Below are 272193 nucleotides of genomic sequence, written 5' to 3' on the forward strand. Positions count from 1 at the left end.
TTCAGATCTAGGATGTGTTATTTTAGTGTTCCCTTTGTTCCCTTTTTTTTCAGCAATGTATATTTTATATTTGATATTCTTCATGGTTGCCACTCTTTGTCTTGACAGCTTTGCACACGCTAGGAATTCTCTCAACCAGCTTCATGAGAATGTATTTCAATTAACAGATGTGCCTTGTTAAAAGATCATTTGTGGAATTTCTTTCCTTCTTAATGCGTTTGAGCCAATCACTTTTGCTGTGACAAGGTAGGGGTGGTATACAGAATATAGCCCTATTTGGTGAAAGACCAAGTCCATATTATGCCAAGAACAGCTCAAATAAGCAAAGAGAAACAACAGCCCATCATTACTTTAAGACATTAAGCTCAGTCAATGCAAAAAAATGAAGAACTTTGAAAGTTTCTTCAAGTGCTATGATGAAACTGTCTCTCATGAGGACCGCTACGGGAAAGGAAGACCCAGAGTTCATGTGAGTTACCAACCTCAGAAATTGCAGCCAGTAATAAATGCTTCATAGGAGTTAAAGTAACAGACACATTAACAGTTCAGAGGAGACAGTGTATCAGGCCTTCATGGTCGAATTGCTGCAAAGAAATCACTACTAAAGGACACCAATAATAAGAAGAGACTTGCTTGGGCCAAGAAACACAAGCAATGGACATTAGACCAGAGGAAATGAGTCCTTTGGTCAGTTGAGTCCAAATTTGAGATATTTGGTTCCAACTCGCCATGTCTTTGTGAGACGCAGTAGGTGAACGGATGATCTCCGCATCTGTGGTTCCCACCATGAAGCATGGAGGAGTTGGTGTGATGTTGTTTTGACGGTGACACTGGCAGTGATTTATTTAGAATTCAAGGCACACAACCAACATGGCTACCAGAGCATTCTGCAGCGCTACGCCATCCCATCTGGTTTGTGCTTAGTGGGACTATCATTTGTTTTTCAACAACCAAAAACAGGCTGTGTAAGGTCTTTTTGACCAAGGAGAATGGAGTGCTGCATCAGATGACCTGGCCTCCACAATCACCTGAACGCAACCCAATTGAGTTTGACCATAAAGGAAAAGCAGCCAACAAGTGCTCAGCATATTATGTAGGAACTCTTTCAAGACTGTTGGAAAAGCATTCCTAACAAAGCTGGTTGAGAGAATGCCAAGAGTGTGCAAAGCTGTCAAGGCAACGGGTGGCTACTTTGAAGAATCTAAAATATATTTTGATTTGTTTAACACTTTTTGGGGTACTACATGATTCCATATGTGTTATTTCATAGTTTTGATGTCTTCACTGTGATTCTACAATGTAGAAAATAGTAAAAATAAAGAAAAACCCTTGAATGTGTAGATGTATCAAAACTTTTGACTGGTACTGTATTTAAATAAAAAGGGATCTTTCAGGAATTTACTGGTTTTCCAAGTCATTTAAAGGGATCGTTCACTTTGAAGTTTTAGTAACATTGCTAAATTACCAGCTAGCAAACCATAACACCCATTGCACTGTCACTTTCAGCAAGTAAAAAATATAAACATCTTTAACTATCCCTTTAAGAGAAACTCAAGTCAAAAATAAGAGGAAGGAGTAATGCTTGAGTGATTTATTCAACAGAAATCATTTGGTCCCCTCAACATCAATGAAACGGTCATAACAACGTCTTGTATGGTGAGGTGAAGGGGGAACAGGGAGAAGGAACGATAGAAGACTTCAGTGAAACAAATACAGAACAGAAAAGTTATCACAAAGGATAACCTTGATGACGAAAACTGGAGGGGGTGAGTTCCATGGGAGTACAACAGAGAGACTAAGAGAAGTGCAAACAAACATTGACAGACAGGGTAGTATCCAGAATAGCACCCTATTCCCTATATAGTGCACTACTTTCGACCAGAGTTCATATAAAGTAGTGCACTATATAGGGAATATGCTGCCGTTTCAGACGCAGACCATGACATACTCACTTCAAGATCCAATTAAATCGCACTATAGTGGAGTCCGATACAAATGAACCAACGACAAAACAATTATTTTTTTCACCTCCGAAATGAACAAACCCACAAACCTCCTTTTACAAGAAACAAAGCTATGCAAAGGTGCGGAGTACTTTACCAGTACATGCTGCTTTTCACTGATGTAAGCAAACTTATGAAAATTGTACCTCTTATTTTAACTCTGCCTTCTGAGATAGTGGACACTGTAGCACCTGGGAGTTAGTTCTAACGTAAAACGCAGTTGTATCTTTCGAGGCCAAACTAAAGTATAATTTAAGTTTTAGTGCACAATTTTAAGGTAACTTTTGTGCCGATTGTCCCTTTGTTAAAGAGAAATAAGATTCTGCCCATTGTTCAAACGGGGTCTAACACTTTCGGAAAGATTGAGCCTTTAAGCCATTATCCCTCAATATACCGTATCGGAAATCGCTCAAGATCCTGGGAAATCCACCTCCTTGAGTCATGTAATTAGAAACAGGAAGGAAATCTTGGGCGTCAAAACACAAAAGTCTAGTAACTAACGAGGAGAATCAAATTAGATGCCAATTTGAAACACAGTCAACAGGAAAAACACTGACAGGAATCTGACCAGCCATATTGGCTCTTAGCAAGGAGATCACTATCATGGGCTCTGGCCCAATTTCTCTGGTCGTCAACTGAATCTCCAACACATACAGTAACACTGACAGAAGGAGACATTTTGGATCAAAGGAGATGGACATCAGGGGCCCTGGCCCAATTCTCTGGTCTTTTCTGCATCTTCAACACAGTAGCAGCACAAGAGAGAAAACTGCATTTTTCAACATCTGTTCATAGGGATGCTGTTTTTCCCTTTCATCAAATCATGCCTTCTTTCCAAACCATGCTTGTAGGTAGGAACTCTGTCATAACCTGGGGTTGGTTGGTACAATCAGCACTCATCAACACGTAGGATAGGCAACAACAAAAAATACATCTATAGACAATAACAAGTAAAAATGTTATGTAAAGACGATTGAGGTATGCCATGTCTCCAGTCCATTCAGTAGCCATCCCTTACTAAGCGCCATGGCAGATACAAGCCATTGTAAGAGCCAGGCATGTCCAGCGCCGCACGAGAGCCTTTGTCCCTTTGATCCTATCAGGGGCCTCCAGGGGCCCCTCTTGCTGTTTCATGTGTAGCTGGAGCACACAAGTGCCCATCTTTTCTCTCCACTTTGACTAAAAACACCAAGTCTATCTCATTGTTTTAAAAATCAAAAATCCCAGCTCCTCTACTCAACCAGTAGACAACACTGAAAATGTAGACAAAAAGCAACCAGGTTGAACAAAAACAACCTTGGGCGTTTCCACAGTAACCAGGAGTGAGGGGGGAGGGGGTGATGTAAACAGTAACCAGGAGTGGGGGGAAGGGGGGTGATGTAAACAATACCTCTAATATATTGTTTCTGTGGAAACAAGACAACTAATTTCTTTAAAAAATGCAGTTCACCAACAGTCTGATTTCTGACCTAATAGGTTTACACCATGCATAAAATGTTTGTTTTTATGCACAACATGCATATTACACACCACCTATAAGTTATTCAAGTGTAAACCGCACTCAATCTCTAAAAATACAAAAACAGAAATCATTTCTACTTAGCTTCCGGCAGGAAACAGTGTCATTATATCTTTGTTCACCCTGCCTCCAAGCTTTTTAATACTTGGTCCGAGTATTCAGGGTATCGGCTTCTGCCTTGCCTAAATAACGGCCCAAGGCAGACTGGCCCTCATCCTCGCCAAGAGCTCATTCAAAACTCTTCACTGAGAAGTCAAAATTCCTTCTCTTTCACACTGTCGGAGACAGCGCTGATTGCGACACCCCATTGAGAACACACAGATACAAGCTTAGATCGATTTGACTGAGACCAGACTGCCGTCAAAGTTACTTCGAAGTCATTTTGACAGTTTGATCACTCCTGCCATTGACTCGATACTTGAATGAGAAACTGAAAACACCAGCCATATAGGCTACTACTTTATGAAAGCACATAGTCAAGGTGGAACGATGTCTGAGGACTCTAACACTGGACAGTGAACTGAACACAATGCTAAACATCGCCCAAGAGAAAGTTAAAAGAATGAGATGGGCATGGTTACTCAACAACAATAATTGTCAATACTACCTCCAAAGCTGCCTCAATGGCAAAGCTCAAATATTATTTATTTTTTATTTTTTTAAACTTCTAGCTGTATGAAGAAGTGCATTTGTCCGATGACAAAATGCAATGGGGACAACACAGCGGAGAGGGCAGTAGACACTTTACGGCTCCTTTCTTGAAACATAGCAAGGCAGTATCCAAATAATGACGTTTCTCTACATATTTATATAGCTTTCCCTCAGAGCTTCCTTGACACATGATATAAAATCCCTATTAAGTTCCCATTTTTAAACAAGTTACTGTATTAAATCTCTGAGGAGTTTTGAGTTGAGGTAAGGGTATTCAGTGGTAAAATAGGCATCTTTTGTGATTTGCAGTGTAAACTCGTGGCTACAGTGCCAACTACCTCAGTATTTGTTGTTGCTGTATTGTCCCATGTGGGGAAGTTCTCTTTCCACTTTTAGAGAATCATGTTTCCAAACAATTTATCCATAGTATATAATTAATATCTACCACAAAACCTTCCTGGACATGCATTAATCTGACTAAAATTACACGGCTTTGAAAAATGAATGGCTGTTGCAGAAATAACTGCAACAAGAAAACGCATGGCTTTGTGAAGGAACACCTACATCAACACGATGATTGAGTTTGAAAAGATAAGGGGAAAAGGCAAAGAAAGGAAATAACATCAGTTTGTTGCGGGGGGCATGACTAAAAACAAATCATTATTTTTGGGGCTTTTTACAATTTAGCCGATCAACTCTTCATTCTCGAGATGTGTGTGATGAATGTGTGCGCTTGTTCCAGCATGTGATTGTCAGTGAGTTATCTTAGGGGGCGGCTGTAAAAGAGAAGTTAGCTGCCAGCTTCACTTTATTGCGAGGAGTCCTCTTGCTGGGGCTGTTTTCAATGGACGCTATTTTGCAGGTCACATTCTGTGGAGGCTTGGTAGTCGTAGAAACCAAAACAACAACATTCTGGTTGTTGTCAGTTAGTAGTTCTATAGGCTCAGATGTGTCACAGACAGCAGGTGCTGCTACAGCTTCCTCCTCAGGTTTATCAAGCTCTGAAAAACACAATGGCAACACGTATCCACAACAGTCCAAGGGAAGATGTCGGCTGTGTGTATAGCGGAGCACGAGTAAGGTCGAAGCTAATGCCTAGGAGGGCTAACAGTCTCATTGCACACACAAGACCTGGGTTTGAACCGCGGTTGATCACGTGATCAGCTCACCTGCTGGTGATGGCGTCTGCTCGAAGTGGATGAGGTCAGCCTGTTGGAGAACGAGGTCAGGGTGCAGCTGGGGAGAGGGCAGGCAGGAGGGTACTGGGCCACACAGCAGGTCTACTGGAGAAGTCAGACACAGCAGCTCCGTCTCCACCCCACCAACACCTGAGGGAGAAAAAAGAGACTTCATTTCTGCTTCAATGTATAAACAACTATTAAAAAGCCTAAAAACACCTACAAGGCAGAAAGAATAAGATCAAAACATTGCTAATAGTGCCTATGACTCCAGTGGTGTGGTTAGCTACCTGGGCTGTGAGTTCCAGACTCTGTGTTGCTACAGGGGCTGTCTCTCTGGCTGGCCCCGTCCTCAGGCTCCTCTGAGGCTGCAGGGCTGGCTCCAGTGGCTCGAGCTGCTGAGGAGAACCAACCAACCCACAGACCATTATTACACTCTTTCCATTACAGAGAAACATTGTGCCTTTAAGACACTACCATTTCTGTTCGCATCATACAAGCAAAACACCACGACTTCTGTTCCCATTACATGTCATGTTCAACTAGTCTCATGTTGAAGGATCATACAACATGATGCCCATGAGATGAACTGATAACAACCCCTTCCCGTATGTTAATACTAAATGCAGGTAAGGCCAAAGCCATTCGTTTCCACAGTTCCTGCTGCCAGACGGTTGATTTGTCTTTACCTTTCATATCGTTCTTCAAAACGATAATCCTCTTGTGGCCATGCCCTTTGATCCACACTACCTGCACACAGGAAGAAACATCCCATTTAATTACCACAAACCCCATCCGTCCGTCACCACAGAGTCTGCAATGGGGGCTAAAGCCGCACAGTGCAGGGACAGAGAAGGCAACTAACCACATTGACTACATCTGCTGCTTCCACAGTGATATCTCAGTGCAGGTCCATATGCTGAAGAACTCTTTATAGATACAAGCGTTATAAATTCCCATCTTATCATTAACACATCTGTGTATTTAAAACATGTTGTTTAACTAAATGTTTCTTGTCTATCAGCTTTGAATTTGAGAAAAGCACTTAAAAAAAAGAAAGAAGTTGCCTAATTCTGTACCTGTGGTATGGCGTTGAGCAGGTCGTCTACGCTGCCGTAGCCGTAGGAGCGAGGTTGGAGGCCGAGTCCGGTGAACTTGGCGTAGGCCCCGGGGAACTCCGTTAGGAAGATCTGGTGGTAGTGGTAGGTGTGGAGCAGGGCACGCACCCTACGGGCAAACTGGTACAGACGGGTGAGTCTAACTCTCTCCTCGCCACGCTCTCCTTCCTCCTCACCCTCACCGTAGAACAGCTAGGGGGGAGGGGGAGAGAGAGAAGGGAAGTTATGAGAAACACCAGGGGAGGGCAAACTTTGTGGCTCGAGGGCCACATTGGGATTTCAAAATTAAACAAACAGAGGGCCACACATTTTTTGGGGGATGGGCCAAAACGGTCAGTTATTTGAAAATGTATAGGTCCATTGTCATTTCAACATATTTTGTCTAGTTTGAGTTTTTAATTTTTTTTTATTACCCGCGGGTCGTAGTTTGCCCACCTCGGTCTAGACTAGACCTACACACAAAGACCAAATGGTCATTATTCCAAATATTCTAACATAACCACAGTATTTCATTCAAAAGGATTGTGAAATATGTCTCAGACAATTACAAAACCCGACGAACACAATGCTACCCAACTTTAAGACCCTGTGAAAAAGCCCTAAAAAAAATATTTTCACAGGAATCCATGATCCTTCTTATCAGACAAATAGGCAGTAGAGCAAAAAGGTTCCAGTCTATAGAACTAGAATTAAACATTAGTATAGTATGATATCTCTATGGTCCAGTCCACCGACCTCCACCAGGTAAGGCAGGCTCTTCAGCAGCTCGCTGAGCGAGAGGAAGCCGTATTCACAGGGGTTGAGCTGTACCCCATGTACAGAATGATACAGCAGACTCAAGCCCTCCACGCTGACGGAGCCGTCTCCCTCGTGCTGCCCCAGGCCCATCAGCAGGGACAGCAGCTGGCACGTTAACGAGCGCAGAGACTTCCTGTTGATCAGCTGGACCTCACGGCCGTTAGTGCCGTCCACAACCTGAGGAGAAGGTCAAATCAGATTTATAAAAATCCCTTTATACTGCAGCATGTATCAAAGTGCCTTCAGTTGGAGGTGAGAGATGAACCTTGGTATTCAGAAAACATGGCTGAATCTGGAATTGATGGCTCATTTCCAATATAAAGATGACATTTCAACCCACCAATAAGGGGCCTGCATGCTCAAAATTCATCAAAGCCACTTCAGTGACATCAATTCATATCAATAAATACTTGTGACTCATCCTTTGGGGCCAAAATAATGTTTACACGAGGTATAGCTCAGGATGCTCTTGTTCAGTGTTGGGGTTGACAACCATCAAAACATGCAGTATCACAACCATTTAAATCAGTCTAAATCTATTAAATACAACAGCCTACTACAGATGTATTTGACTGAACTGACTAGAAAGTCCCAACCATACCTTGACGACGTGGCAGAGCTTGACGAGAAGGGCGGGTAGGGAGGAGACGTCGTAGTCCTGGAGCCTCAGGCCGTAGCCAAAGGTCTTGCTATACTCAGACAGTAGCTGGGCAGCAGGCAGGCTGGAGTCTCTCTGGGAACGGAGCATCTTGACCAGCTGGGCAGCCAGGGCCTTCACACGCTCTACCTCCGTTAGGGTCAGCACCTTCTCCTCTCCACACTCTAACACCTGGGGAGAGAGAGGGGTTCCATAGCAAAAATGTCCACTCTACTCTAGGAATAACATTATTTGAACTGATAATAAATTACCCATTAGGACAGAAATGAGATGCACACCAATATTTATTACACACAATTTTTGTGGCTGGTGAAAAGAAAAATAGCTGCTGGGTATGACTGTTTTTACTGTCAGACGTTGCGATTAATTTCCAAATCATTCCAAATTAAGGTAGTGCTCTGGATAAATTGAGGATAATCTGAAATGATCAATGGCTTCTCCTGCAGTACTCTGAAGTCTACAAATAGTAAAAAAAAACACATTCCTCCTGGGACAGAGAATGATTCTGGCCTCCACCCACCATGAGTACGTCGGGGATGGCCTCGAAGAGCTCCATGAGCTTGGTGAAGCCGTAGTAGGCGAGTTTGCACTGGCGTCCGAAGTGGTGGTGGTAGGTAGGGATGAACTTGGAGAAGGCCATGCGACAGTGGGGCTGGTGACGCAGTAGGTCCACCACCTCCTTACCAAACTGCTTGGTCCGCTCCATCTCATCTGATGTACGATCTGAGGGGGACGAGACAAAGGAGGGCAAGAGTTAAAAAACCCTGTTTTTTTATATTTTTTATAATATATATTTTTGAAGCCAGTTAGATATGTTCTCTGCTGGATGGCGTCTCCCTGTTGTAATAAACCACGTATTTATACATTTACTTCACCTTCTCTCCTTTTAACTCACCTGGTAATTCCTATTACAGGTCATTTAATTTTTTTTGCCGGTTTTTTTAATTTTCTATTTTTAAAGATTATACAGAAAAACATGTAGATGGAAAAACAACCTGATCCCCAACAATTTCCACTGGGATTCTCTGCCTCTAACCCTGTTACGGGGGCTGAGTCACTGGCTTGCTGGGGCTCTCTCGTGCCGTCCCTGGGGGGGGTGCGTCACCTGGGTGGGTTGATTCACTGTTGTGGTCGGCCTGTCTGGGTTTCCCCCCCCTTGGGTTGTACCGTGTCGGAGATCTTTGTGGGCTATACTCGGCCTTGTCTCAGGATGGTAAGTTGGTGGTTGAAGATTTCCCTCTAGTGGTGTGGGGGCTGTGCTTTGGCAAAGTGGGTGGGGTTATATCCTTCCTGTTTGGCCCTGTCCGGGGGTGTCCTCGGATGGGGCCACAGTGTCTCCTGACCCCTCCTGTCTCAGCCTCCAGTATTTATGCTGCAGTAGTTTATGTGTCGGGGGCTAGGGTCAGTTTGTTTATCTGGAGTACTTCTCCTGTCCTATTCGGTGTCCTGTGTAAATCTAAGTGTGCGTTCTCTAATTCTCTCCTTCTTTCTCTCTCTCGGAGGACCTGAGCCCTAGAACCATGCCCTAGGACTACCTGACATGATGACTCCTTGCTGTCCCCAGTCCACCTGGCCATGCTGCTGCTCCAGTTTCAACTGGCCTGGGCCCTAGGACCATGTCCCAGGACTACCTGACATGAGGACTCCTTGCTGTCCCCAGTCCACCTGGCCATGCTCCTGCTCCAGTTTCAACTGTTCTGCCTTACTATTATTCAACCATGCTGGTCATTTATGAACATTTGAACATCTTGGCCACGTTCTGTTATAATCTCCACCCGGCACAGCCAGAAGAGGACTGGCCACCCCACATATGCTCTCTCTAATTCTCTCTTTCTTTCTCTCTCTCGGAGGACCTGAGCCCTAGGACCGTGCCCCAGGACTACCTGACATGATGGCTCCTTGCTGTCCCCAGTCCACCTGACTGTGCTGCTGCTCCAGTTTCAACTGTTCTGCCTTATTATTATTTGACCATGCTGGTCATTTATGAACATTTGAACATCTTGGTCATTTTCTGTTATAATCTCTACCCGGCACAGCCAGAAGAGGACTGGCCACCCCACATAGCCCGGTTCCTCTCTAGGTTTCTTCCTAGGTTTTGGCCTTTCTAGGGAGTTTTTCCTAGCCACCGTGCTTTTACACCTGCATTGTTTGCTGTTTGGGGTTTTAGGCTGGGTTTCTGTACAGCACTTTGAGATATCAGCTGATGTACGAAGGGCTATATAAATAAATTTGATTTGATTTGAAGTAGAACAGGTATTTTCTGACTCTATTGAACAGAGAGAGGATGGCAGTGTGGAAAGAGGTTGTGTCAAAAGGCAGTAGGCCTGGTTTAAACCTACTGTATGCCGACACCGTAGAAGTGTACCGAAGGCTGTGGCATTACTAGTCAGGAGATAGTCGGGCATGTGCGTGTGTGTGTGTGTGAAATGCATTACTTTATTCCATGCCCTCCAATGGCAAGGATATTCTTACCCATCTCCAAGGGAATTTCTGGGTTGAATATGAGTGGGGAAAAAATAAATTTAAAAAATCAAAACAAAAAAGTGACTAATATTTCACAATTTTCCCCCAGGGATCAAATGCACAACCAGACACAAACAAGACAACAACCCAACCGTCTTGTCCCACGTTCAACATATTTTCTAAACAAACGTTACCAATATTTTACATGTCCTTCCTAAAGCTGGGTATGTTCCCCCAAGTGATCAAATGTACTAGAAAGACCGAACAACCCTCTGGTAGTTTATCCATGACCCTGATATCAGACCCATAAGGGTCGCACAATTCTTGTTACTTTCCCCAAATCCCAGGTGGAAGTACACTGGGAACAATAACCACGAAAAATACAGAATCCTTTTGGGGAAGTTACCGGAATGTTGCATACCCTAAGACCCATACAGAGGGACCTCATCTCACCTCTCTTGGGTACAGAGATGACAGTGTCCAAGTCCTGGTGTGTGATGGTGATGGTGGTGTCAGGGATCTCAGCTAGCAGGTCCATCAGATCACACATCCCATAGTCCAGCACACACCAGTCTCTGGAGAAGCACCTGTAGCAATAGAAACACATTGAATGAACACACACACAGACAGGGAGCCATTTGACAGAAAATACACTTCCAAATGAATTCATATAAAACACCATCACAAGTAAATACACCTCCAAATAAGGCAATAGAAACAGAATCCAAACAAAGTCATAAAACAAATACTTTACTGTTAATTAACAATAGCTGACAGGAATGTGCTTAGCTCTTGGGATAGACAACCTGATTGGCTGAGAGCGTGGGAATGGGCGGTCTTCCTATAGAATTGACCAGTGGTTGGTCTGCATGAATTTTAGACTCTAGACGGTATGATTTGCTGAGAGAGTGGCGGAGTGGGCAGTTCCTGGCGGTAGTACTGACCAATGGTAGGCCTGCATGAAGTCCGTGACAGCCACCTGTTTGCTGGCCTGGAACTTGAGCAGTTTGAGGAGGTCCTGGGTGAATCTCTTCACCTGGGCACGGTGGGTCAGGGTCAGCAGACGCTTGGTCCCCATGCCAAGGATCTGGAGTTGAGAGAGGAAAAACAGATTTTACTTCAGGGTCGCCACCACTGAGAGTGTATGCTAGCACTTCCTGCTGCAATAATCTATTAGATGTTGTACTAAGTGTTTCTGTCAGGGATCTAACCTCAAGGCTGTTGAAGTGTGTAATGAGAAACAAAGTGGGCAAGGCTTTGTCAGGAGGGACAGCAGATGGTCTCCCAGTCTCTTCATTGTGTGTTTGAGCTAGGAAGTCACTAAACTAGCAAGATTAAATGTGATCCATCATGTATCAATTAATTGAGCTTGAGTAACTGCCATCTTTGATTATCTGTGTAATTGAGCGAGTTATTAAACTGTGCGTGTGTATGTATCATACCTGCAGTACGTGAGGCACAGCCTCCAGTAGCTCCAGCAGCTTAGAGTATCCGTAGTCAGAGACCCTACACTGCTTGGCATAGTGGTGGTGGTAGGCAGGTATGAACTTGCTGATGGGCATCAGGTTGCAGGGCTGACCCTTCATCAGGTCAATGAGCTCTCTACTGAACTGGATCAACTGGGGGTTCCCCACCGGGGACTTGCACCGCTGCGTCCACTGGTCTATGACACACACACACACACACACACACACACACACACACACACACACACACACACACACACACACACACACACACACACACACACACACACACAGCAAGAGGTTTTAATTACTTCTATTATGATAGTAGTATGGGTGCAGCTCTGTCTTGGCGTGCTGGTATCTGCGTCAGCGGTACAGTATCCACCTACTAAAAATGTCAGGAAAGTAGTTTTTAGCTCAACATATCGCTGACACAATTCTTATTGCCTCCCGAGTATCTTCAAGTCTTTGAGAATGGCCTTATGCGATAGGGGCCTCCATTGTTAATGAATATAGGGTTTAAATTCTGTAGGTTTGTATTGCTTTTATGAACCCCAGAGGATTCCTCTGCGAGTCTAAATAAAAGGTTTTCAATGTAATTCTCCCTGAGTGATAGGGCTGAGAGTCAGGTCAGTACCTGTGTTGGATGCGGGTGGCTTGTTGTGGATCCACTTGATGACCTTGAAGCCATTCTGAGCAGTGACTATGTTAATGCCTGGTATACAGGTGATAAGGTGCTCCAAGGGGACACTCCCCTCCTCCTCCCCCTCTTCAGACACCACCAGGGGGCCCAACTCTGATGCATAGCACTCTGAGAAACTGAGTCACAGGAAAGCAAAATTAATATGAGTGAAACACAAAATCTAGTAACATTTACAGTGTTATAGGAAATTCCAAATGCCATTGTACTCCATTTGTATGAAATGGGTTCTAGAAATATTGTTTTGCTTAATTAAAAAGTTATTTCCCATAAAAGTTCACTTTTATTTCAAGGCAAATCTCTCCCACTCCATTTATTGAATTAAACTTTATTAAGCATCCACTGTCCATTAATCTATCCAGGCAGAGACAGCGTTGGTTACCTGAGCAGGGGCAGGGTTCCCTCATGGGACTGTAGCAGACAGTGGACCTGGGAGGCCAGGGTCTTCAGAGACACCACCACAAAAGGAATCTTATACGAGTCTGGGTCAAAGTCTGCCTCACTACAGGGGGGGACAGAGAGATCGAGCTCTTATGAAATACTTTTCCAAAAAGAGTCCTGTAAGATGACATAAATGTGAGTGTGTGTGTGTGTGCGCATATGGGTCTTTCAGTCTATCCCTACCTGAAGTTCTGCTGTGTGTAGTGGTAACTGCAGACAGGCTCGTGGTACTCCAACTGTTCAAACACCACAGGACTACCATTAGCCGAGGACCCCTCCTGGGACTGAGACGACCCCAGAGGGCTCTGCCTGGCCTGGCTACTGGGGAGGAGACACACCAGCCTGCCTCCACCCTGCTCCCTCACCGCCACAACCTCTTGTAGTCTGTATAGGTCGCTCACCACCAGCTTACGACCAAATCTGGGGAGAGGTGGAAAGGAATTAATAAAGTACATCGACAGCCTTTATTTAGCCTCCATTTACACAGGCAGCCCAATTCGGATCTCCCCCCCCCCACTGATTGGTCTTTTAACCAATCAAATCTTATTGGTCAAAAGACTAATTAGTGAAAAAAAAAAAAAGAACAGGGCCCGTTTTCCCAAAAGCATCTTAAGAATAAGTTCATTAGAACCATAGGATCCCATAGCTCTGTTGAACTTAGCATTAAGATGCTTTTGGGAAAAAGTGTAAACGCAGCCACAGTACTTAACATTGCATAGGACTAACTCCTACAGAGGTGGAGGGAGGTTGAGTGATGAGGAGGAGAGAAGCAACATGACTCACTTTTTCTCGTAGATTTCAGTGAACTTGAAAAGGGGAAGACAGCTGGCTGGCGCGTCCTGGAGAATCTGGAAGATTTCAGAGCTGTAGAAAGAGGAAACTTTTTCATACCATCCGATTCCATCTCAAACCAGGAACAAATCATGTGTTGGCGACATTTAAAAAAGGATGGTGCCGAGTTCCCCGATCGAAGACATGAAACTGCCAAATGATGTGACAAGTATGGGAGAGAGTACTACCTCAATGTTAACTGTACTGTACATACCGGAGCATGGCTAGAGACTTGTTGCCGGCCCCGGTGATGAGGGACACGTGGATGCGTTTGCTTCCTATCTTGTAGCGGTGCAGGCTGCTCACAGCACTGATGGCCTGCTGTAGGGAGACGAACTGGACGGTGGCCTTCAGCTGGTAGTCTGTGTGGGGACTCAGCTCTACGCCTTTAACCTGGAGAGAGACATGCACGTTAGCTTTTCATGTCGTCTAGTGTCCGCGAATGACGCACAAGCAATTTGACCTCATTGTGACAGTGAAATCCCATCGCCTTCCTCAATGACATTGCAATAGGGCAGGGTTTTCCAAACTTGGTCCTCAGGGCCCCAAGTTTTGGTTTTTGCCCCAACACTACACAGCTGATTCAAATAGTCAACTAATCATCAAGCTTTGATCATTTGAATCAGCTGTGTAGTGTTTGAGCAAGATTCCAAAACATGCACCCCTTGGCGTCCCAAGGGCAGAGTTTGGGAAACGCTGGCATAGAGTGCAGTCTACCATATAAATACTACAGAGCACTTTTGGCACAAGCACACACAGCCGCATCAGAAAATGACAGAATAGGTTGAACCAATGACACTAAACTACTAAATCCTGACCTCGCCATCTTGCTATTTAGCCTCAAATGGGAGACAGATTAAAGCTCCATTCATCTATAATGAATAGCATCAGAATACTGTCTGTACAGGACTCACCCGTCCGTGTCTGGAGAAGGCGTCGTGCAGGCTCTGCTGCAGCTCCTTACGGGACATCCTGTAGTCCAGGTTGGCCACCTGTAAGTCTGCCCCGTCCGAGAAGGGCTCTGAGGCCTGTGGGCACACAGGCAGACAGGGGCTGCTGCTGCCCCGGGGAGGAGGATCTATTAGGGGGGAGGAGCGGCTCGACCTGCAGGGGGATCCACTCCTGGAGCAGAGAGAAAGAGGAGTTGAGTGGGTTGGTTGGCAGCACCATAGGAAGGTATAGATTGAAATGGCCTGACCAAATCATCAAAGTGTCAGATATTTGTGTAGCTCAATGAGGTTACTTTAAGACGATTTGTGCAGGAAATTCTTTAAATAATTTGGGGGATATTCCCTTGTATTTTTTTGGGGGGGATAAAAAAGGCTCAAGTTAAAACCAAGGCATAGACTGACGTCTCTCCTCGCCTAAAGACTGCTGACAGGGTAAAGAAACAAACGGGTAATTCTGTAGTGTCTGATGGTCTCACCGTGAGGACCAGGAGCCTTGGGAGAGGCCCTGTGGCTGGGGGAGGACCGAGGCGCTAAAGGTCTTGTGCAGGGTCAGCTTACTGAAGGCAGAGGGGGTGCTGACCTGGAACTCTCCAGAGCTCCGGTCCACATGACGCTCAGAGTCCGATGCACTGCGGGGGCTGGAGAGGTCTCTCCTGATGGGAGAAGGGACATAAACTCAAAGTTTAAAGATTATGGCATACTCAGCTCTCTGAAAACAACAACTGTATGTGAGAGTTTTAGGCATCACCTCAGCTCCAGTAGTTTGAGCACAAGCCACCTCATTTAGAAACAGCTGCTTATTAATTCCTACATCTGCCTATGTGTTCTACACTTCCTTGGGTCGATGGAGCCCTCTATAACAGGGATACTTTTTGCAGGCCATTTTACAATATTGAAGGTAAATACACATACAAGCCTGTGGGAACCAACTGTGATGGAACCATCTAAAAATTAGTACATTTGTTCTTTCTTCATTTTAGTCTGAAAGGGGCCCTGCTGTCCATAGAGTACCTCCTGCAGCTGAACATAGATTCTCCTATGAGGCCGGCCTTGATGGGGTGTTGCTGGGACGGCCCCTCTCCGTTACTGTGGGGGGAGGAGTTGCGCTGGCCTTTCTCCAGGGGGAAACCCCCAATCTTGGGCTTGGTCTCCAGTCCACCTAGCTCCTGCACCAGGGGGACAACCAAAGTGTAACTAGATATGTAGTGGTGAATGTATTAGAATAGCCATCAGCTTGGCAGAATGGATGTGAAGTGGAAGAGGATAATAGATAAACGATAAGAGCTGAGAGGAAGTGGTCCTTCAGAATGCTGGTGATTTTTTACCAAAGCTATTTATTAAAATCAGAGCTATACGTTTCCCCCACTGTTAGTATTATTCAACCTCTTTTATTGTCATACCTCTGACATTATCATCACCATTCTGCAGTCTTCCCCTCAGCTCTATTGTCGGGTGGAGACAAAGCAACGGAGCAGCAGAATAAAAAGAGCAGAGATCAAAGTAACAGATCAAAAGCGTAGAAGAAAGAGACCATAAAAAACAGACTGTTACGGCCGGCGGGACAGGAAGCGATTACAAACAGAAGCAGGATTCTGACGAGACGAGGCATGGGATAGAGCAAAGATGTGGGAGAGATATGCAATCATTAGATGAAACATTGATCGAGGCATTAATTGATGCGATGAAAAAAAAAAAAGCTCAACCAGACATTATATGAAGCATGGGACAAAGTGTTTGATTAAAACATTACATGAAATGTTGAACGGAGCACAGAAACAGACCAGGCATTAAACTACATGAAGCATGGGATGAAGCATGGCTATAGATTAAAAGCCACAGGATAGCGCAGGCAGAGTGGAGGACATGGACAGGGTTAGGGGAGGACAGGCGGCACGCAGGATGGGGGGACGGCAGGATGCTGCTGACCTGAGGAAGGGTTCTGGTTTGGGGGGGAACAGGGAAAGGTGTCCCCCCGCTCCCCCTCCTGGGGCTGTAGGGCCTCTCAGGCACCGGAACGGAGAGGGGGAGCGAGGATTCCCTCTCTCTCTGACACTCACGCCTCGCACGCCTTTTCCTCCTAGGGGAGCGCAGCTTCTCCAGGGGAAGGAAGGAAAAAGAGGAGGGAAGAGGTTGAACTGGAAGCGGAGGTGGAGTCTCAGATGAGGGTGGTGGTGGGGTCGGGTCGTTCCCCTCAGTGGACGGAGCTGAGAAGGAGAGGGTGATGCGCCGACCGAACACGTCCTCGTTCTCCATGCGTTTGCGGGCGCGCTCCGCCGCTTCCTGCGAGCCGAAGCGGAGGACGGCGGTGCCGGTGGCCATGGAGACGCCAAGCACCTTGCCCCCGCAGTTGTCCGAGAGGCGGCGCAGGCGGTTGCCCACGCTCTTGCAGTCGCAGCCTGGCGGCAGGTTGTACACATAGAGCAGGTTGTAACCGAGCTAGTGGGGGGAGGAGAGGAGGGAAAGAGAGAAGAGGGGACCGCTCTGGGTTTATGTTTTTGAACATTCTTTGGAAATGTGTTTTGAAATGACAAGAGGTTTACATGGTCGGAGTCTTGTAATTCGTAGCATTACACTACTGAAGATCACACTGTAGAACGAGAGGGAAGACACAGGACCCGTGTGGCTCAGTTGGTAGAGCATGGCACTTGCAAGGCCAGGGTTGTGGGTTCTATTCCCACAGAGGGACCAGTATGGCCAAATATGAACATGTAAGTCGCTCTGGATAAGAGCGTCTGCTAAATGACTCAAAAGTCAAATGTAAAAAGGTCTAGAACCATTGGAAGAGTAAAGGGAAGATTTCAGATTGCCCAGAAGTAATGCCTAAAGGGCAGATATCTGATGTCTCTGAGCAACCAGAGTACTGTACATTTATTGAAAAGTGAACTTTTGACATTCTGCAATATGGATTACATATATCTCTGAAGCCTACCTGTGATTTGACAGCCTGTCTGGGCGGCAGGTCGGCTACCATCTCTTCAAAGGCCACGTGGCGGTGGGCGTGCTGCAGCAAGGCGTCCGACGTCTGACCGCTCTTATGGACCAGGTTCACCTGGAAACCATGGCGATGCCGGAGGTCACTCAGCTCGCTGGCAAAGTTCACGTCGGCTGTGAAACGGATTCGGAACCAGGGTTAACTACATAGGTATGGAGTGGACGAACGAAATGAAAGGAAAACAGTATTAACATTAGGTCAAATGAGCACACGCACAGGAGACTAGCACCACAGTAGCAGGGGCAGTGTGTGTTTCTGCAAAGCGCCGCAGGCTCTGACGAAGCTTGTCGTCCGCAGCGTTCTTGGCGGTAGCGTTAATGTGCGCTACCGTCACCTGGGGGACAAAAATTACCAGAAGACTAATCAGACATTGCTCATTTAGGTAGAGTCAGAGACTGAAGAGTGGAACACATTACCAGCTGAGGGAATCAGATCACACACAGGTTACCTGGCAGTTGTTGAGCTCCTGGATGACGGCCTTGTTCTCCTTGCTGATGTCACAGACGCAGATAAACTCTGCCTCTCTGTGGCCCTGGAAGAAGTGGCTGCGGAGGCGCTGGACCACAGCTGCAGCAGAGCGACCGCTGGGAACGCAGCAGTTCTCGATGTCCCAGAAAACACCCACCGGAGGGATGTTCTCAGGACCTTCTGGAGAACCTTGAAGACACCAAACGTGTTCAGAAATTGAGCATAACTGGGAGGTGCTGCATGTCTCTAGTGATAATTGTTTTTGAGAAAAATGTTGGTACAGTGTGCCCTTCTGAACACGACTGGCATCATGACAGTGATACATACCATACTTCGTTGCAGATTTGCCCAGGCTGGAACCCAGCAGTAGCAGGCCATCGGAGGAGGTCCCACAGCCGTTACACACAGGGATGGGCACTGAGGGCGACTGGGCCGGGGGCAGAGGAATGTTAGGCCACAACTTGTCTGCAGGCTGAACACGTCGAAAGAACAAGTTATAATTCTGTAGTCAGACAAAACAACTCATGTCTTCAAATGTTGTAATATTGTAGAGTCAGGGATGGGCAAAGAGTCATATCTAAATGATGGGCGAATGACACAAATTGTAACTTGTATGCATGTAACTGAACAAAGTACTGCCCGTTCTTGTATACAAGTGACACCCAATACAATAGAGTGCCACCACAACAGTGAACAAAGAGAATTCCACCAACCTTCGTCAAACAATCCCGGCAGTAGTGCGCCCCCATGCGACAAACTGTGCGTTCAAGATTGAAGTGCATAGCATTAGAAGAACAGATATGTCCCGAGGTGGGTATGTGGGGGTCACTGTGTGCTGCCAATGATCTCTGGACCCCCAGAGTGGCAGGGTTGTAATCACCACCACAGGGGTAATACCCAGCGGGAGTACCCAGGTTACAAGTCCTATGGTGGGGGGTAGAGAGGGGGGCGGAGGTGGTATTGAATTTAGACTCGTTGTAGGGTAAAGGGATGGAGGGGTAAGAGTGGAGAGGTCTGAGAAGGCCTCCTGTACAGCAGGAGCATGGTAGGTGGGAGTGAGACTGAAAGGGTAGGGGCTGGGACATGGTGTCTACAGAGGGGATGTGGAGCTTGTAGCTCCCAGAGGGGAGTAGCGTGGCTCTGGCATCCCCTCCACCACCACCACCAAGGCAGGGGAAGTGCGGGTGTGAGTTGAGGGTGGTTGGCGTTATTTGACTGGTTCCTAGCCTGCTGAAAGAGGCTTCCTGAGAACTTGGAAGGAGGTAGAGTGGGACACCACTGCTGACACCGACACCACTACTAATACTAGCGCTACCTCCACCACTAACAACCCCATAACCACCACGACCTAATGGGTCTGTGCTGCAGTGCTCACAGTGAGTGCACACGCTTACTTTGGGACTACCCCCCTGTTGTTGTAGTTGTTGGAGGGAGTCTTGCGGAAGAGGAGGCAGACAGGGGGGGGGCAGAGGGAGGGGGGCGAGGGGGAAGGGCTGGGAGGCAGCGGTATGATGCGGAGGAGGAGGCAGATCTTTCAGCTCCAATACTGGCTTTCTGTTGTCCATGTAATCGTTCTGAGAAAAGAAGTTAAAACAAAAAGGTTATTTCTAAACTAAACAAACAAAAAGGTTATTTATAAACAAACAAAAAGGTTATTTCTCAGCATTATCATTTCATGCTTACTACTTATTTTTTTACTTTTTTATTTGGCATTTGATTCCTGATTGATACTGTACTGCATTGTTGAGGAGAGTTAGTAAGCATTTCCCTGAACAGTGCTCACGTGAACAATAAACGTTGATTTGATGGGGCAATGTATTCTAGTTTAACCTGACCCATCTTTGTACAACTTACACCTCAGCTCTACTACACACGTGGCGTTGCTTTGCCTTCAGCGCCGTGTCAATGTGACTTTCTACCTGCTACACAGAACATTGTTTTGAGAGCGGAGATTCTTATTTTCCCCTACTGTACCATATTCATAGATTATGCACAAGTACAATAGCTTTGGTCCAGTTTTTTTGCAGGTACTCATTAAATTATTGCTAGTGGTTGTACCAAACGATCCTCCAATTACACAAGCTGATTTTGTTAGCTAGCTAGTAGCTTCTTGACTTCATAAATCTTAGTACAATAACCAGTGGTGTATAGTCGAGGTCATATGCAACCAAAAATCAACCTTTTTCACTCGAGAATTGAACCTCTGCGATTCTTGAGCTTGGAGACTGCCGTTGGACTGGACGCAAAGGCGAGCGCAAAGCGGCAGTATAGCAGCTTTCATTGATGTCAAAGGAAGCATTTCCTCAATGGCTGATGGCAATGCTGGATGCCCGATGTCTATAGCATAGCAGAGCCGTAAGATGGTAGAGAAAACGAGGTTGATGAAAGTAAGCCAGTTCACTGATAAGAGAAAAGAGATGTGTGCCTAACATGTCAGATAGTGGCCTTGGGAGGATTCATGATATGTAATAAGAGGAACTATCATTCTAGAACAACCAAGTTCAGGAACAAACAGTCTCTGGCTTTTGAAGCCTATCTAAAATGACTGGAGGCAGCAATGTACATAGTTATGACTAAAACGCTACATTTCACTATTGTGTTTGTAACCTTTTTTAATCTTCATTTTAAAAAAGGCAAGTAGTTTAAAGGACAAATGATTATTTACAATGACGGCCTACCCCGGCCAAACCAATCCTCTGACGGCGGTGGGCCAATTGTGCACCACCTTATGGAACTCCCGATCACGGCCGGTTGTGACACAGCCCGGGATCGAACCCGGGTCTCTAATGACGCCTCTAGCACCTTTAGACTGCTGCGCCACTCAGAATCCCTAAATCCTCTTTTATTACACAGACTTCACTCTCCACAATTCACACACTGTTTCCTCTCAAAGCTTCAAATTAATTGGTCCCTCCATGTTGAAATCAGTATCTTCAATGTCTACCCCTAATAATACGATTGATTAGACCTGGGAAGAGAAACCACAAATTGACACCGACCACTTATTGTGGACATTTAGCTGATATTATTCATTACCTGATAGGGACATATATTAAATAAGTTTGCTTATGTGGGCGATTGTTAATGGGATAATTGATAGCTACACCATTTAAAGTAGTAGTAGCTTTAACTTATTTGTGATAGGGGGCGGTATTTTGACGTGCGGATGAAAAGCGTGCCCAAAGTAACCTGCCTGCTACTCAGGCCCAGAAGCTAGGATATGTATATAATTGGTAGATTTGGATAGAAAACACTCTAAAGTTTCTAAAACTGTTAAAATAATGTCTGTGAGTATAACAGAACTGAAATGGCAGGCGAAACCCAGAGGACAAACCATCACCCCCCCACCACTGATTTCAATGGTTGACACTTTTATAATAGGGCGAAATCGTGCCCGATTGCAATTCCTGGGGCTTCCAGTCTTTAGAAAGTGTTTCAGGCTGTTTTTTGGAAAATAAGACAGAATTTTTTTTTTCTAGGTGGCTCCCATTTTGGCTGTAGTGTTTTCAAGCTTGTGAATGAGAGCCCGTTCTTTGGTATTTTTCTCCGGTAAAGACAATAACGATTCTCCGTCTTAAATTCTCCGGATTCATTTTGTATGCATTTTGAAGGCGGGAAACCGAGTGGATTATTGACTGGAGCGCGACAGCTAAACTGAGTTATTATGGATATAAAAAGGACTTTATCGAACAAAAGGACAATTTGTAATGTAACTGGGACCTTTTGGAGTGCCAACAGAAGATCCTCAAAGGTAAGGCATATATTATATCGCTATTTCTGACTTTCGTGTCGCAACTCTCTGGTTGAAAATGATTTATGCATTTGTGTGCTGTCCTCAGATAATCGCATGGTTTGCTTTCACCGTAAAGCCTTTCTGGAATCTGACACAGCAGCTGGATTAACAAGTTAAGCTTTATTTTGTTGTATTGCACTTGTGATTTCATGAAAATTAATATTTATAGTAATTTAATTTGACGCTCTGCAATTTCCCCCGGAAGGTGTCGAAATGGGACGCTAACGTCCCACTAATCCGCAAGCAGTTAAGGCCCTTAAAAAAGAAAATGGTATGCATAAATGTAAAAATCCTACATTCAATGTATCGTTAGTGACAATTCGGTCAATTTATTGACTGATGGGGGTTTTGTATTTCATACCCATCATAGAACGTAAACTATCATCGGTCTCTGGATACAATATGCCAATACTTAATTGAAGCAGAATGTAAATGTTCTCTTGGGCTGAGATGTTACATACTTGTTTGTCTGTGTTGTAACTTGGGGTGTTTAGCTGCTCGGAGGTGGAGAAGCAGTCTGTGAGTTTCCAGAGCCGCGACGAGGCCTCTTTCTTGGGATGACTGAGCCATGGGAAGGGCCTAGAACTGCATATGGATCTCTCCTTTCCCAGTCCTTCCATCATACAACCTAGCAAAGCCTTTCACCATCTCGCTTCCTTCTCATGCTTCCCTAAGATAGAGAAAAGAGGAAGCCCTTTGTTTTAAATGTTTCCAAGTTGGTCTTCATAACTTTCCACTGGCTGCAACAGCTAGCAACCACCACAGAATGTTTAAACCTACCCCCCAAAAAGTTCTACAGAGCTACCATTTCAGGGGCATAAGCTCCTAAATATTTAGTTGCGCTGCCTGGAATTATAACTTGGGAGCACAGTGCCCCTAAAAAACTGAATCCAGGTAATAATTGTTGACATGATTTCTTTGCTGTCCCGCAGTAGTATGCAAACATGTGGTGGCACAGAAAGGAAAAGGTATCTTCTTCAGGAGATGAGCTTCAAAACTAGCTAGGGTTCATGTATTTATTATTTTAGTCATTTAGCAGACACTTATCTAGAGCAGCTTATAGGAGCAATTAGCATTAAGTGCTCATATTTTTCACCAAGTCGGCTCGGGGATTCGAACCAGCAACCTTTCGGTTACTGTCCCAACACTCTTAACCACTAGGCTACCTGCCACCTTTATATATGCCTACTGTAGGCTCTTAAAAATCCTCTAGGTTTATTCAATTACAATAAACCCTGTATTTTTGCTGGCAAGTCTTATCAATGAAAGGGCAATCTGCAATTACTACAAAATTTTGCGACATAAATAAATAATAAACCCATCGATTCCTGAAGAGTATAACTTAAACTGCCCCATGAGCTTAGTTTAACTGTCATAACCCATCAGAATCCAAAATAGGTTTGCCCCATGTTTGTAAACAAAGTAAATGTGAACAAAACACTATAGCCTCAAACATGGTTAAAACTGTACTTTTATATTATGATGGTCGGCCTGTGAATTTAAGTGTGGTTACATTTCCCACAGCCCAATCCCTCAACCTTTTACCGAAACAGTAGCGGGAAACCTGCTTAGTTATTGTTTGAACTGTGGATTGCCGCTTGAATACCTCATGTTTATTTGTGTGCTTGGGAGCACGTGTGGAAAATGTCAGCATAGAGCACCAAGCAAATTGTTAACTGCAGAGTTTAGCCGATTAAAACTCAACGTTTTAAATCGTTGAGTTGCCTATGCAGTTGTGACATGCTAGTGTGGATTTACTGTTTAGCTATACACGTGCCATTAAACTAAATGCGTGTTCCCGTTTGCTATGTTCATGACCAACTGCCCTCATATAATTCACTGGTTCATTTTAGTGGTGAAACGAGGCGTGTACCTAGCTAACAGGACTGCTTGCGTAAACCAATCTCAGTGTTTGGTTAGCAGCTAACCATAGTGAGTTAGCTAACGTTACATGTATTCGCTTGAAAGTAGTTACAAAAACTAAACAATTTTGCGGCACAACCCAAACGACATAGCTTCCTCTCTAAATACCATTCTGGCAATTCCTCATAAAATTATCTTGACAAATGACAGGAATTCTCTCCCATAAGAGTACCGTTAAAGTTAGCTAGCCTAGGTTGGTTAGGTAGCCAGCTAATGCTAACTGACGATTGTTTGTTGAGACAGCACCTGCTACATACTGCTTAGTACCAGATACATGGGTAACATCATGCTATATCAACTAACAGTCAACGTATTTGAATGGGGTATTTATCTAGATAACTGGTTATTTCTTACCGGACTGGCGAGCTAGCTAGCTACTTTACTTCTTTTCTTCTCATATCCCTCCGCGTTATCCGTCTACCTAGCAACCAAACGTTTTTTTTAACATACATTTGCCATAAACGATTCCACCACTGTCGCAATTGCACACAAAGCACCCAACTGGTTTCAAGTGTCCTTGCCACTGAGCCTATCGTTATATCCCTGCTAGATGGTTATCAAATTCCTCAAAACGAAACTTACCATAATTACAACAGTATGCTGATCGAATTTGTGGCCATTTTAATGTAAAATAACTACTAAATAAACTGTAATGGAATACATAATTTGCTAACGAAGGCAATGCACACGTTCTCTCTATTCTGGAACGTCCGTCAATTTCAAATCGTGTAATGTTCCCACTTTTCTAGTGGGAAGTTGGTTTAGCAAATCGAAACATTTGTTTGTGTACACACGGTTTATTTATTACACTACTCGTTAAAATTTCTTAGAACTTGTAACCGTGCACCGAATGACTAATAAAGTGAACCCCGTTGTCTACGCTCACAGTCTTCCAGGAAATATAACTTGATTGGTTGAAATGCCTATGTTTGCGTCATCCTCTCAATCCACCAATGGTGTGCTGTAAACGCGGGGATGTAATTGTTTGGATTTGGGTAGAAGGGCAGTTTATTTCCTGATAGTGTTTTGCTATCTATGTTATTGATCTACTGTTTGCTAGGTAGGTAATATTACATTTCCTTAGCTATCAGCGTCCAGGTAAGCATTCTGCCGTATATTTTACTCTCTGAAAGTCGGAAATCTTCACTATCGTGTATCGCACAACAGTTTATATGTTATTCACGTAACGGTTGTGATGTCGCTAAACTAGCTAGTTAACTAGCCAACATGTTAATGTATTTATTGAATAGGCTAGCTAAAGTAACTGCATAGTTATCTGATCAAACTGGATATTCCAATGGGCTGTAACAAAAAAAATAGCTATCAAGTGTCTAACGTTACCAAGCTAACCCTACTGGGCTAACTGTTGTGTCAACATGCATGCATGCAAGCATCATGCATTCCATTGTATGGTTAATTTGTCTCCAGCTAGCTAGCTAGCTAGCTAGACAAACAAGAGCCTGCCTCAACATGACCAGTGCCATGTTCCTTCTTTACTTTAGATGTTTTACTAGGTTTTGTGAAACCATAGAGTCCGCTGTAACGTTAGACATGGGGGAGCCCAAGACGCCCAAATTTGGGTCCATAGAAGAAGAGCTGAGTTTCTGGAAGGAGCAGTCAGACAAACACCAGCAAAGGTAAGGAATTCTACCAATGGTTGGTAGCTCGCAGCCGAACTGGTTGGCCTAGATGTGTGGATAATGGATAGAAGTGAAATAATCTGAATCTATATCTCTGAAGTTGTCCGTAAGTGTATATCTAGGAAGTTTATCATATATATTGATAAACGGTCATGGCTAGAAGGTGTCCAGCTTAACGTCAAAAGTGTATTTTTTTGTGTGTGCGTTTAGCTAACTCTAAACCTTTTCCTAACTTTAAGCAATTTCTCCTAACTTGCTGTGTAAGTTCTCCTAACCTGCTACGAAAAGTCAAATCTGATGTTAATTTGACAAAAACTGGATCCCTTCTAGCCATGACCATCCTAACTTCACCCTGTAACAGAGGAAAAATGGAATCTAATCCTAGATCAGAATTCAGTGGCGATTTCCTTCTACATAGTTTAGCTATGAAGGTTAGACGTGTTTGTGTCCAGGGCTGAGGAGGCACAGGAGGAGTTGCAGGAGTTCCAGCAAATGAGTAGGGACTATGAGGCGGAGCTGGAGACTGAGTTGAAGCAGTGTGAAGCACGGAACCGAGAACTACTGTCCAACAACAACCGGTTACGCATGGAACTGGAGAACATCCAGGTTAGAACATTTACATTTAAGTCATTTAGCAGACGCTCTTATCCAGAGCGACTTACAAATTGGTGCATTCACCTTATGACATCCAGTGGAACAGTCACTTTACAATAGTGCATCTAAATCTTAAAGGGGGGGGTGAGAGGGATTACTTATCCTATCCTAGGTATTCCTTAAAGAGGTGGGGTTTCAGGTGTCTCCGGAAGGTGGTGATTGACTGCGCTGTCCTGGCGTCGTGAGGGAGTTTGTTCCACCATTGGGGGGCCAGAGCAGCGAACAGTTTTGACTGGGCTGAGCGGGAGCTGTACTGCCTCAGTGGTAGGGAGGCGAGCAGGCCAGAGGTGGATGAACGCAGTGCCCTTGTTTGGGTGTAGGGCCTGATCAGAGCCTGGAGGTACTGAGGTGCCGTTCCCCTCACAGCTCCGTAGGCAAGCACCATGGTCTTGTAGCGGATGCGAGCTTCAACTGGAAGCCAGTGGAGAGAACGGAGGAGCGGGGTGACGTGAGAGAACTTGGGAAGGTTGAACACCAGACAGGCTGCAGCGTTCTGGATGAGTTGAAGGGGTTTAATGGCACAGGCAGGGAGCTCAGCCAACAGCGAGTTGCAGTAATCCAGACGGGAGATGACAAGTGCCCGGATTAGGACCTGCGCCGCTTCCTGTGTGAGGCAGGGTCGTACTCTGCGGATGTTGTAGAGCATGAACCTACATGAACGGGCCACCGCCTTGATGTTGGTTGAGAACGACAGGGTGTTGTCTAGGATCACGCCAAGGTTCTTAGCGCTCTGGGAGGAGGACACAATGGAGTTGTCAACCGTGATGGCGAGATCATGGAACGGGCAGTCCTTCCCCGGGAGGAAGAGCAGCTCTGTCTTGCCGAGGTTCAGCTTGAGGTGGTGATCCGTCATCCACACTGATATGTCTGCCAGACATGCAGAGATGCGATTCGCCACCTGGTCATCAGAAGGGGGAAAGGAGAAGATTAATTGTGTGTCGTCTGCATAGCAATGATAGGAGAGACCATGTGAGGTTATGACAGAGCCAAGTGACTTGGTGTATAGCGAGAATAGGAGAGGGCCTAGAACAGAGCCCTGGGGGACACCAGTGGTGAGAGCGCGTGGTGAGGAGACAGATTCTCGCCACGCCACCTGGTAGGAGCGACCTGTCAGGTAGGACGCAATCCAAGCGTGGGCCGCGCCGGAGATGCCCAACTCGGAGAGGGTGGAGAGGAGGATCTGATGGTTCACAGTATCGAAGGCAGTCGATAGATCTAGAAGGATGAGAGCAGAGGAGAGAGAGTTAGCTTTAGCAGTGTGGAGCGCCTCCGTGATACAGAGGAGAGCAGTCTCAGTTGAATGACTAGTCTTGAAACCTGACTGATTTGGATCAAGAAGGTCATTCAGAGAGAGATAGCGGGAGAGCTGGCCAAGGACGGCACTTTCAAGAGTTTTGGAGAGAAAAGAAAGAAGGGATACTGGTCTGTAATTGTTGACATCGGAGGGATCGAGTGTAGGTTTTTTCAGAAGGGGTGCAACTCTCGCTCTCTTGAAGACGGAAGAGACGTAGCCAGCGGTCAGGGATGAGGTGAGGTAAGGGAGAAGGTCTCCGGAAATGGTCTGGAGAGGAGGGGATAGGGTCAAGCGGGCAGGTTGTTGGGCGGCCGGCCGTCACAAGACGCGAGATTTCATCTGGAGAAAGAGGGGAGAAAGAGGTCAGAGCACAGGGTAGGGCAGTGTGAGCAGAACCAGCGGTGTCGTTTGACTTAGCAAACGAGGATCGGATGTCGTCGACCTTCTTTTCAAAATGGTTGACGAAGTCATCTGCAGAGAGGGAGGAGGGGGGGAGGAGGATTCAGGAGGGAGGAGAAGGTGGCAAAGAGCTTCCTAGGGTTAGAGGCTTGGAATTTAGCGTGGTAGAAAGTGGCTTTAGCAGCAGAGACAGAGGAGGAAAATGTAGAGAGGAGGGAGTGAAAGGATGCCAGGTCCGCAGGGAGGCGAGTTTTCCTCCATTTCCGCTCGGCTGCCCGGAGCCCTGTTCTGTGAGCTCGCAATGAGTCATCGAGCCACGGAGCGGGAGGGAGGGAGGACCGAGCCGGCCTGGAGGATAGGGGACATAGAGAGTCAAAGGATGCAGAGAGGGGAGGAGAGGAGGGTTGAGGAGGCAGAATCAGGAGATAGGTTGGAGAAGGTTTGAGCAGAGGGAAGAGATGATAGGATGGAGAGTTCATCAATAAGCTTGATGCCTTTAAGCCCTTTCTGAGAGGAGAGCAGTAGCTGGGAGAGAGAGCGAAGGTTGGGACGGCGCGATACCATCCGAGTAGGGGCAGTGTGGGAGGTGTTGGATGAGAGCGAGAGGGAAAAGGATACAAGGTAGTGGTCTGGAGACTTGGAGGGGAGTTGCAATGAGGTTAGTGGAAGAACAGCATCTAGTAAAGATGAGGTCGAGCGTATTGCCTGCCTTGTGAGTAGCGGAGTCAATCACCACCTTCCGGGGGAAAAGTAATCCTTCTCCATCCCCCCCCCCTTAAAATATTTAGGGAAGGTCTCCAGGTTCTGAGACTGCTCTTCTCTGTATCCACGAGAGGGTGAGGTCAAAAGAGCTATCTCTCTCAGAATGAGAGTAAATGAGTGGAAAGAAGGAGGCAGAGAGGAATGAGTCAAAGGTAGACGTGGGGAGGTTAAAGTCGCCCAGAACTGTGAGAGGTGAGCCGTCCTCAGGAAAGGAGCTTATCAAGGCATCAAGCTCATTGATGAACTCTCAGAGGGAACCTGGACTTCGGGGCGATAAATGATAAGGATGTTAAGCTTGAAAGGGCTGGTAACTGTGACAGCATGGAATTCAAAGGAGGCGATAGACAGATGGGTAAGGGGAGAAAGAGAGAATGACCACTTGGGAGAGATGAGGATCCCGGTGCCACCACCCCGCTGACCAGAAGCTCTCGGGGTGTGCGAGAACACGTGGGTGGATGAAGAGAGAGCAGTAGGAGTAGCAGTGTTGTCTGTGGTGATCCATGTTTCCGTCAGTGCCAAGAAGTCGAGGGACTGGAGGGGGGCATAGGCTGAGATGAACTCTGCCTTGTTGACCGCAGATCGGCAGTTCCAGAGGCTACCGGAGACCTGGAACTCCACGTGGGTCGTGCGCGCTGGGACCACCAGATTAGGGTGGCCGCGGCCACACGGTGTGGAGCGTTTGTATGGTCTGTGCAGAGAGGAGAGAACAGGGATAGACAGACACATAGTTGACAGGCTACAGAAGAGGCTACGCTAATGCAAAGGAGATTGGAATGACAAGTGGACTACACGTCTCGAAAGTTCAGAAAGTTAAGCTTACGTAGCAAGAATCTTATTGACTAAAATGATTAAAATGATACAGTACCTAGAACACCTGTATTGTCAAGGCCAACACTACTTATATTCTGTAGTCTTGCATCACCACGTCATATTATCTCGTATACTCTGCATCCCATCACGTAAAGTTTGGGCTCCATATTCTGTATGTTTTAGTAGACTTCAAAGCACCTTCTGTGTCTTGAGTGGTCTAGTAGTACACACACGGTCACTCTAGATCATAGCCACCATCACCAGAGGCACTGTGTGTTCATTACCACGGAGCAGCTGACTTCTGAGCAACTATTTATACTGCTGAGTCCAGGGGGAAGGTTAAAGTCATTGAATACTTGATTGTGCTAAAAGCCTTAATTTCTGGGGACTGGGGGACAGTCAAGGACAAGCCTGTGAAGGGAGAACATCATCTAAGACCAGAAATGAGCAGCAGACATGCATCAAAAAGAAGTGCTCTGTGTTTTTGCAGGAGAAGTACGAGGCGCAGCACTCTGAAGCGTTTAGGCAGATCTCATTGTTGGAGGGAGACCTGGAAGAGACCACAGCGGTCAAGGACCAACTCCAGAAGTACATCAGAGAGCTGGAGCAGTCCAACGACGACCTGGAGAGGGCCAAGAGGTCAGTCTGGACACTTTGACCTCGACTTGGTTGTTATTATTGTGACGTAATGACACTGACTTATGTTGATGAGGGACTTTCAATAACTATGTAAAAAAGCCTGTCTCTGCTGGGTTGTCATTGTATTGTAACTCATGTGTCTGTCTGACACTTCTTTATCCAATCACCCTAATGAGATTGGTGTGTGTCTTGCCAATGTGTCCAGCCAATGTGTACCCATTTTGTCAAACTTCATAGGCCTACATACAGATTCAACCATGTCTGTCCTTCCACTCACCCTGGAGGATAGGATGTAACTTAAGACGTAACCATAGTAACTGACTGACCAATGTCCTGTCTCGCAGGGCGACCATCATGTCCCTGGAGGACTTTGAGCAGAGGATGAACCACGTGATCGAGAGGAACGCCTTCCTGGAGAGTGAGCTGGATGAAAAGGAAAACCTTCTGGAGTCTGTCCAGAGACTAAAGGATGAGGCCAGAGGTCTGTGTGTGTGTAGGGGAGGGGGGGTACGGAGGTCAGTGTGTTTCTCTGTGTGTGAGAGAGAGAAGCGAGGTGAGTCAGTGGAACAAGAAACTCAAAAAGGTTTTCATTTCATGTTCTAATCAAGAACTGCCGATTTTGCCAGATTTAGTTACCAGTTTCAAAAATATGTGCAATTTGATAGTTGACTGACATTGTAATATCAGGATGATCCAGCCTTGCCCATTGTATTCCTCAAAAAGTAAGCAGAGCAAATGTGAGATTGAGTTTGGCATTATGTATAGAATTTACAGCTATAAAAGTCCTGGCTCAAGTCCCGTACTGTTTTTTTAATGGTCTTCAAGCTTATATATCATCATATTCATGATGGGGGTCATCTTAAGATATATAATGTATTTGAATTAATTTACCTTTACTGTTTATGAAGGTTTTTGATTACGGGAGAAAAACTCAATAAAAAACCTTAATGAAAGGCATCAGTTAAAAGTAAATTCATCCACAAATACGAATATTATTTACATGTACAGTATCTTCAATTATCACGTTTTCATGAATTTGATATATAAGCTTGATGCCCATTCAAAAACATGATCCAGGAAGTAGGTGGGACTTCCATTGCGTATTGGTGATTACTTGTATTGACTTTTTCTATATTTGTACTGTAGTATCAATGTCACACATGTCCTCAGTATTGAGATCTGATCGGTTGTCTCTTCTCTCTGTGTTGGGCAGATTTACGACAGGAGCTAGCTGTACAGCAGGTCCAGGAGCGACGCCCCCCCAGTAGCCTCTCTAAAGAGAAAGACAGGACCGAATCATCGTCACGCTCCACCATACTGACAACCCCCTCCAAACCACTTGGTACATTCCCAGCAACCCCAGCCTCAAGCATTCGTCGAGGTGGGTGAGACCAATGGTAGCTGTGTTGTGGGTTAAACTGTAATAATGACTTTTTCCTAATTTAAAAATATAATTTAATGTGGTGGAATGCTAGTTAATCCCTTAGTCAAAGACAGTACAGTATGAAGATATAGGCAAAAAAATGCTTTTCTAATAGAAATCCCCAATCACACTTGTAGGCGATGCCATGGCGATATTGGCTAGCTAAGCCCGTGCGTAGAAACACGTCATCGGGTTTAACGGCGCGTGAGCAGGCCGTCAAATCAATGGCAATCCTTCGATATAAAGTTATTTTTGACAAATGAAAACAATACATTTTCACCAGGTTGGAATAATAACATGTTCAACTACTTAAGATACTGGCTCGAATCATGGTTGTGCATTTAGATTCAGAAAATGTACAACTAACGAAGAATTTGCCACCAAACCCTGGCCTGGTTTGTTTTGCCCTCTGGATTTAAAAACTCTGTGCCTTAGTAGCTGTAGTTTGATGTTGTGATTTGTGCTAAATGTAATGTGTTTGTGTTTAGGGGATAACCTAACAGGAACTCCTCTGAGTACGTCAGCTCGCATATCTGCACTCAACATCGTCGGGGAGCTCCTAAGAAAAGTTGGGGTAAGAAACAGTGTAGGACCTATGCATTTAATACCACCCTCATATCACCAGGAACCTTCAATTATGTATAGAATAAAATAACTAATTTAATGACTTAAAGAAACTCCATACAAATATTGTTTGGAATTTTCATTTTTAATGCATCTCCATTCCTGTGTCTATGATGATCTCAGACTGTAATACAACTTATTTCCCCTCTTGGATGCTCTAGAACCTGGAGTCCAAGTTGGCGTCTTGTCGAGACTTCGTATACGAAACGCCGCCGAAAAGACCGGCTCTTCCGTCGTGTCCCGGTACCCCCTCTGCTATAGAGGGAGGCACAGAGATCCAGGTCTGCAGCATGAGCCCTCCACACTACGACAGGTAAATGGGTCACAATGAGAAAATCATATATTTCTGAAAATCATATACAGTGGGGCAAAAAAGTATTTAGTCAGCCACCAATTGGGCAAGTTCTCCCACTTAAGATGAGGCCTGTCATTTTCATCATAGGTACACTTCAACTGTGACAGACAAAATTAGAAGAAAAATACAGAAAAATCACATTGTAGGATTTAATGAATTTATTTGCAAATTATGGTGGAAAATAAGTATTTGGTCACCTACAAACAAGCACGATTTCTGGCTCTCACATACCTGTAACTTCTTGAAGAGGCTCCTCTGTCCTCCACTCGTTACCTGTATTAATGGCACCTGTTTGAACTTGTTATCAGTATAAAAGACACCTGTCCACAACCTCAAACAGTCACACTCCAAACTCCACTATGGCCAAGACCAAAGAGCTGTCAAAGGACACCAGAAACAAAATTGTAGACCTGCACCAGGCTGGGAAGACTGAATCTGCAATAGGTAAGCAGCTTGGTTTGAAGAAATCAACTGTGGGAGCAAATCTTAGGAAATGGAAGACATACAAGACCACTGATAATCTCCCTCGATCTGGGGCTCCACGCAAGATCTCACCCCGTGGGGTCAAAATGATTACAAGAACGGTGAGCAAAAATCCCAGAACCACACGGGGGACCTAGTGAATGACCTGCAGAGAGCTGGGACCAAAGTAACAAAGCCTACCATCAGTAACACACGACACCGCCAGGGACTCAAATCTTGCAGTGCCAGACGTGTCACTCTGCTTTTGGATGATCCATAAGAAGATTGGGAGAATGTCACATGGTCAGATGAAACCAAAATATACATTTTTGTTAAACTCAGCTCGTCGTGTTTGGAGGACAAAGAATGCTGAGTTGCATCCAAAGAGCACCATACCTACTGTGAAGCATGGGGGTGGAAACATCATGCTTTGGGGCTGTTTTTCTGCAAAGGGACCAGGAGACTATTCTGTGTAAAGGAAAGAATGAATGGGGCCATGTATCGTGAGATTTTGAGTGAAAACCTCCATCAGCAAGGGCATTGAAGACTAAACGTGGCTGGGTCTTTCAGCATAACAATGATCCCAAACACACCGCCCGGGCAACGAAGGAGTGAGAAGCATTAAGGTCCTGGAGTGGCCTAGCCAGTCTCCAGATCTCAACCCCATAGAAAATCTTTGGAGGGAGTTGAAAGTCCGTGTTGCCCAGCAACAGTCCCAAAACATCACTGCTCTAGAGGAGATCTGCATGGAGGAATGGGCCAAAATACCAGCAAGTGTGTGAAAACCTTGTGAAGACTTACAGAAAACATTTGACCTCGGTCATTGCCAACAAAGGGTATATAAAAGTATTGAGAAACTTGTTGACCAAATACTTATTTTCCACCATAATTTGCAAATAAATCCATTAAAAATCCTACAATGTGATTTTCTGGATTGTTTTTCTCATTTTGTCTGTCATAGTTGAAGTGTACCTATGATGAAAATTACAGGCCTCTCTCATCTTTAAGTGGGAGAACTTGCACAATTGGTGGCTGACTAAATACTTTTTTGCCCCACTGTATGTATGCATGTATGTATGTGTATATATATTTGTCTCGTTGTGTGTATCTAGATTCAGCTTACTTAGTTGTATTTATTAGGATTCCCAATTAGCTGCTGCCGAGGCAGTGGACACTTCCCGGGGTCCAAACAGAAATCAAAACAAATTAAATGCATAATATACACAGAGTATACCAAACATTAGGAACACCTGCACCCCACGCCCTCAGAACAGCCTCAATTTGTTGGGGCATGGGACACATACACAATCCATGTCTCAAAGTTTTTTTTTTAAAGCCATCTCCCCCCCTTCATCTACACTGATTGAAGTGGATTTAGCAAGTGACATCAAAATGGTTCATAGTTTTCACCTGGTCAATCTGTCATGGAAAGAGCAGGTGTTCATGTTTTGTACACAGTGTACATGGCACAACATTTAGCAGATGCTCCCATCCAGGGTGAGCCCCAGCAAGTGCATTCAACTCAAGAAAGCCAGACATCTTAACTAAAAAGTACTTTACTCTCCATTTAGACTTATACTGGTCTGAGAAATCAACTAAGAGGGGGGAGGATGTTCAGCTGGTAGTGTAGTGACAACTAATGAACATGAACTGGGTGGGATCTGTTGTTCTGGTTCCTGTTGCTCATAATTCTGTCTGATGTTCTACATTAAAATTAACTTGTTGATTTACGTGTTACTCATCATGGTAGACGTTGTCTTTCAGTTTGGTGAAGCGGTTAGAGTTTGGACCTGCGCCTCCTCGGGGGATCTCCCACGGCTCCCACTCACCATCAGGGGGAGTCAAGATCCTGCTTTGAAACGAGGGCCTCCCCTGTCCCCCTCCCCACACTGTACTACCCATCAGTAGGGCTTTAAAAATTGTCCCCCTCACTACACTACCAGCTGAACATCCTCCCCCCTCAGTCAGACTATGAACCAGGAAGCCGCTCCCTCGATCAACTTATTTGCTGCATGGACTCTGAGAAGAACTGCTACGCTAGTTTTATTTTATTAATAAGTGAGGATTACTTGACCCCGCTGCATGTCCTCCTGCTGATCCCTTGACCCCTGAACCCAAGTCCTGCAATAACCCCAACCCTGCTACTACCACCCCTTATCCTTCTTGTACCCACGTTCTCTGATTGGATTCCATCTTGAAGTGCCAACTGTAGCAGAAGAGTGAAGTTGGTCAATAGTTGGTGCTGTTAGCCTTTAGCATTGCTGCCTTTTATCAATCTACCACCACCACATGTAAGTTTTACCTAGTCATGATTCCTTTCTGTATGTCTAACTATGTCCGTGCGTAGCTAAGCCACATGTGCTTATAGGGCTATACGTGTAAAGTGTCGGAGATGGTAAGTTAGGCTAGCTTTACCTTTTGGAGAATGTGTATTATTCCTTTCTTTGTGCTGGGTTGTCCTCGTCTGTAAAAGCTAAGGATGGTCTGAAGTTTATGGGTACTACTACTTTACAGGTCAATGTGAGTTAAAAGCAATGGTTTAATGTACGAAGATAATTTATTTTAAAGGTCTTCTACCTGGTAACTTGAAAATGTATTATGTGAGAAATGCACAGACTAGCTAGCCTATACCCTGTCATGCATTTGCAGAATGTTTTATAAGGTAGGCAAGATATAGAAACGGAGAAAATACATTGAGTTAACTTCTGAAAATCTCAAATGTAGTCTAGGTCTTTGGCAAAAACTTGCCATTTCTTCAGTGTTTAAGTTTGAGATCTCTCAATTTTTTATATTTAGAGTTAGGGGGTACCACTGCACTGCATAGAATCTATATTAGATCTTTCCAATAGGAAGTGGCCTAAAGACAGCTTTGGTTCAGTTTGAGCAGGTCAGTTGACCCAGAATTCCTGTCAAAATACTAATCTTATCTCAGATCAGGGAGCTATCAAAGATGACAATAGATTTGACAGACTAGAATTCGATTTTACAGAATAGGGTTTTGAGAAAGCACAGTTCATACTATATTTCCAAAACCATTATGGATGATGCCTTGGTTACACTGTTAATGCTGGACATGTGAATTCTTTACGCACTGTTTAAAAGAATGTTTTAGCCTTATGTCTTTCCAATGAGGAGCAATAGTCCAATATCAAGGACATATGACACTAGGGCATGTTACTACTCAATGACGTTTGTACTTACTAACAATGTGTATATATCGGTTCCATCCATGTGCTTTATCCAATTCCCCTGTCATGTTCGTGATAAAGGAGTTGGTTAGAACACACAGATTTGAGACCAGGATAATATGTCAACAAAACTGTTACAGCAGCTGTTCTTATGAAAGTACTCTGCTGTTGTGTATGAACTAAGGACCAGGAAGTACCGTTTGTGGAGCTTCTTTTACAACTGTACATGCAACCGTTTGTGGGTGTTACTAACTTCTGTCTGGATTTACATTGAAATGTATGCACCTGAGGTGCTCGACCTTTTGACCTGTTGGTTTGCAATCCTTTTTCTATCAAAATGAACACATAAAATTAACATTCTAAACATGCTTTTGGCAATATCATTCAGGATGTGGAGACAGACATAGTAGATGAATACGGTTACTTTCACTTATTTATTGTGCAGGTGGTTCCACATTTTATAGATTTGAAGAAGTGGCATGTAAACGTCAATTGAGTAAAAACAAGACAGAACATTGTTGTAAAGGTGACCAGTGGCTGGAAAAACTCATATTTTTGTTGAATATGCATCTGGACACACACACAATGGCCTTGATGGTATGACACTATTCCTGCTGATGATATTCTACTTGGCAAGGTACACAACTGAAAAAGTACCTGTCTTGTTGATACTATGTGTATTAGACTTTAGGAACAAGAAAAGCCTGATAGGAATATGTAGGTGAAAGGGGTGACTGGTTTTGGTTTCTAAAAGTAGGAAGGTGTTCTGCTACCCATACTTGACAGTCAGAAAAATATTCAAAGTATGAAATATATATGGTCGAGTCACTGTCCTTACCATAGACAACAGAACAGTTGCTATGGTTGCAACCATGCGCCAATATTGGGGCAGCTATTCTGAATACAAACAAAATACATTTGGACTACATCAGTTATTTTTTTAGCTGGGTGGGTATACCATTTGTCATAGTATACATTGACCTTTATAACGATCTTAAAAGTTAACAGCAGTGTAGAAGACGGGACAAGTCATAATGCAGTCAGAAATCGATTTACATGACCGCTAGATGTATAAATCTAGAAATACAATGTGATGCCTATAATTAATTAGGATTTAAAGTGACAAATAGTAACACCTGGATTTATCCTTCCAGATGAAAGGAGAATAAGGAACAACATGTAACCTACGTACCTTCGAGGGGTACAACATTATGCTAAGGAAGTATCGTAGGGACAAGTAATTCAGTGCAGTACAAAACAGTGTAGCAAAAGAACAAATCACACCATCCCAGGCACTAAACTTAAACCAAATGAATTATTACGCCTTTGTCTCTTATGCCTCCATTTTGTCTGTTTTGACTTGTGAAAAGCCTTATGTTCTCTGAATGAGAAGGCAGTCGATATGTGACTGATATAGAGAATCATATTTGGAAGTGATATGAAAGAAAAAGGTTGAAGTCACTTGTGTGTTCTTTGGTAAAGCGGGTCTGTCTGGCACCAGTAATACTGAGTCTGATTGGTTGGATGCTTGTAATACTGAATTTATTTGGATGGTTTTGGGCTCTTCTACTCAACAGACTTTGTTCCGTTGTAGTCCCCCTGTGAGTCCCCGTCTTCTTCTGACGCGTCATCGATGACTCCTCTCCGGGCACTGCCCCCGACACGGCGCGGTGCGCTGCTGAAAGAGGGCTCTGTCCCGCGCCTGAAACGCAGACCGACAGACAGCACCGATGCAAGACACAGACACAGGACACACAGATGAGACGAGCTATGGGCAAGACCACTCTGTTGTCCTGAGGTTACCAGGAAATGTTGACTTTTTGCTCCTATGGTCTGCGTCTGTATATCACTCTGCCTTTATCCACCTTTTTGTTTTAACAAGGTAAAATGGATGTCTAACAATACCTACCAGACAGGTTGTGATAGTCACTGTTAATAAAGTATTGACATCCTATTACAATTAATAGTCCCACTTTAAACAATGCACAACTTAAAGGCTTTATATAGCCTACATAAATACTTCAAATAATCTGTGAGCATATGTCATAATATAAATGGTGCATAAACATTTGGCAATTCACCCTACTCTAGTAGTCACACCACCCTTTATAGAGTATGACATGCTTATATATGATTTATGAAGCCTTTGTGTAGTTATGATGAGGCCTTTGCATGTTATATATAAAGCCTTTATAAGTTGTGCGTCATTCAAAGTGGAACCACAATGGTCTATTAAGTTCAAACTGCATCCTTTCATGAAACTTGTCTATTATGTTTTGTTAGGCTTGAGTAAAAAAACAAAACTTGTGTTGAACACGAGGAAGATGAAATGGCATCGCTGAAATGCAGAATGAGTGAGATGTTATAGTAACAGTAGGCACGCTGCACACCGGCCGGTTATATCTTTAACTCATTTGACTCCTGTCTAGACGAACACTAGTCTGGTCCCAAAACAGTTTGTGCTGTATTGTCAACTCCGATGGTCACTGGAGACCATAGGATTTGGCAAGACAGCACAAACAGATCTGGAACCAGGCTAGACAGACACAGAGAAATGAGTTTGGTTTAGGGCAACTAAACCAAGCATGGAGAAAAATATGGTCACCAGTAGTAGAAAGACCACAACGGAAGTGCAATACACTTTTCTTGCACTGTTTCAGACTATGAGCTCGATCAGAGGAGCTCCATTGAAGATATTGACCGATAAACCATATTTCACTCTTTCAGGCGGAGAAATTGCACAGTCAGTTGGACAAGAGTGCATGGGGGTAAGTTATGGAAAGTTCAAATGAAAATGGTAATAAACTTTGAGCGCAGAGGTACCTGCTACGTTACTCCTTGGGTTCTGGGATTGGGTTGCCTCTGCAATAAAGATTCAAGAAAGGCTTTGATTTCCAGAGCACTCACCATGGTGTTAGAAACAGATTTACTGTAGTACAGTGTTCAACTTGTTATCTGCAAGCCCCAAAAGAGTACTTTATGATCATTTGCCCATTGGGAGATGATTTAATTGTGGTTGGTGAATGGTTGATTGTGTGAAATGTCAGTGTGGTTGCTGTAAATCTACTCAGTTATATATTGGACCTGCCTTGATTTGGGGTGGTTATCCTTTTTCTAGCGAGTGATTTGAGCACAGTGAAACTACAGTACACAGGAGCAGTCAGGAGCAGGGACTCTTGCCAAAGACACCGCCCTGACTCTGGGGTCATGGGTCACACTGTACCTGAGTTTGCTCTTGAGGGAGTTGACCTCGCGGCTCATGGCATCGTTAGCCTCGGTGGACTCATCCAACTCCCTCTGCAGCTTCCTGCGGGCAGCCGTGATGCGCTGAGACTCCTCCTCCGACTCCTCCAGCTGGCGCTTCAGCTGCTTCATCCGCGTGTTGCCCTTTTCTGCCTGGGGAGGAGAGGGGGAAAGGAGAGGAGTAAGGTGGGAGGGGTAAAGGAGAGGAGTAAGGTGGGGGGGGGGGGGGGTTCATAAGAGTCATAACACTGCCATGAGCAGATATGAACACCCTCTTCTTCCTAAGACTGGTGTCAGCATGACACAACAGCATACCTGTTCCTTGTACTGTTCGGCCTGTTTCCTCTCGTCCTCCACCTGGATCATCAGATCTTTCAGCTTTTTGTCCTTCTGGCGCAGGCCCTTGGCTACGGCCTGCTTGTCTCTGCTCTCCTGCTCCACCTGCTCCTCCAACTGAGCCACCTTGGCCTCCAGGGCAGTGATGGATGACTTGAACTTGGACTTGACCTGTTCAGAGATGATAGAAATCGATACCCCACAATAACGGTACACTACACACCCACTAAGCTGGACCGGAAAGTAGGGACACTTAATATTTTCTCAATGGGGAGCAACCCTAGTAAATCTACTATCTCTGACCTGGTTCTCCATCTCCTGCAGCTTGGCCTTTAGGTCCTTGTTCTGCCTCTCCATCTGCTGCCGGGCGCTCTCGTTCTTCTGGGAGGTGGTGCGCTCGGTCTGCAGCTCATTGTTTAGCTGGTCCACCTGAGTGTGAAGAGTGGTCAAGATGTGGTCACCGATGCTGTGAGTTCAAAACTTGGTCACTGAGGGTTAAAGGTATGGTCAATATACATCCAAGAGTTGGTCAATGTGTGTCTAAGAGGTGGTCAATGAGGGTTGAAATTGTAGTCAATGAGGGTTCAAAGCATGGTTGATAAAAGGTCAAGTTGTGGTTCAAGTGCAGGGCTGCCCAACCCTCTTCCTGGAGATTTCCTTTTTTTTTTTTTTTTCCTTTATTTAACCAGGTAGGCCAGTTGAGAACAAGATCTCATTTACAACTGCAACCTGGCCAAGATAAAGCAGTGTGACACAAACAACAGAGTTCAATATGGAATAAACAAATGTACAGTCAATAACACAATAGAAAAAAAGTCTTTATACAGTGTCTGCAAATGGCGTTGAGGTGGTAAAGGCAATAAATCGGCCATAGTAGCGAAGTAATTACAATTTAGCAAATGAACACGAGTGATAAATGTGCAGATGATGTGCAAGTAGAAATACTGGTGTGTAAAATATCAAAAAAATTAAATACAAAGAATATGGGGATGAGGTAGGTAGATTTGATGGGCAATTTACAGCGATCGGTAAGCTGCTCAAGATAACTGATGTTTAAAGTTAATGAGGGAGATAAAGTCTCCAACTTCAGCGATTTATTCAAATCGTTCCAGTCATTGGCAGCAAAGAACTGGAAGGAAAGATCTACTGTCCTGTAGAGTCAGTCCAACCCTAATTTAGCATATCTGATTCAGCAATTGAAGGTCTTGTTGAGCAGCTAATTAGTTGAATCAGGTGTGTTATACTAGGGTTGGACTGAACCTACAGGACAGTAGATCTCCAGGAAGGAGGGTTGGACAGCCCTGTTCTAGTGTGTTTAAGGTGTGGTCACAGTGTGTTTCAGGTATTTAGGAAGAGGGGTCCTGCCAGTCTAACCTGTTGAGTGCTCTTCCTCAATCTGTCGTTGAGGATCTCCATGTTACTGCTCTCTTCCTCCAGCTCCTCCTCCAGCTGGGAGATCTTAGCCTCCAGACGACGCTTTTCATCAGACAGGGCTGACCTGGAAACAGCAGACAGGAAACAGTCAGTCACACAATGAATGCTTCCCTACATTACCACACAATGTTTCAGTTGCACAATGCTCCACTACACCACCTAATGCTGCGTTCAATTCAGTTTCCAATTCATTCCACTTATTTGACTGTGGAAAATTGTGAAATACAAGAGGCATTATAATGCTGTTAACATCACATTCATTTAGTAAAGGTTCTACTTACTTTCCAGAGGTGTTGCTGGCTAGTTCGTCAGACAGCTCGTCCCGCTCAGCCTCTGCTTGTTTCCGTGCCCTCTCAGCAGCAGCCAGCTCCTACACACACACACACACAATAGCACTCTGGTCAAAAGTAGTGCACTATATGGGAAATAGAGTGTTCTCACACTTTGCCATGCTATCTACAGTGAGCCAGGCTACATTACCTCCTGAATCTGCATGAGCTCAGCCTCCAGACTCTTGGCCTTCCTCTCGCTCTCCTTAGCCGTACCCAGCACCTCTTCTCTGGCTGCACGGGCATCTTCCAGTTCCCTCTGGAAGTCCTTCATCTGGGCCTGGAGATGGAATGACATAGTTACATTATGAGGCATCAACAGGCTTTCATAATGCTTTATAAGGTGTGATGGGTTCTGACTTCTAAACTCGAAATATGAAAAATACTTGTTCATGGTACTGAGGGAGAGAGGGGAATGTAGAACAGTTACATTCTGTCAGAACATGTTATTGATAGACATCAGGTATCCTATGGAAAGGAGAAGGGCTACAGTCTGGTACAGGTCAAGGACAGCCGTGAGTTGGGGAGGAGTGAGGAATTTGGGCCGAGGTCAGGTCAGATGAAGTGAGAAAGAACATGCGTCACTAAAGTCCCGTCTAGCAACAGAGATGTATTGGCTGTCCAGATGTGTAAGGAGGGGACTCCGCATAGGAGGAAGGCTTAAATACCAGTGCTTGTGTAAATAAGTCTTTGTCCTTTCAGCTGTCTAACCAATTGGGTGAATAAACTTGGTCGGAGCGTTTCATAGTTTTCCATTAGTTTTACTCTGTTTATTTAGAACCTAACAGGTTTTATGTCAAAGCCATAGCCAACCCTCACTAGCTGGATTCATTTTACACCATGAATGTCAGTTACATAAGGCTACATAAGACATGCTACATATGACTAAATAAGGAATAGGCTGTCATACTGCTCCATAAACACAACAGTATCACTGTAAGGTAATGTGTTACAGTATCGTCGTTCGCTCCAACTCACCTGGATCTTGCGCAGCTGTTTGATGGCCTCATCGCGTCCCTTGTTGGACATCTCAATCTGTCCCTCCAGGTCCTTCATATCTCCCTCCAGCTTCTTCTTGGCTGCTGCCGCCGTGGCTCTCTGCTTCCTCTCGTCCTCTAGCTCCGTCTCCAACTCACGCACCTGGGGAGCACACATACAGAAAGCAATGGTTGAGCACAAGCTCAATTCAGCAACATGTGTTACTGTGAATGTGTGTCAGTATTGTGTAGCTCAAGGGTGGCTTGAACACCCTGGAGAGTTAATCCCATGAACCTACTACTCTACTATGTAACAAAATGGTGGCTTTTGCTCTTTACAGCTTTTCCTTCTTTCCCTACCTGCTTTATGAGCTGTCTCTTCTTCTCCTCTCCCATCTCATCACGTCCCACCAGGTCCCTGTCGAACTGGGCCTTCAGGGCCTGCATGTTGACCTCCAGACGCAGCTTGGCGTCCTCTGCAGCCTGCAGCTCGTCCTCCAGCTCCTCCAGCTGGGTCTTCATCTCCTCCACCTGGGCCTCCAGCCCACGCTTCCCCTTCTCCAACTCATGGACCTACGGATGGGATGGAGGGGTGGGTGGGTGAGAAAAGGTTGTGAACATGCCTGCCACCTATTGGTAGTTTAAGAATATTGCCATAAAAAAAGAAAAAAAGGTGATTAAACCTAGTCCTGGATTCAAAATCAGGCTCAATCTCCATGGAAAGAGGCTCCATTGAAAGATCCTTTTAGTCCAGGACTAGGCTTGATCGGTATCTGGGAAACTGGCCCATAGATTCCAGAGAAGTTTATTGTCCACACTCACACTCTTGCCCACGTCATCCTTAGAGCTGACCAGGTCTTCCATCTCAGTCCTCAGGGACTTGTTGGCTCTCTCCAGCTCCTCCCTGCTCTCCTGAGCCTCCTCCAGAGCACGGGCCAGAGACAGGGCCTTGGTCTCCTTCTCCCTGGCCTCTGCCTCAGCACGGTCCCTCTCATCAGCGTACTTACTGGAGATGGTCTTCTCCTCGGCCAACATCTGGAAGAAAGAGTGACGTGGAGAAGGTCAGTTCAGTTGACTTTCAAGTCCAAATAAATTTGATTTCACTTACACGGCAGAGAAAGTAGTTAAAGAGAAGTCTTTTGTTGTTGCATGATTTAAGTAACTATTTTATCCTTATTTACATTCTCCTACACCCTGTTTATCTTTAACAGAACATGCATCACAATTGCCCTTTGATTAGTGTCAGCGTTTTGATATGTCTGTTGTACCAGCAGGCAAAACTGGTTGGTATTGTGTCATTTCCATCCCTATAATGTAATGTCGACCAGTTTTGTAGTTGGTTGGTTGACTGACCTGGTCAAACTTCTTCTGCTTCTTCTCCAGGTTGGAGACGATGGTCCTCTGGTTGTCCAGGTCCATGAGGATGTCCTCTAGCTCCTGCTGCAGACGGTTCTTGGTCTTCTCCAGCTTGTCGTAGGCAGAGGCCTTCTCCTCGAACTGGGTGTTGGACGCTTCCAGGTCTCTCTGAAGACGCTTCTTGCTCTCCTCCAGGAGCTCATTGTTGCCGGCCATTTCTTCTAGCTTCTTCTTAGAGTCTGACAGCTGGTGATACAAGGAAAATAGTGTAAACAAGTGTATAAATTTACTTTCTTCATGTTTTCATTATTTGTTCATTTAACTGTTATTTTACCAGGTTAGTTGACTGAGAACACCTTCTCATTTCCAGCTAGTCTTCATTTTAAGTGGATGCTGTATTTGACTGTTCCAATACGCTAACTCAGAATTACCACTACAATCTCTTGTTTTGGGAACATAACGCACAGGAAATGTCCACTTGAAATGGTAACAAGATTAATCTCTTCACATGCAGCATCCATCTCAATGAGGTTTTACCATTTGACTCCGGTCTCTGACCCGGTGTGTGAACTCTGACCTGTATGTTGAGGGTGGACACATGTCTCTCCACGTTCCTCTTGGCCTCCACCTCCTCCTCCAGCTGTTCCTGCAGACTGTTGCGGTCGTCCTCCATCTGACGCAGCTTGGTGGAGAACTGCAGCTTCTGACGAGTCTCCTCAGCCAGCAGCTCCTGAGGAGGGCAGAGACAAGGTCAAAGTTCAGTATCAAACGCCAAACAATGAGCAATAAGTGCTACATACAGGATATCATAAACCAGTATTGAACCACACAGAGCAGTTACGGAGAGTCATTTTGGTAATTTCTCACTTAAAATATACTTACAATGAAATGTTAGCTTGCATGAATATGCAGTACAGAATAAACAGGATGTATTGTGTGTGTACTTGTGTGTCTTGGACTTGGGCACTGAGGGTGGAGACATCTTTGCTCAGCTTGATGTTCTTCCCCTCGGCTTCATTCAGGAGGTTGGTGACACTCTCTAGTTCAATCTGTGTAGGGAAAGAATGGGATATTAGTCAGTATCTCATCTAGCTAGTGAATCTTGTCTTCTATTTCTAATGGACTATTTAATCCAGTCATCTATTGCATTGTGTGTCATTCTACATAACAAATATCATTCTACAAAGAATAGGGTCCCTGTGTGGGTCTATGGGTGTTCCAGCAGGTCCACATTTTTATGAATTATGGCCATATGGGCTCTGTGTGGTGACGTCATCATTGTGCGACCCCTCATCGTCGTCACTCACAGTGATCTTGGAGCAGCGCTCTCCCAGCTCGCCCTTCTGCTTCTCGCTGTCGGTGAAGCGCGCCTGCAGCTCGTTCAGCTGACCTTCGACCTTCCTCTTCTTGTTCTCCACATCCTGTTTGGCCGTGGTCAGGGAGCGCACCTCCACCGTCAGCTCCGACGTCTCCTTCTCCAGGGCCTGCTTGGCCTTGTCCAGGTTCGACTTCACCTGGGGGACACAGAGAGGAAGGGGATTCAACCAGTCAATGGAAATACTGTATAATGTAGGTAGGCCCACACAGCATCTAATACATATGGATTTCTCTGTATCCTGAAACCCGAGTGCTTATACATAGAGCTTCCATAATAGAAACGTAAAATGTATCCTGTTCTGTGGAAGATGGATTCATGCACACATGAAGTTTTCATATGCTTCAGAATGTAGTCAGTCACGTCAAATCTGGCCAGTGAGATGATGCTATACAAGCAGATACAGAACTTTGGGCACTTGTAGTGTAGCTACATTTCCTTACCCGTTTGGACTGCTCCAGCTGCTCTGTGAGCTCCTCTACAGCCTGGGTGTGTTTCTGTCTCATCTCCTGCACCTGGGCCTCATGGGTCCGACCCTCGTCATCAATGGCCTTCTTCAACAGGTTCACCTCCTGTTCTCTCTTCGCCCTGCAGAGATGAGAGGATGGATGTTGGTGAAAGAATGTATGGATGGATAGATGATGAATTGCATGAGTGATTGAATAGACCAAGTATTACCCTAAACTGTATGAATATACAGACAAATTACCAAAATGGCTATTTTCCAATGTCCATACTAGCATTCAGTAAGAATATATTGCTTCATACGTGGTATGCCAGTGTGGATATTGGAACAGAGCCACTGCCTAGTATTTGTACTCACCGAAGCTCCTGCTGGGTAGCGGTGCTGTCAAGTGTATCCTCCAGCTCAGACTTGAGGGCCTCCAGCTCCTCTCCCAGGTCCCTCCGGGCCTTCTCAGTCTTGTTCCTGGCCTGGCGCTCTGAGTCCAGGTCCTCCTGAAGGTCTGAGATGTGGCCCTCCAGCTCCCGGATCTTCTTTAGGGCATTGTTCTTCTGGGCCATCTCATCCTCTAGCCTAGAGGAAAAAGGTGACCATTGTTTATACGTTGTTTGTGGATGATTAAGATGAAACATATCACTAATAAAAGGCATATTCTGAGCAGATGCTAATACCAATAGATGGCACTGTTACATTTGGTGCTGTATTTTAGAGGTCATATACAAGTGTAATGTGGACTTTATCATAGTATCATGTGAGGATCTATAAAACAACTGAAGGGGGCTCAAAAGGAAAGAATAATGAAGTGAAAAAATTACTAAAAATAAATATCAAAATCCAGTGTTGGTTGCCCACCTGGCCAGAGCAGCCTGTAGCTCCTCCTCCTTCTTAGCCAGCTGGGCTTTGAGCTCAGCGATCTGGGCCAGCAGGTCGGCTATCTGCTCCTGAAGGTCGTTAGACTCCGCCTCCAGCTTACGCTTTGCTTTGTCAAGCTCCTGCCGACCCTTCTCCTCCTTCTTCAGACGGACTAGAGGACAAAAGATAAATATATGGAAGGTTACTCTATGTAGTGGCAGAATAGCTTCAATATGTTCTTCAGACAAACTTAAGGCCAACACAGATTGGTTACGATATAGGATGCTACTGTATGGATATGGCTAGTTTTTCCTGGTCAGGTCACATGGTCAGGAAAACCCCCAAAGCCACTATTTGTAAGGACAAAGATGTGCATTGTTGTTTGATAACTGAATAGGTGTGGTATCCATTGAGTGGTTTATCTGATGTCTGGATGGGGTAAAAGATTGATACGAACCCTCAAGTTCAGAGATCATCGACTCGTGTTTGTTCTTGAGCTTGGTCAGGTTTTTGGACTTCTCTTCCTCCTCTGCCAGGTTGGAGCTGAAATCTGCTAGTCTCTCCTCCATTAGTTTCCTCTCCTAAAACAGGGTAAACATGGCAAACAGGTAAACACAGTAAATCCTAAACGTCATACCCCTGCTTTCATCAAATGTCGATTGAGTGGACAAATAAAAAACAGGATCAACTGTCATTATCAAATCTTCATTGGACTCATGGGCCTAGAGACTGCTTATTTTATGATGCTTGAGACATATGGTAATTGACACACTAGTCTCTCTTGATAGACAAACACTCAAATGTTCCTTTAATGGCCCATAGCCTTGACAATATGTCTCATATGACGCCTGAGACATGGTACTATAACTGACCTTTAACAGTTTGGTGTTGTGGTCCTCCATCACTAAGACATCGTCCTCTAACTTCTTGATCTTGCCTTCACATGCTACCTTCTCCAGCTGCAGCTTCTGACGGGCATCTTCCTCCTCCTCCAGATGCTCCTCCAGGTCCTAAACACAAACAAAGAAGAACTTTACTGCCAGACTTAGGATTCAAACCAGCAACCCTCTAACCTACCGCCATGACTTAACATGACTGGCACAAGCCTAAGCAACACACACCCGAACTCCAAAATACAAAGTCAAGTTGAAAGACAAGGAAAAAAAAGGTCAAACAAACCTGCATCTGTTGCTGCATCTTTTTCTTGTCCACCTGCAGGGCCTGAGCACGGTCTTCCTCCTCTTCCAACCTGGCCTCCATTTCATGGAGGATCTCCTCAAGCTCCTGCTTTTTAGCGGCCAGACGCACCCTCATCTCCTCCGCCTCTGCATACAGCTCGGTCTCAGCCTGCAGCTGCTCCTGCAGTGCATTCCTCTCCTCCATAATCTGGATAGAAGAGGAGCCAGAGAAAAAGCAAAGCGAGCTTAACCTCTTGAAGCAATGGGGGCGCTATTTCATTATTGGATAAAAACGTGCCCGTTTTAAGCGCAATATTTTGTCACAAAAAGATGCTCGACTATGCATATAATTGACAGCTTTGGAAAGAAAACACTGATGTTTCCAAAACTGCAAAGATATTATCTGTGAGTGCCACAGAACTGATGCTACAGGCGAAACCAAGATGAAACTTCAAACAGGAAATGAGCAGAATTTTTGAGGCTCTGTTTTCCATTGTCTCCTTATATTGCTGTGAATGTGCCCTGAACGAACCTACGCTTTCTGCAGTTTGCCCAAGGTGTCTGCAGCATTGTGACGTATTTGTAGGCATATCATTGGAAGATTGGCCATAAGAGACTACATTTACCAGGTGTCCGCTCGGTGTCGAAATTGCTGCGTAATCTCCAAGCAGCACGCATTCATCCATGTGATTCAGGGGAGAGAGGAGACTGCCACGAACGATATATCATCGAAGAGATGTGAAAAACACCCCGAGGATTGATTCTAAACAACATTTACCATGTTTCAGTCGATATTATGGAGTTAATTTGGAAAACAGTTCGGCGTTTTGATGACTGAATTTGTTTTTTTTGGTAGCCAAACGTGACGCACAAAGCGGAGCGATTTCTCCTAAACAAGTAATCCTTCAGGAAAAACTGAACATTTGCTATCTAACAGAGTCTCCTCATTGAAAACATCTGAAGTTCTTCAAAGGTAAATTATTTTATTTGAATGCTTCTTGTTTTTGTGAAAATGTTGCCTGCTGAATGCCAACGCTAAATGCCACGCTAGCTATCAATACTGTTACACAAATGCTTGTTTTGCTATGGTTGAGAAGCATATTTTGAAAATCTGAGATGACAGTGTTGTTAACAAAAGGCTAAGCTTGAGAGCTAGCACATTTATTTAATTTCATTTGCGATTTTCATGAATAGTTAACGTTGTGTTTTTCATAACAAATAAATGCCAATAGTTTTTTTTTTAGGCAATGAAAGTAGTGAAAAGGGTTACAATAATAATTTTAATTCAAACGAATATCTGAAAGGCTACATAATCCCTACAAAGATTGTGGAAAGCACATAGTGTGTTCCTGGTGAATGAACCCTATACATACTGTTGTGTGTTTCAGGGTGATCTCCTTCAGCTCTGATTCGTACTTCACTGCAGACTCCTTGGCCTTCTGCAGCTCATCGTCCTTCAGGCCCATCTCCTCCTCCTGGCGGGTCACTTGCAACAGAGGCTTGACCTGCAGGTCAGAACAACGTGACTTGGTCAACACTGCATCCGCCACCAAAGTCTAAATCTGATGTCCTTGGTAAATAGGACGGACATCAAATGAATGGAGTGAGTTGAGTAGTTCATGTTGTTGAAACTCTACCTTGGTGAAGAGTCTCCACCACTGCCAGTTCCTGAGTTTGAGGTAGGCAGCACAGTTCCTTTGAATCACCTTCATGGCCATCAGTTGCTGCTGTCTCTTAGCAAAGGCCCTGTTAGAACACAGGAGCGGAACCAACATTTACCACTGTAATGTAGCATTTATTGGCTCATAAAAGCCGTTTTCATGGGTTCAGTTTCAATTGTGGACTTTGTTAATAACAGCCTACATAGTGGCACTTTCGGAACCAGAAAAAGTCTGTCCTGGAAACGTTACATTGAGACATCCCCTGAACTTTCTCTAACATTTAGGGGACGTTCCCAGGACAAAATGTTAGCTGGGTAGAATTGATATATAGATGGAGGGCTTCATTGTATTAAAGCAGTGTCAACACTGAGGCCATTGCTCACTTTCTGGCCAGGAAACCTCTAGCCTGGGACTGGAAGGCGATAATGACCACCGTAATCTTCAGATCCCTCTCCTCCTCGAGTTGAGCCAACACGCCGGTACGGAAGAAGATCTTACTCTGACCAATCCGGTACAAGTTGGGGTCCAGATCCAGGTGCTTAATCTACAGAACCAGGAAATGGGACAGAAAAGGAATGTGAGAAAAGGGGAATTAAGCTTGGCATGTGGCAGAGTTGGTACCAGTTGGTTTCTATCTTGGTACTTGGTGTCTTGGTAGAATATGTCCGGCTATTTTTGTAGACTTGATATGATACATTTCCTGATGCTAGGGTTTGGAAATGGCTCCACTTTCTTACCATGAGACCACACGCCTGTTTGCCATCCATGAATCCCTTGGGGATAGCACTAGCCGCCAGGATCTCGTAACTGTAGAGTGAAAATATTGAGACAGAGAAAGTCTGATTGAAGAGAAATGTTTACCACAGGCTGTGTTTGATACATGCCAATGTTGAATGAACTGGATAGTAGGCATTAGTATAGCCTGGTTAAACCAGACTGAACGGTGAAACCATGGTGAGCAACAGTGTCCAGGCTGGTTTAACCAGGCTAAGGCAACAGATTCTTCCGTTCAAGTCTACTCACCGCTGACGGAACTCCTGGAAGAGGATTCGGTTGGGGAACCCTTGCCGGCAGATACGGATGCCCTCCAACACACCGTTGCACTTCAGCTGATCCAAGACCAGATGGGCGTCCAGTTTCCCCGCCTGAGGACAATGGGTCAGGATATAGGATCAATGAATATGATTACATTTGCTTTACATATTGTATACAAAACATCAATGTTACAAATACCCAAGCATAGCAAACACTAAAGGGCGAGATTATTTACAGCTCCTTAGGAATAGAAATAAGCACATAATTATTCTTTAGAGTTCTAAAAAGTTTAAAGGTTGAAAATGGAAAAAGTAGAAAAAGCAGTTGGAGAGGAAAATACTTAACACTCCTTCGTAACTGGGGGGGAAACACTTAATTCTATTCAAATGTCCTAAATTTCCTTTACCAGACAAAAAGGGCATCTTGCAGCTAATCTAATATGGTATTTTTTCATTTTATAGAGGGAGTTGCTTGCACCTCTCCTCTGCATCAACAACAACTACAGTTCAAAAGGAATGGCCCTACAAGGGGAACAATAGTGGTCAACTGAGGTAGGCTTGAATTGAATCAAATAGAATTCAAATTGAATCAAATGGATTCACTCCACTTAGACACTGGCAACAGGGTGAAGGGAACCACACTCTAATTGCAGCCTAATAGACCTTTGTTCACAGCTGAACGTTCTATTGAATGGCCACATTGTGAGTGATGTCTATGCCTAGTGCCTACCCTCTTCTCGTGGTTAGGGATGATACATCTGACGAAGTTGGGCTGGGTGTTGTGCAGAGTGGTCATGAGCTTGGCCAGGGACTCCTTGTAGAGCTGACCCACGGTCCGGAACATGCCCTTCTTGGTCTTTGAGCCGCTGGGCATGGAGCTGTCGGACATCTTGGCCATGGTCTCCAGGCCCACCACGCGGTCCGCTGAGTCACATTCATGACAGAGAGGGGGTTTGTTTTAGGATTTGGGTTAGGTTAGGACACTGGCAGCCTGTATGCCAAACATGACACCAGTTGGCTAATAGTTCTGGTTACCACGCTTAGGAGGCAATATTTTCAATCAGAGCTATTCACACAAAATGAAAGGGTATATGTATCCGTCTTGAGACTCCATCTTGATGCTAAAAAGGCAACTGGTAACTGGAGTCCAGGGGAACTTACCATCTTTCCAGAGCTCCTGGATAAACGTGTTGGACGAGCCGTTAAGCAGTGCTATGACGTTGTCGTTGAGCGGGTCCATGTTCTTTGTCAACCAATTATCAGCATTGTAGTCCACCTACAGGAAAAGCACCACACATTTCTTGTATTTGTATGTGATCCCTGTGAGGATTGAACCCACAACCTTGTCCCTCTTACCCGCTTACTGAGCTGCACAGCACCACAAAGATGATAGATACCTTTCCAGCGTAGTGATGCACAGAGAACACTGTCTTGCTCTTCAGCTGTTTGGGTTTGCTGAACTTGATGTGGCTGGCCTGGGTGTTCATGAGTTTCTCCACGAAGGAGACATCTGTGGCTTTGGGGAACCAGCACTCCTCATCCAGCAGTGCCAGAATACCAGGAGGATTGTTCTGTGGAGAAACATAATTCAAATAAATATTTTCCTGGTTTCTTAATATATCTAGGTAAGGTTTTCAGGACATATATTAAGCCTAGCACTGAACTAAAAAGCTCTTTCAATGTAGAATCTACCCCGAGAATGATATTTAGTCTTGGACTAGGCTTAATCTGTATCTATTTAATGTCTTGAATGCATACATTTTACACCTAAAGAGTGTTTTTCACAGTCTTCCCACTCACCGGCCTCTCAATGAGCTCAATGCAGGGCTGCAGGTCCAGGCCGAAGTCGATGAAGCTCCACTCGATGCCCTCCCTCTGGTACTCCTCCTGCTCCAGGACGAACATGGTGTGGTTGAACAGCTGCTGCAGCTTCTCGTTTGTGTAGTTGATGCACAGCTGCTCAAAGGAGTTATCCTGCAAGAGAAGGGAGAGAAGAATTGGAGTTTTCACCAAAGACAGTTTGGTGTGCCGCAGGGTTGTGTGCTAGGCCCCCCAAGTCTTTTCCTTCATATTAATAGCTCAACTTTGACGTATAGCGTCAAGTCTTATCCAAGATATCGTACATACAACCCTATGAATCCTTCCATGCAATCATATGAATCCCCTCACTCACCTCAAAGATCTCAAAGCCAGCGATGTCGAGGATTCCCAAGAAGGATGCTCCCTGGCGTTTGGTCTTGTCCAGAGCCTTGTTGACCCTAGCTAGCAGCCAGCGGAACAGACGCTCGTACATAGCCTTGGCCAAGGCCTCGATGGCAAAGTCAGCCTGGAGGAAACCGGATAAAATATAGATAGTTTAAAACAGTCTCAAATACAGCAAAGCGGTATGGCCTATTCCTGGACCAAAAAGCACTTTTATCGGAGATTCTCATTTGAATATGTTTTTTAGTCCAGGAGATAAAATCTGAGTCTGGGAAACAGTCGAGCAGGACTGTCTGAATTTCAGCCTGCCAAAGCAACATGTACCTGCTCTTTGGTCTGTGCTTTCTGTACCACCTCTCTGCCCACTTTGATGCGAGGTGTGAGGATGGCTCTGGTGAAGTCTACCACGTTGATGCCCTGGAGATGGCACACCTTCTGAGCCGCTGGAGAGGTATGAAACAAAGACCCAGAAAGAAAGTAGATGCGATATTGTCCTACACATTAATAACATAAGGCATGTACTACATTTAATATAAGTGGCATAATTACATACCATATTCATAGCACAACATAACATGTACTATAACATACAATGTCAAATAACATATACACATAACTTGTGCACTATCTGCTAGCTCATGTCCTCATCTAACCTGTGTTGTCAGGCATGGTGGCCTGCTCCTGGTTCCTCTCCTTCTTGAACTCTATGTTTCCCAACTGCAGCACCGTGGAGCACACCTTCAGGATACCTAGAGGACACAGACAGCAGAGAGTACAGGTCAATTACAGGTCAGCCTAGCTAGTCAGTCACCATTAGCCATCTAAGATCTGTACACCTAGTTTACTTTATCTAATGCATTTGACATGCTGATGTAGGGCCACCGGGTTATCCTGACCATGTGATCTTGAAGAAAACACCCTAAACCCAAGTAATAGCCTGGTTATTCCTGAAAGTTATATCATATAACATTATAGTGGAATTGCCCTAGTAATAGAGTTTGTTGTGTTTGAATAGAATGGCCCTGTGCTGTAGCCTACCTATCCCCTCATCCTCAGTGAGGCCCATGCTATGCATGGTCTCGTGCAGGACTTGTTAAGGTGATTGAATAATTGATTTATGTACCAATTAATTTTTTTGTTGATTCAATTAATTAACTACTTATCCTCTTGTTCTCTGTGAGGCCCATGATATTCATGAACATACGCAGGACTTTGTGGTGATTTGTTGGTTTGATAAATGGTAATAATTTATCAAACCAACAAACCGATAATTGATAATTTATTGATTGATACAGTACCTGTCCTCTCTTCCTCAGTGATGCCCATGATGTTCATGGCCTCCATGGTCTCCTCGTACATCTCGTCGTCCTGCTGCCCCGAGATTGAGACATGGCCCGCAATCAGGAAACGGTAGGCGCTGAAGTTCTCCAGCAGAAGCTCCTCTGGAATGACAATGATTCAGTGTGTTCAATTTTGACAGTTCTAGAAATTCTAGCTCTAAGTTCAATCATGTACAGGAGCACATCTGGAAGAACGGTTGAGGGTTTTCATTGATGAAGTGGAGAGTTCTAGAAATTCGAGCTCTGTAGTATCAAGAAATAATCATATTTGATTGTGTACAGAATGATTCTGCTACTGGTTGTCTGGGGTCAATGGGATGAAAAGTAGGACTTCCACAACTGCCCGTCCTGCACTACAAATTAAATCTCCTACTCTCCTCCACCATGACAATCAGGTTGATCAGGAACCCTGATCTAAATCCAAAATGGCACCCTATTCCCTACAGAGTGAACTACTTTTGACCAGAGCCCTATGGACCCTGGCCAAATGTAATGCACTACCTAGGGAATAGGGAACACCACCCAGATCTTACCGCGTAGCTTGTCCTTGACCCCAGCCACCATGTAGTAGAAGATGTGGAAGGCTCTCTCAGTCTTGGCCTGTCTGATACAACGAGACTTCTCCAGCAGGTCTGAGAACAGCCGTTAAGGATATACATTCTAATGCTCTGGATGGAGTTTCAAGTTTATGCTTGAGAGGAAAACAGTCCAAAGAAACGTATTTACAAACAAGCTTGTCTACTTTGTCATCTTACAGTGAACATACACGGTGAACGATACACAGAATACACATTATATGACACTGGAGCTTCATTATCTCAATTTCTGACACGTTCTTGGCAACCTGTATGTGATAACATGGACGGTTTAGCAACCTGTACCTACAGTATGTATGAACCTTTACAAACAGGGCTCTGCGCCAAAACATCTTTAAACAACATGACCCAAATACATCATTCCAACCTAAACATTTCTCATTCCATGGAAACTTAAGTTATTGGAGTGACAGCACTTTTTAGACTGTCAGTGTGCAGATGCCAACGACCTCCCCCAGTGTTTACCGTCGGTCACAGGAGAACCCATGACACTTCTAACAGGAATGTGTCAACAGTCCAATACCGCAGGTTTGGGTCTGGGTTCATGTTTACTGTTCAAACACAGGAGTCCCAGGAGCTTTTGTAGCCGTTTTCCCAGGGTAGTGAACACAAAGAACAGCTTTTCTGAACCTGGATCCCCCCCCCGTTTAGAGTTAGTGTGTAACAGCGTGTCAGGATACAGGTTTCAATGTTGGCTCCGACGATGTAGCCAGTCACATCAAAGTTGATGCGGATGAATTTACCCTAAAGGGAACAGGCACACCAGGATTACAGTAGGTTATATGCTACACAATGAGGTACCGTATACATCTGATGACTGTTAAATAAAACAAAAAGATATGGGTCATTATGCAAATCAAGAGCTTGAATTAATGAATTGATGAATGTAAAAGTGGACACTACTCGGTGACCCGCCTCAAACTCCAGGCCTACGCGTCTGCGAAAGGTGAACTCACAAATCGTGAAGAGTTGTCATTTTTGATGGTCTTGGCGTTCCCGAAGGCCTCCAGGATGGGGTTAGCCTGCAGAAGCTGCTTTTCCAGCTCCCCCTGGACAAAACAACATAACGACAAACATTAAACTAAATCTGTGACATTCATTTGTAAATAGAATAGTCAAATAAAAGGCTGGGACAGCGCAGCACAAGCCCTATGAAAGTCAATTGAAAAAATAACATTTTCTAAAGATATATATTTCTTTGTTCTTTCTAAAACAACAAACCCAGTTGTTTTCAACAGTTTGGACTCCTATATCATCATCTCTACACTGTGTATATCTACACCGTGACTGGGCCTAATAGCATTATAACTGAGCGGACATCACCTACAACTCCAGAACATCTAATCCCCTATTAGTCTATGCACTGAGGACACGTGTCCCACCAACATGACTTATTTCACTACCAATCTGCCTCAAACTGAGACAACCAGGGCCAGATAGTTCAAATGAGGCCCAGTTCAAATGAGGCCCAGTAGAGTGTTTGCTGGCTGGGCCAGGGGAAGGATGTGAAGAGGGAGTGGCTGGAGGTGATAGATTCAGAGTGTTGCCGGTTTGGAGAAGGGCCAGAGCAGAGGGTGGCGATGGGAGTGTGTGCTAGTAGGTAGGCAATGGGTCTGTTCCAGGTCCGCAGAGATTACAGGTTTGTTATTTCTATAGAAAATGTGCTTCCTAGAAATCAAATATTTTGCATTTCTCTAGGCTTTGTACAGATCTGATAATATGCAGTTTAATCAAAGGGCCTGCGTTAGCTTACTGGCTGGGTCAGAGGCAGGCATACCTCTGTCAAACACACAGAAATGTGCACAAACACACACATACTTAACAATGCTCCTCTGGCTTAGGTGGGAGCAGTGGATGGTTTAACCTCTCCAGTCTTGACTAGCCGAGAATGATAGCTTGTGGTCCTTACACCTGTTTTTTTAATGGGTGTTTTTAGACTGGAGAGTTGAAACCAGGACACTGTTGTGCAAAACCACAGGGCAAATGAATGTAAATTAGGTAAATTATTTAACTGGAGTTCAGAGGTGTCTGTCACATGCCTTTCAGATCTAGGAGAAAACTATTTGATGATAACACAGCCAAATTTCTTATTGACAAATTCCTAGTAAGATAAAATCTCACCCAAGTTAATAGATTAAAACAGAACGAGTTACTGCTACTGGAGTGAAATACTTATTTTCCACCATAATTTGCAAATAAATTCATAAAAAAATCCTACAATGTGATTTTCTGGAGAAAAAAAAATCTCATTTTGTCTGTCATAGTTGAAGTGTACATATGATGAAAATGACAGGCCTCTATCTTTTTAAGTGGGAGAACTTGCACAATTGGTGGCTGACTAAATACTTTTTTGCCCCACTGTACTTTACATTCCAGCAGGGAAAAGGCAGTGCTCGCTTCAGACAGCCACAGAGAAAGAGAAAAACAAAGAGAAAGAAACAGCGAGGGGGAAATGACAGGAAGGATCAGTCATTAATAGGCTGTTGAAATGGAGAGATGGCGAGGAGGAAGAAGAGAGCGACACATCCTAGTTCTAAAGCAGACATATTAAGTCCACTGCTGGTGATAGGCTTCTAAAAAAATGAATTACATTCTAATCTCCACACCAGCATACTACTTAGAATGCATGGCCAATACATTGCTTCATACTAAGTACCCACTGGGCACAGACGTCAATTCAATGTCTATTCCACATTGGTTCAATGTAATTTCATTGAAATGACGTTGATTCAACCAGTGTGTGCCCAGTAGGTAGTAGAGAAGGCTGGACAATGAAATTATGATTGGGCTTCACTGCATCTCCTGAAGGTCTTGAGGGGTAATGGCAAAGAAAAACACATCTTTTGACCCTTGACCTGGAAGTTAATCCCTTCATTGCTATACAATGATGACTATTACACACCCCCCAACTATTTGAATCTCACTCAGGCATGATTCTGACAGGAGAGAGCTGCCCGAAAATGCACGTTTAAAAAAAAAAAAAAAAAGGGGCAAAGAGAGAGACTGGCTGTTGTGATGAAAAGGTCAAAGGTCAGAAATCACAAGGTCACGTGTAGGTCACATGGTGTCTGAAACTCCACACTGGTGCAAATCATCAAAAGTGGTAGAACAACTACTGTGTAACGCTACGGAGGAGCAAGACGCCGCCACAACGCCCACAGGACAAAATGGCGGGTGGTGTATGTTAGCATTAGGGAATGAGGTAGGGGGGTTCGGTGACAGGATATGTCATTTGATAGACAGGAAAAGGTAGATGGACATGCTCACACTGTGCTCTGTTGATCTGTGGTGGTGGTTAACCGTTTCAATGCCGGGCTTCAACTCCAGGCAGTGAAAGTGTTTTTGGAAAACCATGGATGACAATAACAATAACAACCAATCTCAGGGGGAATATAAAGTAAATCTGACATATTATCTACCATTTTGTATTTGGATGAGAGGGCTGCATGTTAATAAATAAATAAATCACTATCATGCAGTTTTTAGTTGTGAGGTCCATAACTGGTAATATCAGGAAGTTATGAGCACACTGTTCTACAATGGGGATATGGGATGATATTGCTCATGCTATAGTACATTTTAAATGTATTATTTTGAGCTCAACAAAAAGAGTTGGGGAACTTGATAGGAGGGGGAACTTGTCAGAAATATATTTTGTTACTACAAAAAAAAAAACTGTCAGTGAGCCACTCTCGCATGCAATCCACCACACAAAACACACTTGGGTCATTCCCTTTTTTACTCACGTGGACAAATGCTCCTGGCTGTGTCTATTTGGAGGAAATTGCAGTACAGAATTATCATTCAACGGGGCAGTTTCCTCACACATTGGCCAAGTCTCCCTTAGAGCATGGAAACCGGCTTGGGGAGGTCCCCACTTTTGATTCACAATAGCCACTTGTCATAGACGGCACAAATGGCAAAAACGATACAAAAAAACATTGTTTGCAGTATACTTACAGCACTGGTGTCCTTCTTGCCTTTGTGAGAAGAGGCCACTAGAGCCAGATACTGAATGACCTTCTTGGTGTTCTCAGTCTTACCTGCACCAGACTCCCCACTGGAGAGCAGGAGAGATGGGTTAGAGAGAAAGAGAGAAACAGAGAGAGGGTGGGGGGGAAGGGGGCAGAGGGAGAGAGTGAAAGAAAGAGTTTGAGATAGAAAAACAGAGGGTGAGCGAGAGAGAGGGAAAACAGAACTAACAGGTTGTTCACAGTTGAAGAACTCACTTTAATTAAACCGTGAACCACGTGAGTGACTGAGTGAAATAACATCAACTCCCCAAGCACAATGTTATTGCCATTGTCCAGAGTAACGCAATGCCATCCAACCTCTTCCTGTGTGCCTCTAACAAACAATTAGCCATACCCTACTGCTTTATACCATGATGAAAGGAAACTAAAGGGTCAGACTGACCCACTACCAGACTATCCCTAATCCAGTGTATTTGAGGCTTAAGGAAGACAAAGGCAGGGTACAAATGTATGACATATCCTACAGCTCTAAACCAGAAGGCCAAGGGTGGGTATCGGACATATTTTAACAGAGGTCGGAAACTACAGAAGGACGAGGGAGAGTAGTTTATTGGCCTTTGATCTCTAGATGCTGGAAATGCCAACCACAATGCTGCTGTCTGAATGATCCCAGCCTAGCGTCCAGCTGGCTCCAACAACTCCATAAAAGGAGAGATGTTTGTAAGACCCACCAGAGGCTGTCTGTCATGGGTCCGACTGGGCCGACAGGAATCTATCCAGTATCCACCATAAAGATGTAAGCTCTTAATTTGACTATTTTGCTATGACAATATACGTCATTTTAACATTTAGTCCATAATGTTGCTTGATCAGTGGTTAGGCTATTAGCTGACCAAAAGTAGACTACATGAAGTGCAATACTGTTAATATAACCGTGTGTAAGTGCAGGTTTTCAGTGAATTTATGTAATTCACAAAGCTCATCTGCCTTTCCTAAGGTGCAGGAAAATACTAAACAATAAAAGTGTGATCAAATTAAAATCCTACATCTGTACCTCATCCACAGGACCTCATCTCAACCTATACAAGGTCGTAACCTCATACTACAGCATATACTGTACATCAGGTCTGATTTACACTACACTCCTACAACAGACCTACATTCGTGATGAATGTTATCATAAATTTCCATCATAACATTCATACCTCACCGAAATACAACAGACCAAAACTCACATCAGGCCCAACATTAACTGTCATACAAAAACCTAAAATCACACTACACTAACTCGACACTGCATCAATACACAGACCTCAACTCACACACACGACAGAGTCACTCCTTACACCAGGTCTAGAACACTACCCAGGCCTCAACACATTGTAAAAACACAGAACTCCATAATCCTTGAAAATATCCTCCGAGACCTATAAGCCCTGAGACAGAGACCTCACATTCTGTATATTGAAGTGAGGGGATTCCTCTTCTAACAGTTTACGGCTTAAACCATCCCAGGGTGAGGGTGGCCACCGTGGATCACTGGTCTGGATGGCTGGTCAGCATCCTGGGCTTTAGCCCTTTTCATTCCAGACCTGGGTTCAAATGCTATTCAAAATCATTTAAAAAGACTTTTTCTGTGCTTGATTGAGCTTGCCTGGCTTATTGGACATAATCGAATAATTCCAAAACAGTAAACCCCCACCCATCTGGCACTCCAGGCAGGCTAGAGCAACCGCTCAAAGTATTTGAATAGCATTTGAACCCAGGTCTGGTTCACTTTTGGAAATGATGCTAGGTCTCTTACCACACTAAGTCTTGTAAAGAGAAAGAGATGACCCCAAATAAATGAGATGTCAAGACCCCAGCAAGGATTTGGTGAGCTATATGGCTACTTCATATGCATTATTATTTTGGTTGTAACTAAGGATTGTGAGGAGAAATTCAGCAATGGAATGGGAAACTGCAGCGTGTGTCTGTGTATAACATGTTATTGTCAACATACCACACCCTGACAGCAGTCCATTAGCTCATGTTTTGTCTATGTTCACTTATGTGAAATACATCTTACAAAACTAACCATTTATAAGAGGAGTCTGTCACAAAGCCTACACAATACTGTTATAAACAGCGCCCTCAAATGCCATTACATTGTCATAGCAAATGCAATTAAAATCTCTAGACTTCAAAAGATGATGGTACATTACATTGTTTGCGGCCATACAGATGTAGGATCTTAATTTGAGCCAGTTTGCTACAGCAGGAAAACATTTTTTTTTTAAATACTCCAGCAGCAACAGGAAATGTGAATTATGTAGAATATAATTCATGGACATTTTTGTAGACGTTGATACAATTTCGTATGGGGAAAATCAAGTTTGAAATGTCAAAGTGTAAATTACAAACTTGAGAACTCTTTTTTAAACCTGAAACACACTACAACCTTTACATTTCCTGCATTGTGATCCTGCACCAGGGTGATCAAATTAAGATCCAACAGCTGTATGTTGACTATGTATGCCATGACGTGCGCCATGTCATGTTTATCAATATACAAAGTAATGCCATCGTCACCAGGTCAAACCCCTGTTTGCTATGGCGACAACAGTCGGTCCCTGGTTCATATGTTTTTACAATACATCAGTGTCATTTCATACACACTCAGGGAGCATGTCATACATGGCATTCCCCGTAGCGTATGTTTCGCCTTTATATGGATAGAGAGCATGCTTATACCTAGCTGACCCAACTAGAAGTGATTTTTTTCCCCCCCAAAAGCTCCCGGGTTTTTCTGAAATCCCTGTTGGAGGATGTCCGCTCTGATTTTTCCCTACTGATTCCAGGAATCTTTCAACAGGGATTTTGAAAAAACATGGGGGAAACATTAGGAACACTTCTGGAATTTTGAAACCCTATAGCTCCAAACCTCCCTGCTTCCATCCACAACCCTACTGCATACCGACCTCCCATTCCCCGACTACAACAAACAAACAGGAAAATTAAACCCCAGTTCTCCAAATAAGCCTCCTCTGGTAAATTGTTCAGGCAAAACCTCAGGAAGTGAGTTGATTTGATCAGAGAATGCTGCATCCTGGCATCAATCGGTTTAGAATAGAAGGAGCCCGGAGCTCCAGGGCAGTCTACTTTAGACAGGGACCCTCCCATTTCCTCTACTGGGCACACTGGAGGCTTGACAGGAAAGGTGCTCTGACTTACTGTAGAGTAGGGCTTACTGTAACTAGGCACGAGGTCAAACATGCCAAGAGGTGCTGAAGTGTATTGGGTTTCGTTTTGTGTAGTAGACACGACTAGCTAAAACCCCTAGAACAAGGGCCCAAAAATGTTCCTGAATGTGTGGCCTGACAACTCCGAGCCTATATAGTAACTAGAATGAGACAAGCAATTCCATTTCTCTCCCAGAGTCCCAGAGATATTCTCAATAATTGCTCTACAATGAGTAAACAAACAAAATGGAGCCCAAACAAAAACTAAATCTGTCTTTATAATCAGGACAGGGCACACTTCCTGTCTCTGAGAGGACAGAGGGGAGGAGAGGATAGTAGAAAGGAGAGAAGAAAAGAGAAGTGTTCTAACCCCACAACTCCCTGGATAATGGTTCCCACAACATACAGATGTAGGATCTTAATTTGATCACCATTTTGTTGCTTAGCATTGTCGTGCACAGCAGGAAATTCTAACTTGTAGTGAATTTGAGTTTTCAAACAGCTTCTAAAGTTTGTAATTTACACTTAGAAATGTCAGACTTTATTTGCCAAAACAAAAAAAATGTATCAATCCCTACAAAAATGTTTATTATAAGCCACAATTCTTGATGCTGCAGGATTATTCTCCAGCTGTAGAAAACTGTCTCAAATTAAAATCCTACATATGACATGAGCATTTCAGCTAAGATTCACCAAAATACCCACAGAACTTCCTGTCATCCTTATTGTCAAACCAATCAGACATGTCACCATAGTTGTCCCCCAAAGTGTTCATTCCCACCAGACAGACCACAGTGTGTTAGGGTAGTGTAGTAGCAGGCTGGAAAAAGGTAATATTGATGTTAGAGGTATCTCATTTGTTTAACTGTGGCTGAAATGGCTCCCTATTCCCTTATGTAGTGCACTACTTTTGACCAGGGCACATAGGGCCCATAGGGAATAGGATGCCATTTCCGACACAGTGTGTGTTTATGTAACCCATGGGTTACATAACTGTTACTGTTCCATCTTCAACATCCCCCCCTTCCCCCATCCAACCATGTGACGTCTAGGAAAAATGTGGGGAGAAAAAAACAACAAGGTGTATTTTAGGATCAAACCTACTGTATAGTGTGAAGTGTAGTGGATAGTGTAAAGTGTCAAATGTTTATTTTTTTACTCACGTGCAAAGAATGGACTGGTCCTCACGATCTGCAGAAAAAAGAAAAATCCTGATGTCAGGATAGAGTTGCTCATACATGCACTTATGCAGTATGAAGACCGGCATCTGACATCAGTACACCATATAGTAAGACAATTGGATTGGTTAATCAAGACAACGTGTTTTTCTGGTCCTGGTAAGAGCATGGCACGGGCAACGCCAAGGTTGTGGGTTCAAATTCCCACTAGAGCCACAAATTCAAAAACACTCACTGTACTTTAAGTTGCTTTAGCATGATATCTATTAATCATTTCTAAACGTGCATAAATCATATACAGTATGGGTATGTTTATCTGCTACCTGTTCATTTGGACAGTATTTCATTTTTATAACGCTTCCTGTATTTCGTTAGTGGTGCTCCTGAGTAATAACTGAGCGATGATGACGTTCTGTTTGTCTCGATGTACAGTGCAGATCCTCAGATCACACACAGCCGGTCGTATGAAACATACACTTTATGACTCCAGAGAAATCAACCAAGCATTCACATCTTTGTATAGCCATATGCATTGAACCTTTGCACAAACAGGGCTCAAGTGAGAAATTGGTCGGGCTTTCCAAAGCCTAAAACATGAAAAGACAACAAATTTTAAAAAATGCTTTGATTTTGAAAAATAAATATGTCCACCTGATGTGTTAAGCAATACGATGACTATCAATTCCTGATATGTGATCCCCCCCAAAAAATTGACTACGTCACAAATCCTAGGAAAATACTAAAGGTCCATGTAGGGATATAACGAAACAGTATCCCCCTTTAAAACGCTAGACAGGGTGTGTATGTGCTTGTGTGTGTCTGGAGTCTGGGGAATGCTGTTAAGGAGAGAGACCATTTGGATATTATTAGTTCAATTATCAAGTTAAAGTATTTGGAGCCCAGTGCAATCTAAACATGACCTATGTGAAACAGCTGGAGGGGGGGCTGGAGAGAGAGAAAGCAGAAGGAGAGCGAAAGAAAGAAAGAGCAGCAGAGAGGGTTAGTTAATCCCCCTGTGCATTATCCTTATCTGCTAATAGAAAGCCCATGGATCGTATGTTGTGTCATTTAGCGTAACTCCTCAAAGATTGAAATCTCTCCGTACTGGCCATCATTCCCATCCCTGGTCCTACCTTGCATGTGCTACGCTAGGCTACACTAGCCTGTGTGGCTTTGCTCAGGTTGGAAGAACTGAGCGCTAGGATGCTGTTCCTCATTTTGGACGTGACTTGGCAGTGGGTTAGGTTCCATTCCACACACAGCAAAATGTTGTCTGTTCCCCTTTCTTCCTAATTAAGGCACAGAGGGGAGAGGGGCATCCAGGGCTGTGCAGCATTTCCAAACAGATTCAAACACAAGACACCAAATGTAGCTCTGAGCCAGGGAGAAGAACCTCAAGGGGGAACGGGAGGCATTGGGAGAGGGGGAAACGCCAAACAGTAGGGGCCAATCTGAAATGGCACCCTATTTCCTACTGCAAAGCGAGATAAAATACAGACAGAGACAGAGAGAGCGAGACAAAAAATCTCCCAAATTACAATTGGTTTAAAGGGAAAATTCCAAGGTCACTCTAGTCTCATCCCAATCACGAGTTCACCAGAGAGATAAAGCCAAAACCTGTCATCAAATCACCATCAAACAGAACATTTCATATGAAATGTATATAAATTCCCGTTATGACAATGGCATTGGAGAAAAAATATATATATCTTTTTTTAAACCAACATTTCAATCATCCTCACTAGCTGAAACTTTACACAAAACCCAATCGCATGAGAACTTCCCATCTCTATTCCCTTCAAACTTCAAAGAGCAGGCAGGGCAAATGTTCTAAGCCTTTGTGAAGGAATGTAAGTCTTCCCAGGAGGGATGAGAGCCAAGATTTCACAGAATTGTCAGAGACTGATTGTAGATAACCCTGTTAAGACACTTAAGTGTAGACTCTAAGACTATTATCTAAGACTTTTATCTGTTGTTATGTAGCAGACAGGCAAGGCTGTGGCTGGTCAAAAGTACTGCACTACATACAGTGCATTCGGAATGGATTAAATAGTTCCCCCCCATCACACAATACCCCATAATGACAAAGCAAAAACTGCTTTGTATGCGTTTTTGCAGACTCTTTACTCAGTATCTTGTTGAAGCACCTTTGGCAGTGATTACAGCCTCGAGTCTTATTGAGTATGATGCTTCAAGCTTAGCACACCTGTATTTGGGGAGTCTCTCCCATTCCTATGCAGATCCTCTCAAGCTCTGTCAGGTTGGATGGGGAGCGTCGCTGCACAGCTATTTTCAAGTCTCTCCAGAGATGTTTGATCGGGTTCAAGTCCGGGCTCTGGATGGGCCACTCAAGGACATTCAGAGACTTGTCCCAGTCACTCTTGCATTGTCCTGGCTGTGTACTTAAGGTCGTTGTCCTGTTGGAAGGTGAACCGTCACCCTAGTCTGAGGTCCTGAGCAGGTTTTCATCAAGGATCTCTGTACTTTGGTTCATTCATCTTTCCCTTGATCCTGATTAGTCTCCCTGCCGCTTGGCATTCAGGCCAAAAAGTTCAATCTTGGTAGAATCTTGTTTCTCATGGTCCGAGAGTTCTTTAGGTGCCTTTTGGCAAACTCCAAGTGGGCTGTCATGTGCCTTTTACTAAGGAGTGGCTTCCAACTGGACAATCTACCATAAAGGCCAGATTGGTGAAGTGCTGCAGAGATGGTTGTCCTTCTGGAAGGTTCTCCGATCTCCACAGAGAAACTCTGGAGCTCTGTCAGAGTGACCGTCGGGTTCTTGGTCACCGCCCTGACAAAGGCCCTTCTCCCCCATAGCTCAGTTTGGCCAGGCGGCCAGCTCTAGGAAGAGTCTTGGTGGTTCCAAACTTCTTCCATTTAAGAATGATGGAGGCCACTTTGTTTTTGAGGACCTTCAATGCTGCAGAAATGTTTTGGTACCCTTCTCCAGAGCTGTGCCTCAAAACAATCCTAACTCTGAGCTCTATAGACAATTCCTACAAACTCATGGCTTTTTTTTGCTCTGACACCCACTGTCAACTGTGGGACTTTATATAGAGAGATGTGTGCCTTTCCAAATCATGTCCAATTAATATAATTTACCACCGGTGGAGTCCAATCAAGTTGTAGAAACAGCTCAAGGATGATCAATGGAAACAGGATACACCTGAGCTCAATAACGAGTCTCATAGCAAAGGGTCTGAATACTTATGTAAATAAGGTATTTCTGTATTTAAATGTTACATACATTTGCAAAAAAATCTAAACCTGTTTTTGCTTTGTCAGTATGGGGTATTGTGTGTAGATAGCTGAGGATTTGTTATTTATTTAATCCATTTTAGAATAAGCCTGTAATGTAACAAAATTTGTAAAAAGTCAAGGGGTCTGAAAACTTTCCGAATGCACTGTAGAAAATAGGGTGCCATATCAGACACTGCCAGGGTTGTTGATAGTCTTGCTCCTCTTAAATGTACATGTAGACCCATGGAGAGATTGCCACGGCGACAGGGCGACACCCCCCTAAAGGGTTTGTTTGGACCGTACCATTAGTCATTTAGTCATCTCCTCTATTCTGTCGTGGGAAATCCTATCAGTCTGTTAACAATAAAAACTCCCAACACTCCAATCTAAACATAGCGACAGAGTAGACAGCGAGCAATTGACCGTCCATCGTCATAATGTTTACTCACGACCCTGGATACACACACCATAGATGTACACACTGACATTTCCTGTGTACATGCAATTAAGTTGGTAGATTCCTACACAAACAACATCAACAGAAAGTATGAGTCACACACTACACTTGAGATGGGCAGCTTTTGTTGGCCCGCTGATAAAAATACAAAATAATCTACTATTAACCACCTTACTGTTGGGAGTTAGAATAGTAGAACACACAAGGTGCAATTTAGAAATGTTGTGCATCTGCATTTTTTTTCTTGTTATGTCAGTCACTGACAGTCAGCCCATGTCAGCAACATTTTTGGGGGTGTTATCTAAACTTGTAGTTATCATGGTAGAATTACCGACTGGAGGGCCCCTATTGATTTTGTTAGTCACGCAGTCAGGTATCATATTAAAAAAACATCTCTCCACGCCATGACAAATAGAGTAGAATTGCAGGAAATTTGCAACATTTTGCTTAGGGCCCCCTCAAATATTATAGTTCTCAGATTTTTATTCATCAATTTTAGGTGTGTATTAAAATGTTTGTTTTTTTGAAAATGCTATACACCGAGTGTATATACACTGAACAGCTGCTCTTTCCATGACAGACTGATCGGTGGAATCCAAGGTGTTCCTAATATTTGGTAAACTCAGTGTATTTTCATTGTCTAGCTGGAATGGCATGTGCATTTCCTGTATATTTGACTGTGATGTGGTCACCCAAGATGAATGAACTAAGTTGTTCTGGATAAGAGCATCTGCTAAATGACGACTAAATGTTTTACATACATACTTACTGTATTGAGTCATTTTTAGATATTGATGTCACAAAATGTATAATTTGTACAGTTTAAAATTTTAAAAAGTAGTTGTTACGTTTGTCTGTGTAAAACCTAGCAGTACTACTTATTTATCTGAGACTGAGGCAGATATATAGTTTTGCAAAAAACATGATTGTCTCTCCGAAATGAAACCATCAAGTGATAGATTTCAAACAAATACATGTCTGTCATTGAACAAGCCCATGCCATGATTAGACAGTGAAAAATAACTATTTCGTAAGTTCTTTAAACAATAAAAGCTCATTTTCCAACATTTCTGAAAATTGTTAGTGTTTTGGAAAGAAACTTCATATAAGCACGCCTACACAGCTAGCAGCTTAAAATATCTTTACAGCTAGACACATTCTAAAATGCTGTTTAAATTACTCCACATTTCTCAAAACAGATCAAATCGAGTAACAATCATAGACCAACTTAGATCAAACTTAGTAAAGAAATAAAAAAATTGCAGGTAAAAACATTGATTAACTATTTGTTATTCTGCTCCAAAGTAGGTATAAAGTGTCAGTGGCACAATTCATAAATGTATCCAATGAGGGCTTAACATTCTTGTTGTGGTTTTGTTTAACCTCAACCTGCCTTGTTTCCTGTTCACCTCACAGATCCCCCTAGGAGCTGCGTACACACACACACAAACTAGTGTGTTAATTCTGACTAAGCTGGAATGTCATATGCTATCTGACAAGAACCCACAGAACTGCAGGCAGCTTCTAGGGGGATCTGTTTGTGTGTGTGTGTGTGTGTGTGTGTGTGTGTGTGTGTGTGTGTGTGTGTGTGTGTGTAAATTCAAAGATAATGCACACACACAAGCACAGTATCCTGCACGCACACACAGGCTTAACCCGTGACTTACGAGTGTAAGAAAGTCCATCTAAGATCTAAATCCAAATGATATGAACATAGAGTTAAGTTTATAAGTTGGGGTGACTGATAAAAAGAGGATAATCAAGTCAGTGTGTTTGCTCTCCTCTTTGTGATGTACGACTAGAAATGTATCCAGTACTTAAACCGGGTACTACATAAAAGGGAACTTGAGCTCGAGTAGGAGTGAGGTCATTGTGTTTCTGCTTGGCCAGCATCACAGGGCTTATTCTAACTTCTCTCATCATGCTGCAGCACTTTGAACAATGGAGAGGGTTGGTTCTTACATCATTTACAATGTGCTTCCAAGGTCATGTTCTGGGAGGACCCCATTGGTCAGAAAATGGTCAAAATGAAGTCTAAAGGAGAGATGGTGTTTTTTCCCCAAAGAGGTGACTATCTGCTGTTTGACTGCAATGTTAGGTTCACTAATAACCTGAACCATACTGTGCTGACTCAGATACATTTGTGTCACATTCTTTTCACAACTACCGTAGATGAGTAAGCAGGCCAGTGCGATACGTTTGCCTCAGCTTGGCTCAGTGGTGTAAAACTGGTGAAGAGTAACCATGCTGAAGTAGTGACTTGGTAAGGAACGTGGTATGCCAACAAACTTAGCAGAAGAACAGCCTCTTTGTGTGGTTATGGATTTGTTTGAGTGAGTCAGATCTAAGTTTTGTTGATGCATGGTAAGCAACACAGTGACTGGCTGTAAAAACAAAAGTCATAGAAGTGTGATATAACCACAAAGCCCTTGTGAGAACATGTTGTATAGTGTCATTTATCTTCGCATAATTGACATGTACTGTCACAAAAGTGAGGATCATTTAAATAAACTGTTAACAATTACTTACAGCTAAAATGTCAATTGTAGAATTTAAAACATAAAAGAACAGTCCGATATCTACAATCTGATTAGAATTTGCAATAAATTATACATGTGCTTGAATCAAGGGGGTAAATACAGAAATGTTTGTCTCTGGGAACTTTTGCTTTTGGGCCAAAATGAGTCATTTAAATGGACAGAAATATTGTCAGAAGTTAGCAACTTAAACTATGGAAGTTTATCTTTAATCCTAATGCAACAGACAGAAAAGGCTAAATGGAGAGCATATTTTATTGGAGATTCCAACAGGAAGGGTCTTCCGACTTCCCGTCCTCCATCCCTCTAAAGCCAGATGTAAGCTCCTCTGAAAATCCCCCAGAATTCTTATAAAATCCTTGGGGTCAACTAGGTCCCGCATGACCCCTGACATCACATAACAAAGCCTTGTGGAAAATGCAGAGTTGTCCACATCACGATATTAGCCTCTTGTCCTCTCTCAGTCTTAACACTGTATGGGCTAGCCAAGAGCCCTTCACTGGCATTAACTGTAAGCAGAGTTAGCCCATCATCACCTCGTGTCCAGATTTCTCTTTGAATGAGCTACTAAAAGGCTTTTTCTGCTTCTGTTCATTAACTTTCATTGAAGTAAGCTATTTTCACATTGTTTTTAATGCAGTTTCACAGCCCACATACTTCAGGAAGAGAGGTTTTTGACCATTGAGGGCATTGATAGAGCATGTAAGGCTATAGTATATTTAAGCAATAAGGCACCTCGGGTGTTTGTGGTATATGGCCCATGTGCATTATAAACTGGTTGGGTCGACCCTGAATGCTGATTGGCTCACAGCCGTATATCAAAACATGTATTTTAAGTGCTCTAATTATGTTGGTAACCAGTTTTTAATAGTAATAAGGCACCTCAGGTTTTGTGATATTGGCCATTTAACACCCCTCCTCGGGCCTTATTGCTTAATTATATCTCTGCAGTATTCTGCACTGCAGTTTGGCTGCTGCTGAGTCGATAAAATATTGTACCTTTTGAAGAGTATTGAAGCTATCGTTGAGTTATTGAAAATGTTTTGTTCATTTGTTGACCTAAAGACAGCTGACACAAGACTGTTGCAATCACTGTTTTGTAGCAGCTGATATTATACAAACCACTTTTAATTATCCCAAGATAGTAGCTAGCTAGATAGGAAGATTAGCTGTGGTGAGATACCATGGCCCTCAAGCAGGGTTGGGATCAAATGTCATTCATTTCAATTCAGCAGGTAAACTGACATTCCAAACATTTAATTTCAGTCAATTGATGGACTGAATTAAAGCGACGCCAACCCTGCCTTCCCAGACAAAGAAGCTACAGTAACAGGAAGAGGTAACTATGAACGATGAACCTACCTTGCATCATGTTTCTGTAGGCATTGTCAGTGATTGAGTAGATGTGAGGGGGAACTTCGTGGCGTTTTTTCCCTTTGTACATCTCAATGATTTTCTCAGAGTAGATGGGCAGCATCTTGTATGGGTTCACCACTACACAGAACAGGCCAGAGTATGTCTGCAGAGAGAAAACAAGGATGAGCAGAGTTATTAAAAGCAATAAGGCACCTCTGGGGTTTGTGGTATATGGTCAATATACCACAGCTGTCAGCCAATCAGCATTCAGGGCTCAAACCACCCTGTTGATTATTTATAATAAGCCAACATGGTTTTTCTACACTTAAATTGCTGTGTTTGAAATGACCCTTGACTGTCATGTGTATCAGTCTTTCTGGCTGGTAGCAAGGACCTCTTTCTCAGATTGTGAAGACTATTATTGTGAGTATTTATGGGTCTGTGTGCTTCTACGACCATATATTCTCATGTAGATGGGCCTATCCCACTGGCCACACACACTGCTTGAATCAACGTTGTCTCCACGTCATTTCAAGGAAATTAAGTTTGAACCAAAGCGGAATGGACGTTGAATTGAAGTCTGTCCCAGTGGGACAGAATTAATTTACCTCAGGTTGTGTAGACTGTGTACTGTACAAGTGTGTATCTGTGTGAAAGTAGAGAGTCCAACTCACATAGATGAGCCCGGAGAAGTACCTCTCCCGGATGTTGTGCAGCACCGACGCCTCGTTCAGGCAGGTGAGCTCGGCCATGTCCTCCACCTTACTGAACTTGGGAGGATTCATCTTCTGGATATCATCCTTATTCACCGTCACCTTCTTCCCGTTGTCGGCCAGCTCTACCAGACACTCATCCCCGTGCTCCTCCTTGACGCTCGCCGCCTCGAAGCCATTCTTCTCTGAGGGGATCCACACCAGCTTCTTGGCTGACCAGTCGGCCTGGGCCATGGGACTGTTGATGAAGTCCTTGTCCAGGAAGAGGAACTTCTCGTCCTCAGTCATCGGTTTTTTATTAGCCATCTTGGTGGTCGGTGGAGGATCTTGGATCTTCTAAGACCTTCAGTCTTTTTTGGGGGGGGGGGGGACAGCTGGATATGGGGATAGAGATGGGGGGGGCTGGTGGGAGAAAGAGAGAAGAAATATTCAAATGTTAAAAGACTGGATTGGATTGGTTTGGTTTGTGCGTTTATGGTTTGGCTAGTCATCAACTCTGAGAGAAGGGGGTTATGGGTCGTGCACAGCAACCACAAGTTCAGGGGTCAGTGGTATAGCTCCATAAATTGCATGATTCTTTCTGTAAATACATTCTCACACAGAAAACTCTGTTTTCAGTCCAGCACTTCCAAAACAAACTCAAGGGGTTATTAACTAAATGGTGTACGAGTCAGACACTACATATACACTCTCCTACCACTGCCAGCCAAATGTCCACAAAAGGCATGGACACTCAAAGGGTTAAAATTTCTTCATCCATCCAGAAACTCCCAGAATACAGTAATTCTCACAGACCCCCCCCCTCTTCGGGCTAAGCCTCCTACACGCTCAAACACGAGCCACAAGGGAGACTACAACCATTACAGTGCCTAGTTTAGGCATGAAGATAGAACTCGTTTCCCAGAGTCTAAGTAACTGTATCATATGCGATAAGGACTTACATCGATCTTCTCATCTCGTGTACTGTAAGTGCTATACACTTTTACAAGTGAGGGGTTTACCCATACCCTAATCAGAATAAAAATGCTCCAACAACAATGTCAATTTTTCTTCATTCCCTCTCTGTCCTGTGCAGCACCGTCCGCTACATTGCAGTCCCGTGCTGTGATGCCCATATATGGCCTGCTTCTCTGGAGCAGGTCTTTCGATGGACCTAAACAGCCAGGCAAGTTCAACTCCCAAACAAAGCCCTTATAGGGAAGAGTATGTCTACAGCTGGTCCACACAATTTGGAGTTTACGCCAAAATGATAACAGACAGAGAGGGAGAGCTTGTTTGTGGGGGGGGGGGGGGGGGGTCATGGTTCATGCTTCACATGGTCCCGCTGCTGTGCTGTTCTCCTCTGTGGCTGTATAGTGTAGTGGAATGAGGGATGCTAGCTAGCTAGCTAGCTGCTGGGCCCGGAGTCATACCTGTAGGAAGTGGAGCCACAGCACGTGCACAGTTCTATGGCAAACTCAGTGCTAGTATTTTATCATTCAGTGCTGTTATGAATGCATTACTGGAATCTTGGTAACAACTTGCTGTGATTAACACCCTAATAGAAACACCAACGGGTCAGTGGAGGCTGCTGAGGGGAGGACGGCTCATAATAATAACTGGAATGAAATCAATGAAATGGTATCAAACATGTGATTTCCATGTGGTTGATACTATCGCATGGACTCCATTCCGGGCATTACTATGAGCCGTCCTCCCCCTCAGCAGCCTCCACTGTAATGGATCCAGTTCAATAGTACTACAGTGTCTAAAGGATTCTGACACACCATCTTTTAAATTGCAATCAGACTATGCAGACATAGGACATAACAAATGATAAATGTTGACCTTTGTACTGGTAAATCAATCTACACTTGTTTGATAAGATTCGGACTATAATAAATTGCACTACATCATGGAGTCCCTGCACCCATCATTCCTATCCAGTCACAGTTACAGACTGGCATGTTCTTTCTAGGACTAGAAATGGGAACTATGCGAACAAGTCACAAGTCCTCCTGGGAAAGATTGTCACTGCATCCCCTGGGACCAGCCAGAGCCAAACTACCCACAAAAGCATAAATATCCACTTAGCCAGAGTGAAACACTATTTTTTTTAGGAAAAAGGACATTGTCCTCTACCCTATTCCTTATTTGCAATGGTTGCAGAGCACAGCACAGAATAAACTGGGGCCATACTAGTACACAATCCCATGCAGCTCTAACACAGTAGTCCGAGGTTGTGTATGAAGGGGAGACATTACAGCTGATCCAGTATGAACTACTTCCTTTACTGACTGAGGATAATTGGACTTTTCCTGACACTCCCCTCCAGTACTGTCACTGTAGATGCAGCAAGACAAGTTTGTTCACTCCCTTGAACTTTTCTGCACCTCTCAAACAATTTAGACCTCTCTCTACTATTTTTATATCATTCTCTCTTATCCCTAAAATCCTTAACATTTCAGCACTTTCCTTCCCTTCTTGTCGTGTCAACGCATGGTCAGTGGTTCCTCACCCCTTTCTCCCCCCCGTCTCGCTCTTCATCTTGTTGTGTCAACGCGTGTTCACCTTTGTTCTCAGCCAGCATACACTGACGACAGCTGTCTGAGTAGGGGGCTGACAGGGTGCAGTCCAGCCTGGGTAGAGACTAAGACCGTACTTGAAGAGCATGATAGGGAGGGAAAATGAGGGAGGATGAGGTGGAGGAGGAGAGGAGTCTCAGAGGATTCTGTTTGTCAATACTGTCAGGCGAATGAGGGGCAGGGGAAAACAGGGGAGAGAAGAGAGGAGCGGGGGGAGAGGAGAAAAGGAGAGGGTACAGTAAAATTATGGTGAAATTCTCAGTAGCAAAGTTTGTCTTTCCAGGAAGCAAAGCCAGAAGATAAGGAATCACTTCATGTATCATCAGATAAGACCTCATTGATTGTCGTATCTAATCCTGGTATCTGGTACGAGGCAAATGTCCAACTCATCACAGAATAGTATAGAGAGTGGGTAGGAACCATTTGAATTAAATAGTGGAACCTCCTGTGGTCTTGCACGTACATCCACTGACCCGCTAAGTTCCAAATAAACCACTGTTTAAATTATTTGTGTATGAATGGACTGGTTGCCCAGGAGACTACTTGACCTTTCTATTTGTATGGGCTGAATGGTGACCCCTGGGCCTGTGAAAGGCTTTTATCCTCTCCCTCATCATTCCATCCCTTCCCTGATTCCTGGCTTCATTGCAAAAACGAATTTCCTAATAGTTACTGTACTGTTACTAAGCACTATCATCAAGCCTTGACGACTCAAATGGATTGCACTCAGCTATGCCAGGATACGAGTTAGGCCTAATAAAAGGTAATTCTCCCAAACTATCACATTCACTACTTTGGTATATCGGCTGGTATTCTGTGTCAAACTAACACTAAGGCCCTGATTTTCCTCGCCTGATGACTCAAACTCTGCTCTACGTTCACTACATACTTCAGTCTGAGACTGCCATCATTGAAGTTGTTTGTGGTGATGTCAAAGTGAGGCGTGTTGGACACAACAAAGTCATCAGCAATAAGATCATTTCTAACCAATCAGAGTATCAAAGTCATTTTTTTTAAAGTCTAAAAGCAGTCAGGTTTCTGAGACCAATCAGAACAGTTAGAACGTGTTTGCGTTCTAGAAATTGTCAGGGAAGTACTCAGATCCAGACTCATTGTGGAGAGGAATCGTAGGGTTTGGCCGGAGCAAGGAGTTTGGGTAGCCAGGCAGCTGATTTGTTGCGCTCTGAGTCCTGATGAACTGCAATAGGCCCACATGTAAATACAGACACAGTTATCCTAGTGAGCGAAAACCAGGTGTAATGATACCGGATTCAAATAGATTTGCATGCTGAGGTATGTGATGAATAAACACTCCAATCCAGTACATCCAAATAAAAACATAAAATCCAGGTCCTGTAACATTGTAGAAGAATGAAGCCTATGAACTCAGTTGAGTTAGGTCATTGAAACACAATTAAGGTTAATGTTGGAACTACCTGCCCAGAGATAGTCAGAGTACCATGCATTTCAGTCTTGGGTTCTACCGCTATTGTGTCTCACGTGTTGCTTACTCCAAACACCTCTTCTTATTAGGCAGTTTGGCCGTTCTCCACCTCTGAAAGCATCTGCCTTTATTTTCTCCTGATAGACCTTCTGACCATGTTGTTCACTTGTGCCTTAGAGCAGTGCTCTATTTCACCAAGACTTGGCTGAAAGTTGGTTGAAAATATCATTTCGATGATGCTGCAGGCTCTCTGTGGTGGATCGACAAAGGCCGTCAAAATGAATCTCCAAAGTCAGAGACAAGATAGCTGAGAGGTAACAAAGTCCTCAGACTGAGATAGAAAACCACATGCTTGCTTTACTCAAACTCCCATGCAGCATAATCATATGATAGCCACTTCTGTCAGCAAACTATGAGGTTGTGTTTCAACATCAGGTCAACCTCAGTTACTATGATGACGACCCCAATGACTTTCTGCTCAGTCAGACATTTTGGAGAAGATATGACTCTCACAAGTGACAAGTCTACCCTGAGCCACCACACCGCAAAGTTCGGCATTAAGACAGACAGCTTTAAACTACCATATTAGGAGAACAGGAAACACCTTGGTTAGCGTTCAGCCCGTTTCTTCTTTCAGATATACAGTCAACTTCCCCTTACTTCCTATAGCATGGCACTACTGGTGTAAATAATTCAGTCAAGCTGTTACAGTATAAATAACATGACTGCTGGTTAGTGTATAGAAAACATGATAAAGAAAGGCATTGTTAGGCAATGTTGTGCAATACTGATAAAGGGAAGAATTCGCTGATAAAGATGGCCAACATAAAAAGGTCACAGACTCTTTAACCACATCATATGACTGCATCAGACAGATGTCAGCACAGCAGTTACATTGTATCGGCTACCACGGATAGTCATTTCTTCTGGGGTGATTTGGCTTGTTCTGCATTTACATTAGAGTCAAGCGAAAACAGCTGTCAAATGCATGCAATTGTAACAGGATTATCAGTGATAATTGATATCCCGTATCTATTTTCTGGTCATTTAGCTCTGCGATAAATGCTGTGTGTGAAACCTAAACACATGAAGGAATTACAATATAGGGTACATGTGATAAACAAAAATGTCAGTTTCAAGAGCCACAATCCATGTCGCTAAGCGTGCATAATAAAGGTGCGCGCAAAACAACAAGTGCACTCTCATTCTCTCCAACTTGTATCAAAGTAAAACAATGGCCTTGCAAAAAAAATAAATGACTTACAAATTTGATGAATTCGAATCAGCAGGGGGGATTTGGAAAGTTGTGGTTTGGAGCGTCCTGCGGTTGACAGGGTAGCCTACTCCAAAGACGAACAGTCCAAATTACCCTGATAATTACCTCTCTTTACCATTTAAACCCGGAGGGTGGAGTCGCACGCGCAGACCCTCCCCTCTCTGATTTGACGGCAGAAAATCATCCAATTCTACCGCAGAGCGCGAAAGTACTGTCCAAGACGGTACTTGTTTGAAGACTCGGTGGTACTGTTATGTTCACAACGTGCTTGACGCTGAAAAGCACAACGAATTACAATTTGGCTGCGCGTATTTTAATTTGACGCGGACACACTTTATAGTTATCTGGTATGCATAGTACACTTTAGGGTCTCTTCATATTCATTTTCTTTCAGTGAGCATAATGGCAAACGTTATGGGGTATGTGTACAGTATATATGTATACCCCACTTGTAAGTGCAATTAAATTAATGGTAATTATTTAATATTATACCTTCATAGAAACTGTTGAATATGCGTGTGATGAGTCATCCAAGGACTATATGACCTTCCTATGGACCTACTGTGGGAATATTGCCTGAGGAGCTCAACAACATCTATAGTAAACAGTGGTTATCAGTGTCATTTGTCTGTTTTTAAGGATGATGTTTAGAATTGACACTGTCACTGTCTCTTTCCAAATGGCACACTTCCATCAACACCAAGAGCCCTCGGCACACATCATATCACGCAGAACTTTGGAAATTACATCAATTTAACTCAAACTTGGCTCCCCTTTTCACTATTTTGAACTCTAAATCATGGGAATCTCAGTATATCCCATGCATACATATACAGTCTGTGTCTCTACAGTCTGTCTGTTCACTTGATGGTACTTAGGCCTGTCAAAATAAATAATATGGGCAATTCATCTCCATTGGCAATTCATCTCCATGACTCTTCTGATGATGTTTAATGGCACTTCGTCCCAGAGGTTTTGTGGTCCAGGCCCATTGACATACAGTACTATTGTATATACAAAGGTCCCATCCCACTCCCATCAAGGCAGCCCAGCTGTTACCAGAGGAGAAAATCCGTCTTGATGGACTTTAGAGGGGGGGAAAAGAGAGAGATTCCCCTTGATATACACTACTGGAGGACGAGGGGGGAAGGTGGAGGATGGGGGAGGAAGGGGATTCGTCCCATGTGTTTTTGTGTCCCCATATTGTTACACACATCACATTCCCCTATTCTCCCTCTTTCCTGCTCCTCTATCTCTAGTCCAATGGAAAACCTATATAAGGACACCTGATTGGCTCAATAAATCACCTTGCTTTGTGATGCCATGACTGGGCCTCTCTCCGGTGCCAAACAGCACATCACCATTGGTATGTGTGCAAAACGACGATGACAGTTCAAGGGACCAAGATGGAGGGTGATGACAAGGGGTTGGAAACCTGCTGGCTCGGTCTCTGGTCAACATCAAGATCAGGGGGGGCTGGTGTGTAGTAAGGAAGGAGAAAGGAGAGAGAGAAAGAGAGAGAAATTCAGAGACGCAACGCACTGTGCCATATAAGGACTGTGGGGTCTGGATGGAATCTGGGCAGCTTAAAAGTCTAGTGCAGGTGGCCTGGGCCCCAGTGACTAAATATGGTCCAGCAGCAATGGTATTGTTCAAACAAGTAGGGGTGTTTCTATGGGGATAACTCTGCACTATTTACTTGTAGCATCTCCCTCTGATGACATCTGTGTTTTTTATCATAACATAAATCATTAGATAAGATATCAGTCTTTGTTATGAGAGTTTTGGTGATCAGTATTGGTCATTATCAATATACATTCATATGATGTTAATGACATCACCTCGACAGATTAGCATTCAATTTGTGTGTTTAAAGGGATCGTTCACTTTTGTGAAATGTCATCTTATTCCTAGGGTGTTGATTCCGTGAAGTTATATTTCATTATGTACTCACGCTGACTATTTTCAAAGCGCCAGTTCTCCAGCACACACCACAGTTAGGAGTTATTTAGTCTGTATAGACTTTCCGCTCCCTGAGCCCTGCTCATCCCTCCACCTCTCCTCTCACTGCGCTTTGTTTGTTTCTCCGTTTATTCATTGCCCTTTAATGACAGTGTAACAGACTGCATCACAGGCAGTAGACATTATGTATGACCCAAGAAAAGTGGGAGGTGCGGGGGGGAGAGATGAAGGACGGACGAGTTGGAAAACCCTGGCGGGGTAAGTGCAGAAGTCAGGACGAGGCAGCAATCCAGGCACGGCCTGTAGCCGAGAAAGAAGCCCTTCTGATAGGTCCGAGCCAAGACATACTCCCCTCCTCTGGTTCTCCAAGATGCCTGTCTCATTCAGCCTCAACTCATCTCTGACAGAAATTGTCTGACTGGGGTTATGTGGAGGAGGTGGTGATGAGGGTGGGTGTCCACATTTCTGACTGGGAGAAGGGTACTTACAGTAGAAGAGGAAATGGACACCATTCCAGACAAGGGTATTGTTGTTGTTGATGATCACGCTGTTGATTACAAGGATGTAGAAAGAGATGAAGGGTTTTGCCATGCACAAGTACAGTACTTGGTGATTACATGGGCATGAACCATAAGTGTATATCAATCTCGCCGGCTTTGTCCCTCACCTCCAAAAAGGCATAAAAAGGTCATGATTTATTGACATGAGTATTAGTTCATAACCAAATTCTCCTTATACAGGGCAATCTATATGGGAGCTGAAAACTATCCAAGACAAATACATATTTTCGGAGTTCTTTAAATCATTTACCATACATACACTTTATGTCCCCCGAGGCCCCCCTGACTACCATTTGTAGCCATAGATGGACAAACAGTTGACAGAGCCATATGTTTGTAGATACATTTGTCCCCATAGAAATGTAATTGCGTTCTAATTTAAGCTCAGAACAAACAACGCTGCTCTCTGGTGCAGTGAAGCAGCACTGTACTCAATCGTATTTATACAGATGTTGCACACACTTCCAATGTACAATATAAATGGTGGAACAATGCTACCTATTTTCAGGCAATCGGCCCAGTGAATAACAACAGTCATAGTTCTATTTCCTCTGCATATATAGCTATGTAACTGTCTGAGAAAATACTTGGACTGCCTGAGCAGAGGTGCAACCTAGGCAGGGCTAGGGAGATCCGCAGATAGAGCTGTTGTTCTAAGAATTAGCTAAAGAGTTCTAGGCATAGTGCATGGCATCACTCTTAGGGATGCCAAAAGCAGGTTGCTTCTGTAAAGCATCTTTGCTGTCACCATTGATACTGTGTCTACAGGAGCAGCAAAAATAACATCTCCATGAATTAACACTCAGTAAACAAACAGGTACAGGAACACCTGTTCATCTCATAGAATTTGGTTAGCCATCATATTCATAACTAGTTTCTCTTTAGATGACTTGCCGATGCAATGGCAGGCTATTCAAGTCATGTCTTTGTTGCAGTACAGTTCAATACAACAACCTGTAACACTACAGTACAAGATATCGGACTGGGGAAACAGGAGGCAAGGTAAAGAAAGATGTTGGACTCTGGGTATAGACTTGAGTTTCCAGAGCTCAGAGCGATGTCATTCTCAGAGTGAGATAAGAATGTTGTGTTCCCTTTTATGGCGAAAGAGGAAATGAGGATGGGGAGACGGGTGAGAGAGGGAAGAGAGAGGCCTGGCCCACGGCAGCAGCAGGCAGATGTTTGTGTGACCTGCGCTGAGTCTAGGCAACACAGGGACGTCACTAGGGCTCTCCAGCTACAGTTCTGAGCTGCCCCACGGAACACAAGGAAGGAGGGAGGGATGAGAGGAGAGTGGAGGGGGGTGAGATAGAGAACAAGGAGAGAGAAAAATAGAGGGAGCAGGGACCGGGGAGAGGGAAGGAGGAGGACGTTTCTCACTTCATAATCAGTTTAGGTCAGGGATCATCAACTAGATTCAGCTGCTGGCCGATTTTGTCTTGATCGGATGGTCAGGGGGCCGGAACATAATTATACATAATAGACTGCAAATTGACCACAAGGCGCCCAAACATATATAATATTTGACTAAAACATAACCATTTCAAACATTAGTTACATTTGTACACGATCACATATACTGAGTATAAAAAACATTAGGAACACCTGCTCTTTCCGTGACACAGACTGACCAGGTGAATCCAGGTGAAAGCTATGATCCCTTATTGATGTCACTTAATAAATCCACTTTAAGCAGTGTAGATGAAGGGGAGGAGACCGATTAAAGAAGGATTTTTAAGCCTGGAGACAATTGAGACATAGATTGTGAATGGACAAGACAAAATATTTATGTGCCTTTGAACGGGGTATGGTAGTCGGTGCCAGGCGCACTGGTTTGTGTCAAGAACTGCAACACTGCTGTGTTTTTCACGCTCAACAGTTTCCGTGTTTTTGAAGAATGGTCCACCACCCAAAGGACATCCAGCCAACTTAACATAACTGTGGGAAGCATTGGAGTCAACATGGGCTAGCATCCCTGTGGAATGCTTTCGACACCTTGTAGAGTCCATACCCCGATGAATTGAGAATGTTCTGAGGGCAAAAGGGGGCCTGCATTTCAATATTAGGAATGTGTTCTTAATGTTTGGTATACTCAGTGTATCTCTCTATTATGGGTGGGAATACTTTGGAACAGTTTTCCAAAATGAAAGTCACTTGGAGCTGATTTGCTGGTGTTTTTACAGTCTTGGGTGGCCAAATAGATTCACTGCCAGTTGAGGAATCCTGGTTTAGGTAAATATAGGGATTAGTAGAAATATTGTTTTTCATTCAACTGATATGGATAGGTCTCAGAAATAATTTAGTTGAGAGGGAGAAGTGGATGTTTCCCATTTTATAAACGGAAAGATTAGTGAGTATTTCATAAAGTGATATGAAGGAGATGGTAATTTGGGTTGAAAAAAAGTTCATCTCTGTGGTAATTCTATTAATAGACCTTCTGCTTGTGGAAATGTGAAAGCAGATAGGAGATGCATAGTAAAGGGCTATGTCTCCTTGGCTTGTCAACAATATATCGATTTCAAGAGATTTAATACTAAAAGGGTGAATCCATGCTGATTCTGGGCTAAAGTGTCTCTGAATCTGCATCCACTACACTGTTATCAGTTGTTTGAAATCTCCATCATAACTTTCCTAACATCAGAGAGGTAGACTATGTAGATAAATCAACAGAAGTCCACATGGGACATTGTTCCAAGACAACTTCAGCCTTTTAGATTTTGGCAGCACTGGGAGAGCATTGCTCAAATCTTTCCTTATACAGCAACAGTACGGTGCTCTGACTGTAAACGTGGAAAAAAAAGGGTTCCAAGAGGGTTCTTCTGCTGTTCCCATAGGAGAACCCTTTTTGGTTCCAGGTATAAACGTTTTAGGTTCAAGAGAGCACTTTTTTTTGGTCATCTGTATGGTCATCTGGCCTTAGAATTTATAGCAGCCATGTATCAAGTGAGAGAAATCAGCTCTAGACTAGTTAGATTACATAAGAGACGTGATAGCAGGCAGGCCTATGGGCTATGTCCCAAACGGAACCCTATTCCCTATAATAGTGATAAAGAATCCCTATAGGCCCTGGTCAAAAGTAGTGCACTATAAAGGGAATAGGGTGCCATTTGGGACATGCAGGGTAGATGTGATAGCAGGCAGGCAGGCCTAAGTCTTTCTTTACATGTGAGCTACAGCATATTATGCTCTACAGTACAATGCCTATATGCTAGACCATGAGATAACACTTATATAAACATTCTATACTGACTTCATAAATGTTGGCTTTGTTTGTCGTGACCACAATAGACATTCGAGACAGTTTATTGCCTCTGTGCACTTCCTCAGTGGAAGGTGTTTATCAGGAGTTTTATGAGAATGTGGGAGTGAAGATACACTGCAAAAATGCCTGAAAAAATGCCTGAATACTCCAAGCAAAATTATTTTGTGCTACTACAGCCACTGTGTGATGAAACATAAAACATTTATAAAGTGATAAACCCATTAACTACAAACAATAGACCTAATGCCAAAATATAAATGATTACCTATAGATCCACATCAACAAAATCAACATGTGTAGCCTATACCTAAAATCGAATAATTACAAATATGCTAAAAATGCTTTATTAAAATAAAAATGTATTAAAACAAATATTTATTTGAGATACATCTTCATGAGCAATTGGCACATAAAATGCTTACTACAGTATGTACAGCTATGCAGACATAGCAGTAGTGAAGAACTTACTACATTTACAGACTCTCAGGGAACAAACAATTGGCCAGATGAAATCAAATGCAGACCTGTTGATTTTAATCTGTTTTGGCAACATTAACACACACTACTAAGGCTTTCTTGACATCAACTGCAAAAAAAGTAAAAATAAAATAAAAGTCGCTCAACACCCCCCAGTCCCAGTGAAATCTGGAGTGACAGACAGGACACACCTGTGTTAAGACTCAGGACCAGGGAGTGTGTTAGGGTCTCTGGTCATATTAGCAGGTGCTGAGCCCCTGAGAAAAAGCTTCCCTCCACTGTCTCCACTGCTGCTTAGGAAGTGGGATAGCAAGCCGTACAGTAGAGGCCTGAAAACACACAATATGTACGTCTTTACTAGGCCTAATAGTAATATTTACAGTTTTCAATCAGTATAGGATAAGTATTTCAGGTCTGGAATCAGTTTCCTGTGACCTTTTATGAATAATTTCTAGATAAACTTACACAGATCTGGAACTGGGGTCCTCCACCACTTTCAGCTCATTCGCCATGAACTGTCTGTCAAGTGGTACCTCAGGTTGACCTGATTCTGAAAAACATTGATTTGATAAGGTCATAAGATCCAACTTGTAATTGAATAACGGTGAACCTACCAATGGCACCTATATTCAGTTCTGAAATGGATTGTCATATGGTTGAATTGAATGCATACTATTCACCTGCTGTCAACACAGACGCTGTGTATCGATACTTGTTGAATTCCAGGTACTCGCGGATGAGCTCGTTGATTAGAAGGTTGTCGTGCGACAGCACAGGACGCGGCTCGCTCTGATCGTCGAGCGCATTGAACACCTCAGCTCTGATCCGAGCCTTCAGCTGACCCAACACACCTCGAGACTCCAGGCTCTCTCTCAGAGCTGGGAGAGAAGATAAGCTGTTGAAAATGGTATCTTAAAAACCTCTGCAACTTGTGGGGACATATTAATAACGTACAATTTAAGGTGTGTTGCTCTGTACGATAGCCAGGCAAACTTTGATAGCTAGCGCTACCTACTGTCCTCTTCTTACACCGTGCGTTGCACGAACTATGAAATAGTTGCACAGTTGCAATTCGCTTCCGTTTAATAAATGTAATATATACTTTAAAGTGAAAGAAAGGACAATGCTTACCGCAGTTCAGTTCCGTTATGGTCGCCATTGCAACAGGTATAAACAAATGCCCTTCGTGTCCCTCACCGAGTTCAGAGGGTAAACTGTTAGCTTCACAAGTTATCTTTTGCTCCCACCTAGTGATCTAAATTGGTTACTTGCCTGGGCATGACCAAATCGTTTCCCACTAGTACCCACAGCGACAAAGTCAAAGTGGTCTATGTCGTAAACATTTATGAAAACAAAAATGAGCTTTTTGTTTTTAATGTAAGGTCAGGTATAGGCATAATGTTAGCAGTGTTATTAAGGTTAGGTTTAAAATCACATTTTGAGTAGAGTTTATGACTTTGGCTGTGGTGACTAGTGCCTTTACTGTAAGCAAATTATGCCTAATGTCTGCATCGCAGGAGGTTGGTGGCAACTTAATTGGGGAGGACGGGATCGTGGTAAAGGCTGGAGTGGAGTTGGAATGATATCAAACACATTCCATTTGCTCTGTTCTGGCCATTGTTATAAGCTGTCCTCCCCTCAGCAGCCTCCTGTGGTCTTCACACCCTGTCAATGACAGGCTTTGGAAAATGTGATCCCATTTATATTACAGTCATTACATTACCCAACTGCCTGCAGTCATGCTTGACTCATACTTATATAAGGAATAGAGGCATAAAGGTTTCACAGACAAGACTCACAAAAACATTATTTTCAAAACAGTTTTATTATTTCCAGCATGAATTATTGCACAGTAAAATGTTCAATCAAAAAAAATAACAGATTGAATACAAAACGTATAAATATAATACAATCTCTTAGAATTTGAAGGCAACTTCCATGTTCATTATTTCACAAATAGTGTATAGTTTCTTCTTAGCATATTGTCTAAACCAGTAAGACAAAAATATTAAGATCCTTTGACTTCTTTTGGAAAGTCCATGTTATAGATATAAACAGGAAGGAATGTCTATTTACAGCCAGTCATAACTGGAACCAAAGGAATAACAACAATAACACTGACTTTGAATGGTATGTGATGAGAGTCTGTTACCTCAATATGTCACCCATAGCTTTGAGAATTAGGTGGTCTGTGCATGCGTGCACATGTGTGTCGCACCCATAGCTGTGAGAATTAGGGTGTGTGTGTAGGTGGGAATGACTGACAGATGTAAAGTGGAGAGAAACTTTTTGCCTCCTTTTTAAAAAAAAAACACTTTTTGTCCATTGTTTTGAAAAGGCATTCTCTTCATTCATGTTGGGTTTCCCATCACCACCTTAACAGTTGAATCTTCAGGTATTTTAGTCCTACATACCCGACCATACAGATTCTATTGACCGTTTTATGTGTTTACTTAGACTGAAATAATCAAATACCGCAGAATAGTTGGACGCTAGGCTAGCTAAGCACCTTGGCTCGCTGCAGTGTTTTCTTCTTTGACCAGACTCATAAAACACTGAAATGGCTGGGTAGGAATCAGACTGATGAGTGTGTTTGTGCGTCTGAAATGGCACACTATTCCCTATATAGTACAAAGCCTAAAAAAGTGCACTATATTCTGTGGAATAGGGTTCCATTTCAGATTGATGACTGTGAAAAGCTTTGTGTTTTCTGGGTTTTACAGGGTCAGCCCTTTAAGGCTAGTGTTCAGTCAGAGAATATTGCTCCACTTTCTCTAGACTTACCCTGTGGTTGGATAGTATGAGAATAGATCTGAATGTATGATAAACTTTTTTTTCTGTCTGATGAGGTGATAACACAGGGGTCCTGTTGGAGGAAGACCCAAATGTCAGTTACCATCATTGATATGAACAAAATAGTCGGATTTGGTTGCCTGAGATTTCAACTCAACATCAAATGTACCCAAGTGTTCTTCAAAAAGATGCTTCATTAAATGTAGCAGGTCTACAAAAATAATTTGGTTCACATTCAGAGACGGAACCAAAGTCCTTTGGATTTTGCACTCAATCTGACTTTCATCTCCATAACTTTCATTGCCACAGCCTATATAAAATATTTAAAATGTTTGCCTAGCAACAACCCATCTGCGTCCAATAATAGCTTCATAAATTACAGTCTTTGAGATCGGGGCTTGATGTCGCTTTCCCCTTCCGAGCACCAGTTTAAGTGTGCGTAGGTTACATGTCTTTATTGTGACCAGAGAGCACATACTGTTCACTAAATCGTCATCAGCTTCGCTTCTGAGTCATCTTTGGTTTACACCAACTTCAGTTCCTGGTCGTTATAAAAGCATTGCTCTCAGGAAGAGTTTGAACTGCCTGGATCGTGGAGCTTGGAATGGCCGATTCTACATGTGTTAGTTTGGAAGAGCCAGGTCCATCAGAATTTTCCCCTGGTCAGAGCCACCTCAGAGCTGGGTAGCTTTTAGACTAGCCCAGCCTCTCGGCACATACGGTAGAACTGTCCTCTGTTTGAGATGAGGTTGGTTGGGGAGTCCATCTCCGAGATGTGGCCTTTGTCCATCACTATCACTCTGTGGAAGGAAGAGAGAGAAGAAGTGTCAATTTCTGTGACAGAACCATTGATTATGAGATGTTGCGACATCATTTGACTGGGGCGTAGCAGCTACTAGGTGTAGGAGAGGAATTGATATGCACATCCCAAACTTGAGACACCTGGCGTTGGGCAAAAAGTATAGCAGAGAGCCTTACCTGGTATAGTCCATGATGGTGTTGAGGCGGTGGGCGATGGTGAGCACGGTGCAGTCCTCAAACTGTTGTCTGATGGTGGACTGGATCAGGGTGTCTGTCTCCAGGTCCACAGCGGCTGTGGCCTCATCCAGAACCAGGATCTTGGTTTTACGGAGGAGAGCGCGGGCCAGGCAGACCAGCTGGCGCTGACCCAGACTAGAGAAGGAGTGAAGGTTTATTAGCTGACGGATATTAAACGGAACAGGAACAGTGCCTGGACAGGAACACATAACACAATGCGGACACAGGGAAAACAACCAAGAAACAGACATATACAGGGGGTAATCAACAAAGTGATTACCTTGAGCACCAGGTTGGGAAGAGCGGGAGCAGGTGTGACAGATATGCATGGCTAAAGTGTAGGCACGCATGACTAAGTTGCTTTGGATAAAAGCGTCTGCTAAATGGTATATATTTATATATACTATTATGTTATTTGGTCAAATATATCAATTGTCTGTACCTGAGGTTCTCTCCTCCTTCCGAGCACTCATAATTCAGTTTGTCAGGCAGGTTGGACACAAAGTTCTTGAGGTGAGCAAGCTCTAGCGAACTCCATATTTCCTCGTCAGTATACGTGTCGAAGGGGTCAAGGTTCATACGCAGAGAGCCGGAGAACAATACAGGGTCCTGTTGGAGGAAGAAGCAAAAGTCAGTTACCATCACTGTAGTAAGACATTTTGGGGGATTATCAAATCAAATCCATCAATCAATAACTGTAGTACCTGTGGGATGATGGTAATGCGGGATCTGAGGTCGTGGAGTCCGATCTCTGCGATGTTGACTCCATCGATGTAGATCGCTCCCTTGGCTGCCTCTAGGATTCTGAAGATCCCCAGGGCAAGGGAAGACTTTCCAGCTCCGGTTCTGCCCACAATGCCAACCTAAGAATGACAAATGAGACCCTTCGTTAGATAGGATCAAATAGTTTTTACTGGTCAGGTAACATGGCCGGGAAAATGCCCCTGGTCCTAAGTATGATAAAACTGTAAAAGGAGTATGTTGCCTCAGACAAAACTGAATATCATAAACAAAGCATTATGGGTACTGTAGAAGGCTACCTCATTCTAGATTGTACTGACCTTTTCTCTCTCCTGGATTTTCAGGGTGATGCCTTTCAGTGCCCAGTCCAGGCCCTTGCGGTACTGCAGTCCATAGTCTTGGAACTCTATAGTGCCAGTCTGAGGCCAGGCCAGAGGCAGGGAACTGCCCTCCACGGTCCACACAGCCTGGTGAGTATAGAGAACAGTTAAGATTAAATGGATCTGTGTCTCTATATCTATGTTCTTTGTCCCTCTATGTCTATAGATCTAAACAGGTTAGTTGCACAACACTTCAGTTACTGTAAACCATTATCTAGCAAGGTTAGTTAGGCAAGACTTCAGATACTGTAAACCTGGCTAAACAATGGTTAGTTTGGCAACACTTCAGTTACTGCAGACCTGGCTAGAAAATGTTTAGTTTGGCAACACTTCAGTTACTGTAAACCTAAAAAAGAGAATGAATAACATTCATGAAACAGTAACTGCCGACATAACTTACAATGTTAATGTCATGACTCCTGTCATGCATATTACTTGTATAACAGCTCATTTCATTGGGGGGTATTAGCTAACAGAGAATGTATGCAAATGCTTACCTCTTTTGCAGTGTCAGCATACTCCTTCACCCTCTCAACAGACACAATGTTGTTCTCTACGTCTGTCCATGATCTCACAATCCAGCTCAGAATGCCAGTCACCTGCACAACACAAATGCGAGGTTCAAATTAAAGCAGAGCTCTCTCATTTGAGGTAATATGCAGTTAGGATTGTGCAGCACGTAGGTAGGCTATTCTTCTGCTTTTTTTCAGTTTGGTAAACCACACACTTTCTGATGCAATAAAAGGGATTGCCTGTAATGGGGTTTGTGTGATTGTAGCCGGATACAAAATATTAAAAGGACTATTCTGTGTTGCAAAATAAGTTGTCTACCTATAATGACTGGTATAGGGTGTAATATCTTACCTGAAGGGAGTGTGACACAGCCAAACCAACAATGCCAGGGCTCAGGGTGTCTTTCCCCATCACTGAGAGAATAGCTGCGGCTAAGACCACACCGTTACCGACAAACTCAAGATTAACTGCCAACCACCTGCGGATATCAGGAGAAGAAAGCCCGATTAGTTGTGGAGACAGTTTTGGCCTCCATCATTCATCATGGAGGAGTTTTGATTGTGTCAAATCGCCAGTTGGCAACCCATCCCTTACGGGATTAATTGACACATAAACAAACATTACAATGATTCACAGTGATAATTCCCAGTGATAATTCTTCTGGTGTTGTACACACCGCATAAAGAATGAAAAATAAATCAATACATAATAGAGATAAGGTTATCCAAGCAATAATAATAACCCTAGAGAGATATAGGCCTACAACACAATCAATATGCATGCATACGTGCACTTTGCTATAGGTCTATGTCTGGAGCTAAATATTTGTATGATTTAACTATATGTCACCCTTTTTCTTTTATTCCAGGCTTTATTTTTTTTAAATCTGAAAACGGAACAATGTACACCTGTCACCACATCAACTGGATATATTATTTTCCCAGAACATGTACTGCAAGGTGAATTTGTTGTTTCTATCAAACCTAACCTGGTGGCCACAAAGCGGGGGAAGTAGGAGGTCTGGTTGAAGTCGACCCTCTTGTTAGCCTGCACAATGAAGCGGTGCTGTTCTCCGAAGGCCCGTATGACACTGGCTCCCTGCACCGTCTCGTTGAAGTGGGTGTAGATGGGCGAGCGGCTCACCGACTCCAGCCTCCGCAGCTGGCAGGATGTGGCCACGTAGAAACTCTGTAATGCACAACAGAAAAATAAAACATTACGTTTTAATGAACCGAAAGTACCAAGAGGTGGTGTATGTGTGTGGAAGTGGGTTTTCCACTCCAGCATTTCTAGTAGATTTACAGTATGTAGCCTGCCATTACTTAGCACTACTATGTTAGCAGGTGGAATACATCACCACGCAAAACCAACAACTTGCAAAATCTGCTATTTTGGCTTTCAAGAGTCTAAAACTATTATTCTCCCACAAAACGGTGTCTCAGTTGGTTAGAAACATACCTGAACGAAGGCATAGAGAATGGCGAGGGGCAGGATGACGACCGCCGCAAAAGGTGTAGCCAGCATGACGATGATACAGACTTCCATCAGCTTGAAGAGGTAGCCCAGCATCATCTTGAGGCCGTCGGGGATCATGCAGTCGATAGCGTCGATCTCCTTGGCAAAACGGTTTAGGAGGTTCCCACTGGGGGTGGTCTCAAAGAAAGACATGGGGGAGTGGAGAACGTTCTTCAGGAGGTCCATGTGGAGGTGCCGGGACGCGATGATACCTCCGACCGAAATGGCCACTGTGGTGCCGAAAATAGCGATTCCTGAAATATAAAATAAACTGTTGTTAGGATCCCTGCTGTTTGGCAACTGTGGTTTATATCAGATACTGAAACTCTCAAATCTCTCAGAAGGACTCTTGGAGTACGAGTACAATGGAGGGTTATAACAGATCCAAATAAACATTAGTGGGATTAAAGATGGAATCCACATTAGGGGAAAAGCACCACTGTCCTCCCCAGCACCTTTGTTGTTATTGTTTGTGTTTTGTGAGCGAAACGGAGTTGAGGTGTGTCAAGCAGCATGGTAAAACAAAATGCAATATATATTCTGCTGTTCAGTCGTGCATGCAATAATAAAACAGTGTTCATTCTTTGGAGTAACTAATTTGTTGTACCTGGCTGTTTCACCATTAAGGATTCTAGCTAAACCAGTCTATTCTGTTTCTGTTCATCCAAGTCCAAAGGACCTACTTTTATCTTCGCTCTGGATAAGAGCGTCTGCTAAATGACTTAAATGTAAATGTAAATGTGTCTTTTCTCAGTAAAATGCATTCACCACTGACCTTGTGCGAAGCCCAGAGCCCCGTAGACGGCCAGCTTCATGTCCGTGTCGACCTGGGTGCCGTTGACGATGGGTTCGTCGGCCCACAGGCTCAGCCAGTAGTTGTAGGCCAGCGAGGCCCCCTGTTGGAAGGCGTACAGGAAGACGATGGGGATGATGAAGGCCATGCCGATGGTCTTGAAGTACTCCATGTACATCTCCAGCCTCACCTGTGGTAAAAAAGACAGGCAATCAGTTGCTAGAAATTGACAAACACCTGTTAATATGTGAAAGGTGAGAAAGAAGCTCCGTTTATTTTAAAGAAACAATGAAGTGGAGCGCTCAAATGGGTACAACCTATATGGCTATGGAGACTTTATAATTTAGTTTGAACCACTTTTAACCATAACAGGTGCAGTCAAAAATCTGCTCTTCTTCTAGACTCACCCTCCCAGTGCGTGCCTTGTCAACCTCCATCAGCTTTCCCAGGTCCTCAGGAACCTGCTCCTCGTCTATCTCAGACATGGGCTCCATACCCTGCAGGTTAGTACTGTTGGTGTCTCCCCTAGAGAACATAGAGGGGTTTCAGTTAGGTTTTTATTTTTAAAATGCTTGGCATGCTCAATGTGACTTTCTCCAATAGATGTTTATTATACCACTGAATCAATTAGAACCGTGATGTTATCAGGAAAAAATGATGTAATGTGCTCTGGAAATTCACTTACCCAATGAGCTGCTCTTGGGATAGATCTCTTGAGAATGGCATGAAGTCTGTAACACTCAGCCGTGAGCTGGCCCTCCTGGCACCTGCATCAATGGTACAATTTTTTTATTTACATGGTGAATAGCTTGTTGGTGAGAACCAAATGTTTGTTCATCAATGGCGATAATGACTTCCCCCAAATTTCATTACAATGAGGTCCTACCTCTCTGTGCGGCAGTCTCTGTGACACTCTCTTTACGTTCGTTGCTGGCGAAGGTATGGATGAAGTCTGCAAAGGCCCCATGGCGGCTCAGCAACTCCTGGTAGGAGCCACTCTCTGTTATCTCCCCGTCCACCAGCACCAGGATGAGGTCCGCCTGGGGCAGGAAGCTCATCCCATGGGTTACTAGGACACGGGTCTGGTAGCACAAACCACAGAAGCAGGATTAATCAAAACAGACAATCAATGGAACTAGCCTAATACAAATGGTGGATTTGATTTGAAGAATCTGCAAAATCATGCTTTTCCATCTCAAAACCACACAAGGAACAGTCGATTACGTGTAAGCTTCTAATATTGACTTCTACAAGTGTCACTCTGACTGTTAATAGAGATCATATTTTGGTCGTAGTTTTACCTTATTTCTTAGCACTCCCTTGGGTCCGATGACTTTGTCGAAGATGTGTTGCCCCACATGAGCATCCACAGCAGACAGGGGGTCATCCAGCAGATAGACGTCAGCCTTCCTGTACACAGCCCTTGCCAGGCTCACCCTCTGCTTCTGACCACCCGAGAGGTTCAGACCCTGTCAGGGAGAAGAATCAAGAAGAAGACATGACTCAAGATTCCAGAACATTCTAGAAGACCATTTGATTGACCATCTAGTGAAAGGAGGTGGAATTCTATAATATTATTTTCACACCTTCTCCCCAATCTCTGTGGAGTCTCCAGCAGGCAGGATCTCCAGGTCAGGCAGCAGAGCACAGGCATCCAACACCCGCTGGTACCAGGTCTTCTGCTTCTCACGACCAAACGTAACATTGTCCTGGACCGTGGCATTCTGGATCCAGGCCTGCTGAGGTACATAGGCCACTGAGCCCTGTGGAACATTAAATAGAGGAACATTCGCATTGAAGAAGAAGAACATTGAGTGTAAACCAGACCCTCATAGACAGATTGTAACACTGAAACTGAAAACCTTAGATTCAATATATTCAACTTCTGTTGCTTCCTATTTTAAGAGAACTTGTTTACCTTAATTGAGACACTGCCGCTCCTCTTCTCTGTCTCTCCAAGCATGGCAGACAGCAGGGAGGACTTCCCGCTACCCACATGGCCCACCACCGCCACCAGTGAACCCTGGGGTACACGTACATTAATCCTGTAAACAGAGGAGTGGAGTTGAGTCTCTTAACTTAAACTTCAGGACGTGTGAAAATGGGAATACTGTTATGATTTACCTTTTAAGGCATGGAGGACCTTCTTTAGTCCAACTGAACGTTCCGTTGTCTATCAACACACCTTCCCCATCTGAGAAGAAAATAGAAAGAGAGGAGAGAGGAACCATTGAAAAAATACACTAATATTTCCTCTCTGCATACAGGCATAACAGTTTATGCACCCGTTTGTTTATGCACCCAACAACTACCCAAATTTAAAAATATAATGTCCTTTTAAGTGACATGTCAAATTGCAGAGTCTGCATAATTACAAGAGATCTAAAATTACAGTGTGTTCTTTTTACGAGCTGTCTTAAGGAAGTGTTGACGGATTACAGGCGAAGAAAACTGCTTTTATTTATTCGGAATCATACGTCTGACTGTCTAGAAGTAATTTACGTTCAACCACTGGATGGCAACATCCTATCATTACTCAGTCTCCCCAGTCGACCTCGATCACAGGAAGTGACAACATAACATTACCATTGTGGGTTCTGGAGAGAATGCCATGGATGTGAACAACAAATCTTCAGAGGCTTGTTTTTATTGGTTACGACAGGCACAGGGAGACCACAGTTCCCACTGGGTAAGAGTTGCTATGAGTGTTTTTGTTGATTAATTGCTATAGGCTGATACAAAGCCCTTTGCTCCACTTGGAGCTAAAGTTATAGGTCAAGTATGTCAACATACATGGCACCAGTAGGTGTTCTTACCGGTACTCAAAGGGGCCTTGGCTACATTGTCGTCTTTCAGCTCCTCAGAACACAGGTATTTCCCTAAGCGCTTCAGCGAGACAATGGCCTAAAATTCAAAGAGCATGTTTTTTTTTAAACAGCAGCACAACACATTATACATTGGTTTGGTCTGTTGAATACTGGACATTGTATTTCACCTGCATGGTAGTGCTCATGGCAAAGGGTAGCTGGCTCAGTGGGGTCTTCAGAATGTTGATGAGAGCCATGGAGACAAAGACCTTCTGGGCATCTAGGACGTTCTTGTCATCAATCAGCACATAGACACCAAACATGGCAAAGGCAATCTGGGGGAAAAAACGAATTAGCATGATTGGGACATGGTGACCTGAAGCTGTAACTGTAACCATCACACACAGAATTCAGTGATGATACATTTCTACTGTGAGGCTTGAAGCTATGGATAGAAAAGAGTAGACCTGTATAGCCGAGCGAACACTGCAGCACGGGTATTATTTACCATGCATTTTACAGACAATTGTATGTGTTCTGGCTTGTTAGGATGTTCAACAGAGTGTTACATTTATACAAATGTTGAATTTAACTTTTTTCCCTTCTATTTACTTATTTAATTAAATGTTTTGAGAGTTGTGTGTGTATACATATTTATATATATTTATATATGTATGTTTTAAGACATCCCAAGTGGATGGGGTTGAGGGGGGGGGGGGCGACATAAACCTATACTTCCTTTTTTATATATTGTTTTACTATCCTTAAAATATGCATTTTGCTAAAGATACCTTAGATAACTTTGGTGGTTCCCTCCAGAATCCCTTCCCTAGTTGTAACTTTATTATGTTGGCCCAGGATAGAGCTCTACTGAGGTTCATTTGAACATGGTAGCATTTTGTTCTGGTCTAGGAGAGGTAGATGCAGCCTTCCAACAGGAGGAAGGGCAGCATAGGGGGAAGGACAGCATAGGGGTCCAAGGTTGTCTTCTGGGTATTTTGTTGTTTTAGCTGTTTTTTTCTTTTCTTTATATTTTATTACTCTGACCTTTCAGCACACTGGCCATGTGGGGCGGCAGGGTAGCCTAGTGGTTAGAGCGTTGGACTAGTAACCGGAAGGTTGCAAGTTCAAATCCCCGAGCTGACAAGGTACAAATCTGTCGTTCTGCCCCTGACTGTTCCTAGACTGTCATTGAAAATAAGAATTTGTTCTTAACTGACTTGCCTAGTTAAATAAAGGTAAAATAAAAAATTAAAATAAAACACTGGCCATGTGATTGTACTAACATTCATTACTATGCCTGATTAACAAACTCTGGACTCCACATGCTTTATCAGCTGGGACGTGAAAGGAATTAACCAGGTGGTGAAGCGTAGCCGAGTTCATCTTAAGTCTGGACGTTGTTTTTCTCCAAGAGACCCATCTCCGGTCCAGCGACCATGATGAACTAAAGAGAGGATAAGTAGACCAAATATTTCACTCCAACTTTGGTGCTATGGCCAGAGGGGAAGCCATCCTTATCAGAAAAGGCACCCCCGTTTGTCACCTCCAAAGTAATTTCGGATACTAATGGAAGATATATTATAGTAATGCGGATATGGTTTAGCACACAGGTTATTCTGGCTAAACCTCTATTGTCCTAATTGGGATGACGCAACATTTTCCTCTGACCTCATCGCAACACTTCCTGACCATAACACTCATCATTTGATATTGGGCGGAGATTTCAATTGTGTAATGCATCCAAGTCTAGACAAATCCAGACCGAAGCCCAACAATGTAATTTCAAAATCAGGCGCAGTAATCAACTCATAGATGTGGACAACAGATATGCCTCTTATTGGAGCTATCTCAACTCATTCTAGATGTAGACAACAGATATGCCTCTTATTGGAGCTATCTCAACTCATTCTAGATGTGGACAACAGATATGCCTCTTATTGGAGCTATCTCAACTCATTCTAGATGTGGACAACAGATATGCCTCTTATTGGAGCTATCTCAACTCATTCTAGATGTGGACAACAGATATGCCTCTTATTGGAGCTATCTCAACTCATTCTAGATGTGGACAACAGATATGCCTCTTCTCCGACTCCTGAACTCTACAAAGAGAGACTGCTACACCAATCAAAAATTTGACAATATTTCCGCCAAACAAATCACTTTAGTAGCCTTAAGCCATGAATCAACCTAGATGGCAGTGATCCCAACCCAGTCCCTGACATTTTTGGGTTACTTCCCCTAGACCAGAATGCTACCATGCATCAGGCTCGCCACCTTGTCCTCTTTCACTGGAAGTCTGCAAAGCCGCCCTCCTTTATGCAGTGGGTTAAGGAGGTGGTGTCATCTCTGCCTCTGGAGAAGGTTGGGTACACTGTGCTTGGGTCCCAACAAAGTTTGACTTAACCTGGTCTCCTATAATACAATACCTGGAGAGCCTGTCTTTTACTTAGTGTAACTTGCATAGTTTGGTAAGCAGCCATGTCTGTTCTAGTGGCCATTTGTGCTGATAATTTTTTTTATTGAACTTTTTTTCCCATTGGTTTTGTTTCTATTACTGTTTGTTTCTTTCCTATTGAACTTACTTTTATAGATGCCTTGGTGGGTGGGTGTTGTGGAGGGTGGTAGGGAGGGAGGGAGGGAGGGGATGGATGGGAGAATGAGGGGTTGGGGTTGAACGGTTTTTGTTGTCTATAAAGTTTTTGTTTTAAATAAAAAAGTAAAGAGTAGACACTGCTATACTCCGAAAGACCAAATAACTATTACTGCTAGTTATTTTGTATTGCACATACCAGGAAAGTGGATGAGTTGAAGGAGGCGATGGAGATGGAGTAGAGGATCTGGGACTTCTTCAGGGCCTTCAGTTCTTTCTCCCTGTATCCCAGGACCTGCTCCAGAAAGGCCTTCTCCCATGCATAGAACTTCAGGATCTTGATCCCGTTCAGGATCTCGTTCATCAGCTTGATTCGCCCATCCATAAACTTCATCTGTACCTCCTAGGGAGAAGCATTCAAAGACATGGTTAAATAGATAGTCGAGGGAAGAGGACAGCAACACCACAAGAGAACAGTACAATAGAAGACCTATAGAAATGTTGTTGCACCAGCATCACTGTATCTATTACTCATCTCAGGATGGTGCGCTGCAGTGGATAGTAGCTGTCTTACGGGCTCCTGACCAATTCTGCTATTTTGTGTGTTTTTTTGTTTGACGAAGCCATTGACAAATAAAATGTGATTTAATGTGATTTTATAAACATTAAGTTGTCAGTTACAGCTGCAAATACTTGTCAAGTAACAGCTAATGTTGAGCACTCTACAGAAGTATGTACTTGTTTAATTTAAGTAGAATCGTACTCTGTTACAGTATTGAACACAGTTCTTAACACTTAGCAGTTTTACGACGAGGAAACAACAAAGCGGCCAGGAAAGCGGTCAGTGACATTCTACGACTGTAAATTAGATTAAAACAGGCATTATTGCCAAAACTGTCTGTTGTTTTTCCAAAAAACAAATGAAAAATATAGCCTTTTATAGTTCCTTTTTTTCTGTGGTTGTTTTTCATAAGCATAACATGGTGGAGACATCCATCCAACCCGCACTCCCACACAGCTCTGTTTCGGCTATGTAAACCAGCTGTGGCATCCCTGACCAAACATGCAAAATCACATTCTGATTTGGCTACTGCCTGGGGTCAAAGTAGCCTGGAAAGACTGTCTGGTCCCAGATCATTTTGCACTGAGGTCAAAGTGCATATGAATCTCCTCTTAGGACATGTCCGTACCTGCAGTTTGCTCCTTTTCTTGGCGATGAATCCATTGAGTGGGAAGATGAGGATGACGGTGGCAATTCCGGCTAGCGCAGATGGGCCTAGGTGCTGTAAAATGGCATCGTTTTACACAAGTCATCAAAAGCAATGTTTTTTATAAATGAGTACCAAAGAAAACAAATGTCCATCATCAATGAGTACCAACAAAAAACAGAAGTGACCGTGCCATCCATACCTGCCAGAGGAAGAAGAGGCAGAGGGCAATCTCGATAGGAGCCAGCCACACTGCGTTGAAGTAAACCACAAAGTCCATGAGCTTCTGAGTGTCAGCTGATACCAGGTTGACGATCTCCCCCACTGTGCACGTCCTCCTGGATGCGCTGTTGATCACCAAAGACTAGAGGAAAAACAGAACAACCTCAAGTTAAACCTCCAGTAAATGAGTATTATGTAACACTTGGTTTCAAGGTTTCTTAACATCCAGAACCTCTTTTTCCAACTTAAATAAACCTAAACTTGACAATTAACATATTTATTTTTCAATGTTTTTTTCTTGGTCCTTTGAAAAATAATATGTTAATTGTCGAGGTATAGTTTATTTACATTGGAATTTCAAGCCTGCCATTAAGAGGCAATGTTTACAACGTAACGCCCAGTCACCCACTGTCTACTGGTTGGCATGACGACGTACCTTTCTGTAGACCAGTCCCATCACGGCTGTCTTCACTCTCATGCCCACGGTGAAACAGGTGTACATGTACTGGTGGTTGAACAGGGACTGGAGACAGGACAGCAGGAACATCAGGGTAGCGTAGAAGTAGCCCTTCCACAGGGGGGCGTCTTCTTCGTTCATGAAGCCCAGAAGAAGACTGTTGGAGAGGGGATAAGGGTGAAAGAGAGAACATGGTAATATCATACAGTGCTTCCTGTGGATACGTTCTGCTTCATGTTTCTGGAGACTTTCAGCATACTCAACTCAACAGAGTCTTATTCATACTATAAAACATAAGCCTATACACTGAACATGGACACTGTGCCAATGCAGTGCATTTAATGGAGTCATAAGCACAGACAAGTTACTGTTCTCTGTCAGCTTTATGTACCCCTGTCATGTTCCTTCACTATCACTGCTTTGCCATGCAGCCCTGTGTGGACTATGATCATTAGTGTGGCCGCAGGGCCTGCTGGTCGACACAAAGCCGTTTCTAGTTGCACAACAGTGCTCCTCTTGTGGCTGGGCTGGCCTCAACACTTGGCTAGTGGCTCTCTTATTGTGGTCCACCAGATCAACCTCAGCCTTTCTGCTGTTTAGAGCCTTCTCTTCACTCTCTCTTTCCTTCCTTTCTTTATTTTCTTCCCTTCCCTCCCTTAAGCTAAGCTAATGTCCTTGACACTCCATGTTGGGGCAGCAAGCTGTGGTCTCTGGCTCCTTTCTCTTGACCGTAATTAACACTTCCACCAAGCCATGGCTGTACAACAACAACAAGGTTCCTGTCTAGACTGGCATTGGGTGCCAGAGATGGGGTCAAGCATGGCGGGTCCAGTTTTAAGGTTGCCAAATTGACATTTTAGTATGTATATCAATGTAAAGGGCATTGGAAATAGACGTGGAATCTGTCTGACTTGCAAGAGATTATTGTGTCGTGCTGCCCAGTTTATGATGGCTTTGTTTATGATGTGATGCCATGGATTTTTGGAAGCTTAGTCTCCTGTGTAGAATTAACGTCAAACCCTTAGCAATTTTTACCTGAGCACCTGAGGGATGGCAAACATAAAGAAGTCGTGGAAGATGATGCACATCGTCCCAGTAAGGAAGTAAGGTCCCAAGTTCCTGGCCAGTGTCCTCAGCAGACAGAAGCTGGAGCTCTGCTCCTTCTGCAGCTTCCTAAGTATCTGGGCCTGGTCAGGCAGTCTGGTGCCCAGCGCCACGCCTGCCGCCATGGTCTTCTCCTGCCTGGAAAAACAAACAGACAGAGACGACATCTGAGTTTGATGGCCCTACATGTTGCCTGTTTTTAAAAATATGAAACAAAGGGATGAAAAAAATTCAACAACAGTCATTGTTGTTCATTTGACACATCTCCGATGCAAAAATGTGAAGAGAAGACTTTTCAGCAGCCATAAAAGGCATTATCCTGCTCACACATGAGTTGATGAGCGCTGAACGCAAGTTTTTGGAATTTAACAATGGGGTCTTCAAAGCTAGTGTCTCAACATTACAGTAAGAAGGTGACTTCTTTTGACCTATTTGAAGGGGACTTCTTTTGACCTATTTTCGGACTTAAGTGTCCCTTAGCGAGACAGCTTGTTTTTCCGATTACAACTACACAAGCTCTACAAGGGACCTCGATCATCTAGAGTTCTAGGCAGACACTATTCTGAAGTTTAACCACAATGTCATTGTCATAAAATTATGTTCATTGATTCCTGAGTCTCTGAAGCTACTGAATTAGTTTGGCGAGAGTACGCATATTGTAATTGGTTCTTACTGTTGCAGTTTGGCACATTCTGTGGTCCACTCCTCCTCCAGATCAGAGATGATCTTGTCCGATGTGTCCTCTTCCCTCAGGTTCCACAGGTCTCCAGCTTCCAGAGGGGTACGATAACCTTTAACCACCAGCCTGAGGGGAACAGCGATGATATACTGAGTATGCAAATTAAGAACACCTTTATTGACTTGCACCTGGTCAGTCTATGTCATGGAAAGAGCAGGTGTTCTTCAGGTTTTGTACACTCAGTGTATAAGTTATACACAAACACCCACGTACATTATAAGATTTACAGTATAAAAGATTTTTCAAACAAGTCAACATGTTGTTTGAGAGTTTCATTAAACCATCTTACCCAGTAAACCACCAGAAGAGCATCTTCGACAGGAAAGAGGCATCCTTGACTGGACATGGGTTCTGAAACAGATTAGAGGGTGAATGTCACTGACTTTGACCACCATGTAAATCTCTCAATGTTTAAAGGCTTTGGTAAAACATAGGACTCCTCTGTGGCTGACTTTAATGGTTCTATGATGTACTTGTGGAGTCTATTTACTGGATGCTAATGAGTTTAAACAGCATGATGCAGTAAGGTGGTCCTCAGTGGAAACTGCATGTGTAAATAGCTGGAGACTGTGGACAGGAGTAAAGCGCGTAAAGAGTTAGAGTTTGTGTCGGAGCTAGGGTTGGGAGGAGAATTTGAGGTCCATGCTGTGTGGTAACGTGTTGTCACTGTGGCACCATGCTGAACACACACCTACACACTAGCAATTTGTGCTCATGCTCCATCTTTGGCAACCTCTCTTCCCTCTACCGCCCCCTCACCGGAGGTCTTACTCTGTCTCTCTCCATCTCTCTTGCTCTTCCTCTCCATCCCTTGCTTTCTCTGTTGTTGTCTGACTATGAGAATCTCTGACCAAGATGTGGGGGAGCAGAGAACACACTAGGGTGTGGCTCTTACACCAGGCTGTGGCTTCCAGTCCTCTGAACCTCACTACCGCTGGCCGACCAGGATAGATGCTGAGAGACATTTAGTTTTTTGGGACAGTTTGTTTTCTTGTTTTTTGGGACAGTTTGTTTTCTTTGTTTTTCTCTCAAGATACAGTATCATGTAATGTCATGGACTATATAGGCTTCACTGTAGCCACCACTGCCAAAGTCAGGTTGTTTGGTTGGGACATGATTCATCAGTCTTTTTTGATTGGACCGACCGTGAGAGAGTATGATTCCATAAAGCGCATAAATACAGAACTGCGTTGGTGTCGTAGTGGTGTAACGGTCGTAGCATGGTTCATGTGGTGTGTGAGTCGTGTGTATGGAATGGACAGAGTAGACAACACATTCATTCATTAATTCACAGTGTCCTCGTAAGAAAGTGGGCAGAGAGAGGAAGTGAATCACTTGAGCTTCCATCAAAAGGGAAACTCAGTGAGTGTGTTGACAACGAAGGTCGAAAACCACAAGATGGCTTCTATTCTCAATCCCAGTCTCTGCCCAAGCATTCTCTCATGTTTTGGAAGGAGAGAGCATTTTGACGGAAGTGAAATATAGCCCACGTTCTGATCTAATGCCTACTTTGACGAGGACGGTTTTTCCCTCTGGAGGCTGGTCAGCGAAACAACACAGGAAGAGCTGGGCCAGTTGGAGTGAGAAGTAGGAGAAAAATGCTGTGTATCTCACAATATCGGTGGTGATACCCTGTTAAAAAAAGAAAAGTGAATATTACATGATTTGCCGAAGTAAATAAAGGTTAAATAAGTACAATTGCCAACGTTATTGTTGTCATTGCATTTCTCATGCAACATATAGTTGTGTAACCATTTGTGGGTTACTGAGACATGCATCTTTTGAGTTTTAAGACATAGGGAAATGGGTTGGTTACACACAATATTGGAACTGTGGCATCAATGAAATCATGTTTAAATTTAAATGCTCTGTCACAACTAGTAAACAATGTATCATTAATTGCGATACTTTTTATTTCATCAGTGTGGGTTTGCATGAGTTTGTCAAAATGCAAGATTTTCTTCCCAGATAAAGATTTCAAGATTTCCCATGCTTGAACTCAACATAAGGAACACTATATAGGACAGGATATGGTTATATGCCACGATCACGAGAGAGACTCAATAAAGCTTATTTTGAACTGTAAAGCCAAATCATAGTGAAAAACCAAAGTCTTTAATATAAATGAAGCAATAGTAAAAAGCTCCCTGCAGTCACGCTACGATATCTGTAAATAGAGAGATTGTGGGTGAAGCAGACACAAACCAACAAACCTCCCTCCCTCTTTCTCAATGGAAGACAGCCAAAACAGTGATATTAACCACGTATTATGTGAAATGTGGTTTTCACATGTTATTCTTAACTTATAAGAGACCAGCAGGCCTGTTTTTGATGGCCCATATGTCAACCTAATGTTTACCCGTTTCCCTTTGTGTGAAAGTCAGAGCCATAGTAAACGGCAGTTGGAGTGATTTTGTCACTTTAGTCATTTAGCATTTTAGACACTCTTATCCAGCCCTTACAGGAGCAGTTGGGGTTAAGTGCCTTGCTCAAGGGCAAAGGATTTTTCATCTAGTTGGCTCAGGGATTTGAACCAGAGACCTTTCGGTTACTGGCACAACACTCTTAACCGCTAGGCTGTCTGCCACACAGGTACGAATTGCAATCTGACAATTGTAATTGTCAGATGCTTCATAAACAACAGGTGTAGATTTACAGTCAAAGGCTTATGAGCAATGATAGCTTGGCTATGTACAGAGGGTACCAGTACCTAGTCGATGTGCAGGGGTACAAGGAAATTGAGGTAGATATGTACATAAAGGTAGGGGTAAAGTGACTAGGCAACAGGATAGATACACTGCTGCTATTGTCTATTACTGTATGTGATGAGTGTGTGTGTGGCAAATGTCTGCGTGTATGTGTTGGAGTGTCAGTGTAAGTATGTGTGAGTGTGTGGGTAGAGTCCAGTGTGTGTGCATAGAGTCAGAAATAGTGCAAAAAGGGTCAATGGAGATATTCCGGTTAGCTATTTAGCACACTTATGACTTGGGGGTTGAAGCGGTACAGGAAGCTTTTGGTCCCAGACTTAGCACACCTGTACCATTTGCCATGCGGTAGCAGAGAGAACAGTCTATTTTTATTACCTTTATTTAACTAGGTCAGTTAAGAACAAATTAATATTTTCAATGACAGCCTAGGAACAGTGGGTTAACTGCCTGTTCAGGGGCAGAACGACAGATTTGTACGTTGTCAGCTCCGGTTACTAGTCCAACACTCTAACCACTAGGCTACCCTGCTGCCCCGTCTATGACTTGGTTGGCTGGAGTTTTTGACAATTTTTTGGCCCTTCCTCTGACACCACCTGGTATATAGGTCCTGGATGGCAGGGAGTTCAATCCCGTACGCATTACCCTCTGTAGTATCTTGCGGTCAGATGCCGAGCAGTTGCCACACCAAGTGGGGATGCAACCATGCTCTCAGTGGTGCAGCTGTTGAACGTTTTAATCATCTGACGGCCCATGCCAAATCTTTTTAGCCTCCTGACGGGGAAGAGGCATTGTCGTGCCTTCTTCACGACTGTCTTATTGTGTTTGGACCATGATAGGTCCTTAGTGATGTGGACACTGAGGAACTTGGAAGCTCTCGACCCGCTCCACTACAGCCCATGTGAATGGGGGAATATTCAGCCCTCTGTTTCCTGTAGTTGTTGATGACAACCTCACACTATGTTGCGCCCAGAGTGCAGATGGGGAGAACAAACTAGATCCAGCCGCATAGTGAAAACAGGGTCAGGATGGTATGGGGCTAGGAGTGGGTGGTAATATATGCCTGTAAACATAGGTCAGTTGGTCTGACCAACGAGCCGGGGGAATTGGGTCTGTAAAACCAAACCAAACATGAACTCCGTACACTCAGAGCTTTTACCATTGCAGTGAAATGTCTCATGTTGAGATACAGGAACTCTCTTCTAATGTTGTTGCTAGTCTACCAGAAGAGCTGTCTCAAAGTTCTTCTCTGAGTTTGTCCATATGATCAGTGCTGGTGGTGGACACGTGTGTGCACGTTTGAAAATGTGTCCGTCTATACACTAGTGTACAAAACATGCTCTTTCCGTGACAGACTAACCAGGTGAAAAGCTATGATCACTTATTGATGTCACCTGTTAAAACCAATCAGGGTTTTTCACACTCAACAGTTTCTATTCTATATCAAGAATGGTCCACCACCCAAAGGACATCCAGCCAACTTGACACAATTGTGAGAAGCATTGGAGTCAACATGGGCCAGCATCCCTGTGGAACGCTTTCAACACCTTGTGCCGATGTATTGAGGCTGTTCTGAGGGAACAAGGGGGTGCAACACAATATTAGGAAGGTGTTCTTAATGTTTTGTTCTCCCGGAGTATGTGACTGTGTTGAGTGGATAATACAAATACTGTATTTCCCAGTAGGTCGGTCCCCGTAGGTGTTTGCTGGCTGTTCCTGCCTATAAAAGTGGTGTTGACGTGCCTCTGGTCTGACCCTAGGCTGCCATGATGGGTTGTCTCACCATCACTATCGGTTTTACCTCAGAGCTGTCATTACCGCTGGCCTAAACACTACATGTGGTAATGTCATACTGGAGGCGATAAGGATGTGATATGGATGTGTGTGTTTCTAAAAACGTGAATGCTGTTACCGCTTTGACAAATACGAGGACAATGATTGCAGTGTCTGTAAGGAAGAGACACCGTATGAGAGGAGGGGAGTCTAGAAATCTACAGAGGCTTTAGGGAGACAAGGGAGACGAGAGTTGGCAGTGTCTGTCATCCGCCCTACCAACACTACAGGGTTTCCTCTGTCGACTTTGGGTGGCAATGCATTTATACCCAAGTTATGCTAAGTCTAGACTAGAAAACCCTTGGTTAATTTTGTGGAGTTACGAATAAAGCATAGCAGGTACAACAGCATCTCTATATCAAGCAATGCGCTCTCTAGTCTCTAAGTCTAGACTATGGGTAGACAACCCTAGACCCTAGACAACGCTTCAGACAAACTGGTTCTGCGGGGTCACTGAGTGCAAACCTAAGCAGACATAACAGTCAGGATGTAGGCGTAGCATATTCATCCAAGTAAATTGTTTCCTACGATACAAAATTACTGTGTGTCATGACTGTTTTGACAGGAACCTCTATTAACCTACATTCACATAGCGTGTGAGAATAATCTTGACTACTTGTAACATCAGTCATGCAGACACTGAGTAGGTTAGTGCCTGTGTCATCACACCTGCTACTTCTCCCATAGACCATGGAGAATAGAGTCATGTTCTACTACCACCGTACCTCGTACATAACCAGCTGGATCTTTGCCCGTAGGGGCACCAGGGAACACACCACCGCCAGGACCCAGAACAGGAAGAGGAAGACGGAGGAACGACAGCCTCGTATCCTCTCCAACTGGATGATGCATATGGCCAGGACCTGCGGAGAGAGTGGGAGAGTGAGTGAGAGACTGGGAGAGAGAGTGCGACAGTGAGTGAGAGTGAGATTAGTATGACTTGCATTACAACGGATTGTGAAAGTCAAGCGAGTGTTTTGAAAGGAGCGACCCCTGACTGAGAACTGGCAAGCGAGTCTACTTTGAAACTCAACAACTATTACTTTGAAGATGAAAATTAATCACTCAATACATCCTTTGTATCAGCATTCACTGTCATTCCCAGTAGTCTCTCTGATAGAAAATAGAAAATATTTGTAAGGATTGGATTTGGCTTTTGTTGGTTTTGGAGAAAGAGGTTAGATTGGGATTTCCCTGATCACAGACGCAGCTGTTATCCTGCTGACTTCCTTCAATAAAACAACAGATGTATAGTACTATGCCCTCCACCCCTCCTTCCTTCCATCCCTCCATCCATGCATTGCCTTTTGCCTTAATTGCACTATATTTGTTCGAATACAGGCTGTCATTGTAAATAAAAATAACATTCTTAACTGACTTGCCTGGTTAAATAAATGTTTAGTAAAATAAGTAGATAAAACAGGACTGATTCCATGTTTTGGGGCATCACTCTCTATCCGAAAAATGCCTCGTCTATCCACGGGCTGTGTTTTGGCTGTAATTATCTCTGACTGTCGGTAGTTTGGTCAAGTTGAGAAGTCATCTAGCCTCGCCAGCTCATCACTAAAAGGAGAGTTGTGGTTATAGAGTTGCATAATAGATACCATACTGGTTCCATCAGTTCTTAAAAACTGTCCTGTTTTTAAGCAACCAGCCATGATTATTTAACGTTTGATAGATCAACAACACCATAGAAATACTTTTTGTATGCTATAGAGTAGAGATAAATATGGTGATTGTTGGGTTAATTTCAGTTTCTAAGCCTATTGTCTGACTAGCCACATTGCAGGCAAGGAAACTGCTTCCAGCCTCATAATTAACTTGACAACTCCGAAAGGTTGTAGTGTGGCAAGACAGCACAAACTTATCTGGGACCAGGCTAGGTAGAAACACTGTATAGAAACATATCTATGCTGTGTGGTTGGATGTCAGGTTCATTACCCAGTTTCTATGCTGCTTGGCCTGTTGCCTAACTAACCACATTTGCAAGCAAGAAATTGTCATTCCCTTCTGAGAGGAACCCATTTCCTTAAATGGAAGTCAGTGGGTAGAACTAAGTCCATTACTAAAACCTAACTCAATTCCCTACCTAGTAATTATACTGGAAGTCTGGGGAATTGGGGTGGAAAAATAACTCTGCGTCATGGTGTTGCTGATTACAGCAGATGGCGTGCCTTGCAAGCAGCTCTCATGGTAGGAAGGGAGAGTAACCATGACCACGAACCGGGGTGAGTCTGGTGAAAAAAATTACATTCCCATACATTGACTGTATATGGGTCGGTGGGGACGAGAAACAAGCAAAATAACGTTGTTTCTTTTGGACACAGTGTTCCTTAGCTTTACGTATGGGAAACCAGAGGGTGGTGGCTGCCATTATGGTTCTATGTCCAGAAAATGATTGGCCTTGGCTTTTTATTTACATAGCAACCAACCAATCAACTGTAAATATCATGGCTGGTTAACTGTAGCAATGTCTTGGATTTCAAATCCGGGTCCCTAATGTGATAAAAAAGTGACCTTTTTCAAAAATGGATGCCTTGTGTACCTGGTACAAGAGATGCATTCAGTATTTCTTCACCCAAACAGTTGCTGATATTGACCTAAGAGTCTGAGGAGACCACAGGTGGGCCAGGCTGTCTGATTTGGAGGGAATGAGTCTGTGCAGCACTTGTGTTCGGCCTCTGAGGGAGAGGGGAGTTATGGGTAGGGGGGTCATGGCTCTGTGAGTCAGCTACAGGAGGCACACTGCCCCACATCCGGCCTCCTCCGCTCCTCCCTCTATTCCAACCCCTTGCACCTCTGCCTTTGTCTTAAATCTGACGTTATACCCCCTCACACAGTAGTAAACAGGACTTTATTCTATCTAGCTGGACCTCCCATAGTGCACTGCACTGCTCTCCACCAACGTTCTTCTCAGCCTGATCCCAGTACTGTAAATCAGTGGGGAGGATGATTTGAGAGTAGAGTGCAGTATGTCTTTGTAATCATTGTAAAAATTGTCACAGTGTTTATTGACAGAGGTCATGGAGTGCTTTACTTAGCCCCTGCCCTCTCGAAGAGTAAATCAGGAGTAAAGGACTCAAACTGCTGCTATACGCATGCACCCCCAGGATCTGCTGTCAGGGAAGCCTCTTTGTTCACGATTGCTCTCTCCATCTACTATGTCTCAGTATCACCTCTTGACTTCTCTTCCTTGACAGCAGATCCCGGCGGTGCATTAAAAATATATATCACGTTTGTCACCTGCTTAAATAAAGGTAGGGGGGAAAAGCAACCCCCAGGATCTACTGTCAGGGAAGAGAAGTCAACAGCAGATACTGAGACATAAACAGTAGATAGAGAGAGAGAGAGCAATCGTGAAGAAAGAAGCTGAGACAAAGACATTGGCTGATGGTTACAGTACTTACCACAGTCAAGCTGCGTATGATGGGACTGAGGAGGAAGACCATGTGGTTTTGGATCTCATGACTCCTCTCCAGAAGAATGTAGAAGAACTCCACGAAGCCAAATGAGGCCAGGAGGAACCCCAGCACCTGGAGGATGGACAGACACAGGGAGGGAAGCAGAGTGAGGTCTACAGTACTGTCATTGTGATTGATTCAAACGTTTTGGTTACTGGGGAAACCAGAAACATGCATCTTTAGCACCTAAATGACAATCTGGACTCTAAAGAGACTGGAACTGTCAATCCATATTGTCAAGTTGCATGTCTCCATATTGTAAGTATTTTATATACTTTATACAGACTGAAGTACAACCACATGGAACATAACATTGGAAAGTGAGAAGGGACCAATACATTTAAATGTACATGTAACCCTCTTGGAGTGCCATGTAAGCCATCCTATAAACTCTTACGTTTGTCCTGTAAACTCTTACGTTCGTCCTATAAACTCTTACGTTTGTCCTGTAAACTCTCCATGCTTTCTTGAGTACTCTCTAAACCTTCAAGGCTTTTCCCCACTGATATCCCCTCCTCTTGCTCGCTAAGGCATGAAATTGTCCCCGGCCGGCCCTATTTAAACACTAACCATTTGGTGCTTGGTTTTCACAGTACTTCACACTCATATTATTTTATGGCAGATATGGTTGGTGCACTCGAACACTCGCCTGGTCTTGTATAATGTTAATGGCCATGCCATGTCTACTCTTGCGGTTTGGTTTAAGGCTGGTCTTAAGGCTCAGGACTGGTTGGTGCAGGCTGGTTGTACTTTCGGGTTGAAACGTTGCACTGAATAACACTACAGGCGCATCCAGCAGTGTGTGGGTACTGGGTATCTATTTTTCTTTCATGACTTTACTTTTTGTACCCTGCATCTGCAAGTCACTGGATGTGCTTATAAACTCAGGCTGGTTTGGCTCATAGAGATAGAATGACTAGAATGGACAAGTCAAGTCACTGTTCTGTGATCGTTGGACCGACCGCTGACCATATTGGGATTCTATGGGTTGGCTCACCGTCTTGGCAGTGCAGAGAGTGGAGATTCGGATGCATCCACAGTCATGGCAGTAGAGTTTGAGGGCGTAGAAGGGCGCCAACAGCCAGAGGTAGACGCACGGGAACCAGACCAGCACCGTGTTCTGGAAGCACTCGGTCAGGTCCGGTTCGTCCGTGTACCACGTTCGATTCCAGTCCTGGAAAAGACAAAGATAGACTAGTTAATATGCAGTGTAAAATTAGGATGGTAGAGAGCGGAGGAGTAGGTTTCTGCACCATTCTCTGCACTGAGTAGAAGTAATTTCTTTCTTGACTCAATACAGATTTACATTTATGAAATGGAGTATTGTTCATTGTTCCGATAAGTTCATTTTAGGTACAGAATTTCTCATTCAGTCTCTGAATTGGCTGTGTTCAAATAAATACAACTCAACCAATTTTCCTCCAAGCTTCGCCTACTGTGCTGTCAACTTGTGGAACGTCAACTTGATATATCAGTCTAACAGTTTACTTCTGTCAGGGTATTAGCCTAGTGACAGATTATTGAGGGCAAGGATTGTTAAATGAACTGCTTGAAGCAGGGCTGAGGGCCAGTCCAGAGAAACTGGATGCTGGTTACAGTATAATGTCCCGGTCTGTGTATCTAGGCAATGGAGAGTGAAACCACAGCAAGTCAACATAATCTGTGCGCGTTGGTTGGATGGTTGGAGCTTGGGAGTTTTTCGTCTTTTTTTTCTACAGAGCTGAGTCAGTCCTGGAATATTTTAACCCACGGCTCCACCACGTTTAAAAACTTTCCCCTTTGGAAGGGCGAAGTCAGTCAAAATATTACAGTACATGATGACGATACAAACCCACTTAGACGACAGTGGGATGTATTCTGTTTGTGCCGACCGAAGTGTGTACTGTTGGCTGAAGTTGCCAAATCCACATTTCCAGATTGCATCATGCAAGCCTGCAGCCCCCGGCGACGGTGGGCTGAAAAGGAAGGAAGTCTGACTGTAAAAAGCACCAAAATACTCTTAGCCTCTAAGTGCTCTGTTGTACTCTCACCTCTCCCTGTTTATCACCTCTAAGCCCTCTAACGAGGGGCTGGGTGTCTGGCTGCAGTTTGGAGGAGCTAGAGGTGCCTGCAGAGTCGCGAGAGGAAGTGGGTTTAACTACTACGGTCGGCTGGACTTGTTGAGCTGCGGCAATGCAACATTGTGAATCATACACACACACACAGCAGCTTGTAGCAGCTGGGCAAGGCAGACTCCAAAGGGCATAAGGGAGAGGGACCACAATTCATAACAGCTGCATGTTGGTTCATTACGCAACAGCAACACCAAATGTGTTACTATACTAACAAATGTGTTATTAATTTCAGTTAAGTTTATCCAGATCATGTGTGAGGAAATTCATCCACCTACTGAATATTTTGTCAGTGTAACAGGTATTCTTCTGAAGATGGCTATTGACTCAATGAGTGGGAGCCTTTTTCACTGTCTCTCCTTGGCTCCAATTTAGGCCTGCGAACAAACACTTTTATATGAGAATCGTAAGTTGTCAAACAAACTAAATAGCTTTTTCTTGGTCACCTTGCTCAGCGTTTTCTGAATTGGCTAAAGAAGCTTCTTCCAGACCTTTGGTTTGGATGGAAACGGAAGGTCTATTTTTACCTATCAAACGTAGTGATGTGAACTGAGGAGAGAGAGCCTGCATGGACTGTGTTGTGCACCTTTCAGTTATCTGAGAGAAATGATACATTCTGATTCCTTTTTGATATCATTCAATTCTTCACTGTAATACTTTACGTCACTGCAAGCATAAATGTGTCCAAAGATCTCAACCATTTGGCATACTAGTTATTTAGTTAGTTGGATCTGTTCATTGTCATTTAGAGAGTGTTGTAATTGTCTCGACAGGACTGTTCATCACTGCCTTTGTCACGTCTCCCAAATTGCAGAGTAGTTTTGATTTAAAATCATGTTTTCAAAACATGTTGAATTGCAGGGTTTCAATACAATCCCTCCAGTTTGCAGAGTAGGTGTCTGAACAACATCTCTCTTGCTGAATGCAGGATTCTCTACGTCAAATTGTCTTTATCCACAATGCAAGATAATAACCTTTGATTGATAGGGGATGAAACAATTATCTTTTCACCTTTCAGCTCTTTGACCAGAACTGTTACCAAAGTAAGATTATGTTGTTGATGTAGCCGCACTACTCTGAAGGGCCCCGGGCCCCGGGCCCCGGGACATACGTTGCCATAGAATTACTACATATCCGTTATCTATTCTGTTTCACCTTCTGTAAAATGTTTCAGTTGTATGTTCCAGAGTTCTCCTATTCACAACATTCTGTTTTATGTCTTGTCCCACGTTGGGAACTTTGTTAAAGAGGCTGCTGGCACAAGATTAGGTCAGCCACCTTTGTATATAGTTAGATTGGTGAGCTCTGAAGGTACATCGACTGATAATGGCCATGTTTTTTCTGGCTTTGTTGGCAATATAACGGTTATGGCATGTTACTTGGTAGCAGATTGTTCTAGAAGTAGCAGACTGTTCTATGGATGAAATCTCAATTAGTGTTTGCATGTCTATTCCTGAATAAGACTGATATGTGAATATCAGGTGTGTGAAAGAGAAAAAGAGAGGGGGAATAGAGAGAATGACACAGGGAGAGAGCGAGAGAGGTACAGAGACAGAGAGCGAGTGATGACAGGCGATTGACCGATACCTCTCTTCCTGGATCAATTCCATTCTCCAATTTTCAAATAAAAGTACGCTTACATCAACGATAGTGTGTATCTGAATTTGTCTGGCATGTGAATTGCAGGTCTGAGTGATAGAGAAAGAGGGGAGGGGGGGTAGAGAGAGAGAGAGGACAGGGGGATTGACTAAATGCTTTCTAGCTGGATCAGGGCCATTCTCACATTTTTTGAATCAAGATACAGAATGTGGAGCTTTGCTCCTATGCGTACTATTAGGGATTACCGGCAGCTGTCCACATACTGATTGGTTCACATGCTTGGCTGTACCTGATATTCCCAGATATCCTTACATTACCTACGGTAGCATCACATAGGATGCTTACGCTCTTTGAGACTCCAATTCTCGTGCTTAGCGTGGTGTCACTATCCATGCTATCATTCTACTTAGATTAGAATGCATGTCCAATACATTGATTTCTTCATTAAGTGGTATGCTAGTGTGGATATTGGAACCTCGTAGCCTAAGGGCTTTCTTGGCAAGGATTATTCCTGTCTGCCTATGTGCCCTATGTGCACTTACATAGGTGCCTATGGCTCTAATGTAATTTGAGAAAGGTCAATGCATACTGTGCAACTGTACCTTCCTTGTACCACAGAAAAGTCTACCTGGAAACTTTGAAAGTGAACTTTCGGAAATGTATGCCTGAACTCTGAACTTACTCTACGCCCTGTAGGTTTAAATGTGTCAATGTGTGCATGCTGGGACAGTTTGAACTGCACTCTTTCAGGACAATAAAGTCAACCACCAATGAGCACCTTATAGATAATTGGCAGAATGTTAGTAAAAAAGACAATCCTACACAGTACACATTACTCTGCCAAGATGCATTTATCCCTGCAAAACAATACATAGTCCTGCCACAATAATTGCATGATACACTATATGTACAAAAGTATGTGTACATCGCTTCAAATGAGTGGATTTGGCTATTTCAGCCACACCCGTTGCTGACAGGTGTATAAAATAAAGCACACAGCCATGCAATCTCCGTAGACAAACATTGACAGTAGAATGGCCTTAATGAAGAGCTCAGTGACTGTCCCATTTATTTTATTTATTTTATTTCACCTTTATTTAACCAGGTAGGCTAGTTGAGAACAAGTTCTCATTTGCAACTGCGACCAGAGTTAAACATGGAGTAAACAATTAACAAGTCAATAACACAGTAGAAAAAGGGGGAGTCTATATACAATGTGTGCAAAAGGCATGAGGAGGTAGGCGAATAATTACAATATTGCAGATTAACACTGGAGTGATAAATGATCAGATGATCATGTACAGGTAGAGATATTGGTGTGCAAAAGAGCAGAAAAGTAAATAAATAAAAACTGTGGGGATGAGGTAGGTGAAAATGGGTGGGCTATTTACCAATAGACTATGTACAGCTGCAGCGATCGGTTAGCTGCTCAGATAGCTGATGTTTGAATTTGGTGAGGGAGACAAAAGTCTCCAACTTCAGCGATTTTTGCAAATCGTTCCAGTCACAGGCAGCAGAGTACTGGAACGAAAGGCGGCCGAATGAGGTGTTGGCTTTAGGGATGATCAGTGAGATACACATGCTGGAGCGCGTGCTACGGATGGGTGTTGCCATCGTGACCAGTGAACTGAGATAAGGCGGAGCTTTACCTAGCATGGCCTTGTAGATGACCTGGAGCCAGTGGGTCTGGCGACGAATATGTAGCGAGGGCCAGCCGACTAGAGCATACAAGTCGCAGTGGTGGGTAGTATAAGGTGCTTTAGTGACAAAACGGATGGCACTGTGATAAACTGCATCCAGTTTGCTGAGTAGAGTGTTGGAAGCAATTTTGTAGATGACATCGCCGAAGTCGAGGATCGGTAGGATAGTCAGTTTTACTAGGGTAAGCTTGGCAGCGTGAGTGAAGGAGGCTTTGTTGCGGAATAGAAAGCCGACTCTTGATTTGATTTTCGATTGGAGATGTTTGATATGAGTCTGGAAGGAGAGTTTGCAGTCTAGCCAGACACCTAGGTACTTATAGGTGTCCACATATTCAAGGTCGGAACCATCCAGGGTGGTGATGCTAGTCGGGCATGCGGGTGCAGGCAGCGATCGGTTGAAAAGCATGCATTTATGTTTTTACTAGCATTTAAGAGCAGTTGGAGGCCACGGAAGGAGTGTTGTATGGCATTGAAGCTCGTTTGGAGGTTAGATAGCACAGTGTCCAATGACGGGCCGAAAGTATATAGAATGGTGTCGTCTGCGTAGAGGTGGATCAGGGAATCGCCCGCAGCAAGAGCAACATCATTGATAAATACAGAGAAAAGAGTCGGCCCGAGAATTGAACCCTGTGGCACCCCCATAGAGACTGCCAGAGGACCGGACAGCATGCCCTCCGATTTGACACACTGAACTCTGTCTGCAAAGTAATTGGTGAACCAGGCAAGGCAGTCATCCAAAAAACCGAGGCTACTGAGTCTGCCGATAAGAATATGGTGATTGACAAAGTCGAAAGCCTTGGCAAGGTCGATGAAGATGGCTGCACAGTACTGTCTTTTATCGATGGCGGTTATGATATCATTTAGTACCTTGAGTGTGGCTGAGGTGCACCCGTGACCGGCTCGGAAACCAGATTGCGTAGCGGAGAAGGTACGGTGGGATTCGAGATGGTCAGTGACCTGTTTGTTGACTTGGCTTTCGAAGACCTTAGATAGGCAGGGCAGAATGGATATAGGTCTGTAACAGTTTGGGTCCAGGGTGTCTCCCCCTTTGAAGAGGGGGATGACTGCGGCAGCTTTCCAATCCTTGGGGATCTCAGACGATATGAAAGAGAGGTTGAATAGGCTGGTAATAGGGGTTGCGACAATGGCGGCGGATAGTTTCAGAAATAGAGGGTCCAGATTGTCAAGCCCAGCTGATTTATACGGGTCCAGGTTTTGCAGCTCTTTCAGAACATCGTCTATCTGGATTTGGGTAAAGGAGGACCTGGAGAGGCTTGGGCGAGGAGCTGCGGGGGGGGGGGGAGCTGTTGGCCGAGGTAGGAGTAGCCAGGCGGAAGGCATGGCCAGCCGTTGAGAAATGCTTGTTGAAGTTTTCGATAATCATGGATTTATCGGTGGTGACCGTGTTACCTAGCCTCAGTGCAGTGGGCAGCTGGGAGGAGGTGCTCTTGTTCTCCATGGAATTCACAGTGTCCCCAAACTTTTTAGAGTTGGAGCTACAGGATGCAAACTTCTGCCTGAAGAAGCTGGCCTTAGCTTTCCTGACTGACTGCGTGTATTGGTTCCTGACTTCCCTGAACAATTGCATATCGCGGGGACTATTCGATGCTATTGCAGTCCGCCACAGGATGTTTTTGAGCTGGTCGAGGGCAGTCAGGTCTGGAGTGAACCAAGGGCTGTATCTGTTCTTAGTTCTGCATTTTTTGAATGGAGCATGCTTATCTAAAATGGTGAGTAAGTTACTCTTAAAGAATGACCATGCATCCTCAACTGACGGGATGAGGTCAATGTCCTTCCAGGATACCCGGGCCAGGTCGATTAGAAAGGCCTGCTCACAGAAGTGTTTTTGGGAGCGTTTGACAGTGATGAGGGGTGGTCGTTTGACTGCGGCACCGTAGCGGATACAGGCAATAAGGCAGTGATCGCTGAGATCCTGGTTGAAGACAGCGGAGGTGTATTTGGAGGGCCAATTGGTCAGGATGACGTCTATGAGGGTGCCCTTGCTTACAGAGTTAGGGTTGTACCTGGTGGGTTCCTTTATGATTTGTGTGAGATTGAGGGCATCTAGCTTTTGCACCGTCCAACAAGTCAGTCAACTGAAAGTGCTGTTATTGTGAAGTGGAAACATCTAGGAGCAACAACGGCTCATCAGCCGTGAAGTGGTAGGCCACACAAGCTCCCAGAACTGGACCGCTGTGTGCTGCAGAATGTAGCGCATAAAAATGGTCTGTCCTCAGTTACAACACTCACTACTACCGATTTCCAAACTGCCTCTGGAAGCAACGTCGACTGTTCGTCGGGAGCTTCATGAAATGGGTTTCCATGGCCGAGCAGCGGCACACGACCCTAAGATCACCATGCGCAATGCCAAGCGTCGGCTGGAGTGGTGTAAAGTAAGCCAACATTGGACTCTGGAGCAGTGGAACCACGTTCTCTTGAGTGATGAATCACGCTTCACCATCTGGCAGTGCAACGGACGAATCTGGGTTTGGCAGATGCCAGGAGAACGCTACCTGCCCCAATGTATATTGGCCAACTGTAAATTTTGGTGGAAGAGGAATAATGGTCTGGGGCTGATTTTTATGGTTCTGGCTAGGCCCCTTATTTCCAGTGAAAGGAAATCTTAACGCTACGGCATACAATGATATTCTATACATTCATTACTCTTCTGGGAAGGCTTTCCACTAGATGTTGGAACATTGCTGCAGTGACTTGTTTCCATTCAACCACAAGAGCATTAGTGAGGTCAGCACTGATGTTGGGCGATTATGCCTGGCTCACAGTCGGCGTTCTAATTCATCCCAAAGGTGTTGGATGGTGTTGAAATGCTTATGTTTCTAGCTCCAACAGTACAGTAATACCTAACAGCACAAAACAATAAACACAAATCTCAAAAATATGAGAACGAGCAATGTCAGAGTCAGAAATGGTGTGTATAGACCGTATGGACAGTATATGAACAGAAAAGGTGTGTACAGCAGTAGTTATATAGGATTCAATGACTATATACATATGGCAGCACTATGTACATAGAGCAACTGTCTATAAGGTGCAAAGTAGAGTACTGGGTGGGAGCCGGCTAGTTGTGACTATTTAACAGTCTGATGGCCTGGAGATAGAAGCTGTTTTTCAGTCTCTTGGTCCCAGCTTTAATGCACCTGTACTGACCTCGCCTTCTAGATGGTAGCGGGGTGAACAGGCCGTGGCTCGGATGACTGAGGTCCTAGATGATCTTCTTGGCCTTCTAATAATACTTCTTGTGACACCGAGGGCTGTAGATGTCCTGGAGGGCAGGCAGTGTGCCCCGGTGATACGTTGGGCCGACCACACCACCCTCTGGAGAGCCATACAGTTGCGGACGGAGCAATTGCCGTACCATGAGGTGATGAGGTGACAGGAGGCTCTCAATGGTACATCTGTAGAATTTCTTCAGCCTCCTGAGGTTGTTGCGCTTTTTTCACCACTTTCTTCACCACTCTGTGTGTATGGACCATTTCAGGTTGTCAGTGATGTGCACGCCAAGGAACTTGAAGCTTTAGATCATACCCCAAAGACAAAGATCATACTCCCAAGACATCCTATCCACCTGTATCCGAATACCTGAGACACGACCGGGTCCGGATCCAGAATTCTAAATTATGTCACGGGTCTGGTTCGGCTCTGATATGATTGTCACGGGTTTCGGGTAGGTGGATGAGAGCGAGAGAGAGAGGAGCGTGTAGCTTGTTGTTGTTGGCCAATCATAAGTCAGCAAAGCGGCAATAGGCTACAGTCATAGAGCCTCTGTGTGTGGCAAAAGTTAGGAGATATCTAATCAATGGAAGATGGAATTAAAATGATGGAATTTTAAAGTTAAAGGAGAAGGACATGCTACAACGACCAAGAACCAACATGTAGACTTCTGCTTAGTATTCTGAAAGGAGTTGTTGTTATTTGTAACTGTAGGATGAGAAAGCGTGTGCACTGCAGCCTTAATTAGCCTAGCTAGCTAAAGTTAGTTTGCTTTAATAGCCTCTCCTGGTTTGATGCAGTCAAGACATGTACTACATCATCATGTTGGATGATAAATAACCTAGCTATGGCAGCTATTAGTCTACTATAGTAGTGAGTCGGCTTGTTGGTTGCCGTCTCTCTCGTCTCTCACTCCCTGCTCCCTGTGTCACTCGCTCACAGTAAGGCCCCTCCCCTGCCTAGTAGAGCGGCACCTCTCTCTCCCTCCTCTCGCACTTTATCAGCTCTGGTTAATAAATTAGCTTAACAAAGGACTTTTCTGCTGCTCCCATCACTTGGACCGGAGCTGTTCAGGATTATACCAGGTCTATACGGAAAGGGTTTAGTTTTCCTCGGGTCACTTTGGAATGGATCTGTATTTATGCATATCGGATATGGTGGGAAATCCCCAGGTCCATTTTGGAATGAGTCGTTTTGGACCCATGAAGACCTCTATTGCTAACCTCTCACCATTACCAATAATAGGGAAGGTTAGCATTTTTTGGGGGGGTATGATATGTATGCCTCTGTAACTTTCTCACTCATCATTATTCATGAATGATTCAGGATTATCCGTAATCATGGTAGCATGTTATGTTATGAGTATGCTTGTCATCGTCAAGGACCAGGGAGTTTTGTTAGGATAAAAATAAATGGAATAAAGCTAAGCACAGGAAACATCCTAGAAGAAAACCTGGTTCAGTCTGCTTTCCAACAGACACTGGGAGACAAATGCACCTTTCAACAGGACAATAACCGAAAACACAAGGCCAAATCTACACTGGAGTTGCTTACCAAGATGACATTGAATGTTCCTGAGTGGCCTAGTTACCATTTTGACTTAAATCGGATTGAAAATCTATGGTAAGACTTGAAAATGGCTTTTTAGCAATGATCAACAACCAACTTGACAGAGCTTGAAGACTTACGCAAAAAGACTCACTGCCAAAGGTTTTATTTGTCATACATTTTTAATCAATATTAGAATTTTTCTTCCACTTCCACATTACATAGTATTTTGTGTAGATCGTTAACAAATAATGACAATTAAATCCATTTACGTCAAGGGGTGTGAACACTTTCTGCAGGCACTGTATTCTAAATGGATTTCAAACAGTTGACTACAGGTACTTGCTCAAACAAGTGAACTTTTGAACATGAGGTCCATCATGCACTCACCCATAGAGGATCCAGGCCACTGAGTTCACAAAAGGCATCCATCCACTCCCCTTCACCTTCCTCCTCACTTCTCTCTGGGGTTCAATATCCCTTCTCAGGATGGGCACAGGTACTGTATGAGTGAGAGAGAGTGTCTGTGTGTAAGACTCCTTTTTCGGAAGTAAAATATCTCTGCTCTCAGGTGTAGGCTAGTCACTTAGTGTGTGTCAGTGTGAGACTTCTCCTCAATGAAGGCACATTGTGTGTGTCTCTATGTTAAGGTACACTGTGTGTGTCTCTGTGTTAAGGTACACTGTGTGTGTCTCTGTGTTAAGGTACACTGTGTGTGTCTGTGTTAGCCACTCAAGTGTTCTAGTGTTCAAGTCAAGTGTTCCTCTCTCTCTCTGACACCTTGTGCTCTCTCTGTGCTCCTCCAGCAGTTCTGAGTCCCTCTCTGTGTCTCCGCTGTTTATGAGTGTGTCTCCCTGTTAGGTGGGTGGAAGTATTTCTCTCTCTCTGTCGCTCTCTCTCTCTCTCCCCTCTTTTTCTCCAACGTCTGCTGGATCTTGATCAAAACACCACAACTTGCTACTCCCCCTTGATAGGATGGCAGTCTGTTCCACACCCAGAAACACTCCTCTCCCCCCTCTCTCCCTTCCTCCCCTCGACACCCGTCCTCTCCCTGTAGTAAAGTAGCAGCTTTATCTCCCTCGGTGACCACGAGGAGTTTTGTTTTTGCACTGACACAGTTAAGTAGGTGCGATTTTCAGAGTTCAAAGTTCATTCCTGGCCCCTTGCTTGTCCTAATAACCTAGATATGTATGTGCAGCTGTTTGACATCTATGTAAACAAAGGACCATGGGAATGCCAGGAATTTCCTACCAGCATTTAGGTGAGAAACACTGAGCAAGAGCAGAACAAACACACACACACATATATCTATATATATGTATACACACACACACTCACAGTGATGATTTATTTGAGTGTAGTTCATAGCCGTGCCATGCCACTCTTGCTATCCACACACACACAGGCAACAGTAGTCTATCAGTGCCCCAGCCAGCACCATGGAGTTGACACAGAGAGAGAGGGTGTCATTTCTGAGATATATAGCCATCCATGATGTTGTGTGGAATGCAGCAACTTACTGATTAGTTTTTTTGGGAGTGGATTCTGAGAGGCGATTATGGAGAGTGTGTGTGTGTGTGAGGAGTTGGAGGGTGAGTATGAGGAACTTTTGTCAGTGTATATGCGTGTGTGCTTGTTCATGCATGCGTGTGTGTGTGTGTGTGTGTGTGTGTGTGTGTGTGTGTGTGTGTGTGTGTGTGTGTGTGTGTGTGTGTGTGTGTGTGTGTGTGTGTGTGTGTGTGTGTGTGTGTGTGTGTGTGTGTGTGTGTGTGTGTGTGTATCTGTGTGTATGTACTGTACGTGTGTGCTTGCTCATGCATGCTTCTGTGTGTGTGTGCGTGCACGTTGTTGTGTGTGTGTGTGTGTGTGTGTGTGTGTGTGTGTGTGTGTGTGTGTGTGTGTGTGTGTGTGTGTGTGTGTGTGTGTGTGTGTGTGTGTGTGTGTGTGTGTGTGTGTGTGTGTGTGTGTGTGTGTGTGTGTGTGTGTGTGTGTGTGTGTGGGCAGTGTGTGGGGCAATGATTGTGTGAGGAGAGTGCCAGATGTGAGGATGAGTAACCCTGCAGCACTTCACTTTCCTCCAAACCTCAGCCAAACCTTCAAAAAAACTCACCACAAACTCTGACCCCAACAGACATCCATCCCCATCTGAACCTCATGGAATATTTTTGCCGAAACCCAATAAAAACAGTGTCTGTGTCTCTCGCTCTTTCAGGGTCTTTGTAGTCTGCTTCTAGGTACGGTAGTCTAACATCAGACACACTGACTGATGACCATCACCCTGGTGAAGGCCCAAGGGAAAGTTCAGATGGTGCACGGGGAAAGTATGACAGCGTCTGGTAATACCAACACCACAGTAGAGAAACATGGAAACAAGGGAGGGCTGGAGGGAGGGATGGCATGGTAGAAGCAACCCACCATGCCCTCTGCTGTGTCTAGCCACGTCCAAAGAGCGTGAAAGAAAATATTACTCTATTTTACTCCAACGTGAATCATCGCCATAAACATATCAGTTCTTCTCTAGGTCACTTGTCTGTCCATGGTGGGAAACCTGGGGGGGTAACACAACCCAGTAGTCTCTCCCTTGGAGTCTGTGTAGAATCAAATTAAATATCCAATTCAATATTCAGTTCGATATATTCTATTAAATGCAACTTTAGGTGTTAAGATGTTAAGATGTGTTCTGGCCTATAGAATAAAAAATATATACCCGTATACTAAATGTATTGAGTGATACTGACATAATGCTCATATTCTTCATTGGCCCCCTTTTTCAGTGTCTTCCTTAACAAAGGTCAAAGATGTGTCATAGTCGTTGTGCTTGATATCCCTCCTCTCCTCCTCGTTCCACTCTGGGTTGCTCTGTAACATCGCTGATAAGGAAACAGGGTGATCGTGACAGGGGGGAGGGGTTTAGAGGAGAGCGATATCTCCCTGACCACCAGCACCACTGCGGTAAATGTGAGTTTTGGCTTTTATCACGAAAGGCCATCTTCCTAATTACTGGGTCATCCATGTTTTGGTGTGTGTGGGTAACGTATTACATTTACATTTAAGTCATTTAGCAGACGCTCTTATCCAGAGCGACTTACAAATTGGTGCATTCACCTTATGACATCCAGTGGAACAGTCACTTTACAATAGTGCATCTAAATCTTAAAGGGGGGGGGTGAGAGGGAATACTTATCCTATCCTAGGTATTCCTTAAAGAGGTGGGGTTTCAGGTGTCTCCGGAAGGTGGTGATTGACTCCGCTGTCCTGGCGTCGTGAGGGAGTTTGTTCCACCATTGGGGGGCCAGAGCAGCGAACAGTTTTGACTGGGCTGAGCGGGAGCTGTACTTCCTCAGTGGTAGGGAGGCGAGCAGGCCAGAGGTGGATGAACGCAGTGCCCTTGTTTGGGTGTAGGGCCTGATCAGAGCCTGGAGGTACTGAGGTGCCGTTCCCCTCACAGCTCCGTAGGCAAGCACCATGGTCTTGTAGCGGATGCGAGCTTCAACTGGAAGCCAGTGGAGAGAACGGAGGAGCGGGGTGACGTGAGAGAACTTGGGAAGGTTGAACACCAGACGGGCTGCGGCGTTCTGGATGAGTTGAAGGGGTTTAATGGCACAGGCAGGGAGCCCAGCCAACAGCGAGTTGCAGTAATCCAGACGGGAGATGACAAGTGCCTGGATTAGGACCTGCGCCGCTTCCTGTGTGAGGCAGGGTCGTACTCTGCGGATGTTGTAGAGCATGAACCTACAGGAACGGGCCACCGCCTTGATGTTGGTTGAGAACGACAGGGTGTTGTCCAGGATCACACCAAGGTTCTTAGCGCTCTGGGAGGAGGACACAATGGAGTTGTCAACCGTGATGGCGAGATCATGGAACGGGCAGTCCTTCCCCGGGAGGAAGAGCAGCTCTGTCTTGCCGAGGTTCAGCTTGAGGTGGTGATCCATCATCCACACTGATATGTCTGCCAGACATGCAGAGATGCGATTCGTCACCTGGTCATCAGAAGGGGGAAAGGAGAAGATTAGTTGTGTGTCGTCTGCATAGCAATGATAGGAGAGACCATGTGAGGTTAAGTGACTTGGTGTATAGCCAGAATAGGAGAGGGCCTAGAACAGAGCCCTGGGGGACACCAGTGGTGAGAGCGCGTGGTGAGGAGACAGATTCTCGCCACGCCACCTGGTAGGAGCGACCTGTCAGGTAGGACGCAATCCAAGTGTTGGCCGCGCCGGAGATGCCCAACTCGGAGAGGGTGGAGAGGAGGATCTGATGGTTCACAGTATCGAAGGCAGCCGATAGATCTAGAAGGATGAGAGCAGAGGAGAGAGAGTTAGCTTTAGCAGTGCGGAGCGCCTCCGTCATACAGAGGAGAGCAGTCTCAGTTGAATGACTAGTCTTGAAACCTGACTGATTTGGATCAAGAAGGTCATTCAGAGAGAGATAGCGGGAGAGCTGGCCAAGGACGGCACGTTCAAGAGTTTTGGAGAGAAAAGAAAGAAGGGATACTGGTCTGTAATTGTTGACATCGGAGGGATCGAGTGTAGGTTTTTTCAGAAGGGGTGCAACTCTCGCTCTCTTGAAGACGGAAGGGGCGTAGCCAGCGGTCAGGGATGAGTTGATGAGCGAGGTGAGGTAAGGGAGAAGGTCTCCGGAAATGGTCTGGAGAGGAGGGGATAGGGTCAAGCGGGCAGGTTGTTGGGCGGCCGGCCGTCACAAGACGCGAGATTTCATCTGGAGAGAGAGGGGAGAAAGAGGTCAGAGCACAGGGTAGGGCAGTGTGAGCAGAACCAGCGGTGTCGTTTGACTTAGCAAACGAGGATCGGATGTCGTCGACCTTCTTTTCAAAATGGTTGACGAAGTATGGTCAGAGATGCTATATGCTGTCTGTTGTCCCATACAGGTGAAGTAATAGGATGTAGCACTGCAATTCTCTAAAACATGACAAAGTAGTTAGATGCATCCAAATGACTCTATGGATGTTGTATATACTGTATAGGCAGTATGTCTATGTGTTGCGCTATATATATATATGTGTGTGTATATATATATATAGTACCAGTCAAAAGTTTTGGTCACACACTTAAACAAATCAAAATATATTTTATATTTGAGATTCTTCAAAGTAGCCACCCTTTGCCTTGATGACAGCTTAAACATGATTCCACTTATTTATTTTATTTAATCTTTATTTGACTGGGAAAGTCAATTTCATAGTTTTGATGTATTCACTATTATTCTACAATGTAGAAAATAGTAAAAATATAGAAAAACCCCTTGAATGAGTAAGTGTGTCCAAACATATGACTGGTACTGTACCTGGTAAAATAATGATTAATAAACAACTCTATGGGGGGCCCTATGAAATATTTGACATTTGAATGGTACTGTGTGTGTATATAAACTCAGCAAAAAAAAGAAATGTCCTCTCACTGTCAACTGGGTTTATTTTCAGCAAACTTGTGTAAATATTTGTAAGAATATAAAAAGATTCAACAACTGAGACATAAGCTGAACAATGAATAACAGAAATGGAATAATGTGTCCCTGAACAAAGGGGGAGTCCAAATCAAATGTAGCAGTCAGTATCTGGTGTGGCCACCAGCTGCATTAAGTACTGCAGTGCATCTCCTCCCCATGGACTGCACCAGATGTGCTAGTTCTTGCTGTGAGATGTTACCCCACTCTTCCACCAAGGTACCTGCCAGTTCCCGGACATTTCTCGGGGAATTACCCTAGTCCTCACCCTCCCATCCAACAGGTCCCAGACGTGCTCAATGGGATTGAGATCTGGGCTCTTCGCCTGCCATGACAGAACACTGACATTCCTGTCTTGCAGGAAATCACGCACAGAACGAGCAGTATGACTGGTGGCATTGTTATGCTGGAGGGTTATGTCAGGATGAGCCTGCAGGAAGGGTACCACATGAGGGAGGAGGATGTCTTCCCTGTAACGCACAGCGTTGTGATTAACCTGCAATGATAAGCTCAGTCCGATGATGCTGTGACACACCGCCCCAGACCATGACGGACCCTCCACCTCCAAATAGATCCCGCTCCAGAGTACAGGCCTCGGTGTAACGCTCATTCCTTTTACGATAAAGGCGAATCCGACCATCATCCCTGATGAGACAAAACCGCGACTTGTCAGTGAAGAGCACTTTTTGTCAGTCATGTCTGGTCCAGCAATGGTGGGTTTGTGCCCATAGGCGACGTTGTTGCCGGTGATGTCTGGTGAGGACCTGCCTTACAACAGGCCTACAAGCCCTCAGTCCAGCCTCTCTCAGGCTATTGTGGACAGTTTGAGCACTGACGGAGGGATTGTGTGTTCCTGGTGCAACTCAGGCAGTTGTTGCCATCCTGTACCTGTCCCACTGGTGTAATGTTTGGATGTACCGATCCTGTGCAGGTGTTGTTACACGTGGTCTGCCACTACGAGGACGATCAGCTGTCCGTCCTGTCTCCCTGTAGCGCTGTCTTAGGCGTCTGACAGTACGGACAGTGCAATTTAATGCCCTGGCCACATCTGCAGTCTGCATGCCTAAGGCACGTTCACGCAGATGAGCAGGGACCGTGGACATCTTTCTTTTGGTGTTTTTCAGAGTCAGTAGAAAGGCCTCTTTTGTGTCCTAAGTTTTCATAACTGTGACCTTAATTGCCTACTGTCTGTAAACTGTTAGTGTCTTAACGACCGTTCCACAGGTGCATGTTCATTAATTGTTTATGGTTCATTGAACAAGCATGGGAAACAGTTTCTAAACCCTTTACAATGAAGATCTGTGAAGTTATTTGGATTTTTACGAATTATCTTTCAAAGACAGGGTTCTGAAAAAGGGCCATTTCATATATATATATATATATGTGTGTGTATATGAACTCAGCCAAAATGTCATGGTGTTCATAATAAGAAGGATTGGACCAAGGTGCAGCGTGGTAAGCGTACATCTTTTTTTATTTGATGAACACAAATTTTATAGAATTAAACGAACGTAACGTTTTGTGCCGCTAACACAGCAACTATACAAAAACAAGATCCCACAAACTAAAGGTGGAAAAAAGGCTGCCTAAGTATGATCCCCAATCAGAGACAACGATAGACAGCTGCCTCTGATTGGGAACCATACCCAGCCAACAAAGAAATAGAAAAACTATAATGCCCACCCAAATCACACCCCGACCTAACCAAATAGAGAAATAAAAAGGCTCTCTAAGGTCAGTACGTGACACACAAAAGAAACGTCCCTTTTTCAGGACCCTGTCTTTCAAAGATCATTCGTAAAAATCCAAATAACTTCACAGATTCCCATGCTTGTTTTTTTGCTGAGTTTATATATATATATATACAGTTGAAGTCAGAAGTTTACATACACTTAGGTTGGAGTCATTAAATCTTGTTTTTCAACCACTCCACACATTTCTTGTTAACAAACTATAGTTTTTGCAAGTCGGTTAGGACATCTACTTCGTGCATAACACGTAATTTTTCCAACTATTGTTTACAGACAGATTATTTCACTTATAATTCACTGTATCACAATTCCAGTGGGTCAGAAGTTTACATACACTAAGTTGACTGTGACTTTAAACAGCTTGGAAAATTCCAGAAAATGATGTCATGGCTTAGAAGCTTCTGATAGGCTCATTGACATAATTTTTCATCATCAATTTGTCATCATCAATTGACATCAGTCCATGGGAGGTGTACCTGTGAATGTATTTTAAGGCTTACCTTCAAACTCAGTGCCTCTTTGCTTGACATAATGGGAAAATCAAAAGAAATAAGCCAAGACCTTAGAACAAAAATTGTAGACCTCCACAAATCTGGTTCATCCTTGGGAGCAATTTCCAAACACCTGAAGGTACCACGTTCATCTGTACAAACAATAGTACGCAAGTATAAACACCATGGGACCACGCAGCCGTCATACCACTCAGGAAGGAGATGCGTTCTGTCGCCTAGAGATGAACGTACTTTGATGTGAAACGTGCAAATCAATCCCAGAACAACAGCAAAGGACCTTGTGAAGATGCTGGAGGAAACAGGTACAAAATGATCTATATCCACACTAAAATGAGTCCTATATCAACATAACCTGAAAGGCTGCTCAGCAAGGAAGAGGCCACTGCTCAAGAACCGCCATTAAAAAAATACAGATTCCAGTTTGCAACTGCACATTGGGACAAAGATCGTACTTTTTGGAGAAATGTCCTCTGGTCTGATGAAACAAAAATAGAACTGTTTGGTCATAATGACCATCGTTATGTTTGGAGGGAAAAGGGGGACGCTTGCAAGCCGAAGAACACCATCCCAACCGTGAAGCACGGGGGTGGCAGCATCATGTTGTGGGGGTGCTTTGCTGCAAGAGGGACTGGTACACTTCACAAAATAGATGGCATCATAAGGATGGAAAATTATGTGGATATATTGAAGCAAGCTTGGTCGCAAATGGATCTTCCAAATGGACAATGACCCCAAGCATACTTCTAAAGTTGTGGCAAAATGTCTTAAGGACAACAAAGTCAAGGTATTGGAGTGGCCATCACAAATCCCTGACCTCAATCCTGTAGAAAATTTGTGGGCAGAACTGAAAGAGCGTGTGTGAGCAAGGAGGCGTACAAACCCGACTCAGTTACACCAGCTCTGTCAGCAGGAATGGGACAAAATTCACCCAACTTATTGTGGGAAGCTTGTGGAAGGCTACCTGAAACTTTTGACCCAAGTTAAACAATTTAAAGGCAACTCTGCCAAATACTAATTGAGTGTATGTAAACTTCTGACCCAATGGGAATGTGATGAAAGAAATAAAAGCTGAATTAAATAAGTCTCTACTATTATTCTGACATTTCACATTCTTAAAATAAAGTAGTGATCCTAACTGACCTAAGACAATGGATTTTTACTAGGATTAAATGTCAGGAATTGTGAAAACTGAGTTTAAATGTATTTGGCTAAGGTGTATGTAAACTTCCGACTTCAACTGTATATATATACACACACTGTGTTTCTGGGAACGTTTATTTGTAGATTGCAGTGAGGTTCTGAGAACCTTTTACTCTGGTTCCTTGAAAATCGTATGAACACTGAGAATGGAAATGATTGGTTATTTGGAGGCCTTTTAATAACTTCCTTACAACTTTTAAAAACAATGCTATTTATGTATTTATTTTTTAACTGCAAGCACAGATAGGACACATGGCAATTCAATTCCTGAGGCATCAATCATGCAAAGACATTTTGTTTTTATTGTGACACGGCAGCAATGAGATTTGAACCTATGATCTTCTGGTTTCTATCCATGGAATTTGTCCACTGTTCCATTCGAAGGGAGCAGGCATGCCATGTTTTTTTTAGACATACAAAGCTGTTCATTTTAGTCTGTTGCAACGGATCCCATTTCAAAGGAAACAAGTTATCATTAAGATCAGGTGTGGCCGATTAGTGGGCACGGCCAACACATCTGAACACACTTAACAGAGGATAGAGAGAGTTTTGTTGATGCTGAGAACGGAATGTATATGTGTTTTTTTTTAAACATTCTCGGAACGTTCTTACGTTTCCTTGTGTTTTTTTATGGAAAGATTGATTAACGTTCTCTGAACAATTTGAGGATATAATCAGGAAATAACCATAGGTCAACCACGCTCTCACCACGCTCTCACCACGCTCTAAGACACATATGGCTGTCTGAAGGTTTTAGGTGCTATCTGGGTAGGGTGTAGTTTAATCAGTATGACTAGGGCCAACATACCATTATCTCTGACAGGACCATCAAGCAAAGAGAGACAAATACATGCTCAACCCTAAAGGTCAACCCTAAACCCTACCAGCCGTTTCACCCACCAGACAGACCAGTTCCAAACAAGAACTAAAAATGACCTGTCTCAGTTATGTCTCAGAGTTCCAGAGCTCTGAGCTCTGAGTGGAGTGTTTTTACTGGGAAGGACATGGTCCGAGTCAACCAATGGCAATAACAAGGCACACACCACCACAACTAGGGGGGCCTCGAGAGAGACCATAACACCGTCTGTCTGATGTTTATTTCACTATACTCCACTCTGGTAATTGCTCAGAAGTGATACTTATGGAGAAGTTAGGCCTCAACCTGTGTTTGGCCCCGTCTGTGATTGAAAACACACTCATCCAGGGGAATAAAACGTTTTTAAAAAGAATTGCGGCTAAGCTTGTTAGTCTTTACTAATCAACTCCAGACCAGACAAAGGAGTATGTTCTGGTAATTGAACGGTAGCAAAACAACGTCTGGTGCGTTGGACAAATCGGGGAATCTATTTTCGGGGGGATTTGTGCAACATTAAGGAGCTCAATGTGTACCTGACTGCCACTTCACTTTACAAGTTCACATATACCGTTTGTGTCTCACAGGCAGGCAATGTGAAATTGGTCTGTTGTCTGTCTGTAACTGCCCTCTATAAAAGCCCATTGGTCAACGTTAACAACGTTAGCTCTCACCTCGGCCAATCATAGGTGCATATTGGAGTCCAGAGGAATGCTTAATGTTACAGTTGTGTCCAGAATAAACTCTATGGTCTGTAGACTTGGCCTTATAGCAAGACGTTTCAGCTGGAGAGAGACAGGAAAGTGGAGGAGGTCAGGATTTGGAAGTGTTGCAATCCTGTGAAGGGTGCACATTGCACACACACACACACATTTACACAATCTTCATGATATATGCCAGACTGTGTAAACCAACCACTGAGCCCCACTGAGCCCCAAGGTGTATGACTGTAAACGATATGAACACAACACCACACAGAAAACAGCACTAACCAGTTGTTTACATCAATGGGGAGAGACTGAAGGTCGGGACGTGCCAATGTGAGGCTGTCACTGGACTGGGGCCGCTTGCAGTTACGGAGTATAGTAGCTGTGATGGTCTAGCAGTCGGAGGCAGAGGCCAAGCGAGAGATGAGGAGGGAGGTGGCGGAGGAGAGGGTGTCGGTACCAACTGTGCCCATGCCAGCCCTGCCAGTGGTGGTTAACCGATCCAGGTCACCTACACTTCCTCTGGCCTCTCCTCCGCCTCTCCTCTCTGCTCCTCCTCCTCTTCCTCTCCTTCAGAGGGAAAACAGTCTAGTCTAAATAATGGTGTAATTTTGGGCTCTTAAGTTGGGGCTGAAGTGCTAGGCTAGGGGATAAATATAGCATCCGACCAGCAGCATCAACCAGGGGAGGGTTGGCTTTCGGCTGCTGAAACCGATTAAGAAACATAGCGAACAAAAATGTTGTTTTTTGTGTTTTTTTTTCATAAACGGTGTTAAGATGTGTGGTTTGACTCCAGCTGCAGGCTGTAAAATAAATTCAGATGTGTCGGCCTACGCAAGCTATTATAACTGGGTTCTGTCTTCCGCTGCTTGCTCGCCCTCCATCTCTCCCTCCCTTCCTCGCCTCACTCCTTCCCCCTTTCCACCCCGCTGCCACTCTCTGCATCCCTCTTTCATTGAGTTTGGACTCCTGCCCTCCCTTTCCCTCTCTCTGCGTGCAGTCGGCTGGTCCATGAAGATGAGACAGGGGGGAGTGTGTGTGTGTGTGTGTGTGTGTGTGTGTGTGTGTGTGTGTGTGTGTGTGTGTGTGTGTGTGTGTGTGTGTGTGTGTGTGTGTGTGTTGCCTCTGTCTGTCTCAGACTCCAGACCTGTCTCACATGCCACTGTGAGTGTCATGCTCCAAAAGTATTTACCACCCTGCTGTTCTGGCACCTGCAATAGAGCTTTGCCTATTCAAAGAGACTGGATTTACCTGTGTGTGTGTGTGTGTGTGTGTGTGTGTGTGTGTGTGTGTGTGTGTGTGTGTGTGTGTGTGTGTGTGTGTGTGTGTGTGTGTGTGTGTGTGTGTGTGTGTGTGTGTGTGTGTGTGTGTGTGTGTGTGTGTGTGATACTATATAACCACAGGAGGTTGGTGGCATCTTAATTGGGGAGGACAGGCTCGTGGTAATGGCTGAAGCGGAATAGGTGGAATGGTATCAGATGCATCAACCACATGGTTAATGCCATTCCATTTGCTCTGTTCCAACCATTATTATGAGCCGTCCTTCCCTCAGCAGCCTTCCAATGTATATAACCATATATACTGAACAAAAATATAAACGCATCAATTTCAAAGATTTTACTGAATTACAATTCATATAAGGAAATCAGTCAATAGAAATGAATTAATTAGGCCCTAATCTATGGATTTCACATGACTGAGAATACAGATATGCAGATACTGTGGATCAGAAAATCAGTCAGTATCTGGTGGGACCACAATTTGCCTCCTGCAGCGTGGCACATCTCCTTCACATATATTTGATCAGGCTGTTGATTGTGGCCTGTGGAATTTGGGGCGGCAGGTAGCATGGTGGTTAGAGACTTGGGCCAGTAACTGAAAGGTTGCTTGATTGAATTCCTGAGCTGACAAGGTAAACATCTGCCGTTCTGCCCCTGAACAAGGCAGTTAACCCACTGTTCCTAGGCTGTCATTGTAAATGAGAATTTGTTCTTGACTGGTTAAATAAAAAACGTTTTTTTTTCTTCAATGGCTATGCTAAGTTTCTGGATATTAGCAGGAACTGGAACATACTGCGTACATGTCAATCCAGAGCATCCCAAACATGCTCAATGGGTGACATGTCTGATAAGTATGCAGGCAATGGAAGAACTGGGACATTTTCAGCTTCCAGGAATTGTGTTCAGATCCTTGTGACATGGGACCATACATTATCATGCTGAAACATGAGGTGATGGCGGCGGATGAATGGCACAGCAATTGGCCTCAGGATCTCGTCATGACATCTCTGTGCATTCAAACTGCCATCGATAAAAAAATGCAATTGTGTTTGTTGTCCATAGTATATGCCTGCCCATACCACAATGTTTGCATTAGCAAACCGCTCATCCACACGATGCCATACAAGTGGTCTGCGGTTGTGAGGCTGATTGGACGTACTGCCAAATACTCTAAAATTATGGAGGTGGCTTATGGTAGAGAAATTAACATTCAATTCCCTGACAACAGCTCTGGTGGACATTCCTCCAATCAGCATGCCAATTGCACGCTCCATCAAAACAGTGGCATTATGTTTTGTGACAAAACTGCACATTTCAGAGTTATTGTCCCGGCACAAGGTTCACCTGTGTAATTATTATGCTGTTTAATCAGCTTCTTGATATGCCACACCTATCAAGTGGATGGATTATCTTGGTAAAGGAGAAATGCTCACTAAACATGTTGTTTTTACATTATTTTTGAGGGAAATAAGATTTGTGTGTATGACTAACTAGGACCATAACCTATACACTTCACGTAGAATGGGTCTCCAAATTATAGCCTCAACTAGGGGAAAGGGGTATTATGCAACCAGTATAAAATGTATAGTTTTTCTCTCAGAAAAATATCCCAGTATTCTTTACAGAGTAGTCACACTAATAAATGTCACCGCATTCTTGCCTCCCCCTCAGTTTTCAGCGACTCTATTCTTAGGGTGCCATTCATTGAATAAAACCAACAGGTCGTCTGTGTCAACAGTGTCTCACCGCCACACCACTGTGTCGTGACTCGTTGTGACGTTGTGGAGCCTGCCTACGTCAGGGAAGCCCGGTTGAGTGGGTGGAGGGGCTCCAGCCCGCAATTAGGACGAGTGGAGCAGTCTCCAAAGTTATTGGGCATTATGACGGGGTGACCATCCCCATCCTGACGATTTCCATACTGATGCTATTTTAGGTTGGACCTGGGTCTGTTTTGAGTTCTCCCCAAAGCCACAACATTGTTAACGGAATTGAGCAATGTTTACTGAAAGACTTGCCTGCCTCAGTCGAGGCAGTAGGGCGAAGAGACTGATAGTAGGAATGTGACATATGGAAAACATTTCTTGAAGTTTAAACTGCAATTTTTGGGGGGGTTTTCCATTCAAATGTATACAATTCCACATGAATTAACAATGCAGCTGCGCTGCTGCCAGCAACCGTTTGGGTCTCACGGTACAACCCTGGTGAAGCAGCTGTACTACCATTACTGTACCTCAATTACACCTCGCAAAGTTTGCATTTGCTTGTCATTTAACTTGTCAAAGTATTGCAATACAGAACTTTGCTGTGGTCGCTTTCCTTTCTTTGTCATTTTCCCAACTGTTAACGACGATGATGTAGTGGTGGAGAGTCGACTCCAAAATAATTGATTCCTCGACTCCTTGCTTGTCGACTCCGGGTGTAAACTCCCATTTCTGAGTGTCGACTCCTAAGATTCAGTGTTTTTGTAACTGAAGAGACTGATTAGTTGCGGTACTTCCGAGAACACAAACATTCACATGTTTCATAGCGAGCTAGCGAGGGATTGAGAGAGAGGGGAGGGGCACAGTATAGGCAGGTCGGCCACCAGGCAGACAGTCAGAACCGTGCACTAGGCCTATCTATTGGCAATCAAACCCACTGGGGGCACACTGGTTGAATCAATGTTATTTCCACTTAATTTCAATGAAATTACATTGAACCAATGTGGAATAGTTGTTGAATTGATGTCTGTGCCCAGTGGGAAAGCTGTATCTCGCAATTTCTTGGCTTGTAATGTCTCGCAACTTCAGTAAAGTAGGGTCAATGAATCAATGAGTAGGTTAGGATATTTTGAATCAAATAACATTTTATTTGTCACGTTTCATAAAACAACAGGTGTAGACTAACAGTGAAATGCTTACTTATGGAACCTTCCCAACAATACAGAGAGAATATTAACACCACCGCCAATGAGTAGCGTTAACTATGTGCAGGGGTACGAGGAGAGGAAGATACTGTATGTACATTTATTTAACTAGGCCAGTCAGTTAAGAACTAATTCTTATTTTCAATGATGGCCTAGGAACAGTGGGTTAACTGGCTTGTTCAGGGGCCGAACGACAGATTTTTTTACCTTGTCAGCTCAGGAATTCGATTTTGCAACCTTTCGGTTACTAGTCCAATGCTCTAACCACTAGGCTACCTGCCGCCCCAGGTATGGGTAGGTGTCAAAGTGTGATGTTGTGGGTAGGTGTTAAGGTTTTCTATCGAAAGAGAGGAGGACCAAAATGCAGCGTGGTTATCTCGATACATCTTTAATAAAGATGAAATGAACAATACAAAAACAATAAACGTAACGTGAAAAACCAAACCAGCCCTATCTTTTTTAAATTTTTATAAAAAATAATTTATTATCTTCAATACCATTCATTCTTTACAACTCATAATTCACATACATACATACTCAAATAATGATATTTTAATTAAACTAATTAAACTAAACATAAACCCCAAACAAAACCTCAGGGGAGCATCTTCCCTCCCAGTCACCCTACAAAATACCTTTCCCTATCTCCCCGTCCCTAATCTATCCTCTTACAAATCTAAATGACACCCAACCCTAAACCCCCCTTCCACCTCTCCCGAGCAGCATGCTGCCCCCACTTCCTCTCCTCCCTCTTCATCCTCCCCTCAAATCTCCTTCCACCCTCCTCACTATCCCTTCCACCCCCCAATCTCTCCCTGTCTTCACCATGTTCTGCCTTGCTTCCCACAGCCCCCGTTTAAAGAGACTCATGAGAAGCCAGAGCAGAAACCTGTCCCTATCCATCCCTCTCGCTCTCCCTACACCCCTCTCTAACCTGGCCCACGTCAATACAAAATCCCCCTTTACCAAACCTAACAACACCCGTGCCCTAGCCCATACTACTCCGGCAAAGGCACAGTCCCAAAAGACATGGCGCACAGTCTCCTCCCTGCCACAAGAGGATCTTGGACAGGTGGGGGATTGCACCAAACTATACCGGTACAAGATGGAACGTACCGGCAAACACTTATGAAGGCTCAACCAATTCAGGTCCTTGAGCCTGTTGTCCAGACCCCGCGCCTGCACTCCCTCCCAGACCACTTCCGAGATGCCCACTACAGGCGCCGGACTCCCTGCCTTTCTGACCTCCTCGTACAGGTGCCTGTAATCTAAACCTACTCTGGCAACTTCAACCTCAGGATGCGCACGCAGCCACTTGGCCGCATGACCAAAGTGCCACGGCAGTTGTTCCGCCCGAGGACCCGTGTTAGACCACACCATTATGCTTCTCGCCTGATACGAGAAAAACACCCGCAGGAGGTAACCGGACGGGTGTATCACTGGCTGAGCAAGCTCCGTTAACAAGAAAGAAACAAAAATTGTGTCCAGCTTGAGGGGGAAATGTGGTACCCCCCTACCTCCCTCCCCGATGGGACAGATCATGCGTGCCCTGGCGACCCACTCGCACCTGCCACTCCACATAAACTGAAACACAAGCCTCACTAGAGGCCTCCTCAGACAAGCCGGCAATGGGTAGATGTATGCCAAATACAAAAGAGACGGCAACACATCCACCTTTAGGACCAGGACTTTGCCCATAAAAGATAAATACCTAGCTTTCCACATTGCTAGCTTCCTCTGTACCACTGCGATACGCATGTTCCAGTTTAGCGTCGCTGAGCCGGAGGTCTCAAAATGGACCCCGAGAATCCTCAGGGCCCCCTCACAGAGAGATAACCCCCCAGGCACATCCGTTCTACCGCGCCATCTTCCGAAAAACTTGACGGAAGACTTTGCATGATTCAGAACTGCTCCCGACGCTCGGGTGAAATCCCCAAAGATGGCAAGGAACCTTGTCAGGCACGAGTCCTTGCACAACAGCAAGGAAGTGTTATCAGCGTACTGCGTCATCTTAACACGCAGCCCACCACTTCCAGGGATCAGCAAACCTTCCACCCCTGTGTCTGCCCTAATGGCAGCCCCCAGAGGCTCCATGTACAGAACGAAGAGGAGAGCCGAGAGTGGGCACCCCTGCCTGACCCCAGATGAGAGGTCAAAAACGTCACCCAAGTGACTATTTACACTAACTCGGCACCCCGCTCCGACATATAATGTACGAATCCATCCTATAAACTTCTCCCCAAATCCTAATCGACCTAACACTCTGAATAAAAAGGATCTATTCACGCGATCGAAGGCTTTTGCCTGATCTAGCGCTGCTACCATTAAAGGCAGTCCTCTATCTTCAACCCAAGCGATGGAGTCCCTGATTAACTGTAGATTCCATCTAATAGAGCGGCCCTCTACCCCGCACGTCTGATCCTCATGAACGACGTAGGGAAGGGCTGTGTGCAACCGGTCTGCTAAAACCTTTGCAAGTAGCTTGTAATCTACACACAGCATGGTCAATGGCCGCCAGTTGCAAAGGTCTGTTACTTCCCCCTTCTTATATAAAAGTGACAGCACACCAACAGCCATTGATCCCCCCGGGACCCCCGTCTCAAGGATGGCCTTCAAGACTTCGAGGACCACTGGTCCAAGTATACCCCAAAACTTGAGATAAAACTCAGCCGGCAGCCCATCCATCCCAGGCACCTTCCCTTTTCCCATCCTCCTAAGAGCGCTCTCAACCTCTTCTAGTGAGATCTGAGCCTCCATCACTTCTCTAATGTCCTCCGGCAACCGCCTGGACAAGTGTTCTAAAAACACATTTCCCTGCTCTACATCTATTTCCCTTTCCTTAAATAAACCTTGGAAATGATCAGTTGTCACCCTGACCATATCCTCTGGTTCTCTAACTATACTACCATTTTCTTCCCTAACACCATGCATTACCTTCCTACTCTGTCTGGCCCTAACCAACTTAAAGAACATAGCAGAACAAGTATCATTATGTTCTAGAAAGCCACTATGCGCACGCTCCAGGAAAGCTCGAGCCTTCCGCTCCTGCAACTCCCTGAGCTGCGTCTTTAGGGTTGCGGATCTCTCCAAGTCAAACGACCCGCCGAGGATGCCTCCCTCGTATTCGAGTTCAATTAACCTTTGGATACGATCCACCTCCCTCCTCTCCTCCCTTTTTTTCCTCTTGCAATACCCTATTATAAAAGCCCTAATCCTCACCGTAACTAATTCCCACCACTCTAACATCCCCTCGCACATGGACCGGAGGCCCTCAAGCCTCCAAAAGAAACCATAAAACCCGTCAACAAAAGCCTGCTCCTCCAGCACATCCCGATCTAGCTTCCAGTACCCCCTACCAAAGAGGCAGACTGGCGACCCCACCTGCAGGAGCACCCCGTCGTGATCCGAAAAGAAAACAGGCAACAGCCGCCCAGACAACTTACCCAAAGACCTGGGTACAAAAATATAGTCGAGCCTCCGCTCAACCCCCCTGGAGTTGCGCCATGTAGGACCGTCCATTTTCGGAGTAGTGTGCAGACCACCATCTACCAGACCATGGCAAGCCATTAGCCAGGCTTGTTATATCGTAGTGGCACATCGGCCTCTCACCTCCCACTGCTCTTGCCCTTCTCAGGATATCATCGTGTTTTTCTTCTGTATATAGTGCCACGTCGTATGCTCCCTCCAACGAGTTGCCTTGGAAACAAAACACGTCCTTCACCGTCAGCTTTAGAATCCCCATCAATATTATCCTTCCAAAAGATTCCCGTCCTAAAGGCTCCAACTCCTTTTCCTTCCAAGCAAAATGAATCGTGTTGGCCAGCCCAATCCCAGGGACCGACCGTGTTGATGTATTTAGCACCATCTCCGCAAGGAGAATGGCGCTCGTTCTCTTCTCTTCCAAAACAAGTAAAAAGAAAAACCAAAGTGACCGAGCCTATCTGGTGAAACTACACAGAGACAGGAGCAATCACCCATGAAACACTCAAAGAATATGGCTGCCTAAATATGGTTCCCAATCAGAGACAACGATAAACACCTGCCTCTGATTGAGAACCACTCCAGGCAACCATAGACTTTTCTAGACAACCCCACTAACCACAATCCCATGACCTACAAAAAACCCTTAGACAAAACACACCACATAAATAACCCATGTCACACCCTGGCCTGACCAAAATAATAAAGAAAACACAAAATACTAAGACCAGGGCATGACAGTAGGTTCAAGTGTGATGTTGTGGGTAGGGTTAAAGTGTGATCTTGTGGGTAGGGGTAAAGTGTAATGTTGTGGGTAGGGTTAAAGTGTGATGTTGTGGGTAGGGTTAATGTGTGATGTTGTGGGTAGGGTTAAAGTGTGATGTTGTGGGTAGGGATAAAGTGTGATGTTGTGGGTAGGGTTAAAGTGTGATGTTGTGGGTAGGGATAAAGTGTGATGTTGTGGGTAGGGTTAAAGTGTGATGTTGTGGGTATGGTTAAAGTGTGATGTTGTGGGTAGGGTTAAAGTGTGATGTTGTGGGTAGGGTTAAAGTGTGATGTTGTGGGTAGGGATAAAGTGTGATGTTGTGGGTAGGGTTAAAGTGTGATGTTGTGGGTAGGGATAAAGTGTGATGTTGTGGGTAGGGGTAAAGTGACTAGGCAACATGATAGATAATAAGCAGTAGCAGCAGCGTATGTGATGAGTCAAAACAGTTAGTGCAAAGGAGTGTCCACGCAGATAGTCAAGGTAGCTATTGGGTTCATTATTTCAAGACTAGTCATTCAACTGAGACTGCTCTTCTCTGTATCACGGAGGCGCTCCGCACCGCTAAAGCTAACTCTCTCTCCTCTGCTCTCATCCTTCTAGACCTATCGGCTGCCTTCGATACTGTGAACCATCAGATCCTCCTCTCCACCCTCTCCGAGTTGGGCATCTCCGGCGCGGCCCACGCTTGATTGCGTCCTACCTGACAGGTCGCTCCTACCAGGTGGCGTGAGAATCTGTCTCCTCACCACGCGCTCTCACCACTGGTGTCCCCCAGGGCTCTGTTCTAGGCCCTCTCCTATTCTCGCTATACACCAAGTCACTTGGCTCTGTCATAACCTCACATGGTCTCTCCTATCATTGCTATGCAGACGACACACAATTAATCTTCTCCTTTCCCCCTTCTGATGACCAGGTGGCGAATCGCATCTCTGCATGTCTGGCAGACATATCAGTGTGGATGACGGATCACCACCTCAAGCTGTCGGCAAGACGGAGCTGCTCTTCCTCCCGGGGAAGGACTGCCCGTTCCATGATCTCGCCATCACGGTTGACAACTCCATTGTGTCCTCCTCCCAGAGCGCTAAGAACCTTGGCGTGATCCTGGACAACACCCTGTCGTTCTCAACTAACATCAAGGCGGTGGCCCGTTCCTGTAGGTTCATGCTCTACAACATCCGCAGAGTACGACCCTGCCTCACACAGGAAGCGGCGCAGGTCCTAATCCAGGCACTTGTCATCTCCCGTCTGGATTACTGCACTCGCTGTTGGCTGGGCTCCCTGCCTGTGCCATTAAACCCCTACAACTCATCCAGAACGCCGCAGCCCGTCTAGTGTTCAACCTTCCCAAGTTCTCTCACGTCACCCCGCTCCTCCGCTCTCTCCACTGGCTTCCAGTTCATCCGCTACAAGACCATGGTGCTTGCCTACGGAGCTGTGAGGGGAACGGCACCTCAGTACCTCCAGGCTCTGATCAGGCCCTACACCCAAATAAGGGCACTGCGTTCATCCACCTCTGGCCTGCTCGCCTCCCTACCACTGAGGAAGTACAGTTCCCGCTCAGCTCAGTCAAAACTGTTCGCTGCTCTGGCTCCCCAATGGTGGAACAAACTCCCTCACGACGCCAGGACAGCGGAGTCAATCACCACCTTCCGGAGACACCTGAAACCCCACCTCTTTAAGGAATACCTAGGATAGGATAAAGTAATCCTTCTCACCCCCTCCCCCTTAAAATATTTAGATGCACTATTGTAAAGTGGTTGTTCCACTGGATGTCATAAGGTGAATGCACCAATTTGTAAGTCGCTCTGGATAAGAGCGTCTGCTAAATGACTTAAATGTAAATGTAAAAAATTATTTAGCAGTCTTATGGCTTGGGGGTAGAAGCTGTTCAGGTTCCTGTTGGTTCCAGACGTGGTGCATCGGTACCGCTTGCCATGCGGTAGCAGAGAGAAGAGTCTATGACTTGAACGGCTGGAGTCTTTGATTATTTTTAGGGCCTTCCTCTGACAGGAATGTCCTGGGTGGCAGGGTGCTCGGCACACTGGCTGCACTACCCTCTATAGCCCCTTGCGCTCACTACCCTCTATAGCCCCTTGCGCTCACTACCCTCTATAGCCCCTTGCGCTCACTACCTTCTATAGCCCCTTGCGCTCACTACCCTCTATAGCCCCTTGCGCTCACTACCCTCTATAGCCCCTTGCGCTCACTACCCTCTATAGCCCCTTGCGCTCACTACCCTCTATAGCCCCTTGCGCTCACTACCCTCTATAGCCCCTTGCGCTCACTACCCTCTATAGGCCCTTGCGCTCACTACCTTCTATAGCCCCTTGCGCTCACTACCCTCTATAGCCCCTTGCGCTCACTACCCTCTATAGCCCCTTGCGCTCACTACCCTCTATAGCCCCTTGCGCTCACTACCCTCTATAGCCCCTTGCGCTCACTACCCTCTATAGCCCCTTGCGCTCACTACCCTCTATAGCCCCTTGCGCTCACTACCCTCTATAGCCCCTTGCGCTCACTACCCTCTATAGCCCCTTGCGCTCACTACCCTCTATAGCCCCTTGCGCTCACTACCCTCTATAGCCCCTTGCGCTCACTACCCTCTATAGCCCCTTGCGCACACTACCCTCTAGCCCCTTGCGCTCACTACCCTCTATAGCCCCTTGCGCTCACTACCCTCTATAGCCCCTTGCGCTCACTACCCTCTATAGCCCTTTGCGCTCACTACCCTCTATAGCCCCTTGCGCTCACTACCCTCTATAGCCCCTTGCGCTCACTACCCTCTATAGCCCCTTGCGCTCACTACCCTCTATAGCCCCTTGCGCTCACTACCCTCTATAGGCCCTTGCGCTCACTACCCTCTATAGCCCCTTGCGCTCACTACCCTCTATAGCCCCTTGCGCTCACTACCCTCTATAGCCCCTTGCGCTCACTACCCTCTATAGCCCCTTGCGCTCACTACCCTCTATAGCCCCTTGCGCTCACTACCCTCTATAGCCCCTTGCGCTCACTACCCTCTATAGCCCCTTGCGCTCACTACCCTCTATAGGCCCTTGCGCTCACTACCCTCTATAGCCCCTTGCGCTCACTACCCTCTATAGCCCCTTGCGCTCACTACCCTCTATAGCCCCTTGCGCTCACTACCCTCTATAGGCCCTTGCGCTCACTACCCTCTATAGCCCCTTGCGCTCACTACCCTCTATAGCCCCTTGCGCTCACTACCCTCTATAGCCCCTTGCGCTCACTACCCTCTATAGCCCCTTGCGCACACTACCCTCTATAGCCCCTTGCGCTCACTACCCTCTATAGCCCCTTGCGCACACTACCCTCTATAGCCCCTTGCGCTCACTACCTTCTATAGCCCCTTGCGCTCACTACCCTCTATAGCCCCTTGCGCTCACTACCCTCTATAGCCCCTTGCGCACACTACCCTCTATAGCCCCTTGCGCTCACTACCCTCTATAGCCCTTTGCGCTCACTACCCTCTATAGCCCCTTGCGCTCACTACCCTCTATAGCCCCTTGCGCTCACTACCCTCTATAGCCCCTTGCGCTCACTACCCTCTATAGCCCCTTGCGCTCACTACCCTCTATAGCCCCTTGCGCTCAGATACCAAGCAGTTGCAATACCAAGCGGTAATGCAGCCAGTCAAGATGCTTTCAATGGTGCAGCTGTAGACCTTTTTGAGGATTTGAGAGCCCATGACAAATCTGTTCAGCCTGCTGACGGGGAAGAGGCATTGTTGTGCCCTCTTCACAACTGTATTGGTGTGTGGACCATGTTAATTCCTTAGAGATGTAGACTCTCGACCTGTTCCACTACAACCCTGTCGATGTGGATAATTTTTCGCTTTGTGATGTTTCTTAACGTCAAGGATCCGAATTTCATTCACACACCTAGCGGATAGCGACAGTAGAAGGGATAGAGAATATACATGTAAACACTGTGTGGCTTAAGGTGGCAAGCTAAAAGCAACAACAGATAGCCATGATGTCACTAATGTACTTATGAAATATGACACAAAGGAATATGCATTCTGACAAGCTTTAAGAGGAGGAAGAGTTTACCACACACTGTGTGACTCGGTACTTACACTGTAGTGTGAGGATTTAGAAATGTGAAGAAATTTTAAAAAGCGTCCGTTAATTACTGTATCAAAGCTTTAATGAACACAGCTTCCGCTTGTCAGATACTTTTTAAGAGCCTTTAGTAGGCTAAAAAATAGACAACCATTTTTTGATGAGTCTTCACCACCTCCATTCTACTGGCTGCCGTACCTCCGCAAGACTGTGGTTTTCTTCAATGGTGTAATCACAACAGCATTCCTCATCGTCATCACTTCCTGTCTATAGAGGGAGGTGAGACTAGAGAACCCTATCTGTCTGGACTCTGTCTGGGAAACAAACCAAAAAGTGGGTTCAGCTTTACTTAGCCAGCTTTGCTATATATGGGGGTTCAAGATATGGGTTATGATATATTATGTGATTGTGGGGTTGTGACTAGAGAAACCGGATTTGTCTGGAGTCTGTCTGGGAAAACGAACATAAAAGTGGGTTAAACTTGACCTACTGTAGGCTATCTGGGTGTAAGATATGTTCAGTTGTTCAGTTGAAATGTCCCACTCTATGCTTAAGGTAATATCTTAATGTCAATCTTAATGTTAATACTGTAATTCGTTATCTGGGATCTTCCTTTTCTAAGAAGGTACATTTTTAAGTAAAGAATGTAGTTGAAAGTTAATGCTTTGAATTGCGTCAAGCTGATTTGATTCTGTCTGCCTGAAGAAGAGAATCATTTATCTGGTCTGTCGAACTTCCTGGTCCACTCCTGTTGGTTCCTTCTCTCCTCTCTCAGTCTGCAGCTGTTTCCCATATGTGCCTCTGCAACCGCCCGTTGCACAAGAACAGCAGCGAAGCGACATGTAAACACAGCAATTACCCTCGATTAAAGTGGAAAAATAACGCCAGAGCCATTTTCTTAAATGTTTTTAACCAATATCTCTTCATATAGAACCAACCCAGGATAGCCCAGTCGACCTCTCGTATAGTCATTATCCTAAACAAACAAAAAGAAGGCGCCCTATCTGCTCCACCCCAGAACAGACCAGCCCACTCACTGGCCTATTGTAAAGGGGGAACAAACCAGCCCACTCACTGGCCTATTGTAAAGGGGGAACAAACCAGCCCACTCACTGGCCTATTGTAAAGGGGGAACAAACCAGCCCACTCACTGGCCTATTGTAAAGGGGGAACAAACCAGCCCACTCACTGGCCTATTGTAAAGGGGGAACAAACCAGCCCACTCACTGGCCTATTGTAAAGGGGGAACAAACCAGCCCACTCACTGGCCTATTGTAAAGGGGGTCGTCGGAAGGATGAGACCAAAGCGCAGCGTTCTTTGAGTTCCACATAATTAACTAACGAAGTGAAACTTGTGACATATATACAGTATGTGCACCCTACGGCCTATTGGGGCATTCATGGGCTTTTATTTATTCACTGAACCTTCATTTACCAGGTCAGTTGATTGAGAGTATGTTGTCTTTTATAGCAATGACCTGGGGAAGAGCAGGGATGACTGAGCCAAGCTGGAGACGATTAGGTGGCCATGATGGTATGAGGGCCAGATTGGGAATTTAGCCAGGACACCTACTCTTACGATAACTGCCATGGGATCTTTAGTGACCACAGAGAGTCTAGACACCCGTTTTAACGTCCCATCTGAAAGATGGCACACTTTGCAGAGCAATGTCCCCTTCACTGCCCTGGGATCTCTTTAGACCAGAGAGAAGAGAGCCAATTCTTCAACCAATAAGGTTTTAGCTAGCTTGATAAGCTAGCTAACGTTGCTAATAATAAAGTTGGCTAGCTTGCTTAAATTGAAAATATTGTCAAACTAGCTGGCAGTGGCGGGTTTAGGTATAGGTGACATGGGCAGATGCCCAGGGCGGCACGGGGCGCCCGCACCAAACAATTTGGAATGGTGACATTTGCACAATCGGTTTACTATCGCTCATTTGCACATCATGTCAATGATATCATGTCACCGTGTGGGACCGTGGGTCAGTTAACCTTGTCGGAGTTGGCGCCCTGATTCTAGTTTGTGAGCTAGGCAGGCTACTGCATTGGAAGATCTCCCACTCAGAAGTACGAGTTGGGGAGGGGGGCGGGGGTAGGTTGACCTCAGGTCTCCCCACTCGAAGCCCAAGGTAAGGTAGGGGGAGTGGGGGAATCGATCAAATATTTTGGAGCACCCTCTGGCACAGGCCAGGATGAGGAGCCATCCACCTCCTCAGCCACACAGGTGTCTTCACAAATGTTGTCTAAGCCTGAAGATGAGGATGAAGACCCATTTGCTTCCACATCTTCCCAGCAGGATTCTTTAGGTGTGTTTGTACGCATGCGTGTGGGTACACGCACATGTGTTTGTGTGCATCCCTGCATAACATAAACTAAATGAATAATTTCCCTTTTGTAAAGCTTTATACTTCCATATTGTAGGTAACAATGATGATTTTATTATTACTGGGTATGTATGTGGGATGTTCCACCACTATAAAACTATAAATGCTGTGAATAAGGTGTGTAAACTAATGCCCATGTGCTCTCCATTAGAATCCCCACCAAATCCTGCTTTCTTTTGTGGTGGTGGGGCTGAAGTGGGGGTTTGCCCAGGGAACCATACAAGCTAGAACCACCACTGCTAGCTGGGCTTCATTATGTGCATTGATACGTTTGTAATTGTCAAAAACTGATATGTTCTCATCTTTTGGTTGAAAAGGTGAAAGGTCGTGGTGAAATGTCACAACTCGGCAACACGGGTAACAACATTTTCGCAGAGTTTCCCACTTGCAATTAAGACTTGGAGAGTCGTTCAAGTGAAACTTCCTAGTCAGAACTTCCAATAACTCCGACAGCATGTGAACGCCCCATATGTGCTTTCGAATAATGTCTTAAAAAATAACCAACATTATACGTAAAAATGTGAACTTGTTTTGACACTCGAACCCTTAATTTACTTCCTATAGGAAAACGATTTGTTTTGTGTACTTTTTTCCTCGTTAGTGTGCACTTCCTTGGAACCCCAGTTATCTCTCTATTAACCCAAGGATGAGGAGAGCTTAGGAGAGTTTAGAATTACATATAGAATCATAGGATCTCTATGGAAGAGACTTCCTGAAACTGTCGTTGTCAGTTACAGAACTCTAGGGATAATTCCCATAATTCCACAGACATCCAGTGGTGTAATGTACTTAAGTAAAAATACTTTAAGTAGTTTTTTGGGGTATCTGTAGTTAAATATTTATATTTTTGACAATTTTTACTTTACTACAGTCCTAAAGGAAATAATGTACTTTTTACTCCATACATTTATCCTGACACCCAAGAGTACATTTTGAATGCTTAGCAGGACAGAAAAATGGTCCAATTCATGCACTTATCAAGAGAACATCCCTGGTCATCCCTACTGCCTCAGATCTGGTGGACTCACTAAACACAAATGCTTCGTTTGTAAAATGTACAATGATGTCTGAGAGTTGGAGTGTGCTTCTGGCTATCCGTAAATAAAAAACAAACAAGACAATTGTGCCATTTTGTTTGCATAATATAATTACATTTGAAATGATTTATACTTTTACTTTTGATACTTAAGTATATTTTTGCAATTACATTTACTTTCGATACTTAAGTATACTTAAAACGATATACTTTTAGACAAGTTGTTTTTTACCAGGTGGCTTTCACTTTTAATTGAGTCATTTTCTATTAAGGTATCTTTACTTTTACTCAAGTATGGAAATTGGGTACCTTTTCCACCATGGCAGACATCCGCATGATGACCACATCCTGTGACTAACAGGAACAGGTAATGCTAGCTAAATTCTAGGTTTTATGATAAATTGGTCTGGCTTGCCATCACAACCCTTTAACCCTGGCCCTGCCCTGAGCTTACAGTGTTCTCTGTTTCAGCACTTAGTTAGTGTAATATTGGCTGGCACTGATGATCTTTACAAATATGAAAGAAAAATGTGGCTTATTTTTGGGCTCGACTCAATGTTATGTATGCTGATGTTGAACATTACTAGACTGCAAAAGCAAAACCACTGCATTAAGTAATGGATCAATCGTTATTTTTTCTTGAAAAAACTGTCTTCAAAACAAAAAAAAGAATACCTCATGGTTGTTGATACAGGTCTTTTAATGTGTGTTCCATTGACAATTCATACTATATCAGCTTGAGGTCTATCAACCCTCAAGAGCATTGAATGTGGTTGTTGTTTTCATGAAGAACTTTAGTTTCTCCTGTAAAACCATTGACATGTTCCCGCTTGCCTCTATCTGCAACTTACTCTGACTATCTCTCTCTTCCACTTGTGTAAACCCTAGAGTTGGAGATCTGTTTAGGAGTGCCATAGAAACCAAACAAAAACAAATCAAGTAATTGTTTTTTAGCCCAACGATTTCCTCTGTAATACTAGTTATTATAAGGGTGGTTTCATTGAGACATCCAATGTCCTACCTGGGTGAGATATGTCCTGACATGAAAAATCATTAACTTCTTCATCTACAGGTGCAGCTCACACACCTTACCTCTACGGAGGGATAAGGCCTTGAGCCTGCATTTCTCCTGAGAAAATTACAACTTGAGTGACACTTTCAGACAGGCATTGGCTTATTTACCCAACCAAATCAAATCAAACCCGAGACATAGCTACATTAAAACACACTGGATCGCCAATGTTCATGAAAACAGTCTGTTTACAGTGCTTTAACAAGGTCTGAGTGCCGAGGAACGCAAATATAAACGATTTCTTGAGTGTCAGCACTTCAATAATGCCAGAAACATCACTCTCCACCAGTTCTTATTCTTATAAAGGCCTCTATAAAAAGGGTTGGGTGGCTTCTGGGAGACAGAAATGTAAATCTGAAAATGAATTGTTAAGCTTTTTACGAGACAACTTACTCTTCTCCAGAGGGATACCGCTACAGCAATAAAAACGGGTGACTTTTGGATATGAGGCCGATGTTGCGTAACCCTTGATTTTTCTGTTTGTCGACCTAGTTTTCCTTACCAGGTTTGGGGGAGGGTAATGGAGGAGGATTTGAGGCAAATTAAAGTACCCATTCGTTCTATACCAGGACCCGGTTTCCCAAAAGCATCTGAAGGCTAAATTCATCGTTAGAACCATCAAAATCGATGAAATTAGACTTAAGATACTTTAGAGAAACCGGCTCCAGCCCTCTTTGTATAATGAAAGACATGTTTCCTGAATAGGTGACTTAGTCCACTTGTCATGTGAATAACATTGACAGACTTTTGTCTTTTAACAAAGGCTTCATGGCAGAACACCTGAGAGCCTACGGTTATGCAAGATGACACCATGCGTGCATGTATGTATGCAAGAAGACACAATCACATGTACAGTGTGCACAGTTTGCAGTTCCTTTGGATATTGATTTCAAGAGGCCAACACCTTGAAAAAACAAAGACTCAAATCCACAGCGGAACATATACAGTATGTAGACCACATGCCACTTTCAAACAAAATAGGTACAACCCCATAGCATAGAAACAAACATTGTGGGCAATTGTGGTGTTTCTATGCATTGAGCAATGGCGGTAACCTCCTGACTTTGGGACAATATTAGCATCCAACAATGTCCAGCACAGGAGGCTGCTGAGGGAAGAATGGAGCATAATAATGGTCAGAACAGAGCGAATGGAATGTCATCAAACACCTGGAAACCGTGTGTTTGATATATTTGTTACCATTCCACTTATTCAGCTCGAGTCATTACCACGATCCCATTCTCCCCAATTAAGGTGACACCAATATAAAATCTCTACATGTCGACATCTTAACCCAAGCTAGGGAGAAGCTGACTAACAAGCTGTTGAATTGACGAAACTTGTTTGTTGTTTACTTGGGGTTGACTTGGGGTTTTGAAATCTATGCCCTCCAACTTGGACACATAAACACAGGACATACTGTTTTTTTGGGTGTCCTGACAGGACTGGGAGGACCAAGATCAGGCACGACATGTCATGTCGCAGCCAGGCAACGACCCACAACTTGGATACATAAATACCTACACAGTCTCAGGGGGGGTGCTTCCCAAATACACCCTATTCCCAAAAATAGAGCACTTCTTTTCACCAAAAGTAGTGCACTATATAGAAAATAGGATGCCATTTAGGAAACAAACTGGGTGTCTGTCGTACCAGGACCAGACAAGACATGTCATGCTCTTCAGCCAGGCAGTGCTGCCTTCCAGGCCCCCCTCTGTGTACAGACGTGTTCACTCACTCTAGCCTAAGGGTCCTTAGCCTGAGCCCCACCACAGCTATGCACTGTCTGACCAGAACCCTGGAGCAAGGGTGTACACATACGAACATACACAAACAGAGAGACACAGGCGCATAGTACACAGGCCTACACACACACACATGCACCTGCACACAGCCCTGATCCACTCACCAGTTGCAGACAACAAGGGGAAAACAACTGCTCTCTCTCTTTCACCACTTTCTCTCAGTACGGGAACTGCGAAGGTACCTGACTGCAAGGCGCTCCAGAGGGTGGTGAGTATGGTCCGGTACAGAGTTGAGGTCAGAACTCTGACTGGGCCACTCCAGAAGGCGTATTTTCTTCTGTTGAAGCCATTCTGTTGTCGATTTACTTCTGTGTTTTGGGTCGTTGTCCTGTTGCGTCGTCCAACTTCTGTTGAGCTTCAATTGGCGTACAGACAGCCTAACATTCCAAATGTCTTGATAAACTTGGCAATTCATTTTTCCGTCGATGATAGCAAGCTGTCCAGGCCCTGAGGCAGCAAAGCAGCCCCAAACCATGATGTTCCCTCCACAATTCTTTACAGCTGGGATGAGGTGTTGATGTTGGTGTGCTGTGCTGTGCTGTGCCCTTTCTTCTCCACACACAGTGTTGTGTGTTCCTTCCAAACAACTCAACTTTAGTTTAATCTATCCACAGAATATTTAGCCAGAAGCGCTGTGTAACATCCAGGAGCTTTTTTTTGCGAATTTCAGACAATGTTTATTTTGGACACGCGGTGGCTTCTTCCCTGGTGTCCTCCCATGAACACCATTCAAGTTTAGTGTTTTATGTATCGTAGACTTGTCAGAGATGTTAGCATGTTCCAGAGATTTCTTTAAGTCTTTAGCTGACACTCTAGGATTCTTCTTAACCTCTTTGAGCATTCTGCTCTGTGCTCTTGTAGTCATCTTTGTAGGATGGACACTCCTAGGGAGAGTAGCAACAGTGCAGAACTTTCTCCATTTATAGACAATTTGTCCTACCGTGGACTGATGAACATCAAGGCTTTTAGAGATAATTTTGTAACCCTTTCCAGCTTTATGCAAGTCAACAATTCTTAATCATAGGTCTTCTGAGATCTATTTTGTTTAAGGCATGGTTCACATCAGGCAATGCTTCTTGTGAATAGCAAACTCAAATTTTGCGAGTGTTTTTTATAGGGAAAGGCAGCTCTAACCAACATCTCTAATCTCGTCTCATTGAATGGACTCCAGGTTAGCTGACTCCTGACTCCAATTATCTTTTGGAAAAGTCATTAGCCTATGGGGTTCACATACTTTTTCCAACCTACACTGTGAAAGTTTAAATTATGTACAGTGCCTTGTGAAAGTATTCGGCCCCCTTGAACTTTGCGACCTTTTGCCACATTTCAGGCTTCAAACATAAGGATATAAAACTGTATTTTTTTGTGAAGAATCAACAACAAGTTGGACACAATCATGAAGTGGAACGACATTTATTGGATATTTCAAACTTTTTTAACAAATCAAAAACGGAAAAATTGGCCGTGCAAAATTATTCAGCCCCCTTAAGTTAATACTTTGTAGCGCCACCTTTTGCTGCGATTACAGCTGTAAATCGCTTGGGGTATGTCTCTATCAGTTTTGCACATCGAGAGACTGAATTTTTTCCCATTCCTCCTTGCAAAACAGCTCGAGCTCAGTGAGGTTGGATGGAGAGCATTTGTGAACAGCAGTTTTCAGTTCTTTCCACAGATTCTCGATTGGATTCAGGTCTGGACTTTGACTTGGCCATTCTAACACCTGGATCTGTTTGTTTATTTTTGAACCATTCCATTTTAGATTTTGCTTTATGTTTTGGATTGTCTTGTTGGAAGACAAATCTCTGTCCCAGTCTCAGGTCTTTTGCAGACTCCATCAGGTTTTCTTCCAGAATGGTCCTGTATTTGGCTCCATCCATCTTCCCATCAATTTTAACCATCTTCCCTGTCCCTGCTGAAAATAAATGAAAAAAAGAAAGCAGGCACAAACCATGATGCTGCCACCACCATGTTTGACAGTGGGGATCGGTGTTCAGGGTGATGAGCTGTGTTGCTTTTACGCCAAACATAACGTTTTGCATTGTTGCCAAAAAGTTCAATTTTGGTTTCATCTGACCAGAGCACCTTCTTCCACATGTTTGGTGTGTCTCCCAGGTGGCTTGTGGCAAACTTTAAACGACACTTTTTATGGATATCTTTAAGAAATGGCTTTCTTCTTGCCACTCTTCCATAAAGGCCAGATTTGTGCAATATACGACTGATTGTTGTCCTATGGACAGAGTCTCCCACCTCAGCTGTAGATCTCTGCAGTTCATCCAGAGTGATCATGGGCCTCTTGGCTGCATCTCTGATCAGTCTTCTCCTTGTATGAGCTGAAAGTTTAGAGGGACGGCCAGGTCTTGGTAGATTTGCAGTGGTCTCCTTCCATTTCAATATTATCGCTTGCACAGTGCTTCTTGGGATGTTTAAAGTTTGGGAAATCTTTTTGTATCCAAATCCGGCTTTAAACTTCTTCACATCAGTATCTCGGACCTGCCTGGTGTGTTCCTTGTTCTTCATGATGATCTCTGCGCTTTTAATGGACCTCTGAGACTATCACAGTGCAGGTGCATTTATACGGAGACTTGATTACACACAGGTGGATTGTATTTATCATCATTAGTCATTTAGGTCAACATTGGATCATTCAGAGATCCTCACTGAACTTCTGGAGAGAGTTTGCTGCACTGAAAGTAAAGGGGCTGAATAATTTTGCACGCCCAATTTTTCAGTTTTTGATTTGTTAAAAAAGTTTGAAATATCCAATAAATGTCGTTCCACTTCATGATTGTGTCCCACTTGTTGTTGATTCTTCACAAAAAAATACAGTTTTATATCTTTATGTTTGAAGCCTGAAATGTGGCAAAAGGTCGCAAAAGGTCACAAAGTTCAAGGGGGCCGAATACTTTCGCAAGGCACTGTATTCAATATAGACAAGAAAAATACAATAATTTGGGTGTTGTTAGTTTTAGCACACTGTGTTTGTTCATTGTTGTGACTAAGATGAAGATCAGGTCAAATTGTATGACTAATTTATGCAGAAATCCAGGTAATTCCAAAGGGTTCACATATTGTTTCTTGCCACTGTATGTGGATCTAGCCAGGACAATGAACATTGGTCCTCCAGCACTAGACTGATGCTCCATGCCCCACCACTACCAGCCAGGCAGCCTGACAGCAGGAACAGAGCTGTCTTCCTTCACTCCAAACCAAGTGCCTGCTACCTCTTACACCTCCCACCACCACAACCTACCCCCTGCAGCTCCAGCCCGCTGTTCCTGCCCCATCTGTTTTCCTCAGCCCCACATCCCTCACCTCAGCCCTGCCTTCCCTAGCCCCATGCTCCAGCCCCATCTCCACACCCACGTCCCTAGCCCAAACCCCTCAGTCCAAGTCTGCCCCACATCCATTGTCAGCCCCACACACAACCACGCTGCCTTCCCCATTTCCAGTCTGCCTCACAGCCAGCCTCAGCTCTAACTGCCTCAATCTCAGTCTGCCTCACAGCCAGCCTCAGCTATTCCATTAAATGCACCAGTCTCATCCCTGGTTACCCTGGGGCATCGCAGTCAGCTTCACCATTCCTCAGATGTCTCTGCTGACTGCTGCATGCTGGTCTACGTGTAAATCATAAAAGGCCCGATTCATGAAGTTGCATATGTGTGAGGTGCTGTTGGTTGGTGGGGTTCTCTATAAAATATCAATGCAATTTATTGGATGTTTGTATATGATGATCATTCACTGTGGCAAAACTTTGAATTGTTGATCCACACCAAATAAAGGTTATTGGATATTTCTAGCCTTCTGAAGTTGTCCGGCTTAATATGTTTGTATAAGACTGCCATCTATGGGTCACATAGGGAAATACTGATTATTATTTCATAACTGAAACAATAACAGCATACATCAGGGGAGGCTGCTGAGGGGAGGATGGTTTATAATAGTGGATGGAATGGAGTCAGTGGAATGGTGTCAACCTCATGGAAGCCATGTGTTTGATACCATTCCATTGACGTCATTCCAGCCATTATTATTGCAAGGATCGACGCCAGAAATGAGAAGCAGGTACTGGGAGTTGAACATTTAATGAGAACCAGACAGGTAACAGGACAGAACCAGCGTCAGCACACGGGTAAACAAGGACATTTGACAATCAATGCCGAAGCAGGGAACAGAGCAGTGAACCAGACTGATATAGGGAAGGTAATGACAGAGGTGATTGAGTCCAGGTGCGTCCAATAATCACTGACGCGTGTTTCGGGGGAAGGCAGGTATGCATGATGATGGCAGGAGTGCGCAATGCTGGGAAGCCTGGTGCCTTCAAGCGCCAGGGTGGAAGAGTGGGAGCAGGCGTGACAATTATGAGTCGTCCTCCCCTTGGCAGCCGCCACTGACATACAGGTAGTTTAAGTTATATTTCCAATGCATTTTTGGTGAATTATTGCATTGTTGAATGAGATTACATGTGTATTCACAAAAGAAAAATGTATTAATGGAAGAAGATCATGTTTTTTTATGTAAATATTTTTTTCTTTGTTATTTGACTGCCAAAAATGATTTGATTGGGCTATTTTTGGAGGGTAATAAATGTGCGTTGCCAACGTGATGTAATGTTATTACCTGATGAGGTCACACATGTTCACCTGGAATTATTTAATAAGATTTAGAGTGAGGGGGTTATACTTTCTGGATGGAAACATGTAGTAATATTACCTTTTGTAAAGCCTGGTAAGGATCCTTCATGTGCTGATAGTTACAGACCAGTAGCACTGACCTCTAACTTGTGGAAACTGATGGAAAAGATGACAGTCAACAGACTGTCCTATTTCCTGGAACATAGAGGTTTATTGAGTCAATATCAACGTAGATTCCATAAAGGTAGATTTACCTTGGATGCATTAGTAAAGGTGAGCAATTAAGTTGAAAAAACTTTGGTCATGAAAGAAGTAGCCTAATGGCTACTGTCTTTTTTTTTTACATTGAAAAGGCCTACGACACAATGTGGAGAGACGGGCTATTGGTGGGAGGTTATATAACTAGGGTTTGGCCTTCATATTTAATCTCTGTTTTCGAGTTAAAATAGGATCCATTTTGTGCAATGCCTATGGAGTTGACAATGGTATTCCTCAAGGCAGTGCTATCAGTCCTATTCAATATTATGAATAACAATGTGTTTACGAATGAGGGTAGGGGCATTGGGGCTTCCCGATATGCTGACTTAGAGCTATTTGGAAGTGGGGAAGGAATGTCTCTCATGTGACAAAATCTATTCAACATCTATAGTGGCTGTTGAAAGATGGTCGATTGACTGTGGTTTTAAATTGTCAGTGGCTAAGTCTTGCTGCATGTTCTTCTCGAAGAAGAAAGTTGCTGATTAATATACAGTTGTTTCTGAATGGACAGCCTATTGGTAGGCTTTCTACCTTCAAATATTTAGGTATATGGTTCAATGAGAGATATACATGGAAAGATCATGTCATAATTGTTGAAACAAAGTGTAAGCAGGTGGTGAATCTTATGTGCTCGGACTCTGGTTATATGAATGGGGTGCTGACATAAACGCTGATGGATATTTATAGAGCTCTGATGAGGATGACAATTGATTAGGGTTGCATAGTTTATGGAGCATCATTGAAGACTTGGCTTCAGAGGCTGGACAGAATCCAGTATATCGCTTTAAGGATATGTGTTGGTGCATTTAAATCAACATCTGTAAGTGCCTTACTAGTGGAAGCAGGAGAGATGCCTTTGGACATACGCAGTAAAAAAAAATCTTTATCTTATTGTATTATGACTACAGACCCGTAGTACTTACGTCCGTAGCCATGAAGTGCTTTGAAAGGCTGGTAAAGGCTCACATCAACACAATTATCCCAGAAACCCTAGACCCACTCCAATTTGCATACCGATCCACAATTTGCAAACAGATCCACAGATGATGCAATCTCTATTGCACTCCACACTTCCCTTTCCCACCTGGACAAAAGGAACACCTATGTGAGAATTCTGTTCATTGACTACAGCTCAGCGTTCAACACCATAGTACCCTCAAAGCTCATCACCAAGCAAAGGATCCTGGGACTAAACACCTCCTTCTGCAACTGGATCCTGGACTTTCTGACAGGCCGCCCCCAGGTGGTGAGGGTAGGTAGCAACACATCTGCTACGCTGATCCTCAACACTGGAGCTCCCCAGGGGTGCGTGCTCAGTCCCCTCCGGTACTCCCTGTTCACCCACGACTGCAACACCATCTATTAAGTTTGCTGACGACACAACAGTGGTAGGCCTGAACCGACAACGTCAGAGACCTGGCCGGGTGGTGCCAGAATAACAACCCATCACTCAAGGTAACCAAGACTAAGAAGATGATTGTGGACTACAGGAAAAGGAGCACCGAGCACGTCCCCATTCTCATCGACGGGGCTGTAGTGGAGCAGGTTGAGAGCTTCAAATTCCTTGGTGTCCACATCAACAACAAACTAGATTGGTCCAAACACACCAAGACAGTCGTGAAAAGGGCACGACAAAGCCTATTCCCCCTCAGGAAACTAAAAAAGATTTGGCATGGGTCCTGAGATCCTCAAAAGGTTCTACAGCTGCAACGTTGAGAGCATCCTGACCGGTTGCATCACTGCCACCCCAGTCATAGACTGTTCTCTCTACTTCCACATGGCAAGCGGTACCGGAGTGCCAAGTCTAGGACAAAAAGGCTTCTCAACAGTTTTTTACCCCCAAGCCATAAGACTCCTGAACATCTAACCAAATGGTTACCCGGATTATTTGCATTGTGTACCCCACCCCCAACCCCTCTTTTACGCTTCTACTACTCTCTGTTTATCTTATATGCACAGTCACTTTAACTATACATTCATGTGCCTAAATGGCCCGACCAACCAGTGCTCCCGCACATTGGCTAACCTGGCTATCTGCGTTGTGTCTCACCACCCGCCAATCCCTCTTTTTACGCTTCTGCTACTCTCTGTTCATCATATATGCATAGTCACTTTAATGATACCTACATGTACATACCATCTCAATAAGTCTGGCTAACAGGTGTCTGTATATAGCCTTGCTACTCTTTTTTCAAATGTCTTTTTACTGTTGTTTTATTTCTTTTAATTACCTACACACACATACCTTTTTTTCGCACCATTGGTTAGAGCCTGTAAGTAAGCATTTCACTGTAAGGTCTACCACGCCTGTTTATTCGGCGCACGTGAAAAATAAACTTTAATTTGATTTGATTAGACTGAAAGGTTGTGAGGTGGATCAGCCCACTGTTATTGTTCTAGATGAATGTTGGGAAAATACTAGTAGACAAGGCAGTGGCTTTGGATGAACAGTTGGAAAGCTTGCTGAGGAGAGTGGTCTGAGGGAGTTGGAGTTTGGCCCTTCTGTGGTGATGGTGGATGTTCCTCAGTGGTTACTTCTGGCTCTTATTGTTGATCTAACCTTGGATTAGATCAACATTGGCCCGATGTCAGTGATATAGGGAAACTGGTTTACAATTACATTGGTAGACACTTTTATGCATTTTTACCCCATTTCACAGATGGCTCCAAGGACCCAGATAGTGGTCATACAGGAGGAGGTGTTTACTTTCATGAATTTGATGTGCAGATACAGTATGTAGAAGACAAACAGATGAACTGTCTGTATACTCTGTTGGAATGTTGGCGATAGTGGCGATGTTCAACCTGTCAGAATTGTGCTCATATTTTACAACTGTGACCTGGCCAAGATAAAGCATAGCAGTGCGACAAAAACAACAACACAAAGTTACACATAAACAAACGCACAGTCAATAACACAAAAGAAAAGAAAAATAGAAAGATCTATGTACAGTGTGTGCAAATGTAGAAGAGTAGGGAGGTAGGCAATAAATAGGACCTAGAGGCAAAAATAATTACAATTTAGCATTAATACTGGAGTGATATATGTGCAGATGATGATGTGCAAGTAGAGATACTGGGGGAGCAAAAGAGCAAGAGGGTAAGTAATAATATGGGGATGAGGTAGTTGGGGGTGCTATTTACAGATTGGCTGTGTACAGGTACAGTGATCAGTGAGCTGCTCTGACAGCTGATGCTTAAAGTTAGCGAGGGAGATATAAGACTGCAGCTTCAGAGATTTTTGCAATTCGTTCTAGTCATTGGCAGCAGAGAACTGGAAGGAAAGGCAGCCAAAGGAAGTGTTGGCTTTGGGGATGACCAGTGCAATATACCTGCTGGAGCTCGTGCTACGGGTGGGTGTTGCTATGGTGACCAGTGAGCTGAGATAAGGCAGGGCTTTACCTAGCAAAGACTTATAGATGACCTGGAGCCAGTGGGTTTGGCGATGGATATGTAGTGAGGGCCAGCCAACGAGAGCATAGAGGTCACAGTGGTGGGTAGTATATGGGGTTTTGGTGACAAAATAGATGGCACTGTGATAGACTACATCCACTTTGCTGAGTAGAGTGTTGGGGGCTATTTTATAAATGACATCGCCAAAGTCAAGGATCGGTAGGATAGTCAGTTTTACGAGGGAATGTTTGGCGCCATGAGGGAAAGAGGCTTTGTTGCGAAATAGTAGCCGATTCTAGATTTAATTTTGGATTGGAGATGCTTAACGTGAGTGTGGAAGGAGAGTTTACAGTCTAACCAGACACCTAGGTATTTGTAGTTGTCCGCATATTCTAGGTCGGAACCATCCAGAGTACTGATGCTAGTCGGGTGGGAGGGTGGGGGCAGCGATCGGTTGAAGTGCATGCACTTAGTTTTACTGGCATTTAAAAGCAGTTGGAGGCCATGGAAGGAGTGTTGTATGGTGTTGAAGCTCGTTTGGAGGTTTGTTAGCACAGTGTAGATACTGTATGTATTTACTCATTTATCTTCTGGCAAATCTAATAGGAGGGATCTACTAAGTAGTTCTTGATACAGTTTTTTAAAAACTTTTGCAAATGTATTAAAAATCAAAAATGTAAATATTCAATTTGCATAAGTATTCAGACACGTCGCTGCACAGCTATTTTCAGATGTTCGATCGGGTTCAAGTCCGGGCTCTGGTTGGGCCACACAAGGACATTCCGAGACTTATCCAAAAGCCACTTGTCTTGGCTGTGTTCTTAGGGCACTCTGAAGCAGGTTACTCTCTGTACTTTGCTCCGTTAATCTTTCCTTCGATCCTGACTAGTAACCCAGTCCCTGCCACTGAAAAACATCCCCACAGCATGATGCTGCCACCACCGTGCTTCACCATAGGGATGGTGCCAGGTTTCCTCCAGACATGACGCTTGGCATTCAGGCCAAAGAATTTAACCTTGGTTTCATCAGACCAGAGAATCTTTAGGTCTTTAGGAAAACTCCAAGTGGGCTGTCATGGGCCTTTTACTGTTTAGTGGCCACAGTCTGGCCACTCTACCATAAAGGCCTGATTGGTGGAGCGCTGCAGAGATGGTTGTCCTTCTGGAAGGTTCTCCCATTTCCACAGGAACTCTGGAGCTCTGTCAGAGTGACCATCGGGTTCTTGGTCACCTCCCTGACCAAGGCCCTTCTCCCCTGATTGTTTGGCCGGACGGCCAGCTCTAGGAAGAGACTTGGTGGTTCCAAACTTCTTCCATTGAAGAATGATGGAGGCCAATGTGTTATTAGGGACATTCAATGCTGCAGAAATGTTTTGGTACTGTTCCTCAGATCTATGCCTCGACACAATCCTGTCTCGGAGCTCTACGGACAATCCCTTTGACCTCATGGCTTGGTTTTTGCCTTGACATGCACTGTCAACTGTGGGACCTTATAAAGACAGGTGTGTGCCTTTCCAAATCATGTCCAATCAATTGCATTTTCCAAAGGTGGACTCCAATCAAGCTATAGAAACATCTGTAGGATGATCAATGGAAACAGGATGCACCTGAGCTCAATTTTGAGTCTCATTGCAAAGGATCTGAATACTTATGTAAATAAGATATTTATCTATTTTTTATAAATTTGCAAACATTTCTAAAAACCTGTTTTTACTTTGTCATTATGGTGTATTGTGTGTAGATTGATGAGGACAAACATGTATTTAATCCAGTTTAGAATAAGGCTGTAACGTAACAAAATGAAGAACAAGTCAAGTGGTCTGAATACTTTTCGAATGCACTGTATATAACAATGTAGAGTTAATGTAAATCGTGATTGACCACACATTCCAGGACAGTAGGTGGCGGCATGCACCTTAAACATTTATTTGCGGGCTGCTATTAAACCATGGAAGAAGTGACGTCATTTGTCCGCGCCATCTCCACAAGCAGGCACATTTCAATGACAACCTGCATATGTAACAAATATTAATTACAGAATAATAGAGCCACATAACAATGCAACGAGCCGTTTTTGCACACATTGCATTGCATGACTGGACGCATGTTTTCAGTCCTTTGAGGATAGGACAATGTTGTTTGAAGCACAGAGGTAGGCACTCAATGCTGTTTAGCTAGCTACAATGCTAAAACTAAGTCTGCTCAGTGTTCATACATGAATGCTGACCTACGAATGGCTTAGCTAGTCATATACAATTTGTCAGTGGTCAGTTTCTGTCTTGCTTGCATTCTCATAGCAACTCAAGTGAGCTTTGCAGCTAGAGCTAGTTATTAGCTAACGTAAACGTTAACTAACTTAGCTGGCAATTTCACCTTTTGTTTACATGGTGCTTTTGTAAGGGGTGAGAAACTTCAGTCGTTATAGCTAACAGTTATGTTGTTCTGCAGAAGAAGAAAAAAACTGTAATGCAGGTGACACGTTCGACTGCAAAGTAAAATGGCTACATGTTTTAATACACCATTTCGATCTGTTTGAAGCACTACCGGTACAGCTCAGTTCTCGGGCATACAGTGTGATACCGCCCCCGCGCGACGAAGCAGAGAAGGCTCTGTTGCACAGTATGTTGCGGGTGGACCACGCAGGGGAATACGGTGCCAACCGCATCTACGCCGGCCAGATGGCAGTGTTGGGAAGGTCACAGACAGGACCGCTTATTCAGGTATAGGTATTCTGCATTACACGTGCACAGATGTAGCTACTTTTCTTACATTCTTGCAGAAGACAATAGCCTAACTACTTGTTTTGGTTTTTAGATGAGTCACTATTGGCTACCATTCCAGTATCCCCAAAGTTAACTTTATGACAACAATTAAAGTGAATGGATGTAATCATGTTGTCAGTGCTTGGTGACCCACAAAAACAAAATGTTGACATTCCAGCATCCTCAATTATATATTCATTTTCACTATGCTTCAAGGAAATGTGGGATCAAGAGAAGAAGCATCTTGCCAAATTCAATGAGATCCTTGCAGAGAACAGAGTTCGCCCAACGTTGCTGTTGCCCCTCTGGAACGTTGCAGGTTTTTTACTTGGTAAGGAACAAGGCTTCACTCCATACAACAGTTGTCACATATGCCTGACAAATAAACAAAGGGAATGGATGTATTTTTTACATTCTAAAATAAGTAGCCTTGATTTAATGACTTACAATGGGTCTGTAGGTAAGCACTTAACACATGCCATTGTAATGTACACTTACACTGTGTCTGTGAGTTCTGTTGCAATGAGACAATAATCCAATACAACAGTATGATACATATGGTACTCGGGTGATAGACCATATTCTGTTGTGTGTCCCCGCAGGAGCGGGCACCGCTCTACTGGGTAAAGAAGGGGCCATGGCCTGTACTGTGGCTGTGGAGGAGAGCATCTCAGAGCACTACAACAGCCAGATCAGAGCCCTCATGGAGGAGGACCCAGACAGATACGTAGAGCTGTTAAAAGTAAGAACCATCCCTCGTACCATGGGCCCTGGAGTTTTTCCTGACCAGGGCTGGGCTCTATCAAGAAAAACTCTGTGCCCCAGCTAGGGCTCTTACTTGTAGCTTTCTTTAGCCACAAAGTCAGTTTCCACAGCCACAAAGTCAGGTCCCACAGCCAAAAAGTCCAAATGTAGGCTTTTTGGTCTTTCATTTAAGGTTAGGCATAAGGTTAGCAGTGTGGTTAAGGTTAGGGTAAGTTTTAAAATCAGTTTTTAAGAAGATAAATTGTAGAAATTGGTGGTATTTATGACTTTGTGGCTATAGTAGCTAGTGAGGACCCTTATACTTTCCTGGTCAGGTAAAACCCTGCCCCTATAATTTACTAATGCATACTGTACTTTGTCTTGAGTGTTTGTTGTCTTGATTTCTGAGAAGTGAATGTGGCCATTTATTTTCCATACAGTTAATAAAGGAATTCCGAGATGATGAGATGGAACATCATGATACAGGACTGGAGCACGATGCTGAATCTGTAAGCCCTCTTTCCCACTTTGATCTTTAGGTTTTACTTTATTTTAATCCTTTGGTTAAGCTTCTGTTGTTATGCTGTTATTGACAACAGCTATGGCTGGTGGACTGAATCTTAATCAAGTTCAGTTCTAATAATAATCAAGCAAGCAATATATCATGACCGGTCAATATTGATGTTATTGTGGTATGTTGTTGTTGTTGTTGTTGCATAGTGATGTCTCAGTGTTTCCCAGTCTTTTTATGTTGTGGTTTATTGTCCCTGGATCATTATGGATTTTCCTTTAAATTTATTCCATGAAAACAAGGAAGGGATTCCGTCTCATTATCTCCCACTCAAATGCTTTGATTCCTCCAAAACTGGGTCATGGTGGGAAAGATTGCATGTGGCTTGGGAGCACTGTGGTGTTACATTCCTTCACTGCTTACTGTCAAACATCATATGCTTTGAACTCTTCTGATAAAGGTTTTCTTGTGTTTTCTTTCTTTTTTTTCAGCTACCCGGATACAATCTATTGAAGAGTGCAATACAACTTGGCTGCACAGCCGCAATATTTGTGTCTCAGCGCCTATAAAGTAATAATTCATTCAGTTTCTCAAAGATGGTTTTCTAAAAAATATAATGATTTAAGTGATGTAAATTGTATTAGTAAAGTGAACCTGGCTACTTTCTACAATGTAATAGTCAGTGCACTTTTCCAAAAAAGGACTCTAATCAAAAATATGTTTTTTGTCCAATTGTAACCAAGATGTTGTCATTTACTTCAACGCTAGCACTAGCAGCCAAACCATATACGTACCAGCTCAATGCTGAAACCTCTCTGAGTTGGCATCCTAGAATAAGCAAGTTGTCAAAGAGATGTTGGTGTAATTCTACCCTATGTCTGGTCTAGGTGATGGGGATAGTGTGTTATCCTGCTATGCTAATGTATTGTGGTCATCACTGACAGAGCTGGAACCTACCTTCCTTATCAAGTTTATTTTGTAACATCATTGATACTAAGTAATGTACTACATACTGTAATTACCTATCTGTTAGGTTTAATTGTTTGAATGACTAATCACCTTTCCACTGCAACCCCCCCCCCCATGCCTTTGTTATTCCCCGAAAGATAAATATCTAACATATCTCTACAGAGGACATATCGATAATGGCATTGTCACGCCATCACCATACCTTTCAACAAACTATCCTCTTTCACACATTGTGTCATAAATCACAATGAACAATGGCTTGTCAGTCCAGATGAATGGTTAAGCCTCTTACACAGCTGTTCCAGTACATTAGATCAGAGTGAAAGAAAGATTGACAACTGACGGGTGCTGGCAGGGGGGTCTAGCTAATCTATGCCGTTCAGCGCTGCAGAGTTCAGTTTACTCCCCAGAGACCCCTGTATTGACTATAGGGATTGAAGTGTCCTTATAGTATGTTCTGTACTGACCTAGTGCCTGAGATCTGCCCTAGCCACTTCAGATGCCGTGTATAGTACACATCAGTTAGCACAGAGAGACGTATTGACCTCCATTCCACGTGCAATGTCTACGACAGAATGTAAAGTAGCAAAGAGAGAATACAAGGTAGCTGCGTTGTTGTTGGTGTAACAAAGAGGGTTTAAAGGAACAGTGTGAGATCATGTTTTTGACGTATATTATTCTTCGACAGTACCGATCCTGCTCTGTATGCGAGGGTGCCTCTGGCATCCAAGCCACAGCCCACTTATGTGCTTTCGGCCGGCTGAACTGTTTCCGCTCCTGCCGCCCCAGCCAAGGCCCATGAACAGCCCACTGAACTGTTTCCGCTCCTGCCGCCCCAGCCAAGGCCCATGAACAGCCCACTGAACTGTTTCCGCTCCTGCCGCCCCAGCCAAGGCCCATGAACAGCCCACTGAACTGTTTCCGCTCCTGCCGCCCCAGCCAAGGCCCATGAACAGCCCACTGAACTGTTTCCGCTCCTGCCGCCCCAGCCAAGGCCCATGAACAGCCCACTGAACTGTTTCCGCTCCTGTCGCCCCAGCCAAGGCCCATGAACAGCCCACTGAACTGTTTTCTGCCCCAATGTCGGGGATGTGCTTTTGTCTTGACATGAGACTACTGTAGCTGTCTGAAAAAATCGGACAAACTTTAATTTGGAAGTGTAATGACCCTTTAAACTTCACTAGGCATTGTGTGTATGTGTGTTTCGTCACCTGTACCCCAGCTGTTTTCGGCTTCTACCGGCCCAGGAACGGCCCACTGAGGAGTAATTTCTCACTGGGGCCAGGCCGCTGGTTCTCGGGCAGGGAGTTATTTTCCCCAGCATGAGTTCAGCTGAGTTTTTTTTAGATGGGGTGGGTTTACGTATCAGACCTGACCCTAAAGGTTAACATGCTGTAACTCTGCTCTTTTTGTGCCCTCTGCCTTAAAAATAGCCCCTCCTCCCCTCATGTTATGCACCGAGCGGGCCTGCTGGCACACACCCCAAGATGGACAAAACTACTCAAACGTATTACGAGTCCTATACCGGGAACACTTTGTTTAAACCTTACCCATCCACCCAGCGTACTATTAGCAGTCCGCGATGACTTATGACGACACAAACAGAAACGCACATGTATGTACAGTTGAAGTTGGAAGTTTACATACACCTTAGCCAAAAACATTGAAACTCAGTTTTTCACAATTCCTGACATTTAATCCTAGTAAAAAATCCCTGTCTTTGGTCAGTTAGGATCAGCACTTTATTTTAAGAATGTTAAATGTCAGAATAATAGTAGAGAGAATTATTTAATTCAGCTTTTATTTATTTCATCACATTCCCAGTGGGTCAGAAGTTTACATACACTCAATTAGTATTTGGTTTGAATTGTTTAACTTGGATCAAACGTTTCAGGTTGCCTTCCACAAGCTTCCCACAATAAGTTGGGTGAATTTTGTCCCATTCCTCCTGACAGAGCTGGTGTAACTGAGTCAGGTTTGTAGGCCTCCTTGCTCGCACACGTTTCTTTCAGTTCTGCCCTCAAATGTTCTATAGAATTGAGTTCAGGGCTTTGTGATGGCCACTCCAATACCTTGATTTTGTTGTCCTTAAGCTATTTTGCCACAACGTTGGAAGTATGCTTTGGGTCATTGTCCATTTGGAAGACCCATTTGCGACCAAGCTTCAACTTCCTGACTGATGTCTTGAGATGTTGCTTCAATATATCCACATAATTTTCTATCCTCATGATCTATTTTGTGAAGTGTACCAGTCCCTACTGCAGCAAAGCACCCCCACAACATGATGCTACCACACCCGTGCTTGATGGTTGGGATGGGTTCTTCGGCTTGCAAGCCTCCCCCTTTTTCCTCCAAACATAACGATGGTTGGTCATTATGTCCAACAGTTCTATTTTTGTTTCATCAGACCAGAGGACATTTCTCCAAAAAGTACAATCTTTGTCCCCATGTGCAGTTGCAAACCGTCGTCAGTTTTTATTATTGCGGTTTTGGAGTAGTGGCTTCTTCATTGCTGAGCGGCTTTCCAAGTTATGTCGATATAGGATTAGTTTTACTGTGGATATAGATAGCATCTACACAAGGTCCTTTGCTGTTGTTCTGGGATTGATTTGCACTTTTTGCACTAAAGTACTTTCACCTCTAAGACACAGAACGCGTCTCCTTCCTGAGAGGTATGAGGGCTGCGTGGTCCCATGGTGTTTATACTTGCGTACTATTGTTTGTACAGATGAACGGTGTACCTTCGGGTGTTTGGAAATTGCTCCCAAGGATGAACCAGACTTGTAGAGGTCTATATTTTCTCTTCTGAGGTCTTGGCTGACTTATTTTTATTTTCCCATGATGTCAAGCAAAGAGGCACTGAGTTTGAAGGTAGGCCTTAAAATACATCCACAGGTACACCTCCAACTGACTCAAATTATGTCAATTAGCCTATCAGAAGCTTCTATAGCCATGACATCATTTTCTGGAATTTTCCAAGCTGTTTAAAGGCACAGTCAACTTAGTGTATGTAAACTTCTGACCCACTGGAATTGTGATACAGTGATTTATACGTGAAGTAATCTGTAACAATTGTTGGAAAAATGACTTGTGTTATGCACAAAGTAGATGTCCTAACCGACTTGCCAAAACTATAGTTTGTTAACAAGAAATTTGTGGAGTGGTTGAATAACGAGTTTTAATGACTCCAACCTAAGTGTATGTAAACTTCAACTGTATGTATGTAGGTGAAGTCTTTTTTTGGCATGATGGGATACACAGACTGACATGGATTGGTTTGCTCTGTGACCTAGTCCCATACCCGCTCCCTTCTTCCTTGGTACTATGTTCTCACATACCTTTTAATACCATGATATCACAGCATAAAGATACAAGTGTACCTATCTGAACAGCCAATGAGTCTCTTTCAGTATTAATAAACGCTGGGCTACCCAGCGTTTATTATTACTGAAATACCCAAATAGGCTACCCATCATCAATCATAAAGTTCCTGCTTTAGGTCTTGATGCAAAACAGTCTAAATCTGAGGGTTGCACAAACAAAGCGTCTCTGCAAGCCGTGCATTTGGCAAACGCTGCTAATAGGCTTACGGATATCTGGCAAGAGAATTGCTAATTAGCTACTAATATACACCAATCAAAAATACACTATAAACGCAACTTCTTCACCTGCGGGATCGTCTGCGACCAGCCACCTGAACAGCTAATGAAACTGGGTTTGCACAACCAAAGAATTTCTGCCCAAACTGTCAGAAACCGTCTCAGGGAAGCTCATCTGCGTGCTCGTCGTCCTCACCAGGGTCTTGACCTGACTGCAGTTCAGTGTCGTAACTGACTTCAGTGGGCAAATGCTCACCTTGATGGTCACTGGCACACTGGAGAAGTGTGCTCTTCATGGATGAATCCCGAATTTCAACTGTACCAGGCAGATGGCAGACACTGTGTATGGCGTTGTGTGGGGGCGAGCAGCTTGCTGATGTCAGCGTTATCATGGCCCGTGGTGGTTGAGTCATGGTGTATGGCGTTGTGTGGGGGCGAGCAGCTTGCTGATGTCAGTGTTATCAGTGCCCCGTGGTGGTAGAGTCATGGTGTATGGCGTTGTGCGGGGGCGAGCAGCTTGCTGATGTCAGTGTTATCAGTGCCCCGTGGTGGTTGAGTCATGGTGTATGGCGTTGTGTGGGGGCGAGCAGCTTGCTGATGTCAGCGTTATCAGTGCCCCGTGGTGGTAGAGTCATGGTGTATGGCGTTGTGTGGGGGCGAGCAGCTTGCTGATGTCAGCGTTATCATGGCCCGTGGTGGTAGAGTCATGGTATGGGCAGGCGTAAGCTACAGACAGCAAACACAATGACATTTTATTGATGTTAATTTGAATGAACAGAGATAACGTGACGAGATCCTGAGGCCCATTGTCGTGCCATTCTTCCGCCGCCATCACCTCATGTTTCAGCATGATAACACACGGCCCCATATCGCAGGGATCAGAACACAATTCCTGGAAGCTGAAAATGTTCTTCAATTGCCTGCATACTCACCAGACATGTCACCCATTGAGCATGTTTGGGATACTCTGGATCGACATGTACACAGCATGTTCCAGTTCCGGCTAATATCCAGGAACTTAGCACAGCCATTGAAGAGTGGGACAACATTCCACAGGCCACAATCATCAGCATGATCGACTCTATGCGAAGGAGATGTGCCGCGCTATATGAGGCAAATGGTGGTCACATTAGGTACTTTTAAGGTATCTGTGACCAGCAGATGCATATCTGTATTCCCAGTCATGTAAAATCCATAGATTACGGCCTAATGTATTTATTTCAATTGATTGACTTCCTTTATATGAACTGTAACTCAGTAAACTCTTTGAAATTGTTGCCTGTCGCGGTTTATATTTTCGTTCAGTGTATGTGTTTATGGCTTTGCACATGGTTTCATGTTTTTGTGCAACAATTAGGAGTTGAATATCATTGGAATAGTGATAATAAACTCGTCAAAAAAAGAAATGTCCTCTCACTGTCAACTGCGTTTTTCAGCAAACTTAACGTGTAAATATTTGTATGAACATAAGATTCAACAACTGAGACATAAACTGATCATGTGACTAACAGAAAGGGAATAATGTGCCCCTGAACAAAGGGGGTTCAAAATCAAACGTAACAGTCAGTATCTGGTGTGGCCACCAGCTGCATTAAGTACTGCAGTGCATCTCCTTCACATGGCCTGCACCAGATGTGCTAGTTCTTGCTGGGAGATGTTACCCCACACTTCCACCAAGGCACCTGCAAGTTCCCGGACATTTGTGGGGGGAATGGCCCTAGCCCTCACCCTCCGATCCAACAGGTCCCATACGTGCTCAATGGGATTGAGATCCGGTCTCCTCACTGGCCATGGCAGAACACTGACATTCCTGTCTTGCAGTAAATCACGCACAGAACGAGCAGTATGGCTGGTGGCATTGTCATGCTGGAGGGTCATGTCAGGATGAGCCTGCAGAAAGGGTACCACATGAGGGAGGAGGATGTCTTCCCCGTAACGCACAGCGTTGAGTTTGCCTGCAATGACAACAAGCACAGTCCGATGATGTTGTGACACAATGCCCAAGACCATGACGGACCCTCCGCCTCGGTGTAACACTCATTCCTTCGACGATAAACGCGAATCCGACCATCACCCCTGGTGAGACAAAACCGCGACTTGTCAGTGAAGAGCAATTTTTGCCAGTCCTGTCTGGTCCAGCGACGGTGGGTTTGTACCTATAGGCGACGTTATTGCCTGTGATGTCTGGTGAGGACCTGCCTTACTACAACAGGCCTACAAGCCCTCAGTCCAGCCTTTCTCAGCCTATTGCAGACAGTCTGAGCACTGATGGATTGTGCGTTCCTGGTTTAACTCGGGCAGTTGTTGTTGCCATCCTGTACCTGTCCCGCAGGTGTGATGTTTGGATGTACAGATCCTGTGCAGGTGTTGTTACACGGTCTGCCACTGCGAGGATGATCAGCTGTCCGTCCTGTCACCCTGTAGCGCTGTCTTATGTGTTTCACAGTACGGACATTGCAATTTATTGCCCTGGCCACATCTGCAGTCCTCATGTCTCCTTGCAGCATGCCTATGGCACGTTCACTCAGATGAGCAGGGACCCTGGGCATCTTTCTTTTGGTGTTTTTCAGAGTCAGTAGAAAGGCCTCTTTAGTGTCCTAAGTTTTCATAACTGTGACCTTAATTGCCTACTGTCTGTAAACTGTTAGTATCTTAACAACCTTTCTACTGGAGCAATTGTTTATGCTTCATTGAACAAGCATGGGAAACGGTGTTTAAACCCTTTACAACAAAGATCTGTGAAGTTATTTGGATTTTTACGATTTATCTTTGAAAGACAGGGTCCTGAAAAAGGAATGTTTCTTTTTTTGCTGAGTTTAGTATATTTAGCAGGCTTACGCTACCTGATGTTGTGGAATGAAATCATTCCAATAAGTCCTATAGAGAATGAATCCTGCTATTGTGGTTCCTAACTCTTCACATGTCTACGTACTGTACATTCTTGCCAGGCTTACTAGCTTCAAAATTAAATAATATATTTAGGTTTTTTATAGACATTACATTTTCCCTTTGTCACAGCGAGAAATAAAAAAGTATGTTGCATACTATTTACTGAAACAGGACGTTACCACCTATAGATAAGCTGCATGAGACAGGTGGGGGGGGGGACTTTTTGTGACTAAAGTTTGATCGTCACATATTATTTCTGTTCCAGATTAATAGTGTTGACAGCTTTATAGCCAAGATGCAAGTCTTTTAAAAAAGCAACAAGTGCACAACTGCATTTTTGGCACAGCTTTGGGTGACAAACTTGCTGCTACATAAAAACATGAGTGACGACTCAGTCATGATGCAGGTGTTAATAACAGTTAACCATAAAACCCAACGTCTAAATTAGCACCTGTTTTCTAAATGAGCAACGATACTCGATAAGCAGTAGGATTTCGTTACGAGTCTACGACTTAAGCAGAAATGAATCTTTTTTTATGACGCAGCGTAACGTTCTTCATTGACATTCATTTGACATAATATTATGAAGCTATATTTAGCATCCAAACATGGTCATCAGGAGAACTGTGGTTGAATTGTTTGGCTTCTTCCCCCTAGATTCACCTCAGAAGGAATCTGCTGATATATCGACCGAGAAATCAGCAACAAGAATTTGAAAATAGCAATAAAACTCCCGAATGGGACCGTGAATAATCAAGGCTGTAAATTTTGTGCATGTGGACAATATAAATTCATATAAGTCATAAAATCTTTCGGATGCAGAGCATATTGTTTCTTGACCTAGATCTACAGGGTTGTCCATCACCTGCCTTGGGATAAAATCTGACTGACATTTATCATACGGTGCCATTCTCTCAGCAGGATCACAATAGAGCTCAGTTCTGAAACACACACTATCATACTAAGAAAGAATGTGTGGATATTGGAACATAACCGGAGTCTCTTAATATGAAGAAGTCACTCGTTAGGTTAAGACACCGTTAATTTATTTGTGTATTCAAGAGGCTTCCCAATGGACCGTCTTAAGCTCCTAAAATGTTGAAGTTTTGAGGCGATTGGTATTTTCCAGACTGATATCTACCTGGTATTTACCTTAATAATTTATACACATTTTGTTTCTTTACAACTCTGTATCAAAATAACATATTCAACTTTCCCATAATGCTGTATGCTGATACTTTTTGGATATTGACTTTTATGCCGAACAAAACCTATGCTTCTGATGTTAAATAGAAAGTAGCACCTCCTATCTGTCTTTGTGTACATTTTTCTGGTTAATTTCCGCATTCTTCATGAAGTTATTGGGTTTTATCTGTTTTAAACATTGCAAAACCGGGTGCGAGTGCTTGGTACTGTAATGGGGGTTTTACTGACCTAAAAAAATCATTCACGATTATTTTCAAAAGACTGATTTAACTTTGAAATTATACATATATTTAACATATCTTGTAACAGTTGCATTGATAGATTAAGGCTATAACAAGGGCAACTAGCCAATCATATTTAGTTTTGTTTGTATAACATCAGTCAGCCCAGTGGCAGAGTCCCTCATTTATTGTCAGAGCGTACTAGCGCAGATGCTAGCTGTCACGTTTCCATAAATTCAAGCAGAATTCCTACGCAGTGTTTGTATGTTCGAATTCTGTTCTTGTTTGTCACAGCATTCATGCATTTAACCTTTATAAGAGCTTCTGAGAAGTGAGAGGCCATTAGCTTGATCTGATCCATGGCAGCACTGAACACAATGGTGTTGGAATTGTTAGTTAGATTACTTGTTGGTTATCACTGCATTGTCAGAACTAGAAGCACAAGCATTTCGCTACACTCGCATTAACATCTGCTAACCATGTGTATGTGACAAATAAAATTTGATTTGATTTGATTTGGTCAGTGGCCAATTCTGTACACAAATTTGGTTGTCAAAGATTTTTTTTAAACAACATTTATCTATACTGCCTGTTGTAGCTGGACCTGGGAGTGAAAGATGACAAGCGAGGCTCACATGTTTTTTGAAACATACCGTACATTCATACATAAACTGACTTCTCTTTCCAGTAAATGGTCAGACTGGTGGGTCCCCTCCCTCCCCCTGTGAAAACGCTCTAGAAACGCTGTGCCCACGTGTCCACACAGTGGGGAGCCACAACACATGATGTAAAGGACTGACATCACCTCAGCAGGAATCCCTGATTTACGGCCGCCCCGACATGAGCAAGACCGCCACCTACCAGCTCCAGAGAAATCCAGCCAAGGTCATGTTCTGTATCTGGGTTATACTGTATGTTGCCTATGAAGCGTTTAGCAGGGTCACATAGTCATAATGGATGACTATGTGAATATTAGGTTTAATATTAACATGAATCTACTTTTACAGATTCAGGACATTAACATTAACTCCCAAGACTCTGATAGCTCTCTTATTCATTGGTGGTAGCAATCATTACGTGTGCTTGTCCTCAGCAGCCAGGCCTGGGTAGCTGTGTTGGCAGTTGACACCCTGCGTTGTGGATCAGCTGGGGAGAGGCTTATGTGAGGGCCAAGGCCCTGCTGCCTGCTTCCCTCTGAGTGTAGCGTGACCCTGCGGGCACATACATCAGCACAGTGACAGGCTGGGTGCTCGGCCGCTCAAGCATGACTCCCAGGCCACGTTGCTGCTCCTCCGTGTCATGATTCCCATCGACTCTTCAAGCTATTCACTGAAGCATGTCCCCAGGCCCCCCTGGGACCCTGGCAAGAGGACAATGACCTGGGCAACAGGAGACCGTTCATGGACTCGGCAATACTCTGCTAGTAAGTTTGCAAGTACAATTTCTCTGATTAATGTGGTGCTTTTGGTACTAGGTGTGCTACAGGGCTCGGTTCTTTACCCGATTAATAAATAAAGAATATTCCTTGACAGTGGTGTTTGCTTTCAAAGTTTTGTTTGTTTTGACAGTTTTAGGGTCCAGTGTATGTTGCGTCAGACAACATTGGTATTTTGTGTTTTCACTGAGTTTTTGAAACTTTTTTTTTTTACAATGGTATTTGCTTTTAAAATGTCATTTGTTTTCACACATTTAGGTTCCAGTGTATGTTGCATGAGACCAAAGATGCCTGACCTTCTGAAGTTGTGGAGTTATAGTTATACCCCCTCTCTCTGTCTTGCCTTGCTCTTTACTCGCACGACAGTTGCTAGCTGGAGGATAGGGGCTGTGCAGTTCATCTACTGATGAAATCTGTTCTGGCAAAGATGCGCCAGGCACGCCGACGATGGGCTGAGAGGTGGGAGCATTAGATGCACCCCTCTGTGGCCTCTCGCGGACCCACCATACCTATGGGCCTACAGTATGTCATGCCACCGTGTCTATGGCCGTTACCTTACCCTGCTCCTGAAGCCGATCCCGTTCTCACTGCTATCAGTCCCCTCCATCCATCACGCTGACTGGTTGACAGTTAGCAGAAGGTTGCCACGCATGGCCTCTAAACACCTGGCTCTAGTCGAGGGCGTTGCCCACCCCACCTGTTAGTCCTCTTTAGTGACCATTTCACACTTTGCACCAATCCAGGTCAAGTCCCTTCTGTCGACTGGGCTGATTGAAAGGTGTGTCCTGGCAATGCTGTTTCTCACTGGGCTCCATTGCTCTCCGCTGAGCCCGGCTTTCATGCAGCTCGTAAACATGCCACTCTCCTGGCTCATCAGTCACGGGCCTTCTTCCCTCACCAATGCCCTACAACGCTGGTGACAACCCTGATATCAGGGTGATGTGGTAGCAGATTGCCAATTTAAGCTCCTGTGTGGTTTATATGTCACTGCGGCCAGTATTCACACCCACAGAGCTTCTGTATTCTGTCCTCTTACAAGTTGACTTCAAGCTGCTATGAAAACTGTTCACCGTTGGACACGCATGTGGCCAGCATATGGTGGTCATTTAATGCCCGTGTGCTTCATTTTGAAGTTGTTACCAGAGGGTCATAACCTTTTCTGTGTTGTGGTGTGTCCCCATAAAATGTGGTGTATGTCAATTCTTTGATGCTCTCTGCCGACAGATATTCTAGCTCGCCATCAGCTCACTGACACTGGTGATGACACACATGCTCAGCAGACAAAGTGCCCTGGACCACCCAAGCTTTAGGTGTCTATAGCCTGACCTTGAAGATGCGTAGGGTACGTGAGAAAAAAACAACACAGGGAGAAAGTATGCCTCTTATGTGCTCAGGGGTCAAGCTTCTAACCCTGCTAGTGTTAATTTCAGCAAGGACTTTACGGCCTCGGCACATTCTGTGTGAGGTTATGCTAAATGTTTTTCTTTACAAGTAAAGTGCAGTAGGTAGTGGACCACAGAGATGTGTGTGTGTCCTCACTGTGGTTTGGAGAGGCTTGGCCCCTGACCTCTAGCTGGTTCAGAGAGTTGAAACCAACATGGGGAGCCGAGAACATCGAATGTGCTTTCGCTATTGATCTGAAGCCCGTCGGTGCGTAAAGAAATGATAATCTGTCGAATCCCATATCAAAGAAAACAAAACGGCAGCAATGCCATCTCGAGCGCTCTGCTCAAGGCGTTCTAGCGAAAAGGTGATAGATTTACAACGAGTTTTTTCTTTTGTTTCTCAGCTATTTGAGGTATCTGTTAAACAGATTGTTGCATTGATTTCTGGGAAGACGGATGGTTGTGTGCATGCTTTCAAGACGACCGAAGGAATGAAGAAATTGTTCAGCTCAGTAGATCAAGTTCAGAATAGCAGTGTCATTAGATTTCATTTTATTGTTTCGACACATACGTTCTCGCAGACATATTTTCACGTATGTTCCTTCTGGCATAACTTGAAAGTTTAAAAAAATGCTTTAGAAGAAGCTTTCTATTGAGAAGTGAGAATGTGAATAAGAATGAGATTTTTTTTTAAAACCTTTCTAGAACATGCCAAAGCAATAACACTAACTATAAATGTCTGATTTTATACATAACATTTAGTTACGAGACTAAACACACCAACATTTCTGGATATAATCGATGTCATTTCTGGATATAATTGATGTCCTTGACGAATAATGTCCTGTACTGTGTATTATGTCATGTTTATGTGGACCCCAGGAAGAGTATAGTTTGGTGTATAGTGTCCAAACATTGCACAACCCGTAGCCATTTAGATGAAGGTACCCGACGCTCAGTTAAAGGAATAGTGAGAGTGTTTTGTAGGTGGTCGAAATGCTAATGGTCTAGGCTGCCTAGTGCTGCAATCAATGCTTTTGTGTCAAGTATCGTATGTAACTATCCCATGCCTCCCTCCAAGTCCCCAGTCCCAAAATCCCCAGCCCCTATCCCAGTCCCTTAAACCCAGCCTCTCTGCTGTCTCTCCCAGTCCCTGGGCCTCATTAAGGGACTTGATTGACACGTCAGGATGGTGTGCATTTCATTGATGAGAATTTTAGAGGCCGGGCTCGTGAACTTCTTCTGTACTGATCAGTACGTCACCCCACAGCTATCCCAGGGGGGACGTGAGATCGGTTTCAAATACCCTGCCTCTTCCCTCAGTGGCAAACCTTCTGTCCTGTCCAGGAGCCCCCAGCCCAACCTGGCCCCCGCAGGAGCACAGCGAAAGGTAAAGCAGCTCGTAGCCGGTCGACTACCGCCACATCGTGTAGAACTTGGATTTACTTCTGTACTGTGCGTATGCTGAGATCTGTAATATATGACTTGAGAATATATTGCATAGGGTGTAAAGGGGATTTGGGGATTTTACTGGTAATACTTTATTTTTTCAACAAATATTTGCCTGGAAATTATATACTAAGATATTGCGGTCACAGTGGGTATTTATTTGGTGCTTCTGTAAACCGATTTGGTAACTACCAAATTATACCTTTTCTTGCTTTAAGGAATCCCAAAGAAACAAATTATTTTTGTTATTAAATTAACAATAATGTTATAATTTTACCTTATGTTATCTATATGTAAATACAGAGCCCGATAAAATATGGACTGTAAAATAATCCACAACCCTCAATTGTTTTATCTCTCAATTTCCTGATGATTATCCGTATATTTGTTGTAATATAGGTTATTGGGGGGGTCTTTATCATTCGTATGAGTCATTTCCTAACGGTTTTAACTGTCACTTGTCCTATTCAAGTCTCACACAATATAGGCTACCCCAGCAGGTGCAGTAATAACAGCAGCAATGATTTATACTCTAGACAGTTATATTTCAAGCATTTAGAGTGTTTCAAGCCAGACAATGTTTGAAGATGAACAACCCTTCACGATTAGAAAAGGATTTGATGGCGGTGTTTTGCACGCAATGCTTTTTGGATGGCTTTAGCTCGAGGCTTTGCATTTTAATTCTCGGTCATAAAATGACGATGGATTTGACTAAAAGTCAAATATATACATAGCAAATTCAATTGCACATATTGTAAACTTTTAATCAATATATTTCTAATAATTTTATATATTAACACTAATAGCCTTCATTCAACACGTCATTTTCTTATTGTTATGTCTAAACGTTTTACTGTAATGCATTGATTTTGCAGTTTTAAACACATTTACTTAGCGACAGTCCACTTCACATAACTGTTATTGAGGTCATTTGTTTACCGACACATTTCCTTCAGTTGGCAAATTGAACATTTGCGGCACAAGGGGTAAAGTTCAGCTTGATAAACATTCATTTAAGAGCTTCTATCTGATATCGTGAAGCTGGAACCCCATCGCTCAACAAGACAGCCACCACGTGCGTTTTCCACCCAAAGTATCAACCCCTCTGTACTTCTGTGTGTGTCCTCTGGATCTTTCACCGTGAGGTCAACATACAGGGGCAGTCTCATGGAGTGTGTCTGAGCTTTGTGCTCCACTGACCTCCGGGGTACACGGCACACGGATGGATTATGCTGCAGATATGCCAGACATGTAGGTGTTTAAATCAAAGCCCAGGCGAACAGAGGGGAGAGGAGGGGATGAGGGAGGTATAGCTTTTTCTTGTTGTGGGACTGGGTCAGGTGGGTGGATGTGTGGGTGTGAGTCGGGAGTGGGTGGGGGCGCTTGAAATATGTTCAGCAGAGCGTGTGTTATCTTTTCTCCTCGCCACTAACCATCCAACACCCTTAGCGTGTCGTCACATCGCACAGTCAGAACCTGGCGGCAGCTCAAAGGGAATGCTGGGAAATAGGATCCATATGGTGGCACTATAAAGTGCACCGCCAACCCCAAGCCTTCACCAAAAAACTGGCCAAGCCGTCCTCAACGCCAGCATCCATTCACCTACAGCCTCTCCTCACCTGTCTCCTCAGTAGCATCGCTGCTCTGTTTTACCCAAGATCCTTCCTCACACGTGACTTTCTTCAGGACTGGATACTGAAAGGGGTATGTTGATTTTCTGTGGAATTTAATGGATCCTGATTGTTATTGCTCATTTCTTTAATCTATTTTAACTTTTGAGAAGGATGTTTGGTATGTTAAGTCAATTTGCCTAACATATCATTAACCTTCATTCGTTTTGCAATGCTGGTGCCCAATTACTCTAAACCAAACTGCGTCTCTCGCCTATACCATTGAGTAAGGATGGTGTGTTTCAGTGTCTATAAGTTGAGTGTTTCATGTAGCATGTTTTGTGCTAAACTCTTAGGCTGGATTGACTATGAAGATCCTGGGCCATGTGGTTTTCCTGCTGCTGATAGGAGGGATTTGTTGCCAGAACAACCGCAATGCCAAACCTAGTGGCAAGTCATCTAAGAAGAACCAGGGGAACCAGAACCAAGGGGTTGAGGCAGCCCAGTCGGCACCAGAAGATGAGTCCCATTCTGGGCCAGTGGAGTCGGGCAGGGAGGGTAACTCTGGAGGTCGGGCGGCAGCCCAGCAGTCAGCTTCACAGAACAACAAGGCTTCAGATGATATGAAGCTGCATGTCCTCAAGAATACTCAGGTCACATGCAACGATGGAACAGCAGCAGGGTAAGATGCTCTGGAAAACTATTTATGGAGGCAAATGATGGCTGTTTAGATAATAAAAAAGCTCTAGAGATTTTGTCTTATGTCCTGAGTACAATCAATCTATCAATTTCAGCAAAAATGGATGTGATTAGGAATCATATAGTGCCGTGAAAACACTGAAATAACGAACCAGTTGTTCATGTATTTTTTATTTTACCTTTATTTAACTAGGCAAGATCAGTTAAGAACAAATTCTTATTTTCAATGACAGCCTAGGAACAGTGGATTAACTGCCTGTTCAAGGGCAGAACGACAGATTTGTACCTTGTCAGCTCGGGGGTTTGAACTTGCAACCTTCCGGTTACTAGTCCAACGCTCTAACCACTATGCTACCCTGCCGCCCCAGTGCTTTGTCAGTGCTATTACAGCTGTAATTAAACTGTAATGTGTTTTGATTTAGATAAAGTGGTAATCTAGTCCTCAGCTATCTAAGTTGGTGACGGCAAGGGGTAGATGGTTTTAATTACTGTCAAAGGACTTTGAATTAGAGTTTGTGGTTGAACTTTGAAGGAATTAAAGAATTCAGGAATTGTCACGTACTTTATGGTACTTAGCATCATTGTGTTGATAAGGAGTTACAATGATGAGTGATTATGGTTGGAAGATCGGCCAACACATGACACTATACAGCAGTGTTCTCTAGGTTTCACCATTCACAGCCCTTCATCCATGTTTATTTGTGGTCCACAGGTTTTACCTAAAGGAGTTCAAAGGGAGTAAGAGATGGCTGATATTTCTGGAAGGTGTGTATTTTAAACTCATCTGGTTAATTTGATCTTGAGAGGTCAGCGCGTGGCATGTTTGCGCGACGCCCTCATCGGCATCTGGACCGGTGGTAGTCTCCTTTCCCTTTTTCGTCTTTTTCGGCGACTGTCTGTCACTCCGATTGGACGCCTCCTCTGGCATTCGCCCCTCCGTCGCTATGGGATATTTATGAGGATTGCGTTGTGACATCACACGTGTATTCTGAGACCTAGAACCGGATGTGTCACATCCTCTAAGAACAAACATTTCAGCAGGTTGAAATATCACAACGTACATATCCTACATCAGAGGTACTTTACTGTTGGATACAGGTCAACAAGTACCAAGATATCCACTCTTTTATACGGCAAGGATCTGATTAGGTCACAAATGCCACAGTTTGTTCATTTGTTTATTTTCTCAGCAGGTGGTACGGCTCCAAAAGACTTGACTTACATTTGATTTACATGTTAAATATGCATATAAGCATAAGTATGGTTCAGATTATAACTCAACCTTTAATGGACCCCAGGTGGGATTTTAGGAAGCAGTCACATAATAGCCACCAATTTATATCCCTGCCGTTTCTATTCAACAGTCCATTGCCATACATGTGCATCAGACCCCACAGACACTCCCTCAGTTCGGGAGCCTGGCCAGAGGCTAGCAGATGGAGCTGCAGGTGGATGCCTCAGTTACCCTCCCTCTCCCATTCCTCCCAACCCCCATTCCTCTCGGGCCTCTGAAATGGGCTAACAAGGGGGTCTCCCTTTCTGAGCTTCTGAAACCGGATGTGAGAAGCTAATATTAGTGTCTTATTTTTAGGCGGTTGGTGCTGCTACAACAAAGACTCCTGCGATACCAGATATAAAAATATCCCACGACTCATGACCTCATCCGACTGGCCCCAAATGCGCAAAGGTAGGTACTGTTTTAGAATGCGTCCTCGTCATTCATCATACATGTTTTACATGGGCGTCCATGTTTGGCCCCATTCCCAATATACATTGTGTCATGGGTTGTTGATTGTCACATGACATCAGAGTTGTGTCCTACTGTATGTCCAATGAGAGGTCACCACTGTCTCTGCTTGACTTTCTATTGGTTGCTTTACAGGAAGTGGAATATTGTCAGCCCAGGCGGAAGAAAACCCTCATTGGTATAACAGTAATATTGTGTAAGTATGCTTGTTAACACGCTGGTTGTTGTATGTTACCGGTACATGTTGTCCTACATACTGTACTGCTCATACTGTACTGCTAACTAAAGTTCTCAGGATCTGTGTGATTGAAGAAGCCAACTGCAGGCTGAGATGATGAATATCAAACATGACAGGTTGCTTCACAATGAGGGATGGACCTCTCATGTAGGTCCCATGAATACCATTACATATGTACATGAATACGTGTGAGAGAGTGTGTGTGAGTGCGTGTGTGCGTGCGTGTGTGTGTGTGTGTGTGTGTGTGTGTGTGTGTGTGTGTGTGTGTGTGTGTGTGTGTGTGTGTGTGTGTGTGTGTGTGTGTGTGTGTGTGTGTGTGTGTGTGTGTGTGTGTGTGTGTGTGTGTGTGTGTGTGTGTGTGAGTGGCTCTGACCCAGCTGTGTATCTCCTCTTCTGCAGATTCATCCCGTACTGCTCCAGCGACGTGTGGAGTGGCACAGGGCCCACAGCCACCAAGGAGAAGAGAGGCCCGGGAAAAGAGAAGGAGAAAGATGCCAGTAGGTCCTCTCACCACCAGCAGATCCTCATTATTTTCCTCAACACCAAAGCCATTTCAATACGGTGGTTTGTTCTATTGATTGCATATCTATGTTTCCCTACAGTTGACTATACCTTCATGGGTTCCCTGATCATCCGTGAGGTCATCAAAGACCTAGTCCCTAAAGGCATCAAACAGGCCAAGGTTGTCATGCTGGCTGGCACAAGGTGAGTTCCTCTCCTCTGCTTTGGGTCTGTTCCCAATCTAGCCCCATTGTCTGGCACCGTCTGTCTCCGCTACCCAGCTCCACACACTCACACACATTGACAGAGTGAGTCTATTTTAGGACGTCCTGTTACTGTTGTCTACCATAAAGATGTTTATGAGCCCTGCTGTCCTGTATTGGCCGTAGAGTGTGGGCCAATGACATCATGTCTATTAGGGGCCTCTTCCATAAAGGAGGACACAGTTCTGGAGATTCTTCCCAGGTTAGCAACATGTTTGGTGAGACACCCTGAGGACTAAAACAAGAACACACAGTTAAGTCTGACTGTGACAGCATAGCATTATTGTGGCTAGCTGTTGGCCATTTTGGCTCCAATTGGCAGTGTGCCAATTTTTACCCAGTTTCTTTGCTCCCCTGCAGTGCTGGAGGGACGGGAGTGCTACTGAACATTGAGAGAGTGTCCAGTCAGCTGGAGCAGCTGGGGGCAGAGGCCCAGGTTCGAGGCCTGGTGGATTCGGGCTGGTTTCTGGAGAGTAAACAGCAGAGGGTTCCTGACTGCCCAGACAGTGTCTCCTGCTCACCTGTAGACGCCATCAAGAGAGGACTCAAGTAAAGCACATCTGTCTCTCTCCCTTCAGCTTATCCATGTCTCTATGACCTTATAATGACAGATGCCCTGAACAAAGCATTGTATCTCATCACACGTGTAGCTTTATTTCCATTGGCTTGAAGTTCACCAATAATTTTAGCATATAACAGTTGCCCTGTCTATGTTCAATGCGCACTGGAAGCCATTTTTCTCCAATGGCCATTTTCTTAGGCTGTGGAACGGGGTGGTCCCAGACAAGTGTCGGCAGCAGTACAAGAAAGGAGAGGAGTGGCAGTGCTTCTTCAGCCACAAACTCTACTCCTCCCTGACCTGTGAGTGTCTTTACTACCTACCATCATCTTGTAAGAATGTATCTTTCATCTATGAAAGCTGAAGGGTCATGAATCAGAATGCTGGTAAACTTTATGTCCATCGTGTTACCCATCAAGATACCAATAAATGTTATGACCCTCATGTAACCCAATAAAACACTTATAGGTATAAGCAACACCCCAACTCTGTTCTCATACTGTGTGTGTGTGTGTGTGTGTGTGTGTGTGTGTGTGTGTGTGTGTGTGTGTGTGTGTGTGTGTGTGTGTGTGTGTGTGTGTGTGTGTGTGTGTGTGTGTGTGTGTGTGTGTGTGTGTGTGTGTGTGTGTGTGTGTGTGTGTGTGTGTGTGTGTGTGTGTGTGTCACAGCCCCTCTGTTTGTGGTGCAGTGGCTGTTTGACGAGGAGCAGTTGAGAGTGGAGAACATCTACCTGGGGGGTCAGACCCTGTCAGAACAGCAGTGGACCTACATGCAGAACCTGGGAAAGGATATCAAGAACTCACTCAAAGATGTCACGTAAGTGTGCAGCTGCAGCGACAGATGTGACTGTGGAATGTGGTAGACAGCTGAACTTGGGATTGATCCATGGCATATAGGCCAAGAATTCACAAAACCTAAGTTTCGTGACCAAAACAAGTAAGAGCACCTCCCTAATATTGAGTTATACCCATCACCTCTTGCCCTCAGAACAGCCTCAATTCGTCAGGGCATGAACTCTTCAAGGTGTCGAAAGTGTTCCACAGGGATGCTGGCCCTTGTTGAGTCCAATGCTTCCCACAGTTCTGTCTAGCTGGCTGGATGTCCATTGGGTGGTGGACCATTCTTGATACACGCAAACCCAGCAGTGTTGCAGTTCTTGACATACTCAAACCGGTGTGTTTTTGTCACCTTCTACCATACCCTGTTCAAAGTCACTTAAATGTTTTGTCTTGCCCATTCACCCTCAATGGCACACTTACACAAACCATGTTTACATTTTCTCAAGGCTTAAAAAAAGTAATTAACCTGTCTCCTTCCCTTCATCTACACTGACTAAAGTGGATTTAACAAGTGACATCAATATGGGATCATAGCTTTCACCTGGATTCACCTGGTCAGTCTGTCATGGAAAGACCAGGTGTTCTTAATGTTTTGTACTGTCAGTGTATACTATTGATCAGCTGAAATGGAAAATTAGCAAAAATGAATCAACAGCAATATTCTCCACATGTTCCCAACACTATCAAATATGTCACGCTGCTCAGTGCTGACGTTATGCTGTGGTGTGTGTTGCAGGGCTGTGTTCGCACCCTCCTGCCTGTCCCACACATTGATCACTAAAAGGTAGGACATCTGACTCCCTGGGGGCCCTGAAAAGCACATCCACTGTCCCATTTATCCTTCACCCCTACCCTGACCCATCTCTACCCAGTAAGCTCATGCTACTCTTTTTGTGTAGCTCGTTCATCAAACCACATTCTGTGTGTCACTGAATGACATTTCACACTTTCACTAACCCTCCAGCACGCTTTACACACACACACACGCACCCACACACCCACACCCACAACCGCACGGACGCGCACACACACACACACATGCACCCACCCACCCACCTACATACACACAAACGTGCACAAACAAACTCAGCCTTTTAAGCAAGCAAACACATACACACTTAGAAGGGAACACACACACACTCACAAAATCACGCACACTTAACACACACACACACCTCTCCAGCTGGACATAGGGTCAGTGACAGGGCAGAAGGTGGAACCTATGTTACGGTAAAGGGCAGGGTTGGAGATGGGAGGAGTGACTAGGTCAGGGTTGTAGGGAAGGAACTGGTTGCCTAATCTTACTAGTGTGAGGTTTTACACCTGCATTGTTTGCTGTTTGGGGTTTTAGGCTGGGTTTCTGTACAGCACTTTGAGATATCAGCTGATGTACGAAGGGCTATATAAATACAATTTGATTTGAGGTAGGTGGATCATATTTTCACAGTTTTGTAATCTAATGCAGGGCTATGTTGATGGTAGTTATGGTGGTGGTGTTGGAGGCTGGACACAAGGAGGGCACAGCTGGGGAACCAATTGAGATGCAGCCTGCCAAGGCATACTGCTTGTGAGAAGATACAGGGCTCAAGTGGCCCAACACGCTCTCTCTCTTTTCACTGCTACCTACTTCAATCATCTCCCCGTTCTCTGGCACCCATTCACTCCCTCTCCTCTCTCTCTCTCTCTCTCTCTTTCTCTCTCTCCTGTCCTCTTGCTATCTCCCTCCCCTTCTCTCCCCCCCTCGTTCTTTACATTAGTAACTGGATGACGTTTCAAGTCAAAGGCACCTCCCTGCCCCGGGCTCTGCAGTGCTGGGATAAAAGTTTCCAAGAAGCCAACCGTAACAGCAAGACCCCCCTGAAGGGCTGTCCCTTCCACCTGATCGACACCTGCCACTGGCCCCAGTGCAACCCTACCTGCCCAGCCTTGGTGGACCAGGCCACCCAGCAGGAGCTCACCCTGCTCCAGATGTTAGTGGGCATGGGCCTGGACCTCCAGAAACTAGGCCTGGACCTCAGGAGGGACAGTAGCTCTATAACTAGCATGGTCAGTAACGGTGGCTAAGACAAGGAGTATAGAAGCCCACTCTCTGGCTTAGTGAAGGGACATTTTTTTATGAGTTATGACGTAACCATGAAAGGTACAGAATCTGGTTACTTCTGTTGTGCCACTCAGCCATTCCGTTGTGCTCCACTGTTACCATGCCGTCTTGACCGGTGGGTATGTCACTGGGCTTACACTATGTCTGTCTGTAACGTTACAGTTTGCCTCCAGGATCCCTCTCCTGGACAGTTTAAAGAGAGGAGGGGAGTGATTCCAGTTTACCCCTGGGTTGTGTCTCACATTTGATTCAAGGGAGAACGAGGAGTGCCAGGTACCTGTAGCTAACCAGTCAGACACCAAACCTGCAACACACTTTCACCCAACTACATGTACTATACAGAACTTCAACCACATTTTGTGAAGTGAAACGTACTGCTTTTGAGGATTTTTGAATAAGCTATTGGCACTTTTTATCATCTTGCCATCATAGGACTGGTACAGTATTCAGAGGAAATGTACATTTGAATGTAGATGGTTGACTGGAAGGATATATTATATGAGTCTGCTGTTTTAGATCCATGTCCAAGCTCAAACACTGCCATAGAATGAAGGACTGTCTTGCAAGGATACTTGCAGTGCCGAGACCATTCTCTAACTTTTATTGAATGTGTTCTACGCGTGTGCGCGCACACACACACACACACACACACACACACACACACACACACACACACACACACACACACACACACACACACACACACACACACACACACACACACACACACACACACACACACACACACACACACACACACACACACACACACACAGCCTACAGTTTATATTTCCCACATTTCTACTGCTGCTGCAATTATGATGTTGACTTTTTAGATATATATAAATATATATTTGATATGCATGTGAAGTAAGGGATGTTTGATCTTGCAAAAGTGGCCCAAATGAAAAGTAATTGTCATACTTTATAATATTTTATATTATCAAGAGAAGGTCGTGACCATCTCTTCTTTCTTTGAGTTTACCGTGAAGTGTGTTTGAACCTAATGTATCTTCCCATGGACCCTTTTAAGTGATGTTTCCTCTTCAAAAACACTGTAGTCGATACTACTCAGCTAGTGTGTCATGTACTGTAATATCTACATAATTGACATCATTAAAGATTAATTTAATGTGATTATATCTAATCTATTGTATGGTAATTATAATCAGAATTGTTTGATTTGCTACTGTTTTAAATTGTATGTAATGAACCCTATTTTGCTTGAAATATTTACCTTGTAAACAGAACTATAACTTGACAGGCATTATATAGTGGATGTATGTTGAATTGAATACAGAACAATAAATAAAAGGTTGGATTATCCTTGAAAACCTGTTCAGAGTGAACTTTGTTACTTTTTCTTTGATTGAACCTCCTGTTATTAAATCATTATTATTTCAAATTCATCCTCAAATTCACAAGCTCTGAGATTTAAAGAAAAATCTCCCATCAGGTTTCAATAAAGCATAATCTACTCGGTAAACCTACTGGTAAAACATCATACTGTATTTATTTCCCACACTCCAACCACTAGATGGCGATCTTTTAGATTTAAACCAAAGCCCCACAAGATACTATAGTTTGAAAAGGGATTACAGACTTCCCAACTACTACTGTAAATATGAAAAGAGAGACATCAGAGATGTTTCAGAAAGACTGTAATATGTTTTGGACGTTTACATTTGCTTACCGACACATTCAAAATATCTTGGTAGATTTGTCTTTAATTTAGAAATCTCTATTTGTTTCACAAATATAATCAGCAATATGAATTGAATGCTTCTGTTTTATCAACTTGGAAGTTTGTTTGCATTTAGACTAAAGGGTAAATAAGGTAATGAGACTGTAAAATAAGGATGCATTTGCATCTAATTCACTATCTGAATAAATATAATATATATATTTAATTATCAACCTTATTTCGTATCAAGTTTTCAATAACCCAGTGGTTTTCAGCTGGTGATTGCGTGAACTCGTCGTAAAAAAATCTTAGTTTTTGCCCATAATGCATCGCTAGGTCTTCCTACTTCCTCTTTCCGCCATATTGCAGAACCGGTAAGGGCCCCCTCTAAAATCTCATTGTCAATCTTTCCCAAATCTAATCCATCCAGCCGTCTAAAACACAATTTATGAAATTATATAAACGTTTAATAATGTATTTATGTCATGAAATGGTTATTGTGTCGATATGTTGTGAGATGTTGGTGTTTTGCCTTGTGATTCGTAAAGTCCCCATCACCGTCCGTTTTACTGATGTGTTGTATCGGTAGCTAGAGCATATGAATAAAACCCGACAATTAATACTGCTAATTACGTTGTGTTTTTAAATAATCGACAAATTTGCTTTATTGTCAAGATATGGTATAAATATTGAATAGTACAGTTTGGTTGGCCAACCAACTCTTCTAGCTAGTTTGGCCCGTACTCGTTGTCCTTCCATGCGTGGTAGACAGTCGATGGTGGTTGTTAAACGTGTCTGTATGGTCGTGCAAACCTCTTCTAATTTCTTATCTAAGGACCTAAGGTTTGTCCCAGTTTTGAAATAGTTGGTGTTGGCGCTAGCCATTCGAATGTTATGTCTTGACCAGTGAAATGTAGACGGTTCGCTCTAACCGGGTAATTTGGATAGCTAGCATAATGTCTGTCGAGGTTGCTACCTTAGTATGTAGCCTTCTGTTTTCTTCACCAAAGTAACCACGTAACGTTAGCTAACCAGCTAAGTGGACAATACTTTGTTAGTCAATATCTTCGCTAACGTTAGGTAAGCCTATACTCAAATTGTCATTGCATACTCCATCTACCTACATTTGAGCTAAACTAGTCAAGTTTGTTGGCTGACTTATTTGTCGGCAAGTCAATAGCTAGCTAGACAGCTAACGTTAGCTTGCCAGTTTCACAGCATGTTATGAGGAGAACAAACTACTATTAGACTGTTCACTATTAACTAGTTGGCTGTCTTTAAACTCCTAAACTAATTTAACTTTTTATGTATCTCTGATCGACAGGCATCATGGTGCGCATGAACGTTCTTGCGGATGCGCTCAAAAGCATCAACAATGCTGAGAAACGTGGGAAACGCCAGGTTCTGATCCGGCCGTGTTCGAAGGTCATTGTACGTTTCCTGACCGTCATGATGAAGCACGGTGAGTTACTGAAATGTATCATTTGATTTGTAAGTGGTATGGGTCCAGTCAAGATGTGCAGGTGTCCGTTACAGGTAGGACCATGAGCATGCATAACCCGCTTCCCTCCGGCAGAGGAATTGCTTACCCCTGGTTGAGGGATCTGAGTTTGAGCCCTGTAACGTCCTATCGACAATGCTGTGTGTTTGTACTTGGTTTTGATTTCCTGCCTCCCTTGTTATCCCAGGTTACATTGGTGAGTTTGAGATCATCGACGACCACAGAGCTGGGAAAATAGTCGTCAATCTCACTGGCAGGCTGAACAAGGTATAAAATAAAAAAAGTTAAATATACTGCATCACAAGGACTACCATCAGACCTTTTGAGTGCCATTCTACTTCATTTTACTTATCTTTTTTATTGGGGTAGATTGATAGACTATCTGACCCCTCTGTTTTGCTCATCTTCTCTGACATGTTTTTTCCCCCTGCTCATATTCTGCATTGTGGCATTATCAGCCTACCTGCGTAATTGTATATTTGCACCTGGCACTTCTAATCCTTCTTCTGCTCATTTCAGTGTGGTGTGATCAGCCCTCGTTTTGACCTCCAGTTGAAGGATCTGGAGAAATGGCAGAACAACCTCCTGCCCTCAAGACAGTTCGGGTGAGAATCAGTCAGCAGCACCCTAATGGTGGCATGAATGTCGGAGTGGCCGTATCACGGTTGTGCAGTGGAACTTTGTGAACAGGGAGGTATTGATCAGTGGCGACTTTGTTTGCTACGGTGTTTCACGTATGAATGCATCTCTTGATGTCGTGTTAATGTGCACCTTTGGGGTGTATAAAATTGTGCCCCGGGTTTCACAGACTTTAAATCTCTGAACGTTTATTTGGATGTCAAAGCAACTAATCTAATCACCTTTTATTTCCGTGCCTGAATGTTCAGCTTCCGATAACATTAAGAGCAAGCAAATGCAGCATTAGTCTAGTATTTATAGATGCTGGCTGGGTTGGAGATTGGAACCGTCCTTGAAATGCACTTTGAAAAGATGAGGGCAGCCTGGGCAACGGGAACTAAAACCTTTATCATAAGTCGGGGATGGGCAACTTGGGTCCCTGGGACTGAGTGTACTCTGTGTGCTCCCACTTTCTATTGAATGTATCCATGGAAATATGATTGCTGCAGCCTCTTGAACAGGATTTGACCTGCAAAAAGGGGTGAATATGATTGAATGTTCTGACAGTATCACTATGTGCATGAAATTGCTCTCAGCTTTACTTAAGTCCAATGGTGGATGTGGTGAGGCACGGTCACAGATTTATTCATCTGTGTGATGTCGATTGATGAATCCAATGACTCGTCCGCAACTAGGGGGAAAAACCGACGGGACTGGCTTAGGTAGTTGATATGTGGACTGTATTTCGTCTCCAATGTTTATTGAAAACCCAAATTTGCACAATAAGCACTTGTCTCTCAAATACATTGTTACAGTGGTTGGCTAGCTAGCTAGTGATCTTTAGCCATTAGCAATTATGTGAAATCAGTCAAAACAAGACATGGCATCAAGAATGAGATGAACTAGCTGAAACAGGTCACGATTCCCCACAGGGCAGTTGTCATTCTTGCTAGATTTCTGGCCATCCACAACTATGCTTGGACTTCTGCCCCATTTAAAGCATGTGCATCGTTTTCTTGTCGTTATCAGCTAACCCATCTATAGTCGGCATATTTTGGCGTTCCATCTGTGGCGTTTACCTGTGTCAGTCTGACATAGAAAACCTTTGAAGGCTACAGACGGGAAAGTCGTGCTATTTGTATTTGAGCGATATAATTGGCAGTTCATTTAACTTCAACTCGCAACTTCTTGAACTACAACCGTACTTGAGGCGTTCACATGGCACACAAACTGTCAAGAGTAAAAATAAGCATTTATCAAGTTACTTACTGCACTTATTGGTTTTAGGGTAAGCGATTTACAAAAGTAAACCTTCAAATGCTGCAAAAATTGCTATAGGTTGGCTACTGTCGACTATTGAGTGCAGAAAGAAAGCTGCAAAAAGACACATTCGTCTTGGCTGGCCTGCTGTAGCCATGTCTCTCTTTTGAAAGTCCTCGTCCTAAAGAGGCAACGTCCTATTTCTTAAATTGATGTACTTTAGAAACAACATTTTATATAATTAATGCAATTCTAAAGAATAGAATGTCTTGCATTGCTACATTGTTACACCGCTTTTTATTATATGCCATCATAACCAAATGGAGCCTATTACTAGCTAAATGGAGCCAGAGCATGTCAATCTAAGTCCTACATTTATAAACTACCCCATATCCATGCCAGTGAGGGGGAAAAGGTTTCTGTCGGACCCTGGTTGATGCTCATTTGATGTGACTTAGCGCACTTATATGGTTTGCACTATTGAAGATGGGACTGAATTTTGATGACATGATCAGCGATCGTATGGTCATGAAAATCCTGGGACAGTCATGGAATTTTAAAATGGTGTTTTCCAAGATCCCAAAAGTTTAGAGCAAGTTTGAGTTTTATTTCTGGTAATGTAATTTGTTTAGGAATGGTGTAAATATTTTATCAATTCACAAAAAATCTACATCAGACAGGATCAGAATTACACTTAAGCATGTTTGCGAGCATCGCCTGCATGTGCGAGAAGTGTGGCCTGTTGCTCAAGGAGAGAGACAGTCGGACATTGCTGAAGCAGGTAGGCCTAGTCTATAAAATATGATCGAGAATAGACTAGGTAGCAAATTCCGAACTTCTCGTACCCTGTAACGGTTTAGCAAAGGATAACGTGTATTAATGTTTTTACCATGTTCAAAAATATCCCCTGACACTTGCGAATAAGGCCATGCAAAGTTGATTCACTTAACAATTTGTTTCATTTAAATTATTTTTGCAGAAACAAATGATTCACTTTGCTATTGTATTAGTTGGGATTCGAATCAAGATTATTTGTGAATCCTTAACATTAATTTTAGGAACTTGTTTTGTATATACTTGCAGTTGATTTGGGCATCCAATGTATGGGACATTGAATCTCAATAGATACAGCCTGCAAAGTAAACACTTCTTAGATAAATATGACAACTCGAAAAGCTACATTTCCTGAAGAAATTTTGTGGGGTTGATTCAGATTAATAAAACGATTAGTAGCCTACATAGCCATTTGATGTGTTGAATGGGCAAATTATTTCAAAGGGCACAAGACGTATTTGGTTGCAATGTTTTTCATAAAGGGTGGTCAACCATCCTCCAGGAGAGCTAATGGGTTTACAGGCTTTTATTCCAGTCCCCCTGTATGACTTCATAACATTTGTTGCATCTAGCTTTTTCTAAGAGAATGACTCTTAAAGTGAAGATTGAATGTGATTTGGATAGTCACTATCAGGAATAGTTTTACAGCCGCGATGCATTTCTTGTTATGATAGGCTTCACTGTACATCCACATGCATTGCTAACATTGCTTGATTGGAAAAGCATTGAATGTTTAGGAGCATAAATGGAGGACTAAACTCAACTAATGTTGCCAAAATTCAGTCCATCTTCAATAGTGCAAACCATATAAGTGAGCTAAGTCACATCAAATGAGCACCAACCAGCGTCCAACACAAACCTTTTCCCCCTCACTGGCCTGGATATGGGGTAGTTTATAAATGCATTAGACTCATGCAGGACCTAGGTTGACATGCTTTGGCTCTATTTAGCTTGACTGTGGAAAAGTGGTTCGGGAGTGGAGACCAAAACACTACCTTAAGTTGTCTTGATGCGGTAATGATTGTCTGCAATTGGTTTATAGCAGGTTTTTGAAGGATGAGGTTAGAAAATGCTTTCTTAAGTGTTGTATGGCATCAATGGAAGCGACTGATGTTGCTTTACAAGGGGTTCAACTGGATTTGTCTCAGCTGTTCCTGGTGTTTCATGGTCTTAGTCTATTAATGTTAAATGTACTTTTGTAATAGAATTTCCCTACTGCTTGCCATAAATGAATTTAAGCCTGCCTGTTGTGAGTATTTATAAACTCATGTCTTACACACCATGTCTGTTTCTTCAGATACATCGTGCTGACCACCTCCGCTGGCATCATGGACCATGAAGAAGCCAGACGAAAACACACAGGAGGGAAAATTCTTGGATTCTTTTTCTAAAATGTAAAGAACTGCAAAATAAAACACCAAATCCAGTGGACTGGACTTTGTATTTTGTCTTAGATTGCTACAGTCAAAATGTTATGTATTGGTACAATGAGAATGATTCATATTTTATACTGAACAAAAATATAAATGTGGCTATTTCAAAGGTTTTACTGAGTTAGTTCGTATAAGGACATCAGTGAATTGAAATAAATTAATGTGGCCCTAATCTATGGATTTCACAAAGATGGATCTGTTGGTCAAAACCTTTATACATTTCTTTTTTTTAAAGTAGGGTTGTGGTTCCGAACCAGTCAGTATCTTTTGTGACTACCATTTTCCGCATGGAGCGTGACACAGCTCCTTCGCATGGAGTTGATCAGGTTGATTGTGGAATGGTGTCCCACTCGATGACTGCGCAGTTGCTGGATATTGCCGGGAACTGGAACACGCTGTCATACACGTTGATCTAGAGCATACCAAACATGTTCAATGGGTGACATACCTGGTGACTGCATGCCATGGAAGAACTGGGACATTTTCATCTTTCAGGAATTGTGTACAGATCCTTGCGTCATAGGGGCTGTGCATTATTATGCTGAAACGTGTTCCAGTGGGGCGGCAGGGTAGCCTAGTGGTTAGAGCATTGGACTAGTAACCGAAAGGTTCAAACCCCCGAGCTGACACTGTACAAATCTGTCGTTCTGCACCTGAACAACCCACTGTTCCTAGGCTGTCATTGAAAATAAGAATTTGTTATTAATTAACTGACTTGTCTAGTAAAATAAAGGTAAAATAAAAAATGCTGAAACGTGAGGTGATTGCGACAGATTTTTTTACGTTTTTTTATTTCACCTTTATTTAACCAGGTAGGCAAGTTGAGAACAAGTTCTCATTTACAATTGCGACCTGGCCAAGATAAAGCAAAGCAGTTCGATAGATACGACACAGAGTTACACATGGAGTAAAACAAACATACAGTCAATAATACAGTATAAACAAGTCTATATACAATGTGAGCAAATGAGGTGAGAAGGGAGGTAAAGGAAAAAAAAGGCCATGGTGGCAAAGTAAATAAAATATAGCAAGTAAAACACTGGAATGGTAGTTTTGCAATGGAAGAATGCAAAGTAGAAATAAAAATAATTGGGTGCAAAGGAGCAAAATAAATAAATTAAATACAGTTGGGAAAGAGGTAGTTGTTTGGGCTAAATTATAGGTGGGCTATGTACAGGTGCGGTAGTCTGTGAGCTGCTCTGACAGTTGGTGCTTAAAGCTAGTGAGGGAGATAAGTGTTTCCAGTTTCAGAGATTTTTGTAGTTCCAGTCATTGGCAGCAGAGAACTGGAAGGAGAGGCGGCCAAAGAAATAATTGGTTTAGGGGGTGACTAGAGAGATATACCTGCTGGAGCGTGTGCTACAGGTGGGAGATGCTATGGTGACCAGCGAGCTGAGATAAGGGGGGACTTTACCTAGCAGGGTCTTGTAGATGACATGGAGCCAGTGGGTTTGGTGACGAGTATGAAGCGAGGGCCAGCCAACGAGAGCGTACAGGTCGCAATGGTGGGTAGTGTATGGGGCTTTGGTGACAAAACGGATTGCACTGTGATAGACTGCATCCAATTTGTTGAGAAGGGTATTGGAGGCTATTTTGTAAATGACATCGCCAAAGTCGAGGATTGGTAGGATGGTCAGTTTTACAAGGGTATGTTTGGCAGCATGAGTGAAGGATGCTTTGTTGCGAAATAGGAAGCCCCCTCACTCCACTTTGTTTGGGAGAAGGCATTTGGTCATATATTTGTCATGATACCAAGACAAATTAATAGCAATCCTATTTTTAAAAGCATGTGAGTCTCTCTTCTAAAGCATTTTAAGCTACAGTTTCAAGAAACAGGCCTATTTTGTACTGCAAAGTAGACTTTCAGTCCAGCGTTTGTTCACTAGCATCAAGTGAGGCTGAATCAGTTGTATATGGGTCCTTGGTTATATACGCTGTATCTCAGCGGAGGATTTCCTGGTCTGGTCATGTCAAGGAAATAAAATTGCCCGATTGCCCATGTAGGCAGGAAGACTTGGAGGGAAATGGGAAGCAACTGGCGGAATGTGTCAATCATGGCAGGTCTTTTACAGTCAGCTCCAACGGAAGTCCCTCATGCCCGCTGCAGATGGTGTGTTTCCCCATGATGCTGCCATTCCATGAAATATTGAGTGCTCCTATTCATGGATGGTTTGGAAGGGTGTGCCCCAGTGGGAATGGATGATGTTTCTGTACTGTAATGAGTTTGCTGTAACTTGTGTTGGATTCATTGAAAGTGGAGCACAACAAAAAGCCCTAGATCCAGTCTCCTGCAAAGGCACCCATAAAATTAGTTCCTTGTTTTCTTAACGGACAAGTCTTTGACATTTGTCCGCATCGTCTGGTGGCTTGGTCCTTGGTGACTAACTAAAAGCAGCACTTTCCCACTACACGATGTGGGATATCTGTCGCTGTCTACTGTACCTCATCGATGGGACACAGACATCCCAACCTCTCCTACCCCAGAGGCCGCTTGTTGTGAACCTAGCAGCCTACGCCAGACTTGGTGTAGAAGGGTACGGCTAATGCATCTGCGCCAAAGTGCTGGGTAGCAGCACACAGTGCATGATGACAATGTTATATGGGCTAAGTGCACAGAGACTGTCTTGCTCCCTCATGGGTTCACAGCACTATGCGCTGGTCCCCGTAAAGAGGACAACCAAAGTCTTTGTTGCTGTTTTGCTTTGAAGCCCAGGGAGGGCTGGGACACGGGTGTCCAAGCTCAGAGAGAGAGATGAGGTGTTTTACACCTCTTAGCAAGGGGGTGCATGTCCATGACAAGGGCACGATGAGAAGATCAGGATCCGTTCTCCTATTGCTCACAGTAAATATTAACCAACTGAAGAGTCATTATCTTCCTGGCTTTATCAAAGTATCGAGTGTATTATTATAATTATTTGCCCGTAATGAACTCTTCCTTCTCTCTTGACCTGGAAGCTAAACTCCACAACGTTTTGTCAGGACCAATAGAAACCATGAAATCAGGAATGATGAAACCCCCAGCTGCTGGTGTGTTCTGTGATCCAAGGTGGCACCGTTTGAGCACAATAGCAACCAACCACACAGGCACGTGTACTAGTCACTTAGCAATTTGATGAAGTTAGCTTTAGCTAGCCCAGATAGGTTATCAACCTCATGACTAGCTACCAAGAAGCCATATCAGGCTATCAATCAAGTTAGTGTAGCTTGTCTAACTATCTTAGCTGGCAAGCCTGCTGGTAAGGTTGGTAGACTTTAGAAATGCAAGCAATAACTAAATGTACTGAATAATACTGCTTTCACATAGGATTTTCTGTATTTTGGCTGTAACGTGTGGAATCGCTGTCATATAAATGCTCTTTTGAAACGGAGTCCAAGCCTATGCTTTTTTGATCCGCGTTTCATCTTTTTCCTCCCCTCACTCCACTTTGTTTGGGAGAAGGCATTTGGTCATATATTTGTCATGATACCAAGACAAATTAATAGCAATCCTATTTTTAAAAGCATGTGAGTCTCTTGTTCATATTTCACAACCTCTGCAGGCTTTGGAGTTGCCTGTCGAGCAAAATAATAGGCTTAGGCCTACTCTTGATTTAGCCTGCATTATTGCCACTGGCAATTTTAGCATGTAAATCTTGGTGGGGTAAGACAAAGCCACTACACAACACTAAACAACATTAATTGCACTATAACAGTGACAAACGGTGCCCACAAACTGTTAGGGCCTACATAAAACTGTCTCAAAAGCAGTCCCAACACCTTACCACTGCTACACTTGGCTATCAGTGGAGCCTTGTCTGGCAGTGAAACAGTTAATTCAGCCTCATTTACTTAGAAAAAAACCAGCTGATATGGCTGATTTGCTTAAACAAATGTGTTTTCTACTGACAACTGAGATGTACAAACTATGGCATAAGGGGACAAAGAGTGGATAAGAGGCAGTCCGTGATTTCGATTAAGACATTAATGAGCGTGGGCAAATTTGGTCATCAAAGTCTGGCATTCTCTGGATTTATGGTGCTTTCAAGACAACTGGGAAATCGAAGAAAATAATAGTTGAGTTTACAATTCAGAGTGGGGATGAAAGTTCAAAACTCATTTTCCCAGTCGTAGCTAGTTTTTCCAGAGTTCCCAGTTGTCTTGAACTCACTAAAGTAAGATTTTGCAGTTCCGAGTTAACCGTTGTTTTGTGCGAGGCACAAATCATTCTTCATTGACGGACATGGCCAATGTTGAATGTTTATCATTTTAAACTAGGAAAAGAGACACCTAATCTTAGATTTGCGAACAGACAGCCACTCCACTGAATAGCAGGCTAATGATTGCTTTGCAGTGCTTGCAGTTAGCAAAAGAGTCCTTCCAAACCACTCATTGTTGAATTTTCGGTTTCCAAGTTGTTGTGCAATGTTTATGTCCAATGGCCGATAAGCACCGATATGAATAATGTATAATTTCTCTACATTATTTATCTTCATATGACAAGGATTAAAAAGGATTTGCAAGTAGATTGTCAACATGATTCATGATGATGACTGCTAGCTAAGATTTTGAAAGTATGATATTGACATGACCAGTACGAATCAAAGCTACTGTAGATATAATATGATTTGATGTCATTTTAGCTGTGGCCAATGACCTTAAGCATTCTTGGATGGGCACATATAATGTAACTCTATGGCAGCACCCAAGGGGATAGAATTTCCGAGGTCTAACCTTAGACTTGGCGATGACGTAGTGTCCCCATGTAGTTCTTGACCAGGTTTGCACACACTGCAGCAGGGATTTTGGCCCACTCCTCCATACAGACCTTCTCCAGATCCTTCAGGTTTCTGGGCTGTCGCTGGGCAATACAGACTTTCAGCTCCAAAGATTTTCTATTGGGTTCAGGTCTGGAGACTGGCTAGGCCACTCCAGGACCTTGAGATGCTTCTTACGGAGCCACTCCTTAGTTGTCCTGGCTGTGTGTTTCGGGTCGTTGTCAGGCTGGAAGACCCAGCCACGACCCATCTTCAATGTTCTTACTGAGGGAAGGATGTTGTTGGCCAAGATCTCACGATACATGGCCCCATCCATCCTCCCCTCAATACGGTGCAGTCGTCCTGTCGCCTTTGCAGAAAAGAATCCCCAAAGAATGATGTTTCCACCTCCTTGCTTCACGGTTGGGATGGTGTTCTTGGGGTTGTACTCATCCTTCTTCTTGCTCCAAACACAGCGAGTGGAGTTTAGACCAAAAAGCTCTATTTTTGTCTCATCAGACCACATGACCTTCTCCCATTCCTCCGCTGGATCATCCAGATGGTCATTGGCAAACTTCAGGCAGGCCTGGACATGCACTGGCTTGAGCAGGGGGACCTTGCGTGCGCTGCAGGAGTTTAATCCATGATGGCATAGTGTGTTACTAATGGTTTTCTTTGAGACTGTGGTCCCAGCTCTCTTCAGGTCATTGACCAGGTCCTGCCGTGTAGTTCTGGGCTGATCCCTCACCTTCCTCATGATCATTGATGCCCCACGAGATGAGATCTTGCATGGAGCCCCAGACCGAGGGTGATTGACCGTCATCTTGAACTTCTTCCATTTTATAATAATTGCGCCAACAGTTGTTGCCTTCTCACCAAGCTGCTTGCCTATTGTCCTGTAGCCCATCCCAGCCTTGTGCAGGTCTACAATTTTATCCCTGATGTCCTTACACAGCTCTCTGGTCTTGGCCATTGTGGAGAGGTTGGAGTCTGTTTGATTGAGTGTGTGGACAGGTGTCTTTTATACAGGTCTGTGAGAGCCGGAATTCTTACTGGTTGGTAGGTGATCAAATACTTATGTCATGCAATAAAATGCAAATGAATTACTTAAAAATCATACAATGAGATTTTCTGGATTTTTGTTTTAGATTCCGTCTCTCACAGTTGAAGTGTACCTATGATAAAAAATGACAGACCTCTACATGCTTTGTAAGTAGGAAAACCTGCAAAATCGGTAGTGTATCAAATACTTGTTCTCCCCACTGTGTATTTTCTGAAATTATTTTTTCCCTCATTTTGTCTGTCATAGTTGAAGTGTACCTATGATGAAAATTAGGGGCCTCTCTCATCTTTTTTAAGTGGGAGAACTTGCACAATTGGTGGATGACTAAATACTTTTTTGCCCCACTGTATATACACTGCTCAAAAAAAGGGAACACGTAAACAACACAATGTAACTCCAAGTCAATCACACTTCTGTGAAATCAAACTGTCCACTTAGGAAGCAACACTGATTGACAATACATTTCACATGCTGTTGTGCAAATGGAATAGACAACAGGTGGAAATTATAGGCAATTAGCAAGACACCCCCAATAAAGGAGTGGTTCTGCAGGTGGTGACTACAGACCACTTCTCAGATCCTATGCTTCCTGGCTGATGTTTTGGTCACTTTTGAATGCTGGCAGTGCTTTCACTCTAGTGGTAGCATGAGACGGAGTCTACAACGCACACAAGTGGCTCAGGGATTACAGCTCATAGTTTCGCCTTCAGTTCTTTGGGCCCTTTGGGCCCTTTAGATCCAGTTGAAACAGTGCATGCTTAGTGGTGGGCCCTTTATGGATCCATCAAGTTGAGGTGAAGGAAACAGTGCATGCTTAGTGGTGGGCCCTTTATGGATCCATCAAGTTGAGGTGAAGGAAACAGTGCATGCTTAGTGGTGGGCCCTTTATGGATCCATCAAGTTGAGGTGAAGGAAACAGTGCTTAGTGGTGGGCTATGTGAATAGATGGGCGAAGTGACATGCTTTGCAAAGTTTAGAACTGCCAGGAGGATGGTAAAACTGCCTAGCAACCATCAGGAGTTTAAGAGGGTAGCCACTTTTTGCCACTTTTCAACATTACCGAAATGATTGCTAGCTTGTTTGGTGGAAATAAAAGTTTTGTCTTTGATACCGGCAATACTTTTCAGGGATATACAGTGCATTCAAAAAGTATTCAGACCCATTCACCTTTTCCACATTTTGTTATGTTACAGCCTTATTCTAGGATGAATTAAATACATTTCCCTAATCAATGTACACTCAATATCCCATAATGACAAAGCGAAAACAGGTTTTTAGGAATGTTAGCATATTTATGAAAGATAAAAAACAGAAATACCTTATTTACATAAGTATTCAGACCTTTTGCTATGAGACTGTAAATTGAGCTCATGTGCATCCTGTTTCCATTAATCATCCTTGAGATGTTTCTACAACTTGATTGGAGTCCACCTGTGGTAAATTCAATTGATTGAACATTATTTGGAAACGCATATACCTGTCTATATAAGATCCCACAGTTGACAGTGCATATCAGAGCAAAAACCAAGCCATGAGGTTGAAGGAATTGTCCGTAGAGCTCCTAGACAGGATTATGTCGAGGCACAGATCTTGGGAAGCGTACCAAAACATTTCTGCAGCATTGAAGGTCCCCAAGAACACAGCGATCTCCATTATTATTAAATAGAAGAAGTTTGGAACAACCAAGACTCTTCCAAGGTCTGGCCGCCCAGTCAAACTGCGTATTCGGGTGAGTTTGCTAAAAAGCACCTAAAGGACTCTCAGGTCATGAGAAACCAGATTCTTAGGTCTGATGAAACCAACATTGAACTCTTTGGCCTGAATGCCAAAGAGTGTGTCACGTCTGGAGGAAACCAGGCACCGCTCACTACCTGGCCAATACCATCCCTACGGTGAAGCGTGGTGGTGGCAGCATCATGCTGTGGGAATGTTTTTCAGCGGAAGGGACTGGGAGACTAGTCAGGATCGAGGGAAAGTTGAACAGAGCAAAGTATGGAGAGATCCTTGATGAAAACCTGCTCCAGAGCACTCAGAACCTCAGACTGGGGTGAAGGTTCACATTCCAACAGGACAACGACCCTAAGCACAGAGCCAAGACAACTCAGGAGTGGCTTCGGGACAAGTCTCTGAATGTCCTTGAGTGGCCCAACCAGATCCCGGACTTCAACCCGATCGAATATCTCTGGATAGACCTGAAAATAGCTGTACAGCAACACTCCTCATCCAACCTGACAGAGCTTGAGGGAATCTGCAGAGAAGAATAGGAGAAACTCCCCAAATGAAATTCCTTTCAATCTTTTACTCAGACTTTAGCAGAGATGCACATTTAGTTTCTTTAAAAAATAAACATAGACCGCTCAAGAGGAATGCTTCGATATGCAGAAAAATATGCATTTTCTTTTTAAACGTAGAATTAAGCATAATGATTATGGCTCTAGATGGCAGGAAAAAGCTGTATCAGGTGTTTGAAAAAAATACAAAATTCACCAATTTATGGACGGGGGCCACAGCTTTGTGACCCTTCAGATATTTGGTGTCCATGACGCGCCCCTGCAACCACATGCTGAGTTTGGGTGCCAGAGGTCGGAAACCCCTGATGGCAGACACACACAGCACCATATGTCGTGGGGAGCAGCACCCATAAGAATGCCAGTAGAGGGATTTGCATTCATACGAGCAACAAATGGAATACATTAATACTGAAACAAATAGGTCTGCTATCTTGGCCTCCTTTATCTAGGTATAAAAGAGTCTCAGCACTGAGATGTTTCCGTGCCTTGGGTTTGTGATGTCTCTTCTGTACGAATATGAATATGGATCTGAACGTTTGAGAGTTCAGGAAAGTATTTTGGGAGTTCTCTATGGTATTCTCTATGGTATTATTTACTGAAGGAAGTTAATCGGAAATGACAGGAAGCTACTTCCACGTTCTGAACAAACACGGTTCTCCTAAAACAGTTCATCATAGTAGCGTCAAAGCATTTTCTATGGACATTTGTCTCCTGCACCACCACGCCTTAATTCTTATTCCTCTGACAATATACCAAAGTACCTGTACATGTCATCATCGCAGCGCGGCCATGGGGACTGAAACGTACTTGTGCGCCGTGATACAATGGTGGGAATGGCACATTATGGCCGGCGGTATTAAATCCTGCACATTTATTTCATCCTGGAGGCATTAGCGAGAAAAACATTCAATTGAACACATATAAATGAAGTGAGGGGAGCTTTTGTAAACCTCCCTACCGTTTGGCCTGTCCGTCATCTTGTATTACCGCGGCAACGTTAATCTGGGTCAAAGTCAGTTGTGTTTGTGTACAGGTTGAGGAAGAGTTATGAAGGTTATTCACATTTTTAATGTATTCAAATATTCTACATATAGAAATTCATGGTAATATATTCATATACAATATCTAGTTTGCTGTTGCATTCAGAGGGTAGGAAATTGGCATTCATGCTGTCTCCAGTCCAACTCTATCTCATGATTATGGAAAGTAGAGTGTGGTCTTATCATATGATAAATGGGTAGTGAATCAGTCTCTTCTATTGATGCTCCTCTTCTACCGTTTATACTTGTCCATTTCCCATTTGCTGCAATACACACAGTGGCCACTGGGGGGCGATCGTGAGACAGCCGATTGTCCTTGTCTCGTTTTCACTAAACACCAGACTGGACCTTTCTTTCAGTATATTCTATGAGCCAGCTGCCAGACGCATATTGCAAAGACTAATTAAGATGGATTTCAGAGATAACATAATTAATATTGAAATGGTGGAATAGGTTGAAATGACGTAAAATTCGGTGGAAATGAAATACATTTTACTTTATTCAAACCGTCTGCAATTGTCTTTTGTCCATAAATTAATTTGCAGCCAGAGAGAGAGAGAGAGAGGGGGAGAGGAAGGAACAAGAGATCAAGGGAGAAAAAAAGAGACATAAAATTTATGCAATGAAATCATCATATGTATCTCAACCTGCACCTTGATGACAAACCTGTGTTTTGTACCTTGTCCTGTTAGTGTCTTTACGTTCCCTCTCCAGGTGTTGTTTTAGATTTCATCCCAAATGGCACCCTATCCCCTACATAGTGCACGTCTTTTAACCAGGGCCTATAAGGTTCTGGTCAAAAGTAGTGCACTATTTAGGAAATACGATGGCATTTGGGATGAAGACATAATGTAGTCTGCATTGCCTTTGGACTCTCCGGTAATCCTCAGACACACAGAAAGTGAATTATTTGACCATCCAATATGGCACCGTTTGCTTCTCTAGCCTATCTCTCTAAATACCTGAATAAATTCAAACATATGGGGACTAGAGAACCCGTTAGGAGAATTGTGGAGATATGCTGCAGCTTCACAAATGGTTACCTATTCTCTATATTGTGCACTTCTTTTGACCAGAGCCCATGGGGAATAGGATGCCATCTGGGATGCGGACATAAAATGTATCCATCTATTGTAGAGACAATATTGTTCCCTCAGCCAAGCGATTCAGGCATTCCAAGGTGAAATGCGAGGTCTCGCGTCATCATACGGTCATACACTGTCCCCAATATCTCTCTCTCTCTGCCTGTTGCATTTGCTAGGTAGCAAACCTGGGGGGGGGGGTGTATGACTCTCTGCCGAGAGTGTGTGGCGTATGATGAATGAGATAGTTAGAAAAGCTGTGAATTTATGGATGTGAATGCAGGCCATCCATTTGTCCTGTCCTCAAGGGCATCATCTTTCCGGGGCCTGATGATCTGGAAGGGGGCTTATGGGGATCGGATCCCACCTCTGCCACCAAGTGGACATCCAGACCACGCATCACAAATGTCATGCTATTCCCTATATAGTGCACTACCTTTGACCTGAGACCTGTAGGACATAGTGTACCACTTGGGACACATGCAGGGTCTCTGCCCCGTAAAAAGCCACAGTGGCCAGCCTGCAGCGTGTTAAGCAACAATTAATTAACAGGGTGTTTATAAAGTCTGTTAATGCCCATGTATTAATGGGGAGGCCAAGAGGTGGAGGGAAACGATTCCGTTCATAAATTAATACTGTGTCACTACATAATATACCACCTTGCATTAGAGTAGCTGTTTATAATGCTACTTACTTGAGATGAGAGGTTCTGTACTGTGCCGCAGAAAACGAATGACTTAATACAGTGTTAAAACATTAAGAAACACATAATCAAAACATGTCACACAAGTCACATATTTTACAATTGGCGTTAAAATCACTCCATTGCCACTTGATTAAATGACTTAAATCTGAGTACCTGTTACATGCTGCTCAACAGTGGCACTGTGGCGGGGTGTCCATCAAGACAAGCTCGTCATAACAACCCATTGTCCTACCTTTAGGGTTTTAGGGCCTCTGTCACCTTAGGCTTTCTGTTTGAGAAGTGGTTCAGCCCTGGGCCTATTTTCACAGTTGAAGGGGGAAATATGAAACATTGATGATGCTTAACTCACCAAGGTGAATCGGAAGGAGTTAGATTATAATATTGAAACTCTCAATAGAGATGTACAGTATCTTTAAACATTCATATCACCTTAGTCTGCTGTTTGCATGCAGATCTGGAAGGAAAGGAAGTTATTGATGGAATTAGTGAGTTGTTAGTAGGGAACTGGGAGTGTGTTGATGATGAGAAGTTAGTGAGTTGTTAGTAGGGAACTGGGAGTGTGTTGATGATGATGATGAGTTAGTGAGTTGTTAATAGGGAACTGGGAGTGTGTTGATGATGATGATGATGAGGAGGAGTTAGTGAGTTGTTAATAGGGAACTGGGAGTGTGTTGATGATGATGATGAGTTAGTGAGTTGTTAGTAGGGAACTGGGAGTGTGTTGATGATGATGATGATGATGATGAGGAGTTAGTGAGTTGTTAATAGGGAACTGGGAGTGTGTTGATGATGATGATGAGGAGTTAGTGAGTTGTTAATAGGGAACTGGGAGTGTGATGATGATGATGATGAGGAGTTAGTGAGTTGTTAATAGGGAACTGGGAGTGTGATGATGATGATGATGAGGAGTTAGTGAGTTGTTAATAGGGAACTGGGAGTGTGTTGATGATGATGATGAGTTAGTGAGTTGTTAGTAGGGAACTGGGAGTGTGTTGATGATGATGATGAGTTAGTGAGTTGTTAGTAGGGAACTGGGAGTGTGTTGATGATGATGATGAGGAGTTAGTGAGTTGTTAATAGGGAACTGGGAGTGTTTTGATGATGATGATGATGATGATGATGATGAGGAGTTAGTGAGTTGTTAATAGGGAACTGGGAGTGTGTTGATGATGATGATGAGTTAGTGAGTTGTTAGTAGGGAACTGGGAGTGTGTTGATGATGATGATGATGATGATGAGGAGTTAGTGAGTTGTTAATAGGGAACTGGGAGTGTGTTGATGATGATGAGTTAGTGAGTTGTTAATAGGGAACTGGGAGTGTGTTGATGATGATGAGTTAGTGAGTTGTTAATAGGGAACTGGGAGTGTGTTGATGATGATGAGTTAGTGAGTTGTTAATAGGGAACTGGGAGTGTGTTGATGATGATGAGTTAGTGAGTTGTTAGTAGGGAACTGGGAGTGTGTTGATGATGATGATGAGGAGTTAGTGAGTTGTTAGTAGGGAACTGGGAGTGTGTGATGATGATGATGAGGAGTTAGTGAGTTGTTAGTAGGGAACTGGGAGTGTGTTGATGATGGAGTTAGTGAGTTGTTAGTAGGGAACTGGGAGTGTGTTGATGATGAGAAGTTAGTGAGTTGTTAGTAGGGAACTGGGAGTGTGTTGATGATGAGTTAGTGAGTTGTTAGTAGGGAACTGGGAGTGTGTTGATGATGATGAGTTAGTGAGTTGTTAGTAGGGAACTGGGAGTGTGTTGATGATGATGATGAGTTAGTGAGTTGTTAGTAGGGAACTGGGAGTGTGTTGATGATGATGATGATGATGAGGAGTTAGTGAGTTGTTAGTAGGGAACTGGGAGTGTGTTGATGATGAGGAGTTAGTGAGTTGTTAGTAGGGAACTGGGAGTGTGTTGATGATGATGATGATGATGAGGAGTTAGTGAGTTGTTAGTAGGGAACTGGGAGTGTGTTGATGATGAGGAGTTAGTGAGTTGTTAGTAGGGAACTGGGAGTGTGTTGATGATGATGATGAGTTAGTGAGTTGTTAATAGGGAACTGGGAGTGTGTTGATGATGATGATGATGAGGAGGAGTTAGTGAGTTGTTAATAGGGAACTGGGAGTGTGTTGATGATGATGATGAGTTAGTGAGTTGTTAGTAGGGAACTGGGAGTGTGTTGATGATGATGATGATGATGAGGAGTTAGTGAGTTGTTAATAGGGAACTGGGAGTGTGATGATGATGATGATGAGGAGTTAGTGAGTTGTTAATAGGGAACTGGGAGTGTGATGATGATGATGATGAGGAGTTAGTGAGTTGTTAGTAGGGAACTGGGAGTGTGTTGATGATGATGATGAGTTAGTGAGTTGTTAGTAGGGAACTGGGAGTGTGTTGATGATGATGATGATGAGGAGTTAGTGAGTTGTTAATAGGGAACTGGGAGTGTGTTGATGATGATGATGAGTTAGTGAGTTGTTAGTAGGGAACTGGGAGTGTGTTGATGATGATGATGAGTTAGTGAGTTGTTAATAGGGAACTGGGAGTGTGTTGATGATGATGATGAGTTAGTGAGTTGTTAATAGGGAACTGGGAGTGTGTTGATGATGATGATGAGTTAGTGAGTTGTTAATAGGGAACTGGGAGTGTGTTGATGATGAGGAGTTAGTGAGTTGTTAGTAGGGAACTGGGAGTGTGTTGATGATGAGAAGTTAGTGAGTTGTTAGTAGGGAACTGGGAGTGTGTTGATGATGAGTTAGTGAGTTGTTAGTAGGGAACTGGGAGTGTGTTGATGATGATGATGAGTTAGTGAGTTGTTAGTAGGGAACTGGGAGTGTGTTGATGATGATGAGTTAGTGAGTTGTTAGTAGGGAACTGGGAGTGTGTTGATGATGATGATGAGTTAGTGAGTTGTTAGTAGGGAACTGGGAGTGTGTTGATGATGATGATGATGATGAGGAGTTAGTGAGTTGTTAGTAGGGAACTGGGAGTGTGTTGATGATGAGGAGTTAGTGAGTTGTTAGTAGGGAACTGGGAGTGTGTTGATGATGATGATGATGATGATGAGGAGTTAGTGAGTTGTTAGTAGGGAACTGGGAGTGTGTTGATGATGAGGAGTTAGTGAGTTGTTAGTAGGGAACTGGGAGTGTGATGATGATGAGGAGTTAGTGAGTTGTTAGTAGGGAACTGGGAGTGTGTTGATGATGATGAGTTAGTGAGTTGTTAGTAGGGAACTGGGAGTGTGTTGATGATGATGAGTTAGTGAGTTGTTAGTAGGGAACTGGGAGTGTGTTGATGATGATGAGTTAGTGAGTTGTTAATAGGGAACTGGGAGTGTGTTGATGATGATGATGAGTTAGTGAGTTGTTAGTAGGGAACTGGGAGTGTGTTGATGATGATGATGATGATGAGGAGTTAGTGAGTTGTTAGTAGGGAACTGGGAGTGTGTTGATGATGATGATGAGTTAGTGAGTTGTTAGTAGGGAACTGGGAGTGTGATGATGATGAGGAGTTAGTGAGTTGTTAGTAGGGAACTGGGAGTGTGTTGATGATGATGAGTTAGTGAGTTGTTAGTAGGGAACTGGGAGTGTGTTGATGATGATGAGTTAGTGAGTTGTTAGTAGGGAACTGGGAGTGTGTTGATGATGATGAGTTAGTGAGTTGTTAGTAGGGAACTGGGAGTGTGTTGATGATGATGATGAGTTAGTGAGTTGTTAATAGGGAACTGGGAGTGTGTTGATGATGATGAGTTAGTGAGTTGTTAGTAGGGAACTGGGAGTGTGTTGATGATGATGAGTTAGTGAGTTGTTAGTAGGGAACTGGGAGTGTGTTGATGATGATGAGTTAGTGAGTTGTTAGTAGGGAACTGGGAGTGTGTTGATGATGATGAGGAGTTAGTGAGTTGTTAGTAGGGAACTGGGAGTGTGTTGATGATGATGAGGAGTTAGTGAGTTGTTAGTAGGGAACTGGGAGTGTGTTGATGATGAGAAGTTAGTGAGTTGTTAGTAGGGAACTGGGAGTGTGTTGATGATGAGTTAGTGAGTTGTTAGTAGGGAACTGGGAGTGTGTTGATGATGATGAGGAGTTAGTGAGTTGTTAGTAGGGAACTGGGAGTGTGTTGATGATGATGATGAGTTAGTGAGTTGTTAATAGGGAACTGGGAGTGTGTTGATGATGATGATGATGAGTTAGTGAGTTGTTAATAGGGAACTGGGAGTGTGTTGATGATGATGATGATGAGTTAGTGAGTTGTTAGTAGGGAACTGGGAGTGTGTTGATGATGATGATGAGTTAGTGAGTTGTTAATAGGGAACTGGGAGTGTGTTGATGATGATGAGTTAGTGAGTTGTTAATAGGGAACTGGGAGTGTGTTGATGATGATGAGTTAGTGAGTTGTTAGTAGGGAACTGGGAGTGTGTTGATGATGATGATGAGTTAGTGAGTTGTTAATAGGGAACTGGGAGTGTGTTGATGATGATGATGATGAGGAGGAGTTAGTGATTTGTTAATAGGGAACTGGGAGTGTGTTGATGATGATGATGAGTTAGTGAGTTGTTAGTAGGGAACTGGGAGTGTGTTGATGATGATGATGATGATGAGGAGTTAGTGAGTTGTTAATAGGGAACTGGGAGTGTGTTGATGATGATGATGAGGAGTTAGTGAGTTGTTAATAGGGAACTGGGAGTGTGATGATGATGAGGAGTTAGTGAGTTGTTAATAGGGAACTGGGAGTGTGTTGATGATGATGATGAGTTAGTGAGTTGTTAGTAGGGAACTGGGAGTGTGTTGATGATGATGATGATGATGAGGAGTTAGTGAGTTGTTAATAGGGAACTGGGAGTGTGTTGATGATGATGATGAGTTAGTGAGTTGTTAGTAGGGAACTGGGAGTGTGTTGATGAGGAGTTAGTGAGTTGTTAATAGGGAACTGGGAGTGTTTTGATGATGATGATGATGAGGAGGAGTTAGTGAGTTGTTAATAGGGAACTGGGAGTGTGTTGATGATGAGTTAGTGAGTTGTTAGTAGGGAACTGGGAGTGTGTTGATGATGATGATGATGAGGAGTTAGTGAGTTGTTAATAGGGAACTGGGAGTGTGTTGATGATGATGATGATGATGATGATGATGAGGAGTTAGTGAGTTGTTAATAGGGAACTGGGAGTGTGTTGATGATGATGATGAGTTAGTGAGTTGTTAATAGGGAACTGGGAGTGTGTTGATGATGATGAGTTAGTGAGTTGTTAATAGGGAACTGGGAGTGTGTTGATGATGATGAGTTAGTGAGTTGTTAGTAGGGAACTGGGAGTGTGTTGATGATGATGAGTTAGTGAGTTGTTAGTAGGGAACTGGGAGTGTGTTGATGATGAGTTAGTGAGTTGTTAATAGGGAACTGGGAGTGTGTTGATGATGATGAGTTAGTGAGTTGTTAGTAGGGAACTGGGAGTGTGTTGATGATGATGATGAGTTAGTGAGTTGTTAATAGGGAACTGGGAGTGTGTTGATGATGATGATGATGAGGAGGAGTTAGTGAGTTGTTAATAGGGAACTGGGAGTGTGTTGATGATGATGATGAGTTAGTGAGTTGTTAGTAGGGAACTGGGAGTGTGTTGATGATGATGATGATGATGAGGAGTTAGTGAGTTGTTAATAGGGAACTGGGAGTGTGTTGATGATGATGATGATGAGGAGTTAGTGAGTTGTTAATAGGGAACTGGGAGTGTGATGATGATGATGATGAGGAGTTAGTGAGTTGTTAATAGGGAACTGGGAGTGTGATGATGATGATGATGAGGAGTTAGTGAGTTGTTAATAGGGAACTGGGAGTGTGTTGATGATGATGATGAGTTAGTGAGTTGTTAGTAGGGAACTGGGAGTGTGTTGATGATGATGATGATGATGAGGAGTTAGTGAGTTGTTAATAGGGAACTGGGAGTGTGTTGATGATGATGATGAGTTAGTGAGTTGTTAGTAGGGAACTGGGAGTGTGTTGATGATGATGATGAGGAGTTAGTGAGTTGTTAATAGGGAACTGGGAGTGTTTTGATGATGATGATGATGATGATGATGAGGAGTTAGTGAGTTGTTAATAGGGAACTGGGAGTGTGTTGATGATGATGATGATGATGAGTTAGTGAGTTGTTAGTAGGGAACTGGGAGTGTGTTGATGATGATGATGATGATGATGAGGAGTTAGTGAGTTGTTAATAGGGAACTGGGAGTGTGTTGATGATGATGAGTTAGTGAGTTGTTAATAGGGAACTGGGAGTGTGTTGATGATGATGAGTTAGTGAGTTGTTAATAGGGAACTGGGAGTGTGTTGATGATGATGAGTTAGTGAGTTGTTAGTAGGGAACTGGGAGTGTGTTGATGATGATGAGTTAGTGAGTTGTTAGTAGGGAACTGGGAGTGTGTTGATGATGATGATGAGTTAGTGAGTTGTTAATAGGGAACTGGGAGTGTGTTGATGATGATGATGATGAGGAGGAGTTAGTGAGTTGTTAATAGGGAACTGGGAGTGTGTTGATGATGATGATGAGTTAGTGAGTTGTTAGTAGGGAACTGGGAGTGTGTTGATGATGATGATGATGATGATGAGGAGTTAGTGAGTTGTTAATAGGGAACTGGGAGTGTGTTGATGATGATGATGAGGAGTTAGTGAGTTGTTAATAGGGAACTGGGAGTGTGATGATGATGATGATGAGGAGTTAGTGAGTTGTTAATAGGGAACTGGGAGTGTGATGATGATGATGATGAGGAGTTAGTGAGTTGTTAATAGGGAACTGGGAGTGTGTTGATGATGATGATGAGTTAGTGAGTTGTTAGTAGGGAACTGGGAGTGTGTTCATGATGATGATGAGTTAGTGAGTTGTTAGTAGGGAACTGGGAGTGTGTTGATGATGATGATGAGGAGTTAGTGAGTTGTTAATAGGGAACTGGGAGTGTTTTGATGATGATGATGATGATGATGATGAGGAGTTAGTGAGTTGTTAATAGGGAACTGGGAGTGTGTTGATGATGATGATGAGTTAGTGAGTTGTTAGTAGGGAACTGGGAGTGTGTTGATGATGATGATGATGATGATGAGGAGTTAGTGAGTTGTTAATAGGGAACTGGGAGTGTGTTGATGATGATGAGTTAGTGAGTTGTTAATAGGGAACTGGGAGTGTGTTGATGATGATGAGTTAGTGAGTTGTTAATAGGGAACTGGGAGTGTGTTGATGATGATGAGTTAGTGAGTTGTTAGTAGGGAACTGGGAGTGTGTTGATGATGAGGAGTTAGTGAGTTGTTAGTAGGGAACTGGGAGTGTGTTGATGATGATGATGAGGAGTTAGTGAGTTGTTAATAGGGAACTGGGAGTGTGTTGATGAGGAGTTAGTGAGTTGTTAATAGGGAACTGGGAGTGTGTTGATGATGATAAGTTAGTGAGTTGTTAGTAGGGAACTGGGAGTGTGTTGATGATGATGAGTTAGTGAGTTGTTAATAGGGAACTGGGAGTGTGTTGATGATGATGAGTTAGTGAGTTGTTAGTAGGGAACTGGGAGTGTGTTGATGATGATGATGATGAGGAGTTAGTGAGTTGTTAATAGGGAACTGGGAGTGTGTTGATGATGATGATGAGTTAGTGAGTTGTTAATAGGGAACTGGGAGTGTGTTGATGATGATGAGTTAGTGAGTTGTTAATAGGGAACTGGGAGTGTGTTGATGATGATGAGTTAGTGAGTTGTTAGTAGGGAACTGGGAGTGTGTTGATGATGATGATGATGATGAGGAGTTAGTGAGTTGTTAATAGGGAACTGGGAGTGTGTTGATGATGATGATGATGATGAGGAGTTAGTGAGTTGTTAATAGGGAACTGGGAGTGTGTTGATGAGGAGTTAGTGAGTTGTTAGTAGGGAACTGGGAGTGTGTTGATGATGATGATGAGTTAGTGAGTTGTTAGTAGGGAACTGGGAGTGTGTTGATGATGATGATGATGAGGAGTTAGTGAGTTGTTAATAGGGAACTGGGAGTGTGTTGATGATGATGATGATGATGATGATGAGGAGTTAGTGAGTTGTTAATAGGGAACTGGGAGTGTGTTGATGATGATGATGAGTTAGTGAGTTGTTAATAGGGAACTGGGAGTGTGTTGATGATGATGAGTTAGTGAGTTGTTAATAGGGAACTGGGAGTGTGTTGATGATGATGAGTTAGTGAGTTGTTAGTAGGGAACTGGGAGTGTGTTGATGATGATGAGTTAGTGAGTTGTTAGTAGGGAACTGGGAGTGTGTTGATGATGAGTTAGTGAGTTGTTAATAGGGAACTGGGAGTGTGTTGATGATGATGAGTTAGTGAGTTGTTAGTAGGGAACTGGGAGTGTGTTGATGATGATGATGAGTTAGTGAGTTGTTAATAGGGAACTGGGAGTGTGTTGATGATGATGATGATGAGGAGGAGTTAGTGAGTTGTTAATAGGGAACTGGGAGTGTGTTGATGATGATGATGAGTTAGTGAGTTGTTAGTAGGGAACTGGGAGTGTGTTGATGATGATGATGATGATGAGGAGTTAGTGAGTTGTTAATAGGGAACTGGGAGTGTGTTGATGATGATGATGAGGAGTTAGTGAGTTGTTAATAGGGAACTGGGAGTGTGATGATGATGATGATGAGGAGTTAGTGAGTTGTTAATAGGGAACTGGGAGTGTGATGATGATGATGATGAGGAGTTAGTGAGTTGTTAATAGGGAACTGGGAGTGTGTTGATGATGATGATGAGTTAGTGAGTTGTTAGTAGGGAACTGGGAGTGTGTTGATGATGATGATGATGATGAGGAGTTAGTGAGTTGTTAATAGGGAACTGGGAGTGTGTTGATGATGATGATGAGTTAGTGAGTTGTTAGTAGGGAACTGGGAGTGTGTTGATGATGATGATGAGGAGTTAGTGAGTTGTTAATAGGGAACTGGGAGTGTTTTGATGATGATGATGATGATGATGATGAGGAGTTAGTGAGTTGTTAATAGGGAACTGGGAGTGTGTTGATGATGATGATGATGATGATGAGGAGTTAGTGAGTTGTTAATAGGGAACTGGGAGTGTGTTGATGATGATGAGTTAGTGAGTTGTTAATAGGGAACTGGGAGTGTGTTGATGATGATGAGTTAGTGAGTTGTTAATAGGGAACTGGGAGTGTGTTGATGATGATGAGTTAGTGAGTTGTTAGTAGGGAACTGGGAGTGTGTTGATGATGATGAGTTAGTGAGTTGTTAGTAGGGAACTGGGAGTGTGTTGATGATGATGATGAGTTAGTGAGTTGTTAATAGGGAACTGGGAGTGTGTTGATGATGATGATGATGAGGAGGAGTTAGTGAGTTGTTAATAGGGAACTGGGAGTGTGTTGATGATGATGATGAGTTAGTGAGTTGTTAGTAGGGAACTGGGAGTGTGTTGATGATGATGATGATGATGATGAGGAGTTAGTGAGTTGTTAATAGGGAACTGGGAGTGTGTTGATGATGATGATGAGGAGTTAGTGAGTTGTTAATAGGGAACTGGGAGTGTGATGATGATGATGATGAGGAGTTAGTGAGTTGTTAATAGGAACTGGGAGTGTGATGATGATGATGATGAGGAGTTAGTGAGTTGTTAATAGGGAACTGGGAGTGTGTTGATGATGATGATGAGTTAGTGAGTTGTTAGTAGGGAACTGGGAGTGTGTTCATGATGATGATGAGTTAGTGAGTTGTTAGTAGGGAACTGGGAGTGTGTTGATGATGATGATGAGGAGTTAGTGAGTTGTTAATAGGGAACTGGGAGTGTTTTGATGATGATGATGATGATGATGATGAGGAGTTAGTGAGTTGTTAATAGGGAACTGGGAGTGTGTTGATGATGATGATGAGTTAGTGAGTTGTTAGTAGGGAACTGGGAGTGTGTTGATGATGATGATGATGATGATGAGGAGTTAGTGAGTTGTTAATAGGGAACTGGGAGTGTGTTGATGATGATGAGTTAGTGAGTTGTTAATAGGGAACTGGGAGTGTGTTGATGATGATGAGTTAGTGAGTTGTTAATAGGGAACTGGGAGTGTGTTGATGATGATGAGTTAGTGAGTTGTTAGTAGGGAACTGGGAGTGTGTTGATGATGAGGAGTTAGTGAGTTGTTAGTAGGGAACTGGGAGTGTGTTGATGATGATGATGAGGAGTTAGTGAGTTGTTAATAGGGAACTGGGAGTGTGTTGATGAGGAGTTAGTGAGTTGTTAATAGGGAACTGGGAGTGTGTTGATGATGATAAGTTAGTGAGTTGTTAGTAGGGAACTGGGAGTGTGTTGATGATGATGAGTTAGTGAGTTGTTAATAGGGAACTGGGAGTGTGTTGATGATGATGAGTTAGTGAGTTGTTAGTAGGGAACTGGGAGTGTGTTGATGATGATGATGATGAGGAGTTAGTGAGTTGTTAATAGGGAACTGGGAGTGTGTTGATGATGATGATGAGTTAGTGAGTTGTTAATAGGGAACTGGGAGTGTGTTGATGATGATGAGTTAGTGAGTTGTTAATAGGGAACTGGGAGTGTGTTGATGATGATGAGTTAGTGAGTTGTTAGTAGGGAACTGGGAGTGTGTTGATGATGATGATGATGATGAGGAGTTAGTGAGTTGTTAATAGGGAACTGGGAGTGTGTTGATGATGATGATGATGATGAGGAGTTAGTGAGTTGTTAATAGGGAACTGGGAGTGTGTTGATGAGGAGTTAGTGAGTTGTTAGTAGGGAACTGGGAGTGTGTTGATGATGATGATGATGATGAGGAGTTAGTGAGTTGTTAATAGGGAACTGGGAGTGTGTTGATGAGGAGTTAGTGAGTTGTTAGTAGGGAACTGGGAGTGTGTTGATGATGATGAGGAGTTAGTGAGTTGTTAGTAGGGAACTGGGAGTGTGTTGATGATGATGATGATGATGAGGAGTTAGTGAGTTGTTAATAGGGAACTGGGAGTGTGTTGATGATGATGATGATGATGAGGAGTTAGTGAGTTGTTAATAGGGAACTGGGAGTGTGTTGATGAGGAGTTAGTGAGTTGTTAGTAGGGAACTGGGAGTGTGTTGATGATGATGAGGAGTTAGTGAGTTGTTAATAGGGAACTGGGAGTGTGTTGATGATGATGAGTTAGTGAGTTGTTAATAGGGAACTGGGAGTGTGTTGATGATGATGAGTTAGTGAGTTGTTAGTAGGGAACTGGGAGTGTGTTGATGATGATGATGATGATGATGATGAGGAGTTAGTGAGTTGTTAATAGGGAACTGGGAGTGTGTTGATGATGATGATGATGATGAGGAGTTAGTGAGTTGTTAATAGTTGGAACTGGGAGTTAGTGAGTTGTTGAACTGATGATGATGATGATGAGGAGTTAGTGAGTTGTTAATAGGGAACTGGGAGTGTGTTGATGATGATGAGTTAGTGAGTTGTTAGTAGGGAACTGGGAGTGTGTTGATGATGAGTTAGTGAGTTGTTAGTAGGGAACTGGGAGTGTGTTGATGATGATGATGAGTTGGTGAGTTGTTAGTAGGGAACTGGGAGTGTGTTGATGATGAGGAGTTAGTGAGTGAGTTGTTAGTAGGGAACTGGGAGTGTGTTGATGATGATGAGTTAGTGAGTTGTTAGTAGGGAACTGGGAGTGTGTTGATGATGATGAGTTAGTGAGTTGTTAGTAGGGAACTGGGAGTGTGTTGATGATGAGTTAGTGAGTTGTTAGTAGGGAACTGGGAGTGTGTTGATGATGAGGAGGAGTTAGTGAGTTGTTAGTAGGGAACTGGGAGTGTGTTGATGATGATGAGGAGTTAGTGAGTTGTTAGTAGGGAACTGGGAGTGTGTTGATGATGAGAAGTTAGTGAGTTGTTAGTAGGGAACTGGGAGTGTGTTGATGATGAGTTAGTGAGTTGTTAGTAGGGAACTGGGAGTGTGTTGATGATGATGAGGAGTTAGTGAGTTGTTAGTAGGGAACTGGGAGTGTGTTGATGATGATGATGAGTTAGTGAGTTGTTAATAGGAACTGGGAGTGTGTTGATGATGATGATGATGAGTTAGTGAGTTGTTAATAGGGAACTGGGAGTGTGTTGATGATGATGATGATGAGTTAGTGAGTTGTTAGTAGGGAACTGGGAGTGTGTTGATGATGATGATGAGTTAGTGAGTTGTTAATAGGGAACTGGGAGTGTGTTGATGATGATGAGTTAGTGAGTTGTTAATAGGGAACTGGGAGTGTGTTGATGATGATGAGTTAGTGAGTTGTTAGTAGGGAACTGGGAGTGTGTTGATGATGATGATGAGTTAGTGAGTTGTTAATAGGGAACTGGGAGTGTGTTGATGATGATGATGATGAGGAGGAGTTAGTGAGTTGTTAATAGGGAACTGGGAGTGTGTTGATGATGATGATGAGTTAGTGAGTTGTTAGTAGGGAACTGGGAGTGTGTTGTTGATGATGATGATGATGAGGAGTTAGTGAGTTGTTAATAGGGAACTGGGAGTGTGTTGATGATGATGATGAGGAGTTAGTGAGTTGTTAATAGGGAACTGGGAGTGTGATGATGATGATGATGAGGAGTTAGTGAGTTGTTAATAGGGAACTGGGAGTGTGATGATGATGATGATGAGGAGTTAGTGAGTTGTTAATAGGGAACTGGGAGTGTGTTGATGATGATGATGAGTTAGTGAGTTGTTAGTAGGGAACTGGGAGTGTGTTGATGATGATGATGATGATGAGGAGTTAGTGAGTTGTTAATAGGGAACTGGGAGTGTGTTGATGATGATGATGAGTTAGTGAGTTGTTAGTAGGGAACTGGGAGTGTGTTGATGATGATGATGAGGAGTTAGTGAGTTGTTAATAGGGAACTGGGAGTGTTTTGATGATGATGATGATGAGGAGGAGTTAGTGAGTTGTTAATAGGGAACTGGGAGTGTGTTGATGATGATGATGAGTTAGTGAGTTGTTAGTAGGGAACTGGGAGTGTGTTGATGATGATGATGATGATGATGATGAGGAGTTAGTGAGTTGTTAATAGGGAACTGGGAGTGTGTTGATGATGATGATGATGATGAGGAGGAGTTAGTGAGTTGTTAATAGGGAACTGGGAGTGTGTTGATGATGATGATGAGTTAGTGAGTTGTTAATAGGGAACTGGGAGTGTGTTGATGATGATGAGTTAGTGAGTTGTTAATAGGGAACTGGGAGTGTGTTGATGATGATGAGTTAGTGAGTTGTTAGTAGGGAACTGGGAGTGTGTTGATGATGATGAGTTAGTGAGTTGTTAGTAGGGAACTGGGAGTGTGTTGATGATGAGTTAGTGAGTTGTTAATAGGGAACTGGGAGTGTGTTGATGATGATGAGTTAGTGAGTTGTTAGTAGGGAACTGGGAGTGTGTTGATGATGATGATGATGATGATGAGGAGTTAGTGAGTTGTTAATAGGGAACTGGGAGTGTGTTGATGATGATGAGTTAGTGAGTTGTTAATAGGGAACTGGGAGTGTGTTGATGATGATGAGTTAGTGAGTTGTTAATAGGGAACTGGGAGTGTGTTGATGATGATGAGTTAGTGAGTTGTTAGTAGGGAACTGGGAGTGTGTTGATGATGATGAGTTAGTGAGTTGTTAGTAGGGAACTGGGAGTGTGTTGATGATGATGATGAGTTAGTGAGTTGTTAATAGGGAACTGGGAGTGTGTTGATGATGATGATGATGAGGAGGAGTTAGTGAGTTGTTAATAGGGAACTGGGAGTGTGTTGATGATGATGATGAGTTAGTGAGTTGTTAGTAGGGAACTGGGAGTGTGTGATGATGATGATGATGATGATGAGGAGTTAGTGAGTTGTTAATAGGGAACTGGGAGTGTGTTGATGATGATGATGAGGAGTTAGTGAGTTGTTAATAGGGAACTGGGAGTGTGATGATGATGATGATGAGGAGTTAGTGAGTTGTTAATAGGGAACTGGGAGTGTGATGATGATGATGATGAGTTAGTGAGTTGTTAATAGGGAACTGGGAGTGTGTTGATGATGATGATGAGTTAGTGAGTTGTTAGTAGGGAACTGGGAGTGTGTTGATGATGATGATGAGTTAGTGAGTTGTTAGTAGGGAACTGGGAGTGTGTTGATGATGATGATGAGGAGTTAGTGAGTTGTTAATAGGAACTGGGAGTGTGTTGATGATGATGATGATGATGAGGAGTTAGTGAGTTGTTAATAGGGAACTGGGAGTGTGTTGATGATGATGATGAGTTAGTGAGTTGTTAGTAGGGAACTGGGAGTGTTGATGATGATGATGATGATGATGAGGAGTTAGTGAGTTGTTAATAGGGAACTGGGAGTGTGTTGATGATGATGAGTTAGTGAGTTGTTAATAGGGAACTGGGAGTGTGATGATGATGAGTTAGTGAGTTGTTAATAGGAACTGGGAGTTGTGATGATGATGAGTTAGTGAGTTGTTAGTAGGGAACTGGGAGTGTGTTGATGATGATGAGTTAGTGAGTTGTTAGTAGGGAACTGGGAGTGTGTTGATGATGATGATGAGGAGTTAGTGAGTTGTTAATAGGAACTGGGAGTGTGTTGATGATGAGGAGTTAGTGAGTTGATAGGGAATGGGAGTGTGTTGATGATGATAAGTTAGTGAGTTGTTAATAGGGAACTGGGAGTGTTTTGAGATGATGATGATGATGATGAGTTAGTGAGTTGTTAATAGGAACTGGGAGTGTGTTGATGATGATGAGTTAGTGAGTTGTTAATAGGGAACTGGGAGTGTGTTGATGATGATGATGAGTTAGTGAGTTGTTAATAGGAACTGGGAGTGTGTTGGATGATGATGAGTTAGTGAGTTGTTAATAGGGAACTGGGAGTGTGTTGATGATGATGAGTTAGTGAGTTGTTAATAGGGAACTGGGAGTGTGTTGATGATGATGAGTTAGTGAGTTGTTAGTAGGGAACTGGGAGTGTTGTTGATGATGATGATGAGGAGTTAGTGAGTTGTTAATAGGGAACTGGGAGTGTTGATGATGATGATGATGATGAGGAGTTAGTGAGTTGTTAATAGGGAACTGGGAGTGTGTTGATGATGATGAGTTAGTGAGTTGTTAGTAGGGAACTGGGAGTGTGTTGATGATGATGAGTTAGTGAGTTGTTAATAGGAACTGGGAGTGTTGATGATGATGAGTTAGTGAGTTGTTAGTAGGGAACTGGGAGTGTGTTGATGATGATGAGGAGTTAGTGAGTTGTTAGTAGGGAACTGGGAGTGTGTTGATGATGATGATGATGATGAGGAGTTAGTGAGTTGTTAATAGGGAACTGGGAGTGTGTTGATGATGATGATGATGATGAGGAGTTAGTGAGTTGTTAATAGGGAACTGGGAGTGTGTTGATGAGGAGTTAGTGAGTTGTTAGTAGGGAACTGGGAGTGTGTTGATGATGATGAGGAGTTAGTGAGTTGTTAATAGGGAACTGGGAGATGATGATGATGATGATGAGTTAGTGAGTTGTTAATAGGGAACTGGGAGTGTGTTGATGATGATGAGGAGTTAGTGAGTTGTTAGTAGGGAACTGGGAGTGTGTTGATGATGATGATGATGATGATGATGAGGAGTTAGTGAGTTGTTAATAGGGAACTGGGTGTGTGTTGATGATGATGATGATGATGAGGAGTTAGTGAGTTGTTAATAGGGAACTGGGAGTGTGTGATGATGATGAGGAGTTAGTGAGTTGTTAGTAGGGAACTGGGAGTGTGTTGATGATGATGAGTTAGTGAGTTGATGATGATGATGAGTTAGTGAGTTGTTAGTAGGGAACTGGGAGTGTGTTGATGATGATGATGAGTTAGTGAGTTGTTAGTAGGGAACTGGGGAACTGGGAGTGTGTTGATGATGAGGAGTTAGTGAGTGAGTTGTTAGTAGGGAACTGGGAGTGTGTTGATGATGATGAGTTAGTGAGTTGTTAGTAGGGAACTGGGAGTGTGTTGATGATGATGAGTTAGTGAGTTGTTAGTAGGGAACTGGGAGTGTGTTGATGATGATGAGTTAGTGAGTTGTTAGTAGGGAACTGGGAGTGTGTTGATGATGAGGAGTTAGTGAGTTGTTAGTAGGGAACTGGGAGTGTGTTGATGATGATGATGAGTTAGTGAGTTGTTAGTTAGGGAATGATGAGAAGTAGTGAGTGTGTTGATGATGGGATGATGAGTTAGTGAGTTGTTAGTAGGGAACTGGGAGTGTGTTGATGATGATGAGGAGTTAGTGAGTTGTTAGTAGGGAACTGGGAGTGTGTTGATGATGATGATGAGTTAGTGAGTTGTTAATAGGGAACTGGGAGTGTGTTGATGATGATGATGATGAGTTAGTGAGTTGTTAATAGGGAACTGGGAGTGTGTTGATGATGATGAGTTAGTGAGTTGTTAGTAGGGAACTGGGAGTGTGTTGATGATGATGATGAGTTAGTGAGTTGTTAATAGGGAACTGGGAGTGTGTTGATGATGATGAGTTAGTGAGTTGTTAATAGGGAACTGGGAGTGTGTTGATGATGATGAGTTAGTGAGTTGTTAGTAGGGAACTGGGAGTGTGTTGATGATGATGATGAGTTAGTGAGTTGTTAATAGGGAACTGGGAGTGTGTTGATGATGATGATGATGAGGAGGAGTTAGTGAGTTGTTAATAGGGAACTGGGAGTGTGTTGATGATGATGATGAGTTAGTGAGTTGTTAGTAGGGAACTGGGAGTGTGTTGATGATGATGATGATGAGGAGTTAGTGAGTTGTTAATAGGGAACTGGGAGTGTGTTGATGATGATGATGAGGAGTTAGTGAGTTGTTAATAGGGAACTGGGAGTGTGATGATGATGATGATGATGAGGAGTTAGTGAGTTGTTAATAGGGAACTGGGAGTGTGATGATGATGATGATGAGGAGTTAGTGAGTTGTTAATAGGGAACTGGGAGTGTGTTGATGATGATGATGAGTTAGTGAGTTGTTAGTAGGGAACTGGGAGTGTGTTGATGATGATGATGATGATGAGGAGTTAGTGAGTTGTTAATAGGGAACTGGGAGTGTGTTGATGATGATGATGAGTTAGTGAGTTGTTAGTAGGGAACTGGGAGTGTGTTGATGATGATGATGAGGAGTTAGTGAGTTGTTAATAGGGAACTGGGAGTGTTTTGATGATGATGATGAGGAGGAGTTAGTGAGTTGTTAATAGGGAACTGGGAGTGTGTTGATGATGATGATGAGTTAGTGAGTTGTTAGTAGGGAACTGGGAGTGTGTGATGATGATGATGATGATGATGATGAGGAGTTAGTGAGTTGTTAATAGGGAACTGGGAGTGTGTTGATGATGATGATGATGATGATGAGGAGGAGTTAGTGAGTTGTTAATAGGGAACTGGGAGTGTGTTGATGATGATGATGAGTTAGTGAGTTGTTAATAGGGAACTGGGAGTGTGTTGATGATGATGAGTTAGTGAGTTGTTAATAGGGAACTGGGAGTGTGTTGATGATGATGAGTTAGTGAGTTGTTAGTAGGGAACTGGGAGTGTGTTGATGATGATGAGTTAGTGAGTTGTTAGTAGGGAACTGGGAGTGTGTTGATGATGAGTTAGTGAGTTGTTAATAGGGAACTGGGAGTGTGTTGATGATGATGAGTTAGTGAGTTGTTAGTAGGGAACTGGGAGTGTGTTGATGATGAGTTAGTGAGTTGTTAATAGGGAACTGGGAGTGTGTTGATGATGATGAGTTAGTGAGTTGTTAATAGGGAACTGGGAGTGTGTTGATGATGATGATGATGATGAGGAGTTAGTGAGTTGTTAATAGGGAACTGGGAGTGTGTTGATGATGATGATGAGTTAGTGAGTTGTTAGTAGGGAACTGGGAGTGTGTTGATGATGATGATGATGAGGAGTTAGTGAGTTGTTAATAGGGAACTGGGAGTGTGTTGATGATGATGATGAGGAGTTAGTGAGTTGTTAATAGGGAACTGGGAGTGTGATGATGATGATGATGAGGAGTTAGTGAGTTGTTAATAGGGAACTGGGAGTGTGATGATGATGATGATGATGAGGAGTTAGTGAGTTGTTAATAGGGAACTGGGAGTGTGTTGATGATGATGATGAGTTAGTGAGTTGTTAGTAGGGAACTGGGAGTGTGTTGATGATGATGATGATGATGAGATGAGGAGTTAGTGAGTTGTTAATAGGGAACTGGGAGTGTGTGATGATGATGATGAGTTAGTGAGTTGTTAGTAGGGAACTGGGAGTGTGTTGATGATGATGAGGAGTTAGTGAGTTGTTAATAGGGAACTGGGAGTGTGTTGATGATGATGAGTTAGTGAGTTGAGTAGGGAACTGGGAGTGTGTTGATGATGAGGAGTTAGTGAGTTGTTAGTAGGAACTGGGAGTGTTGATGATGATGATGAGTTAGTGAGTTGATAGGGAACTGGGAGTGTTGATGATGATGATGATGAGTTAGTGAGTTGTTAGTAGGGAACTGGGAGTGTGTTGATGATGATGATGAGGAGTTAGTGAGTTGTTAATAGGGAACTGGGAGTGTTTTGATGATGATGATGATGATGAGGAGTTAGTGAGTTGTTAATAGGGAACTGGGAGTGTGTTGATGATGATGATGAGTTAGTGAGTTGTTAGTAGGGAACTGGGAGTGTGTTGATGATGATGATGATGATGAGGAGGAGTTAGTGAGTTGTTAATAGGGAACTGGGAGTGTGTTGATGATGATGAGTTAGTGAGTTGTTAATAGGGAACTGGGAGTGTGTTGATGATGATGAGTTAGTGAGTTGTTAATAGGGAACTGGGAGTGTGTTGATGATGATGAGTTAGTGAGTTGTTAGTAGGGAACTGGGAGTGTGTTGATGATGAGGAGTTAGTGAGTTGTTAGTAGGGAACTGGGAGTTGTGATGATGATGATGATGAGGAGTTAGTGAGTTGTTAATAGGGAACTGGGAGTGTGTTGATGATGATGATGAGGAGTTAGTGAGTTGATGATGATGATGAGGAGTTAGTGAGTTGTTAATAGGGAACTGGGAGTGTGTTGATGATGATGATGAGTTAGTGAGTTGTTAGTAGGGAACTGGGAGTGTGTGATGATGATGATGAGTTAGTGAGTTGTTAATAGGAACTGGGAGTGTGTTGATGATGATGAGTTAGTGAGTTGTTAGTAGGGAACTGGGAGTGTGTTGATGATGATGATGAGGAGTTAGTGAGTTGTTAATAGGAACTGGGAGTGTGTGATGATGATGATGATGAGTTAGTGAGTTGTTAATAGGGAACTGGGAGTGTGTTGATGATGATGAGTTAGTGAGTTGTTTAGGAACTGGGAGTGTGTTGATGATGATGAGTTAGTGAGTTGTTAGTAGGGAACTGGGAGTGTGTTGATGATGATGATGAGTTAGTGAGTTGTTAGTAGGGAACTGGGAGTGTGTTGATGATGATGATGAGTTAGTGAGTTGTTAGTAGGGAACTGGGAGTGTGTTGATGATGATGATGAGGAGTTAGTGAGTTGTTAATAGGAACTGGGAGTGTTTGATGATGATGATGATGATGATGATGAGGAGTTAGTGAGTTGTTAATAGGGAACTGGGAGTGTGTTGATGATGATGATGAGTTAGTGAGTTGTTAGTAGGGAACTGGGAGTGTGTTGATGATGATGATGATGATGATGAGGAGTTAGTGAGTTGTTAATAGGGAACTGGGAGTGTGTTGATGATGATGAGTTAGTGAGTTGTTAATAGGGAACTGGGAGTGTGTTGATGATGATGAGTTAGTGAGTTGTTAATAGGGAACTGGGAGTGTGTTGATGATGATGAGTTAGTGAGTTGTTAGTAGGGAACTGGGAGTGTGTTGATGATGAGGAGTTAGTGAGTTGTTAGTAGGGAACTGGGAGTGTGTTGATGATGATGATGATGATGATGAGGATTTAGTGAGTTGTTAATAGGGAACTGGGAGTGTGTTGATGATGATGATGAGGAGTTAGTGAGTTGTTAATAGGGAACTGGGAGTGTGTTGATGAGGAGTTAGTGAGTTGTTAATAGGGAACTGGGAGTGTGTTGATGATGATAAGTTAGTGAGTTGTTAGTAGGGAACTGGGAGTGTGTTGATGATGATGAGTTAGTGAGTTGTTAATAGGGAACTGGGAGTGTGTTGATGATGATGAGTTAGTGAGTTGTTAGTAGGGAACTGGGAGTGTGTTGATGATGATGATGAGGAGTTAGTGAGTTGTTAATAGGGAACTGGGAGTGTGTTGATGATGATGATGAGTTAGTGAGTTGTTAATAGGGAACTGGGAGTGTGTTGATGATGATGAGTTAGTGAGTTGATGAATGGGAGTGTGTTGATGATGATGAGTTAGTGAGTTGTTAGTAGGGAACTGGGAGTGTGTTGATGATGAGGAGTTAGTGAGTTGTTAATAGGGAACTGGGAGTGTGTTGATGATGATGAGTTAGTGAGTTGTTAGTAGGGAACTGGGAGTGTGTTGATGATGATGATGATGATGAGGAGTTAGTGAGTTGTTAATAGGGAACTGGGAGTGTGTTGATGATGATGATGATGATGAGGAGTTAGTGAGTTGTTAATAGGGAACTGGGAGTGTGTTGATGAGGAGTTAGTGAGTTGTTAGTAGGGAACTGGGAGTGTGTTGATGATGATGAGGAGTTAGTGAGTTGTTAATAGGGAACTGGGAGTGTGTTGATGATGATGAGTTAGTGAGTTGTTAATAGGGAACTGGGAGTGTGTTGATGATGATGAGTTAGTGAGTTGTTAGTAGGGAACTGGGAGTGTGTTGATGATGATGATGATGATGATGAGGAGTTAGTGAGTTGTTAATAGGGAACTGGGAGTGTGTTGATGATGATGATGATGATGAGGAGTTAGTGAGTTGTTAATAGGGAACTGGGTGTGTGTTGATGATGATGATGATGATGAGGAGTTAGTGAGTTGTTAATAGGGAACTGGGAGTGTGTTGATGATGATGAGGAGTTAGTGAGTTGTTAGTAGGGAACTGGGAGTGTGTTGATGATGATGAGTTAGTGAGTTGTTAGTAGGGAACTGGGAGTGTGTTGATGATGAGTTAGTGAGTTGTTAGTAGGGAACTGGGAGTGTGTTGATGATGATGATGAGTTGGTGAGTTGTTAGTAGGGAACTGGGAGTGTGTTGATGATGATGAGTGAGTGAGTTGTTAGTAGGGAACTGGGAGTGTGTTGATGATGATGAGTTAGTGAGTTGTTAGTAGGGAACTGGGAGTGTGTTGATGAGTTAGTGAGTTGTTAGTAGGGAACTGGGAGTGTGTTGATGATGAGTTAGTGAGTTGTTAGTAGGGAACTGGGAGTGTGTTGATGATGAGGAGGAGTTAGTGAGTTGTTAGTAGGGAACTGGGAGTGTGTTGATGATGATGAGGAGTTAGTGAGTTGTTAGTAGGGAACTGGGAGTGTGTTGATGATGAGAAGTTAGTGAGTTGTTAGTAGGGAACTGGGAGTGTGTTGATGATGAGTTAGTGAGTTGTTAGTAGGGAACTGGGAGTGTGTTGATGATGATGAGGAGTTAGTGAGTTGTTAGTAGGGAACTGGGAGTGTGTTGATGATGATGATGAGTTAGTGAGTTGTTAATAGGGAACTGGGAGTGTGTTGATGATGATGATGATGAGTTAGTGAGTTGTTAATAGGGAACTGGGAGTGTGTTGATGATGATGAGTTAGTGAGTTGTTAGTAGGGAACTGGGAGTGTGTTGATGATGATGATGAGTTAGTGAGTTGTTAATAGGGAACTGGGAGTGTGTTGATGATGATGATGATGAGGAGGAGTTAGTGAGTTGTTAATAGGGAACTGGGAGTGTGTTGATGATGATGATGAGTTAGTGAGTTGTTAGTAGGGAACTGGGAGTGTGTTGATGATGATGATGATGATGAGGAGTTAGTGAGTTGTTAATAGGGAACTGGGAGTGTGTTGATGATGATGATGAGGAGTTAGTGAGTTGTTAATAGGGAACTGGGAGTGTGATGATGATGATGATGATGAGGAGTTAGTGAGTTGTTAATAGGGAACTGGGAGTGTGATGATGATGATGATGAGGAGTTAGTGAGTTGTTAATAGGAACTGGGAGTGTGTTGATGATGATGATGAGTTAGTGAGTTGTTAGTAGGGAACTGGGAGTGTGTTGATGATGATGATGATGATGAGGAGTTAGTGAGTTGTTAATAGGAACTGGGAGTGTGTTGATGATGATGATGAGTTAGTGAGTTGTTAGTAGGGAACTGGGAGTGTGTTGATGATGATGATGAGGAGTTAGTGAGTTGTTAATAGGGAACTGGGAGTGTTTTGATGATGATGATGATGAGGAGGAGTTAGTGAGTTGTTAATAGGGAACTGGGAGTGTGTTGATGATGATGATGAGTTAGTGAGTTGTTAGTAGGGAACTGGGAGTGTGTTGATGATGATGATGATGATGATGAGGAGTTAGTGAGTTGTTAATAGGGAACTGGGAGTGTGTTGATGATGATGATGATGATGATGATGAGGAGTTAGTGAGTTGTTAATAGGGAACTGGGAGTGTGTTGATGATGATGATGAGTTAGTGAGTTGTTAATAGGGAACTGGGAGTGTGTTGATGATGATGAGTTAGTGAGTTGTTAGTTAGGTAGGGAACTGGGAGTTAGTGAGTTGATGAATGATGAGTTAGTGAGTTGTTAGTAGGGAACTGGGAGTGTGTTGATGATGATGAGTTAGTGAGTTGTTAGTAGGGAACTGGGAGTGTGTTGATGATGATGAGTTAGTGAGTTGTTAGTAGGGAACTGGGAGTGTGTTGATGGAGAGTGAGTTGTTAATAGGGAACTGGGAGTGTGTTGATGATGATGAGTTAGTGAGTTGTTAATAGGGAACTGGGAGTGTGATGATGATGATGATGATGAGGAGTTAGTGAGTTGTTAGTAGGGAACTGGGAGTGTGTTGATGATGATGATGAGTTAGTGAGTTGTTAGTAGGGAACTGGGAGTGTGTTGATGATGATGATGATGATGAGGAGTTAGTGAGTTGTTAATAGGGAACTGGGAGTGTGTTGATGATGATGATGAGGAGTTAGTGAGTTGTTAATAGGGAACTGGGAGTGTGATGATGATGATGATGAGGAGTTAGTGAGTTGTTAATAGGGAACTGGGAGTGTGATGATGATGATGATGAGGAGTTAGTCAGTTGTTAATAGGGAACTGGGAGTGTGTTGATGATGATGATGAGTTAGTGAGTTGTTAGTAGGGAACTGGGAGTGTGTTGATGATGATGATGATGATGAGGAGTTAGTGAGTTGTTAATAGGGAACTGGGAGTGTGTTGATGATGATGATGAGTTAGTGAGTTGTTAGTAGGGAACTGGGAGTGTGTTGATGATCATGATGAGGAGTTAGTGAGTTGTTAATAGGGAACTGGGAGTGTTTTGATGATGATGATGATGATGATGAGGAGTTAGTGAGTTGTTAATAGGGAACTGGGAGTGTGTTGATGATGATGATGAGTTAGTGAGTTGTTAGTAGGGAACTGGGAGTGTGTTGATGATGATGATGATGATGATGAGGAGTTAGTGAGTTGTTAATAGGGAACTGGGAGTGTGTTGATGATGATGAGTTAGTGAGTTGTTAATAGGGAACTGGGAGTGTGTTGATGATGATGAGTTAGTGAGTTGTTAGTAGGGAACTGGGAGTGTGTTGATGATGATGATGATGATGAGGAGTTAGTGAGATGTTAATAGGGAACTGGGAGTGTGTTGATGATGATGATGAGGAGTTAGTGAGTTGTTAATAGGGAACTGGGAGTGTGATGATGATGATGATGAGGAGTTAGTGAGTTGTTAATAGGGAACTGGGAGTGTGATGATGATGATGATGAGGAGTTAGTCAGTTGTTAATAGGGAACTGGGAGTGTGTTGATGATGATGATGAGTTAGTGAGTTGTTAGTAGGGAACTGGGAGTGTGTTGATGATGATGATGATGATGATGAGTTAGTGAGTTGTTAATAGGAACTGGGAGTGTGTTGATGATGATGAGTTAGTGAGTTGTTAATAGGAACTGGGAGTGTGTTGATGATGATGAGTTAGTGAGTTGTTAGTAGGGAACTGGGAGTGTGTTGATGATGATGATGATGATGAGGAGTTAGTGAGTTGTTAATAGGGAACTGGGAGTGTGTTGATGATGATGATGAGGAGTTAGTGAGTTGTTAATAGGGAACTGGGAGTGGTTGTGTGATGATGATGATGATGAGGAGTTAGTGAGTTGTTTAGGGAACTGGGAGTGTGATGATGATGATGAGGAGTTAGTGAGTTGTTAATAGGGAACTGGGAGTGTGTTGATGATGATGATGAGTTAGTGAGTTGTTAGTAGGGAACTGGGAGTGTGTTGATGATGATGATGATGATGAGGAGTTAGTGAGTTGTTAATAGGGAACTGGGAGTGTGTTGATGATGATGATGAGTTAGTGAGTTGTTAGTAGGGAACTGGGAGTGTGTTGATGATGATGATGAGGAGTTAGTGAGTTGTTAATAGGGAACTGGGAGTGTTTTGATGATGATGATGATGATGATGAGGAGTTAGTGAGTTGTTAATAGGGAACTGGGAGTGTGTTGATGATGATGATGAGTTAGTGAGTTGTTAGTAGGGAACTGGGAGTGTGTTGATGATGATGATGATGATGATGAGGAGTTAGTGAGTTGTTAATAGGGAACTGGGAGTGTGTTGATGATGATGAGTTAGTGAGTTGTTAATAGGGAACTGGGAGTGTGTTGATGATGATGAGTTAGTGAGTTGTTAATAGGGAACTGGGAGTGTGTTGATGATGATGAGTTAGTGAGTTGTTAGTAGGGAACTGGGAGTGTGTTGATGATGAGGAGTTAGTGAGTTGTTAGTAGGGAACTGGGAGTGTGTTGATGATGATGATGATGATGAGGAGTTAGTGAGTTGTTAATAGGGAACTGGGAGTGTGTTGATGATGATGATGAGGAGTTAGTGAGTTGTTAATAGGGAACTGGGAGTGTGTTGATGAGGAGTTAGTGAGTTGTTAATAGGGAACTGGGAGTGTGTTGATGATGGAGTTAGTGAGTTGTTAGTAGGGAACTGGGAGTGTGTTGATGATGATGAGTTAGTGAGTTGTTAATAGGGAACTGGGAGTGTGTTGATGATGATGAGTTAGTGAGTTGTTAGTAGGGAACTGGGAGTGTGTTGATGATGATGATGAGGAGTTAGTGAGTTGTTAATAGGGAACTGGGAGTGTGTTGATGATGATGAGTTAGTGAGTTGTTAATAGGGAACTGGGAGTGTGTTGATGATGATGAGTTAGTGAGTTGTTAATAGGGAACTGGGAGTGTGTTGATGATGATGAGTTAGTGAGTTGTTAGTAGGGAACTGGGAGTGTGTTGATGATGAGGAGTTAGTGAGTTGTTAATAGGGAACTGGGAGTGTGTTGATGATGATGAGTTAGTGAGTTGTTAGTAGGGAACTGGGAGTGTGTTGATGATGATGATGATGATGAGGAGTTAGTGAGTTGTTAATAGGGAACTGGGAGTGTGTTGATGATGATGATGATGATGATGAGGAGTTAGTGAGTTGTTAATAGGGAACTGGGAGTGTGTTGATGAGGAGTTAGTGAGTTGTTAGTAGGGAACTGGGAGTGTGTTGATGATGATGAGGAGTTAGTGAGTTGTTAATAGGGAACTGGGAGTGTGTTGATGATGATGAGTTAGTGAGTTGTTAGTAGGGAACTGGGAGTGTGTTGATGATGATGAGGAGTTAGTGAGTTGTTAGTAGGGAACTGGGAGTGTGTTGATGATGATGATGAGTTAGTGAGTTGTTAATAGGGAACTGGGAGTGTGTTGATGATGATGATGATGAGTTAGTGAGTTGTTAATAGGGAACTGGGAGTGTGTTGATGATGATGAGTTAGTGAGTTGTTAGTAGGGAACTGGGAGTGTGTTGATGATGATGATGAGTTAGTGAGTTGTTAATAGGGAACTGGGAGTGTGTTGATGATGATGATGATGAGGAGGAGTTAGTGAGTTGTTAATAGGGAACTGGGAGTGTGTGATGATGATGATGAGTTAGTGAGTTGTTAGTAGGGAACTGGGAGTGTGTTGATGATGATGATGATGAGGAGTTAGTGAGTTGTTAGTAGGGAACTGGGAGTGTGTTGATGATGATGATGAGGAGTTAGTGAGTTGTTAATAGGGAACTGGGAGTGTGTTGATGATGATGAGTTAGTGAGTTGTTAGTAGGGAACTGGGAGTGTGTGATGATGATGATGAGGAGTTAGTGAGTTGATAGGGAACTGGGAGTGTGTTGATGATGATGATGAGTTAGTGAGTTGTTAGTAGGGAACTGGGAGTGTGTTGATGATGATGATGATGATGAGGAGTTAGTGAGTTGTTAATAGGGAACTGGGAGTGTGTTGATGATGATGATGAGTTAGTGAGTTGTTAGTAGGGAACTGGGAGTGTGTTGATGATGATGATGAGGAGTTAGTGAGTTGTTAATAGGGAACTGGGAGTGTTTTGATGATGATGATGATGATGAGGAGTTAGTGAGTTGTTAATAGGGAACTGGGAGTGTGTTGATGATGATGATGAGTTAGTGAGTTGTTAGTAGGGAACTGGGAGTGTGTTGATGATGATGATGATGATGATGAGGAGTTAGTGAGTTGTTAATAGGGAACTGGGAGTGTGTGATGATGATGATGATGATGATGAGGAGTTAGTGAGTTGTTAATAGGGAACTGGGAGTGTGTTGATGATGATGATGATGTTAGGAGTTAGTGAGTTGTTAATAGGAACTGGGAGTGTGTTGATGATGATGAGTTAGTGAGTTGTTAGTAGGGAACTGGGAGTGTGTTGATGATGATGAGTTAGTGAGTTGTTAGTAGGGAACTGGGAGTGTGTTGATGATGATGAGTTAGTGAGTTGTTAGTAGGGAACTGGGAGTGTGTTGATGATGATGAGTTAGTGAGTTGTTATAGGAACTGGGAGTGTGTTGATGATGAGTTAGTGAGTTGTTAATAGGGAACTGGGAGTGTGTTGATGATGATGAGTTAGTGAGTTGTTAATAGGGAACTGGGAGTGTGTTGATGATGATGATGATGATGAGGAGTTAGTGAGTTGTTAATAGGGAACTGGGAGTGTGTTGATGATGATGATGAGTTAGTGAGTTGTTAGTAGGGAACTGGGAGTGTGTTGATGATGATGATGATGATGAGGAGTTAGTGAGATGTTAATAGGGAACTGGGAGTGTGTTGATGATGATGATGAGGAGTTAGTGAGTTGTTAGTAGGGAACTGGGAGTGTGTTGATGTTAGTGAGTTGATAGGAACTGGGATGATGATGATGATGAGGAGTTAGTGAGTTGTTAGTAGGGAACTGGGAGTGTGTTGATGATGATGATGAGTTAGTGAGTTGTTAGTAGGGAACTGGGAGTGTGTTGATGATGATGATGATGATGAGGAGTTAGTGAGTTGTTAGTAGGGAACTGGGAGTGTGTTGATGATGATGATGAGTTAGTGAGTTGTTAGTAGGGAACTGGGAGTGTGTTGATGATGATGATGAGGAGTTAGTGAGTTGTTAATAGGGAACTGGGAGTGTTTTGATGATGATGATGATGATGATGAGGAGTTAGTGAGTTGTTAGTAGGGAACTGGGAGTGTGTTGATGATGATGATGAGTTAGTGAGTTGTTAGTAGGGAACTGGGAGTGTGTTGATGATGATGATGATGATGATGAGGAGTTAGTGAGTTGATAGGGAACTGAGTGTGTTGATGATGATGAGTTAGTGAGTTGTTAATAGGGAACTGGGAGTGTGTTGATGATGATGAGTTAGTGAGTTGTTAGTAGGGAACTGGGAGTGTTGATGATGATGATGATGATGATGATGAGGAGTTAGTGAGTTGTTAATAGGGAACTGGGAGTGTGTTGATGATGATGATGAGGAGTTAGTGAGTTGTTAATAGGGAACTGGGAGTGTGTTGATGATGATGATGAGGAGTTAGTGAGTTGTTAATAGGGAACTGGGAGTGTGATGATGATGATGATGAGGAGTTAGTGAGTTGTTAATAGGGAACTGGGAGTGTGTTGAGATGATGATGAGTTAGTGAGTTGTTAGTAGGGAACTGGGGAGTGTTGATGATGATGATGATGATGATGAGGAGTTAGTGAGTTGTTAGTAGGGAACTGGGAGTGTGTTGATGATGATGAGTTAGTGAGTTGTTAATAGGGAACTGGGAGTGTGTTGATGATGATGATGAGTTAGTGAGTTGTTAGTAGGGAACTGGGAGTGTGTTGATGATGATGATGATGATGAGTTAGTGAGATGTTGATAGGGAACTGGGAGATGATGATGATGAGGAGTTAGTGAGTTGTTAATAGGGAACTGGGAGTGTGATGATGATGATGATGATGAGTTAGTGAGTTGTTTAGGGAACTGGGAGTGTGATGATGATGATGATGAGGAGTTAGTCAGTTGATAGGGAACTGGGAGTGTGTTGATGATGATGATGAGTTAGTGAGTTGTTAGTAGGGAACTGGGAGTGTGTTGATGATGATGATGAGGAGTTAGTGAGTTGTTAGTAGGGAACTGGGAGTGTGTTGATGATGATGATGAGTTAGTGAGTTGTTAGTAGGGAACTGGGAGTGTGTTGATGATGATGATGAGGAGTTAGTGAGTTGTTAGTAGGGAACTGGGAGTTTTGTGATGATGATGATGATGATGAGGAGTTAGTGAGTTGTTAGTAGGGAACTGGGAGTGTGTTGATGATGATGATGAGTTAGTGAGTTGTTAGTAGGGAACTGGGAGTGTGTTGATGATGATGATGATGATGATGAGGAGTTAGTGAGTTGTTAATAGGGAACTGGGAGTGTGTTGATGATGATGAGTTAGTGAGTTGTTAATAGGGAACTGGGAGTGTGTTGATGATGATGAGTTAGTGAGTTGTTAGTAGGGAACTGGGAGTGTGTTGATGATGATGAGTTAGTGAGTTGTTAGTAGGGAACTGGGAGTGTGTTGATGATGAGGAGTTAGTGAGTTGTTAGTAGGGAACTGGGAGTGTGTTGATGATGATGATGATGATGATGAGGAGTTAGTGAGTTGTTAATAGGGAACTGGGAGTGTGTGATGATGAGTGAGTTGTTAATAGGAACTGAGTGTGTTGATGAGGAGTTAGTGAGTTGTTAATAGGGAACTGGGAGTGTGTTGATGATGATGAGGAGTTAGTGAGTTGTTAGTAGGGAACTGGGAGTGTGTGATGATGATGATGAGTTAGTGAGTTGTTAATAGGAACTGGGAGTGTGTTGATGATGATGAGTTAGTGAGTTGTTAGTAGGGAACTGGGAGTGTGTTGATGATGATGATGTTAGTGATGATGATGGGAGTTGTTGATGAGAGTTAGTGAGTTGTTAGTAGGGAACTGGGAGTGTGTTGATGATGATGAGTTAGTGAGTTGTTAGTAGGGAACTGGGAGTGTGTTGATGATGATGAGTTAGTGAGTTGTTAATAGGGAACTGGGAGTGTGTTGATGATGATGAGTTAGTGAGTTGTTAATAGGGAACTGGGAGTGTGTTGATGATGATGAGTTAGTGAGTTGTTAGTAGGGAACTGGGAGTGTGTTGATGATGATGATGAGTTAGTGAGTTGTTAGTAGGGAACTGGGAGTGTGTTGATGATGATGAGTTAGTGAGTTGTTAGTAGGGAACTGGGAGTGTGTTTGATGATGATGATGATGAGGAGTTAGTGAGTTGTTAATAGGGAACTGGGAGTGTGATGATGATGATGATGATGATGTTAATAGGAACTGGGAGTTAGTGTTAGTGATTGTTAGTAGGGAACTGGGAGTGTGTGATGATGATGAGGAGTTAGTGAGTTGTTAGTAGGGAACTGGGAGTGTGTTGATGATGAAGTTAGTGAGTTGTTAATAGGGAACTGGGAGTGTGTTGATGATGATGAGTTAGTGAGTTGTTAGTAGGGAACTGGGAGTGTGTGATGATGATGATGATGATGTGAGTAGTGAGTTGTTAGTAGGGAACTGGGAGTGTGTTGATGATGATGGATGATGAGGAGTTAGTGAGTTGTTAGTAGGGAACTGGGAGTGTGTTGATGATGATGATGATGAGTTAGTGAGTTGTTAGTAGGGAACTGGGAGTGTGTTGATGATGATGAGGAGTTAGTGAGTTGTTAGTAGGGAACTGGGAGTGTGTTGATGATGATGATGAGTTAGTGAGTTGTTAGTAGGGAACTGGGAGTGTGTTGATGATGATGATGAGTTAGTGAGTTGTTAGTAGGGAACTGGGAGTGTGTTGATGATGATGATGAGTTAGTGAGTTGTTAGTAGGGAACTGGGAGGTGTTGATGATGATGGTGATGAGTTAGTGAGTTGTTAGTAGGGAACTGGGAGTGTGTTGATGATGATGAGGAGTTAGTGAGTTGTTAGTAGGGAACTGGGAGTGTGTTGATGATGATGAGTGAGTGAGTTGTTAGGGAACTGGGAGTTGTTAGTGAGTTAGGGAACTGGGAGTGTGTTGATGATGATGGTGATGAGTTAGTGAGTTGTTAGTAGGGAACTGGGAGTGTGTTGATGATGATGAGGAGTTAGTGAGTTGTTAATAGGGAACTGGGAGTGTGTTGATGATGATGAGGAGTTAGTGAGTTGTTAGTAGGGAACTGGGAGTGTGTTGATGATGATGATGAGTTAGTGAGTTGTTAGTAGGGAACTGGGAGTGTGTTGATGATGAGGAGTTAGTGAGTTGTTAGTAGGGAACTGGGAGTGTGTTGATGATGATGAGTTAGTGAGTTGTTAGTAGGGAACTGGGAGTGTGTTGATGATGAGGAGTTAGTGAGTTGTTAGTAGGGAACTGGGAGTGTGTTGATGATGATGAGTTAGTGAGTTGTTAGTAGGGAACTGGGAGTGTGTTGATGATGATGATGATGATGATGAGGAGTTAGTGAGTTGTTAATAGGGAACTGGGAGTGTGTTGATGATGATGATGATGATGAGGAGTTAGTGAGTTGTTAATAGGGAACTGGGAGTGTGTTGATGAGGAGTTAGTGAGTTGTTAGTAGGGAACTGGGAGTGTGTTGATGATGATGAGGAGTTAGTGAGTTGTTAATAGGGAACTGGGAGTGTGTTGATGATGATGAGTTAGTGAGTTGTTAATAGGGAACTGGGAGTGTGTTGATGATGATGAGTTAGTGAGTTGTTAGTAGGGAACTGGGAGTGTGTTGATGATGATGATGATGATGATGAGGAGTTAGTGAGTTGTTAATAGGGAACTGGGAGTGTGTTGATGATGATGATGATGAGGAGTTAGTGAGTTGTTAATAGGGAACTGGGTGTGTGTTGATGATGATGATGATGATGATGAGGAGTTAGTGAGTTGTTAATAGGGAACTGGGAGTGTGTTGATGATGATGAGTTAGTGAGTTGTTAGTAGGGAACTGGGAGTGTGTTGATGATGATGAGTTAGTGAGTTGTTAGTAGGGAACTGGGAGTGTGTTGATGATGAGAAGTTAGTGAGTTGTTAGTAGGGAACTGGGAGTGTGTTGATGATGATGAGTTAGTGAGTTGTTAGTAGGGAACTGGGAGTGTGTTGATGATGAGAAGTTAGTGAGTTGTTAGTAGGGAACTGGGAGTGTGTTGATGATGATGAGTTAGTGAGTTGTTAGTAGGGAACTGGGAGTGTGTTGATGATGATGATGAGTTAGTGAGTTGTTAGTAGGGAACTGGGAGTGTGTTGATGATGATGATGATGATGAGGAGTTAATAGGGAACTGGGAGTGTGTTGATGATGATGATGATGATGAGGAGTTAATAGGGAACTGGGAGTGTGTTGATGATGATGATGATGATGAGGAGTTAGTGAGTTGTTAGTAGGGAACTGGGAGTGTGTTGATGATGATGATGATGAGGAGGAGTTAGTGAGTTGTTAGTAGGGAACTCCGAGTGTGTTGATGGTGATGATGATGAGGAGTTAGTGAGTTTTTAGTAGGGAACTGGGAGTGTGTTGATGATGATGATGATGATGAGGAGGAGTTAGTGAGTTGTTAGTAGGAACTGGGAGTGTGTTGATGATGATGAGGAGTTAGTGAGTTGTTAATAGGGAACTGGGAGTGTGTTGATGATGAGGAGTTAGTGAGTTGTTAGTAGGGAACTGGGAGTGTGTTGATGATGATGATGAGTTAGTGAGTTGTTAGTAGGGAACTGGGAGTGTGTTGATGATGATGATGATGATGAGGAGTTAATAGGGAACTGGGAGTGTGTTGATGATGATGATGATGAGGAGTTAGTGAGTTGTTAGTAGGGAACTGGGAGTGTGTTGATGATGATGATGATGAGGAGGAGTTAGTGAATTGTTAGTAGGGAACTGCGAGTGTGTTGATGATGAGGAGTTAGTGAGTTGTTAGTAGGGAACTGGGAGTGTGTTGATGATGAATTAGTGAGTTGTTAATAGAGAACTGGGAGTGTGTTGATGATGATGAGGAGTTAGTGAGTTGTTAGTAGGGAGCTGGGAGTGTGTTGATGATGATGATGAGTTAGTGAGTTGTTAGTAGGGAACTGGGAGTGTGTTGATGATGAGGAGTTAGTGAGTTGTTAGTGGGGAACTGGGAGTGTGTTGATGATGATGGTGATGAGTTAGTGAGTTGTTAGTAGGGAACTGGGAGTGTGTTGATGATGATGAGGAGTTAGTGAGTTGTTAGTAGGGAACTGGGAGTGTGTTGATGATGATGGTGATGAGTTAGTGAGTTGTTAGTAGGGAACTGGGAGGGTGTTGATGATGATGGTGATGAGTTAGTGAGTTGTTAGTAGGGAACTGGGAGTGTGTTGATGATGATGAGGAGTTAGTGAGTTGTTAGTAGGGAACTGGGAGTGTGTTGATGATGATGGTGATGAGTTAGTGAGTTGTTAGTAGGGAACTGGGAGTGTGTTGATGATGATGGTGATGAGTTAGTGAGTTGTTAGTAGGGAACTGGGAGTGTGTTGATGATGATGAGGAGTTAGTGAGTTGTTAATAGGGAACTGGGAGTGTGTTGATGATGATGAGGAGTTAGTGAGTTGTTAGTAGGGAACTGGGAGTGTGTTGATGATGATGATGAGTTAGTGAGTTGTTAGTAGGGAACTGGGAGTGTGTTGATGATGAGGAGTTAGTGAGTTGTTAGTAGGGAACTGGGAGTGTGTTGATGATGATGAGTTAGTGAGTTGTTAGTAGGGAACTGGGAGTGTGTTGATGATGAGGAGTTAGTGAGTTGTTAGTAGGGAACTGGGAGTGTGTTGATGATGATGAGTTAGTGAGTTGTTAGTAGGGAACTGGGAGTGTGTTGATGATGAGTTAGTGAGTTGTTAGTAGGGAACTGGAAGTGTGTTGATGATGATGAGGAGTTAGTGAGTTGTTAGTAAGGAACTGGGAGTGTGTTGATGATGATGATGATGATGAGGAGTTAATAGGGAACTGGGAGTGTGTTGATGATGATGATGAGGAGGAGTTAGTGAGTTGTTAGTAGGGAACTCCGAGTGTGTTGATGGTGATGATGATGAGGAGTTAGTGAGTTGTTAGTAGGGAACTGGGTGTGTGTTGATGATGATGAGGTGATGGAGAGGAGAGATTCAGTGTGATCTGGACTGGAGGCCATTGTGGTGCGAGCAGAGCAGAGGGACCAGCAGCTGGAGGAGAGGAGAGGAGGATGAGAGAGGAGAAGAAGAGCGGGAAGGATTTGATATGAGAGGAGAGTAGGGAGCAGCTGGAGGAGAGGAAAGGAGGAGGAGAGAGAGAGGAGAAGAAGAGCGGGAAGGATTTGATATGAGAGGAGAGGAGGGAGCAGCCTGAGGAGGAGAGAGAGGGGAGAAGAAGAGCAGGAAGGATTTGATATGAGAGGAGTGAGCAGCAGCTGGAGGAGAGGAAAGGAGGTGGAGAGAGACAGGAGAAGAAGAGCGGGAAGGATTTGATATGAGAGGAGCCAAGGGGGCAGCAGCTGCAGGAGAGGAGAGAAGAGGGGGGCCTCAGACGTCATGAGAGACATCATGTAAATAACCCCAGCTGGACCACCTCAGGGGGGGGGGGTCAGTGTTGTTGACAGCCTCCCTTCTCTCCTTCAGCACTTTAGCAGTGGTGCCCTTTCCAGCCTCTCTCCCTCCTCCCATCCCATGGACGTCTCAATGTCCTGTCTCCTCGCCAGGCAGGCACTTAACCAAGCTAGGTCATGTAGTGAACAAATATTGCTCAGTTCATCTGTCTGAGGGCCTGAAACGGGAGACATTCAACCGTCATACGCATGGATTCTGTCTGCCGGACGCCGTCTATACCTCTCACTGCATTACACTCACCTCCATTACATACAGTGGGCCCCTTTATCTTCCTTTCCCTTACGACTCGCTCCAGGGTTCATAGGTCAGAGGTTACAGGCTGCTGTGATTCATACAGACGCCTGCGAACCAATCAAGATGCACCTTTCCTCTCTCCGGTTGGTTGTCAGACTTTTGTCTTCCTTCATCTTACGCAATACGGCCCCAAATCAGTTGAAAGGTCGTAGGCTGTTACGATTTATACAGGACCCCAGAATTCAATCGAGAAGCCCCCTCTTCTCTTTTCCCGGGTGGTTGTCTGGCAGAAAGGCACCATTCAGAGGTCATAGGTCATTGGCTGGAATGATTCAGATAGAACCCACAAAATCCATGCCTCCTCTCCTCTGGTTGGTCGTATGGCAAATCGTCAGGCAGAAAGGCATCATATTGATTTGATTAGGGGCAAATTAAAAGTTGTCAGGCCGGGGCCGGCCACAAAGGAGACGGCTCAATTAGCGAAGATGTCAGAGAATGTAATTCCCCCTCTCATCCTGCTCTGTCGCACATCATCCCCTGTTTCTTTCTCTCTAATGAGTAGAGAGAGAGAGAGAGAGAGAGAGAGAGAGAGAGAGAGAGAGAGAGAGAGAGAGAGAGAGAGAGAGAGAGAGAACCCCCAGGAAGGTGGAGGCGGTGCTCCTCAAGGAGGCTAGCGTTCCTGTAACAGACAATGATCTCTGAGCTAATCTTTGCTTAAGGGAACATCCACCTTTCTCTCTGTTAGCTAGCTTTGACTTTCTGCCTGCCTGTCTGTCTGTCTGTCTGTCTGTCTGTCTGTCTGTCTGTCTGTCTGTCTGTCTGTCTGTCTGTCTGTCTGTCTGTCTGTCTGTCTGTCTGTCTGTCTGTCTGTCTGTCTGTCTGTCTGTCTGTCTGTCTGTCTGTCTGTCTGTCTGTCTGTCTGTCTGTCTGTCTGTCTGTCTGTCTGTCTGTCTGTCTGTCTGTCTGTCTGTCTGTCTGTCTGTTCCTGTAACAGACAATGATCTCTGAGCTAATCTTTGCTTAAGGGAACATCCACCTTTCTCTCTGTTAGCTAGCTTTGACTTTCTGCCTGCCTGTCTGTCTGTCTGTCTGTCTGTCTGTCTGTCTGTCTGTCTGTCTGTCTGTCTGTCTGTCTGTCTGTCTGTCTGTCTGTCTGTCTGTCTGTCTGTCTGTCTGTCTGTCTGTCTGTCTGTCTGTCTGTCTGTCTGTCTGTCTGTCTGTCTGTCTGCCTGCCTGCCTGCCTGTCTGCCTGTCTGTCTGTCTGTCTGTCTGTCTGTCTGTCTGTCTGTCTGTCTGTCTGTCTGTCTGTCTGTCTGTCTGTCTGTCTGTCTGTCTGTCTGTCTGTCTGTCTGTCTGCCAAGTGCCATGAGGGAAGCAATGACAGGAGGAGAGAGATGGAGCGTCCGTAACTTGATTCCCATTGACAGGTTTTCTGACGAGGAAGCCAATTTTAAAGGGAAACTCCACTCAAAAACGACCGGCCACATTGTCATGTTGAGGTGGCCGGTGACACCTTACTTCTTGAAAGTCCAATATATTGATAACTTGACTGCTGACAAGAAAAACATTTTGGGACTGTATCAATAGTGTACTAATTAAGAATTACCAAAATATTGTTTTTGAGTGGAGTTCCCCTTTAAGTCAATTAGCATCTAACTGAAGACACAAGTGGTGACGTGTGTGTGTGTGTGTGTGTGTGTGTGTGTGTGTGTGTGTGTGTGTGTGTGTGTGTGTGTGTGTGTGTGTGTGTGTGTGTGTGTGTGTGTGTGTGTGTGTGTGTGTGTGTGTGTGTGGGGGGGCAGTGATTACATCTGAGATCTGAATCTTTGGCAGTGATTACATCTGAGATTATTTTTTTCAGAAAGGTAAAAGCTTTCCACACCTGGATTGTACAACATTTGCCCATTATTCTTTTCAAAATTCTTCATGTTCTGTCAAATAGTTTCTTGATCATTGCTTAGACAACTATTTTCAGGTCTTGAAATACATTTGAAGTAGATTTAAGTCAAAACTGTAACTCTGCAATTCAGGAACATTCACAGTCTTCTTGGCAATTAACTACTGAAGTTACTGAAGATTTGATGCAGCCACCACTATGCTTGAAAATATGGAGAGTGGTACTCAGTGATGTGTTTTTTGGAATTTGCCTCAAACATAACACTTTGTATTCAGGACAAAAAGTGAATTGCTTTGCCAAATGTTTTGCAAAATTGCTTTAGTGCTTTGTTGCAAACATGATGCATGGAATATTTTATTTTGTACAGGCTTCCTTTTTTTCACTCTGTCAATTAGGTTAGTATTGTGGAGTAACTACAATGTTGTTGTTCCATCCTGAGTGTCCTACTATCACAGCCATTAAACTCTGTAACTGTTTCAGTCACCATTGGTCTCATGGTGAAATCCCTGAGCGGTTTCCTTCCTCTCCGGCAACTGAGTTAAGAAGGACCTGTATCTTTGTAGTGACAGGGTGTATTGATATACCATCCAAAGTGTAATAATAACTTCACCATCCTCAAAGGGATATTCAATGTCAGTTTTTTTTTTTTTTACCCATCTACCAATATGTGCCCTTTGCGAGGCATTGGAAAACTTCCCTGGTCATTGTGGTTGAAACTGTGTTTGAAATTCACTGCTCGACTGAGAGACCTTGCAGTTACAGAGCATTCGGAAAGTATTCAGACCCCATCCCTTTTTCCACATGTTGTTACATTACAGCCTTATTCTAAAATGGATTAAATAAAAACATTTCCTCATCAATCTACACACAATACCCCACAATGACAAAGCGAAAACAGGGTTTTAGAAATGTTTGCAAATGTATAAAATACAAAAAACTGAGTATTCAGACCCTTTGCTATGAGACTCTAAATTGAGCTCAGGGCATCCTGTTTCCATTGATCATCCTTGAGCTGTTTCTACAACTTGATTGGAGTCCACCTGTGGTCAATTCAATTGATTGGACATGATTTGGAAAGGCACATACCTGTCTATATAAGGTCCCACAGTTGACAGTGCATGTCAGAGCAAAAGCCAAGCCATGTGGTTGATGGAATTGTCTGTAGAGCTCCGAGACAGGATTGTGTCGAGGCATAGATCTGGGGAAGGGTACCAGAACATTTCTGCAGCATTGAAGGACCCAAGAACACAGTGGACTCCATCATTCTTAAATAGAAGAAGTTTGGAACCGCCAAGACTCTTCCTAGAGCTGGCAGCCCGGCCAAACTGAGCAATCGGGGGAGAAGGACCTTGGTCAGGGAGGTGACCAAGAACCCAATGGTAACTGACAGAGCTCCTCTGGGTTCCTCTGTGGAGATGGGAGAAACTTCCAGAAGGACAACCATCTCTGCAACCTTTACTGAGTAAAGGGTCTGAATACTTATGGAAATGTAATATTTAAGTTTTTAATTTTTAGACATTTGCAAACGTTTCTGAAAAACCTGTTTTTGATTTGTATCATTATAGGGTATTGTGTGCAGATTGATAAGGGGAAAAAACAATGTAATCCATTTTAGTATAAGGCTGTAACGTAACGAAATGTGGAAAAAGTTAAGGGTTCTGAACATTTTCCGAATACACTGCCATTTTATGTGTGGGGTACAGAGATGAGGTAGTCATTCAAAAATCACATTAAACACAATTTCTCCACCCAGAGTGATCCATGCAACCTATTATGTGACTTGTTAGGCACATTTGTACTCCTGAACATATTTAGGCTTGCCATAACAAAGGGGTTGAATACTTATTGACTAAAGACATTTCAGCTTTTTCATTTGTAATTCATTTGTAAACGTTTCGAGAAACATAATTCCACTTTGACATTATGGGGTATTGTGTGTGTGGGCCAGTGACAAACAAATCCAAATGTAATCCATTTGAAATTCAGGCTGTAACACAACAACATGTGGAGAATGTCAAGGGGTGTGAATACTTTCTGAAGGCACTGTACATATACACTGAGTGTACAAAACATTAAGAACACCTTTCTACTATTGAGTTGCACCCCGTTTTGCCCTCAGAACAGCCTCAATTTGTCGGGGCATGGACTCTACAAGGTGTTGAAAGTGTTCCACAGGGATGCTGGTCCATGTTGACTCCAATGCTTCCCACAGTTGTGTTAAGTGGGCTGGATGTCCTTTGGGTGGTGGACCATTCTTGATACACTCAAAACTGTTGAGTGTGAAAAATCCAGCCGGGTTGCAGTTCTTGACACAAACCGATGCTCCGGGCACCTACTACCATACCCCGTTCAAAGGCACTTCAATCTTTTGTCTTGCCCATTCACTCTCTGAATGGCACACATACACAATCCATGTCTCAATTGTCTCAAGGCTTAAACATCCGTCTTTAACCTGTCTCCCCTTCATCTACACTGATTTGGATTTAACAGGTGACATCAATAAGGGATCATAGCTTTCACCTGGATTCACCTGGCCAGTTTATGTCATGGAAAGAGCAGGTGTTCTTAATGTTTTGTACACTCAGTGTATATATGCATAAGTCAGTGTTAGCATTTCAGTTGGCTGAGGTGCGTGTCTAAGAACGATTCCTAATTGTCGCCCACATGGAGTGAAGCTGCATTTTGGGGAGGAGGGACACGAGCGCAGGAGGTGGAGGGATACAAGCGCCGAGGATGGATATTTGACTGGAACTATTCGTTTATTTTGTTATCAGTATAGAAGCAGGAGTCTGTCTCTTCCTGATCCCTGTACCCCCTGGCTTCTCCATGATATCATCCCAAATGGCACCCTATTCCCTACATAGTGCACCATGGTCTTGGTCAAAGGTAGTGCACTCCATGAGGAATAGGGTGCTATTTTGGATGTACACCCACTGTATCCTAAATGGCACACTATTTCTTATTTAGTGCACTACTTTTGACCGGAGCACTATGGCGGACCATAAGGAATAGGGTGCCATTTGGGACACACACCATGTCTTCATTGGCACTTCCCACCTGGTCCGGGATATTACAGATATTACATTTTATTTTGCAGGTGCATGGAGGTGTTAGCATCAGCGCTAACAGGGAAGTGTATCTTGGTGACAGTGGATTTAGATAGGTACCTTGGTGCTGCATGGAGGTGTTAGCATCAGCGCTAACAGGGAAGTGTATCTTGGTGACAGTGGATTTAGATAGGTGCCTTGGTGCTGCATGGAGGTGTTAGCATCAGCGCTAACAGGGAAGTGTATCTTGGTGACAGTGGATTTAGATAGGTGCCTTGGTGCTGCATGGAGGTGTTAGCATCAGCGCTAACAGGGAAGTGTATCTTGGTGACAGTGGATTTAGATAGGTGCCTTGTTGCTGAATGGAGGTGTTAGAATCAGCGCTAACAGGGAAGTGTATCTTGGTGACATTGCATTTAGATAGGTGTCTTACATAGCAGAGTTGTGGATGGATGTACACACACATAGGATAACACTCAGAGGAAGACACACTCTGTCCGGCACACACACATGCTCTCGCGCACACACACACACACACACACACACACACACACACACACACACACACACACACACACACACACACACACACACACACACACACACACACACACACACACACACACACACACACACACACACACACACACACACACACACACACACACACACACACACACACACACACACACACGCACACACGCACACGCACGCACGCAAACAAGCACGCACACATGCTCTCTCATACACAGACACACACAAACGCACACACAAACACACACACACAAACACACACTCCTTTGGGCGGTGTCCTCTATAGGACTCACACAGCTGTACACGGCAGCTTGGGGGGATGTCAAGGGAGAGAGTAGAAGAAAGATAAACAGAGGTCTTGCATATACATGGGCACGCTGTGATTCAACTCGGACTCTTTCACTCTACAGCATACAGATTTATCGTCCAAGCTTACCCTAAGACGACGGCTAGTTACAACAGTGCTGTTACTTCAAATGAAGAACAGTCAACAAGAAAGTCCCCATTCTGCTTGGAAGATAAGTCTGTATCTATTCCATGTTTCTCCTATTTGCAGTCACTTAATCCTAAAGGGGAAATCCACCACTTTTTAACCTCCTATTCATTATGTCCAGCACCATTCCTCCAGCACCATAGCAGTATGATGCTATGAGGGTAAAACGTTTTGGACTTCCCCTTTAAGCTTGGGAAGACAGAACTGTGTACTGTTTCACATAGAGTTGGCAACGGCCAAGGGATGTTGTCATTTACACTCCCGTGTCACCCTCTAATTCACATGACTTGATCTCCGACTCCCAAGGAATAAAGCTCACGTCCAAAGGTAACCTCTATGTACACATATAAAACCTGCCTCCTTAATGTCCACTCTGTTCAGTCACGCTGTCAACATCCAACTGAATCTTGGCTGATCAGACAGAGACAGAGGGCAACATTCATTTTCCTGTTTTATACTCAAAATAAATCATATTTACAAGCAGCAGTTTCCTACACGACTAGTTGCCATACTGGAGACATGTCCGTTTGTGTGTGTGTATGTTTATGTGTGTTGGTGTGCCATGGGCTTGGAAAGAAGAAGCCTGGCTTGGGTCCTGATTGATTGTGGGCTTTTATAAGAATCCTCCATTCTGCAATGGAACATCATACATACAGAGTCCCCCAGCCAGGGTTGCCAGATGCTGGTGCCAATGGCATCGTTCATTTGGCTGGTAGTGATTAGACTCAGACTGCATTGATCCAACAGTGTGAATGGCAACCCTGGTTTCCTTCAGTGTTGAGACTCGGCAGGTATTTGTCTCTTTGTATCTATGGAGGGACAGAGAGAGAAATGCTCTTTGAGATGGAATGCTCTGTGTATTCAAATTGTATTGTATTGTTAACATGAAGTGACTGCAAAGAGCTTTGTGATGTAAAAACATGTGTAAATCCTACATTCAAGAATACTAGCATCCATCCCACCTCTTTATCAACCCTACCGGAATGAAGCACCTGTCTCTGTGTGGCCCAGCCAGGTCTTTCCTGTCTCTGTGTGGCCCAACCAGGTCTGTCCTGTCTCTGTGTGGCCCAGCCTGGTCTGTCCTGTCTCTGTGTGGCCCAGCCAGGTCTTTCCTGTCTCTGTGTGGCCCAACCAGGTCTGTCCTGTCTCTGTGTGGCCCAGCCTGGTCTGTCCTGTCTCTGTGTGGCCCAGCCAGGTCTGTCCTGTCTCTGTGTGGCCCAGCCAGGTCTGTCCTGTCTCTGTGTGGCCCAGCCTGGTCTGTCCTGTCTCTGTGTGGCCCAGCCAGGTCTGTCCTGTCTCTGTGTGGCCCAGCCAGGTCTGTCCTGTCTCTGTGTGGCCCAGCCAGGTCTGTCCTGTCTCTGTGTGGCCCAGCCAGGTCTGTCCCGTCTTTGTGTGGCCCAGCCAGGTCTGTCCTGTCTCTGTGTGGCCCAGCCTGGTCTGTCCTATCTCTGTGTGGCCCAGCCAGGTCTGTCCTGTCTCTGTGTGGCCCAGCCAGGTCTGTTCTGTCTCTGTGTGGCCCAGCCAGGTCTGTCCTGTCTCTGTGTGGCCCAGCCTGGTCTGTCCCGTCTTTGTGTGGCCCAGCCAGGTCTGTTCTGTCTCTGTGTGGCCCAGCCAGGTCTGTCCTGTCTCTGTGTGGCCCAGCCAGGTCTGTCCTGTCTTTGTGTGGCCCAGCCTGGTCTGTCCTGTCTTGTGTGGCCCAGCCAGGTCTGTCCTGTCTCTGTGTGGCCCAGCCAGGTCTGTCCTGTCTTTGTGTGGCCCAGCCTGGTCTGTCCCGTCTTTGTGTGGCCCAGCCAGGTCTGTCCTGTCTCTGTGTGGCCCAGCCAGGTCTGTCCTGTCTCTGTGTGGCCCAGCCTGGTCTGTCCCGTCTTTGTGTGGCCCAGCCAGGTCTGTCCTGTCTCTGTGTGGCCCAGCCAGGTCTGTCCTGTCTCTGTGTGGCCCAGCCAGGTCTGTCCTGTCTCTGTGTGGCCCAGCCAGGTCTGTCCTGTCTTTGTGTGGCCCAGCCAGGTCTGTCCTGTCTCTGTGTGGCCCAGCCAGGTCTGTCCTGTCTCTGTGTGGCCCAGCCAGGTCTGTCCTGTCTTGTGTGGCCCAGCCAGGTCTGTCCTGTCTCTGTGTGGCCCAGCCAGGTCTGTCCTGTCTCTGTGTGGCCCAGCCAGGTCTGTCCTGTCTTTGTGTGGCCCAGCCAGGTCTGTCCTGTCTCTGTGTGGCCCAGCCAGGTCTGTCCTGTCTCTGTGTGGCCCAGCCAGGTCTGTCCTGTCTCTGTGTGGCCCAGCCAGGTCTGTCCTGTCTCTGTGTGGCCCAGCCAGGTCTGTCCTGTCTCTGTGTGGCCCAGCCAGGTCTGTCCTGTCTTTGTGTGGCCCAGCCAGGTCTGTCCTGTCTCTGTGTGGCCCAGCCAGGTCTGTCCTGTCTCTGTGTGGCCCAGCCAGGTCTGTCCTGTCTCTGTGTGGCCCAGCCAGGTCTGTCCTGTCTCTGTGTGGCCCAGCCAGGTCTGTCCTGTCTCTGTGTGGCCCAGCCAGGTCTGTCCTGTCTCTGTGTGGCCCAGCCAGGTCTGTCCTGTCTCTGTGTGGCCCAGCCAGGTCTGTCCTGTCTCTGTGTGGCCCAGCCAGGTCTGTCCTGTCTCTGTGTGGCCCAGCCAGGTCTGTCCTGTCTCTGTGTGGCCCAGCCTGTGTGGCCCAGCCAGGTCTGTCCTGTCTCTGTGTGGCCCAGCCAGGTCTGTCCTGTCTCTGTGTGGCCCAGCCAGGTCTGTCCTGTCTCTGTGTGGCCCAGCCTGGTCTGTCCTGTCTCTGTGTGCCCAGCCTGGTCTGTCCTGTCTCTGTGTGGCCCAGCCAGGTCTGTCCTGTCTCTGTGTGGCCCAGCCAGGTCTGTCCTGTCTCTGTGTGGCCCAGCCTGGTCTGTCCTGTCTCTGTGTGGCCCAGCCAGGTCTGTCCTGTCTCTGTGTGGCCCAGCCAGGTCTGTCCTGTCTCTGTGTGGCCCAGCCAGGTCTGTCCTGTCTCTGTGTGGCCCAGCCAGGTCTGTCCTGTCTCTGTGTGGCCCAGCCAGGTCTGTCCTGTCTCTGTGTGGCCCAGCCAGGTCTGTCCTGTCTCTGTGTGGCCCAGCCAGGTCTGTCCTGTCTCTGTGTGTCCCAGCCTGGTCTGTCCTGTCTCTGTGTGGCCCAGCCTGGTCTGTCCTGTCTCTGTGTGTCCCAGCCAGGTCTGTCCCGTCTCTGTGTGGCCCAGCCTGGTCTGTCCTGTCTCTGTGTGGCCCAGCCTGGTCTGTCCTGTCTCTGTGTGGCCCAGCCAGGTCTGTCCTGTCTCTGTGTGGCCCAGCCTGGTCTGTCCTGTCTCTGTGTGGCCCAGCCAGGTCTGTCCTGTCTCTGTGTGGCCCAGCCAGGTCTGTCCTGTCTCTGTGTGGCCCAGCCTGGTCTGTCCTGTCTCTGTGTGGCCCAGCCTGGTCTGTCCTGTCTCTGTGTGTAAGTGCTCAGCCATGATGAATGTGTAACAGGACACACCGGAGCATCCTGCCATTACCCCCCTGATAATGTATTACCTTTATCTGCTGTGGAGCAATTAACCCTGGCCCTGGGAATAGAGACTTATCAGTCCATTAACTAGCAGGCCCCGCTGAATGTCCCCATCTCTCTCTGTCACCCACCTGTCTCCTGTCGACGAGGCTGTCTGGGCTAGGAGTGTGGGGCTCAGACGGTGTGGAGGAGCGAATAGGCCAGTATGCACTAAGTGGTACCCTGCTGAATGTCCCCATCCCTCTCTGTCACCCACCTCAGCCCTATCTACAGGTTTTTCTGGGCTGGGCATCACAGTCAGTGTGTAGGGTGAGGACTGTGGAGGAGAGCCTGCCAGAGAGACAGGTTTATATATTTTTATTTTTTTATTTCACCTTTATTTAACCAGGTAGGCTAGTTGAGAACAAGTTCTCATTTACAACTGCGACCTGGCCAAGATAAAGCATAGCAGTGTGAACAGACAACAGCACAGAGTTACACATGGAGTAAACAATAAACAAGTCAATAACACAGTAGAAAAAAATAGTCTATATACATTGTGTGCAAAAGGCATGAGGAGGTAGGCGAATAATTACAATTTAGCAGATTAACACTGGAGTGATAAATGATCAGATGGTCATGTACAGGTAGAGATATTGGTGTGCAAAAGAGCAGAAAAGTAAATAAATAAAAACAGTATGGGGATGAGGTAGGTAAAATGGGTGGGCTATTTACCGATGGACTATGTACAGCTGCAGCGATCGGTTAGCTGCTCAGATAGCAGATGTTTAAAGTTGGTGAGGGAGATAAAAGTCTCCAACTTCAGCGATTTTTGCAATTCGTTCCAGTCACAGGCAGCAGAGAACTGGAAGGAAAGGCGGCCAAATTAGGTGTTGGCTTTAGGGATGATCAGTGAGCTACACCTGCTGGAGCGCGTGCTACGGGTTGGTGTTGCTATCGTGACCAGTGAGCTGAGATAAGGTGGAGCTTTACCTAGCATGGACTTGTAGATGACCTGGAGCCAGTGGGTCTAGCGACGAATATGTAGCGAGGACCAGCCGACTAGAGCATACAGGTCGCAGTGGTGGGTGGTATAAGGTGCTTTAGTATCAAAACGGATGGCACTGTGATAAACAACATCCAGTTTGCTGAGTAGAGTATTGGAAGCTATTTTGTAGATGACATCGCCGAAGTCGAGGATCGGTAGGATAGTCAGTTTTACTAGGGTAAGTTTGGCGGCGTGAGTGAAGGAGGCTTTGTTGCGGAATAGAAAGCAGACTCTAGATTTGATTTTAGATTGGAGATGTTTGATATGAGTCTGGAAGGAGAGTTTACAGTCTAGCCAGACACCTAGGTACTTATAGATGTCCACATATTCTAGGTCGGAACCATCCAGGGTGGTGATGCTAGTCGGGCGTGCGGGTACAGGCAGCGAATGGTTGAAAAGCATGCATTTGGTTTTACTAGCGTTTTAGAGCAATTGGAGGTCACGAAAGGAGTGTTGTATGGCATTGAAGCTCGTTTGGAGGTTAGATAGCACAGTGTTCAAGGAAGGGCCAGAAGTATACAGAATGGTGTCGTCTGCGTAGAGGTGGATCAGGGAATCGCCCACAGCAAGAGCAACATCATTGATATATACAGAGAAAAGAGTCGGCCCGAGAATTGAACCCTGTAGCACTCCCATAGAGACTGCCAGAGAACCGGACAACATGCCCTCTGATTTGACACACTGAACTCTGTCTGCAAAGTAGTTGGTGAACCAGGCAAGGCAGTCATTAGAAAACCGAGGCTACTGAGTCTGCCGATAAGAATATGGTGATTGACAGAGTCGAAAGCCTTGGCCAGGTCGATGAAGACGGCTGCACAGTACTGTCTTTTATCGATGGCGGTTATGATATCGTTCAGTACCTTGAGCGTGGCTGAGGTACACCCGTGACCGGCTCGGAAACCAGATTGCACAGCGGAGAAGGTATGGTGGGATTCGAGATGGTCAGTGATCTGTTTGTTGACTAGGCTTTTGAAGACCTTAGATAGGCAGGGCAGGACGGATATAGGTCTGTAACAGTTTGGGTCCAGGGTGTCTTCCCCTTTGAAGAGGGGGATGACTGCGGCAGCTTTCCAATCCTTGGGGATCTCAGACGATATGAAAGAGAGGTTGAACAGGCTGGTAATAGGGGTTGTGACAATGGCGGCGGATAGTTTCAGAAATAGAGGGTCCAGATTGTCAAGACCAGCTGATTTGTACGGATCCAGGTTTTGCAGCTCTTTCAGAACATCTGCTATCTGGATTTGGGTACAGGAGAAGCTGGGGAGGCTTGGGCGAATTGCTCCGGGGGGGGCGGAGCTGTTGGCCGAGGTTGGAGTAGCCAGGAGGAAGGCATGGCCAGCCGTTGAGAAATGCTTGTTGAAGTTTTCGATTATCATGGATTTATCAGTGGTGACCGTGTTACCCAGCCTCAGTGCAGTGGGCAGCTGGGAGGAGGTGCTCTTGTTCTCCATGGACTTTACAGTGTCCCAGAACGTTTTGGAGTTAGAGCTACAGGATGCAAATTTCTGCTTGAAAAAGCTGGCCTTTGCTTTCCTGACTGACTGCGTGTATTGGTTCCTGACTTCCCTTAACAGTTGCATATCGCGGGGACTATTCGATGCTATTGTAGTCCGCCACAGGATGTTTTTGTGCTGGTCGAGGGCAGTCAGGTCTGGAGTAAACCAAGGGCTATATCTGTTCTTAGTTCTGCAATTTTTGAACGGAGCACGTTTATCTAAGATGGTGAGGAAGTTACTTTTAAAGAATGACCAGGCATCCTCAACTGACGGGATGAGGTCAATATCCTTCCAGGATACCCGGGCCAGGTCGATTAGAAAGGCCTGCTCGCAGAAGTGTTTTAGGGAGCGTTTGACAGTGATGAGGGGTGGTCGTTTGACTGCGGGCCCATAGCGGATACAGGCAATTAGGCAGTGATCGCTGAGATCCTGTTTGAAGACAGTGGAGGTTCTATTTGGAGGGCCAGTTGGTCAGGATAACGTCTATGAGGGTGCTCTTGTTTACAGATTTAGGGTTGTACCTGGTAGGTTCCTTGATGATTTGTGTGAGATTGAGGGCATCTAGCTTAGATTGTAGGACTGCCGGGGTGTTAAGCATATCCCAGTTTAGGTCACCTAACAGAACAAACTCTGAAGCTAGATGGTGGGCGATCAAGTTAAGGCTATTGAGAGAATATGATGACTGTGGGAATACAGACAGTCCATCATTAGGCTCCTCTGAATGTCCCCATCTCTCTGTCAGGTTAAGCCTGTTCCCGGGCTCCCCTCTCACTCTCTCCTCTATCTCCTCTCCTGGGCTGTGCTGTCTCCCCATTATCTCCCCTTCCTCCCTAAGTGTGCACTTGTTCACTTCCTTTCGCCGATTTGAAAGGAAATTACTGGTACAAGAAAACTCCCTCATTCCCATTCCAACACCAATCCAATGCTTTAAGAATTGTGGGAAGTAGTGAACGAGCGTAAACTTCATAAGTAGATATTATAGGGAGGGAGGGTCCAACTAGGAGTCAGGGTGGTGGGAGTAATTCATTTAAACACATTGAAATGAGTTTTGTGTTGTCTTTGGCAGTCAATGGTCTTTGTTCTATAACCCATTTTTCTGTGGCGTAAGTACAACTTTATGACAATGTCATATGTTAGATTGAATAACTTCTCTTTTACGTGAAAGGCTGAAACCACGAGGAAGGTCTCATACACCGCCAGCAGAGAAATCCTCCATGTCCATGGATTTCACACTCCTTTTGGATTGTAATACTTGTATGAATGTCCTGCTTAATATAATGTTTGTGTCATCATTGCCAATCAACTGCATTATACATGAAAAAAAAAAACTTCAACTTCAACCAGTAAAAATGCTCTTTGGCTAACTTTGCAACAGCCTATGTCAATGAGCGTTAGCATTATAGCTAGCAACTCCTGCATCCAAAATAGGTATTTTGCGAAGATTTACATTTACATTTACATTTAAGTCATTTAGCAAGATCACAATCCAATATAATGTTAGCGACATTATAAGGGTATGATGAAGCACAAAACTGTTTTTTGTTTAGAAGAAATAACTACTTAAGTCTAGGCTATTTTGAATGGGCGCAGATGGCTAACGGCAGTGGTTTTCCCCCAACGGTGGCTGTTGCTCAGGGGACGACTTGTTTATGACGTGAATAGCGACTCAGGGTATGTGGAATGATATACAACCGGTACATTCTAGAACACAGTCCCTCCCTGGATGATTGTTGATGCACTAGATGGGCCCAGATGACACGCAGCCCCAAGTGACATATGATGTGTATACACAGTAAGGACAGGGAGGAGGTTGTTTTTTCCTGTTGTCTCCTGTATACGGGCCACATAATGTATGTTCCGGGAGCCAGAGGACATTTTTCATGCGTTTTAAAAAACGAATACAAAGCCCTTGAGATGTCACTTCCTGTCAAGGAGGGAGTAGGAAGTCCGTACATAGAGTTATGGGGTACACTTTATGTCATGACATTGGAGCTGGAGTGGTGTATGGAAAAAAACATTGTGCACACACACACACACCTCCTGCAGTGTTGGCTGCCCCAGCCACTGTGTTGTCACATTTTCCCTCATTCTCAGACAATTATATTTCTAATTATATTATTTTCTCCCCAGAATGTTATAATCATTATTTAATAAGAGGGGAAAATTGTGTAAATGTGAGTTTTGGATTTGTCTGTTGGTAATTCAGGTTTGGGGGAGCGAGGGAATGAGGGAGAGAGAGAGAGAGATGTATTTAAGATGTGATCATGGTATAACAGCACTTTGTTGGGGCTAAAACGCTGATGCCGATAAAGCACACAATTGGAGAGATTAGAGACGTGTCACAGAAAGAACAAAGGTGGAAAGACATGGATGGAATCCTAGAAGAGGAGAGAACAGACAATAAGACAAGGGGAAAGGAAAGAGAACAGACAATAAGACAAGGGGAAAGGAAAGAGAACAGACAATAAGACAAGGGGAAAGGAAAGAGAACAGACAATAAGACAAGGGGAAAGGAAAGAGAACAGACAATAAGACAAGGGGAAAGGAAAGAGAACAGACAATAAGACAAGGGGAAAGGAAAGAGAACAGACAATAAGACAAGGGGAAAGGAAAGAGAACAGACAATAAGACAAGGGGAAAGGAAAGAGAACAGACAATAAGACAAGGGGAAAGGAAAGAGAACAGACAATAAGACAAGGGGAAAGGAAAGAGAACAGACAATAAGACAAGGGGAAAGGAAAGAGAACAGACAATAAGACAAGGGGAAAGGAAAGAGAACAGACAATAAGACAAGGGGAAAGGAAAGAGACAGACAATAAGACAAGGGGAAAGGAAAGAGAACAGACAATAAGACAAGGGGAAAGGAAAGAGAACAGACAATAAGACAAGGGGAAAGGAAAGAGAACAGACAATAAGACAAGGGGAAAGGAAAGAGAACAGACAATAAGACAAGGGGAAAGGAAAGAGAACAGACAATAAGACAAGGGGAAAGGAAAGAGAACAGACAATAAGACAAGGGGAAAGGAAAGAGAACAGACAATAAGACAAGGGGAAAGGAAAGAGAACAGACAATAAGACAAGGGGAAAGGAAAGAGAACAGACAATAAGACAAGGGGAAAGGAAAGAGAACAGACAATAAGACAAGGGGAAAGGAAAGAGAACAGACAATAAGACAAGGGGAAAGGAAAGAGAACAGACAATAAGACAAGGGGAAAGGAAAGAGAACAGACAATAAGACAAGGGGAAAGGAAAGAGAACAGACAATAAGACAAGGGAAAGGAAAGAGAACAGACAATAAGACAAGGGGAAAGGAAAGAGAACAGACAATAAGACAAGGGGAAAGGAAAGAGAACAGACAATAAGACAAGGGGAAAGGAAAGAGAACAGACAATAAGACAAGGAAAGGAAAGAGAACAGACAATAAGACAAGGGGAAAGGAAAGAGAACAGACAATAAGACAAGGGGAAAGGAAAGAGAACAGACAATAAGACAAGGGGAAAGGAAAGAGAACAGACAATAAGACAAGGGGAAAGGAAAGAGAACAGACAATAAGACAAGGGGAAAGGAAAGAGAACAGACAATAAGACAAGGGGAAAGGAAAGAGAACAGACAATAAGACAAGGGGAAAGGAAAGAGAACAGACAATAAGACAAGGGGAAAGGAAAGAGAACAGACAATAAGACAAGGGAAAGGAAAGAGAACAGACAATAAGACAAGGGAAAGGAAAGAGAACAGACAATAAGACAAGGGGAAAGGAAAGAGAACAGACAATAAGACAAGGGGAAAGGAAAGAGAACAGACAATAAGACAAGGGGAAAGGAAAGAGAACAGACAATAAGACAAGGGGAAAGGAAAGGAAAGACAATAAGACAAGGGGAAAGGAGAACAGACAATAAGACAAGGGGAAAGGAAAGAGAACAGACAATAAGACAAGGGGAAAGGAAAGAGAACAGAAAATAAGACAAGGGGAAAGGAAAGAGAACAGACAATAAGACAAGGGGAAAGGAAAGAGAACAGACAATAAGACAAGTGGAAAGGAAAGAGAACAGACAATAAGACAAGGGGAAAGGAAAGAGAACAGACAATAAGACAAGGGGAAAGGAAAGAGAACAGACAATAAGACAAGGGGAAAGGAAAGAGAACAGACAATAAGACAAGGGAAAGGAAAGAGAACAGACAATAAGACAAGGGGAAAGGAAAGAGAACAGACAATAAGACAAGGGGAAAGGAAAGAGAACAGACAATAAGACAAGGGGAAAGGAAAGAGAACAGACAATAAGACAAGGGGAAAGGAAAGAGAACAGACAATAAGACAAGGGGAAAGGAAAGACAACAGACAATAAGACAAGGGGAAAGGAAAGAGAACAGACAATAAGACAAGGGGAAAGGAAAGAGAACAGACAATAAGACAAGGGGAAAGGAAAGAGAACAGACAATAAGACAAGGGGAAAGGAAAGAGAACAGACAATAAGACAAGGGGAAAGGAAAGAGAACAGACAATAAGACAAGGGGAAAGGAAAGAGAACAGACAATAAGACAAGGGGAAAGGAAAGAGAACAGACAGTAGAATTTCACCAAACACAACAGATAAGAAGTGCAGACATTGAAACCCAATGAAGTGAAGAAAAATAAACAAATAATTTCAGAGAACAGACGACTGATGATGAAGGCCTTTAAGCCTTCTCTCTCTCTACCTGGTTGCCCACACCACCTCTTCCTCCTCCTCCTCCTCTTCTCCTCCACTCCTAGCACCACTAGTTCCAATGTGATAAATCCTTCAGTGACATTTCAGCCACCGATTGTGTCCCAAATGGCACCCTATTCCCTACAAAGTGCACTACTTTAGACCAGAGCCCTGTGGGGTATTGGCCAAAAGTAGCACACTAGATAGGGAATAGGGTGCCAATGGGACACAGACACCAAGTCCCACATAAACACACTCCTCTCACTGAAATGTCAGCGCTAAGCCGACAGGGCTGAATTAAGAACGAGCACAGCAAAGGCAGTAATGTCACCACACTTTACACTCCAACGCCATCAATCTTCATGACATTTAAGAGTTCCAACATTCCAGCCACCATCTACAAGCCAGCCACCACTATCACACTGACTAGGACTTACAGTCCAGAATGGACAGGGGACAGAGACTGGGACAGGAAAATACATAACAAATCATAGCTTGCTTATATTGTTGGTGATTCAGGTGTTATGGTTTAGGACATAACACTCTTTAACATCCTTTGAGGAAAAGTTTGGAAAGTGGGTGCTGAAAAACTCAATTAAAGTAATTGATAAATCAGGAGATTTGTCTTCAAAGTAGTAGGTTTACTCCTGCATGACGCTATTCCCTTGTCCGACCAGTGCAAACAGAGGGCTATGTTCAATCTGTCTCGCTGAAGAAATGTGAAGGTCATTACTGATTGAGCTGACATATGCAGCGTTTACCGTGAATGCAGTCTCCATTCACGTGGGAATGCTGAATTTCAATTTCAATCACTGAATTTCACTGATACGGATTGACTAGAGCCCAGAGTCATGCTATGCTTCTATCTGATGTAACTCAATGAGGTTCTATCTGACGTAAGACAATGAGGTTCTATCTGACGTAAGACAATGAGGTTCTATCTGACGTAAGACAAGGAGGTTTTATCTGACGTAAGACAATGACGTTCTGTCTGGTGTAAGACAATGACGTTCTATCTGATGTAACTCAATGAGGTTCTATCTGACGTAAGACAATGAGGTTCTATCTGACGTAAGACAATGAGGTTCTATCTGACGTAAGACAAGGAGGTTCTATCTGACGTAAGACAATGACGTTCTATCTGGTGTAAATCACCACCTTCCGGAGACACCTGAAACCCCACCTCTTTAAGGAATACCTAGGATAGGATAAAGTAATCCTTCTCACCCCCCCCTCCTCCCCTTAAAATATTTAGATGCACTATTGTAAAGTGGTTGTTCCACTGGATGTCATAAGGTGAATGCACCAATTTGTAAGTCGCTCTGGATAAGAGCGTCTGCTAAATGACTTAAATGTAATGTAAATGTAAATGAGGTTTTATCTGACGTAAGACACTGACGTTCTATCTGGTGTAAGACAATGAGGTTCTATCTGACGTAAGACAATGACGTTCTATTTGGTGTAAGACAATGAGGTTCTATCTGACGTAAGACAATGACGTTCTATCTGGTGTAAGACAATGAGGTTCTATCTGACGTAAGACAATGAGGTTCTATCTGATGTAAGACAATGAGGTTCTATCTGATGTAAGGTTCTATCTGACGTAAGACGATGAGGTTCTATCTGACGTAAGACAATGACATTCTATCTGGTGTAAGACAATGAGGTTCTATCTGACGTAAGACAATGAGGTTCTATCTGATGTAAGACAATGAGGTTCTATCTGATGTAAGGTTCTATCTGACGTAAGACGATGAGGTTCTATCTGACGTAAGACAATGAGGTTCTATCTGATGTAAGACAATGACGTTTTATCTGACGTAAGGTTCTATCTTACGTAAGACAATTAGGTTCCATCTGACGTAAGGTTCTATCTGTCGTAAGACAATGAGGTTTAGAGTTGTTTTGAAGCCTATATCTAGAGGATGAGTTGTGTAAAAGTCTGCTGGGTGCATTACTTTATTTTGCCTCGGGGTACTGTAAGGTAAGATTTAAAGATTTCCTTACGTCACTCTGATGAAAATTAAAATGCCTCAGCAATGATATATTATTGATGGGATGGGACAGTTTTACTCTTTAATCAAAGATTTTTCGACTAATATTGCAAAGCTGGAACGGCGTTAAATTCCATGCAACAAGGACATGCGGATGGATACTGCAGTCCTTGTCATCAAAGTCCAAATGCAGCATAATAATGAAGTAGGAAACCTCACCTCCCAGGACATAATCCCTGTTTCCTCTCTTTTTATTTTCTCCTCTCGCTGCATGTTGTTGTTCTATTGATTCCCTAATAAATCATTGAGAAAGTCTGCTAACTGCCCTTTTAAATTCTCCTCACTCTCTCTCTCCTCTTCCCCATCCCCTCCTCCATATCATCCCCACATCCCGCTCCTCTTCTCCTCACTCTCTCTCTCCTCTTCCCCATCCCCTCCTCCATATCATCCCCACATCCCGCTCCTCTTCTCCTCACTCTCTCTCTCTCCTCTTCCCCATCCCCTCCTCCAAATCATCCCCACATCCCGCTCCTCTTCTCCTCACTCTCTCTCTCCTCTTCCCCATCCCCTCCTCCATATCATCCCCACATCCCGCTCCTCTTCTCCTCACTCTCTCTCTCCTCTTCCCCATCCCCTCCTCCATATCATCCCCACATCCCGCTCCTCTTCTCCTCACGCTCTCTCTCTTCTTCCCCATCCCCTCCTCCATATCATCCCCACATCCCGCTCCTCTTCTCCTCACTCTCTCTCTCCTCTTCCCCATCCCCTCCTCCATATCATCCCCATATCCCGCTCCTCTTCTCCTCGTCTCTACCCCATCCTTCACTGCCTCCCCAACTCCCCCTTCTCTCATCCCATCCTCTCCTCTCTCTCCATCCCCCTCTAATCTCTGCCTCTCTGTGTGCTGATGTGGATCCTACAGTGCTGGGAAGGGTTGTTCACTGTCTCTCTCTCCTCCCTCCATCTTCTCTGTCTGTATGCTGTGAAGGGTTGTTCAGGGGGAATGGGCTGCTCGCATGGCTGGTCAGCCTGGCCATACCATCCATCAGGAACACACACTGTTGTTTTAGACTTCTGGTGGGAGCTGTCTCCTTGTCTCAGACTCTCTCTCACTCTTTTCTCCTTCCTCTATTCCTACTTTGCTTTCCAAAATCGCTCTCCTCTGTCTCTCTCTCTCTCTCCCTTTCTCTCTATCCTCTTCCTCTCTCTTTCCTCTCTCTGAAAATGTCTCTCCATCTCTCTCCTCCTTCCTCTCTCTTGTCTCTACTATACAATGTTGCTCGAGCACATAGCTGATAGGTATGTTCAAATCTGCTCTGGTCATTCTTCCTGTTCCTCCCACTAAATCTGTTTCCCAATGCTACACAATGCAGATGTCTAAAATCAGCTTTACCTAGCCTTAATTTTGCTTCGACAGAAAGTAGTCATTGCCAGCATCAAAGCAATTTGTCTGTCAATATTGGGTCTTGTACAATATAACAGTGTATACAAGTTTATATGTAAGTGTGATATAGGCCCCCTGCACACAATACTAGGCAACAGAGTTTCTAAACCCAGAGGCGTCAAATCGCAAGACTTCCGGGAGCGCTTGCGAAACAGACCAAGCAGAACAGGCCGGGATTTAAGAAGTCAATGAGAGAAGTGAAAAAGTCTTCCTTAGTTGTACATTTTCTCAATCTAAATGCACAACCTAGATTAAAGCCAGTGTCTCGTGAAAGTGACAAACTGATACGTTTTAATTTTTGTTTAAAAAAATGTTATATCGAAGGATTGCCTTTGATTTGACTGCCTGCGCACGAGCAGTTCGCCGATGACATGTTTCTACGAATGAGCTTAGCTAGCTATGACGTCGCCTACAAGTGTAATCTGAGATTTCCAACGGAGAAGCACATCCAGCTTCATATTGTACTGTCGTTGTCTAGGCCTATACTAATATCTCCTTTTCACATGGCCTCCCATTGGTCACACACCATACCCTATCTACCTTCACCATCACTATTTAAGAGCTTACATTACATATAGATCACAGGACTACAGCATCATCTAAAACGGGAATGTCCTTCCACACATCTGTCGCTGGGTTGCGTCCCTATTCCCTAAATAGTGCACTACTTTTAACCACAGCCCTGGTCAAAGGTAATGCACTACAAAGGGAACAGGGTGGCATTTGTATAAACATTTATATTCCGCCCAAGTAAAACCCTCCGTGCTCGGACCAGAGCGGAGATAGCGCTTGACTCCATTTTATGGAATATAATCTGTTCAGTCAGAATGATAAATCTGTTGGTGCCTGTGGATATGAGAGTACCATGCAGGTGTGTGTGTGTGTGTGTGTGTGTGTGTGTGTGTGTGTGTGTGTGTGTGTGTGTGTGTGTGTGTGTGTGTGTGTGTGTGTGTGTGTGTGTGTGTGTGTGTGTGTGTGTGTGTGTGTGTGTGTGTGTGTGTGTGTGTGTGTGTGTGTGTGTGTGTGTGTGCGTGTGTGTGTGTGTGTGTCTGCATGTGCATGCTAGCGTAAGCCAATAGCAGCCACTGTTATTGCACTGCACACATCTCCTGCTTTTAACACAGTTCATGATCCCGGGACTGGGGAGAGATGTACAGTATCTCCCTCTCTCTCTCTCTCTGGTTCGACTGCACTCTGCGACAGAAAATTGATACGGACTGTGACTTATTTCCGAGGGCATTGATATCGAAGTGTTTGATAGCATCGGCTGGCGTCTCTCTCTTCACGCCGCCGTTCCGTTGTGATGATGCAGGCATGCGTGTGCGTGTGAATCAGTGTGCATCACGGAGAGCTTTGACTCGTGTTGAGCACACTAGAGCCTTGTTCACACTGGCAGTTTGAAGTGACTCAAATCCCATTTATTTGCATATCCGAACATAATCTGCTCTTTGTCCTGCAGTCTGAACAGAGAAAAAGCACATGGGAATCGGATATTTCAAGCCACATTTCAAACCACCTCCGTAGGTTATAAATCAGATTCCTGGCCGTGTGACTTGTGTCTGGATGGTATCATCTGATTTGATTTGGCCTCTCAGTGGTTTTTAGACTGTTGTTTGGAATATACTGTTGCTTGCTAGCCTCCCTCTTGACAGCATGACACGAACATGTGGTAGATAACTAGCGTGTTCATTGTTTGCAAACAAATGAGTGAATGTGCTGAACAGCTACCTAGCTAGGACTCATTTTGAAAGTTGGATGATCTTATCCTTTGAGGCGTAAGAAGTGTTCTGTGAATTTTGATGATTCAAAGCAACAGGGACAGGTCCATGGCAGACATTGTTGTCACCTTTGCTTGCTCCATACCTTCTGAGTGATAGGAAGCACAAGCACCACCACCAATCAGCCGACACCACTGCACACACACCCGTTGTTACTATGACAACTAGTGTAGACATGTCAGCAAATGAATGCTGTCTGAACACACAAATCCGATTGGGTCACTTGCTGTTTGGACAGTCAGTAGTCCCAAACGGATTTGAAAAACAAAACTGACCGAAGCATTAAGGCCTGCAGTGTGAACAAGGCTTAACTGACCTGGCTGGCCTTGCTGGCTCAGTTACAGTATTCACTTTCTCCGACAGGAAGGGCCTGATATGGGCTGGTTGCTTTTGCTGAACCAACTGGAGGATCAAGCCTCAAACTTTCCTATAACCGAAGTTCAGAAGGGGAAGCATGTATTTACTTTCCCTACTGTAGGGCAGGACAGAATGGGGGAACCGAGCTAGAGTAACTAGAGGTCAAGCCATGAAACACATCCTCTTTCTTACAACTAAAGCTGAACAGTTCAGAAGTTGGTGCTTGCAGTGTAGCCTTCAGTCAAGATTATTGTATGATATCAAATCAAATCAAATCAAATGTATTTATATAGCCCTTTGTACATCAGCTGATATCTCAAAGTGCTGTACAGAAACCCAGCCTAAAACCCCAAACAGCAAGCAATGCAGGTGTAGAAGCACTGATATACCTTCAGTCAAGCTTATTGTATGATATACCTTCAGTCAAGCTTATTGAAACCATGATTTACAAACAAAATTAATTATTAGTGAATTAGGGAGAGGATAGAAGAGATTTTAGCAGCTCCCATTTAGTGTTTATACCTCTGTACATTATATAGGCCTATATCTTTTATTTTAATGCATACCGTATGAGTGTGAGAACCCATTATAGCATAAATCTAAGGGACATCCTTTTACTCTGGTGAATTCTCCCAACCTTGACAGCTTACATTCCCAGCTGTCTCACGTACATGTGCTTTGTGACAGTCAAAAGGCTTGCCTTTCTGCCTCTGGCTCCCAGCTACCACTCACACACCTTGTTCCAGCCGGTGTTACAAGACAATCCACTGATGCACTGATGCTCTCCCATCTCCTCACGATCGCAGATCAGTCCCACCTCACACAAACCTTCTGCCTGCCCACCGGCACTCCCTAGCCCTAATGGCGTTGCTTTGTCACTGAGATAGTGTCTTGTTCTGTTCATCAACCACTTCTTCCAACAGCTCTTAATGTGACACCCCACCACCACCTCGCCATCCTTCGTTAATTCCCACAAGGCTAACAGCTAGACGCTAGCTAGCTTAGTGCCTCACTCCCATCGTTATATCAGGCAGAAGAGAACAATGAAATGTTAGCCTAGCGTAGCACTTCACTCTCCTAGCTACATTCTCACACTGAGATATCAGTAAAATATTTAGCGCCCAGACTAACTCGACGCTACGGTAACATCACCCTTGGTGTCTTCTGCCTAGTAGGAGTTATTGGCTTGACAGTGGGAATCAGGGGAATCACACAGAGCCTGATGTGTTTATAATCTGATTATTCATTTCAAATATATTTTTCTCTGCTTGATCAATGAGTTGAGCTGGCTTTATCCAGAAATTGCGCTTTGTTCCCTATGTAGTGCACTACTTTTGATCAGGGCCCATATTATGGCTCTGGTCAAAAGTAGTGCACTATGTAGGGAATAGGGTGCAATTTCGGACACTGGTACAAATGTATTTTTGTCTACTCGATCAATAAGATTAACTGTTATTGCAGATCATAGTAATGGCAGCTACAAAAGTAGTGCACTATATAGGTAATAGGGTGTTATTTCGAATGCACCCTTAGCAATGTTTTTCTCCTGCTGATCAATGAGATGAGCAGGAGTCTATCTATCCCAGCATGCATCAATAACAGAAAGCAGCAGTCGGTTATAGGGAGCTGGCCATGAATGATGTCATTCTACCTTCCTGTGGGAAGATTCCAGAGGAAAAAGGGCCATAATCAGAACATGATACAAGTCAAGTAATTTCCATTCTCTCTCTCTCTCTCTCTCTCTCTCTCTCTCTCTCTCTCTCTCTCTCTCTCTCTGTGAAATAATTTCCATTCCCCTTTTCTCACTTTATGAGACGGCACTCTTTCTCTCTTGCTCTCTCTCCAAGACGCTAACGTTATCTTCCATGCCCTAAGGTTGTTGCACTGCACATATTCACATCTCCAAACTGTTGCTCCCTAGAGCAGAGCACGCTTTATGGCAGCATATGCTTTCACTGATCCAGGGATGAAAGTAGATTTAATTTCTTACCGGTACGGGACACCCAAGTGCGCACAGACATTTGTTTTTATACTACAGAAATGACAGGGTAGCCTACTCTGCTGACACTGACAAACAGATCAATAAATACGATGTTGTCTGATCCATATAATCGGCCTACGAAAAGGGGCGAAAGAAAAGCTCATTTTTTTCCATTAAAATAACATCAAATTGATCAGAAATACAGTGTAGACATTGTTAATGTTGTAAATGACTATTGTACCTGGAAACGTCTGATTTTTTAAAACAAATATCTACATAGGTGTATAGAGGCACAATATCAGCAACCATCAATGGCATATTGTGTTAGCTAATCCAAGTTCATTGTTTTAAAAGGCTAATTAATTGATCATTAGAAAACCCCATTGCAATTATTTTAGCACAGCTGAAAACCGTTGTCTGATTAAAGAAGCAATAAAACTGTCCTTTAGACTAGTTGAGTATCTGGAGCATCAGCATTTGTATGTTTGATTACAGGCTCAAAATGGCCAGAAACAAATAACTTCCTTCTGAAACTAGTCAGTATATTATTGTTCTGAGAAAAAAGTCAGCCATATCAGCTATATATTTTTGAAAAGGCAGTAAATGAGGCTGAATGAACTGTTTCACTGCCAGACAAGGCTCTGCTGGTAGCCAGGTGTAGCAGTGGTAAGGTGTTGGGACTGCTGTTGGGACTATGCTGTTTGTGGGCACCGTTTGTCACCGTTATAGTGCAATTCATGTATTGTTTAGTGTTGTGTAGTGGCGTTGCTGACATGCATCCCACCAAGATGTACATGCTAAAATCGCCACTGATTGTAATTACATTCTTTGATTGTCATTAGGCATTCACTGAATTGATGCATCCACTGTTGTCCACGTGCGCCTCGGCCACTTAATTTCAATTTAAGGTGCTTTATTGGCATGGGAAACATATGTTGACATTTGTCAAAGCAAGTGAAATAGATTTTAAAAAACAAAGTGAAATAAACAATCTCTCCCTTGTCGGCGAGCGTCTCGGCCACTCATCTCCGCCTTGACAAAGTGTAAGCGTTCTTTTCAAACGCGAACTTACTTTGGAGCGTATGCCATCCGGTTTCCAATCAATTCGCTCATTCTTCATGCGGCTGACATGCAGCACTGTGTAATAATGGTGTAAAGACAATTTTTTTTGGGGGGGGGCATGTTGTATTAATCGTGATAGGCTGATGTTTTACAGGTAGGGGAGACCGGGGATGGTTGTAACACGGGACAATTATAACACTCTCAATGCCTCCAATCAGGAACAAGCTAACATCATGTGACTCCCTGTGTACATGCACAGTTTATCCTCAAACCTCTCGAAGAAACAAGACCCTGTAATAAACTGACAAAAATCTGATGTTGAGGTAAGATAGTAATTTTTGTTTTTCCTATGTCATCAACCATTTTGTTCTTAGATTCACCAAACTTATTTCAAGGTTATAACCAGTTTGTGTAGATATATTTGATGTAAGTTAGCAATTCTAAAGTTTTAACATTTAGCTCAAATTGGAGCTAGCTAATGGCTGCAAGGGTCAGGGTTAGTTGTGGTCTGGCTGCAGTGCTGGGAATGCAAATTAAGGGCCCACCAAGCCCCAGGACCACTATACCACTGTCACAACAGTGACTCTGAGTGAACATGTGCAACATTCACACACACCACTGTTCCATCTCTCTCAACACACACACACACAAAACATTCAGTTGTTGTCAGATGTTGTAAGTTGAGAAGGGACAGTTATTGGAGAGTAAAAACAATATACATTTTATGATTTGTATTATGACTATTATTTCTGCCACACAAAATGTTAAACATGGCAGTGTTGTTCTCAATAAAGGCTTTCAGTATCTTGTTTCATGTCATGATTTCATGATTTACATTTCACCCCAAGCCCCATTACAGCTGACCTGGGAGCTGGGGTAAAATTGTAACCTTTCACTCCTTGTATTTGAGACAAAGTCACACCTTGTGTGTTTGATTTAGAGAGATAATACCTACACCAATTTGTAGCAGACAGAAGTTGTTCCTACCACATTTTGAATGTAGTAGCTTCAACAATATCTGAGAAATTGACAAGAGTGTTACAGCCATCCCCGGTCTCCTCTACGGGTACCCTGCTCTCCCCTACGGTGTACCCTGCTCTCCTCTACGGGTACCCTGCTCTCCCCTACGGTGTACCCAGCTCTCCCCTACGGTGTACCCAGCTCTCCCCTACGGTGTACCCTGCTCTCCACTACGGTGTATCCCGGTCTCCTCTACGGTGTACCCCGGTCTCCTCTACGGTGTACCCTGGTCTCCTCTACGGGTACCCTGCTCTCCTCTACGGGTACCCTGCTCTCCCCTACGGTGTACCCTGCTCTCCACTACGGTGTACCCCGGTCTCCCCTACGGGTACCCCGGTCTCCTCTATGGGTACCCTGCTCTCCTCTACGGGTACCCTGCTCTCCCCTACGGTGTACCCTGCTCTCCCCTACGGGTACCCCGGTCTCCTCTACGGGTACCCTGCTCTCCCCTACGGTGTACCCTGCTCTCCCCTACGGTGTACCCCGGTCTCCCCTACGGTGTACCCCGGTCTCCCCTATGGTGCACCCCGGTCTCCTCTACGGGTACCCTGCTCTCCCCTACGGTGTACCCCCTACGGTGTACCCTGCTCTCCCCTACGGTGTACCCTGATCTCCCCTACGGTTTACCCTGGTCTCCCCTACGGTGTACCCTGGTCTCCCCTACGGTGTACCCTGGTCTCCCTTACCCTGGTCTCCCCCCTGTACCCTCTCCCCTACGGTTTACCCTGGTCTCCCCTACGGTGTACCCTGGTCTCCCCTACGGTGTACCCTGGTCTCCCCCGGTTTACCCTGGTCTCCCTACGGTGTACCCTGGTCTCCCCTACGGTTTACCCTGGTCCTACGGTGTACCCTGGTCTCCCTACGGTTTACCCTGGTCTCCCCTTACCCTGGTCTCCCTACGGTGTACCCTGGTCTCCCCTACGGTTTACCCTGGTCTCCCTACGGTTACCCTGGTCTCCCCTACCCTGGTCTCCCCCTACGGTGTACCCTGGTCTCCCCTACGGTTTACCCTGGTCTCCCCTACGGTGTACCCTGGTCTCCCCTACGGTTTACCCTGGTCTCCCTACGGTGTACCCTGGTCTCCCCTACGGTTTACCCTGGTCTCCCCTACGGTGTACCCTGGTCTCCCTACTACCCTGGTCTCCCTATGGTTTACCCTGGTCTCCCTTACCCTGGTCTCCCTACGGTGTACCCTGGTCTCCCCTACCCTGGTCTCCCCCCTACGGTGTACCCTGGTCTCCCCCTACCCTGGTGTTTACCCTGGTCTCCCCTACGGTGTACCCTGGTCTCCCCTACGGTGTACCCTGGTCTCCCCTATGGTTTACCCTGGTCTCCCCTTACCCTGGTCTCCCTACGGTGTACCCTGGTCTCCCCTACGGTTTACCCTGGTCTCCCCTACGGTGTACCCTGGTCTCCCCTACGGTGTACCCTGGTCTCCCCTACGGTTTACCCTGGTCTCCCCTACGGTTTACCCTGGTCTCCCCTACGGTGTACCCTGGTCTCCCCTACGGTGTACCCTGGTCTCCCCTACGGTTTACCCTGGTCTCCCCTACGGTGTACCCTGGTCTCCCCTACGGTGTACCCTGGTCTCCCCTATGGTTTACCCTGGTCTCCCCTTACCCTGGTCTCCCCTACGGTGTACCCTGGTCTCCCCCTACGGTTTACCCTGGTCTCCCCCCTACCCTGGTACGGTGTACCCTGGTCTCCCCCTACGGTTTACCCTGGTCTCCCCTACGGTGTACCCTGGTCTCCCCTACGGTGTACCCTGGTCTCCCCTACGGTGTACCCTGGTCTCCCCTACGGTGTACCCTGGTCTCCCCTACGGTGTACCCTGGGTACCCTGGTCTCCCTACGGTTTACCCTGGTCTCCCTACGGTTTACCCTGGTCTCCCCTACGGTTTACCCTGGTCTCCCCTACCCTGGTTTACCCTGGTCTCCCTACGGTTTACCCTGGTCTCCCCCGGTGTACCCTGGTCTCCCTACGGTGTACCCTGGTCTCCCCTACGGTTTACCCTGGTCTCCCCTACGGTGTACCCTGGTCTCCCCTACGGTTTACCCTGGTCTCCCCTACGGTTTACCCTGGTCTCCCCTACGGTTTACCCTGGTCTCCCCTACGGTTTACCCTGGTCTCCCCTACGGTGTACCCTGGTCTCCCCTACGGTTTACCCTGGTCTCCCCTACGGTGTACCCTGGTCTCCCCTACGGTTTACCCCCACTATTTGTTTTGCCTGGACACCATACAAGACCACACCGCCTTACTTTAACCCCTGCTCCTGAAAACATCTTCAAACATATTCATTCGATTTTGACCCACAATAACAGTACACATCAGCAAAAGGTAACGTTAAGCACAAAAGCGGGAAGAATAGCATGTCTGTGTGCAACACGCCAACACCTGTAGGGAGACACTGCTTGTGTCATTAGCTCCTCAGCTGTTTCATGTGTGATGCTGTTCACATTCCGTTTTGATCTCTGAACTTTATTAGAACACCTATTAAACATTTGCTGTCACATTAATGTGATGCGCCTCAGGAGAGACAGTGATACCGCTGTCGTTGTCTCACTGTCACGTTTTACATGTGTTGGATGAGACCTACGGGTTTGTTTCATCTCAGAGATTGTGAATAAAACTAATCTGCAAGATGTGGCTCATGTACCTTTAGAAACTCTTCACACCCCTAAAACTTCACACCCCTAAAACACACACTCCTCACAGATGTGACACGCAGGGCGGACGCACGTACTGTATACACACAAGCACGCACACACACACACGCAGACACACTCCTCACAGATGTGATATCACACTCACTAAGCAGACACAGACACACACTCTCTCCTTCCAGACACCATGGACTAATTATCCGGCATGTTCGAAGTCTTGTGGGATCGTCATGAGATCTTAGTGTCCCTTTGATCTGGGCCTGTCAGAGGCTCAGTACACCCTGTGATCGTGTGTGATGACAGAGGCCCGGGAGGATCACACAGAACCCCTATTCTGTTCTGATGACGAAGGATGGGAAGACGATCACAGAATCCCCAAGTGGTTCTCTCTGGTCAGACGACGGCGGCATCATTCATCGCACAGCACATTGAAAGAGGACCGTTTGACTGTTGGTGAGGTCCACTGTTTTCTAGATGTGTTATCTCTGGAAGGCAAAGGGGAAGCCGAATCTCTTGCTACTGCATATTGTGTTTGAGGTGGTTTGTTTTATATCTACACACGGTTGCCTGCCTCTGAGACATATGGTACAGTATTTGTTTAAGGCCTGAACTCTCTCCACTCTCTGTCAATAGGCTGAAAACAGGAGAGTTGCCACATGCGTGGTGCACGCGTCTCCGGTGCTCAACAGCTGACAACGGCAGGTTGATTCTTCAGTTAAGTCATGGAAAACACGTGGAAGCAACTTCAAGTAATGAAACAAATACTTAAGAGGGTGAAGCTGGGGTGATTATTAAACAACTGTGGGAATGACTTAACTGTTTGACTGTGCTATCACTTGAATTACGGTGTAATTTACGCTTCGTTTCCAGAGTAAAATGCAATTATGGCTACTTAAACGTGCATAAATCATGAAGAAGATGTGTTACAAGGATTTCGTGACAACTCATGTCATGAACTTGAAGTGTTTAAGCATAGAAATCCACACAATAACGAGACAAGATTTAGAGAGAGTTCTTTTATTTCAAAAGAAAGCAGTCAGAGAAAAATGTACCAACAAAAAAATAAAATCCACAAAAATGTAAAAGCGAAAGACAAGAAGGCATGGTATTTACAACAGAGGACATCTTTTTTGGTGTTACAGGTTTCATCAAATCACAACGACTAACTCTTGGTGCTCTTCTTTCACTTTTTTTGTGGAAAGTAAAAACGACCGTAACAATTTAATGTTCATAGATGGACAGAATGTTTGAAGAGTCCCCTAGGCAGGAGTATAGATAGATAGCTAAGGCACAGAGTTTCCCCCTGAAATTTTAGGAAACTTTGACGTTTCCCCAGACACTTCGGGAAACGTTGAGTTCAGAGACGTTTGTGCAACAGTTGCTGAACAATACATTCCAGCAGAGAGAACAACAATCTGTCATGATGTTCTCTGAAAGGCGAAGAATAATATTAAAAGCTTTACCCAATTCTGAGTCATTCCTTACTCCTTAGATCTGTCCAAAACATTGAAACAGGTTATGTACCTAAAATCACTCTGTGGCCAACTAGCAACAAGTAACACTAGCTATCAGTTCTTCTTTTACTATAATTCCACTTCATAATCTTTCCACACTGCATCGGTATTTACATAGAATGAGTTTGAAACATATTTTCAATACAAAATATTTATGTACATTTTCTTCATTTTTTGTAACAAAATAGGACTTTTACACCGAGTAACATATTTCAATTTACTTCTCGAGAATGATAATTGTACTTTTGAACAATGGGCAAAGTATTCGTCAATTTCAGTATTCGTTTCAATGTGACAATGGCACTGCCAGTAAAAGGAGGCCAGGGTCTTATCTGCATCTAGCTGTTATGTTATTAGCTAGCTAGCTAATACAGAGAAATAGTAATGGTGTCTTTTTGTAGGCACTAAATCCGCCATGTTTTGTTGGACAAAGCCTATGGGAAAATGAATGGCATTTGCGAAGTTTTTTTTAGATAAACACTGAAAATAAGGTCTGTGGTAAACACAGGCTTAGGAGATCTTATACGTTTTGTTCTAGGAGATAATCTTCATCAGCTAACGTCACTTTTTATGCATTTATGTAATAAAAACAGCACATAAAGGCTTCATAATGAATAAAGGTCATGTTAACTGGCTGCTATTATCTCATAGAACAAAGTGTATAAGATCTCCTAAGCCTGTGTTTACCTCAGACCTTATTTTCAGTGTTTATACAAAAACCCTATTCTTTCCCCATAGGAAAGGCTGTGGGTTTTAGCCCTTTATAGGCAAAATTGCCCTTCTTTGTAACCATGGCAACAACACACAACAGTTAAAGTTTGAGTGACAGGACTGACACTTATTAGGATCGATACATCCAACAAGGTCCAAGGTGAACTTGGGCCATTGATTAACTCACTAACGATCGCTGATGAGCCCTGGTGAAAACATTCACTTAGCACGTTTGACTGCCAAATCACGTTGACAATCACAGATTGGATTCTAAATTGGGACCAAATTAGGTTGTGAGGAGAATTGAGTTGAAGCCAAACAAGCGAAGAGGCAGATCGTAGTTACCCTCCATGGTGGTTGGAGAAGGGGGCACTGTGCTATAGACTATGTTTGAACTGTGGTACACTGAGAGAGAGTCTTGATGGCAGCAAAAGAACTTAGCATGTAGTAGAACAGGTGAAAACCAAAGTTGCCTGGGCCCAATCCAACAGTTCCTTGATCAAGATACAAGATATAATTCACTATTTGTTTCCATTTTTGCCACAGCATGAACAGCATCATCAATCACTAACACCCTGGTACTGACAGGGAACCGAGTAGGAAATGTAACATCGCCAGGAAATGACTTCAACACACACGTTGGAGAGTTTTTGGAGTGTTTCTGTCTTTTTTGTGTTAACTTCTCTGTTTGGGGAGGTTGTCAGGAGGAAGTTGTGACCTTTCAGTCCTGGGTGCTTCCCCGTGTGATGAAGACTTGGCGAACAGTCGACGAAAGAACCAAGACAGGAAGAGCTATTCAGACCGGACAACACGGACACACAGGCGGGCATTAGGTTTGTTGCGCCCAAAATAGGTACGCAGGTTCATTGGGGCATTGGCCTTTGTAAATAAAGGCAGTTTCTCTTTACAAAAAAATGTTTATCGAGCTGCCAAAGCAGCGTTGTAGTCATTTAGTCATTGACTAAAAATATTCTGTATTTATATAAACTTATAAATAAATAGCAACTTGTGGACAACTCACTCCATTCACTCGACAATAACTTTGAGACATAATCTGTTTCATACTTGCAACATAAACTGTCGTTTAAAAACAAATGAACAAAAAATCTTAGAAAAGGAAATGATAAAATAAGCTTGAGAATGTCTGTTTTCTTGCGAAAGCACAGCTGATATACTTTCATTTCAAGTTTCAGGCTGTCCAGTATGGAGTGATATCAGTGCCAATAGGAACTGAATCTAGTTTCAATCATTCATGAATTGAATTCAACGTCTACTGGCACAAATGCCACTCCATAGTCCAGTCACACCCACACACCTTTCTCCTGTTCAGGCACTGAAAGTCAATAAGTAGTGCTGTGCCATAGTAACTTTGTCAGTCATACGCAAAGATCGAGGCAAGGAATTTTGCTTTAAAAAAAAAGATACATCTTCGCGACACCCTCCGAGGTTGCGGTTCAGTCTATCTCCCTACATGTAGGCCAAACCAACCTTGAGAAGCAGGCCTCGTATTCACAAAGCACCTCAGAGTAGAAGTGCTGATCTAGGACCAGGTCCCGCCCTGTCTATATAATCATATTCATTATGATTTAAAAGAGAAAACTGATTCTAAATCAGCACGCGTACACAGAGAGGCTTGGTGAATACGGGCCCAGAACTTGGTCCACTACCAGTGTCGACTATCCTGTTCCACCCGAACACTCTGACTTCTGACTGACTTCTCAATCGCTCTTCCATTTAGCAGTAGACTAGGCGGCCTTACTAGGTGCTTGGCAAAGCAACATTTGTCTCTACGTCGGACACAGCATCAATCACAGTAAACTCAGCGGCGAGATTAAAATTAATACATTGGGAAACAGAACACGACAAAGCCGGCAAAAACCCCAAAGAGGAAGACTTCAGGAGTCTGAAACCTGCACGACACCACAGAACCTTCCCCAGACATTCTCTTCCTCTTCAACGTTCCTTCAACCTCAACCTCCTTCAACGAACCTTAAAAGAAACACAACTTCCGTATTTTCTCTCCTTATGTGATCCATTACGTCGACTGAAAAATACAAATAAAACAAAAAGGAGACTTAAAAAATAAATTATTTAAACTTAAGACCTGCAGTGTGGCCTCCTGTCCAGCCGGAGGCGCCACTGCTACCTGATGCGCCCGTCGGCGTGCGGCAGGACCAGCTGGGACTTGGGGTCCGGGCTGAGCGAGCTCCAGGGGGTCTTGGCGCAGGTCTGCATGACGGGGCAGGATGTTCCAGGTCCCCCTGTCATGGAGGTGGAACACACGTCCCCAGCCTCCCACATCGCACCCACCAGGCCGTCTATCCAGTGCTCCAACGTGGGGCCAGTCAGGGCGGCGTTGCGCTTAGCCTGCTCCACCTGGCCCAGGTGTACAGGGATGTTGAGCACGGGGTTGAGGCCATGGAAGCTCTGCTCCATATAACTGTTCTTGGCTGGTCCGTTGTGGAGCTTCAGCGTGTCCTCTGGTGGAGGGAGGGAGAGTGAGCAGGAGAGCAAGAGCGAGATGAAGAGAAAGATAAAGCGAGAGAAAGAGGGGGACAAAAATGGATTGTTAATGTTTTATGGTGAGACTGTCCTGGAGATAGTGTTCATAAATGGATTGTTCATGTTTTATGGTGAGACTGTCCTGGAGATAGTGTTCATAAATGGATTGTTCATGTTTTATGGTGAGACTGTCCTGGAGATAGTGTTCATAAATGGATTGTTCATGTTTTATGGTGAGACTGTCCTGGAGATAGTGTTCATAAATGGATTGTTCATGTTTTATGGCGAGACTGTCCTGGAGATAGTGTTCATAAATGGATTGTTCATGTTTTATGGTGAGACTGTCCTGGAGATAGTGTTCATAAATGGATTGTTCATGTTTTATGGCGAGACTGTCCTGGAGATAGTGTTCATAAATGGATTGTTCATGTTTTATGGCGAGACTGTCCTGGAGATAGTGTTCATAAATGGATTGTTCATGTTTTATGGCGAGACTGTCCTGGAGATAGTGTTCATAAATGGATTGTTCATGTTTTATGGCGAGACTGTCCTGGAGTTAGTGTTCAAAAATGGATTGTTCATGTTTTATGGTGAGACTGTCCTGGAGATAGTGTTCATAAATGGATTGTTCATGTTTTATGGCGAGACTGTCCTGGAAATAGTGTTCATAAATGGATTGTTCATGTTTTATGGCGAGACTGTCCTGGAGATAGTGTTCATAAATGGATTGTTCATGTTTTATGGCGAGACTGTCCTGGGGATAGTGTTCATAAATGGATTGTTCATGTTTTATGGCGAGACTGTCCTGGAGATAGTGTTCATAAATGGATTGTTCATGTTTTATGGTGAGACTGTCCTGGAGATAGTGTTCATAAATGGATTGTTCATGTTTTATGGCGAGACTGTCCTGGAGATTGTGTTCATAAATGTATTGTTCATGTTTTATGGTGAGACTGTCCTGGAGATAGTGTTCATAAATGTATTGTTCATGTTTTATAGCGAGACTGTCCTGGAGATAGTGTTCATAGATGGATTTTTCATGTTTTATGGCGAGACTGTCCTGGAGATAGTGTTCATAAATGTATGGTTCATGTTTTATAGCGAGACTATCCTGGAGATAGTGTTCATAAATGGATTGTTCATGTTTTATGGTGACACTGTCCTGGAGATAGTGTTCATAAATGGATTGTTCATGTTTTATGGTGACACTGTCCTGGAGATAGTGTTCATAAATGGATTGTTCATGTTTTATAGCGAGACTGTCCTGGAGATAGTGTTCATAAATGGATTGTTCATGTTTTATGGTGACACTGTCCTGGAGATAGTGTTCATAAATGGATTGTTCATGTTTTATAGCGAGACTGTCCTGGAGATAGTGTTCATAAATGGATTGTTCATGTTTTATGGTGACACTGTCCTGGAGATAGTGTTCATGAGCAGTGAGCAGGTAAACAGAGTCATCAATGGGGAATCTAAGTAGGCAAATCAGTCGAACCACTTTGACTTGATTGTAAAGGGTGGAATGGAACTGTTAACTAATTTGATGAGACCAAACTTTGTGTTACTGGTTAATCACATGCTATTGATTTCTCTAGGGTAAGCCTAAGCCACAAAGTGGGAGACTGCACCAAGTGTCTCAATGACTGCACTTAGTGTCTCTTTATGAAACCATTGGAAGCTAGGGGGCAGATAGGACCATCTTCTCACACACCATACATTTATAAGCCCCTTCATACGGGGCGACAGGGTAGCCTAGTGGTTAGAGCAGTAACCGAAAGGTTACAAGTTCTAATCCCAGAGCTGACAGGGTATAAATCTGTTGTTCTGCCCCTGAACAAGGCAGTGAACCCACTCTTCCTAGGCCTTCATTGAAAATAAGAATTTGTTCTTAACTGACTTGCCTAGTAAAATAAAGGTAAAAATAAAATAAAAACCCTCAAAAGATAAAATAATTGCCCAAGCCACAAATTGGTAAAACAACTCAACGACTGTTCCTTGTGTCTTTTTATAAAGCCATTGGAAGCTCGGAGGCAGAGACGAGACGAGACCATGACCTCATCCCTAAAACTCCTCCACCCTGAAGGTAAAGCTGTACATTCCTCAGTGCTCCTAACACCGGGGTGCTTGCCGTCCCTCCTCAGCCTGGCTATCGTACGCTAGCCCAGCTCTCCTCTCCTCTCTCTCTCTGCCTGTGCCAGGTTCGCACCCTGCTGTTAGCCGCTAGCGTTTTCACGGGCTAGCGACAGAGATGCAGTCAGACACCTGGTTGTTCTGCTAAGCTTGCCACTGCCCGGTGCCAACTACCGACTTTATTGTGGTAGCGGTGTGTGTGTGCTGCCAGTGTGTGTGTGTGTGTGCTGCCAGTGTGTGTGTGTGTGTGTGTGTGTGTGTGTGTGTGTGTGTGTGTGTGTGTGTGTGTGTGTGTGTGTGTGTGTGTGTGTGTGTGTGTGTGTGTGTGTGTGTGTGTGTGTGTGTGTGTGAGGGCCCACGGAAATAGTCAGGGTTGTAAATCTGTATGGGAAGGCTAGAGGCTGTTAGAGTAGGTGGAGAGGAGGCCAAGGCTGCAGGATTACTGTGCCACCACGACCTTCAGGACTATGGGGTCTAAGGACATCTAACCCCATCCAACAGGAGTAGGAGCCGGAAGGCTGCTTTCCCAGACACTAAAAAGGATTCTCAATTGAAAGTGCGTCTTTGTCCAAGACCAGGCTTAATCCGTGTCTAGGAAAATAGCCCATAGGTTATATCCTAAGTACTGTCTCAATGGATAACTACTGTACTGTAGTCCATATAAGGCTGTTTGATACTGAAGGGCACAGGTTTCCATAGTTTTTATGCTGCAGTGGATCTAGTTTAGGACTACTGTTTGCACTATGGGCCAACTGGGCTATTTTAACCACTATTTTATCCACTCAAGCTGATCCAAAAAGTTTGGTGTAAAACAATCTAGAAAGTAGAGCTCAGTGTCGCTTCACTTGGGTAATAAAACATTTCAACAGTATAACCTCAGAGAGCATAACAGTACGTTTCAGGATTATCCTCCATAAATAGTGGAGAAAGGCAGTCGATTTACCCTCATCTCCAATGCTAATGTCTTTGGGAGTGAATTTAGCATTCTGACTATGTGCAAGTACAGAGTTTGGAGTTTGAGGGGAAGTGGAGTTAATCCATTTTCTGTTCCCATCAACAGCGACTTACAACTGAGAGAAAAGCAAACGAGCGAACTATAAAAAACAAACAAAAACACTCATGAACAATTGATGAATATTTTCGCTTCCTCTCTCCTCACTCGCACACATGGCCCCAAACCCCACGGCGCGTCAGGGCAAAGCCTGCTAACTCCTATTTGTTGATTCTGTTCATAATGAAAAATGGTCTCAGTGCGATTATAAAACAGGCTGTGAATATGCCCCCACACCGAGGTTAGCATCTCAACTCTCGGGTGACTTTCACAGCAGCCGATTACTCGAGCTAAAACAATAGGGGTCCTGGTCCCTTATAGTTAACACAGGCGGATTGATTTAATTGTGTAATTGTGTTCCTCGGCGTGATATGGAGGTGTTTAACATACTGTTTAGTATGTATGAGATACACTGAGGGTGATTACGGTCGACTTGGTGACAAACAACTGGGGCTTCCAACGGCTCAGAGGGTTGATTAGAAGGAGCATCGTAAACACAGCGGGGCCTCATGGGAAATGTGCTTTTGTGTTTGCGTGTGTATCCATGATAGGCCTATGACATGACAAGACACACTGCATCAATTATATCACATACATCACAGACTGACACTCATGTGACTTGTAGACCTGCACTACATATAGGCCTATCTCTTACCTTGCCGTACAGGCTAGTGCTTGTTATAAGCCAGTGGTGTGTGTGTGTGTGTGTGTGTCTGTGGCCTATCTCTTACCTTGTCTTATAGGCTGATGCTTCATATAAGCCAGCGGACTAATCAGAAACCTCGTCTCGGCCACGGGGCTCCAGTGATGCAACACCCGTATGGTCCACACCCCAGGTCTGAGAGGCTGGTTCAGGGGGGGTCTGTAGTGGGTGTACTCTGCGCTGGCGTCGATCATGATATCGTAGGTGGCAGCGATGACGTTGGTGGGGTCGATCCATACCACGGTGGCGGTCACGTTGGGGCCCTTGGCCCACCGCTGCATCCCGACTGTCTCGTCCATGGGACCCATCAGGCCACCGAAGTTACGGAACATGCGCTCTTTGGCATCCCACTCTGTGCCGATCTGAGAGAGGGATGGAGGAAGGGACGGAGGGGGGAAGGCGAGAGAAAAGGGAGTTGTGTAATTAATTCACTGGATCTGAAATGTCCAACCGTATAATGTATTTCATGCATACTTTGCATACAACATTAACTGAGGCAAATGAAGAACAGAAAAATAGGCTGAATATGAATTCGTCTCTACACTGTAATGTCATGGGAAATTGTAGTTGTGATATAATATGTATCCCACACCATTCATACAACCATCATGGATCATGTCTACTGTACAGACTAGTGATTTCCAGTGCATACAGATGTGGGATCTTAATTTGATCACCCAGGTTTAAAAAGGGTTTCCACTTTGACATTTTCAGACTTGATTTTCCCACAGGAATAATGCTGTAGCAAACGGGATCAAATAGTCTCACTTCATCTGTAATGTCAGCATTGGTGTGCAGCTTCAAACATTAGTACAGCCATTACCTATCTATCATGTCTACAGTAGTGCATTATGTGATTTC

General features: G+C 44.0%; 9 protein-coding genes and 1 long non-coding RNA gene across 21 annotated transcripts in view; 5 read left to right on the forward strand and 5 right to left on the reverse strand.

The window, feature by feature from the left end:
• Positions 1-1576: 1576 nt before the first annotated feature.
• Positions 1577-24845, reverse strand: LOC124002573 (meiosis regulator and mRNA stability factor 1-like). Of its 7 annotated transcripts, none has more exons than XM_046310071.1 (28): positions 24535-24845; positions 24307-24373; positions 22491-22699; positions 18950-19810; positions 18564-18663; positions 18217-18425; positions 17985-18102; positions 17706-17881; positions 16703-17212; positions 15788-15942; positions 15253-15429; positions 14741-14948; positions 14041-14219; positions 13779-13859; positions 13179-13415; positions 12937-13056; positions 12492-12673; positions 11831-12051; positions 11333-11475; positions 10842-10975; positions 8446-8648; positions 7869-8096; positions 7205-7444; positions 6431-6661; positions 6041-6101; positions 5642-5749; positions 5343-5501; positions 1577-5174 (listed from the first exon to the last, which is right to left on the reverse strand). In XM_046310071.1, exons 3-28 carry the CDS (start codon positions 22650-22652, stop codon positions 4939-4941), a joined length of 5439 nt encoding a protein of 1812 aa, XP_046166027.1. In that variant the 5' UTR covers positions 22653-22699; positions 24307-24373; positions 24535-24845; the 3' UTR covers positions 1577-4938. The 7 variants fall into 7 exon arrangements, with proteins under 7 accessions (XP_046166027.1, XP_046166026.1, XP_046166023.1 ...); XM_046310070.1 differs by having other exon boundaries at positions 5642-5746; positions 18564-18708; XM_046310067.1 differs by having other exon boundaries at positions 18564-18708.
• A 30-nt stretch (positions 24846-24875) lies between these two features.
• LOC124002575 (nuclear distribution protein nudE homolog 1-A-like) lies at positions 24876-36570 on the forward strand. Of its 3 annotated transcripts, none has more exons than XM_046310076.1 (9): positions 24876-25012; positions 25455-25589; positions 26045-26198; positions 30002-30150; positions 30495-30631; positions 31364-31531; positions 32062-32147; positions 32359-32510; positions 34779-36570. In XM_046310076.1, exons 2-9 carry the CDS (start codon positions 25504-25506, stop codon positions 34870-34872), a joined length of 1026 nt encoding a protein of 341 aa, XP_046166032.1. In that variant the 5' UTR covers positions 24876-25012; positions 25455-25503; the 3' UTR covers positions 34873-36570. The 3 variants fall into 3 exon arrangements, with proteins under 3 accessions (XP_046166032.1, XP_046166031.1, XP_046166033.1); XM_046310077.1 differs by lacking the exon at positions 24876-25012 and adding an exon at positions 25032-25050; XM_046310075.1 differs by having other exon boundaries at positions 24918-25589.
• A 47-nt stretch (positions 36571-36617) lies between these two features.
• Positions 36618-76671, reverse strand: LOC124002572 (myosin-11-like). 3 transcript variants are annotated; one of them, XM_046310066.1, is made up of 43 exons: positions 76527-76671; positions 71216-71655; positions 70548-70704; positions 62937-62964; positions 58539-58638; positions 58325-58348; positions 55535-55627; positions 55259-55322; positions 54516-54614; positions 53941-54084; positions 53296-53391; positions 52967-53085; positions 52614-52766; positions 52241-52414; positions 51838-52011; positions 51602-51716; positions 51171-51364; positions 50430-50551; positions 50144-50213; positions 49790-49950; positions 49383-49491; positions 49119-49250; positions 47747-47953; positions 47440-47577; positions 47025-47148; positions 46568-46739; positions 46076-46288; positions 45696-45840; positions 45185-45391; positions 44822-44926; positions 44455-44607; positions 43875-44123; positions 43344-43556; positions 42882-43094; positions 42523-42684; positions 41696-41824; positions 41497-41585; positions 41156-41279; positions 40085-40210; positions 39761-39952; positions 39426-39598; positions 39026-39064; positions 37728-37904 (listed from the first exon to the last, which is right to left on the reverse strand). In XM_046310066.1, the coding sequence occupies exons 2-42, from the start codon at positions 71558-71560 to the stop codon at positions 39034-39036; spliced, it is 5838 nt and encodes a 1945-aa protein (XP_046166022.1). In that variant the 5' UTR covers positions 71561-71655; positions 76527-76671; the 3' UTR covers positions 37728-37904; positions 39026-39033. The 3 variants fall into 3 exon arrangements, with proteins under 3 accessions (XP_046166020.1, XP_046166021.1, XP_046166022.1); XM_046310064.1 differs by lacking the exon at positions 39026-39064 and having other exon boundaries at positions 36618-37904; XM_046310065.1 differs by lacking the exons at positions 39026-39064; positions 58325-58348 and having other exon boundaries at positions 36618-37904.
• Positions 76672-82650: 5979 nt separating this feature from the next.
• On the reverse strand, positions 82651-84092 carry LOC124003286 (centrosomal protein 20-like). Its single transcript, XM_046311405.1, has 4 exons — positions 83931-84092; positions 83480-83677; positions 83265-83349; positions 82651-83128 (listed from the first exon to the last, which is right to left on the reverse strand). Exons 1-4 carry the CDS (start codon positions 83956-83958, stop codon positions 82996-82998), a joined length of 444 nt encoding a protein of 147 aa, XP_046167361.1. The 5' UTR covers positions 83959-84092; the 3' UTR covers positions 82651-82995.
• LOC124003287 lies at positions 83486-90329 on the forward strand. The gene is made up of 3 exons (XR_006833205.1): positions 83486-83706; positions 87716-87841; positions 89133-90329. It is a non-coding gene; the product is annotated as an uncharacterized LOC124003287 (long non-coding RNA).
• LOC124003284 (multidrug resistance-associated protein 1-like) lies at positions 84612-118756 on the reverse strand. The gene is made up of 32 exons (XM_046311404.1): positions 118674-118756; positions 118284-118395; positions 108702-108878; positions 107651-107776; positions 104969-105106; positions 101215-101337; positions 99995-100056; positions 99640-99771; positions 98898-99104; positions 97842-98019; positions 97386-97547; positions 97166-97258; positions 96175-96378; positions 93568-93714; positions 93389-93476; positions 92697-92766; positions 92491-92617; positions 92159-92335; positions 91874-92041; positions 91459-91654; positions 91258-91339; positions 90980-91097; positions 90555-90762; positions 89723-90033; positions 89253-89452; positions 88616-88742; positions 88249-88350; positions 87692-87838; positions 87335-87493; positions 87073-87239; positions 86571-86765; positions 84612-86392 (listed from the first exon to the last, which is right to left on the reverse strand). Exons 2-32 carry the CDS (start codon positions 118323-118325, stop codon positions 86284-86286), a joined length of 4542 nt encoding a protein of 1513 aa, XP_046167360.1. The 5' UTR covers positions 118326-118395; positions 118674-118756; the 3' UTR covers positions 84612-86283.
• Positions 118757-157435: 38679 nt separating this feature from the next.
• Positions 157436-161640, forward strand: LOC124003084 (5-demethoxyubiquinone hydroxylase, mitochondrial-like). Of its 2 annotated transcripts, XM_046311131.1 has the most exons (7): positions 157436-157616; positions 158003-158184; positions 158443-158557; positions 158829-158968; positions 159411-159479; positions 159973-160051; positions 161139-161640. In XM_046311131.1, exons 1-6 carry the CDS (start codon positions 157523-157525, stop codon positions 160048-160050), a joined length of 678 nt encoding a protein of 225 aa, XP_046167087.1. In that variant the 5' UTR covers positions 157436-157522; the 3' UTR covers position 160051; positions 161139-161640. The 2 variants fall into 2 exon arrangements, with proteins under 2 accessions (XP_046167087.1, XP_046167086.1); XM_046311130.1 differs by having other exon boundaries at positions 159973-161640.
• Positions 161641-174612: 12972 nt separating this feature from the next.
• Positions 174613-181154, forward strand: LOC124002380 (carboxylesterase notum2-like). The gene is made up of 11 exons (XM_046309746.1): positions 174613-174926; positions 175656-175708; positions 176535-176630; positions 176826-176886; positions 177328-177425; positions 177531-177633; positions 178053-178241; positions 178453-178553; positions 178920-179067; positions 179827-179874; positions 180848-181154. The coding sequence occupies exons 1-11, from the start codon at positions 174613-174615 to the stop codon at positions 181152-181154; spliced, it is 1518 nt and encodes a 505-aa protein (XP_046165702.1).
• Positions 181155-183137: 1983 nt separating this feature from the next.
• Positions 183138-188519, forward strand: LOC124003526 (40S ribosomal protein S15a). The gene is made up of 5 exons (XM_046311852.1): positions 183138-183249; positions 184200-184337; positions 184564-184643; positions 184896-184981; positions 188386-188519. Exons 2-5 carry the CDS (start codon positions 184205-184207, stop codon positions 188477-188479), a joined length of 393 nt encoding a protein of 130 aa, XP_046167808.1. The 5' UTR covers positions 183138-183249; positions 184200-184204; the 3' UTR covers positions 188480-188519.
• Positions 188520-263722: 75203 nt separating this feature from the next.
• The window catches only part of LOC124003198 (xylosyltransferase 1-like), a 117735-nt gene continuing 109264 nt past the window's right edge, over positions 263723-272193 (reverse strand). Inside the window, exons 10-11 of the mRNA XM_046311277.1 lie at positions 271361-271694; positions 263723-267426 (exon numbers count right to left, since the gene is read on the reverse strand). Coding sequence (XP_046167233.1) covers positions 267089-267426; positions 271361-271694 — 672 coding nt within the window. The 3' untranslated portion in view covers positions 263723-267088. The remainder of the gene's footprint in view (positions 267427-271360; positions 271695-272193) is intronic.

This window comes from Oncorhynchus gorbuscha, linkage group LG18 (assembly GCF_021184085.1).
Source record: "Oncorhynchus gorbuscha isolate QuinsamMale2020 ecotype Even-year linkage group LG18, OgorEven_v1.0, whole genome shotgun sequence".
Taxonomy (NCBI): Eukaryota; Metazoa; Chordata; class Actinopteri; order Salmoniformes; family Salmonidae; genus Oncorhynchus; species Oncorhynchus gorbuscha.

Bases quoted from the DNA above. Each gene is read 5' to 3' on its own strand.
- LOC124002572 (XM_046310064.1), bottom strand. From the start codon at position 71,560: ATGGCTAATAAAAAACCGATGACTGAGGACGAGAAGTTCCTCTTCCTG. The intron at 46,289-46,567 runs GTGGGCAACCAA...TTTTTCCTCTAG, and splicing joins CTACAGGCTGCTCTGGCCAG to GCTAGAGGATGAGATGGCCC. The intron at 41,586-41,695 runs GTAATGTAGCCT...GTGTGTGTGTAG, and splicing joins AGCTCATGCAGATTCAGGAG to GAGCTGGCTGCTGCTGAGAG.
- LOC124003084 (XM_046311130.1), top strand. From the start codon at position 157,523: ATGCAACGAGCCGTTTTTGCACACATTGCATTGCATGACTGGACGCAT. The intron at 157,617-158,002 runs GTAGGCACTCAA...ATCTGTTTGAAG, and splicing joins ATGTTGTTTGAAGCACAGAG to CACTACCGGTACAGCTCAGT. The intron at 158,558-158,828 runs GTAAGGAACAAG...GTGTCCCCGCAG, and splicing joins CGTTGCAGGTTTTTTACTTG to GAGCGGGCACCGCTCTACTG.
- LOC124002575 (XM_046310075.1), top strand. From the start codon at position 25,423: ATGACCAGTGCCATGTTCCTTCTTTACTTTAGATGTTTTACTAGGTTT. The intron at 32,148-32,358 runs GTAAGAAACAGT...TGGATGCTCTAG, and splicing joins AGCTCCTAAGAAAAGTTGGG to AACCTGGAGTCCAAGTTGGC. The intron at 32,511-34,778 runs GTAAATGGGTCA...GTTGTCTTTCAG, and splicing joins AGCCCTCCACACTACGACAG to TTTGGTGAAGCGGTTAGAGT.
- LOC124003284 (XM_046311404.1), bottom strand. From the start codon at position 118,325: ATGGATGCCTTTTGTGAACTCAGTGGCCTGGATCCTCTATGG. The intron at 101,338-104,968 runs GTACGGTGGTAG...TTTTTTTAACAG, and splicing joins TCCAGCTGGTTATGTACGAG to GGTATCACCACCGATATTGT. The intron at 88,743-89,252 runs GTTAGGTTTGAT...TGATATCCGCAG, and splicing joins CCCCGCTTTGTGGCCACCAG to GTGGTTGGCAGTTAATCTTG.
- LOC124002380 (XM_046309746.1), top strand. From the start codon at position 174,613: ATGAAGATCCTGGGCCATGTGGTTTTCCTGCTGCTGATAGGAGGGATT. The intron at 178,554-178,919 runs GTGAGTGTCTTT...TGTGTGTCACAG, and splicing joins ACTCTACTCCTCCCTGACCT to CCCCTCTGTTTGTGGTGCAG. The intron at 179,875-180,847 runs GTAGGACATCTG...TCTTTACATTAG, and splicing joins CACACATTGATCACTAAAAG to TAACTGGATGACGTTTCAAG.
- LOC124002573 (XM_046310068.1), bottom strand. From the start codon at position 22,652: ATGATGGAAGGACTGGGAAAGGAGAGATCCATATGCAGTTCTAGGCCC. The intron at 18,709-18,949 runs GTTGGTGGAATT...CGACGTGTTCAG, and splicing joins GCCGGGATTGTTTGACGAAG to CCTGCAGACAAGTTGTGGCC. The intron at 17,213-17,705 runs GTAGGCTTCAGA...TCCCCCCACTAG, and splicing joins GACAGGCTGTCAAATCACAG to CTCGGTTACAACCTGCTCTA.
- LOC124003526 (XM_046311852.1), top strand. From the start codon at position 184,205: ATGGTGCGCATGAACGTTCTTGCGGATGCGCTCAAAAGCATCAACAAT. The intron at 184,338-184,563 runs GTGAGTTACTGA...TTGTTATCCCAG, and splicing joins GACCGTCATGATGAAGCACG to GTTACATTGGTGAGTTTGAG. The intron at 184,644-184,895 runs GTATAAAATAAA...TGCTCATTTCAG, and splicing joins TCACTGGCAGGCTGAACAAG to TGTGGTGTGATCAGCCCTCG.
- LOC124003286 (XM_046311405.1), bottom strand. From the start codon at position 83,958: ATGGCGACCATAACGGAACTGAACTGCG. The intron at 83,678-83,930 runs GTAAGCATTGTC...CTTCTCTCCCAG, and splicing joins CATAACGGAACTGAACTGCG to CTCTGAGAGAGAGCCTGGAG. The intron at 83,350-83,479 runs GTGAATAGTATG...AATGTTTTTCAG, and splicing joins AGCGTCTGTGTTGACAGCAG to AATCAGGTCAACCTGAGGTA.